Genomic DNA, 286,470 nt, shown 5'->3' on the forward strand with positions numbered 1-286,470 from the left:
TTGCTGTTAGCACTGCAATAAAGTTATAATTTTCCTTTGTAGTGTAAAAGAGGCTGGTTAATGTTTCTAAAACTACTGAAATGTATGTAAATTCAGTACTACAGAAGCTTAATTTCCCATGGGCATGCCACCTTTGCAGTGACACATCAGAGAAAGCTAGTCCAGTTCTTTGCTTCTTTTATGCAGTATTTAAGAATCTCCTCGTTTAAGTGAAGCTAAAAATTCTTTTGCTTTCCTGAACTCTGAGCATGCCACATGCCTCCTCCTTTCAAGATATCTGTAAACCAAAATCACCTGCATGTGCATTCCCCCATCCACATCCTTAAATTTGCTGTCACTTCACCAAATCAAACTAGTGCTCTCTTTCCAATCCTAGCCTTCTTTTCCCAGCATTTCAAGCCCTGTTTAATACTCTGCCTGGAGTATTAAACCACTTAGCATGTCTTTTGCAAGTATCATTTAATTTGAAACATGTTTTCTATTATTAAGTTTTAACTTTGACACATCTGCCAATCTTTAAATGTTACTGAAATTCTCCCCTCAGCACTTGTTACATATACTTAAGGAAGGTTTCTTTTGTATTGCAAACAAAGCAAAGTAGTAACAGTTGCTACCATAATAACTTTTGAAAAATAATCTTCCTCCTAGTTGCACTGTTCTGTTTCTCTGATATCTCTGATACTGCTTATCATCTGCAGTTAGAGTAAGTTCTCTGGATATGGCACTGCTACCTTCTCTTTTCTGTAAAATAGCTGTCACATTTTAGGGCTATTAAAATATTCCAAATACATCATCCTATGGTTCCAAACTGTAATAATAATAATAGTATTTGATTAATTCACATCACATCCCCAGGCATTGCAGAACCACACAGCATTCAGAACTGAAGAAAGATTTAATCTTGGAATCAAGTAATTCTGGAGCGATAAATATATGTGATCCATATATATAGGCCTTGGATATACATGGATATATACATATATATATATATATATATATGCATATATATATATATATATATACATGGATCATACATATATGATCAAACATACATAGTACTCTTCAAGGCAATATGGCATTTCAGGCACACAGTGTGATTCTTGGGGTGTCCTGTGTCCTGTGTAGGGCCAGGAGTTGGACTCGGTGATTCTGATGGGTCCGTTCCAACTCAGCATAGTCTGTAATTCCAATAGACTAGGAAGTAAAAAGTGAAAACAAGTAGCAATTAGAGTTCTCATCTGTTCTGTACAGGTAAAGGCCTTCTAATCAATGTATGCTCAGTTTGGAAAACCTTGATTTTACTTATTTAAGTGTCCCTTTCTCTAGTTCATTCACCAGGCTAGTCACTTTGTTGTAGAAGACCATCAGGTGAGTTAGGCATGATTTCCTGCCCATAAATCTATGTTGACTAGTCACAACTACCTTGACCTTCATGTTCTTGGAGACCACATGAATTCCAGGAGGATTTTCTCTATGACCTTTCCAGGGACTGAGATGAGGCTCACAGGCCTGTAGTTCTCCAGACCTTCCTTCTTGCTCCTCTTGAAGATAGAGGAGATGCTTGGTCTCATCCGGTCTCCAGGAACCTCTCCCAGTCAACACTGGATTTCAAAGCTAATTGGGAGTGGCCTCGCAGTGACATCAGCCAGCTCTCTCAGCAGTCGAGGACACAACCTCTCAGGCCCTGTAAACTTACAGTACTTCCATTTTGTGTAAGTGTTCCCTAACCTGGTCCTCCTCCACTGAGGATGTCTCCCTTGCTCCAGACTTTCCCTCTAATCTCTTGCCTGAGACTGCTGAATGCCAGTATGGATGAACTACTGAAATTGTCCTCAGGACAGACATAAAAAGGACTTTCTGGCATAGTGGCTGAAGCACTTAAATAGGAGATAGATGTATAGGTGAGGATAACTGAGGCTGTTACACTATAACCAAGCCATGAGATACAAGAATAAACTCTTCCTCCTCCAACCATTTGGTCAACACAATCTTTGTTATTCTATTTTTCCCAATACATGAAATAAACCCTTTCTTTTGAGCCACTTGGGACTGTTGAGACTGTGTCAGTTGAGACTTATATGCAGATCTCCATCTGAATGAAAAAAACCAAACATATTACATGTATTTTACCTAAGCCTTTTCTTCAGACGAAAGTTAATTGACGCAGATAAATACACATCTGTCCCACTACATATCATTTCATGTGCTAATGTGCCAAAAATCTATGCCATGTCAATGATGATGCATTTGGGATAAGTGAGCTGCAATGTGGGCATTGTTATTTTTCAAAATCCCATAAAATCACACAAAAGAAAATGGAATTACTGATGGACACAAGAAGTTTTCTGTTCACTGAGTTTCAGATATAAGGTTGCTTATACAAATCTATTCTTGGTATATCCAGTTCCTTAAGTGTATATGTGTAAAGTGGAGTCACAGAATTGGATATAGCTCGTCCATTCCCCAAGGAGGACGGAAAAACCCACTCATGACTCTATGACCTTTTATCTGTCCTCTCGTTACATGCTCGCTGCATACAATCAATATTGTACATTTAACACTTTTTCCTATGATGTTCAACCCTGATCAATATTCCCACATCTTCTCTCAGCGTGTACAACCATGGACACGCTGAGATACATTTTAGGGTTGGGGAAAAGAGGATGCTCAGGCCATCAGGCAGCAAAAGGACTGCAGCACCAGACCAGTGAGGGGGCACTCAGGGGGCCTCTGGCCAGCAGTGCACCAGACCATGGGCTGGCTCACAGCAGCAGCGTTTGACATGTTTCTTCAAAGCAGCAAGGCCCCACAATGCTGTGAATAAGAGAGCTAAAGACTCTTTAGCTCAGGGAAGAGGGGTGCAGATGCTGAGGGCACAAGCCTTATTTTCAGGGTGTAGATCTGATGAATCTAGACCAACCAGTTGTTTTACAGCAGCCAGTTAACCACTGTTTGTGTTTGCATAGCAAGACAAGGGGAGGGATCTTATTATCCCTCCTTCACGAGGGAGAGGGCTGAGGCAGACAGACACATTTGAAGTATCAACTGATTTTCCATTGTCCCTTCTAGCCTGCTTTTGAGCTGGCATGTGGGGAAAATCCCATGCCTCCCTTTATTTGTAGCACTGCTTTTGCTGATATCAGGTACTGCTGTAAGTGCTCAGCACTTCGACAAACCCACACTCAGTTCCCTAGAGGGAAGCAGCAGAAAGAAGAATGAAATAATTGACTAGCTGTAAAAAAATGACGTGTAAATATCATAGAAATTATATTGTATAAGGCACGTATTCTGGTCCTGAAAAGGAATTTTGGCCACTTAAGATTTTTTTTTCTCCTTTTCCAGATCCTTGCATCATTCATGGCCTCCTGGTTTTTATTATCATCCGCATCCCACATTGATGAAGTGAGTCTTGCCGAAGGCTATTATTGTAAATAAGGCTTAGTAAAATGAATATAGGCAGGAAGAGCAAGTTAAAGTAATCCAGGCAGTTTCTGTTCTACAGTGTCCTAATTTTTTAATCCTTCTCTTGGCACATATAGTATCTCTGAGGGTAACTGGCAACCATATTAACTACTGAAGCCAAAATAATGTATAGGAGCTTGACTGCCTATCAGTTCTACCCCAGAAGCTGGACAGGTAGTGATAGTTCATGCAGAAAGTGCAAATTGTAGCCCCTTCTGCTATTTAGAATATACTTATCGACCTTCCCACTGCTGACTTTCTTTTGGCATTGATGCACTTCTCTTTTCTGGGTCAGGAGTACAGAGAAAGACCTCCTTCCCACCCCTTTCCCTCTGACTTACATTGTTATTCACGATATTCATATTCACTGTGAGCTCTCTGGTGTAGGTCTCAACACAGCAAGACCATGGTCCCAAACTGGGACCTCCACCTGCTACCCTAACACCAAATACTAGTGGCTGTAAGAGAGAACATTCAGGTTCCTCCACAATTCACAGCAGTTAATGCCAGCAGGCTCCTCACAGGAGATGTGCAGACAGCGAGGAACAGCAAGGAACTACAGTCTTTTGTAACAAGTCACCTCCAGTCTTTGCTTTGGAGCCATCAATCTTTTCCCAGTTCTTGCCTGACTTAAATGAACAACACAGACTATTTGTATAAAGATGATAAGCATAGGAGGGATGAGAAAATTCTACTTATGTTAGTTTATAGAATGCCAAGCTATATAACTAAACTGTATCTGTGACTGCTGCCAAGGACTTTCCTTGTTGCAAATGCTTTCCAGCTGCAGCCAAGCCTTTTAAGAGTAAACACCAGCAGTGCTGGTTTGTGTCCGAGAGAGGGTGCTAAAACAAAATATTTACTCCAAAAACTTCAGAGCTCCGCGATTGCTCAATTCAATGCTTCCTCCAGCATAAATTTATTTTGACTTACTTTTTATTTTTCTTGCTCGCAGCTGGCAATTTAATACAAGCTTTAGCTTTATGGACATATTACACTAGCTGTAGCTTCAAAGCTGAAAATGACGTTTAGAAAGAACTAACCATACCAGAGAAAAACGAGGGAACAAACTTCCAAATTTTCACTTAATCCTGATTACTCAGATTTGATTCCATGCAGTTTTATTACTGACAGTTCTGAGTTAACAAAAATAACAAAAATTAACAAAAGTTAATGGAAGGAGGGGAAATTCTTTACTGTGAGGGTGGCGAGGCAGTGAAACAGGTTGCCCAGGGAAGCTGTGAATGCCCCACCCCTGGCAATGGCCAAGGCCAGGTTGGATGGGGCCTTGAGCAAGCTGATCTAGAGAAAGGTGCCCCTGCTTATGACAGAGAGCTTGGAACTAGATGATCTTTTAGGTCCCTTCCAACCCAAACCATTCTATGATTCTATAAAATTCTGTCACACTGACCTTGTAACTCCCTGTGGTGTCACTAGCAAAATCGTAATCTGCAGGTACATAACCATTGTCCTGTGCCAAAAAAAACTAGAAAAAGAATGGATAACAGATGGAAGATATCCTCTTCCATCTGAGCTAGATGCTCAGAGACAGAAGAGACGTTTTGCCAGTGAGTTAGATAGATGCTGCTGACAGAACAATTTTGTGAAACAGGCATGTCCTGAGTTTAAATTCCAAACTTTGGAAGAGGTCATGGTTAAGGGCAGTGACTGCTAATAGGTGACATGGTAATGGGAGACAGAAAGACTTTTCTTTCCTGAACTAAAACTTTACCGTGCTGATTGAAACTTAGTGGGAGCTGAGTGTTGCTGGTAGTTGATCAGTGGTACCGTGTCCACCCTGTTTCCTACTGACCTGCAAGCCCAGTGGGACCTGTCAGCTCTGAAGTCAGTGCAACTCAAAGGTGCTTTTCATAAGATGCAGAGATGTCCAAAATCTGACTGGATATAGCCTTGGGCAGCTGGCTGTAGGAGGCCCTGCCTGAGCAGGTGGATTGGACCAGATGATCTCCAGAGGTCCCTTCCCACCTCAGCCAGTCTGTGATTCTGTAAATTAGGAACTTTTTGATAAGGTGCAACCTAGAACAACCCCTAGACCAGCAGTGCTCAAGCTAGCTCCCTGTGGTATTGCACTTCGAACAGTGGTGGTTGTGTAACAGCATCGCCCCAGAATCAAGTGCTGTTTAAATTGCCTTCTCTTGCTCTTGTTTTCAGGCAATTTCAGCTGGAACTAAGCAAGTATATTTGTCCATATGTCAACTTATTTTTCTGCCTTTTATCTCAGGACAATATGCTGTTCAACAATCATTGAAAACTGACTGGCAGAGGTCTGCTGTGCTTGGTGCCTGGGATCCAACTAAATGCATGGCATCACTCTCCCTACAAAACAAACGAATCCAAATCCTGCCACAGCCCTTAAGCCTCCAAATTCAGGTAATTAGATAGGTGTTAAAAATATCCATAATGCTATTGCAGCTTCTCTTAAATGCCACCAGAGTCACTGGAGACGGTATTGTTTTTATAAAGAAAAAGTTTCTACTCTAAAAGAAAACTAGTTAAAGAAGGAAAGTATCAATTATTATGAATAGAATGTGTCAGGAGCAAGGAACTAAAGAAATTAGAAATGTGACATCTTTACCAAACTTCAAGATATGTTTCCTTTTTGTTTTAGACAAACAAGAATAAAGACAAAAATACCTTGTATTACCATATTCTTAGGTCTAGATTTGGCTTGACACACTAACCCAGATTGTTTTGGACTATAAAGAAGTTGGAATAATAATTGTGAAGCCAAAGCATTGCAATGCACTGGGTCACTACCATGTTCCTCTGCCAGTCAGCTTCCAAACTGCTCCTTGCTCTACAGCACATAAAGAGTACTGAGTCTCTTGGACAAAGAGGACAATTTTCTGCTTAGGGAACAATATTTCTGGGGACAAAATAGATATCAAAAAGTATTTCTCCTCAGTATTTCAAGATGGTTTGTAATGACACAAAGAATTAAATGAATAACCTGTGGAAAAGATGAAACAGGGGAAAGGCTGGCAGGTCAGCCTCAGGAATTGCAGCAGTTAGTGTAGACTAATGCGCTGGAATTTGGAAGCTTGAGCAAACAAGTTTGTGTCTGTAAAAGTGAGCTAGAAATTACATAAGGACATTCTTTCATGTGAATCTTCTGGCAGTATCATTTCTGGGCAGACAGGCAGCCCTGGGAGGATAGCCATCATCACTGCCCTTGGTGGATATCTGTGTGTAGATCCAAGAGAAAGCAAAGGCTGAAGTAGTACACAGACAAAGAGCCTATCAGGAAGGAAGTCTCGAGGTCCAGAACATCAGTGCTACATCTTGGACAAATACAGCATGTCTGTACATCAAGTACACTTCAGTTTGTGAAGATGACACCAATCCTGCACCACACATGGTCCCCTTAACTTATTTCTGCTGTTTGTCCCATTGAAACCAGGAAACACATCCCTGAGCTCTGGTCAACAAAACTATGAACACACAGAATTGAGAGGGCAGCAATGGAAGTTCATGTATGGATATGTAACTTCGTGACAATTTTTCCTTTAGAAAATAAAATAAAAAAGTGAAAAGTATGAATAGATTTTAAGAAATGTTATTTGGATTTCATGTGCCAAAGACCTCTTTACTATAAGCAGGGGTAAAGAAGCAGAAAATTTTCAACAAGCTTTGGTAGTTTAAATAAATGTTTTATAGTAGCTGCAAGACTTTGTTAGTGCTCAGAACAAAAATGAGTTCTGAAGGTATGAGATTTTGTGCTTGTTACACTGAGCACAAAGCCACTTCTTTCCCTGACTCTTTTTCTGTTGTGTATCAATTGGCTGAGTTGCGATGGGATCAGTAGCTCCTGTTCTGTGTGATTTTTGTTTCCTTCCTAGCCAACCTAAACATTTGCTTATCAATCCCTCCCTGACAGACAGATCTCCTAGGAGATGCCACAGTTGGAATCATAGAATCATTTAGACTGGGAAGGACCTCTGAGATCATCGAGTCCAACTGGTAACCATTAGGTGATGGACCTCACTTTGGCACAGTGTGTGGAGGATTCAAGGCTTCAGGTTAGAGAAGTTCAGCTTGCAAATACAAGTGCTGGGCCATAGACCACGTTGAATGCAACGGATTCAGTGACTCTCTGCTCCCGAAGTGGCCCGACAGTGAATTGAATCTTCCCAGCAGGGTAGATTCCAACAAAGGCAAACGGCCACCATCTGCCGTGGCAGCTGAGTCGGTGATGGAACAGCACCACTCAGCCTCTCCCCCTCCTCAGCTGCCGCTCCCCACCACCTCCCCATCCCTCCCCTTTGCTCTGCCCTCCCTCGGCGGAGCCCCAGCCGTCCCTCCCGCCCGTGCCCGCCCTCAGCCGGCGGGGGCGGGCGCGCCGGGGCCGGGAGGAGGCGGTGCCTTATAGGGCGGGCGCGGGGGCCGCGCCTGCAGAGCCGCGCCGAGCCCGGCGATACCCTGGACAGCGCCTCGCCGCCGCTGCGCCGCCATGGTGAGTGTCCCCCCTGCGCCCCTTCCCGCACACACACAGACACACACACACACAGACACACACACACACACACACACACACACACACACACACACACACATCCTCCCGGGCCGCCTGCCTCGGAGCCGCCGCCTCCCGGCCCTCCGCTCCTCCGGGGCCGGCTGAGAGCCCCCGCTGCCCGCCCTCCCTCCTCCCGCGCCGCTACCCCCGCTGCTACGGGCCACATTCGGGGCGTGATTTTTCGGGGGGAAAGGGAGGGCATGGCCTCAGATGCCCCCCAGCCCCCATGCGAGGCACCTGAGCCGCCCGCGCGGGTCGGATCGAGCGGCGGAGCTTGGACATTATGGGGAAGGAGGGAGGGACAGAGACCTTAGGGAGCGGGGAAGGAGGGAGGGAGGGAGGAGAGGGAGCACCGGGGGCACCCGCGCAGAGCGGGGAGCCGGGCGGCGTGCGGGGACAGGCACGTGGAGGAACGGGGTGGTGGGTGGAGGCAGGGATGAAGAGAAGGAGCAAGAGATGCGCAGCCCCTGAGCATTCATATCCCCGAGCCCCCTGCGCCCTGCCCCGCTCCGAGCAGGTGCATTCTGCTCTACTCCGAGACGCGTTTGAGCGTGTTACATAAACCGATTATTCCCGTTAATTTGTTATCTTAATAGAAACTCTTGCGTTTGCCATGCAATCTGTAGTGGAACGCTTTTTTCCCCCCTCATGTAAGGAATGAACAATGGAGTTTTAGATTCCAGTTCAGCATTTAAAAGAGTTAAAGTAGAACAATGAAGTCACCTATTTAGTGAGCAAGACCGATTCCCCATAGCACATTATGTCTTTGCAGTCATAGTAACTTTCCCAAGGGGGCTCATCCTGTTTATAAACAGCAGTGCATTAAGTGTAATGCTGACCTTACAAAGTACGACAGTATCAAAGAAGTATTTTGCAGCCTTAAATTTTGAGGCACATTGGGATGAATAATTTGGTGAAGTTTGTTATATCAGAAGCCTGAGACATGGTTCACAGCAGAGCCTAGTTTTTCTTTTATATGACTTAACAACAAAAATACTTTTCCCAAAATGTCTTTGCATCATATATAGTAAATTCTGCCTTCCTTGAATAAAAATCAGTTTGGATCCTCCCTCCCCCCATAAATCCAGACATGAATAATATTCAAATAGTCATTCCCTGAATTGGAATTAACTTGAGTCCTAAAAGTCGTGTATCCACCTGCTGTCAGTCTGAATCTGCTTCTCTCCTGTGTATTCTATTTGCCACCAACTCAGCCTTGGGATGACAGATATGAGAAGACCCTATTGAAAAGACCTGAAAGGGTGCTGTCGTTTATGCTGCCTAAGCCCCCCTAGAGTGACCCCCCTACTACATAATTGAATTCGCATTTCCTATCAATTTGGAATATAAACACAAAAGCTATGACTAAATTACCATAGCTGCACAAAGACTAAGTTAATACCAGCCACTGCTAATGTCTTCCTTGTGACAGAGGAAGAAGGTTACAAAGATACCTGGTGTTGCAGAAGGCGATGTGCATTATTTATCAGTAATTGGTACAGATAATACTCAGGTGCTCAGGAGTACTGGAAAGAAAGTTAAAATACCCTGAACTAGTTAAAATGTTTCATTTTGATTCCTTCCAGGGCTGAGATGAAGTCAGTTATACTAGTGCAAGTCAAGGAAGCATTAGTTGGTGACATAGGCATTGGCAACCTCATACCAATGGAAATTATAGCTGAGACCCACCCTTAACTGTTCTTTCTGGTTCTTAGAGCTGTTCAGTTCACCTTGACATTTTTCTTGAAATGGCTGGAAGCAATAACCGGAAGTTGCCATTCAGAGCTACACATGGGTTTGCATTAGGAAGTTTTGCTCTTCTGTAAGTCCAATAACCTCAGTGTTCAAAAGCTGCTGACATTGCCCAAGCTTTGTTACTTATACATAAAGGCATTCTGAAGAAAGAATTGCCAATCTGAGAAAATCCTTGAAGTGGTATAAAGGTTGAAGGTTGCTTTGGCTCTAAAAGTTTAAAAGAGCGTCCTTGGAATAATAGTTACTGAAATGAAAACCTGAGCTATGGATGAAAGCTGTTGTAATGATGCTAATGCAGGGTTAAAAGTTACAGCACATCGATTTCTAGATGGACCTGGAGCTTGAGGGCAAGGGGTCATAGGGACATTGGAGTATACTACCAAAGTTATCAGGAGCAAATGTAGGACAAACAGATTTTTGGCCCAAGTGGTAGGAACATTGACCAAGCATTCCCTTCTCTAGTGGCATAGAAATAAGCAGGTGTATGTTGCTAGTGTTCTTTAAACTCGATTGAGAGTTTTTTCAGCATCCTGGGTGTTCAACAACAACAATCACTATTATATGTAGAAAGTAGTGTAAGAAAACCTTTTTTGTTGTTGTTTTAAAACCACATTTTGCTGAAGCAGCAAACCACTGCCATCATAAAGTATTAAGTATTTCCTCAGCATCCTCACTGTATGAGGGCAACCACAGTGGGTTGGTTCTTCTGTTTATATAGTTCACTGCAGCTCTCCTTGCTTCAGTGAATCTAGGTCAAATTACACTGCCTCAGGATTTGGCTGCACCCTTGAACTTTAAACCGATTACACATTTTGATTTGTCAGTGTATTTTCCATGGGGTCAAATCCCACTTTTATGAAGTAAGAGGGTGTATAACATTGCACAGTCATGGCAACTTATGCTTACAAAAGACTAGGTAGCACTAAGGTAAGCATAAACATGAGGACTGTATTTAGTAGTTTCCATGATTTATATCTCTACAAGAATCCAGAGGTAGAGGGATAGGCAGAAGCTTGAATATGTTTTTCATTTCCCTCAGGGGCTTTGATACCCCTGTAATCTGAAGTCAACACAGAAAGACACCTAACTCTTCTAAGCATTCATAAGCCTCATGGCCACCATATCAGGATATGGACCTTGATATGTGCCTACACTGACTGCAGAATGGACACAAAGGGCCCTAGACAGAGCAACAAATGCCTCTTCTTTGTTGACAGTAGCCAAAATAAACCCCTGTCTCATTGTCCACTGGTGTTAGTTTCTCTGAATACTGCATGAGAAAGAGTATTGCAAAGACGATGTTCTAGCCCCTGAACAGTGACACGCAAACTGGAAGAGAACATTTTTCAGCAGACAGAGATCAACTCAGCACAAATACCTGATGACACAACATCCAGTGCTACAGCACCCACAAGATCTCTCCAGCTCCATCAGAGTGAAGAAGGAACAGGCTTCAGCAGCCCTGCCATTCAGGACAAGAGCAGGAAGGCAGGGGTTTGCCAGCTGACACAGAATTAATAAGCTATGAGAAAATGTGCTGAGAAACTGCGTATAGAACAGAAAAAATAGACCCTACTTGCACAGAAACTCAAGAAGAGACACTGAAGCCTTTTGCACATGGTAGAATTGATTAGGGAAAAAACCTTCCAGGAACTGAAGTAAGAGTCCACCAATTCATTTGCATAGTTACAGATACCTGCTCACCAAAACCTGCTTGCTGCCCTTGGTGTTGATGCCTTTCATCTCTAGGAAGATCCTTTGGTTCTTCAAGACTGATCAGTGTATCTTCATTACAAGCAGTCTGACTTGTGAAAAAAACACACTCCTGTTGTTCATCAGGCACTTGATTTTGCATTCCTTTAACTTTGTAGCATCTCTTGATTTTACTGAATAAAAGGGTTAATCATATGAAAACACTTTAAATTTCAGTCTCTGACTCAATCAAATTTGGGAAAAAAAACCCGCAATAGCATTTTCTTTAGGTATTAGTAAACTCCAAAGTAAGGCAAATATAAAGGGCTGGTTATTCCCTGATCTAAGCAAAATTCAAGTGTAAATAAATAGAATAACATCATAGTTCTTCCTGATGCTTTCATGCCATGCTATATGAGAGTTTTGTTAATCAGTGCCTGTAAAACTTTAGAAGCTGAGGCATTGATAAGCCTCATACAGAGTCTGAAGTTTGTATTCAATGATAAAGTAATGTCACAAGTGCAGCCTGATTTGTAATTAAAGAAGGTAACGGAGAAGGGGGGGAAATTATGAGGATGGAATTAAGTGTACCATTGGTTGTTCCAGCCAGAGAGCTGCTGGGATGAGCCTGCCTTGTGATGCAGTGGTAGAAAGGTACAAAGAGGATTGCCCAGCTGTAACAGAGAAGAAACACCCTGGGACGTGCAGCTCTGTCACATTATACATGCCACACTTCAGACTTTGAGCACATCAAATTTATCAACCAATTTGTGAGCGCCTGGCAACAGTGGAGCTTGTAAATCCATTATCTGCATGCACTCTCCATGGCTTGCCTTATCACATGCTAAATACACGAGCCACAATATCTGAATGACTGCATCTTTACCCACGGGACTGGTGCACAGCTGACAAGTAGAGTAGAATATGAAATGAAGTGAATATTTATGACTTCTGTGGGGCTTCTTATCTACCTAACAGCAAAAGCCACTTTTGCTTTTTGAGGACTAGTTAAATTCAGATCTAGGAGGGTAAGTAGAATCCTTTACATCGTCAAGAAATGACAATTAACATTATATTGTCATTAATACTGAAAGCACTCTGACTTGACGTCAGTCTGACAACAACAGAGTGATAATTTTAAATATTGAGTTCATCTAGCTAATGACTTTTAAACAGCACTGCATTTCCTTTTCCTCAGTCAAAACTGACTGTGATAAAGTGATAAAGGTCAGCTCTCCCATAGTGAAGGAAATCAAACCTTCTCTGGTAGAAATTTGTATACAAAGATATGTAATTAGAGAATAAAGAATTAAGATCATTTTCATCATAGTTTGGAGAGATTTTGATTTTTTTTCCCCCTAAGGAGGATGGATATGGAAATGGAGCAATAAGTAGTTCATATTCTGTGTCATCATTTGAAAACCAAACACAGCAAGAAATGGAAATTAGAAGTAGGGTGACCAAGTTTTAAATAAATATCCTAAACCCAAGCATAAGGAGCCACAACCAAACTGTTCTTCCCCTAGCTCATAAAGAACCTCTTACAGGATGCTAGTCAGTAGTCACCATTCTTGATGCTTTGCAGCCAGTGAAGACTACGTGGTACAGCAACCTAACAGGGGGGATGACTTACGCACATGATAAAAAGTCTACAGCTGTTGTTATTTCCTCTATGTGACAATAACTGATGCAGTTTACAGACATTTTGTATCATTAGGGCATTACCCTGCAGCACAGTCATTAGCATTTTTATTCTGAGGAAAGTGTCGGTCTGGGTGTTTCCATGGTGTGATGGGTTTAAGAGTCTGGGCTCTAAAATTCCAGTTATGTGTGGATTAAACTCTAGGATACCCACTGTTGGGGCTGATGGTGAAAGGGAGCTAATTAGCTTGTGCACCCTCTTATCCTGTGCCAGCAGACAGCGCTCTGTTATTTGGGTTCCACACACTTTTAAGAAGATGTGTCCTTGGAGTTCATTAGGGTTCATTTAGGGTTTTAAAAGAGGTGAATTTAGAATTGCTTTGGAGGAGACATAAAAGAACTTCCATACTCTCTGTTTTCTTTATTAAGCTTGAAAATCAACTGTCATTTCCTTTCCTCTCCTTGCCCAGTCTTCTTTAAACATGACTGAAATCCAAAACATGAATTAGCATTTGAAATACAGGGTTTTGCCCTCAAGGATTTAAGGGAGAAATGGAAGGAAGAAAAAAAGTTAAGGACCAGTTACCAGAAGAAGGTATTTCCCTCTTTAATTGTTGTTTTGTGTTCTCAACTGACACTTTAGAAAACAGGCATCAGATTCTGTTTCACTATTTCCCTATATTACACTTGCATCTTCACATCCAACTAGAAGTAAAACTATGCTTTGTTTCTTGCATTTTGCTGTAAGCATGGATAAAACTGTTCCAAAAGGCAAAGTGCCTTCAAATTGGCAAGGAATAAATGGTTGGCAAACGTTTTGAGAGTGATTTCCTTGTCAGGGAATTGGCACATCTCTTGGTAAGGCAGTTCTGAATATTACTATCCACACTCGCTTTCTCTCCAATTGCTGGCTGCAGCCAGCCAAGTTGCTTCTGCTGCAGTTTAAAAGATTAGTTGTGAGGTTGTGCAAGTTCTGATCTGGTAGGAGTTGGTATTTGTGTCAGAACCATGTTTTACTGTGCACATGGTTTATTTTTTTTCAGAGTTTGTCAACAGTCCATGCAATTCCAGGGGGAAAAAACATGAAGTCTGGTTTTATATTTAAGTGTTCATCAATTTATTTTTAAAATATCTTTATGTATTAAGTAGTTTAAACTATTTGCATTATGACTGGCTACTCAATATTATCGTCTTCCCCAAATTCAGATGCTTGTGTGATATGAAAAACATCCCATGCAATGGGATATTTTTTAGGAACAGCTGCATCTGTCCTCTCAGCTGTTAGTATTATGTGCCTTCCTGGAGTAGTATTGCAGTGTTACTTTGCTGTTACACCAGAGACTGTACTGTGGATTTAAATCTTAAAATCAGCCCTTCTTACCTAGGAGTACCCTCTTACCTTGACTTGACTTCTTTCCAAGACTTATCTATTAATACTGACAGAAGGCTATGCATGAAGCCAGACAAAAACTCCATATTTTCAAGTTCATGGAATAAAAATGAAAAGTCAAAGACCTAGAACACAAATATATCCAAAATCAGTTCAGGTTAGTGAAGTCTTTATCGGTTCCTTTCTTCTTCCCACTTCCTACTGCTACTGAAAGCAGAAATGAGAGATGTCTTCCAGCCAGCAGTGATCATCACTCTCCAAAGAGTAGACAGCTTATTTATGTGAGTTACCTAAGAAATCCAAATCTTCTCCCAAATATTAGGTACTTCCACTGACAAACGTGTTAGAAGAATCTGGATTCATCCTTAGAAACAGCCTTGGAAATTTTTCCTGTTCAAATACTGGAGTTATTGGCTTTATCTTGCAGCTTGATGATTAAGAAACATGAGAAGGTATTTTTCCCCAGAAAAATAAAGTCATCACATCTCTAGTTTTACAGCATTCTTTTCAATTTCCACGGCTCTGTTTTCTGGCAGAAATTTAGTTATATATTCTCTCTAAGATTTTTTTATTTTTCTGATGTGTGTCAAAAGCATCACAGGATCTTCATACTCTCCTTTGAAAGCTGAGATACAGCTTGTGATTTCCTGGTGCAGAAACACATTTGAAACTTGTCTTTAAAACTGGCAATTTGTACAAGGCAACAGAAAAGGTAGCATTTAGCTTTATTGTTCTGCAAAATACAAATAGCTCTCCATTTCAGTGAAAACTGAAATTAAAACCTTTTAGGTTTAATTCAGTTATTTCCTTACTGCTGTCGACTTTGTACACTGCATTTCAATAGTATCTGCAAAAAGCCTTTGAAGATAGAAGGCTAGATGAGAGTTATTTTGGTTGCAATAACTTCAAGAAAACCTAAAAAATGTCCCTTATAACCTATCCTGGAGGAAAAAGAACCACTTTTTTCCCCTTTTACATTTACTAAATTAACAGCATAATTTTATTTCAAATCTGGTGTAACTAAAATGTCCCCTCAGGACTAAATTGAATTTTTTTTTTTCACAAAATAATTTCTTTTTCATCAATCAGGAAGTCATTTTCTTTTGTTTGCCAGACACCAGACACCTTTGGGAGATGTCAGAATTCAGATCAGAAAGTGTTTTGATGGAAAGGTACAAAGTTGAAAGCAAAGACAGAGAGCAATGTCACTAGGACAGGTGTAGAAGGGAAACAAGACAGCACTATCCCATTTTTCCCCAGATGTGTTTTCCTGAGTTTAAAGGCGTGTGAGTATTTCAATATTCTGGCTTGTTAAACCTCAGGTCTTGCTGAAGTTTGACATGCATTCTGCAAGCACTTAATAAACCTAACAACTCCTGAGCACTCAATAGGATAAGGGACATCCTGATCAGCTGAAAACCAGACACCCGTACTAGTCCCCTGGTCTTTGGCAAATTTGGGATTTCATGTGTTCTTGCTTCCTTTACAAAGGTGTCCCCCCCACTGTTCCACCTCTAAACATGAACAGCATTGATAAGACACTGGTGTAAGTGTAATTCTCAGGCGTTTTCATTGGATGCAATAAGGTGGTTGTTTAAGCAAAGAGGATACAATATTATTCAAATTATGATTCAATGTAAATGAAGAACTCTGAACTAAATAACAAAGTAGAAAGCAAAGTGAGATCATTAAACACCTGTGACACGTCATTCATCAACCCAGCATCAGATGGAGTTTGAGAATTTGTTACCTGAAATGATGATGCATTTGACTCCATAAACCAGTTTAGGATATACTTTGATCAATATACAGTTGATCAGCTCCTCAGGTTAATACTGCAGGTAACTGAGTTTAAATTAGGAAAGAGACATATGCACAGTCAGAATGAAGGAAGCTTTCAATTTCAATTAGAGCCCTCAAATGACACAGTGTTTATACCTAGCTGGGGAAAGTACCAGAGGACATCTTCAGACATCACCTCCTGGTTTCTTTCTTATAACCTTCACAAAAGAAATAATTTGAAATAGATGGATTTTCTTTAAAATCAGTGATGCTTGCAATTCTTTTATTTTACTTGCTTACCTAACTCTCACAGCTATCACACATTTACCCCCTCACCACATTTATAGATCACACAGACTTAAACAGAAGCATATATTTCTTACTATAGTTGGTTTTCCTGGGGAAAGCTTCTTAGTGCTTCTTTTTTGCCTGAAACATCTTAGTATTCTATGATACTAAATAACTAGATTTACCATTATCACCTTTGCCACTCTTTCAGACAATGCATTTCACTGGCAAACAATTATTCTGTATCTGCTAGCTGGTTTTTCTCTCTTAGTTGATGCTTTTTTGGGTGGGGGTTTGAGTACAGAAGGTTCTCATTTTATCTGTTTTTAAGGTTTTCTGTATTGAAACTTAAATCAGCTGCAAGTGCCATCCGTGCTGCTTCTAACTTCTCCTGTGAAAAAATGTGTTTATTACATTTCCTTGTAAGCCATTGTCTTCAAATAGTTATTCCTAACAACACACATTTAATGCAAAGTAAGAAGTGATGCTTATCCTTCTTGGAAACCTGAGCTTGTGAGGATACTCATCTTCTGGAAAGCGGTACTTGATCAGTGCCTGTGATGTGTATCACGTCTCAGATACTTCAAGCTGACCTTGCCAGCAAGTCTGCTTTCCTCCCACCTGCTATCTGTCCACTATAGAGCAGCACTGAACCTCATTGATGCTTCACTATCAAGGGAAGCAAAATTTTTCCAAATGATCTCTGTCTTTATAATGACTATCTCTTCTGAGAACCAGTTCAGTCAGTCGGGATGGGTGCGACAGCCGCCGTGGTGCAGCGCTCTCATGGAGCTGTTATGTCACATGGAAATTCCCAGCTTCGGTGGTGCTTGACTTTACAGGTCAGCTTAGGCTGATCCTATCAGATGATCTTCCTGAATGCTGAGGAAAGCTAGCTGTGTGAAAAGCCTCCACCAAGAAAGCTGATCTTCTAATACTGGACATAATCACAAAGGCACAAGATGTATTGCAGGACCAGCAATACCCACTGGAGTACTGGATGTCTTCTAGTCACATTTTCTTTACACATAATTAGATATTGTGACATGCTTACCCTTTTGAGTTTTTCGGGTTTTACTTTTCTTCTTTCAATCAACAGTTACTGGTAAATGGTATCTAGCATCGAATGATAAATTAGAAGATAAACGTCTATTAAAACTCACAAGCTTGAAATCCACTTCATTTAAAATTTAATGTACAGATTTTAGAAATAGATATTTTTTAGTTAAAATTTCATGCTTCTTTCCTGGAACAATTTATACTAATTGAAAAGCTTCCTTTACTGAGTTTTGTACCCACATTTGTCACACAGAAGTTAGGCTGTTTTGTACATGGGTAGTGACCTCGAAGTGAAATTGAAAGGCTTTGCATGTGTTGGAAGATTAAGGCTGAAACCTTAGAAGCTGGGATGTGAACTCTCTAATCCTCAGCAGCATGCTACAAACACCTCCCCCTCCTCCATTCTTTTCCTTCCCCTTTTTCCACTTACATCCCTATAAATAGCTCAGGAAAGGGTCTATCCATTTGGGCAGAAACTACAAGAAATGGCACAGCAAATGACTGCAAACCAAGAAAAACTGTTTCTCTACTGGGCAAAAGAACACACCAAGATCTCCTTCACCCAAACTGGAAGAACAAGAACAAATCTCTGAGCTGAGTGCTGTTAATTTTAAGGATGTGGCTAAAGCAGGATACAACATGACCTATCTTACCAATCCTTGCATGGAGAGCAACAGGTAGAAAACGTGCACACACATACCTCAAACTTCAGCACTGAGTTACCTTGCCAGAGTCCTTCATTCCCTGTTTTTAAAGAGAAATTAAGATACTAGGGGCCCAGTGAGTCTGGCCAAGGGGACTGTTACATCTGTGTGGAACTCTGCTGGTATCTCCAGCAGCCAGCATGGCGTTTACTCATAATGTGTTGGGTCATAATTGTGCTATGAACGTGCCCCCTCATCAATCTCCTACTTCTTCCAGGGGCAAGGGGATAGGAATTTGTCCTGGTTTAGTGTCCTTGTATAACTCAACAACTTGAGCAGGTTAGACAGGGTATGTATCAGGGCAGATTTTGCCTTTGGGCAAGTACTTAGCCCAGTTTGACTAAGTGTTTATGGGTGCAATTTTCCACAAAGGAAATACAGCTGGGCAGAATTCATCTTAGTAGATTTAAGGTATAAATAAGACACTCAGTAGAGGGTTTGGAAAAATCAGCAAACACATAAGCATTATTATAGATGTGCTTTTGTGGGTTTTAATCCCACTTTGTTCCTTTCTGGGCTTTCTGAATTTACAGATGTCAGTAAAAATCTTAATTTACAGGTGTTCCTTTTAAATGTAATTCTAAATTTACTGTTACAGTGAAAAGCTTGAAAGTATGACTTTAACTTATAGATTGTGTAAATTCATGGAAACAAGAACTTGGTGATTTAGCACAGTAAAAATGCAGGGCAGAGGGGATTTGATTTGGGGGATCTGTACTAAAGAAGTCACTACAAAATCTAGCCAAGAATATGAACACCTGTCTGCTCCTGTTGCAGCTGTGCCAGCTGTGCCAGCTCCGAGGCACACACCATCATTCCTTTGCTGCAGGTCACTGTCCTCCACAGCTCCCCACATGAACTTGCCACAGTGTATTTTAAGAGCTCCTGTTTGGATAGTTTCAATTAACCAGTCCCTTTATCTGAAATAGGTAACAGCTATACAACCAGCACTGCCAACAACTCTGCAGTGGCATTCCCAGCCCAGGGGAAGCACAGATGAGAAGCCAGTTGCATGGGAGTCCAACTCTCCAGCCAGCACAGTGGCTTTCATGGTACTTAAAATGCCACATATGTTTAGCTCTGATTTAGTTTTTCTGTATGTCTATGAGGAGTTCAGGGCAGTTAAATAATTGCTTCAACTGAACACTGTTTTGCTCATGAGGATGAAAGTATTTTCAGGACCATTATTTGTTTCTGAAAAAATAAGGTATCCTATGTTACAGTTTTCTATTTGCTCATGGAACCTTTTGTATTTAAAACATGCTTCTGCACACATTCTATAGCTATTGCAACTTTAAAGTACTTCAGGAGTATGAAATTAATAGTAGTGAACTTCACAAATTCATTAACATATTGACTTACATGTACTGTTAAATGATGCAAACAAAGTCTGCTGCCTGGAGCATTTTATAAATTAGAAGTGCATTCTACTTTATACATCCTGACTAGGTGACTTTGTTATTGTTTTGAAACAAGTGTTAATTACATGTATGTAGGAAGTCAGTTTTTCCAACATGTCTCACAGTTTTCCTTCTTTGTTCTGTGCTTCACAGGCTGTATTCAATCTTCTACTGCTCTTGTCCTTAGCAAAAGTGTCTGTAAAGGGCATTAACACTGCAGGAAAAAAGTCTGAATTAAGCAATTATTTAGTTAATATTTTACAAGTTGAGTTTTTGACCTACAGTTTTCTGAAGGGCTGCTGACAATTGCCTGTCAAAGAGTGCAAGATATAAAAAGCACCTTAACGCTTTATTTCATTTTTATATGTTTACATTTTAATACTTTATTTTAATTTAGTTTCTTGTCTTTTAAAGAGAAAAACACACAGCCCTACTTTTAAGTCTGCCCAGAGGAGCTAGAAATGCTACCCACACAGATTTTCAAATAATCCTTCCTTGTCTCCCCTGCCAGCAGCCAAGCACCCCCCAGCAACTCGTATGAGATGTTTAAGAAACTCAGGCAAAACTGTTCAGTGGGGGAAAGCCCCGGTCAGGGAACACATTTTATAAAATCCTTTTTTGATCCCCCCCTGCCTGTAGCAGAAGGGGCAGGCAGTCCCTTGTACATTAATCCCTGTTGGACACAGTTGCAGACATCTGGGACGGCAACCAAGAAACCTACTTCTTTGGCATAGAGTGCCCTTTGTCTTCCTGCACTGCCAGGATTGTGGGAAAACCAGAGCTCTTGCTTTTGGGTTTTTTTGGGTGTTTTGTTTTAGTTTGGGTTTTTTTTAAGGTTCTTTGTCCAACAAGCCATGAGACTGTGTGCAGAGGCTTAGGATCTCCTACTCATCTTAGATCATGAAGTTTGTTACAGTAGAAAATGAAGAGATTTTCACAGCACCAGAAAGGATATGTTGTCAGCTTGTCCCTGTTTCTTTCTCCAGAAAAACGATCAATTGTATATGCCAAGTACAAAATAAAGCCCTGCATGCATTATACTAACTTATGAAATCAGGTTCTCAGCAGCAACAAAATCTGTCTGCAAATAGCGACGAAAACAAACTTATCAAGATATGGCGTACTGAGAAAACTGAGCTGCCGTGTAAACTTGTTTTAATTCTCCCCTACCATTTCATTTGCCCCCTGTGCCCTTCTTGTTTATTGTATGGGTCTAAATGTAGGATGGGAGATCTTAGTTACACATGTGGCAAATTTTGTGCAAGCACTCTATACCCGGTATATTTCTGGGGAATATTCTGTTCCAAAACCAAATAATCTGGTAAATCCATAGCCTTAAAGGGGTGATTGCCTCCTTTGTTTTGGTAGAATTATTTTCCTGTGCTTCTCAAAGTGCAGCTGGCTGTCTTGCTCTTATATAAGGAGAAATTATATACTGGTTCTTCATACACAGTTTGGTTAGGTGTCCTTTACCAAGCCTAGTTGTTTGGAAGCAGGTAAGTTAAGCTGTGCAGGCTTTCGTATCACTGATGTAAAATTAATTCTGACACTGATCTGTCTTCCCAACGCCTTGTAAAGTCAACAAGAGCTGAACAGACCATTAAGAAAGCAAACTGTAACAGAATTAACCTCTCCCTAAAAGAACTCTGTGCGGTTCTTTGCCTGTAACTTTAAGACCTGCCTGCTCCAAAGGAAATTTTCTGTTATTCGAGCCAGAACCAGTTCCTGAGGATGGTTGCTTTGCTTGAAAAAGTGATGCATTCACTTAGGCTGTTAGAAGGAGGCAGAATTTTTATCTATTCTTTCATTTTTAACTGATATCCTTTTTGTTTATTCCTTCACAGTCATACATTCTTGTCACATCGTCACTGACAGGAATTATGCTCCAGCTCAGGTCATTCTGTCATTTTAAATCTGACTGTTAGAGCAAAGGAAAAATGAGGTCAATAATTGCTACCATTTTCTTGGGAACTGACAGGCCACATCTGAGATCTCCCTAGAGAAATCTTCTTTAATTACAAGTTAAGCTGATGTTCCCCTGTGTAGCAGGTAGAATTGAGCAGGATTACTTTTAAAAGGATTGCACTGATCTGCTTTGGTGACAGTTTCATTTTGAAATTCTGATAACAAGCAAGAGGATGGATTATAAAGATACGGTTCTTGGGAGTATACATGACTGACACATTGCAAATTGGGCCATGACAGCAACTCTTCCTTTTTACTCTTCTTTTAAGGCCATATAAAATCTATTTTAAGTGTTGCAATTGGCCTGCATTATTTTAGTGACTACTTAGTATGATAGCAAAGAACATAGCAAAAAGAGTTTGGAAATTGTAGAAGGGAAATCATGCAAGCAGTGATTCAAGAAAGGGAATTTTTTGTCTTGGAGACACTGTGACCCTCAGCCTTTGATAAGACTGAGCAATGAAATATGTGTAAAAGGCAGAATGCTTTCAAGCACTTCAATTATGAAAGGGTTTTGTAAAACTGAATAAATATTAATGGGTTCTTAAATCACTTTTCTTCTAACCCATGGAACTGTAGTGCAGAAACCTCCCAAATCCCTTTTCCTTGTACTTAAAAAAAAAAAAAAAAAAAAAGCTTGAACAGCTAATTAATTTTGCAAAAGCAATTTGTCTCACAATAACTGATCTGACAGTAGTGTGACTGGTAAAATAATTCTCGCCTCATTTTATGTGAGCAGTTAGTATTTTCTATGACTCCTAGCAGGTTGCACAGTCCAGAAACAAGACTGATGTCTGAAATAGCTCACATACTTAAAATGTTTTCACTAAAATTCTTCTGCCTCTTAGTGGTTTCTCACCTGTGGTATTGATGGTGTTTCAACCTGATTTGAATCCTGACAGAAACCATAAAGCAGCTATTCCTCCATTCTTATTCCCATATGTGGGATGAGCAGGTGCAGTGGTGAGCAGGACTACAAAACCAAGTGAAAATAGACCTCTTGTTAAACAAAATTTAAAATCCCAAAGCAGAAGGAAGCTAAATATTAGCATAAATATTACCTTTTTTCAGAAGTGAAAAGTCTGGAGTATGTTGGCTCCTCAGCTGAAAACAGCTCAAACTCTCATTTCCAATGTGAGTCACCAACCATCAGCCCACAACTGATCAGGCCTGAGAGAAAAGTGTTCCTTCAGCATCTCCTGCTTGTAAAGGCCTCTCACACAGAACTGAGGTGCTTGCAAAGTGCCCGCTTTTGGCAGCAACCCCCAGAGCCAGGGAATCCATTTTCAGGAGTTTTACACCAAGTAAAGCGTTGCACAACTTACTCCACAAGTGTAACTGCACTAAAGCAATACATGCTGGGGTTTGGGCTTTTGTCATGCATTATTATAAATTTGGCAGTACAAGGCAGAACTTGCCCTTCTACTTCACTACAGCTAAAATCTGGCATTTTCAGAGAGCCATAAGAAACCTCTCTGTAAAACCTCACAGTATCACAAGTTGAAACCCAGTCTTTTGGAGGGAGAAGGAAAAAGTAGAAAGCAGGGTGATTTTTGTTAGCTAGGAAGAGAGAATGAAAACACAAACACAAAGCTTTTACAGTTTGATCTTCATTTTGTATCACAATGCTTTAGAAAGGTGAATGTTAGAAGATCCAAAAGTAAATTTAATTTTTTTCCCTTTCATTGCATTGGGTTATCATCCATTGCATTTTCCAAAACTCCCTTATGTGTGAGATAATGTTATCATTCCTTAAGCTGTTGTTTCAGAGAAGCATTTCAGCAGCAAGGGTAGCCTGCAGATTCACTCCTGTAAAAAACAAGAAGAAAGTCAGCAGTGAGGGTGGATATTGCAACTCTAGATGAGAGGGATTACAGCTGGTGTGGGCCATGTGCCTGCACTGCAGTTACAGCCATGAGCAGGATGGGGTGCAGGCATGTTTTAGGAAAGACCAAGCATAGCAGGTCTTCTTGGGTCACTCTGCTGTTCCGAGGTGACCAGCTAAAGCCTGGCCTGGAGCTCAGAGACCCGAAGCAGAGTGTACATGCTGTTTTGGGGGGCAGTGAGCAAGCTCACCAAAGGGATCTGCTTCCTTGGGGTGAGGAACACTTAAAATTTGTAGCCACAAGTGCCGCGTGGGCAGCAAGGCAAAGGCTCTGCCTTTAGTAGGCCACTGTTTCTCTTAAAGCTCTCTGTGAATAATACTCAGAGAGCCATGAGATGCCTAAGGAGGGGTTGTTAAGAGAGCCGTGTGCTTTGACTCGTGGAGGCCACCCAAACTCACACTCCACAGAGGAATGTGTGGAGGTTTCTCAACCTTCAAGCCACAAAGTCATCTGCTTCCCTTTCACCAGAGGGAAAGATAACACAGGAACAGATACTGAAGGATGGGGTTGGCTTTCTGCCACCAGCTGCTTTAGCAGAAAATGTGAATTAAGTCAGGGGAGGTCTGTGCCAAGTCCCTTCTGGCCTTGCTCTTTTCTGTGGTAGCTTCTATCTGCCTGTGGGAGCTGTTGGTTTGACTCTGCTCTTTCTCCACTGTGGGCAGTGTCAGGGGGTGTTTGCTGGATCCACAGTTCCTATTGCTTTAACATTCTGGTCTGGTTTGGAAACACCCACAAAAAGTACCATTGGCACAAATGGAACTGCATAAAGGTGACGTTATTCACCAGAGACATGTGAAATCGGCACTGAAACTTGGTTTAGGTGCATATTTGTCAAAAGATCAGCTCCTAACTCCCCAAAGAGAAGAGGCATACTATCAAGAGGAAAGATTTCTTCTTTGAGGAACCTGGTCTAGTGGAAGGTCCCTGCCCGTGGTAGGAGGGTTGGAACTAAATGATCTTTAAGGTCAAACTGCTATTCTACCTAACTTGAACTCAAATCTGACATCTTTTTATGACTTTCTTAACTGCTTGGGCTAGCACATCCCCCTGAATTTTTGAGGGTAGTCAGCCATCACCAGCATCAAAGAAAAAGGAAAAATTGGAACTGAAATAATTCATCTCAACATCTGGATTCTAGTCCCTGCTCAGACACATACTTAAGTTTTCCATAGGGAGACAAGAGCTGTAGTTGAAGAAAAATAAATTCCAGAGTTAGCTGGTAGTCTGAGGCTCAGGGCAGATTTAGAATGCAAGCTGAAAGTCCACTGAAATACTAAACAGAGAGCAGGTGTGAACACTGGTATCACAGGCACCCCTGGCAGGCTGGCTGCTGCTGCTTGTATCCAGGTACTGCTTCCTTATCTTGGCTGTGTTTGCAAGGGGAAGTACTTGTGTAGGTGCCCAGCTCCAGGAATAGCTGCTGGCAGTCAGAGGGAAGCAGCCACAGCTGCTCAGTTACCACCCTCCAGAAAGGGAGCTCCTGTTCCCTGTCCAAGTCCATCTGTCTGTGCAGGGAGCCTGGCTACCACAGGTCCCTTGGGACCACAGAGCTCATCAAGACACCTCAGCATCACACATCACAGCACTACACCGCAGACCTCTTGGAAGAGTCAACTCTTCCTTGAAAGATCTGTTTGAGTAGAGAGAACACAGAACTGAAATTGAAGATTAAATTAAATTCACTTTGCTGGTGTAAGGAGCATCTTTTATTACCAGCATGCTCCTGGTAATTTAGGCAGTCAAATATTCTGCTTCAGGTTTGATACAAATACTACTGGCAGCCTCCTGCTTCCCTTCAGGCACTGCTAAGCCCTGCAGTAAAATTTCTCTGACCAGCAATAAATTAAGAGAATCTGAAGTCAGGCCCCCTAGGCAGCTTAAATGATAAAAGCTCTGACTACATTTAGCTGTGTCTTTCCATGCTTACCAAACTTTACATCCATTCATTTTTTATGCCAGAAATGGCCAGCCAGTCTTCATGTTGAGGAATTCACTGAAATTACATTTTCTTCCAGGTAGTGTAACCTGAGCAGCTGCTGAGGGAAAACCTGCAAGCCTGCCTTCCCTTTGCAGCTACCTTCCCCTTATCTTTGCATCCTCAGTAACACCACCAACTCAGTTCCCTCTTCAGTGACTAAATCAGCACAAGAGAAGGTGCTCAGCACTTCTGGCTGTAATCCCTGTTCAAACAGCTGTTCCCAAGTCCCTCCAGAGAAAACCAACCTATTTGATGAACCAGTTCCCTCACCAACATGCTTTGTCAGATAACAGGCTATCAGCCTCATATAGGCTGCCAACCTGCAGTTGGTCATTTCCAAATACGTGCAAAAAATAACCCTCAACTGCAAAACAAAACTGTCACCAAAGGTGCTGAATTTGTTAACATCAACTGGGAAAATATCCAGATATTTGCACATATGCATGCAAGCTTTAGCATGCATTTAGAATGAATCATGTATTGCATAGCATGAAAAATTAATAGAAGTAAGATATGATCTTGTTAGAAAACATTGAAAATCAAATAAAGTTTTTCAGATCAGACATGGCTCTCACTGAAACCTTTTAGAAATACTGTGTGTTTCTCAAACGTAGACAGTGCTGTTCTATGCTACCTTCAAAACTGCTCTTGAAGTTTTTAAAATAATTTACTGGCCACAGTAAGAACATCTTTTTTTCATGGAGTACTTACTGTCTAATATGAAAGCCTTTAGAAGAAATTGGAAGAGAAAAGAAACATACAAAGACCATTCATTTTTTATTTTCTGTGCTAAAGCTGGAACAGCCTTTTGTTTATTTTTTCCACCATACCATATTTGTCAGAGATTTTTGCATTATATTATAATGTATTACAAAGCTTGCATTTCCAAAACAAAGATACAGCTCTCTCTTTTCTTGGAATTCTAAAAGAATGACTAAATATTTAGATGGAGTAGTTCACACATAGTTCTTTTCCTAGTTATTCTTGCCTATCTTTTGCAAAGTAGGAGCATTACCAAACGTTGTCCACATATTATACGGGCACCTCTCTGGACCCAGACCACCAGCAGAGCTTCTCTCACTTTCCTTAGCTTCAGTCCCTTCTGTCACGCCAAATTCCATGCCTTCGAAGGACAGATGGAAGGACTCAGGCAGTGAGATTGCTACTGCAGCAAAGATCTCCCATGGATCCATCTCATGTTGGCAAAAGAGCCTGTTAGCCAGCCCAGGTTACCACAGAGGGCTGTGCTTCTTCTGGGAGTTCTGGCAACACCACTCTGCTGGGTAGGGCTTTTGTGTGCCCCTGTCCCTAATCTTGGTCAGCCACCAGAGTGGAGAGAATGTCCTGGAATGTGGGACACAGAAATTACCATGTCTAGTAAGGACTCCAGTTTCTGTCTCTTCAAATGATTAATCTAAAATGCTAATAAAGAAGATCTAAGATTATGTCTCTTCTAGATATTTTTTTCCTTCCTTCCCTCCCTCCCTCCCTCCCATTACATCCATGGGACATAGCAGCAGTCTCAACCCCCAGCTAGCTGTGTTTCTCTCATGAGCTCACTCCAGCTTGTTCCTACCCTCAGTGAAATTGTCTAGCAGTGAGACCCATATATTAAGCAAAAATTACACAAAGTAACAGTTTGTTGCCAGCTCCTGGATGTCCTGCCTCCCAATTTAATTGAATATCTCCCTTCTTATAAGACACAATTCATAGCAAAATCTGGCTCACCTTTCTGCCTTCAGCTTCAACTTTCTCTGCAGTTCACATATAAATCCTTAAATAAGTGCTTGCTTTTGGGATTTTTTTTTGCATGTGTTTCCCCTACAGACACAACACACAAATCATAGGAGGTAAAGATGACAAAACCCTAGGAGGTTGTCTGAAGCAATCTATGACGGAGAATTGTCCCCCATTGTACATCTTTGATCAGAGTAATTTTAAATGCTTCAAGTAATAAAAAGCTAAACAATTTAATCTATAAGCAGCTCTGACCTGGACTCAACTTTGCTTCGTTTCATCCACTATTTCAGCCATTCTAGAGCCAACACTACCATTTACAAAATCTTCTTTAATATTTGTATATTTAAATATATGCACGGTAGCATCTAAGATCAGTTTCTTTAAACATGCTGATAAATTTGGATTAATTCCAGTACTTCTCAGTCACTGACTATGTACAGAGCAGAACTCTTCAGGGAATTAAGGAAAAATTGCCATTTAAATAATAAAAATAATCATATAGCTAATACATGCATTTTCTATCAGGGTAGTTTAAAATATCACAGTTACTTCTAGGAGCTGTATCAGAGAGCAGAGGCTGGCATCCATTTCCACTTTTTCTTTGAAGTCTGAAATGAGATCTTGTTTCGTACAGAGTATCCTAATTTCTATGTAGCTGTGTAAGAACAAGCAACAAATTATCTCGGATTTTTGAGGCACTGAATGACATTCAAAGCTTTTGAATGAAAAAAAAATCCAAACCAACAGTAATACAAAGGGTTTCCAGATAGCGTAAGTAAGATTGAATGCAGTTTACTCATCTGTAAGAAGTTTATTTCAGAAAGATTTTTCATGTTTCTATTGGATCCTGATAGTTTGGTTATAAAGCTATATTAAGAGAAAACCTAAATCACTTGAGGCAGTGTTTTCACTGGGCAATAAATAATGCCTAATGACAGATCATTGGTATTTTGAGAAATCAAAGGTATTTTGCACAAATCAAAGTTATTTTGATATCTGCACTGTTTATATAGCATTTGCCTAATTTTTACATAGCTTATACTACTTTTGCTAAAACTACTAGAAAACCAGTACACATTGGTCTCTCAATGAAGACCAACATTGACAAAGATGTATAAACTTAGAACAAGAAGTGACATATTTTTTACATACCTGGTGACTTTGAAATTGTGTTTTAGGTGCAATGGCATGACAACTAATTCACTTATGTGCACTGTGCTACCTATTCACTTACTTACATTTCTGTGCAAAATTACTGAAATATCTCATTAGAGAGATCTCTGTTGCTTTATCATCATTGACTTTGTTCTCCCTCCCCATCTTTCCATTTGGGTGATTTGATTAGCTCAGATAACCTACGGTCTTTTTTATAGGTTTAGGTAAATAGATCTTACACAGATCTGTCCAAAATCCTGCCAAGGAATATACATTGCTAATACCCAGAGCAATGTCCTGTACAAAAGAAGAACCAACATGAAAGACATGTTAATCTTTAGCCTTGTAACTCAAATACCTTCCTTGATAAAGGCTATTACAGTGATTTGCCAGAGAGAAGTGAGTTGTCTGAGCACATGGATTTGTTCAGACTGGTTTTATTTGCTTTTCTTTAGAAATGTGACAGATCATGTTGAGCAAGACATTTGCATCTAATCTGCCCAGAGGTACTATTAAGGACATATTCTAAAACCCAAAAATACAATATAGTCTCTTGTAGCAGTGTTGACAGGAAGGTGACAAGACTAGTCACACAAAATTACCTACCTTTTTTTAAGTAAGAATTTTTTTCCCAAACAATTACTACTAGTTTTAGGTATATAAACAAATATATTTTCTGTAACAATCTTAAAAATCTGTACTTTGTAGATCTATATTTTTCTTCCTGTAACTAAAATAAGCTGTAAAATGTTGAAAGAGAGGCAAAGGCTGGGACATGCTCAAGAACAATATTTGTTTCTCTGCTGCACCTCCTTGAAAATGTTCTACTCTCAAATTACCAATGAAAGCAACCGAGGCACTGAATTTTTGTAGTGCTAATTAAGATAGATGGGAACAGCATCGTCAACTGGTACAAGCTCCCTCTGCATCATTTAAGCACACTTATAAGGAGGTAGATTTAACTTCAGACTGGCTTGTCTACTCAGCAAGCTGCCTCCTCATCCTAACCAGGTGTAAGAGCTTGCAAGTTGGATCAGTGAAGACAGTAACCTGTGTTGGGTGGGAGTATTGATCTGCTTGAGGGTGGGAAGGCTCTGCAGAAGGATCTGGACAGGCTGAATCGATGGTTTGAGGCCAGTGGTGTGAGGTCCAACAAGGCCCAGGAAGTGTTACAGGCTGCGGCAGAGTGGCAGGAAAGCTGCCCTGTGGAAAAGGGCCTAGACCGGTAGACAGTCGGTGGAAAGCCAGCTAGCAGTGTGCCCAGGTGGCCAAGGAGTCCAAGGGCATCCTGGCCTGTATCAGCAATAGTGTGGCCAGCAGGACCAGGGCTGTGGTTGTCCTCCTGTGCTCAGCACTGGTGAGGCCACACCTTGAATCTTGTGTTCAGTTCTGGGCCCCTCACCACAAGAACAACATTGAGGTGCTGGAGCGTGTCCAGAGAAGGGCAGTGGAGCTGAGGAAGGGTCTGGAGCACAAGTCCTGTAAGGAGAAGCTGAGTGAGCTGGGGGTGTTTAACCTGGAGAAAAGCAGGCTCAGGGGACACCTTATCACTCTCTACAGCTGCCTGAAAGGAGGGTGAAACCAGGTGGGGGTCAGTCTCTTCTCCCAGGTAACAAGTGACAGGACAGGAGGAAGTGGCCTCAAATTGTGTCAGGGGAGGTTTAGATTAGGTGTTAGGAAAAATTTCTTCACTGAAGGGGTTGTTAAGCTCTGGAACAGTCTGACCAGAGAAGTGATTTTATCACTGTCCCTGGAGCTATTTGAAAGACGTGTAGATGTGGCACTCAGGGACATGGTCCAGTGGTGGAGTTGGCAGTGCTGGGTTTACGGATGGACTCAATAGCCTAAAAGGTCTTTTCCAACCTAAACAATTCTATTATTCTTTTCTTTTATTCTCCTCTTTCTTCTTAATATTCTACAATTCCTGTTTCTCCATCTAACTGCTAGAAGCATTCAGTACCTAATTTCCATTTCAATGCAGCCAAGAATAGGTTTGTCTACAGTATTTTAATGTAAAAGGAATATACATAGTGTTTTACTTTGTTCTGGACATGTAAGATTTGTTTATATAATGTAAGCATGAAAGCAAATAACTTTGCATGCTCATTCCTACAAGTCACTCAAATCCATTACAATAGTTTTTCCAAAACAGTCTGTTAAGTCTAACCACAAAACCATTAAGCACAGCAGTAGGTCTGTTTCAAATTAGTGCAGCAGGTGGGCACATCACAAACAGCAGTGTGGCATTTCCCAAAGGGGAGTATCGTTGTCATGAAATAATAACAGAACTACTGCATAGCTCAAGGAGGTAAAAATGGAAGCAGATATTTGCACAAGTCCCACACCTGGAAATTGAGTCACCTGCTGTGACAGAAGCCATCATTAGGCTGCTAAGGTAATTGTCTGAAATTCAGAAAATACCTTTCTTCGTGGGCTGTAGCCAGGACACTTCCCTAAAAGCTAGTTTAGTTTCCTCAGTGCTGTGAAGTATGAGAAGCCTTTTTGTATTGAGAAATATTTTGTATCGTGAATCACCAGTTTCTTTTGAGCAAGTCTTTTTCTTTTTTTTTTTCTTTTTTTTTTTCTTTTTTCTTTTTTTTTTTTTTTTGGTTTAGAAAAACATTCACTTTTAGTTTTGGGGGTTTTGTTCAGCTTTTCTCCAAGAAAACATGAATGCAGCAGCATCTTGCAGAGACAGAAGTTTACAGCCTAAGGTGCTGAAAGAACCTCTCATTACCACACGTTCACACAAAATCTGTCCTTTCCACTTTGAACAATCTGAGGACCAAAATCAAGAGCTGAAGAAACAGAAGGAAGGGGGTTGGGAGTGCCAGGAACTTGTCCCTGCCCAGATCACAACCCAGTCCCAGCAGAGGAATGGAGAGGCCAGGGCTGGACCTTCCAGGGTGCAAATATGGTTCTTCATAAGGCAAATCTGTTAATGGTGTCTGCAGCCCAGGCTGGTGTGGAGATATCTGACATTCAAATGCCTCCCACAGCAGCTCTTGCTCTTCAGAGATGCTCAGCATCACTCTGTGTCTCTCTCCTCAGCCTGGCAGCATTTTCTCAGTGCTGAAATTAATTCAAGCACAGTAGGGTACTGTTGGGAAGAAGAGAGGAAGAACCTGGCTGACCTTAGGCTGTGGCAAGGAATTGTTCAGGCATTGGCATGCAGGAAGCCACTACCCAGAACTGGAGTCTGGGAAGAAGTGTTTTGGAGAGATCACCACATCCAGCTGGGGGAAGGACTGTGTAGGTCATGGCTTAGCTCCCAACTCAGTCAAAAACAGACACAAATTTGCTAAACCTGCCAGCTTAGCAGCCTCATTGACTTAGACCTCAAAACACAATGTCTCTATAATGTAACCCTCCTCTTCCTGCCACCGTCCATGGCCTGAACTTCATTACTGGACCTCTAGGTTCTTCTGTAGGCTTGTTTTATAGGAACTTGGGGCCTCATTTAGAGAAATCTCAGCTGGCTCACCTTCACTTAAATCACTTAAAGATTTCCTTCTTTAAGTGTAAAGCATTGAGATATTCAGTTGAGGAAACATATCAAAGAAGCATCGTTATTAGAGTGAAAACTACATCCATCACAGGTGGATTTACTGTGGCACTTGCTGATTTTCAATTGTGCAACCTTAATTTCCCTTCCTAAAGAGTTCTGGTTTGGGCAGTTTCCAGCAATGAGGCCTGTATTGTTGTCTAGACCACAGTCTGCCCTAAATTAATTTTTAAAGAGGTTTGGGGGTTTTCAGTGTACATGATGTTGCATACTTTGGAAATACTTGAGCATGACACACTTTTTACAAGTTTATTGAAGTTTTTTTTAATCATACTCTCCCTGTGACCCTGAGATAATATCTTTGTCACATGTCCTTTTCCATACTTTTTAGGAGACCCTGAAAGCTTTTGACCGGGATGTAAATGAGTTTGTGGACTATATGTTTGGACCTCGAGGTAAGCTGCTCCACTTACAGCCCTTTAAAGAAATAATACTTCTACAGGTTACCACCGAAAAAAACTTCTAATAAATTTTCTGAGTAAATTCTTATTGAAAAATGTAAACTAGGCAGAATCACATTATTATCAGGAACACACCATTATTGCAGGAAATCTATCAGTGCAATTATTTGTGATTCCTTTGTTTCTGAGAATATCAAATTCAATTTTACATCCTAACGTGGAATAAAAAACCTGAAAGTTTGGATCTTTATGCAAGTGGAAGATCTGGTTTGGGACTGATTGCCATTCATAATCTAGTTTGTTTGGTCCAGCTACTTATTGCCTAATTCAGAAGGATGCTTGGAGCAAAAGCAACCTGCAGGATCACATCCAAAATTCCAATAAACCAATAGACTGGGTGGGAGAACAGATACATCTTTTGACTTCCTATTATTGCTTTCTGGAACAGTTTGGACAAGAGTATCTTAAATAATTGTAGCTTGGAGGTGCCTCATGCTTTGTTAGGATTGAAAAAAGTGGGTAAAAAAAACCCCAAGCCTAAAATAGGACTGCAGGCAAGGATGGCGCATCAAAGTTAGGGCTAAGAGAGCCAAGCAAATACAAGAAAGGGATGAGACAGGAGCTTAGACAGGACACAGTCTTCAGAGTAGGTCCCTGCAAGGCCACCCTGCTGTTCATAGGGCTGGGTTTAACTTCAGGAATTGCCTTGCAAACTTTTACCATGGTTAAATCCAGAACTGCTGCTCATGTGGGTGGACATATGCTTATGGATTCTCAGTTTGTTGCAGTAATGTTCTCTATGTCACAGAAGTTCTTGCTTAATTGGAAGGAAAAGGGAAAATGTAGTGTTCTTAAACCCAAGAAATTCTTACTTTTCTTATCTGGCTGGATGGCTACAAATTTTTTTCCATCATCTATACAGTAGATGTGAAGTTTGAAAGAATGATTTCCAGTGAAGAAACACTGAACAGCTTGGGAATTGCAGCAGAAGGGTTAACGTAGAATAGGTTTTATTAATGGCTTCTATAATAGTACATTTTAATGTTAACAAAGAAATGTGATCAGAAGAATAAAAGCACTGCTTTTTGGGGTTTTGGTGTTTTGTTTTTGGGTTTTTTTTTTCCCAAATGGACATGATGTTCTCTTTCATTCCTCTTTCCTTGTTGGTCCAGACAAATTGTCTGAAGGAATAAACTATAGTTGATCCAATTCTGAATAGCACAGAGATCCCTTTGGGCTTTTAGAAAGCACTTCCATTAAACAAGTATTATTTGTATTGCTTGCCAAGTACATCACCCTCCTCCTCCAGACATCAATGCTGAAGTTTGTCCATGCCTCTTCACTCTGATCTTTAATTTAACTGGTGGTATAATGACACAGTACCATGCATTTCCTGAATAGCATAGCTCCCCCCAGTGTGTTTATCCACATAAATAGTTCACATAAATAATTCACAATAAACCGCAATCGGTTTTAAATCAAATGACCCCACAGATGAATATCTAATGAATTTGAGGGCTTCCCCCAAACATCTGAACCCACAAATTATTCCTCTTCTTTCTCTCTACTGATTTCCATCCACAGTACACATTTCATTCAGCAGTAAGATGGATTAAAAGGATAGGTAACAGCACTCTATTATTTTAAAAACCAATCCCCTATTTATTGTTTATATTTTAGATAGTAACTCCTGAAATAATTGTATCACTATGCAGGTCTTTATCATCATTACCAGATGTGTCTGAGGGCACTAGAAGAGACAGAAAGCCATGCTCTGTTTCCCAGAGGCAATCTCTGCCACATTGGGAGTACTGGGTTAACACAAGCTGCAGTACTGCCCGACTAGAATGAGGGACAGACTATCAGAGACCTGAATTTGATTTTTATAGATCAGCGTATTTTGTACCTTCATTCACTGGTATCAGCTGGGCTTTGTAGATAAATTTACCATTTACCTCCATGTTTGCTTTTGAACTAGCAGAACAAGTCCTTTGGATCAGGGAACAGTAGCCATATACCTACCCATTGGTTGTGTCTCTTAATAAGGGCTGGTCTTTCAATTTGGTGTTGGTCCATATGGTTCTTAGGCTCAAGGCAAATTGAGAACACGTGAAATAGCAATTTTCTCCTGTAAGAGATCATTTTTCCACCCTTCATCTGCAGAGTATTGTTTGGTGTTATGCAAAAATAAGTAATATTGAATTGCAGGAGCTAAATCTACTTAACTGGCTGTTTGTTTTATCTGTGAAAGAAACAGAGGTGGTCAAGAAGAGATGTATTTTATTTAAACTTTGATAAAGTAATAAGCACTTTTCCTTAGTAGACTACGATGAGTAGCAAGGCACTGGTGCAAACCCATCTACCCTCTGCACCTAAAAAGGCCTGAATCTACCCAGACACTAACTGGCCAAAGCTATACAGAAACTTGAATCAAAATGTTTCTAAACCTCATTGATAAAAGCCTGATACCTTTAAAGAGCCTGGGAGGCTTGCCACTCATTTCAAACGAGCCAAGATTTCACCCCAAGGGTTTGGCACATCATGGCCAGAGACCGTGAATGAGCTCATTCACTGAGCGATCAGAGCTTGTGGGTCCCTGCTCCTTCCCCTGCTGTAGTCCAGTGCTTTCCCACTGTGACTTTATTCACTGCTTTGGTCTCAATTTCAGATGCTATCCTACTTCAATACTGTAAAAATAATCCTTTCTCCTACTGACAGTGTACCTTTATAGAACTTGAACACGGAGATTTAACTGTCGGTCAACAGAAATACATTTCATCTCTCATTCTTCTGATAACTCCTTTTGAAATACGTTCCCTTTCCTCCCCCTTCTTGACACATAAAAACCTCCCTCTGCTTGTCATTCAGGGATAAGTGGAAGTGAAAACAAAGCAGTCACGTTCCTTGGCTGCCCTTTATAAACCCACTTTCTGCCAGAAACTGTCTTACTCTTCAAGGCATTGAGGTCGTGGTGGAAAATATTCAGGAAGGGTACACGTTTTAACTATTTCTCTTGAAACCGGAATAGTGTAGAACTTAAAAATACTTGACATGCTGACCTGAACAAGCACATGAGTTCTGCTTTTGTGTGGATCAGCCCTCATGCTTGTGGCCACTCACAGCAGAATGAAAACTTTCTGAGGGCATATTGGGGCAGAATTTACTCTGTGTAGTTTAATTTGTATTCTGAACTCTTCTGGATACTTTTCCTCTTTGAGCAAACATGCAGTTTTGTTATCTACTGATGCCAGTTTGCCTTTGTGCATGTAACCTTTATGCACCAAGTGTTGCAATCCTCGGATGGGAGACCTTTCCTTAGATAGCAGTCTTGCTGACATGACTGCTTTCTACATCTTCGTTCAGGATACCAATTAAATAAATTAAATCCTTATTATCCTAAAACACACACTCCTAAGACATCAACACTTACACATGCAACCTTTACCTGTCCTATAACTCCTGTGTTGTGTTGAGAGCCTATAAGGGAGCAGAATCACCTCTAAAACATTCATTCCAGTGCTTCAGACATGGCTTGTAAGCTTTAAGAGATTGTTGGAAGTGTTTCCTTCTCACACTGAGGTGATCCTAAATAAGCATTGAGATCTAAAGACAGACAACAGGCGTTCTAGCTTGGTAATGCACAACAAAGCAAGGCTTCTCTAAAAGGAAGGATTGTGCTGTTGTTATTGCTTTAATCCTACACCTCTCTACTCTTAGAGGTTTTTGGGAGCCCAAAAGGGAGAGCCAAAAGCAGGAGAGCATTGGACTTCTATGTTAGTGGGGGTCTGGTTGAAAGTCTTTCCCACAAGACAAAAAGCTAACATCCCTTGTGGGGTCCAAATTCAACAGATCACTGTTACAGCCACTGCAATGGATAAGCTGAAGAAAAATGTAATTAGAAAGAAAGCTGATGATCAAAGCCTGGCTCATACACAAGTTACTCTAACATACTTAAAATTTCACTTTACATATACCTGTATGCATGTATTTCTGAGGAAGGAACAGTTGGAAAGAATACAGTACAGCAAAATTGCAATTAATTACTAAACACTTGGGAACATTTGCTTTGTGCATCATCCATTGCCCAGTCTTTTCCAAATTCAACACAGGCAGAAAAATAGTAGAATGTTTTTTTCATACACTATGAATAGCTTTTCTTTTATGATTTTTAATGTAATCTTGGCCTTTGTAAAAGAATAAACTAAGTAATTTGAAACATTTTCCAAGAGCCAAAACGTCTTTCGAAGAACAGAAAGAACCGTTTTCTGTGTGACCTTCACAACAACTCCTCACTGACTTCTTTATTCACTTACTTCATAAGTAATTCTAAAATCTAGCCGTGATGCCCCCTTGTTCTTTCCGTAGGTAAGTGTCTGAAGAATGTTGCTATGGAAGATTAACTCTAGGTTTTGCTCCATCTTGGAAAAAGGAAAAAGAAAAGAAAGCACACCCCTTTTGCTCATGACATCCAGTTGCTCATATGACAACAAAGCCGTGCCTCCCGCTTGGCATCTGGGATGAGGCTTTGCTCATATACACTGAACTATCTGATTACTGCCAATGGGATTACTTGTGTGAACAGGGCAAGCAGGATTTGACCTCAATATTTCATTTCAGGACCAGGCAAGTGCAACAGAAACTGTGAGAAAGCAAGGCCTCGCCCAGCCAAAGATCTTTGATAGCCATCGAAGTAAACATTTGCTGCTTGATTTTCATATTTAATGTTTTGGAAAAGTCCTCCCCTCGTATGAACGTTTTCTAGCCAATGTTGTATACCTTCCTACCTGTATGGCAAGTGCAGAATTAAAATAACACATGAGCTGTGGCAACATTACCTGCATATTTTGTGTTTAATACTATCTGCAAACTGTCCGTTGAGCAGATTAAGATAGGATTTAAAGAAATATTAAATGAAAACATGAATTTAAATTTTTAAAAGCATATAAGAATGGGTTTTCCCCCTTCATGTTCTCTTTACTGTTAAAATGGGGTGATTTAGGTGACCTTACATTACTAGAGAATTCCATGCAGTTTTCAGCCCACATTCTCTGAGGCTTATCATGCAGTTTTGGTGAGTTGAAAGCAATGGATAGCTCTTGTGAGGAGAGAATGGCTGATTCCATCTCACACTTTTAGCAATTTTTTTCATGATGTGTTCTGCCTTATTTTAGCAATACTTTACCGTATCTTAATTTCCTGCTCTGTGTGTTTCTTTTTTAGATCCCAGGGTTAGAGGATGGTTCCTTTTGGACTCTTACCTTCCCACATTTTTCCTTACTGGAGCATATCTACTCTGCATATGGCTGGGCAACAAGTTCATGAAGAATAGGCCTCCTTTCTCTCTCAGGGCTCACCTCATCGTGTATAACCTGGGCATCACACTGCTCTCCTTCTACATGCTCATAGAGGTAAGTGCTCTTCCATGCAGCACAGCTGAGAAAGGTGACCAAGATACAGTTTCTAGCAGAAATACCTTAGTGACAGGTGGTTTTGCTAGAAAAGTTAAAATCAACAGAAAAATAAATTTAATGTATTAAAAAAAGAGTCCCTTCTCATCTTAGATCTTGGCATGTTTTGGCTGTCCTTCCTGAGCTACAGTCCACACCTGGGGACAGGTCTTTGCCGCCAGGACCACGTCCACAGGCATAAATTTGAGTCTGCAACAGTCACTCAGCTCAAACATGCCTGTATCTTGTTCTTCAGCACGCATGAAAGTGCCATAGATTGGGTTTTATTCATATGACTGTCCGTGGAATGATTTTTCCATGCCCATGCTTAAATACGAACAGATTTTTAGATGAGAGTAAGTACTGATTTATTTATGGTATTGGCAATTCAGTGTTATTTTTCTGCTCTTGTGACTAAGAAGCTTTCCTCACATAGTCAGACAGTAAAAGATCGATGTTAAAAACTTACCACTTCATCCAAAAGCGAGGGCTGTGGGGCTTGGAGGCTGAATATGGTCACACAGATTATTTCCCAAGTACTTATCAGGAAGGAACATGCTCATATAATTCAGGATCCATTTAGAACCAGAAGAGAGGTTTGAATGCATCTGATGATTTTGCAACAGCAGAGGATTCAAACAGTGCCCCTCAGCAGACATGTGTGGTTTTGCCTCTGCAGAGGGAAACAGAAGCCACAAGTCACTATTTGGATATTATTTATGAGCTGCCCATTTTCAGTCTTTTGATAGTTGAGGTACTTTTAATATTATGGTGTTAACACTCATGACTTGAAGCCCTTAAAAATAAACACTAGAAGACAAAACCCACAAAAGTTTTTGTTGGTTGGACAAGAAACTTTTCAGAAGCTGAACAGGACCCCCAAAGATTTCAAGTTTTAAATTAATTTGAGCTGAATACCAAGTGACTGGCCTGGTCAAATGGCTGAGGAGCAGTTTAGGTTTGTGCCTTTGTGCAAAGGACTGATTGTGTTATTCAGAGCTTTGTCCTGGTCAATGTTCTAGCTGGCTTCAGAGGCTGCTGTGGGTGTCTGGGAGTGCAGGATAAGGTTTAGAGCAAAGGAGAAACCAGAACAATTGCTGGAAGGTTTGATGACTCCACAATGATTGTCCTCCAGAATTTAAATTAGCACTTTGATGTTTAAACCCCCATTTTGCTTGAAGGTATACAGATAACTGGCTGCAGTAGCAGGACTCAGCAAAAAGGATTTACTGAATAGAAAACAATACCGATGCTCCCTTTCCCTACCAGTCTGATTTGGCCTGCCACAAGTAAATAAATGGAAGAACAAAGAAAATTTTAGCAGGTCTCATTTGCATGAATGAAGCAAATTTGGTTTTAACCACCTTCACATCCTGGTAGGAACTGTATTTAGCCACCTCCTGTTCAGCTGCCTTCCTGCTCCATCCTTCCTGAGGCTAACTTTGCTGCAGACAGTCACTGAGTTGCATTAGTCCTTGGATTAGTCCCTTGAGACCCTGATTCTGAGGCTGGAGGCTGCTGATTTACACCTCCCAGATTGCAGCTGGGCATGGCTGGCAGTGCCAGCTCACAACCCCACATTCTGCAAATTTGGGAACCCAGGGGACATGATGGCTGATCTGCACTGCCAGCTGTTCTACTGCAGATTTCACTCTTTGCTCTGGACTGTCAGCCAGGCTGGTTTTATGCTGTACAAAACACACTTCCATAATACTGGCTCTGTATTTTCTCTTAGTCTGCTTGCCTGGCTCCTATCACAGCTTCTCCTGTGAAGGAGCAGAATGGAAGTTAAGACTTGCAGTCCTGCCTGAGGCAGCCTGCATATCGCTGCTGAAGAAAAAACAGGCAAATGGGAGAGCAGAAATCATCTTCAGCACCAAATAAAGTCATGGTGATTCAATATTTCAAAATGTCTAATTTCCAAAGCTTCTATACCCCCTATGCTCCCTGTCTTTTGTGGAGAGTAAGCTCTTTAAGGCAAGAGTTACCTGTATTTAGCACATTCTGCATGGTGGTTCCTTATGTAAACACAGCTGATCCTTCTAGTGACTGTGATTCAGGATCAATTCCTGGTTAGACACATCTATAACAGTTGTTTTATTCCTCCATCCTCTCACTGTGTCTAAACCCCTCTGGTCTCTGTATCAGAGATAAGTCACAAAATAATAAGCTCTACAATAGACATAAAACACATTCCTCCCCTATACACACACAACCCACCAAAAAAAACCCCATAACCAATCATCATTCTTTGTTTTGTTTATAAGGTGCCACACAGCATTTCTTGCAATAGCTCCAGAATGTAGGAGTTTCTTCTTAGGCATTCAAAAGGAAAAAAAAATCTCGCTTACAAGGAAGGGTGTATCTCCAAATACAGCCTGTCCCACATGATGGATTAAATGAGAAACATGGTAAAACTGCTGATGGAGGTACCTGTGATTTCACTTCTTCATCTCCTCACCCTCACCTCCTGACTAGTTATAGCTGGCACTTCATGACAGTTGATTTCCACCTCAAGGCAAGAAGATGAAGATTATAGCAAAGAGTCATAACAAAAGGGCTGTTTTTAAATCTCCAAGGGCAGATTCCTCTTTTGAGCCAGAGCTCCATGCATTGCACTGTGGGCATGAACTATCTGGGAGCCAATTTTATCTCTGAGCTTTGAGGTCAACCAATCCGCAAAGTACTTGGGGGAACAGCTGCAGGACAAATCTAAGATGTGCCATTAGCATAAGGTCAGATACCCCTACCATCCCCAAAAGACAAGGTCTAAAGATAAACAGCTCTGCCCAGCTGCCCTCATCCTACTGAGATGTCTCAAAATTTTTGAGTCAACAAAGAGTTAGGTGCCTCTGAAGGCCTCCCAGAAGGGCAGCTCATAAGACTTTAATTCATACTTCTGAGTTAGGCACATAGATTTTCTTGAAGTTGTCAAAGGTGCTTTCCTTTCCCAGCTGAATATGATGGAGAAGTTGGCACCGGGGTTTGGAGCACGTTTCTTTCAAGTACCTGAAGCTTAGACACAGGTCCTGTGCTTAAATTGGGCAAAGCTGCAGGTGAGCTGCCAAGGAGGTAGAAGACAATTCCTTCCAGCTTTGCTGCTACCAAAGAAACCCACATCAGAAGTTTGTTACTGTGTACTTTTCTGTACCAGTAGGTTCTCATAGACCCAGATCAACTCTACTGATCCAACAATTTCTAGAACATTGTCAAGTCCTGAATAAGTAAATACAGCCACCACCTTTTTATTTTAAGAAAAATCAAAACTTTAAACAATTTCCCTTAGAAATATATGCATCTTCTCTACACAAATCTTTTCTTAAGATGCTAAAAGTACCAACTATGAGCAGTAAACCATCTCACTGGGAAAAACCATCACATCTGTGCATATTTTAAAATTATTTCATGTCCCTACAAACCACACTTCAGGGATGCAGCCTGAGGCACTAGAGGCCACGTTGTCACAAGCCTAGTGATAAATTAAGACTGGAAACACAGGAGACCAGTGCTGATGTCTGAATTCTGAAATTACTCAGGTGAGGATGCTCTCACTAATTGGAATAGACATAATCTCTGCCACAGTCTTAGGCTGCTTTCCCCAGCAGTATCACCTCTGCCCTATTTAAATCAAATCTCTGCTGGTCATCAAGGTCTCACTCAAGTCCTTCTGTTGATCAGGCACTGAGAAAACCAGGACACTAGCACCATTTGGGTCAGATTAAAAAGGAGATCTAGAGATATGTGTCATTAGCAGAGGGGTGGCGTGATGTCTCAAGCTGCCTGTATCCCCAGGTAGCTTCTCAGACTTATTACAAATCCATGGGATTTGTAAGCAAGCAACCACATCCATGTGGGGAAGCAGGACTTGCATGTGAGGACCCCTCATTTCAGAGCAAAGGGAGAAGAGCAGAACTCACAAGTATTGCCAGCCCACTGCATTAACGTTTCTAGAGAAGCCAGAAAAAAAGTCTTCTACGTTGCAGGACTAAATAAAATAAAAAGCAGTAAATCAATTGCACTTCAGCTGTTTCTAGGAGATGAAAATTCATCCCACATTAAGTCCAATTTCTGAATTATAACCATAACTTCCATATCCGTAGATACCAAGATGGTGTGAGCATTCCCAGGAGTGCCAGAAAGATCAGGGCCATGAGCCACCACTTTTAGCCATTCACACTGCAATTGAGATTGTATCTCAAATATTACTAGAAAGTAATGCCTGAATTAGGCATAATGGGAAAAAACAAAAGGAGCAAATCAAAACCAGAAGGAGCACTTAAACTCTGTTTTATTCCATCATTATAAGGGCTCACATCAGAAATACTTGCTTCCTATCTATGCAAGTGTTAAAAAGATAATTTGTGCAGCACAAGTTCTAAGCAAAGCTTTAACAGAGCAGATGATGAGGAAAGGTGAAAAAGATCCTAACCAATTCGAACTGTCCTGGAATTTTACTGTAGAAATCCAACTTCAACATAATCTTGCTTTTGGTGTTTGTTTTGCTTTGATTGGGTTTGGGGTTTTTTTGTAAGATTGTGATAAATTATTGTTTACTCCTTCATTAATTGCTCAGAAGTTAGCAAATGTAAATTAAGTACGGAAGTACAGAAGGATTCTAGATCCATCAGTATTGGTGCTTGAGATGAAGCCTTTCTTTGAAGCAATTGTTTAGTACTGAAAGACTATTTGTACCTTAGGGCAGCAAGAAAAAACAAAGAAAGTGAGAAACCAGAAGAGGTCAGGTGCATTTCTCTATCATTTGAAGAAAGGAGAAGTGGGAAAAAGAAAAACCTAGAGAGCAAAAGGTCACTGAGAGTGCATTGTAAAGCAGTGAAATGTGAGGACAAGAGCAAACAGCTCTTTTGATTAAGAACTTTGTGTGAATAGAGTTAAATTACCAGGTGTTCCTCTATCTTAATTGAATAATTTTTTTGGAGAGCTGAGGAGCTGACTTTGCTCTCCTTGCCTGCAGTTATTTCAGCTGGACATGTTGTCCTCACATCTCAGTTTTCATCCTCTGTGTTCTCCTTGTCTTTCATTCTGACTTTTCTGAGCTCTGCATTTCAGTAGAACATTTAACCTGATCATCGAAAAGGGCAGTGCTCTGGATCTCACATGCACATTCAAATAGAATTCAGTAGAACCTTATGGGAAATCAAAAGTAAAACTTCATATGATAAATTTTACACATGAGCAAATCTTCTGATTTAATGACAAATCGAAGATGATTAATGGTACCTTCCTCTTTTCATTGAGTTAGCATGAGAAGTATGATGGCCTCAGTAACCTTGTGGTGTGCTTCACCCCAGCCTCTTGGGTATAGCAAGGCAGTTCAGATGTTGCATGCTTGTGGAAGTGAGTCACGTTACAGGCAAGGAGATGGTTTCTCCCTTTAAAAACCAAAAAAAGGAAAAACATGTGTGATTATTAATATCTGGTCTCAGTTTTTAGACACTAATAATCTTCTCAGGCATTCCATTCTAAAATTCATTTAAGATAAAAAAGAAAATGTCATTTCTCTCTCCTTCCTGAGACACTGCCCTGAGTCACTCTTTCCTTGGGATGTGGCCATCAGGTAACTGCTTGTAGGACTATTTTATCCAAGCCTATAGATCCAGGGAGGAGCTACCATTCACAAGGACTAACAAAGATCTCCGGTGGCCAAGGGAAATAAGCGATTCACAGCACTGCAAGTTAAGCCCTTTTTTGTGCTACATAGATAGATTAGTCTCCTTTACTTGGCTTAGTGAGACCACAATTGCTTGAGAATAGTGGTCATATCAAGTCATTTTAATTGGTCTGAGGGCTGGAGTGCCTTAGAAAACCCAGTAAAACCATACCCATAAGAACATCTTGCTCTGGTTTTTTCCACAAGAAGGACACTGGTGCTCATACTACTCCGGACTTTTAAGAGGAATTGTAATTACTGTAATACTAACTTCCTTATTAGTTTTTAGCTTTCCTTCTTAACTGGTTCTGTATAGACAGACCATGTACTGGATAGACCGTTTCAGTTGGAAGGGACCCACAGCAACCGCCTAGTTGGACTGCCTGACCATTTCAGGGCTGACCAAAAGCTGAAGCATGCTGTTAAGGGCACCGACCAAATGTCCCTTAAACACTGACAGGCTGGGGGCATTGACCACCCCTCTAGGAAGCCTTTTCCAGGGTTTGACCACCCTTGTGGTAAAGAATTGCTTCCTATTGTCCAGTCAAAATCTCCTCTGGTGCAGCTTGGAATCATTCCTACATGTCCCACCATTCCTATCTCCCAGAGAGTAGAGCTCAGCACCTCCTTCCCCCCTTCCCCTCCTCAGGAAGCTGTGGACAGTGAGGTCACCCCCCTCAGCCTCCTTCGCTCCAAGTCAGACAAAACCAAAGTCCTCAGCTGCTCCTCATAGGACTTGCTTCCACCCCTGTCACCACCTTTGTTGCTCTCCTCTGGTACATTCAAGGATCTTCTTAAATGGTGGGTCCAGACCTGCACCCAGTGCTCAAGGTGAGGCTGATGCAGTAGGATAATGCCCTCTCCTGACTGGCTGGTTGTGCTCAATACACCCCAGGACGAGGTTTGCCCTTGGGGCTGCCAGGGCCCACGATGGCTCACACGGAGCTGCTGCTGACCAGCACTCCCAGATCCCCTTCCACAGGGCTGATCTCCAGCCATTGCTCCTCCAGCTCATACTCGTGCCCATGATACTCCATCCCAGGAGCCAGATCCAGCACTTGGACTTGTTAAATTTCATCTTATTGATGACTGCCCAATGCTCCACTCTATCCCTCTGCAAGAACTCTTGTCCCTCAAGAGAGTCAACAGCACCTCCCTGTTTCATATCATCAGCAAACCTGCTAATGGGGCATTCAATTCATGACCCCAGATCACTGACAGATACACTGAACAGCGCTGGCCCTGGAACTGATCCTGAGGAACACCGCTGGTGACCGGTCACCAGCCAGATGTAGCCAGATGCTGATGCCTCACCCTCTGCCTTCCTCCTGCTCTGGAACAAGGGGGAATGCTTTATTGCTTATTCCAGGCATTTGCTCTCTGAGAAAGTCCAAGCATGCACAGAGAACCTGCAGTCAGTAGAAATGGCAATTTCTATTCAGAAAATCACCTCACTTTCCTTTCTAGCCTAGCTATGGGGAACAGATGAAAAACAAGCTACAGCTGTGATATTTTTGAAGTTGAAAGCTTGAAATGAGCAGGGCACAGGCCCCTGGGTCAGGCTCTTAATGCTTAGTCTGCTACTCAGTGAGGTGAGAGGATTATATAATCTTTTGGTACCTGCTGCCCACCCCCTACCCCTGAAACTTCTGACAGAGGAACCAACTTTCAATTCTGAACACACCGATTCCCCATTTACAGAATTAAGGCAGGAGTTGGACTGACGTGGCGAAACAACTCGTGTGAATCCTTGTGCTGTTGCGACTTGAGTAGATGAATAGAAGTCATTTATTTGTGTAAAAACAGGAATCTGTTAAGAACAACATAGGGGCAGCAGCAAAATATGAAAACTATTAATTAACAGGATGTTGCTACTTAGCAGAAATTTTTCACAAGGCAGCACTTTACTCTTTACATGATCTGTTTTTCCAAATAGCTTCAAACAATACTTGTTTAAATATTATTTTCAGGATAGGCTGCCAAAAATGCAAAGAATTGTTTTCTAGAGGGAGAGAATTTGCGTTTTGAAGGAGAGAGAGGATTTCTCATCTCTTCGATAGATCCTGCCCTTGCACCATCTCTGAGTGATTAGTAACACCATCAGCTCTGCAGCATTGTGAGTGCTCAGTGTAGGAAAGGAAACGTGACTGAAACAGTAAAAGTGATGTATGGGGTTTGTTTCAGAGAAAAAGAGACCTGGTACCAAAATGTCTTGTGTCAAGGTGCTGGCTTCTGTTCCAGAGATGCAGGTGTCTCATTTGGCACCATTGGGTGACCTGCCTACCTTCCACATCACTGATAACCAACAGGAAAGTCATGGCCTAGGATCACCAGGATCCCATAAAAATTACTCTCTGCTTTCCAAATTTCCACACTAATTTTATTAGGAAGTTAGACAGAGGTCTTGGAAATTATCTTGCAAATCAGAGGAGTCAAAACTCAAAATGAATTCTTTTCCCTAAAGGGGACGCAGTAGTGTATATGGCACCTACAACAGAGAAGAGAAATGCTGAGCTACAGAAAAGCTGACGTGAAAGACTGAGGTTAAAAAAAGCCAAGATCTTCAGTCTAAGCTGCTGGCTCTTGAAATGCAGACACAAACCAGAGGAAACTCTTCTGCCAAGTAAAATGACTGGGGAACATACCAACAGAATGATCTGAAAAAACTGGCATTTTTAAAATCATGGAAGAATGAACAAAAGAAATTAAATAAAACCCTGCAGTCAGAGTGGTATTCTCACCCCAAAGTTTGCTCTCCATTTGCATGCTGACTATTTGTGTAAGGAGTTGCAGATTTCCTGATTACCAAATTAAAAAACTGTGATGTTGAAAAGGAATATTTTCTTTATGAGCCTCTAAGGGTTTTTTCATCTCATTTTCCAACATGGAACCTATCAATTAAATACTTGAAAAAAAAAAACCACCCCAAAACCTTGAGATACTACTGAGCTGATTTAACTGCTCAGCACCAGCAAAAAAGTTTCATAAAACATGTCAAGTTGGAAGAAACCCATCAGGATGATTGACTCCAACTCCTGGCCCTGCACATAACACCCCAACAGTCACACCATGTGCCTGAGAGTGTTGTCCAAACACTTCTTGAATTCCATTTGGCCTGGTCCTGTGACCACTTCCCTGGGGAGCCTGTTCCAGTGTCCAGGCACCCTCTGGGTGAAAAACTTTTTACTGATATCCAACCTAAACCTCCCCTGACTCAGCTTCATGCTGTTCCCTTGGGTTCTGTCACTGGTCACCAGAGAGAAGAGGTCAGTGTCTGCCCCTCCTCTTCCCCTCACAAAGGAGTTGTAGCCTGCAATGAGGTCTCCCCTCAGTCTCCTTTTCTCCAGGCTGAACAGACCAAGTGACCTCAGCAGCTCCTCACATGGCTTCCTCTCCAGAACTTTCACCATCATCATGGCCTGGATGGTCTCTAATAGCTCAATGTCTTTTTTAATATTGTGGCACCCAAAACTGCCCCCAGCACTCGAGGTGAGGCCGCCCCAGTGCAGAGCAGAGTGAGACAATCCCCTCCCTTGCCTGCCTGATGCTGTGCCTGATGCCCCCCAGGACACGGCTGCCCCTCCTGGCTGCCAGGGCACTGCTGGCTCATGTTCAACTTGCCATCAACCAGGACCCCCAGGTCCCTGTCCATGGGGCTGCTCTCCAGCCTCTCATTCCCTGGTCTGTACACAGCACCAGGGTTGCTCTATCCCAGGTGCAGAATCCTGCAACATACAAGTTGGTTGTAAAAGAATGTGTTTGTTTCAATTGTTACACATCAGTTGTCTATAAAACACTCATTTACTGTTGTCATCTCTCTCTATAATTTCTATAGGTTATTTTGACCACCTAAACCAGCTAAGTTCATATTACAGGGACAACCTGAATTTGAATTCAGAAAAAAATTGTAGAAGACCCTGGTTCTCCAGGTGTCAATGCATTTTAATGTGAATTTATAATAAGCATTCTAGGCTACTTTCTAATCCTCCAAATATTATCAATAATAATTTTTAATGTATTTAACTCCAGGAATTAATTCAGTGTGAGCACTGAGAATATCTCTGCTTCACTTTTGTATGGACTGCCACACATTCAACACAGGACACTTCTTTTCAGCATGAACTAGAGGGAAAAGTCATCCCTTCTGTGCTGACACACACCACGCCTGTGAATATAGCTCCAGAATTGAAAGCAACCCACTTCTCTCAGTATCTTGCAATTCTGCTTACAGCATAACACTTCAATGCATTTCTCCCACCATTGCTCACTGCAGCATCTGTAGAGGGACCCCAGAACATGAGTTTCTAAGTTTGCCCCCAAACCCACTTTGCACTCATTTGAGAACAAGCCAGGCCTTTTCAAAATGAACGGATTCTGCATGGCATTTATAGGCAAGAGATGATGCTCCCTCTTCTAAAAGGGCTGCTGAGTGCTTTAGGGTGGCTGTTACTATAAAAATATTCCATATGAAAAACCACCATATGGTTTTCTAGAAACCTGCTCCATCCCAATGTGGCACTCTGATATTTCATTGCTCTGTCTGCTTCCCTGTGTGACATGTGCGGAATCTAAGAAGTTGCTTGTGTGCCTATTCACGCCTCCATTCAGCTCTGTGCCTGCTCTCCTTCACTTCCTCCAGCATTTAACAGTGTACACTAAGGAGACATGTATGGCATTAGGAGATATTTCTCCCATTGAGCTACTTGGCATTTGCCTTCTAGTTGCCTGGCATCAGGGAATTTTTCTCAAGGACAGCTTTGCACAAGTAGCTGTGTTAAGCTCTGCCCATACTGCTTGAGGATAGAGATACAACATTCCAGAGTTTGCTTTGGAGCAAGGATTTGGAGATACATTAAGTAATGAGAGGTTTTAATGGATGCCTTGAAGGCTCTAAAGCCAGAGAAAGAGAAAAAATGCATAATTTCGTATCTCCAGCTTAACTGATGCCCTTCCCCCTTTCAAAAGGGACGATATTAGCAAGTTGTCTAGTTTAAGAGCATCAGTTCATGGAAGGAGTCAGTACCTACCACTGAGGACAGAACAATTGCAGGGGGAAGAACCATTCCATCTGTTCATGAATGTAATTCCTCTGTTTTCTGTTCCAGCTCATCCTTGCCACATGGGAAGGCGGCTACAACTTGCAGTGCCAGAACCTCCACAGTGCAGGGGAGGCTGATATCCGGGTGAGAGACGAAAGCAGCTCAGCCCTCAGCATCCACAGCAGTCATTCCCCTCCACATCCCTGATGCAACACCTCTGCATTCATGGCAGTTAGAAGGATGCTCTCAGTAACATCTCTAACATCAGGGTTTTAGTCAGGTTGCCTAACAACTGGTAGAAATCAAGAAGTGTTACATTTTTTGATTCAATATAGGTGCATCCTTGCAGAGGAAAGCAGGACAGGAAGCATTTTGAAAAGCCACATATCAAGACCTCTAGTCAAAATAGTGTTGCCTATTAAAACTGAGAATTACATAATTTAAAAACTTTGAACAAAAATCAGTCATCTAAAATGTAACTCTTGTTGGGCAGGAGCAGGATTTAAGCCCAACTATAAACTCTAGAAAACTGCAGAGACATTTTGCTGGCTTGACTCATCTGTAGTTTCAGCCCTTACTTCTGCATCACAGTAATTCCATGTATTAAACCCTTTGTTATTCCCCACATCAGGTTTACTTTCCAGATGACATTAGACCTCAAGGACAGAAAGACTGGTTAATGTATATAATTTTCCCCAACTCTCAAAATTTGTCTGTGCTATGACAAGGAAAAAGTCAGTTAAATACCTTTTTCCCCTCAAAGAAATGTTTTTCTCCTTTATGTTTTAACGGTCTTTAACTGTCCTAGGGCACATCCTGAGCTCTGATAAAACATCTCTACTCTAGAGGAGAATATATTTAATTGCATTGGGTATCAAATTTAGATTTTTCAAAAAAAAATAATCTGGCAGCAAAATCTGTTCAGTGTCAAGAAATTGGTAGCACCCTTAAAAAAGACCAAAAAAAACCAACAAACCCCCCCCCCAAAATAAAACAAAAACCCACAAAACTATATCTTTGAAAAAAAACCCAGAACAATTAGAAAACCCTTCCTCAAAGTTTATATTTCTTAAATTATATTTTGACAATTATATATTTATATAATTGCATAAAAGATGATGTGTGTTTTTTAAAAAAACTGCTTCATTAAGAAGCAAAATAAAATTGAAGCCAGAGCTCGTGCTTCTCCTTCAGTAGTATATTAGTGTCTTCTGGAAAGTTGCATGCCTAGGGAGTGAAGTAGTACAGCAATATTTAAGCACTTGTATGGACAGAGATTGATCTCCTGCTCCTTTGTTCTTGCTTGTACAGGTAGCCAAGGTGCTGTGGTGGTATTATTTTTCCAAAGTAATTGAATTCACGGACACTATCTTCTTTGTACTGAGAAAGAAAAGCAGCCAGATCACCTTCCTTCATGTGTATCACCACGCCACTATGTTTAACATTTGGTGGTGTGTTCTGAACTGGATACCTTGTGGGCAAAGTAAGTCTTTGTTAGCTTCATCAGCTGGGGTCTAAGTCAGCAGCAGCTGGGGAGGAATCACATCACCACACAAAGGAATTGTGTCACTGTGCAATATGAGGTCACCTTTAGGGTTCACAGCCTTTCAGAACTGCTGACCACCTGCAGAACACAGGAAAATTAAAAGCATGGTTAAAAGTTCAGACCAAAAATACCAGAGTGTTAGGCCCTAGATTTTCCAGTTAGCTGCCACAAGCTCATGTATTTACTTCTCTTCAAACCTCTTTTAAGCATAACAGCACTGAGTAGCACACAAGAGCCATCACATACAAGACCTACTCCAAAAGCAGATGCAGGGAGAATTCATGACCCTGCTAAAGCCATTATCAATCACAACAAATTAAATCAATGGCCCTTTTACAAGCTCGACTTCCATGTGCATCAATCTGTGCTTTAGCAAGATACTTTACGTACATAGTCACTAATTAAAATACCAGTTTGAGTCTGTTCTGTTTCATTCTGTTTCAGAATACATCCTTAGGAAGTTATTGTAAAACTATCATCATCTTCCCTGTTGAGGAAGGGATCAATGATGCCACAGGCTGGTCACTTGCATTTATATAAGAAGTCCAAACAGCAGAGAACTACTTCAGCTGTCTCACAACATGTGCACTTTTCCAGGGCTTCACACAGCCAGAGGCCTCCTGTGGCGCTGCTTTCAAAGTTGAGGAAAAAAAAAAAAACCAAAAAAAACCCCACCAGTTTTCTTGAAACCTATTAAAGGGAGTCACCTCAGTCCATTGTAACATTTTGTAAAGAAACTTGTTTGCAGGTCTTTTTCAGAACCAAAAGCAGAATTCACATTTGTTGGCACTTGCTGTGGACAGCACAAAATCAAAGTAAATCACTGTTACAGGCAGAAACAGGGATCATAGATTTCATAGCAGTTAGGAGCTATTTCTAGAGGTATAAGCAAATCAGTGGGGGTTTGTGCTTTCTGATGTATGTGAACCTGGTCCCCACAATTTGCACTAGTACTGCACTACTGTAATTAAATCAGTAGCTAAGTCGTTAATCAGTGGCAAAATCAGGACAACTGGTGAGTCCATCTTGTAACTGAAGCACTGCCATCAAACACATGAGCACACCGCACAGAGTAGTGCTGCTACTCCTCCATAGCCTGTGAAGTACAGAGGATAATTAACTTCCTCTAGAATTAGTATTCACTAAATGAATACTAGTGAATACTAGTATTCACTAATAAGAGTAGCAAGGTATTATCTGGGAGGAAATTCTGTAAATGTGCATCTAGCAGAAGACCCAAAGAACAAAACAAGAGCGATGATCAAACACAGGCACAAGAGGCTGGTTTAATTCAGAGTAAAGCCCTTGCTACTGCATCAGACAGCAGGAGTACAGGTGTCTCCCAGGGCCCTAAGCTGCATACTAGCAGCAAAGTCATCCCCAGCAGTGTTCAAAGCTTGCAGGAATAATAGAAAGACTCATAGCAAGAAGAATTTTAGGAGAGGGGAAAAAATAGCCTGTAAACTACAGAATAGAAAAAAGTGGAGGAGAAAAAAAATACGAGATAATAACAGAATATTCATCATGAGAAAAAACCCTCTAGGAAGTATCATTTGGTTTTTCAGTTGTCCCTAGGAAAGCACCTCTACAGCTCAGGGAAGTCTTTAGCAAGAAGTAAGCATGAAAGGAATATTTACCATATGCAAGAGATATCACAAGCAATAATATCCTCTCTCACTTTTTAGCAGTTGATATTTAAGTTGTTTTTTTTATTTTCCCTGATGGATTTTTATAGGTTTCTTTGGACCCACTTTGAATAGCTTTATCCACGTGCTCATGTATTCTTACTACGGACTGTCAGTCATCCCTTCCATGCGCAAGTACCTCTGGTGGAAGAAATACCTCACTCAGGCACAACTGGTATGTATCTGTTTTACTCTCATTTCTAACTACCAGAAATCCTTCAAAACACGAGAGAGGACTAAACGAACGATAGGTAGATATTATTATTTGCCAGTTAGAATTGAAGTATAATGGAACTATCATAGGGCAGAAGTCACTAGTGCAGCCTGATATAACTTAATAAAGAAAATAATGTTCAGAAATGTTTTCTGTACAAAACAAACAGTAGAAACTCTTCAGTCCACAAAATTCTATTATTTTTGAACTATTGCATAGAAGATGACTGCTCCTTAATTGTGGAAGAAACTGATTTAAAAGTCACAAAAATTGTCCGACAGAGCCAGCTCCAAGGCAGACCCTCCTCACTGGCCAAAGCTGAGCCCATCAGCAAAGCTGGGGCCACCTCCGTGGTGTTATATTTATTAAAAGGAAAAAAATATTGCACAGCAGCTAAGAAACATGAGAGAAACAGCCCTGCAAACACCCAGGTCAAAGCAAAAGGAGGGAATTAGGGCCAAAAAGTCCCCTACAGCCTGTGGTGAGGACTCTGGTGAAGCAGGCTGTTCCCCTGCAGCCCATGGAGGACCTCTTGCTGCAGCAATGGACACATCTGCCCTGAAGGAAGATACAGCCAATGGAGAAACAGGCTCCTGTGGACCCATGGAGAGAGGAGCCCACCCTGGAGCAGGTTTGCTGACAGAATCTGTGACCCCATGGGGAGTCACAGATTGAGCAGCCTGTTCCTGAAGGACTGGACCCTGAGGAAGGGACCCACACTAGGGCAGTTTGTGAAGAACTGGAGCCCGTGGGAAACACACGCATTAGGACTCTCTCCCATGGGAAGGACTGAAGCAGGGAAAGACTGTGAGGAGAAGGGAGCAGCAAAGCCAAAGCAATACAGGCTGACTACAAACCCCATCCCCCTGCACCACGTGGAAGGAAGTACAGGAGTCAGAAATGAAGCAGAACCTGAGGGGCTTAGGGAAAGAGGTTTTTAATTTTATTTCTTGCTATCCTTCTGTGTTATTAATTGTCAATTATTGACCTTAATCTTCAAGTCAAGTCTATTTTGTTTATAACAGTAACGGGTAAGTTTTATAAATTATCCTCCCTGCCCTTCAGACTTCTAAAGCTATTGCCAGGAGTCTTGAGAGTTTCCTCCTGTTTCTACCCAGTAACAGAGACACCAGTTGTACCTGTCACAACAAGGTCTGGAAGATAGAACAACACCTACTAAATCTGAGAGGGGAAAAAAAAAAAAAAGCTTCCCTTTTGTCAACTAGGCCTACTTTTAGAAACCTCTGTCCCCTTAGGGCTTTATTTAATTTCACAAGAGCACCATTTTAACTTAACTCACAATACATTCAGAGGTTAGAAAGGGATAGTTTTCAAGAGTACTCAAACTTTCAAAGAGCAGGACTAGGGGACATTGCTGTATCTGATTCAGCTAGCAGTGACCCTTTCTCAGCAAATACTCTTGCATTACCTTCACTCCACAGATCCAGTTTCTGCTCACTATTGTGCACACACTCAGTGCGGCTGTGAAGCCATGTGGATTCCCATTTGGCTGCCTCATGTTCCAGTCCTCCTACATGGCCACACTGGTCATTCTCTTCATCAACTTCTACATTAAGGTAAGCAGTCTTCTCTGAGAGCTCTCTGACAAGGGTGGGGAAAACAGAACTTTTTGGATACCAGTCTGGGTGGACTCAGATGTAAAATGATCATCAGTGCTTAAAATATGTTAGTATTAAAATATATATGTCACTTAAGAATAACAGATACAATCATGTCTGAGAGAGAGTTATTCAGCAGTGATGACCTCCTCATTGCAGCTCAGCTCTTCTGCACTTGTTATACAAGTCAGGTACTGCATTCAGTACACAGGAGGTCAAATTTGCTTTGGTGGGCAAATTTTTGAGTCTTTCTCCTCCTTAGGAGAAAAAAAAAAAAAAAAGAAATGAACAGCTCTGTCTCTGCCTTGTTTACTTCAACATCTTTTAGCAGGGGGTGCTCTAGCCTGCCTGTATACATGAAGCTTTTAGTGTACAAGGCTTGAAATCTCTTTTGACATTGAGAAGTATTACAGTAAGACTAATAAAGTAACATCACCCACAGCAGCAAAAAGACTGCAGCACCATTAATGCCATCAGAAGAAAATATATACATCTGCATTAACAAACACCAGAGAGCTCCATTTACGGTTAACCATAAGTAGTGGTTTGGAGGCTCTAAAGGAACCCAAGTGTTTACTTTGGATTTTGCTTTTACAGACATACCGGAAAGCACCTTCAAGAACAGCCGTAAAGGAAACCCCTGTCACAACAGAAATCAAGAATGGCTTCCATAAGGACTACTTTGCTGCTGCCAATGGATTGCAGAATAATAAGAAGGCACAATAAGTATAGTGTTTCCTATGATCTTTTTTTCTAAAGAGAAAAAGAAGAAAAAAGACTGAATTACAAGCTTTAGCTTAAAACCTATTTGATTACATTTATCAGTTCTTTGTACCAGACACTTATTAATGTACTGCTATCTAGGTTTTAACCAAATGAGTAGAATTACTTGTCTTGTCAAAGATCACCATCAGAAAAAGAAAGCCAAGATATTTCTCATATGAAAAAGAAAACCTTTCTGATCTCTAATGCTGACACAAAAACGCCTTATGAAACACTTGATGGATAAATCCATCAATGCCTTCAAAAGGTTAGGACTCTGTTCAGACTAACAGGGTGAGCACTTTCTGGGCATGTGAGAGGTCTTGAGGCAAGGCTTCACACTGCACCCAGTGCATCCAGCTGAACCGCAGCCAAGGTCAGGAAAATAAGGGGGGGGTGGGGAAAAAGATGAGAATCATACCTTTTCCATCACCATACCCCTCTTTTCTTCTTCTCAGCAATTCCCCAAAACACACTCCCTCCCCATGGACACCAGCAAGGTGCCCTTTGATCCTGTGTGAGCCCTGGGGAAGGACATGACAGAGGGCAGAGCCCAGGTGCACCATCCCATAGTTTGCAGGCGGTTGTGCACCACGCTCACTTGCTTTACTCAGGTGCAACCTGATTCAAATGCCAGGAATGCTGGCAGGAGCTTTCTGTTTCAGGGGGCTGGACTGGTAGCCCCTGGCACTGCCCAGTCTGGTATTCTGAACACAGAGCAAAACAAGTTACTTTGGATATGCTAAGTCATTAGGACTTCTAGGTAAATGGATTTTGAAAGAAATAGGATCTTAGCATCTTAAGGAAGATAAATCCATTGAGTGTAAATGTGTATAAAGTTAATCCTACACAAACACTGCTAATTCAAAGGAAACTGTCGTGCCACATATTAATAGACTGGAAGATGCAGAAAATTTGAAAAGTGAGTTCAGCAATGAGCGAAGCAGGTTATACACAAATTTCTGTGCCAGGTGGACCTTACTCAGACTAGTCTCTGGCTGGGGAAACAGAGGCACAATCCTCTGTAGGAGAAGCAAGGAGATATCTGCTGTCTGCAGCTGTAAAGGTGTCTCTCTCCCAATAGCCCATCACCATCTTTGTTGCTTCAGTTCGCTGCATTTACCCCCCACTCAAATGGTTAGAAATGAAAAAGACCCAGGGTTAACTTTATAGATCTGCCCTCACCCTTTTCTCATTTAGCCCACTTAGTTTCTTCACTAAAAATAGACAGACTTCTTTCCTCACAGTGAAATAGTTCTGGTCTCTCCCATTCTCATGTATAAAATTCTCTCGACAAAAACGGCTTTTGAAGTCACTTCAGCCCAGCAAGTCCCTTGGACTGAAGCAGTTCCGTAAAGGACACGTCCTCTCACTCCTGTCACCTTGCAGAGTCCCATGGCAGGAGGAGGACAAACACACATCCAGCCAGCACAGAGAGCCCACATGTAGAGGAGGCTGTCCCAAGTCCTGCTGTCCAATTCTTCTCCATCTCTAGAGGATTAGTAATCCCCTCCAGATATCCCCATTTAGATGATCTGCCATCAGGGGCTTGTGGAGACTGCAGGTGCAAAGGCAGGAGGAAGGTTTGTCCCAGGGAGCTGTATGGACACATGGCAGCCAGCCTCACCAGGAGCAGCCCAAGAGACTGCAGCCATGATGGCTCATGGATAGGAGGGAAAGGGGATAAGGAAGTGGTACAGTAGGGGAAGAAGAACAGATGGAATTGTCCAGAAAAAGCAAGAGGAGAAAGTAGCATGAAGAAGGGTGTCTTGTGTCAGAGTTCTGCTTGAACATGTGCTTGAAAGTCCTATTGTCTGCCACCTGTCACCAGCTGTGGGATATGCCCAGCCACTGCCCTGGAGGGATATCTGCTGAGATAAAAGATTTTGCAATCGCCCAGCAGGACTCCCTGGAAAGGCAACCACTTTTGGGTCATGGCAAGGAAAGGCAGACCCACAATCCTTTGGGAGACACTATGCAGATCGTTCTGTAATCCATTGGTCCCCTTGCTGATCCCCTGTATCCCTATAAAAGATACCAATTCGCCCCTGTGGCGGAGAGAGGTCATCCGTAGCTCCTCCCTTCGCCGGAGGGGACCCATAATAAAGCTGCCTTCGTGCGGAACCAGCCACACGAGCCTTCTCGTCTCTCTCTCTCTGGTCTGGTTTGGCCTGGAGGCTGCCCTGCAGAGCTGAGCTGGAATCACGAGCTGATATCACTAAAGAGCTGACAGCCTCTGCAAGGGCTCCTCTGCCAGCAGCTGAGAGGAAGACACCAGACCCCGGGAAGGCGATTCCTTTTGGGACCGTCTCCCCGAACCGGTCATCTCTTCCTGGGTCACAGCCTCGGACCCCAGCACCAGCTGTAATAACCAGCCAGTTCCAGCTCCATTGAAATGTAGACAAAACCTTTCTGCTCCAGCAGGAAACAAATTCCCAAAATGCTGCAGCAGAAGCAGTACCTCTGAGCAGCCTGACTGCTGAATGGCATCATCGTGAACTGGGTGACCAAAATAGCTGCAATATTCAAACACTTTTACCCTACCACACCAACCTAGATCTAGCTGGTGCATATTCACATTTGCTCCCCTCTTCACGAAGTTGGTCACAAAACCTCACTTACTGAAAGTCAGTGTTTTGTTTTATTTAGCACTCAATAAGGGGAAAAGCAGCAACCCCAAAAAACACCCAAATAAAAAAACCCAAGAACCCTGCATTCACAAAGCCTGGACACTGTATGCATATACTATTTCTCACTGGCCCTTCCAGTACCTTTACAGGTGTTTCTGATTGATACTGTAAAAATCCCAAGATGTAAGAAATTAGTGGGTTTGACTAAGGGTGTTTTACACAGCCCTAAGTAAAGGGAGCACTTCAGAGCTCTGCAGAAATCAGCCTGATACTGGAAGCCAGGGTAGAGGCAGAGATTTGAAAGAGCTGTCAAGACAGTGTACAAGGTAACGAGCTAGACCATTCATCTAAGGCAAGCACAAAAAGGGCTGAGTGCCCCAGCATGGATTTTAGGCCGAGTGGAGTCCATAATCTTTTGATGGCAAAGCATGCATTTGACTGTCAAGGTGGAAACCGTCAGCTGTGCTAAGTGTTAAAGTTTACTACAGCAATCAAACCCACAGATATTGTCTTTTGTTCTGTTGAAATCTCATTCAAAAGAAAAGAAAATAAATAAATGCCTTACTTGAAATTCAAAGGGCTGGGGAAAAAAAAAAAGAAAAAGAAAAAAAAAAAAAAGGTAAAACCAGAGATGGTCACAGACCTTGTAGATCCAGATCAGCCAGGAATGCTGGAATCAGGTATGTTTAAAATTCTTCAGATATGTCTTAACATCTTCAAAATGCCGCAACTTTGAAGAAAGAGAAGCATTGACTTTTTAAACTGATTTTCCTGTAATATATAACACTGTAAATAAACAAATTTTACTATCAGGCTGTCTCCACTCCTCTTTAAGGCATCAAATTGGGCTGGTAACTGGTTACTTGAGGCTGCTTTTGTTCTCCAGCTTTTTCAGATGCATTTTAGAACACTCACATCAGACTGGGAAACAACCTCTGTAAACTTTACACAATACCTTCACTGGTGTTGGTGTAAAGCTTCCATGTAGTCTTTTTGCCCCACTACCCATAAAAATTTGGGCTTTTGAACAAAGGTAATATCGCAATAACTGTTTGTTCAAAGCTTGTGCTTGCCCATCAAGTCCTTGTTTGATAATCAGATTGCTTTCAGTTGGAACGTGATAGTAGAAAACAGGGGAGAGACAATTGAGAAATCAAATCTCAGAAATAATATTTCTTTCAGATTGAACATACAAACAGAGTGGGAAGGCATGCAAACACTTGACTGTTTTTGCTCACCAAAGGGCATGTGTGGGGTGACAGGCAGAAGGAAAAGCTATTGAGGTTGATTCACTGTTTTGGGATGTTAGTAGCTTCCCAAGGAAAGAAGGAGGAATGAGTTTTACTAAAGACCCTTCCAGGAACAATGGAATTAAAGGAGATAAATCAAGCTGCTGATGTGTTGTGCCAAGGCTCAGCTTTACAAGGCTTTTCTCACAGTCTGTCTATAAGTAATGCTTTCTCAACTCTTGCTCACGAGAAACAAAAAACCAGGAAAGGCTCTGTGGCTGTGTTTGATTCCAATACATAGTAGCTCTCAGCTCCTCCTAGATACATGCCATTTTCCAGTGCATTACTCTCTTAGATGCAGCTCTACTGCCTGCAGGACCTGTCCCTGTGTGCTCCAGCCTACCTCAGCATGCCTTACCAAGAGCAGGGTGGGCTGTCCCCAGGCCAGGGTGAACACGCACAGCTCCCCAGCCTATTTCCAGCCACACAGGACATCCTTTCCTCTGGCTTTGTGCAGCCTTGACATGAGGTAGATGTAAGCCCTGTAGACCTTAGATGGGCCACTGCACTGACACAGAATGTGTAGGCAAACAAGCACTTGACACAGCATCACCCTCTGAAAAAGATGCAGCATAAGGATACCAGGGGTTATAGTTGGTTTACGATTAAACCCTGTTTAGAGCTTAAAATGCATAAAGCAGTTATCCTTAACCTGAACTTCGTATTTCCCATTTCTTTTTCTGAGTATTGATACATAGTTTTTGCACTTCAGCATCCACATCATCTGTTGTTCTGGCTCAGAAGTGTCAAGGCAACTGAACAGGTTGAAAATTGACCTACATCTATTTGCATTCAAAGGGAGAAAAGAAATATCTGGATTAATAACACTTTAAAAAGCATGAAGTGAGAAGGGCAAAGAAAACCTTCCAAGGTCAGCTACCCACCTTCCAAAAGGTAACGCAAGGATAACCCAGTTACAGATCTGCTGCAGAAACCAAATGGACTTCAGACCTTCAGGAGGTTTAAATGACCAAATAGTGCAGGAAGTGGTATGAGATGGACTGTCCAAGGTCAGAAAAACGTAATTTCTGTCCCAGATGCCATCTCCAAACACTTCTGCCTACAGATGAGAGGACCATTAGTAAAATCCAAAATTTTCACCTTAGGCCATTCACAGGTTATCAAGCTGGAACACACTGAGCTTCTCAAAAGCTAAAGTGTTTCTTATGAAGGGATAGATAAGTGCAGGGCTAGAAGGAACCTAAGCAGTGTGACATCCCTTTCTGCTCTCCCATACCCATCATTAAAACAGCTTTTTAGGGTTCAGACTTTTCCAATAAAACAGTTAAAAGCTAGTGTAGGTGGATATAACATTATGGTAATTTTTACTAAGCAAGGAACTCTGATTTTTCCTTTATCCATGCCCTCTTAAGTGCTCAACACTCACCTTCCAAACTTTACAGTTACAGGTTATGCAGAGATTCAACAATTAGAGATACAGAAATAAGACCGATGCACTCCAAGTTATCTAGCAAAGATACTTGGATGAAAAGCACTCCTAACTTTTTACAGTTACAGCAGACACCAAGAGAGCCTTGTGCCAACAAATGAAGGGTGAGGAAATGTAGCAAAACAAGAGTTGCTACGCATCTACTGCACAGTTAAAGCCTGTTTAGGTCAGTGGCACTGCTGGTGGATCACATTGTACCACCACACTAGTGGGACCAATACGTGCCAAAAACTGTTGCCAAGATGCAAAATTAGTTTTAGCAGACTCAAGCACAGCTGCTCACAGAGGTTACAGCTTCATGGCCCAAAAGTCACAGCTGCTTTAGCTGAGTGCTTTGAGAGCCTAGAATCAAGCAGCAGCTGTAAGGACACTGAAGAGCAGCAGGAGGATGTAGCATAACCAGGTCACCAGGGCCAGCCCTCAAAGAAATAAGCACAAGACCATGGATGTGAAATCAGAATTTCAGTCCTTCACATTAGGAATAGGAGGGGGTAAATCAGTATCTGAACCTTTGGAACGGGCAGGGCTGAAGAGGTGTTTTCTTTTAAACCACCCCACAAAGAAAGCACCAAGTACATCTTGATGTGGATGAACAAAGTTCATCTCATGCCAACCCTAGTCAGGACTACTTAAGATAAAGGAATAAAATGGTCAAGCAATGGCAAGGGCAGCTTCTTGCTCTTCTCTGTGATGGTGCTACCCATGTGTGACCTTCTCAAGCAGCAAGAGCATTAGCCCTGTTTCAGTAATGAAACAAACCCTGTCAGGGTTTGGGCTTTTGTTCTGAAGGTACATTTTGTGCAGGGGAGGATTCCGTTGACTCTAACCCATACAGTAATCTGAGGTTGGTTCTGTAAGTTAAGGAGACAGAAACCCAAAGCCTGGAAATCTGCTATGTTCCCACAAATTCACTAAGTTGCATTAGCACTGATGCTGTTTTTGCAAGAGCACACTCTCTTGTGAAGAGCAACGATGTTCTGGGGAACTCTGTCACACTCTGTCAAAGCAGAGGACAATATTAAATAGCATGGGTTATCTGCTGCTTACTTTCCACAGACCTGTAACCCTATTTTGTCTAATCCCAGCAGTTGTTCACTGTACTCTGAACTCTCCTTGGAGTCAAAAGTCACTGGCTGCAAAAATAAATTCTCCTGCTTCACTTGACATTTTCTGTTCAGTTCTCCAAATTTCTTGCCCTCTGCAATCTCCAGCTTGCCGTCAGGCATCTGGCCAGTAGATCCCTCTCTGATTTCAGCTCTGCACTGCAGAATTGAGTGCCAATGGTGTTGAGCCAGCAGTTCCCACACTTATGCGCACACAGGAGAGGCTATGCCTAATGCAAGGTACACAGGACTCTAGAGTACCTTTCCAGACACTCTCAGTGCATCAATTTGAAGGAAGGAATGAGATTGTTATCCTATGCAAACAACTTTTTACTTTGAATCAGCCATTAAGTGCTTTTACACTTGATAAAGGCGTTAGAACAGTCAAAGTAAGCCAATATATCCATCAATTTGATGGCTAAATCATTATCTTTAGTTCATTTTTTTTTTTTTTAAGATTTCTTTGATATATAATGGACCCATCTTGCAATTTTTTCAGGAAAAGCTTGTTATCAACACAGGGGTTCACAGTTAGATCACTTAGTGCTATGTATTCTTTCTAGGCAAAAAAAATGCTTAACATGATGCTTTTTCCTTCTCTTTTTTCTTTTCATTTGAAATAGACTAACATCCTTCACAGAACCATCTTCTTTATGCTGCACACAAAGCACTCAAATGTCATGAGCAATGATGAATTCAGGGGTTTGCTAGTCAGAAGGAACTATGAACACATTGTTTTCTTCTGCCTTCTTCACTGGGAGTTCATACTGCAGGGAAGAACAAAAAAAGGTAAGAGAAAACATCGCAAAAACTTGCACAAACATTGAAACTGTACAAGATAAGAAACTGCAAAGATCTTGGAAGCACTTTTAGACTCAGCTCTTAATTCTCAAGCACCTGCCCTGGAACAAGTGCTGCAGGATGAGCAGTTCCCATGACACAAGTGCTCTTTTCTCAGCCCTGCTTCTCTTTAAGGTGTCCTTATTCAGGAGCACCTGTGTCCCTCCACAATGCAATGCCTACAATGGAAACTTTTCCCTTTGGAAAGGCTCAGGATTCCAGCTTTAACTGCTAAAATATACAAGCCCATGGTTTTCAGCATCTTTTCTAAAATCCCAGGCCCAGTGCACTGTGGTGACCACCGGCACAGTTGTTCCTTCAACACAGGGAGCTTTCTCAGCCCTGTGAAGTGCAGACACATGGCATCCCAGACATGACAGTAATCCATCTTACTGCAGAAATACTAAACTCTCAAAGCCATCAGATCTACACATAAACCTGGAACAGCAGCAGCAGCAAAATTACATGTCCATGTGATGGGGTGAACCAGATGGAAACTAAGCATTGTATCAAAGTTAGCGAAGTATTCATCTTAATTTACAAATTAAAACAAGAGCATAAAATAGTGATTATGCTCTGGAGAGTTTAAGAACTTTGACAGAATATTTAACCAGGATGAAAGTTAAATAAAAAAGATTGGTTTTTTAAAAATCAAGCTTGAATACATCAAGGTTAGTAGTTACCAGACCTAAAGAGCAGATGAGAGAAAGCATGCAAGGTGTCATTAGACTGCAAAGCTCTTAGGCACAGATTGTCATGGATGCACAACTCCAAGGGCAAATGCATTGAAGGTCACCAACTCCACAGAAACTGCCCCAGACTGTGAGCCCAGGAGAAACATCACTACCTGATCGTCCTTGTCCTTATCTTCTCCCTTAGGCAGGTACTCTTTGACCTCTTCCCCTTGTCAAACTTTTCTTTCTCGATGTTTTCTATGCATCAGGACCAGAGGTCCAGCAAAGAACCAGCCCCACAAATCAGCTAACTAAAGGCTTCCCCTCCCAGGACTTCAGTTTCATTTTCTCACTTCCAACACCAATCAGTCAGGCCAGAGATCAGTCCTCCACCCATAGGGAGCTGCTTTTATATCACACATACCATTGTATTATGGGCAGAGTCGGCAAAGCTCTTTGCTGTTTCACCCAGGGCTGAGTCAACAGATTCAATTCTGAAAGGAAAGTAAGCTTAGCTGGTTTTTCATGAAGCATTAATACTTACTGGTGAAGCTTGAACAGACGTATTTACCATCAAACATAAACCTGAGAAAGGCAGGTTTTTGCCCAGCATTTACACAAACAGTGTCTTTCATACATTAAATGATCACCTCCTTCCACCTCCTCTGACCCCTAGATGCAGTCATGCCAAGAGGGTGTGTTGCATCTTGCACCAGATCCTGGCACAGCTCTCCTGAGCTAGATTCCTCTCCTACACAATTTCCCATACAGAGTTCCCTCATTACACTCTCATTCCAACTGAAAAGCCTCACGAGGCTGCAAAAGCTCAATCAATGGACAAGTAGAGATGTCATACTGCATTTAGAATCCTTTCTCATGTATTAGCAGGAGTGCCACCAGCCTAACCAGTGCCCTCTATAACCATCAGAGGACTAGTGAGCATGCAGGACAGCTGGCAGAGACATACCTTTGCTTTTGCTGGTTGCAGAAAGTATTCAGTTTGAGCAGCTGTGCATTCCAGAAATCCTAAAAAGACCCCCAAAGAAAACCCCTGTTACTTGGGAAGGGGCAACTTTTTGGACTAGAACACAAGAAGTGGTACGCACCAGTGCATCCTTTTCCATGTTTGCCAGAATTTGAGTTTCCTTCTCAAGGCTGGCAAGCTCTTCAACAACAATTTTCTGGAAGATCTCAAATTTATTCAGCCTAGTGATGGAGAGCAGAAACAATTTTGCCATGATAACGTGCAGTCACACAAAGTGGACAACAACCCCTTCAGGACCAAACCTACCTTTAGACAGGATCAAATGTCCCTGCTGAACTACACAGGGCAGATTTGTTCTCAGATATGTCACAGAGCATGTAAATAGCTGTACCAAAGTCACACTGCAGATAAATATGGCTCAATAGCCTGTCCCAAATAGCAGCCAGTAACAGAGGACCGGGACAGAGCATACAAATTAATTCCCAGTGCAATACTTGCAGTGCATTCTCTCCCAGCCTCCAGGAAGCTCAGCAGAGATTTCCCAAGCTGGAGACCTCTTTAGGTCCCTTCCAACCCAAATAATTCTATGACTATCTTGACACAAATAACCTCTATGGATTTTCCTGCCACGGGTTTGATATATACAAACAGTGCTGCCACAGGATGCCAGCAATTTCTAAACCTTAACCAGCAACACCCTTATTGACTTGGGTTTGCCACCATTCCCAGCAGCAGTGAGGTAGAAAAAGTTCGGCACAGCCCTGCCTCCACTATCCCGCGACCCTAGCTAGATCCAGGTTACTTAGCAACCAAGCATTGCAGCACCTCACTACCATCTATTCTTATCTTCCACCGCAAAACATCCCATTTTTTACTTTTAGAATTCAAACTTCTCCTTGTACCTTAATGACAGCAAATTCTGCTCATAGAGGTCCTATTGATAGCAGGGATTTTTCACTTTAAAGGCTATTATTTCATACTACATTTGATCTAAATCCTAAAAAGTGAATGTGTAATAGTTCGAGGCCTGATAGACTTACAAGTACAGTATAAGATTTAAGTATCTTCACTTTTAAAAAATCCATAAATATTAGAATTGATTTTTTTTATCCAGCTCCTATCTGAGAAACTCAGGATCTGAGAGATCCCTTTTCTTCTCCTCCACTTCATTAAGCAAATTATAGCCTGGCTTCTTTCTTAAAAGATTTAGAAATAGAAGCTACTAAGTGTAGCAAGAGAGTTTTTACACAGATTCATGAACATTGATGACAACCAGAAGACATTCAAGGAGAGCTTCATCAACTGCTTGTAACTCAAGCTCGCTTTGCATGAATTAACCCATCTTCTCCCCCTACAGGAAAATCAGGATCAATCACTGGAGTTATACTTCTGAAACTCTTCTTGCATAGAAGAAAGAAAAAAGAAAAAGACAAACTATTTTGCCTTACAAACCATAAGTGCAATAGTTGACTGGCAGCTTGGCTTATCCTATAAATCAAAATTGACATAAAACTAAAGCTGTTTTCAGCCAGTACCAGACAGCTTACCTGCACTTGTGTATCTGGTTCAGCAGGGCAGACAAGTTCTTCTCAGATGATCTTAGGGCATCCTGTGTGTTGATCTCCATCCTTTTGTACCGGGACTAGCCACGGGATGCACAGTTAGGGATAGGCAACGGCCCAAGCCAAAACCTAGAAGTCTAGCTTGCAAAACCTTTCCCTGGAAAGCAAATCCCTCTGCAGGTTGCCATTCATCTTAGCAGAAACCATCTTAAATTAAATTTAAACTGCAGTAAGATGGCACACATAGGTGCTCCAAATACAAAACTGATTGAATTCAGTCACAGTAGTTACACCAACAAGACTCTACATAACCCACAAGACTTCGGGGCAGCATAGTGTTAGGAAAAACCCAATTAAAACTTCCTTTATGCCTTCCCTGTCACACTTCTCAGAATATACAGTTTTTGCAGAATACTTCTAAGAGCTCCAGACTAACAGACACTGCCACCAAAACCCTACTCCTAAACACAAAATAAAGACAGGATATTTGCACCAACTCTCCCTGAGATAAAAAGTTAATTTCACATAACCTGATAAATTGCCACACACATTAAAAGAGCTCACATTACCCAGAACAATTTCTTCAGTTGGCCAATAAAGCTTTCAAAGGCAGAAATCACTCCAGAATCACTCAAGTCTTCATGTAGCATCTTGGAAAAAAACACACCATCTAGGCTATCATCCATTTCCTGACCTAGGAGGAAGCACATGCCCAGTGAGCATCATACCGAGGACTTATTGGAATATAAACCTTTCTGCTACTGAAGGACTTGTCATTTGTGTCAGCAGTAACTTTTGTTAGAGAGCTGGAATTTGGGTCTTGCTCTTCTAGAGCTCACAAGCAGGAAGGAAACTGGCTCAAAAATCCCCTGAGAGATACTTGTTAGAGAGCAGCAGGGAAGAATAGGCACAATAGAGCAACACAGAGAGCAACGTATTTACAGATAGTGAGGCAAATCCACAGAATAAAGGCGAAAAATAGTCAGGCCACCACTCTTTTCTGTCTTCCACTTATCCATTGCAGTGAAAGCCTGATGCCCTTGTGCTCAGAGTTAGCACTATTTTGCAGTTACTTTGTCCATTATCTGCATGCTTTTTTTTCAGCTCCCGTGTTTGATGGTTTTGCAATAGCTCTGGCAAATCCCTATTCAGATAGACTAGAAAGTGTGGACGTCATGGAGCAGCTGACCAAGTGGAACCCAAATTTCCTGTTCACACTCAGTATCCACTGTCTTTGGCAGTGTTGCAATACACACCTTCTGTTAATTTTGACTTTAGGATTTTGGAAAAGTTAGACTCTCTACAGATACATCTCTTCAAGCTTCCACGTGACCGTGATTTCTACCAGAAGAAAAGCTGAAAGCACTTCATCTTAGTTGCCAACCAGACTTTACCTTTTTGGATCTCTGCTTCCTCTTCTACCGAATCAGAAATTTTCTTTGGTGTATGGTTAGTCTCAGAGGGCAAGTGATTTTTCTCCAAACTGGAAAATTTAGGCTTTTTTATGACAGTGCTACTTAATATATCTAGAAAGAGAATAGAAGATGTTTCAGAAGAAATCTGTTCTTTTACATGAGGTACATGACAATGCCTGCTCAAGCAGAAACCACCACTGGAATTACCAATGCTTCAGAAAAGGAGGGAGCTCATTTTACAATCTGGCATCATACAGTAATAAGACTTCCCTTGCAAGCATCTTCCCTCTCAAAAGCAGGGAGCTGGCCTGCCTAGTGTTACACAGGTATTTGGAAAGCTTCCATGTCTCCGTCTTAAAGATAACTTCCTTTCTTGGCTGCTACTCTAACCATCAAAAACCTCTAATGTCTGGCTTCTTCCCATTTACTCTTCCAACCCAAGCTCTCAATCTGTTTATGAATAAAATTTTTAAAAAGAAAATTGAATCAATGCAAATAATTCAAATCAAAGCTGCAGCCTCCATTTCAAGGAAAAATTCCTAAAAACCAAAGAAACAAACAAGACACCCATCCTTTTGTCTTGTGCATTTTTTTTTAACTCAGCAAGTTGACTGTTTGACAAACCATCTCCCTGGATTCTCCATAGGGCAAAATGGAAGGTGGTGGGGTCCAGGACAAGGGGGACAGTCAGACAAAGAAGCACCCTGGAGTAGATTTAGGGTTCACAGAGAGAGTTCAAATGCAGTCAGAGACCACACTTGAAACTTCTAATCATAACCCTGCTTGTGCCTTTGCACAGCAACAACTCCCCTCCAGTTGTAAGGCTGTACAGCAAACAGTGATAAAATGAAGTCCTCAGAACTTATCTTCCCCCAAAATTAGGCAAATGTGTTGGTGCAGTGAAAGTATATTCTGAAAATGCTGGACAGGTAAGAGATATACTGGGAACACAAACAGAGCCAGCTCACAAGAAAAGGGATGATTTTGACCAAGGCCAAAGCTTCAGTGACTCACTTCGTGGTCACAACAGTCAGTCAGTCTCTCAGAACTACATCAGCACTGAGAATTATTAGGATGGAAACAACCCACTGCTGTTCTACTTTCTTGAAGTTCAGTTGTTTCCAACCACAAAGAGACTGTAGTGCACTTTTGAATTAGTTTATCAAAGTTCATTTTCATGGAAAAAAACCAGATCCTGAAGTGCCGCTTACCCAAAAAAAAAGCTACAGCAGTATTAACCATTAACCAAGTCACCATTCAACAAATGCTTACAGCAATGGTTTATATCTATGTTCTTAGGTATAAAGAAAATCAACAGCTTGAAGGGGTGCTTGTTTTGTTTAAACTGAAGTTGCTATCCCCTTTCAAATCATTAAAAATTATCTTTTCTGTGTCAATTGGGTCATTAGTTTGTAAATCCCCACCTACACTACAAGTCCCCCTGTAACCAAAGACAGGTTTTAAGAGTTAGCAACGAGTTCAGGAATGTACATAGAAGCATCTTATCACAGTCTGTCATGATATACAAAACAGAGAAACCAAATTTAGCAAGAAAGAAGTATCTCAAAAAAGTCAGTGATAATTTATCTTTGAAATAAAATAACAGCTTTGGCACCACCTCCTTCCGCTTTTAACCAACTCTTCCATGTTATCAAGAGTAACAAACCTGAGTCCTTCCGCTTGATACTTTCTTCTTCTCTTGATAATTTGCCTGGTGTACCATGAAACTTCTAAGGAGAGGAAGGAAACAAAATTAGAAGGTACCCACCCTGCAGTGCAAACAAGCTGCTAGGAATTTGTCTAGTTACAGGAAGCAAAGTGACATGATACATTGGTTGCAGGCAGAGGTAGCCTGACAGCAGACTGGAAGGAGGCTGAGCACTGCATACTGCACCTGTGTGGCCTTCTCCACATCACTAGAAGGGCTCCTGGCAGACAGACCAAGTAGTATTGGACTCCCTCCAGGCTCCTCTGAGAGCGTTTCATCTGTGTGAGAGATTAGTGAGTGACACAGGCATTTGAGTTAGAATCCTGTATTGACTGAAAATCTCAATTTAATGACACAGAAAATAAAACCCAAGCCCTCTACCCTCTCGTTTATCTCATCACACAGGAAGAAGTGGTGGCTCAGACTCAGTCCAAAGGCTGTTTTCTTGGTGGTTATCAGTTAAGTTCATTCCTTCACCTGTCAATAGCACTATCATATCTTCTCCTTGCACAAGAGATTATTTACACAGACAATGTCTACCCCTCATAGCCCTTACACAGAAATATCACAAGGTGAATGTTTATGGAATAAAAGGTGAAGGAAAGTGGCAAAATCAAAAAGAAAAACCCACCACCAAAAACTCATCCAAAAACTACAGACCCACACATCAAAACTCTCCTGATGCATTGAAGAAGATTAAAATAAAAATACCAGCAAGATCCATTGTGGGTAAATCCTGTCCCTTGGAGCTAAATGTGCTTTTTTTCATTGGCATCTCCTTTTGAGCTCTTTGCCTTGATTCCCCTTCCTAAAACAGAACAAAGTCTGAGTATTATTTAAGCATTACTACAGAAGTAGAGGTTTGGGTGTTGTTTTGGAAGGAGGGTTTTGATGATTGGTTTGTTTTTTAAATACACCAAGAGTAGATATAGACTTAAAATATGCTTAACATACTGATGGCTCTACCCAACACTGAAGGACACCTGTGCCCTGAAATTCAATGCATGCACCAAGTCTCCCTTTAGGCATTAGAGATGTACATTTGATGATGTTTTACATAAGCAAAATAGAAGCATTACAGTCAAGAAAAGTTTTCCAGGGGAAAAGAAAAGCTTTTAATGTAACTACTAGTTCTGGAAACCTTTTTTTCCCCCAGACTTTCTGTATTTCAAATATATGTATATACACAAACATATACATACGTATATATACACACATACATATTTGATATGCAGCATTTAACAATTGTTTTTATGAAGTTTACCATGTTTTTCCAAGATCTCTTCTATTAGACCAATAGAGTTTCAACAGTACTTAGCAGATAAATCTGTCCATCAGAACATTTGAGAATTAAAATAACACCAGTTTATTTAATTCTCACTCATTAGGACACATTTTACATCCATAATGTTTTTAAATCTGAGGCACCAACACATGACACTTTCTTACCTTCTTTGACTCATAGTCGCTGCCACTACTTGCAGAAGACACTGGAAGCACTGCAAGGAGAAGATATTCCCTGGTTACTGGCAATGTAAAGTGTGTACTTCACCCAGTTAACTGAGTTAGCCACAACAAAAACCCTTTCAGTTTGGTTTTCTAGGCATTTACAAGACAAAACTTCACAACACTTAGGTATTTTATTGAAACTTAATGTTTCTCTAACAAAGCCAGATGCAATGGTGCAAACATACACAGCTCACTGCATCCAGAGCAGCCAAAAAAGTGAAAAACAGAAGACAGGCTCAGCATCTTCTCTGACAGTCCCCAAGCCCCAGGCAAGACTTGTGGGCTGACCCTGGAGTGAGAACAGCTCCCCTGGAAATCTGGTATAAAGCATAATTTCAAGCTCAACTTTCTTTTGCTTTTTCATCCCTACAGAGTCTAACAGCAGCCTGAGCAAGCATAATCTCTCCATGAATGGGACAGAAACATTCCATCTCATTAAGGACAATTTGGTTTCCATTGGGTGGTCACAGAAGCAGACAGCCCTGGAGCATGGCTGCAGGGGAGGTTTGGTGTTGGTCAGGCCTGAGCAGAGAACACTATCAGAGATAAACACACCTGACACTCAGAACACAGCTGGCTTACTACTGTATTTAAAGGGGAGCAGAATGCCCTGGTCTGCAAATTGTGAGGTTTTTCAAGGTTTACTTGCCAAGTCAATGATGTTTCTAGGGAGATTGGGAGGGGGGGAAGTTTCAGGGGGGAGGTGTAGTATCTTCAGAGAGATCTTCCTCCTAAATGCAGTCAAGTGGACCAACACAGCCATCAGCTCAGGGCCCAGAGGCTCTTCAGCATCATCACACAGAGGGCTATGCCCACACAGATGTTTAGGTGTCAAATTTCTACCTGGACTTTTGAACCCCACTTTGGGAAGGGGACAGGAGCCCAGTACAAGCACAAGAGTGTGCAATGTGTCATGGGGCACCCTCTTGCTGCTGGCCTTAAGCCTGCTCTCTCCCACTCAGGAGAGCCAGGATTTGGCCAAACTCTCCTTTCCCAAACCATCATCAGCATTGGCTTTTCTGCAGTGCAGTACATCATGCATAGCCAAGTGTCAATAGGGGACTAAGCTTACCTTTTAATTTACTTCTCACCCTGGGTCTTTTTCGGGTATAGTCAACAGATTTTGGCACCAACTGTATCTGAGAGTCAAGGATCCAGCTTTTCTCACTCTGACCAGTGCTTGCATTCTCATTGTTGCTTTCAGAGAAAAGATGTTTCCTGTAACTGGACTAAAGACACAATTAAGTCCTGCTCAATCAGCTCACTCAGAAGCCCCCTCAAGCCATTCACTTCAGCTACTACCAAGTTATCCCATTTCTACCTCCTTATGGTGCAACATGCAAAGCTGTGAAATCTGCCAAAACAGCCACAGCCAGCTGCTGAAACAGCCAAATAAAAACACTGACAGGCAGATGCTTGCCTTTTGCCAGCATGAGGTTTTTACAGTATCCCCCTTCCTAGTCTCTCCCTCTCTCCTGTGCCTAAAATGAGAGCACTCTTGCAAGGTGGAAAGCCTCAGTATGTCTGAGCTGCTTCCAACAGTACACTGGGGGGGAAAAGCTAACACAGACAATTCACTGGCTGGTCTGACAGTGATGGTGCATCCTGAGCACTGCTTTCAAAATGACAGAGTATTTAGAGGCTACCAGGCTCACATTTCTTCACCTCTGCACTGGGTAGGCCTTAAACTTCAGCTCTTTATATGTGCAGCAGATTTGTACAGATAGAAATACACAACAATCAAATACACAGCAATCAAAGGCTCTAGGGATGAAAAAGCATAGACAACCTACCTGCCTTCTCTCAAGAGTGCTTGATTCCTTGTTCTTGCTTCTTGTTTCATAAGTCCTGCCAAGTAACACAAAGACCCAAATTAGAGCAGCAAACAGCAATTACACACCACAGAACTGTGGAATGGGCACAGCCAAAGAGAAGTGGCAGGAAGCTCCTTAAGAGATCAGCAGAAGAACCAAACTGTTAAAGTGCAATCATTAGACAAATTTTTCTTTGCTTGGATTTTGAAAGTAGCAATTCAGGGATGTCTAGAAATCAACACTTTTTAAAATGAAAATTAACCTGCATACTTAAAGGTGGCAAGTCCCTGGAAGCTTGCTATGACTGGAAGGAAGCCAAATCAGGGCAGGGAGTTTAAGCATTTTACAAAAAATAAATCAGTAATTTTGACACATGGTCAGGAAAGGATGATGTTTAAGAGTTAGTCTTCTTATTGGCAAAGTTGACAGGAGCCACTATTCTCTCCAGTAACCTTTATATTCTCAGGTACTATTTAAATATTGTTATCAATAACATCCACAGATAGTGTGGTAGCTAAGCAAGAAACTATTGCATTAGAAAAATCACACAGCCTTTTGGATCCTAACTTAAGAGAGCTTAACCAAAGCTATGAACTCTTATTCACACAGCAAAAGGTTCATAAACACTGCATGTATAATCCTGTACCTCCGATTTTGTGAAGAAATTTTCTGGGCAAGAATCTTTCCTTTGGCTGCAGCAACCTGAAAGCGAAGCAGAGAGTTGTCCTAGAGTCCAGTTACTGCATAAAATACGCTTCAAAATTAAAACGTGTCACAACTCAGAAGGGAAAAGGATTACAAGTCCTGCTCAAAAATTTCACTTTTTAATGGAATGGGATTTGTTGATTGAAACAGTGTCATACGTTATGATGGACAAACGTTCGAGTCTTAAAAAGAGTTCCTTTCTCTATTCCTTGGTTTATGGATAATGCTCATTTTAAGCACCAACGTCACAAGACACATCATTTGACTCAATAGCAGTGCTGGCAGCAGCACTGTTAGCACGGTGCAGGGCCCCTGGACAGCCCTGGGACAAGCTGCTGGGACCGGGGCAGGGTGCCATGGAGCAGGGATTTATGCTGACACCCAGTGGCAGTTGCAAGGATCGGGCCATGTCCAGTTCATAAGAGAAATTTGGGGTGTTCCATTCAGCACCCATTGCCTCACAATTAGCAGGCGGCAGTGACAGCCCCCACATCAGGGAAGAGGTTGAAAGCAAGATGGTTTGCCCAGCACAGCCACCTTGATGGAGGCCCTCAGAAGCAAGTTCACAGCTTCCTGGGAAAGCCCACACTGGGCAAAGTTTCAAAGCAGGCAAAGTAATTAATTTTTATTCCTTTTTTTTTTTAAAGAGTCTGGAAATTTAAGTCAAGCAGAATTTCCAGCAAAAGTTTTGTGAGGACTGGGTTTTAACCAGGGAGTCCCAGCTTGCAAAGCACAGCTCGAAATGGATTTCAGTCTCCTCTGTTTAGCCTAGGAGGACAAAGTGGATGCTCAGCAATCTGCTTTTGATATTAAGTAAAACACAGAGGTTGGCCTTCAGCCACAGAGATCTCCCATGGCCTCACTGAAGCAAAAGCTCAAATGTCTGTTGCTGTTATCATGTGTTACCCACCACAAAATTCAAGTGGTGACAAGCATTCTTACCACTCAAAAAAAAATTTTATTTCCACTATACAGAGAAAACAAACAAACAAAAAAAATCTCAGATTCCCAGTTGTCTGTCCTGCTGTAACACTGTCCATCCTTACAGCATTTCTGCAGCAAATTACATCCCCTGCTTCAAGTTACTACTCCGTTAGGTGCTGAGCTTCTGTCTCAACTTTACCTTTTCATGACTTGAGGAGTCTGAGTTTTCAAAGTCATAGGGTTCCTTCCTGCAAGACAACATATACTTGGCAGTGACGTACAACAGCGAAGAATCACTCTGTAGAAGTTCATTAAGACTATGGTGGTGATAATGTTTCCTTCTGACACCCCTCTCCTCAGATACATTATGCTTAAAAATAATGTTTTCTGGGCTTCTAAAGAAATAATTTCTCCTCTTCTACTTAGTCTTATTGCTGCATATCTTGATTCTCACTCTATTAATTGTAACTGTTTAAAGAAATATTCAAAACGTAAAAATTAACCTCTCCCTGTTTATGTGGAGGACATTTTGTCTCACATTGCCCATAATAGTACGCGGTAGGAAGAAGCAATGAGTGGAAATAAAATATCAGAAGCATTTTAAAAATTCCTTTTCATTTCCTTCTGAAAATTCCAGTATTTAATGTTTGTTGTCTAATCACTTCTCTGTGCACACCTAGATTTTGTTGCCATGTCTTCCAACAGTTAAACTTAACTGTACCTTTATGGGTTTTTCCAAATCGTAACTATTTTTTTAAAAAAATCCTACAACAATCACTCAACATACAGTACACCTCCTCTTCATTACTAAAAGAACGGGAGGACTAAAGAACTGAGGTCCTCAACAAAGCCTCCGAGGGAAGGAAACGCTCATTTCCAGACGAAACACTAGAGGGAGCATGATGACCAAACTAAGAAGTACTTCACCTCTAACTTCCACGCTGCTGCTCCTGTTTTAAAACCGGTATTTGCTGCATCAATTCATTTTGTCTTAAAGCACACAATTTCTAGTCCTGATGTAACCCTACATCAATTTTCCTTATTTTTATCTACTATCAGCCAAAAAACTCATCTAAGCACTCGGGTTTTTGGGAGGTTTTTTTGAGTTGACAGTAGGCTGAAGCAGAATGCCCCAGAACAGCAGCAGAGACCCTTACACACAGTTCGTTTGCCCTCCTGCCCAGCAGCAGGCATTAACTTGCACACAACACTTAGCAGAGCACAGGAGGAGGGTGCAACAAGGCAGACTTCATACGGCCCCCAAACCCTCAAGTGCTTCTTCCTGCAGTGCCCCCAGATTTAAATGTAAACAGACAGATGTGTGGGTGCAAAGGAAGGGGACAAATTGAGGAAGAGGCCATCCTGAAACCCTAGGATGCATGATGCCAAGGAACGGGGACAGTATTTGGGAAAGCTTAGGCATTTGTGAAAGAAGCTTGCGCTCAGAACTCAGCTCACTGGAGGATTATGGTTGGGCAAGGAAAAAAGAAAAGCCAACAACCCATGACATAGTATCACAGGGGTAGAAGGCATTTTGGGTTAGCTTCTGAAGTCTTTATCACTTTGAGGACCCAAAGAGTCCTACAGAGACAAGTTATGACCCTCTGTAGCCTCATACTTGTTTTACTGCCTGTTCTAGGTACAGACAGGTCACCCCATGAGATCACCCTCTCTCCCTGAGCGCTAGGAAAGGTCTAAAATCACTTGGTACACCAGTTCCTGCATGAGTGCAGGGCTTGCATGTCATACCTGCCTTCAGCCTTCTTCCTGGCCAAGCTTGTTCTCGTGCTTCTCTTTTTGCTGCTAACATCCTTTGGAAAAGGAGAGAGCTGCAGGATCTAAAATGACAAAACCCAAAGTCATGTTCTGATGCTAGAGCCTGGCAAAAGCAGAGAAAAGGTGTGCCAGAAAACTTCCTTCCTCCCACTACAACAATTATCCAGGTGCAATTGCTGCCTGCAATTCTTTCCTACCAGAAAGTATGGGACTCCCAGAGCTGAAATTGAGGGGTCCAAGAGGGCAGGGGTGGAAAGAGTATTTCAAAAGTTTTGAATTCACTGTAGAGTGGACAAGTGCTACAAAACAATTGAACTGGAAGTAAAAAAAATATTTTATTTGTAAAAATCTAAAACTAGCACCTGGAAATGTGAACCCAAGAAGAAGCCTAAAATGGGATTTCTTATGTAAGGTAAGTACCTAAGCTCAAAAACATTGGTTTGGGAATTTAGTTTTTCTCATGTAGCGCATTGACTTATTTTTTTTTTTTTTTAATATGTGAACACACCAATAGAAGTTTTCAAGTGCAACTGCAGATGACTCTCAGTTACTTGGCAATTTACCCAGGTTGCAAGTTCCTATACAAGAATTATAGAAACAGATCTAGCATGGGAGACTTACTAGAACCCAGACACAAACCAAATAAATACATCTGTAGACTTCCAAGGCTTGCTTCCGTTCAGGAAGCAAACATTCCCTCTTTGATGACAGTGTGCAAGTCTTGTGACATGCAAGTATGTCCCACACACCACTGCACACCTGGACACAAGCACAACACACTGCTTCTGGGGGGTAAATGTGCTGAATAAACTCTAATGAGATTGAATTACTTGGCTAGGCCCCTCTAGAATGAGGCTGGTGGCTGCTGCCTCTGCAGCTCACTCGTGGTGCTGAGTGGCCCAGCACATCAGGTGTGACACTCCGTGGGCTCAGGACACCGCTCAATGGTACGAGTGGGGCAACCCATCCCAGCTTTCTTCTGCAACTCCACCAGAATGTCTCTTCCCCACCCTGTATCTCTTCACTCAGGGGGATCCCAGGGCACACATACCTTTGGTATTGACTCATCCATAGGTTCTTCTTCTAGGAGCTTCTCACTGGAGACGAGAGAACACGTGAGAGAGCTGTTCATTTAAAGACCAAAATGTTTGTGAACTACTAAGGGAAAAAAAAACCAACTTGCACCAATTGGCACCAAAGCAATGGTTTAGTATGTAGGGAAGAAAGGTAATCAATAACTCTACAGAAGTCTAGCTCCTTAATTACAAGAAATTATGTCCTGCAAAGGTCTGGGAAAAAAGGTGAATTCAAGCCAAGGTGAATTCAAATTCACATCATCTTTCATAAAGTCATGGTCCCCATTATGAACAATCTCACATCTGGCAAGCTCAGGTTACACGGCTGAAGTTTAACTCTAAAGCAGCTGTGGGCTCACCTCACATTTGGACACATGATGAGTAAAAAGTCACACCAAAGCAGCCACAAATCTAGTAACCAAACATGACTGTTCAGCAACTCCAAAGTGCTGTAACTCCAGGCAAGCAGCCTTGATGTCCAGGTGGCAAAACAGAATCTTCAATTTAATAATTGATGGAATCATCTCAAAATTACATGCATTAAAACCCCAAGAAAAAGAAATAAAAACCCGAACACAGACAAAATAACCGCAAAAACCCCACTTTGCAATTTTCTGTCTGTGAGACACTCACCTAGGCTTAGCTTTCATCCTTGGAGAGGGAGTTTTGGACTTTTTTTCTGAAGAAGGCAAGGAAACTATAGTTTTACCCTCTGGAACTACTATGAAACTTTACCTGCTTTTGCTGTAAGTCCCACAAAAGCAGAGCCGTCAACATGTCACCTGGGTGACACTTAACTGGGTCAGACTTAAGGAACTGAAGGGACCCATGCCTGACCTTGGTTAGCATCTTCCAGGTCAGTCTGCTGGCTCACTGTAACCACGGCAACACCAGAGTTAACCATTTTCTGCTCGGAGACACGAAATCATGAACAAAACATGTATATGACTAATAAAAAAAGTGGGTATTTTTAGAAACAGGTTTTTTGTACTAGTCTGTGGCAACAGCTTCATGACAGGTTCATCATTGTCCACACATAAAAGTCTTTTAGGCTGTGTGTGACACCATGGGTTTCCCACTAAGAACATCCCACTGTCTCCTTATAAGGGGAAGTAAATTTTTGTTTCCTTTTTAAAGCAGTTTTGCCAAAATTGCAGCTCTGGAGACAAGTATTTGAGCTGAATAGATACGAATCAGTTTTCTTTGAAAGTAGGTTTTAGTCACACCCATTAAAAAAAGCAGACTGAAGGAGGGGAAAAGGGGCATAAGGACTGTTCAAACATACAGCAAACAGTGCTACAGAGCCTGTTACCTGCTGTCTGTGCTGAGAGGTTAAGTTGTCTTTTTGAGTCTCCACGTTTTCAGAGTTTGAAGGATCTGTCTTCCTCTGTGCATTAGAGGACACAGGTATCTCTGCAGAAGAGCAACTGGGGTGAGAATGTCATCACAGTAATTGAACACACTCACTACCCCTTCTTTCCATTCCCACACATGCATGCGTAAACTGCAGCAGTACAACCTTCTAGGCACAAACATCTCAAGATCGCATTTAACAGAACAACCCCAAATATCTTCAAATTGCCCAGTGAAAAATTGCAATGCTAAATAAACAACATATAAGCTCATCGATACTGGATGAACACATGCATGTTTATAATCTTACTACTTATATTGCTACATTGACTCCTCAGCTCTGGAGGACATGGAGCAACCCTTTGTGTCTGACTAAAGCAGAGGGGATCTTCGACCACCTATGTTTCCTTCCACTCAATCTCTATCAGGCACTGCAAAATTTGTTTCACTACAGATTAACTACCTTCTGCCCTTTGTACCCCTTGATTGCTTCAAGCAGCAGTGCCCACCTTGCACCTCTCTGTGCTCCAGTGGACCCTGATAAAGGAACTCCTAGCTCATCTGCATCTCCACAATTTGGAGGAGTTCCATTCTAGCTTATTTTAGGTTGTAAGTGGAGGAAAATGGGAAGGACTACAAAGAAGTTACTGCCTCAGATATTTAGAGCTGGTAGTAGCTCTTTCAAGTATTCACCCGGAGAAATCTGAAATGCACAGGAACTTAGGGGAAAGTAAAAATGTGTTTTTAATATCTTCACAGAAAGAATGTTACCTATCCTAAGAGCTCTTCAAACTTGATTTGTTTTCAAGACAGTGGGTGGTAGCAGCAGAAAGCTGTGATTTCACAGCCTTGGAGGATGTGGAAATATCTGTCAAGCAAGTTACACCAAGAAAGGATCCACACAAAAAGTAATCACTCAAACCTGAAATAAGGCCAGTTTTGGAGCAAGGACAAATCCCAGCCTTCAAAGCTAAAAGGTCACCATACATAAAAAAAAAAAGTCATCTTCCAAAAAATTTGATGCTGAAGTTGATCTGAGGAAGCGTTTCCTGCTTAGGACCAACTTTGATCACACACACCTCCTGCATTTTTGCTGTAAGCAGCTTTTCCTTAAACTGTGGGTCACAGCCTTGTGGGGATTTACAGAAGAATTTCAGAGCATGAGAATGGAAGAAAGGAGTTACTTTCCCTTTTCTTGGCAGGTGCTGGGCTTAGACCTTCCTTTGGGTCAGACACAGAAATGACACATCTGTACATCAGGCTCCAAGTTACCTCAACAACTACCGAATTTGGAACACAACAAAACTCCGCCAAATGACCCTGGAAGAAGATGCTTTGCAGGAGATGTTCACTGGCAGCACAGGAAACACCACCATTTGATGGTGGAAAACTTAATGTCCTCCGTTCAAAGAAATACAAAGCATTGGCTGTATGCTGGTGAGCATAAGGAAATAAAGGCTATTCCAGGTCTAGCTAAGAGCCTTTTGTGCCTTAAGGCAGACAGCTACATTTGTAGCTGGGGCACACACAGACACAGCCCTGCAGCCCGAGGTATTTACAGCAGCAGGTCACTTCCTGCACAGGAGCTGGACTGCTGCTCACCTTTACCCACAAATAGGGGTTGCAGATGAGCACCTCTGCTCCCCCAGCTGTTCTTCCACAACAGCTCCAGGCATCTCCCAAGGCATCATCCACTTCGCCTGGGGACAGGAGACTGGAGCATACCACTTTCTAGCATATCACCTTGTTCAGAAGAAACAGAAGACACCTCCCTGCAGGAAGCTTTAGTAGAGGTTGCTCCACCATATGCACGCCACTGCACACAGGAGAGCTTGTTAAGTGCCAAGGTACAAATATTGGCCCATCAGAGAACCTGTGCTTTCTGGAGGCCAGATGCCACCATCCCCTTCTGCAGGCACCCACAGGGCATGGCCAAACCAGAAACCAGGCACTGGGAGGGGAGGACAGGAGGGTGCATCCCACTGCACCTGCAGATGGAGAAAGTTCTGCACACTCTGCACACCAGAGGTCAGCCAGCAGCTGAAACGTGCCTGGCCAGGCCACCTGCCAACACACAGAGCCTGTCTCCATGAGCCTTCCCCTGCCTGTGGAACCCCAGCAGCGCACAGCCATGGTGCCCAGCCCTCACTCCCCAGGCTAGAGGGACTCAGCACCTGCCACAAGCACCAGTTACCAAGCTCACAAGGCAGGAACAGTGGAAGATTAAGCTTGGGCATTGCTTGGTTTTTTTCCTTTTTATTTTTCTGTTTTAAGTGAGGTTAACTGTAAGCTGTGGACTGCAAGTGAAAATGATAATTTGAAAACATATTTGAATTTAATGAAATAGCACAATTAAAAAAAAAAAAAAAAAAAAAAAAAAAAAAAAATCACCTGCTTCATTCTGAATGGCTGGCTTCCCAGAAAGGACAATCTCCTCTTCAGAATCAACTATCTGTTGGTATGAATTAATGTCACATGAAAGTGTTCTTAAAAAGAGTAGTCTTTTTCTAGTAAAGTCAGCTTCTTAATAACAAAACTAACAATTGCTACTTGCCAGCAACAAATCAGTGGATGGTGATTAAGTTGATCATTTGGAAAGCTCTTGGCTCCTTTAGGAGCAAATGACAGCCACTATATTATGGTTATTTACTGTCATGTAAACTTTTCTGCAAATCCCAGAGACTGTGGATGAATTACAAATCAAAAATTGACTATGTTAACATTTGCAGGGGGTGGGAGGGGGGAGGGAAATCACACACAACCTATATTTTTAGATTGGCTAATAAAAAACCTTGAGGTTTTAGAAACATTCTACTCTTTGTCTTGAACTACTATCTACAAAGTCAGTCTAAGATTTGCATCTTTCAGCACACCTCCAGGTTTTTGTGTAACAGTTTGCTCATCCTGTGCAGTGTAACACTTGGAGCTATATGCAAGATCATGTTCATACTTAAGTTATGCAATTAAATGCCACAGGCTTTATTTTCCACTTCAGAAACTCCGGGAAAGTTATAACATAAGGAATTAATTAACAAATCAGTTTAACCTTCCCACTTTTAAACCATAAATTTGAGTACCTTGAAACTTCTTTCCTAAAACACCTATTTCCTCTTCCAGGCCAAAGCTATGAGCATCTATATAGAGTATCCATAACGGGAAAACAAATATATAGTAAAGAGTCATGGAGAAAATAAAGAAACCACAAAACACAAATCCCACAAACCTGAATGGTTTTTCCCAGTGCAAAATATAGTTTAGAAAAGAAAAAGAGCACATATTAGAGCTTACCATCAGTTTTTCATCTCCCAGGACTTTTCTAAGTACACTTGAGATTTCAAACTCAGCACTGAAAACCAGTTTGATTTTTGTTACTTCTGTTTTGTTAAGAGCAGAGGGTATCTTCATAAAAATTTTAACAATCTTTTGTCCATCCTCCTCTGTGTAAAAAAACAAACCAACAAACCAAACAAATAATTAGATTTGTTTTAGATCAAGACATTCTTCTGTCAACCCAAAAAATGTCTGAGTAAGTGTTTGGGATTTTTAAAAGAGTCTCTTTTACATCCTGCCCTTGCATTTCCAGTTACTCTGTTCACTCATTTCTTTCCTGTTGAGTCTTGATTATGCTGTTCCCCAGGACACTTATAAACTGATACCTCAAGCTGTCCTTCTTGGGTAGGGAGGGTGGATTATTGTGCAGAATGAGGCCACACACTGTCCAAAGGACAAGGCAGGAAAGGAGAAGACACAGGAACACTTTGGTGATGGTGAGATTTTAGGTTTACTCCATTTGCCTCGTGAACCTCCAGCCAAACAGGATAGTGTCGTTGGAAAAAATCTTACCTTTCACGCTGTAACTGTTGACATTTTCTTTTGACAGCCTCACAGAGTCCCAAAGAGCTGCCTTTGAAAACCAAAGCCATCGTGTCAGAAGGGCTGAGGGAGTGCCCACTGACTTAGGCTAAGCCAAGGCCACCTGGGCTGTGCTGTTACCTCATCACAATCCACATAGAAAGTCACACTCTGGCTGCCAGCATTGAAGTCAATCCAGAACTCCTCCAGCTTCTCATCCGATGGCTTCTTCACCTGGGGAAGAAGAGCAGTACTGCTGCTCCCCAAAAAGCCCCACAACTGCAGTATCAGGCCCAATTTTCTTTAATGAGACAAAACTGGAAAGTGTTACCCTACATAAACATCTGTACACCTTGCAGAAATAAGAGTTCAGATCACCCTGTGAGGGGCCGGCTCACCAACCACACCCATGTCAGACACGGCTCTACTTCAGCCAAGGGAGAGGCAGCACACAAATGCTCACATATTTGTGCCAGGAAAAAAACCATGGAAGCTCTCTCTGTTTCTGAGCACTTGAAATAAGCAGAAGCAGCACAGCCAGCTTCCATCTACATGGGTTTGGTTCAGTATGACCGCCAGGAACAGCGCCACACTTCATTTAATTGAAGACCAGTGAAACAAACTACAGGAGCTTCAGCTGTGACCTCTCCTACATGGGCAGCAGGCTAATCTTGTTTTCTGGCAGCTTGGAAACAGCTCTGCCAGAGGAATCAGCATTATCCTGTCCTCCTGTTAGTTTTTAGAACTCTCTTCTGTCATCACCGTGAAAAGAAGTGCTGCCTCCATCACCTGACTGATACAAAAACAAAGTCAGCAGCACTAAGCTGGGAGCTAAGTGACAAACAAGCAAACTTTCCAGCTAGAACAGAAGGTTACACTCTATGCTCCAAGAAATCGAGCTTTTCAATGAAAAAGAGGCAGGGGGAGAAAACCCCCAAGCATTTACCACAGAAAGCAACATCTGAGCAGCCATAACACTGTAGGGAAGGTGTCAGAGCTTTGAGGGCTATTACCTCATTCATGTCAGCAAAAGCAGATATGCAAGGAAATGAGTAGACTCTGGAAGAGAAGCAGACTTCATATGATACATCCAACATCAGAGTCTGACTTCAATGATTTTATTTTTAATACGATTAGTAATCAATCTTATTATTCAAAAAATAATTACGAATGTTCTAAAAGTAAATTAAGCTTGGATAAGCTAGACACTACAGTATTGTAGTAGTGATGCATTATCTTCATAGATTTTACTTTCAAAAGAGCCACCATAAAAATAAATAAAATCTTCTTCTTTAAAACAACTTCATTCTTCACATGTGATGTAATTTTTTTTTAATATAACCCAACCCAGTTTAAAATTCTCTTTATTCCCCTCTGAAGTAATGATGGAACCAGTTTATTCTGTTGGTTCCCAGCTTACCTTCTTTTATCTCCAAGCCTTTCATTTAGTAGGTTAAGAAATTTTCTGCAGTCCTTCAAGACAAACAACACATTATTTTTAAAAATAAGGCTACTTTTCCTTTGCAAATAGTTATTCTATTGTGTAGAATCACTATTTGCTGTGTAACCTCTACTCTCCAGTTAAAACCTTTAAACTGGTCAGTGGGAAGCCAAAGACCATTGGGAAGAGACACCTTAGATTAAAACAAAAGGTTAGACCCAACTTAAAATTGCTAAGTCTTCAAATATAAACCCCATGAATTAACTTATTTATGCATTATTTATTATATTTTTCATTTTACTTTTCTATAGGTAAAATAGCTTAGGAGTATGAGCTATTTTAACAATGTGTGATGTAATATTTACCATATCAATATGGAAAAAAAATAAAATGTGCCATCCACATATAACCTTTTGTATTTATCAAATCAGTTTTGTAGGAGCTTCTTGCAAGGACACCCTGGCTTAACTCAACCAAAACTAGCCCCTATACAGACTTGTCAAGTATGTTGTTTTCAAAATAAGGACCCTCACCGTCTCAAATTCCCGATCCTTGATCTCTTTGAAAGCTTCAGCAAGATAGTTATCTTCAAACCAGTGGTGAACAAGGTCGTCTCTCCATTTTTTTATCATTAACCTACAAAGTGCTTCTGAAAGGGCAACCTGAAGGTCATAATCTGCCAGGTAAACATAAGCACAGGATAAATATCACCTCTCCAGCACAGGAGAGGGTTATAGCATTGCCACTCTTGCAATTTTATACTGCACAGTCATATTCATCCTCTAGCCTCAGTTTCCCCTAGGAGAACAGGGGAGGGTAACAGCCAAGTGTTGGCTCAGGCATCCTCAGCTCCCCCAGCTGAGTGAGATCGAGGTACAGAGCGCTGCAAACCACAACACACACGAGTGCATTGGGAGATGTGCTTGGGGTTCGGGAAGGGGATGAGAGCAAACGCTCATCACTAACTCACTAGGATTGGGCTACATTCCATATAGCATGCCAGTACTCTAGAAAGTTATTATTAGGACAAAACAAAGATTTCACTCAGGAGAACACAAACCTTGTTAACTAAACTTTGTCCATATCATGGCAAAGCAATTAAAATTTAATTTTTTTAGGACTAAAAGCCAGCATATTCTGTAAACACATATGTAAGGCTGATCTATTTACTTTTCTATATAAATCAGTTTAGTTTCTCTGATTAGTCAATATGCATTACTAAAACCAACCAGAAAGAACTAATGCCTTGCTGCATTTAAGTTTTTTTATTTATATTTTGTAAGAGCACATCTGACTTTCCTCCCTAAAAATCAACTCTTGACAAGGAAATATGATTTAAATTACAATTCATCTATAATAAATAAGCAGATGAGGTAAAGCTGGAGAGCTTCTTACCACCAACCTCCAGTATAGTTTTTGCAAGGTCTTTCCTGAAACAACATAATGCCACAAGTTAAAGTAGAAATAACTAACTCCAATTGCAGAGAAGAGGGTATGTGGCTACAGCAGTTGGAGGGAAAACTACTTACGTGAGCGAGCACATATCCTCAGAGAGAGGGAACTTCTTTCTCTCCTCCCGTGGGAGACTGTCGAGTATAGAGTTGAGGGTCCTCAAGGCCTTTTCCCCCACGAAAGAAGGGGTAGAAAATGAAGGGAAATAAAACAGTAACATTTTTTCACATTTTTTATCTAATTACGCAAACTTTCACACAAATGTATCTGATTTTCTCCTCCTAGTAGGAATCTTACCTCCAGATGCAGAGCGTAGCAAAGATTTGCTTCTGTCACTAGGCGCCCTAGTTCAGGCAAAAATAAATTCACTAGCTCTTTCTTCCCTAGAAAAACAATTTGAAAGGTACAGCTAGAAATGGGCTGGTGTCCATATAAAAATAGCTGAAGCAACTACAGCTTGTTGTGTTGAAGGAATAAAAACATCCCAGCTGTAAGTTCATTTTAAACAAAGCTTCCAACCATCTAATCCTAGACAAAAAGGGGAACTGGTAACTTCCATCTAAAAAAATTTGCTCCAGATACACTAACTTCTGACCTGGGTAGCTATTTAAAGAGGCACAGAAAGGGGAAACTAATTACTAGCTACAAGAGGAAACCTGAACATACAGGTTTTGTCAAAGTCAACAGAGCAAACCAATAAAGTATTAACCAGAAGATGCTTGTGCCACTCTGCTACCACTAGAATAAGGTGCAAGGACAAATAAGCACACATTACCTGACCCACATTGCAATGTTTCACTTTTACATGGATTGTGAGCCTGGATGTCTGGTCACATAGATATTTTCTGAAAGCACCTGCTCCCCTGCCCTAATGGAAAACCAGCTGCAGCCACAGAACAATATTTTGGTGCTGAAATGAATGAGAGATGGACAGACACCTCTCTGTCGAGTTCAGAAGGCTAAAGGAGTTACCATGTTATTCTGTGGAGTTGGTTGGCTTCAGCAAGGGAATAACATCTGATGCCAGAGCAAATAAGTGTGAAGAACAGACTGTCTAGCCTGAACCCCCTTTCAGAAGGGCCACTTACTCTGATCAAGTGAAATACCTGATGCTGACCATTTAAACAAGATACCAGAGATAGATTTTTTCACTATGTACAAAACAAGCAACAAAGAGAATCAGAAAAAGGTTTTCTGCTCCAATGTAAATGTTAATGAAAATTAACTGGAGAGAAATCAACAGGAGGATAGGAAAAAAAAAAATTTGCAGAGAGGAAGAAGTAGTAAGCAGAAGAGAAAACAGAAAGAGAACAGAGTTCAAGCAGAATTAAGAAATATGCTTCCAAGATTAAGATTCGGGATATTGAGGAATGGAAGGAAAAAAAATACTGACCTTCATTACTGCATTTGCAAATCACCTGATGGAAAGAGTAAAAGAAGCCTTCATTAATGCACCATCACCCAAGAACAGCAGTACTCAAAGTGCTGAGGTGTTTATGTGTACCCCCACCCCCCCCCCCAACTTTCAGGGGCTAAATAACATAAAACAGTAGTGTACCCACATCAGCAAAAGCCACCTGATACAAGTATGTCACATATGGTCACCCTGATCATACAGGTTGGAACTACACAGGGAGGGTGAAGGTAGCCAAGCACCCACTTCCCCCAGGAATGGATTTCAGCAGCACTGGAGAACACAGTGCCTACATGTTCCCAGGAAAACCCACATCACGACATCGTTCTCTGATTTTTATTACACATGTAGGCCTATGTAAAAGCACATTTGATGTTTACACACTACGGTACTAGATATCACAATGTATATCTGAAAGGTGTTAAAGTCCTTAGAGGAAAATTAAAAACAAAACTTTTAAAAAATTAAAAACCAACTCCACAACACAAACAACTTCTTCCTCCACAGTGAAAGCAAGCAGAAGAAATGTACCAGGAAGAAAAATAAATTAAGTTTTTGGGGAAAAGAAATGGGTATGACAATTTAAAAGTGGTTAGTAGAGAAAGAAGGAAGTTTGATTTTGCTCAAATATCTTTTATTGGACTTCCTAAAAAGAGTCATAGGTATTGATATGAATTCTGATGCACAAAGTGACACAGTTCCCATAAGCTACAGACAGCAAGACTGGGAGCAACGGCTAGGGGAAAAGCTTAAAAGCATTCTTCCTACTACAAATGTTACATCACTAGGCCTCCAATACCCTTAAAGTTATGAATATTTAAAGTTGAAACCTAAATGAGTTGTAAGCAAGTTAGATCATCCTTTAGTATTAAATCATCATCTGTTTCAAACACAGTAGGAACAAATTGCCAGGACCACCTTGGCAAACATGTTTGCACGCAAAGTGCAGCTCGGTGTCAGTAACTTGTGGGTTTTAAAGAGAGCTTCAGCACACAAGATTTTATTTACAAAATGCATCAGAACATCTTGCAAATTTTTCTGCAAAAACAAATACTTCAGGTTAGAAAATGAGAAAATTCTGCAGCCCCATGACAGCTTCTCACAAGTGTGTCAAATCTCAGCCAGCCTAGAGCACACTCCTGGACAGTGCTCACCCACACCACCTGGGCTGCATCCCATGCTCAGCCCTAGAGCACCAGGTCAATTGGCAATTATTTATTTTCTAACAGGAAATTGCTTGTGAACAATAGCTATCTTATCCAATAAAGGTAAACCTTCTGTCCCCTGAATGCACAAACATACCAATGCAGAATCAAAGAAGTCTTCAAGCAGTAACATCAAATATTTATTCTCATTTGGGTCGATGACAGTCACAAATGCTCTTGCTCTTTCAAACCAAGATACCAGGTAAAAGTTAAAAAAATGAGTTAAAAACAAGGAAGAGGAGTTAATAATGTAGGTCTGCAGAAAACCTTACAGAGTTTTTCACTCTTTAAACTTCGGAGTCATGTACTGTGTCAAAAGCTACATGGCATTAAGGAATTCAAATTTTGCTAGGAGGACATGAAAAATGCCATTTCTGTCCCCCCTCCTCCCCAGCCCTCCTTTTATCCCCCCTCCTTTCTTGACCAAGGCACCCATTCTTCGTGCTCAGACACAATACATGCTGCTAGTGGCATCAAAACTCCTACAGACATTTCTAGAGGACATCAACTCACAGCAAATATTGTAAAACTTTTTCAAGCTAAGTATTTTAATACTTCATGGTTTTAAACATAGCATAGCATCACACGCAAACAGTGAACTAGAAATCCATGCTCCACTGGAAGTACAGAGCTCAGACTGGAAAAGCTTTTTTAATTTATCTCCATACAGGAATTTTGAGAAACTGTATCCCTGAAAAGCATAACTACAAGGCAGGAACACAACATTTTGGACCGAGAACTCCTCAGTACAACTCTGCTAATAGAGAGCATGTGTTAACTGTTCCCTGATAGCTGTGCTAGATCCAGGTGTTACTCATCTTCAGCACAATTGCATTTCTGCTACTATAAGTATTACCAGCTGAAATCAATATAGTGCCATTGTGCCAGAAGAGAAAATGCAATTTTGGATTAAATGCATCTGGTTCCTTACATATCTAGCGAGACACCTTCAAAAGAATATCTCAGATTATTTATTACTAGAACTGTATTTTGCTGGAGCATTTAAAATGCATTTAGAAGTCTATATCATTTCATCAATGGGACTCATAAAAACTCATCCTCTCCTTCCACTATCAGCTTTAAAAAAACCCAAACAACCCCAAACCTTTAAATTAGGGAATTAGTGGAGCCATAATATTGGTTGCTACACCAAAAGCAATAAAAGAGAGTAAGCATTTTTTTCCCTACTCAGTTCATGCAATATATTAAAAAAAAATTCTTTCCTGTGTGGCCAACAAGCAATCCCCTAGTTTTGACTTCCCTGGAGTTCTTTTTCTCATGCAAACAACCTTAAATCACATTAGTAACTTGTATACAATATTATACTCATCTTTGCTAGCAGTCCTTGCTCAATAAACAAGCTCTTCTTTTCTTGAAGATCACTTTTAAGGTAGAGCTGAATACACTTCAGCATCAGTGAAACATTCTGAAATTCATTCTTGTCCAGCTCCTACAGAAACACAGAGCGCTGTGCATCATTAGTCTGATACCCTCTGAGCTGGTTGTTAGGATAGTTGAGACTATTTATGGTACTTGCCTTTCTCAGTGCTTTGTCCAGCTGGTTTAAGAGAGAGTCATTGTATCTCTGGGGAGGCTCTACTTCTCCCTCTTGAAGCAGCTCATGTATTTTTTGAAATCCCTTCCCTTTAAAGGCATCAATGAGCAGTGATTCAAGCTGCAAAGGGAGGGGAAGGAAACAACTAGCGAGTAAAATAAGCAATCATTAAAATTGTTGCAGAACTAGTTATGATAAAATGCTTGCAATGCTGTTTCAAAAGTTGCAAGCTTTTTCTTCATTTTTGTTTGAGTTCATTTGTTTCTCTACTTTCATTTTACTCCTGTAACTAAAGTGAAATATCAGTCTTAATCTCCAAAAGAAAGAGAACCCTTGAAACTGATTAATCTTAAAAGATCCTGAATAAGGAAATAGGCAATTTAGTATGCCGCACTTGTAAGTCCCACAACTATTGCAATAATTTCTTCCCATTTACTAAGGAAAAGATTAAGGGGACTGCTGCACTTCCCACATAAAACTAAATTACTGAAAGTTCTAGGTCATGCCATATCCCATTAAGAAATGGGCCTCTGAAAAAAAAAAATATATATAAATAACAATTCATAAGATTAAGGTAAGCATGCATTTAAAAGATCCTTACATAGTCTTCTGCTCTGTGTGCCATACTGCTACTCACATCTCTATTTCGTTCTTCACTTTTTTCTTCCTTTAAAAACAAAAGGAAGGGAAAAATACAGGGAAGAAAAAAAATCCTCTATCTCCATTTCCTCCAAAAAAAAAAAAAGAAAACCCAGCCAACCAAAACAAACCCGAACACTTTTTCAGCCCCAAAGGTGAAGAGCACTTACTCATCCCCTCTCTCCCAAAACGCTGGTTTTCCTTCCTTATTTCCTGTGTTACAAAACCACCCCATGCCTCCCAGCCCGAGGTTTCTGGCAGCCACGGGGAGTCCGGCGGGTGTCCCCGGAGGGAGCCCGATGTGTCCCCCTCTCCGTGGCCGCTGCCGGGTCTCCACCGCGGGGAGCGCCGCTTACCTGAGCCATGGCGCGGGGGAGAAGGTCCGGGGGCTGCTTCACACCCTCCCCACGGCCATGACCCGCTACTGCTGGACACACCCGAGTTTAGGGCGAAGGGAGACCCTCGCCAGCTTTTCTCACAGCTCCGAGCGCTCTCCTTTCCTCAGCGAGCCCTCAGTCTATACCCCAGCGCCGGAGAAAAAAAGAAGAGTAAGCAGCCGGTTTCGCACCCGCCCCAAAAAGCCGCAGCTGTGGGGCGCCTGGGACGGACCCTCCACACCAGAGCACCGGGCGAGCCCAGGGGTGCAAAAGAGGAGTCCGGAGCCTCCCTGGGGACTGCTCTCGGCCGAGGGGTGCCACAGCCGGCGTGTACTGCTGCCTGATGCGCTTTATTGTGCTCAGCTGAGTGTAAAGTTCAGTAAATTTTGGACCAGAGAGGATGGAAGCGAATGAGAAAATCATTCTGACCAGGTGGAATCGTTTAAAAGGTGACAGCAGCGCTTGGCGTTCAAGGGCTCGGTTTCTATGCTGTTGTGGATAATTTTTTTCTTTCTGTTTTTCACCGCAAAAATCAATCTCCCTCCTTTCTCGCCACAACCCCTCCCCCCCCCCCCAAAAAAAAAAGAAAACAAACCAACAACAAACAAAACCAAACAACCTCACGAAAACCAAACCAACAAACCAAAAAACTTCAAACATCAGACCCCATTGGTTATTTCTTTGGAAGAGAAAAGGTAAGAAAAAACCTATAACTTTTTAACAAGTTAAAATGTGCCACCAACACCAGCTTTGCATTTTACACCAGGTGCTATAGAGCACAGCGCGAAGGGGAAACCTGCCCAATAACGCCGATTTCGTTTACATCCAAACAGCAGGTTATTCAGAATCTTTGCCTCCCTCCGGGGGCTTTACAAGCTGCGGGCAGCTCCGGGCAACGCTCAAAATCCAGTATCAGGAGCGTCCCGGACGGGTCCCCCACCGCTCCATCACCCCTCACATCCCGGCACCCGCGGGAGAGAGCGGCAGAGCACCGCGGCTGCCGGGTTAGACTTCCAAACCCTGCTCAAGTTTGCCGAGGTGACGGCCCCAGTGCACAACCCCTGTGTCTATCCCCCGTCACACACCTTCAGGTGACGGTGGCGCAACCCGCCTGTGGCGTGGAGGGGGAGCGCAGCTCCTGCCCACCCAGGTGCCGCGGCGGGTTCGGGGATGGTGCTGCTGTTCCGCCTGCGGGGCCGGCTGAGAGCTACTCCCCCACCTCGGCGACGCCCCGACGGCATAAAAAACCGGGAGCTGTCACCCACGGCCACTCTCTGCCATGAAGCTCACCTGGGATATCAATGACCCCAAGCTGCCGCAGGTAACGGGTGGCCGGGGAGGTACTGCGGAGAGTTTCCCTCCAACTCTAACGCGGAGTTGGGGAGCAGCAGAACAAACTTCACTCTAAGCAAGGCTTTGTTTTTTGTCTGCTTTATTTCTCTTGCACCTTTTCACTTTTTTTGTTATTGTTTTGTAGTCTTTATAAAGTCACTTGTAATGAAAGCATGGATTTGATACACAGCTTTGGCTAGCTGGGTATGAACTCCTAAAACAACCTGTGGCTCCATTGGGCCAGTTTTCTTCTCCCTCATCCCCCTCTTCCTTGTTCAAGAAATGTTGAATAGAAGATTGAATTGACTGTTTACTACTATGATCCAAGTTACCTAATTATATCTTTGGTTTATTGATGCGACACTTTAATGCCAATGAGCACTCCACTCTTTGTCTTGTTGTGAGTTTCAAGTGTTTTATTATCTGCAACTTTTTTCATCTTAGAGTTTATTTAAGTTTATAGAGCCCATGCTGTTACAGAATGTCTTCATGCTGTAAATGTTGGTAGTTTACTTCTGTTTGCTGGGATTGCTCACATGTGGTACGTGAATATGTTAAATATGTATTGTATTGTAAATACTTGCAGTTTAAAATCTTAGTTCTTCTTTCATAGTTCTGGCAATTACGTTTTAGTAAGGAACTCCAGAAAGCCAGTGAAACCCGAAATTGAACAAATTCTTTGTTTGAACCACTATACATACGTGGAAGTACATTTGCAATGACAAATCTTTTTATCTCTATTTTTTGAGGAAAGCCTTATTCAAATCATATTAGATGCACTTTAAGAAGCTGTTCCATAGCTAAGACTTCTAGTTTCCTGCCTGCAGGTGCATGGTCCCACAAGAAGGAGAACTTAATAGCAGTCATGATCAGGGTGGCTTGTGTCCTGTCTGGGCACACTGGTGGTAGACTAGTCAGTAAATTCTGGTAGTAAGGCGGATGTCTTATAGCTGGGTGACTTCACTGTAAAAGGCATATGTGTCAAAGGACTGTGATATAATGGATCACAATGCAAAAGAGGAAAGGATCCTGACTTTCTTTTGAGATCTGGAATCTCAGACTGCCCTAGCCCTTTTAGAGAGCGCTTCTGAATAAGCTATTCTTTCAATACTTCTTCTTCTGCTGCTTGGGTGGTCACAGAAGAAGCATTTTTCCCCCGTTACATGTTTTATAACAAGGCAAAAATATCAGGTTGTAATATACTAATAATGTGCTCTTGCTGTTCACCTTGCTGCCTTGCCCTGCTGCAGGAGCCCAAGCAGTTCGATGCCTTCCAGGAATGGCCCGATGGCTACGTGCGGCTCATCTACTCGAGCGAGGAGAAGAACGCGCAGCGGCACCTCAGCGGCTGGGCCATGCGCAACACCAACAACCACAACTGCCAGATCCTCAAGAAGTCCTGCCTGGGGGTGGTGGTGTGTGCCCGGAGCTGCGCCCTGCCCGGCGGGGCCAGGCTGCAGCTCCGCCCCGCCATATGCGACAAGGCTCGGCAGAAGCAACAAAGTAAGAGGCACCCAGAGAGAGCTGCCATGCCCACGGGACCCCATTTCTTTCATCTGGGCTTGATTTTTAAACCGGAGTCACTCTTACTTGCGCGCAGACTAAGGCATAATTGCAATGACTGATTAATTCCAAATTTCATCAATGTCTGTTTGCAAATTCTTAAGGGGATCCGAATTAATATCCTTTAAATTATTAGCATTTGTATCTCGTGGACAGTTCTAGTTCATACCGTTCAGTTATGCTTGCTAGTCTATGATGCATTTCCTTGGACAATACATTTTAATCTGAATTTTAGAGAAGTCTGACCATGTTGCTCTTGAGCTCTGTTTACTCTCAGGCAGCACCCTTGTCCTTAACCAGTCTCTTCAGTAGTTTCTGTCTGTTCACAGAGAAAGCCTGCCCCAACTGTAACTCTGCCCTCGAGCTGATTCCTTGCCGAGGACACAGCGGCTATCCGGTCACGAACTTCTGGAGGCTTGATGGCAAAGCAATATTTTTCCAGGTAAAAAGCAGCCGTATTTATTTGTGCACACTATATAAATTGTATCTGTATATAAAATAATACCTGTAAAGAGAGAGATTTCTTCTTCCTCCCCCCTTTTCTTTTTCTGTGTAACACAGAGCATGATGAGCAGGGTGGAGGTCTGGTCTGTGACTGAATTTCTCTTTAGTAGGAATATGACAAGAACAAATAAAACAAAAATATTTGGCTGCCTCTTTAAAAGCTGTACTTGGGTTGACAGTATTCAGTTTTAACTACAATATCATTGATGGCTAAAATTCTCCTGTTTACAGAACAAAAATATGAACAAAAAGGTTGTCTTGCACCCTGGTGCCTATGACAACTGAATCTCTCCAATATTTATTCCCAAATATTTATTTTCTACTAAAATAAATGGGAAAAAAAGCCTTACTTAATTTACGTAAGCTGAAACATGAAAATTCTACTTAATATGAAACTAGCCTTTGAATTTTGAAGGAATTAAAATCTTGCCAGAAAAAAGAAGAATCTTAGCTAAAATTTGATATTTAATGTTGATTTTTTTTTTTTTTGGCAGTATTAGAACAAAACGTAAACAAAAAGTTTCTGTTCTATGAGATTACATTCTATCCTGGATAAATTTTTTCCCTGACTCACACAGCAATGAATTCTGTTCTCCAGTCAGTAAATGGAAGAAAACTGGCCATATTCCCAGATTCCCACCTATGTTATTCAAATGTTCTCTTATAGACATGCAAAACTCGAAGACTTTTCCTATCAAAAAAGTTGATAAATCCTTGCTCAGAAGTTAATTTCTGCTTGAGAAAGGACAGTGTTTTAAAAGCAATTTTTAGCTTCCTACTTTATATTTGGGACTAAATGCAGATTTGTTCAGACAAATGAGTAAGGACATGTAGCATACATGGCTTCATCATTTGATTACATAGATTTGTATACCTATAGATGTTTCAACAGCAGAGCATCTTTGGATGGTTTTCCAGGGTCTAATCTTCAGTCCTATTCAAGAAGGTGTATTGCTTTAAGAGAATATTTGTCATCTTGTGGCATGAAACCTCTTTAATGCCTATTTATACTATTTATATATGTACTTACAAAGCAAAACTGAGATACTGGACTGCAGAAAACCAACCAAACTAAATTGACATATATTGTTTTCTCCTTAGTTCAAATTATCTACTCCTGAATGTCACAAACTTAGGTAACACTTTTGATCCTTCATCAGCTCTGCAGTCCTCACTGACTTCTCCCTCACTTTTTCCTTCTATCTACATCCAAATCATGATTTATTCTATTTACTTATTTTTACAAAGAATTGGTCCTTCCTTTCTTCTTGTGCCAAACCACAGACCATGCTGTGACTACCTCTTGTGCTACTTGGAGCATTTTCTCTTATATTACCCCCTTCCAGGTTCACATCTAATTCTTTGTTAATCCTAATTTAGGCTAAAGGAGTCCATGACCATCCCAGGCCAGAGAGTAAACTGGAGGCAGAGGCAAGAAGAAGTGCAATTAAGAAGCAAATGTCCTCTTATCACCACTCCCAGAAAAAGCGACCTCTAAACTCAGAGGTAAGTCAAAGTCATTAGTCAAATAAAAAGGTGACATAAATGAACTTGTTTTTGTTTGGGGTTTTTTTGTCAATTAAAAAGGTGTGATAAGCACATACTGGGAATCTCAGGGCAAAACAAAGATTTACACCATGCTACACCTGTTAATTTGGGGCTGAAAGGAGCAATAGCACAAGTATTGAGACACGTGTGTGGGCAGTATTGATTCCTGAATCTTAAACATCTACTTCTCCTTGCCAGGCAGGAAGGTATCATGACAGCAGTGGTTACACCAATAACCTACAGAATTTTCACTGCATGGATGGCCCAGAAAGAGTTGGTATCTTCACAGACACCAATTTTTCGATTCCAGCCCAGTCTTACCCTTCACTGCAGAACACAGACCTCTACAAGGCACCTTATGACTCAGCCAGCTTCCAAGAGGACCAGCTATCTCCATACCCTAAATGCCCAAATCCAAGGATCTACATGCCCAGGCCATGCAGTTACGAGTTTGGAGTTCCTACCTTTATAAGCTCGAGTCCTTACCCAACATTTTACAAAGAGCTGGCCAGTCCTGCCATTGATGCAGATCCCCTCAGTCTGAACGGGTCTCACTACAGTGCTGTGACTACCCATGATAAGAGCTTTGATAACGCTGGCAGACATTACGGACTGAAACCAGTGTGGGGAAAAACCAGCAGCGGAGACCGGAGTGACTACGGGCAGATGCCAACAAGTGCTCCCCACGCTTACTACAGTGGGGACTATCCCTGCAGGTACAGCCCCAGCCCTGCTCCCATGGCCCCGCCACTGCAGACGGTCATCACCACCACCACCAAGGTGTCCTACCAGGCCTACAAGCCACCCGCGCTGAAATACAGCGACAACCTCTGTGATATGAAAAACCTTCAGAGCTATACTCACATGGCAGAAAATGTCTCGGGTGCCATCTATTCGGGGATGAAGATTCAGGAAGACTTTGGGATGATAAAGTCAGCGTTGCTCTACCAGCATGACTCCATCCCCACAAAGTCCAAACCAACCGAGAGTGTGGAGAGCTATCGGTATGGGCTCCCTCTGGGGAACAGCTTTGGGGAGCATGAAGGCCAGGCCCTAAGGTTTGAGAGTGCTGAATACTGACTAAACAGTGCCTAAATGGCAAATACACGAAGATGACCACGTGGATGCTAAGCTAGGTGGTTTGGGATTTGAGGAGAGGTAAGGAAGCAGTACATCAAGACAGCTTTTTTCTAAAAGCACCTTTCTGGTGCTGTGTGCTGAGTGAATTATATTTTGTACCTAATTTCAAAGAAGCCCCACACAATCTCTAAAATGGCACAAGCAGCTGAGCCCAAAACACACCTGAGAGAAGACAATATGGAGGCACAGCTCCTCTGGAAGTCAACAGCCTCCTCTGACAGCAAGTGCAACCCACTTATAGCTACAACTCCTGCCAGATGCCTCAAGCTTTGAGAGAACACTCCATCTGTAAGAAAGAAAAGGTTAATCAGGCAATGGAAAAAAAGATGAAGGAAGTTAGCTGTAAATTATAGTCAACTGAAGGAAATGGCAGGGAAAGAAAGAAATAAAAGAAATGTGAAAGCAAGACAATTTGCAGAATAATTCACCTGAATGGTCCATTCACCTGCCATGATCCTTTTGACGAATGGAAAGATCAGCAAAGTTTCTCTGAAATGAGAAATGAAAAACCTGAAACCTAAGAAATGAAACATGCTAAATGCAGGTTGCTTTTTGATCCCCTGTATCAAGAGTAGAGACTACCCAGACTTTCTATGTAAGAAGGACAGCCCAGCACAGCCACACCAGGAACTGATGCCCTGTAACACTCAGCCGGGAGGCAGGAAGGCTCAGGTTACCCCCACTAAGCCTGCTCAGCATCACATGGATACCAGGGTTAATATGCATGGTCATGAAAACCATTTGCAGAGAAACTGGTTTTTGCTTAAAGGGGCCTGGCAAGCTGGTCAGACCAATACTGCATGGGTATTGGTGCAAAATTCTCTTTACCTATGAATACAACTCGTCCTGTCTAGGAATGCAACATCCCAGCTACTTAGCAGTACAGGTCAGTGTTGAATGCATCTTTCCTGGCTGCCTCTCTGCACTCCATCTCCATCAGGTCTTTCTCTCTCTCCTGAGGGACTTCTAGTCATTTTTCCCTCTGCAATCATAGCTCCCCATGACAACCCTACTTTGGAAATTAAACAACCAGCCAACAGAGAGGTTACAAAACAAAAATCTCCAAACTGAACTAAACAAGGAAAATGTAGGGAAATGCATTCCCAAATTCATCCCTAGACTAACTCATTATTCTGGAAAGCAGAAAAACCAGAGCCATGCTGGTTTAAAACTAAAGATATTTTGAAAGCTGCCTAGTACTGGGGAATAGAATGTTCACCCAAAATGTGTGCCAAGCAAGGGAGCTAAGTAGACACAGGGGATTGGCCAGGGTTAAAAATTTCTTTTGGTATCACTTTTATTAAGTTACCAAGTATCTTCAACTTTTTGAACACTTTTTTTTTTTTTTTACATCTGTCTTATGTATATTTTTGCTGTTTTGAGTAGCAGCATACTACTGTAGTCTTTCAATAAATGTAAAATCACAGTTAAAAGCAAGGCACCATGTAAAGTAATGTGAGCAGCTGGTAGTTAGAATGATAAGGTTCTGTGCATTGAAGCCATCATGAAACTGGTAAACAAATTTTATTTTCAAAACACCATACACATATCTGAGGTTTAAAAACAGCTATTTGTGATGTAGTATATTTTCTTTCTTTTTATATTTTTATGAAAAACACTGTGTTCAGTCTGAGATGTGAAACTGAGCCCCACAGGAATTTAGTTAATAGCATCCTGTTTTCAGCAGTGGGTTGTTCAGCATTTTAAAAATTCAAGCCAGGAAAAGAAGGAATTCACAAAAGGACTAAATTAATTCATCTGCAGCAAGCTTACCCTGTCTTTTAGCTTTAGCATACTTGCTGTATATGTCCCTTGGCTTTTGTTAAACTCTTATGGCAATTCTTCTACCAAGTGTTTTAAATTACTGGTAAGAACAGATTCCAGTGAACAACATCAGCTTGAGAATTAGCCCATATACTAACCTTTAAAAAAGAAAAAAAAAGGTGGTTTGTGATTTATTACCCAGGAAGACTAATGCAAAATGTTAGAGTTTAGGAATATATAACACTGCCTGTTTCCAGAACTGGGATTTCTCATCTGTATGCCAAATCATACTGAGGCATTTGACATGAGAATAAAAATCAAGGCTTACAGCCTTATAAGTTTAAAGGGAAAAAAAGTATAAGAGGGGAATAAGGCCAAACAAAATGGCTAAAAAAGCTGGAAAGATTCACTGCAGATAGGAAAATCAAGGAAAATATCAAAGCTGTACATTGCTCTATTTTATATTGATTTTAGAGGAGTTAGCCAACCACAACTCAAGCACAAGTTATTAAAATACTACATGCTATTAAAACAGACAAGCTGTGGGGGTTGCATGCTGTTTACATTACTGCTATGAAACTTGTCATTGTAGTTGTATGCTTAAATCATTATGTTATCCAATTAAACACAGCCTTTTAAGCAGAACTTTGCACACCACTAAAGAAAATGCAGCCAATTGTGTTAAGATGCTACTTTTAGTGTGTGGATTTATTTATAATAAACATGACAGCTGCTTAAGCACAGTGAAAAGCTATGGTGGCGATTACCTTGCTGCATCATCTGTAGCAGTACAACAAATAAAACCACTCTAAAGGTTATTGTAGTCTTTCCTCACTTTGCTTCCTTTCATGTACAATTGTCCGGGATGAGATTAGCTGTATATTACCCTTTTCAGATAAAAGATCAGATGGATAGTCTAGAGATGTAGACAGTTTTTCTCTTCAAAATACATAAATGTAAAGGCAATGGGAGCTTCTGTAACAAAAAAAGAGCTGAAATTGAAAGCCTCATTGTAAGTTTATACAGCTGCAGGATTGACTTTAAAAGCATGTTCCTCAGGCAAAGCAGCATCCTGAAGCAAGATGGTCCCTGAGTAAGCACCTTCTCTTCCATTAATTGTCCCTTTCAAGTGTGGTTTCTGGTCCTGCATTGAACACCTGAGAGGAGCCCTTCACTGGCCTGTACCCTGTACTCTAACAGACATCCTCATCTAACAAACTCCAGTTGTTATGGCAAAATCACAGAGGGAGTGGAGGAGAAGGTGCTTTTGAATCTCAGTCTCCTGTGGCTCTGGCCTCATATGGGTTACAAGGGCCCTACTGAGGTAAAGCACCATCTGTCCCCGTGCTGAGGCTGCCCTTTGTACCAAAACAACAGCCTCGTAATGGCAGAGGTTAAAAGCCCAAGTGTTGAATGGGTGCCTCCCAGAGACAAAAGGCCCCGTGACAATATTTTTCAACCGTGTACCCACCAAATGCAGCCATGTGTCACACGCCTGATGGATGCATATACATGTGGGTATCACTTCATGGTCACATCTCCTCCTGGAGGGAGGACAGAGCCAGTCACACTGTGCTGCTCCACGACCACATGTATCCCCCCAGTCCTGCTAAAGACCTCTTTTGAGAGTCCGAGCGATTTGCTGAGCACTTGCTCCTCTTCTGGAAGCAGGTTATCTCAGGGCGTTTCAAATGTGCTAAATGCTACAAGCAAGGCACGCAAGAATTTGGCTGTTCTGGGCTTCTTGAGCATGAAGTAGTTGATCTCTTCATTTGGGGGTACAAACCATCACTTTTAAAGACAGAGACAAGCTTTCCTCTGAGTTCTATGTGTGGAAGCCACCACTGTAACAGAGTAGAATATGATTTGAGACTTTTGTTCCCGGGGATTTTCTGTGATTTCTTCTGGATTTCTGGGGTTTTTCTTAGTGTCTTTTTTGGGGGGAAGTTATCTAATACAACTGAGACAGCTTTCACCAAAGTAGATCATGTTTCCTTAGAGACATCATTTAGTAGGGTGCACAGTGCAGTTCTAGGGATGCATTTAGGAAAGATCATGTCATTCCCACCTTTATTAGTAGAAGTCACATGCAGATATAAAAAGGGAAGAACTGAGGCTTTTAGTGTTGGAGTGGTTCCTCACAGCACACTGAATGAAAAGTTATTCCAGGCCTGTTAAAATCCCTCTGCCTGAGAAATAATGAGACTGGTGTACAGTGGTTATCCATGCCCGGATTACTGCCTTTGGTGTTCTAGCTGCCTAAAGTTAAGTATCTGCCTGTCACTCACAAACAAAGGGAGTAAAAACCAGGTACTGTTTATGTAGTGCTACACCTGGGATTGTGCAAAATGAAGAGTGCTTTTCAACACAGCACCTCTCTAGGCTTGCAAGAGTCCACACGAGACACGAAGATCAGTGGGATGATACAGGTGTGAGCAAGTATCTCAGAGAAACCTCGCTAGTTTGGCTCAACTTCATTCAAACAAACAGAAAAATGAAGTTTACACAATCCCTATAAGCTTCAACATGCATGCTGGCACTTGTGATGGTGTTTGGGAGAAGGCAGTTTCAGGTATTTTGGCTGGCACTTGAGCCTTTAAGGACCACAACTTAAAGCAGGTTCTTTCAACAGAAAATTACCAGTGGCTCTGCTTGTGTTGTTTTGCAAAATAAGCAGGGAAGCAGGTGCATGAGGATGTTCTCAGAGGTGCTTTAGCAGGGCTCACAAACATCCTGGGTCTCTTTGTTCCATCCTGTTTCCTTTCCTTCAGTTTCCTGGTTCATAGCAAGAGCACAGGACAGCATCTCTCTCCTGTCTTTATGACAAAATGAAGTGTTAAGTGACTGGCTTGCAGTGCTGGTACTGCGATTCCACACCGTGTTGCAGTCTGGCTCAAACACTGGCAAGTCCTGTCTACAGCCTTTCTGTCTTCATGTGTGTGAAAAGGTGGGAACCATTACACAAAGTGCCAACAATTGACAGACACAAGGTCCTGGTAACAGAATTTAGACAAATATTTCTCTTGTGCAAAACTAATACAGAAATTATTTAAACATCAACCCCTTGCTTGTGCCAGATCTCTTATAAGTGACTGTAATTAGACTGGAAATGCCCCACAGGCAACCAAGAGCATTTTCATCTTGTTCAGCAACATGGACAGTGGGACTGAATGCACCCTCAGCAGGTTTGCTGGTGACACCAAGCTGTGTTGTGCAGTCAGCACGCTGGAGGGAAGGGATGGCATCCAGATGGACTGGACAGGCTGGAGAGGGGGGCCTGTGTGAACCTCATGGAGTTCAACAAGGCCAAGTGCAAGGTCTTGCATGTGGGTCAGGGCAACCTCAAGGACAAATACAGGCTGGGGGAGAATGGATTGAGAGCAGCCCTGGGGAGAAGGACTTGGGGGTGTTGGTTGATGAGAAGCTCAGCATGACCCAGCAGTGTGTGGCTGCAGCCCAGAAAGCCAAATGTATCCTGGGTATGCATCCAAAGCAGCATGGCCAGCAGGCTGGGGGAGGTGACTCTGCCACTCTGCACTGCTTGAGTGAGACCCTATCCAGCTCTGGGGTCCCCAAAATAAGAAGGACATGGACCTGTTGGAGCAAAGCCAGAGGAGGCCACGAAGATGCTCACAGGGCTGGAGCACCCCTCCTATGAAGACAGGATGAGGGAAGTTGGAGCTGTTCAGCCTGGAGAAAAAAAGAGTTCTGGGCTGACCTTGTAGCATCCTTCCAGTACCTAATGGGGGCCTGCAAGAGAGCTGGAGGACTTTTTACATGTGGGGATAGGACAAGGGGGCATGACTTTACACTGAGACAGGGTGGGTTTAGATTGGATATATGGAAGAAATTCTTTACTGTGAGGGTGGTGAGGCACAGGAACAGGGTGCCCAGAAAAGCTGTGGATGCCCTGTAAGTGTTCAAGACCAGTTTGGATTGGACACCTGATCTAGTGGAAGGTGTCCCTGACCATGGCAGGGAGGTTGGAACTACATGGTTTTAAGGTTCCTTCCAGCCCAAACCATTCTATGATCTTATGAAACTGAATGGCAGCACCAGGGGAAGAGGAGGGAGCCCATCACTGGGAAAGCACAGCCATGGGACATGGCTAAACTGTAGAGAGAGGAAAGGAAAGAAGGGCAGGGAGGGGACATCACAGGGCAACCGCTGCATCATTTCCACTGACAGTGGAGAAGTGTTTTCACATATGCAATGTAGGGATGCATCCACGTAGCAGTGATCAAACACATTCTTAGAGGTTAATGCATGGTGAAATTCTTTGCTATATACAGTCAGCTCCTGCTGAATCTCTGCCTGAATTCTACCGTGTGGGTAGACTTTTTGTCTTCTCATGTTCAAGTCTCACCTTTGAACTTTATTTTACCTGGCAGTCACCTCTGATGTTTTATTTCACTAAAGGAAACAGGCATATTTTGTTTCAGAAAATACAATGTTGTTTTCTTGTACTTTCATTTCAGCAAGCTATGTGCAAGTGGTCAAATCCTTTGGATTCCAGAAAACCGATTCCCATAGCCTCACGTTCCACCCAATTGACTTGAGGTAGAATCAATTAATCTGTCAACAAAGTCATCACAAAGTTACCATGCCAATTAATGAGGAACAGGGAGGGGAGGAAGAAAAAAAGGTATAATGAAGACAGCTTCCCATTTCTGCTCAGCAAGCCTGAGCTGCCAGCTTGGCAAAGCGGATAGGAATCGGAATTTCTAACACAATTTTCTGCCTTTCCCTCCGTGGTGCTTCTAGCAGTTAGTGTTGAAATGATCTCCTCCTTTTCTTGCCCCTCACTCTCAAAAACATTAAAAAATAGGAAGCTCAAGCTAATGTTGAGAGTTGAAGCTTAAAGTGAGACTTCCCTGCCAAAAGCACCTCTGGATCAGACACTATATATGCCATTTTTGTTAACCCTGCCTTCTGTAGATACAGGAGAAATGCAAGATTACAAAGGACCAAGCAGAAAGTTCATTATTATTTTTGCAATAGAAATACATATATTTTAGAATACATAGAGTACTCAAAGTTTCTCCCCTGCATCAGTATTAGCAACATGCATTTTAATAAATTTCTTACAATAAACAATAATAATAATTTTTAAAAATGCTAGGGGGAAAAAATCCCTCAGGTTTCACTACAGCTGTGAATATTACAGGTGGGAATTTCTGTACAAATCCTAAGTACACTGTGGCTTAGCTGGTAGCTTTGTTTCATATGATCACAAAATGGTTTGGATTGGATTGGAAGGAGACCTTGAAGATCATCTAGTTCCAACCCCCTTGCCATGGGCAGGTGATGCCATGAAGATTTTTGCCTTTTCTTTTTTACCCCTGTTACACCTTTTTACAGCTTCTGTATTCCTAGTGCTTTTTGCCTACATTCTTGGACTTGTTTGTCAAGCTAAGAGACTAAACATTTTAGAAGCTTCGTAGCCAGGGATCAGTGTGCCCCAGACCCCAAGGTCCTCTCCAGAACACATTCTGTAAACCAAGATAGAACCATCCAGGGGAAGGTTCCTTGGGGAGGGGGGGCTCACTTGAACCTCTCATTGGGGAATCTTTGATAGATATGCTAATTAGTAAAGCCTATAATGTTATACCCAGTGTTGGGGGGGATCGACACACACGGAAGAAGAGAGACACAGAGACACAGGGAAAGACTCGGTGGGGTACATCTCGATGCATATGACCTGGACGTGTACACCTAAGGATCCTTAAGAATAAATACCAAGGTAAAATCCCTTTTCCCCTTCTAACCGTGTATGCCTCTTGATTTTAAGACCAGGAAAAGGCATCACAGGGACACCTTCCATTAGACCAGGATGCTCAGAGTCCCATCCAAGCTGGCTTTGAACACCTCCAGGGAAGGGGCATCCACAACTTCCCTGGGTAACCTGTTCCCGTGCCTCACCACCATCACAGTAAATATTTTTTTTCCCAATACCTAATCTAAGCCTACTCTCTTTCAATTTGAACCCGTTTCCCTTTGTCCATTCTTTTGCAAATAGACTCTATCCATCTTTCCTGAAATTTCCCTTTAGGTAGTGGAAGGCTACTGCAAGGTCAGCCCAGAGCCTTCTGCTCTCCAGGCTGAACAGCTCCAACTCTCTCAGCCTGCCTGCATAGGAGAGCTGCTCCAGCCCTCTGAACATCACCGTGGCCCTGCTCTGGACTCGCTCCAACAGGTCCATGTCCTTCCTGTGCTGAGGACCCAGAGCCGGATGCAGCGCTCCCGGTGGGCTCTCACCAGACCACCAAACATATATTCAATATATAATTACTATCACCAGTAATTATACTAAAGACAGTCTAAAGACGATCTCGTGTATCATGGGGCCACCTGTCAGGGAACCTGTGACGTGGCTCTCATCGTCAGGCTCCGCTCCCGTTGCGCACCACCCCCTTTCCAATAGCGTGGTGTGCCCGCTCCCCCCAGCGCTCCTTATCCACCGCCTCCCAGCTCCTCCGCTCCATCTGCGACTCCCTGGCAGCCGTGACCGCGGCCGGGAGGGCGGTGCCGGCGGCGGGGCCCGCCCCAGCCCGGGGCCCGGCCCCGCGCCCGTCGCCCCGGTGACGGGGCAGAGCGGCCCGGCCGAGGGAGGCGGCGGGCGAGCCCGGGGCTCGGCGGCACCGCCCGGCTGGCTCCTCCCACAGCGCCCCGGTGAGTCGGGGGACGGCGGCGAGTCCCCCTCAGCGGGGCTGGTGAGCGTCCGTGCCCCGGGGGCTGGGCCTCCTTGGGGTCCTCCCAGCATGGAGGAGGTGCTGGGTTGGGCTGGAGCGGGAGCAGCCTGCGGTCCGTCCCCGGAGAGGGCGGCTGCTGCCGGCCCCCAGCGTGGTTCGGGGGGTTGGGGTTGCTGTGGGGTTGACTCGCGTGTGTGGGGAGCTGCCCCGCTGCGGTGCTGGGCTTGGGGAGCGGCAGCGCCGCGTGGGTGGGAGCCTGCGGGGACAGGGACCCTGCCTGCTGTGGCTTCGGTAGGGTAGAGCCGGGCCTTGGCGGCCGGAGAGGTCCGCGGTTAGTAAGAGGAGGTGAAGTTTTATTTAGGAGAACCGGGGTGAAACTCGCAGGCCGGGCGGTGCCGAGTTTCATAGCTTGAGTGAGCGGCAGGAGCGCCGTGCTCCCCTTGGCGCTGTGAGCCTGTGTTGGGGAAGGTACCTGCGCACTCTTGGGAGGTGACTGAATGTCATCAGGTGGAACTAATATGGAAACAAACATTTGTTTCCGCTCTCAAGACTGAGAGGGGATCTCATTAATGCACATAATTATCTCAGAGGCAGGTGCCAAGAGGATGGTGCTGGACTCTTCTGAGTGGTGCCCAGTGACAGGTTGAGGAGCAGTGGCCATAAACTGAAACACAGGGAGTTCCACCTCAACACAAGGAAGAACTTCTTTACACTGAGGGTGGCAGAGCACTGGAACAGGCTGCCCAGGGAGGTCACGGAGTCTCCCTCTCTGGAGACATTCCAAACCCACCTGCATGTGCTCTAGGTGACCCTGCCTTGGCAGGGGGTTTGGATTAGACGATCTCCAGAAGTCCCTTCCAACCGTAATGATTCTGTGTTTTATTGAAACTTAGGGTGGTGCAGATGCTGAAAGATGAGTGGCCCATGTTCCTTTGGGACACTGCCCGACGCTGGAGACTTGAAGGGCCAGCAGCACTGAAACCATTGTTGTCCTGAAACTTGCTGTACTGCGTTGTGGGAAGGGGTTTCATGGGGGTAGGAAGAGGTAGCCTTGCTGGCATGGTGGAAATGTCCTGAAAAGGTTGCTGTGAATCATTTTGGTTTGAAACCAAAGCTAGTTTACAACAAAACAGGGGAAAATACTTAGAGCAAACTGGAGTTCTCAATTTGATATACCCCATCCTGAATGCGTAATACAAACAAGTGAAAAAATATATTAGATTTTTAAAGGGAGTTTAAAAAAATTAAGGTGGTCTATTTCAAAGTACAAGTACTTATTGTCAATGTTGTTGACTTCTTTCTTGCAACTGAGAGTCATGCTTTTAAATAACTGCTGGCCTTTGATTAGAGTAATGGATTTGAGGTTAATCTCAAGAACTGGGTCCACCTGTCGTGGGACCTGTTTTCTGGCAGCTTTAGTAATATACAGTCACTACCAAGAAGGTTCTTGTTGCAAGATTTGTTTGTTGTTTTGTGGTTGGATTTAGTTTTGGGTTTGGTTTTTTTTTTTTTACTTTTAAAATTTGTGTCAGCATACATTCTGTGCTGTACAACACTGCCAGTTCTGATCATTGAGAACAGTACTGTGCTACGCAAACAGTTTTGGTGATTTCATCAGTTACTGTAAACAGGTTGGTAACATTGGTTGTGGGTGTTCTGCTTCTCTGTGTGCAAGGTCTTTATTGGCTCATACATCCTAGTTTCTATTTATTTGAGAGTAGTTTGTTTAGGATGCAAATGTAGAACTCTTGGTAAAGCATAGTATTTGTACACAAGAAATGTAGGTGGCTTGCTGCTATTCATTACCTTTTGAAATGTAATTCAGACATCTAAAATAACATAAAATTGCTGCTAATGCTTAAAACACCAGTAATATATTGAAAGTGAAGATTTGCTTCTTCAGTTATCTAGTACTTGTTCAGATTTGCTAAATTTACGCAAATTATAGATTCTGTCAAGCTATTGTATTTTGTCCTCTATTTGTCCCTGGCTTTAATCTTTCCTTAATCCTGTGTAAAGAGATTATGCACAGTATGTCGTTAAGAGTATCAAACAAGCTGTTTAGACTGGGATTTCTCTTGTCTGTTTGGTAGCTGACTATTATGACAATTTTACATTTTAGAGCTTCGCATCACTGAGGAAATAATATCATATAAGCATTAGTATGGAAAAGGCCACCTCAGAGGCTTGTTTTAACCAGAAAAGCTAGACTGCGTCCTTGCTTCTCCTCAGGTCAGTACAAAAGAGAGAACTAAACTGCAGATTAGAAAAAGAAAATGCAGAGAGACCACTGAGAAAAAATTGCACACCTTTTTGAGCTGGTTATGGGTGGTGTAAAGTACAAAGTATGGAGAAGTCTGTTGTAGAGAAACATGAATCTCCAGAGTATTTCTGTTCTAAATCATCATGCTCTGTAATTCCGGTACATGTCAGTGTGGGGTAGGTGTGATGGTACACAGACATTGTTACCAGGGTGTGTGGTTTTCACGCCTTGTTTTGTGCATTTCCATTGAGTGGATTTGACACTTCTATTTGATTACTGAAGGAATGTGCTGACTTTTCTGTACTTTACTTGATCAGATGTTTTCGTACCCTAAAAATTAAAGTATACAGCAGAAAAGAAATAAGGCAATACAATATATTACATAATAGACAAAATGCATAATTGGGTCTGTGAAGTGTTGAATTACACAGAACTTCTGGAGGGAAGGAACACTTTATGTGAGGTTGTTTTGACTGCACATGCCAAAATATTAGAATTGGACAAAAGGAATAATTGTGAAAGCATGTGATTAATATATACTCCAAAGAAAATTCCTTTGAAAGCTGATAGGATTTACGCACCAATATTAGAGGATTTAAAGGTCAAAACTCGAGTTTTGTGTCTAGTTCTGTTTATTGCAAATACTAGTTTTCCTCATGTTGTTTTTGGTCCACTTTGTTAGAGAGCAAAACGTTGAGCATGAAATGCATGCAAATTCTCCAGATTTTTATGTAACTCTAGGAATTCAAGATGGGACCATCTGTGGCAGGTATTGCTGAATTCCCTCAAAAAACCCCATACCTTAAACAATGTACAATGATATTTATTGAAACAGAGAAACACAGGCACCTAAAACGTGTTACATATGATATGCCTATGTACACCTATACACAAAACACATACACAGTTTATCATTACTGACACTTTAGATGTGATGCCGTGTTTTAAAATGGCTATAAGAACGCCCTCAGAAAGTTTTCGTGTTGTTTTGGTTTTTTTAATATATACATAAAGCTAACAATTGACAACTTTCAAAATATGTATGCAGAATGTGTCTTAACTTGGAATAAACACTCTTGATCATCTGCTTATTACAGGAGTTAACAAATAGCCTTGTTGTAAAAAGGCATTATTGATGGTGTTAAAGACTAGAGTGCATGCAGGCATTTTGGGGAATAAGATAAAAAGCTGAACTCTGAGGAAAACAATTGGCTTAAATATATGAAAGTCCAATTTAAAATCTAGTCATAATTTGAGATGTCTATGTCACTTTTTGTTAAATCTGGTTTTTAGCTTTGTTTCAGAATACACTATTAACCAGAAATCTTATTTTATTATAGCTGTGGCTTTAGGGGAGGGGAGGTATAGATGGTTGTGGATAAAAACTTCTTTATAATTTTCCCTGACAAACTGATGTTTGTCTGGTGCAGAGATTATAAATTGATATGTCCACTAGGCCACTTGCTACTGGCATATTGACAGGTGATGTGAGACTCTTTCCTGGCAACAGAAGCAACAGGGAGTAACACTCTGTGTTATGACTTCTTTGAGGAAGCAGCCTTTCAACTAAAAACATCTTAGAAACATTGGTCTGTTGTCCAGGCAGATGTTTCCTTTACACAGCAGGCTAGTCTACTTGAGAAGCCAGCTTTATTGCTGAATTTTACCAGGCCTTTAAATCTCAGGCCTGAGTCTTGTTATGAGCTGAATTTGAGTTTCCTAATCTGTTTGGACAGACTGTAGCTAATTCTGGCATAAGGATAAAGACTACAGAGTTGCATGCTGAATTCTCCATCTCCTAGAAAGGTAGACTGACAGTGTGTTCCCATTGAGTCAAGTTTTATTTTGTATTTTCAGACAGCAGAGGCAAAAGGTAGAGGTAAATGCTGTTATTCAGTTAACGTGCAGTGGTTTGTTTGTGTAGTAGCATTTGGGTTACAGTGAGTAAAACAGTTGTTAGTTTTCCCTTGTTGTTAGTTTTTCCAGATAAATAAGTTGGTGACTCTTGTGAGTTAATGTAAGTATTCAACATCAGGCAACTGGCCTTCATCTGAAGCACTGGTGAAAGACAGTGTTCTGTATAATAGAAGCTGGGGTTCAGATTCAAATTTGGATGAGAATTCAAATTAACATTTACATGGATTCAAATATGATGATTCAACATTGTTCAGTATGGATTCTTCTCCAAATGACAATTTAATCTTCCATACCAGTACATGTAAGCTCTGTGCTTCTCTCTGCAGGCCTTGTAAAACTGAAGAATAAATGTAACTCTTCAGCCATTACTGTGCCTAAGAATTATGTGAACTTCAGAGCAAGACGTCCATGTACATTTATAACAAATCAGCTTATGTGGGTGAAGAATGCAGTGGTTAACTTGCTGCTTCACCTCCCTTCCTCACTAACTTTTAAGCATAGAAAGCCTGCTTGCATTACCAATCCAAAACACAGTGTTTCGACCCCAAGTTTGCCATGGCACCTTGTGCAAAATTTGTGTTCTTATGTTTTCCAGAACTTCAACTGTGCCTTTGTTATAGTTCAGGAAGCTGCTGCTGTTGGCAAATTCAGAGTAAGGAGTTCCATCAGAATACACCAGCTTTAAAAACACTTCTCTGGTTCTAGGGAATTATGACAGTAACCTTGATTCTCCAATCTCTGCTTACTCTAACCCTAATTGTACAGTAGGCACCTTTTGTGGTTTGAAAGATTGAAAGGAACTAATTACATTTAAGTCTTCTATTTAAAGAGCACATACAGATCTGGAGGGTTTGATACAAATAGTAGAGTGTCTCTTTCCTAAAATACTGTATAAGTAAGTCTTTTTCTTTTCTTTTTTTTTTTTTTTAAGGGTCTGTGTGAGAATGACCATGTTCTTCTGTTTCCCATGCTTCCTAACTGGATCTCAACGTAGCTATAGTTTGGAAGAGAGCAGTAAATATCCTGCTCAGTTATGAGAAACATTCACCAACGCAAAACAGTCTGGAAGAAGATTTCTCTTAAGAAAATCAAAGAGCACAGAACCCTTTGATAAAACAGAAGACATTTAGAGTTTCATAAGCTTTTGGCTGTCTGAGTCTTAAAAAAAATGAACCGTTACACAATTATGAAACAACTGGGTGATGGCACCTATGGCAGCGTGTTGATGGGGAAGAGCAATGAGTCAGGAGAACTTGTGGCTATCAAAAGGTATGTAGCATCTCACTTCAGTAAAGGTGCTTGCAAAATCTTAAAGATTTTCACTTCTGACTTTATTGTTGTCTTCCATTTGAGTAGAAAAGAAAAACATCCCTTTTAAAAAAGAAATTAACATAAAATCATTTTTTTTTTAGTTGAGATGTTTAACAAAGTGATTGTGAGTCAGATTTCAGGTAACTGATTAGTAGAGAGACACATCAGTTTAAGTTACTGATTTACATAGGCTTGTAAAATTGCATGCTGCTTTTGTTCAGTTTGAACATGCTTCCTACTAAAAATGTTAGGTCAGTACCAAAAGAGAAGCAAAAGTGAATGTGATTAATTAGGGAGTCTATTTATATGAACTGTAGGAATAGCAATCTTAACAGGTAGATTTGAAATTCCATCCCAGCCCCCCAAATGTTTGTAAGTACTGCATTAAGTTTCACGTGTTGCTACAGTGATAAATAACAGTAACAATCTGGTCAGGTAAATAAAGGCTGTCTCCTTGGATCTAGTGAAGTTGTGTTCTGTGAAATCAAGAGCATTGTCATACTTGCCTAAAAGATTATTACGAAACAAGAAAAATTCTACTCAAGGAGTGGGAAAGTTCCCCTTGTATTCCTAGAGAACTGCAAGCAGGATATAAAGTGTAAGTTGAAATACCAGAAATTGTATCTTGCTGAGACTCTTTTCTCTCATTTATGGATTTACGGCAGTAAGATAATTGTAATATAATTGATTGACTTTTTCTTTAAGAATTTCTGAGTATTTCGGGTTTCTCCATATCTTGCTGGTACTGTTACTGAAGTTAAAATGAATCTAAGCTAAAGAAAGAATCTCCAGTGGATTATTTTAATTATCTTTAGCAAAAGGAACAACATTTTGTGGAAAGTGGTTTTCATTCTCGTGATTTCAGGATTTGGAATTCTATTGTGTGATTTTTAAGTTTGGGACTTGAGAGGGGACAGTTTTGCTTAAAGATAGTTTTATTTTAAATGAAAGTCTTGGGTTTAAATTTCATCACTTTAGGTGCTAGAACTTTACAGAAACACAGCAATGACATTCACAACTTCATTCCAAGATCTGGGCAACACCAAATACCCACATTTGGATTTATGCAGGACTTACAAATAAATATATTACACTGTTATGTATAACAATTAGTTTAGAGGCTATGATGTTGCTTGAAAAAAAAAGGAACCTTTTTTTTTTGAAATTAGTATCTTGGAACAGATTTTTAAAATGATCGAGTCAGCTGTTTAATTAAAATAGTAAGCAATCCAGATATTTTGCAGATTTCAAAAATATAATTTTTTATTTCCCTAGAATATGCAACTTATGCATAAGGATGTGATTTTCCATATTATATGTGCAGTGTCATTGTTGCTTACTTTCTTATTAAAAGCATAATTCAAGTGATACAAAGGGGTTTTATGTCCCTTTTCCTTTGGAGTAACATGGTCTCTGGTTGTACTCTAAAAATTTGTTTCAGTGTTTGATGGTTAATCACTGTAAATTTCTAGCAATTCTAAGCGTTGAGTTTGTTTTTATTTATATTGCTGATGGCTATGCTAGAATTTTTAAATTGAGTTCAAAATATAGATAATGCTAGCCTTAGAAAATATCGTTTAGGTTTTCTTTTTCTAAAAGCATTCTGCACTGTTAACTGAAAATACTTTATCTTGGACTTTATTTCAGAATGAAAAGAAAGTTCTATTCATGGGATGAATGTATGAATTTGAGAGAAGTGAAGGTAAAGTGGTGAACATACCACGTTTAAAAATAAGTGTCTGGTTGGGCTTGATGAAGGAAAAGGGCAGCTGCCATGTCCAAGCATAAGGCCAAACTCTGTGAACTCTTTAAATGGTGACAGATTTCACAAAACCATGGGCTGCTGGCACTCCTAGAGGTCCTGCTGATTTGTGGAATATCCCACTATTCTGAAGCAGTGGCCATGTCTCATAGCCAAGCCTCTTGTCTTTGAGAAAGAGAAAGAAATTGATTTTGTATGTGTGTATTTCTGTGGTTTTCCATCCTCCTCTTCCATTTTAGTTCCAGATTTCTAGCTGTGTATCCATTCCTTGTATTTGGGGTATCTGTAGAAAGCACTGGGAGTTTTGGCTAGCCAAGTGATAGAATAACACTTGAAATCCTGGGCTTAAATTCCAAATCATTCCATGTTTTGGGCATCTGATTTTCTGTACATACAAAACTCTCTACTAAAGATTTAACTTATTGGAGATTCACACAAGTCAGTATGTCCAAAAAGAACATCTGTAAGAGAATCCTTCTTCGTGAAAGTTTCATGCCAAAAAGAAAAAAAAAAAAAAAGAATGCAGGGTTTTCTTATTCAGTTCAGTGATCAAGAGCTCTTACAGCTTCAGATTTGCCTTTCATTGTAGGGAATTAGGTTTTGGTGCTAATCCTTACTCCAGCTCTGAGGTAATCTCTAGAAATAGGCTTGAACTACTATTAATGTAGTTAATTTTTACTTTGAAATTTATTCCAACTGCTGTGTTGTTATTCTTTAAAACAGATTGCAAGATAAATTATGGGGTATCACATGAATATGTTGTGTGGATTCTGTGCTAGAAACTTACATGTTAAAAATTTAGTGCTGGTAAGGAATGAAGGTCACTGTGGGGTTATCTGAAGCCGTATTTTGCTCTGTTGCAGTCTCTGAAGAAGCTAAACCATGCCAATGTAATAAAATTGAAGGAAGTCATACGAGAAAATGACCACCTTTACTTTGTATTTGAATACATGAAGGAAAATCTTTATCAGCTAATGAAGGATAGGTATGTCTTTTTTTCACAGAAAAAGTAGTGTGCTATAATGCTTTATTTAATGATTCTCATACTACCTTGAAGAAGACATTGCAATTTCTGGTTTTGGCTCTTCTTGCAGCCCTGTTGATGTGAACACCAGTTGCTGCATCTGCTTATGTGAGAGTAGAATTCTGCATTGCTCTGTTACAACACTGCATATTGTAATGCTTTTGGAAATAAGTTCAATCAATTGTTAACAGGAGAGTTTGCATGCCATGAGAGAAATTCCAAAGAGTTGTGTTTTGGTTTTTTTTCTTTTCTTCAATAGCCTTCACTTTAACGTATGAAGGATTGTGTGAACACTGTTTGTGCTATTTTTGCTCACAGGTTTGGCTTAAGGTGGGGATGGTGCATGCATGCATGCTTGTAAGAGCAGCCTACATATAGGCTAACCCTGATGTTGCAATCTTGGACAAACAGTACATAGCAAGGCTTAGAAGGGGGACTTTGAAATAGGACCTGCCTTTTCAGTAACATTTTCCTTTGCTGAATTGTTTTGCCTTCAATGCGTATTTCCTTCAGACTTTGTCATACACTTGTATCTCCTAATGTGCCAAGTTCTTGGGTTGACATCCTGAGATAGCTGCTGGTGACATTAGCACAGTGTTAATCTGCAGCTGAGCAGCATTGCTCTTATCAGGGTTCTCTTAAGGGCACCACTGGGTAATGCACCTACTAGTGCTGCACTGTGCCGTCTCTGCCTTGTTACACTACTGTACATTCCACGTTCACCTGGTCAAGCGCACTGCTGGCCAACCAGCTTCTACAGAGAGACAGCACCATGAACCTCCTAGCAGAGAAGTTCTGCTGCTGCACTTAAAATGGGTGGGATTAAGGCCCCAGTAGAGTTTTGAAATGAGAGTTGCATCTTTCTTGCTTTGACTTGATGGGTCTGTTCTCATGTGTTCACAATGTGTTATGCAAAATAAACAAACGTGTGTTCTGAAGATACATTATTTTTCTTAATTATATAAAGTTGTTACCCTGTTTCTTCACAGAAACAAGTTTTTCCCCGAGTCAGTCATCAGAAACATGATGTATCAGATATTGCAAGGGCTGGCTTTCATCCACAAACATGGTAGGTTTCCTACTAGAGTTTAACGGTACAGCACTTTTTTAGAAAATAAGATTGTGCACAGAAATAACTTGAATAAAATAACCCAGCAAGGGCTATTAATCATCTCTAATAAATCGTGGTTACCTGTTTCAAGTGTGGTGCAATTTTAAACTGTGCCTGAAGTTACTCTTTGTTTTCCTATAACTGGATTTTCCTCTTTCATTTGGAAAGCATTGGATGTTGTTCATTCATACACTGTTCAGTAGTTCTTTCTACTTTAGTTAGAAGATGTATAGACAAACTAAAGAAACTTGTATGCTGTGCTATACTAAACACTTCCGCTTCCTCAAAAAGATCTAATCGAGAAGCATTGATACATCAATACTCTTGTGTTGAGATACTGTGACTAATATGATACTCTACTCTTAGTGAACATAACTTGTTCACTAAGAAATTCAAACAATATCCTTATCAAATATAACCTGGATTTAAATAGCTTAATAAGTGGGATGTTGCTAGGAATTACAGGCACAGTCTCAACAAGAGGTGAAGTGTGCTCACAAGAACAAAAAGTTTCAGTGTTTGCAAAACTCCTAATCCTCATGTTTAATATCTGTCTGTGAACTGTATTCTAAAATACTGGTAGCAAACTCTTTTGCCTTTAAAAAGGTAGCAATTTACTCTCATGCTCAACTGCAATTTTTATTTCATAGTTGTTCTTCACATCACATTGGTATACTTAAAACTTTCCAGAGACAATAAAATACTAGCTGAAAATAAAATAAGAAACAGTGTTCCTAGTGAGGTTTGATTTGCTTTCAGTGTACCCTGAAGAGGCCTGTCGATGAATTAAATGAATAATTAATTCTGTTCAGTATTATCAAATACCCAGAAATTGACATTTTCTTGTCCTTCTGATCAGGATCATATACTGTTCTCTGATTGTTAGCATCCTCTTTTCCTACCTCATTTCTCTGTGAGATAAATGAGAATATTAGATTTTAAGAAAAACTTCCAATTTTAAGTTACAATATTAATATTTTGATTTGATCATAAGTGTATAAGGGAATAACAGGTATAATAAATTTGAACATTTTTATTTCATTGTAATAATTTCAGCCAATTTCTTACAATTATTTTCAATTTATGCATGCAGAAATTCAGTGCTTTATTCTAGCAAGCGGAATTCAATCAAATTAATGTATAACATAACAAACTGTGTGTTCCAATTAAACAGTAGAATTAATTTGCTTGGTGACTTAACCACTGCCTACGTATAGAGGTCCTCAAGCCAACAGCAAGCCTTGAAGAAGCTTTATGTGCCTGCATTACTAATATTAGTATTTCTGAGCAGGATTTGGATATCCTTTGTTGTCACAGTGATAAATAACTAGTTAAAAATCATTCAAGGAATTCTATGAATCAAGTAAACGTGTCAGATGCTCAATTTTCCACTATCCAAAACTGAAAAAGCAGTTGTAGTTTTTGCAGAAGATCTCATTGTGAGACTGGGTTTTCACTTGATGTTGCTGCACTAGCCAATTAATTTTCCTTAGTGTGCTAATGACGGTTTACCTTTGTTAATTTAAGAACACTTGGTGTAATAATCACTGGAGGGAAAATGTGTGCAGTTGTTGGAGGAAGGTTGCAATTATTTTATGTTGAATTTATTAAAAAAAAACCAATTAGGAAAGAAAGAAAAAAGACTGAAAACCACTATACTATTCCAAAACATCCCAAAGTAAATACTGGATTACTCCTATTAGAAGTGCTGCTTAAGAAGTGATTCTGTGATAATTTGCCATTCTTTTCTGTTTGGTCTTCTACAGGATTTTTTCATAGGGATATGAAGCCTGAAAACCTTCTCTGTAGTGGACCAGAACTTGTGAAAATAGCAGATTTTGGGTTGGCTAGAGAACTAAGATCTCAGCCACCTTACACAGATTATGTTTCTACCAGGTGGTAAGTATATCAAGAATTTAATACATTAGCTTAACTAATAACCTTCCTGTGACCATTTTAACTTATCTGTTATTTCCTTCCATCCTCACAGGTACCGTGCTCCTGAAGTTTTGCTGAGATCATCTGTCTACAGCTCACCTATTGATATATGGGCAGTTGGCAGCATAATGGCTGAGTTGTACACACTCAGACCTCTTTTCCCAGGCACAAGTGAAGTAGATGAAATCTTCAAAATTTGCCAAGTACTAGGGACTCCAAAGAAGGTCAGACTTAAAAAACCTCACACAATTGTATTACAAAGAAAATTAAATCAAATTATTACAAAATATTCAATGTTATCTTTCAGAACATAGGTATTAACTTATTGTTTCAATAGGTTTCCTGCAGACTTACCGTTTTCTCAACTGTATTTCTTTTCAGCTTCCATTAAGGCATGTAATGCTAGTCTTCTCTTGCATATTGGCATCTGTTGAATATCATACCGTTTTGTGTTGCCTTGCTCTCCTCTGATGAAAGCCAGATAAAATTGTTTAATTTAGTTTTTTAAAGCTATTCATAATGGAAGGCAAATCAGAAGTCTCCTAGGATTTAATTTGCCAGAGCCAATTTGCTTTCCCTTCCCAGAAGTGTAATTCTTCTGTGTTGGCACCCAGAATTTGGAACTTGTAAAAGTTACCATAAATAAGACAAATTATGCTTTTCTTACTTTTAAAGCATAAAAGAAACATTTCATCTCAAACACAGATGTCTCATAAATATTATTAGCAATAAGAAGTAATGGAGGGAAAATGTGCAGTATTTTAGAGAGAAAACAATTATTTGCAGTTATTTTGTGGATGAGCTAAATACTGTTTAAAATTTCAAGGAAGGTTTGGGTGGTGCATATAAAAATGGATGCAATTATATTTACTTCAGTTTAAAAGTTGTTTTAGCAAGTGGAGGGAAGAACATGCAAGAAATGAATAAGGTTACCTTTGAAATTTTGAATGAACTGAAAAAAAAAGACCATATGCAGTTAAATATTTTTGGAGACTGAAGTAAGAAATGGCAGATGTTTGTCAGTATTTTATGGATGCAAATAGAGATTGGTGGAATAACTGACCAAACACAGTCCACGTAGATCTGAAAAACCTAAGGGTGGAGAGAGAAACATCAGTTTCATTAGTGTTCTTACTGATACAAAATTTAGTATAGTTCTTGTCCAGTAAAGGAGCTGTTACCAATAGAGAAGTAAGGAACAGAAAACTTAAAACAGAAATAGATTAAGCTTAGCTAGGAACACGCAGAGCTCGAAGTGGTGGGAAAATATCCAAGAGAACATACTGAGAAACAGGTGCAAACTCATGGCAGAGCAGAGAGGAAAAGGTCAGGTGGAGAGTTATAGATATGTTGTGGAAGTGAAAATTGAGTCTAGAGGACTTAGTGAAAATTGGTATGATGTGTAAAACAGTGCTTGCCATGACACAGTTGTGCCTCAGGAATAATGTGCAAGAGGAGCAGTATTTTAAGACTTGAGTTTTCAGATGCAGATGTGAGCTTTTTTAAGCAGATTGCACGTCTAGGACAGTAAGAGGAACATTTTGATGTATATGAAGAATATCTGAAAGACAGCACCATGCTGGCTTCTGGAACATTTTCACTGTACAGCATAAACAAGCTCTGAAGAGCAGGCAGATCAGAGAGAGGTTTTCACTGTGTGCAGTAGCAGAGCAGCACTGAGCTGACTGCTGTGTTTTTTCCTCTAACCTTACAAGGAACTAACAGAAGCAAATCCTGACTGTTTAGAGTCTGTCATTCCCTGACTAGAAAGCTTATTGCTTGGGAAAGCAAGGGAGCATTACCAGCTTGAGTATTCCAGAGAAAACTGTAACCTCCACTAAAGAACTTAAGAGTTAAGGGCATTGTAAGTCAGCCCTCTAGGATCAGGAAACTGTAATTAATTACTTTGTACCCATCATCTGCTGGACAGACTTGGGAATTTTCTCTCCTTGCAACAATGCTAAGGCATTCTTCAGGGAGATTGCTGTGTAAGAGGAGTACTTAAATACGATTATAGGAATTATCACAACAAATAAATCATTTGTTACAAGTACTTACATTCTGAAAAATGTAAGCAGTTATTTTAATAGTCTGATTTTGCAGATAGATTTAAAAATACTATTTTTTCAGTCATGCATTTTCATTTATTCTGTTATCCTGCAATAATGAATTACAGGAATTATGCCCAGAAGCTATCTTCATTCCAGTTTACCTTCCTGTGCTTAAGTCCATAACAACACACCAATGACTTTTGTGAATCTGGGTGTTTTAAATAGTGGCAGGCAACTATTTTGTTTTATTTTATAAATTAAGTTTCTTTCTTTATTTTAATAAATAAATTAAATTGCACTATTCAGTTATTGGCAGTGGTGGTGCACTTGGAGTATGTGAATTTAATGAAAAAATTGATGACAATCTCAATAGGAGAGATTAATGAAATGCATTTTCTTTAGATGAGGGTTGGCAATGACACTTTAAGTTATTCCAAATTAATTTTCTTTTTATAAATATAAATGTATTTTTCATTTTTGCTCTTGTATTGTTTTTACTTTATCCCTGTGCTTCACCAGTTCAACACGCAGTCCTTGGTACTTTGTTGTAAACTGTTCCTTTATCACTATTTCTAGCAGACAGAATGCCACCAAACTCAATAAAGAAGGACAGTGCAGTGAAGGAGGGAAGTCTTTCTCCATTAATTTAAATGAACAAACTATTCTCTGAGGTGGAATAGGAAGTTGCTTGAAATCTTGAGACTTTTTTTAACCAGATGTGATTTACAATTGTATTTGAGGTTTTATTGTTACCATGGACTGTGCTAACATAGCTAAAACTGTTCTGCATAAAAATATGAGTAATAGCTATCGTGGTACCTTAAGACCAAATTGTATCAAATCAGTCCAGTTTGTCCTGTAGCAGTGTAATAAGCTTGGTGGATAGAGGAAGAGCACTGATATCATACCTTGTCTTCAGTAAGGTTTCTGATGCTGTCCCTCATCAGCATAGTTATATACAAACTGCATGATAAGAGCATACCAGTTTGGAAAGACTTACACAGAGAGTAAGCTTCACTGGCTGTTATTCAAAAGATGAATTGAATAGAACTTGAGTGGTTCTGCATCTGATGAAGTTTTTAAAGTTGTATTGAAGGCCATCTGGTGGAGTAGATTTTGCTACTTAAGCTAGTAGATGGCAGGCTGAGAAGGATTATGTTAGAAAACAAGATTAGAATTTAGAGGGGGTTTTTTTTTATGTATAGAAGTAGAGATGCAGCTTTAAAGAAATGTTTTTAGTAGTGCACAGAGTGCTGTACTTAGGCAGGAATAATCAGCTACATAAATAGCTGTGGGTAACCATCCAGCTAACACATCTGTAGGAAAGGCCTTAGGAGCTATTTAGTTTGTTGTATGTCTAAAGACAAATACCATACCAGTGTGTGGAGAAAGGAGTATTGCTCATTAACATATGAACTAATCTTTCTGTTTCACTTGCTATATTATATCCAGTTTAGAGTTTTCCTTTTTAAGAGAGAAAAATTAGAGTCTAGGGAAGAAATAAAACTTTAAAAGCCTAGACCCTAGGAACTGTTTGGGTTTCTTTAGCCTGTGCAAAAAAAGACTGGAAGAAAGGAAAACAAATACACCTTCCAATGTATAAAAAGGCCACTCTAGAGGGAAGAATCAAATACTCCTTCTTGGTGTCTATGGATGATAGGACACTCAACAGTGGTCTTTTATTTTCATATGAGAAACCTCCATTTTTCTAATCTTGAGGAGATTACTCTCTGGAACAGTCTGTATACAGTGGTTGTGGATTGCCAGAAACTGGAAGCTTTTTGAGACTAACACCTGTTGGGAAGGGACAATGGCATGGACTAAATGATCTCTTGAGGTCTTTGATAGTCCTTTAGTTCTATATTCCAAGAATGCAGTTATCAAGCAACAAAGGACTTCAGGGTTTACTTTTGGAAAGTTAAACACTTTAAAAAAAGTTCTTATCTGGCGGTCATGGTTTTTTAATGTTGCAATACTGTCTAGATGTAACTTAAACATTGACTGTCCTAATGGTGGGATCAGTGCTATATTGTATAGGCTGCATCATGGTTATACAACCATGGCATGGTGGATGGAAGGGCCTCACCTCTGCTATTTCCATAAAGAGGGTGTGTTGAAGTTAGCTGTTGGGCTCATTTCTGTGGCAGATGGGATGTTCAGTACCATTCCTGGTACTGCTGCACTCTTGTCTCCTTCAAATAGATGTGTCCAAGTGTGTTATTCATGGTGATGATTCCACCTTTAGCTACAGGAGACCTCAGGAGGACTGCCATTGGAGACTGATGCTGCATTCACTGGTGTTGTAATAATTGTCATAGAAAACAGGAATGCTTGTTTTCAACTATATAGGAAGGAGCTGTGCACACCAAGCACAACTACAACTGCATTAAATTTTATCTAAGTACCTCTTCGTTCTTTTTTGGTGCTGATTTTTCTTTCCTTTGAAACAGAGTGACTGGACAGAAGGATACCACCTTGCTTCTGCCATGAATTTCCGTTTCCCACAATGTGTCCCTATAAGCCTAAAAACTCTCATCCCAAATGCAAGCAATGAAGCAATACATCTTATGAGTGACATGCTGAACTGGAATCCAAAGAAGAGACCTACAGCAAGTCAGGTCTGAGTACATGAATGATTAAGTATAAGACTGAATTTTATTGCATTGTTAAAAAATTGTAGATACAGAAACCAATTGATTACCATAATAGTGATGGCCACAAATGTCTCCTCATTTTGAACACTTTGGTGGGAATGAGACTAAGTGGTGAGAAGAGAAAGTTCTAAACCTGGCTCAGCAGACATCAGAAACTCTTCAGTTATTTCTGCAATGCTGTCTTCTATATTGGCATATCTTAAAACTCTCTCTGTACACTACAGAGAAATAGCTGAGGTGCAAGTGTTTCAATTGTATCTATCAGACACTTCTGCCACTTCTGTTTTCCTCCCCATCTGTACAAAGGGAGGTACTGAAAACTTCGAAAGCCTTGCTTTTTGTAAAGCCACAGATAGAATGCAGTATGGAAGAGCTAAGGACTATTTTTACTTGGAATGTGAATTGTACGAAGTTACATGGAAAGAACTCTATGAAGAACATACCAATAGGCCACAAAGGTCACAATTTTTCTCCGAGTTAATTTTCAAAAGACATATTTCAAGGACTGAAGATGGTTACATTCTGTGCAGGTTTTTTTTATTATTCATACCTAATGTAATCCTATTTAGAAGGTATAAAAGAGGATACAATTGGGAAAGAAAGGACATATTGCAAGTTATTCTAGGTGGATGTAATGGAAGTGATTCAGAAACATTCAGCAGATGGTACCAAACAGAGCAACCATTTCTCTCCTCTTTATAAAGCATGTCTATTGTACAGTGATGGACATCTGTCTGTAGTCCAGTACTATGTACCTCTACACAAAATACTGTATGGTGCTTTACAAAACAAATAACTAGCTTTTAACCAAGTGAGTAATTGAGGAAGCAGCTGCAGCAGTTGTGTAATCCACAGTCAGATGGAAGAGTTTAATGCATATACATGGCAATGTGTTCAAAGGCAGCGATTCTTGAGTGCAGCTGAGGCAAAACATGTCTTTGAGAACTAACAAAGAGTGGGATCCTACCCAGAAGGATTAGCAGAGCGTGTTGTTTTGATATAGGAGGAGATGAGTTACTAAGGTGTGTCCATGCTCTACATCTAGCAGAGGATATGGAAAGGTCAGAGGAAAAGGATCAAATAAACATCTGCCTTAAGACAGACACTGTATTTTCTTAATAAACACTATGAAGGCACAGCAAGCACAATGTATTTTAAAGAAAAGCAAAAGCTGGTGATAAGAAAAATGGGGGAGAAACCTTGCTCATTAACATCCTCTAATTGTAGAACCCAGACATGGCAATCATCTCACTTCTGGTGTTTTTGATGTTGTTGGTTTTGTTCTGGTTTTAATTAAAAACCTCAGCCTACTCATTGAGTTGCCAAAGCACGGTCAGCAGGGGAAACATATAATAAGGCATGTGGTCAAGATAGTGGGGACTACTTCTTTTAAAATTGAAATTTTTCACTGCATAAATATAGAATGGTGTTGGATGTATAATGCACCTCAAAACACAGACTCCACCTAGCAATAAAGAAGGGAACAAAAGGGTATGACTGCTGTCATATGTACAAATGGATCAATATTACTAAGTTCTGTGATGGGAAGAGTTTGAAATACAGAACTGCTAGTTCTCAATATAGACTTTATGTATGATCTCGTTCTGCATCCATCTTTCATTTGTGCTGAAAAGCTTGCTCAAATGTTTCAGAAACCTACTTTGATCCTTGATGAGGTTACCGAAGTCAAATTTTTGAAGTAAAGTTAGTGTGTTATATCTTCTTCTGCAGGCTTTGAAGTACCCTTACTTTCAAGTTGGCCAAATTTTAGGACCTCCTCCACAGTATCTGGAGAAACAGACTCCTGTTAAACCGGTTCAGCCAACAGAGCCAAAGCCATCTTTACCTAAACTGGAAGCTAAGCCAGAACCTCTGTCTTCACCTGATTTATCTGACAAAACACAGCCACAGCCTCTGCCAAAGGTTAACCACCAGCCCCTCCAGCAAATTCAGTTGCCTCAGAACACAGCTAACCAGCAAGTACCAAAGCAGCAGCAGCCACAGGCACAACCACTTTTTCCAATTATCAATAAAGACTCATCGCCTGTAAGTTGTCTTCAATAACTACATAGATGGTTTTATTACAAGTTCTTTGTTTATTCAGCCAGGTGATGCCTTGAAAATTGTTATGTTTTATTAGAGGAGATACAGATAGATAACTAGGGACTAATTGAGGATATAACTGCCTGCTTATTAAAATTTTATAGCAAGTTAGAAGAATAGATTGCTTGTAATAACATTCATTTATAATAGCCCTCACTGACATGCTTATGCAGTAATGGAGTTGAAACAGCTGTCACTTACTGACCTTTGAGAAACAATTCACAACAATACTGTCAGTACCCAATAGAGAAGTGGAAAGGGAGAACTACACTTGCCTCATGCAGGAGAATATCCAAAAATATCCCGTTTCTAACCTTGTAAGAATTTAGCAATTAAGATTTTTAGGAAGATGACTAGTAAACTTTGGTTTGTAACTTCTGTTTTGCTTTTGACTTGTACTCACTGAACTGCAGTACAAAGTATGTTAAAAATAATAGGTATTCAGAGAATACTGGAAAGCAAATGATAGTCAGATGGAAGGACAGTTTTGAAATTTAGTAATTTCATTGGAACAGAATGTTAAAGAAAAGGCCTGACCGGTTTCTTTCATTTGCTGTATTTACTTTGGGGGCACAGCAGTGTTCTGCACCACTGTGCTCTATTTCTTGACAGTTCATCTACCACTGTTTAGAGCATGAGTTCAGCAAGGTGCCAGTAATAGGGGTTGAGCACTGAACTAGGTTTGCAAACAGAATGTTAACCTCACTGCTTCGGGTAGACTTGAGCAATTTAAGGATAACAGTCCAAAAGAACTACACTCCAAATACATGCTGGCATTATTACTATGTTTTGTGCTTAAAGTCATAATGAGACTATGACCAAAACAGATAGATACAACACACTGGGAAAAATTCTCTCAAAATCTGTAAGCAGTAGTCAGGAGTTATACTAGATACAAAGTATAAAATTTTAGAATTGAAGTGCTTCTTTTTATTATTATTATTATTTTAACTTTTTTTTTTTTTAATTTAAAATAGAAACAAGCAGCTAGTGGCCCTCTGAATGGTGTACTAGGTCCTAAAACCTGCAGAAGACGGTGGGGTCAGACTTTGGTAAAGGCTATGGATAGCTGGGATGACTTGGATGACCCTGAATTTGGAATGTCATGTTCAAAGAAGCCTAGCATTGCACTGTCAAAAGAAAAGAAAAACAAGGAATTTCTTTTTAGGTAGGTCCTACAATTATAAAATCACAGTTTCTTTTAGTAAACAGTATCCATAAGTAGATTTATAGGTTGATTAAGACAAGTCTATAAAAATTCAAGTCACCAAAATTCTGCAAGAATGCCAAGAGTTGTATGAGCAGATCAGCTTTGGGTGTGTTGCTATAGTGGCGGTAATCTCCATACAGAATCAAGTTTATTTTCAGGTACTATATGGTTCAGGTGTTTGTTGTGTACTTAAGAACCTGTTTCACTAAAATTTGGCATACTGACATCATTTCCTTTGTGGGTTAAGTGGTACTGTGTTCTGCCATTTTGCCACATTTGCTTTAATTCCATAGTGTTGGATACATTTCTTTCTTCAAATCCCAGGTCAGGCTCTCGTGAGGTGCTATGTTTGACTGTTACTTTGTGGAAACAGACTCTACTGATAGAAGTAGGATAAGTGAAGAGCACTGTATTCTTCAGGCTAAGGTCAGCTTGTGATATTCTGGGCTGGACTTGTTGGTCACATGGTTTGAAAATTTTGATTTTTCAGTGTGCCAGAACCAAAAGCTTCATGCTGTATCCAGCCAGGAGGGGAAAACAAAACAGTTCTGATGAGAAATGATTCCGAAAGATCAAATACATCAGCAAAAGATTACTATATAAACCAATCAAGATATCTGCCTGGTAAGGTTAAAAGTCAATACATGTAGAAAATACAAGCTGTGCACAATCCACATACAGTACATTTGAGCTTTAGATTTCTCACTGGATAATTTTATTGTTCATAACATGGCTAAATTTTCAAATTTTGGACTAAATGCCTTTCCCAGAACAAACCTCATCACAATTGATGCAGCAGTTCCTGGCTATGTAAACGTGGCAGGACCCCAACCAACATTGCTTGTACACCATAAAAGTTCACAGGCCCTCTTATGACCAGTAACATAAAAAATCCTCAGTAATATAAAGCCAACATCTCTTGGGTTACTAGGAATATATCCTGATTAACCCATAAGGAGGTGTATGTGAGGACTAAAGAAATTACATATATTTTTTTCATCAGGAACCGTAGTGGTAGGATTAAGAGTAATGGATTCAAATTGCAAGAGGGGAAATTTAGAAAATATATACAGAAGAAATCCTTTACTATGAGAGTGGTGAGGCACTGGACAGGTTGTCCAGAGAAACTGTGGATGCCCCATCCCTGGCAGTGTTCAAAGCCAGGTTGGGTGGGGCCTTGAGCAACCCAGTCTAGTGGAAGGTGTCCCTGCCCATGGCAGGGGAGTTGGAATTAGATGATCTTTAAGGTCTCTTTCAACCCAAACCATTCTGTGATTCTATGATTTTATATCATGCATATTTACCAATTTTGCAGTGTCAGCATGTTTGGGGTTTTCTGAACATAAGTTCTGATAAACACAGTCCCCTTCCTTGTACAAAGTGTTTAGAAATATCCAGCCACTGGCATTGGTAGGAATTCCCACTTTCCTAAGGTAGTCATCTTTCTTTAGAAATAGATATCTTAGTCCAAATCTGGGTGATTTTATCAGGAAAATAACATGATATTATGTAATTACTGGGATTTAGAATGGAAAGAAGGAGAAAGCAAAAAGAATGTTTCCTTTAGTTAGTATTCTGAATATATTCTATAATCGAATTATTTTCTTGGTGTCTCATTTAGTATCTTCTATTTGTTACCATGGTGGTTTGTACAATTACAGTAATCATATCATGACTTCTGTAATCCACATGTGAGAATTTAGGTGGCTCACAAAGGAATTCCCCATTGTCGGGGAAGTTGTTTTGTTACAACATATGATTAATTTGTCAGGAATTCATTAGGGTAGTGGTGACTTCTGAATATGAAATCACTTCTTGAATGTTAAATAGGATGCCCAGAGACTCTACAGTTCAAGTCCAAAAGAAAAGAAAATTACAAAGGGCGAGGAACTTCCCTATCTAAAGGTAACACAAATGGAAGGGTCATGTGTATTTCTTACCTTTTTTTAAGCACAATTCAAATGTCTCTGTGGTTTTCAACGAGAAAGGTGTAGATGTAAAAAATAATTAATTTCGACATGTAAGGGAATAATAGGTCCAAAGAACATAGTTGTTATTTATCCCTATTACTTTAGTTCTGCACCCAGTAGATCTGGGAGGTGCTTTCATGTGTTGTAATCCCATTAACTCTTGTAATGCTTGTAACATGCTGAAGTAACAAGAACATCTTTGTCCTACTTTTTAACTTAACCCTTGAAGAAATAGTTTATTTTCAGCCTTGGGAACCCCAGGTTTTGATAGGTATTTTTAATTTGTGTGTTCCTTTTTTTACAGACAAAAATATCAATTATGAGATTATAGTTTTATAGAAACCAAGTAACTCTACTGAAACATCTTTTTAAATTCCTTTTCAAAGCATGAAGAGAATTGTTCTTAAATCAGTGTCACTGGTTTTCATGGTTCAGCTTAAAAATCTAATCAATGGACATGGTTAATTTACAGTTATGGTGTTTTACATCATAAGACAAAAAATTCAGTGTTGGTTTTCTGTTCTAGAAATGTCATTTATTGGTTGAATTATGTTTGAAATTTGGTATTTATAACATTTTCCTTTATTTGTTTTCTAAGGTGTAAACCCGAAGACTGTCTCTTTAGCAGCAGTCAATAAAGAAGGATCACACAGAACCTGGAACAACCAGTTGTTTTCTAAATCACTGGCAAATGCTGGGGGAGGATTGACTTACAGCAGAAATACTACAGGTAAAAGTGTAATTGTAAATGGTCACATTATATCTTCTTGTACTTTATTTAATTATTTTAGTTAAGGTCATCTGGTTTAACTTAAGCAGTTTAGCTTAGATTCCAGGCTCTCTTTTTTTCTTGTTTTAGTGAAAGACTCTTAAAATAACAACTTTTTCATATGTGAAATTACGTATTTTGCTTTCAAAACATTAGGAAGGTGCAGACCAACCCCTACCTATAAAGTTCTGTCAAGATAAATTTTGTATATAATCCACTGAGACCATTATTTTACTATATTTAAGCAAGTAGTTTCACCTCATTACTACCTGCTCCCTGTGCCATGGAACACTATCAAACAGCAGTGTCACCCATGAAAACAAAGTGGTGGGTGATGTACTCATGTAATAGAAGTGCTGCCTAATATTTTAGACATGTCTTTTATCAATTTTGGCCTTGTCCTAAAGCCTTTGCTGCAAGAAAAGTCTCCTTATTTCCAGGAAAGAACTTTCAGTGAGACTATATTTTGTGAAGAACACTATTATCAGCATCTTATAGAGTGAGTGCCAACACTAGTTAAACACTTCATCTAAGATTTCACTGAGGAAAGCATCAGACTCCGGACTGAAATCTGTCTTTTCACCACCAAGCCCTGTACTTCAGGTACACTGTCCCTGTTACAGGAGGTTACCTTGTTAACAACTCTGCAGCCATTGTCCAGCTAGCACGAGTCACTCTCCAACACTTACTTGCCAATAAACCTCGCAGCTTTACATGCTTGTACAGCAAGAACTTCAGAAGGTTTGCTTACATGCAGATGCTGCACCCCTTTTTAACAGAACTTTAGTAGCCATTCTGCAGTGTCAACAAACCTGATTTTCCCCTCTGAAGGTCAGGTGAGCTGAAGTTGTTCATCTGAATTAGCGTGCAAGATTTTAGAAAGTGGAAAAATAACAGCACCTACCAGAATTTTTTGTGGAATAGAAGAGGTTTTTTAAAGCTGTCATCATGTGTATCATTTTTGTTTTCTTAAATAGAGCATCCATCTGCCTCAGAAGTAATTTATTGATAAATAAGCTTGCAAGGGAATCAGGCACAGAAAGGCAAACATCTGCTTCCAAATGTTTTCACTGATAGTCTAGACATCTACTTACTGAACTGCACTAAAGATAAAACTAAGATGAATACTAATGGTAGAAATCCTGCATTTGTCTTACTACCAAGAATTTAGAGAAACAAAGCACTAAAACTGATTAATTTTTATATTTGAAAATACTTGGTATTATTTCTATCAGTATCTTAAATTGCATGTGATGTTTTATATACTGGGGAGACAGCAACATTTAAGACAGACACACATGAAACCAGGATAGATGGATCATGGAAATACAATACATGTAAATTATAACTTTTCTCTTTTCATATTGAAAATCTGAAAGTTGACACTGCTGTGTTTAAATAACTATAGTTTATTTAAGTGGGTTTTGGTTTTTTTCCATCAGCCACAATATTGCTCTCAGGCAAAATAAGATAAGAGCAAATAGCTACAAGTGCTTTATTTATGAAGGATTGTAAGTTTATGATCAGTCAACTTTGCAGATATGACCAAGTCCTTGAAATTGTAAATGGAGTGTGATTGCATTGTTGGTAAGTCATATTGGTAGTCCATAATTAGAATGGACTTTGTAGAGTAACTTGTTGGAGTAACATTTCCTGCTTAAGAAAACAAGAATAAGACATTGTAGTTACTAATGTGTCAGATATTCATTCTTGCTTGCTTTTTTTCCCTCCTCATTTCTTTTGCATCACCTAGATTGGTTCTTCATACCCTTTTTCTAAAGGTCTGTCCTTCCATCTTTTTCTTCCTTTAATTTTCCTTGTCTACAGATGAGAACTTAATTATACCTATTGAAAAGCTATCATGCAAAGAAAGGTTGAACGAAAAATTAGAGGATCCAAAAGGTAATTTATAGCAATTACAGCCTGGTTCTTTGTACATTTCCTACTTAAGTTTTACAGTTTCTTGTAAAAAAATTACACTTATAATGCAAGTTCCTGATGATCGTATATTTCCATTTTCAGTTGCAATCTTTTTTGTCAAACCTTGCTCTCTTCATTATGGCTTCTTCGGGATTCTTGGAACTTACTGTGCTTTAAAAGGCAGATAATACTTTAGTAGCCTAATTATAATCCACAGCAGGTCACTGGATAATGGTGAAGAAGTGATCCTAATGCAGCACGTGCATCTCCCCTCAGGGATGAATTGTTCACGACAGTACTCAGGACTTGCACCATTTCCTACATTTGGATTCCCTACTTGTTACACTGATCTTACAGTGCTGTGGTTGCACAGGTTTTGGTGGAGTTACCTTACAGTAAAAGGGAGGAACCTCAGGATTCCAGGCAGTCTAGTTTGTGCCTTATAGTTCCACTGCTCTGAGCTCTGACATTATCACACAGGTCTGGGAATGTTGGTGTGAAGAGGAATATTATGGTATTGCACAAAGATTTAGGAGACAGAAAAACTGGGAAAGCAGATACTCTGTTTTTCTGCAACTACCACTTGAAGGTGTGATGAATATGCTCACACTTGATAAAGGTCAAAATAAACTACTGTGTATAACCTTCTACTTCACAAATTTAATACTACTGAGCACAGAACCATACCACTACAGAAAAGCATTTCTCTCTGGACATTGTGCCAGCATAGTCGTAACACTGTCCCAAATGATGACAGACTTTAAGAAGGTAAGAAATTTTCTTGGACTAGGGAGTGTAAGTATTGTAACAGATCACTCTTCCACTGGACCCTAATTTCAGTACTAATTTTTTGTGTACATGCACAATGTACTTCCAAATTAGGATGGTTATGTCAACCTTCTCAGGCTCGTGCTGCTTTAAAGAAAGATCTGGACCAAAACTAGGCACAAACAGAATTATAACCAGGGTTAAAGAGAGAGGATAATTGGGTCTGACTTTTATAACAGGCCTTCAACTGTGGGAACTGTCAAAGTCAACTTCAAGTGGTGCACCACTTTCCACAAGAGAAGTTGGGTTCCATTCTTTCAGATAGATTTAGGCCAAACATGTTGAGCATAAGAGTAGTACTGAGCACTAGTTAAACTAGCTTCCAGTAAAGCAAGTAGATGTAAACAAAAGGTAAGATCCTACATTTCTCTGCAACTCAGTGTAAACCTTTCTATGTGGTCTTAAGTTTAAAGGAAGTACTAATAAAATGTTCACCCTGCTCTTTGTCTTTATTCCTGATGAATTTTTGTCTCCTAAGTCCTGGAAAGGGTCCAACTAATATACAAAGCAAAGAATGAATTCAATGAAAGAATGTTTTTAAAGAGACGAGCACTAGGGAGTTTTTAAAGAACGCTCATACTTGGTATTCTTGTATTTGTGGTACGGCAAATATAATTTGAAGTGACTATAAAAAGTAGGCAAAGTTTTCTGAATGCAGCTGAAAATTCTAAAATTCTGTAATGTCAACAGGAAATCCTGGCTTTGTAAGTAGTGGTGCTTACAACCCATTGGGACTGTACACCTCTTCCTTCCATAAAAAAGAAGTTGGATCAGCTGGACAAAGGATACAGCTAGCACCTCTTGGTGCACCTGTATCAGGTAAGAAATATTCTTTTACTACTCATATCCAAGACAAAGAGAAATATTCATTTTCCATGCTTCCTAAGAGGAGATGTATTAGCCCTTGGTAAGGTTTTCCTCAAGTTTTGTAAATAAAATTTTAGGGCATAAATTCTTAATATAAGCGAGCTGCATGTAGGTGTCTAGAGGCTGTCCTGATAGTTAGAGAAACTACTGCTACTAACATTTGTTAGATAAACGAGAAAATAATTACAAAAGGTGTAAAGAAGATTTGGACCATTCGTTGAACTACAGTTCATTAGTGGTGATGGGCTAAGCAGAACTGTAAAATCATGTAACTCCACAACTGTGTAGTAAATGGTCGTGTAGTTGGGACTCCATTCATCTGATTCACTGCTGAAACACAACTGCAAGAGTTGGTTTGTCACAATGCATGGATCAAGAAGTTCATAGGACAAAATCTGCAACTCTCTCTAGACTGCTGTGAATAGTGCAAAAAAAAAAAAAGGAATCACATGTGGCGTTCCAAAGGGAAATAAATTTACTGTTAATCTGTAATTACAAATTGAATATATGTAGTAGAAGTCAGAAGGCTGGCAGATGGAGGTCAATTAAGAGACTCTTCCATGTTCTGGAGAAGAACAAGAATCTTATTGCTCAAACCACTCATATTTAGCTTAAAGTCTTCAGACTTGTATGGGAAGAGAGATAAGGACAAAGCAAATGGCAGGTTTTATCTCCTAGATGTCAGTATTTGAACATTAACATTTTTGGTGACCCTTTGCTTTATATTATCGAAAATGTAATAAGTTATGCTCTCAATTGTTTTTGCTCTCTTTATTTTTTCTGTTAAGTTTTTTAATGCCATAATTTAAATAATTTAATGTAGTATAAAGATCAATTTTTCTGAGGAAAATGCCAGGAAAAGTGACATTTATTGCCAAGATAGTGTAGGCTAGAATCATACTTGCTGATGAAAGATAGGGAATGCCAGCGTAAAATAAAGAGGTGGAGATCTGACCCCAAATTTCAGCTCATTGGTGTTCCCCCTTTTTAAATGTCTTGATCCTCACCTGTTCCTTAACAGGTTCAATCCACTGTTGAAAAACAGTACCAAAAAATAGGTGGTTTTCTCTAAGGATCAGAATGATACCTAGGCACCAAAAAAACCATTCAATTTAAATGTTAAATTTTGTTTTAAAGAGTATCAGTACATAAGACTAAACTACAAAAGTAGGAATAGAAGGGACAGGATCTGCCTTAGGAATGCTAAGGAAACAAGGAGTATAGCAGGAGTCTGGATAAAAGAGGTCCCAGCTGGCTGATTTTAAAGGCTTGGGAAAATGGCTGAATTGGTCATGAACATGATGAAATGTCAGCCCTCACAGCAGAGCAATTACTTTAACCACATGAAACTTGAGGAAGTAGCAACTACGTGAAATGTCAAAAGGGGAAATCTGAATAGGAAGACCAGGAATACAGTAGTGCACTACTGCTAGTGCCTGAGATCAGGTGGGTGCCAACATTAAGAGAGAAAGAAAGCCTTCAGACTTGGAATAAATCCTATTAAATCAATGGAGAAATGGGAAATGGAGCAAAGACGACTTGACACCAAGTACACCAGGAGTTCTGAGCTAAGCAAGAAGGGAATAAAAGGCATAAAATCTCAAAAGGAACAAGAGGGTCCCCAGAAGCTGTCCTTCAGGCTAAGCTGTCTGAATCTTAATAAATTTATCAATGTTATAATGACATGCTTTTAAAAATATTTAAGATAGAGGAAAGAACACTTTCATTCTGTAGCAGTGTTGTAATAAGAGATACAGAGTTGTTGGCATTTGCATCAGCTTTTCCACTGAATTTCATTCTCAGTGTTTTCTTGAGGGATTGCTGCAAAACAACTATTCAGTAGGTGAGAATAATACACACAAACTATAGGAAAAAATGATCTTATCTCAAAACAAGCATAGACAGCATGCTCTCAGGCACATGGTGTGATCCTTGGGGTTGTCCTGTGTGCAGCCAGGAACTGGACTCTTTGATCCTTGTGGGTCCCTTCCAACTCAGGATGTTTTATGACATTCAGGAGACCAAAGCATCCTCAAGGATCCTACATTAGCATCCTTGAGGACCATAAGGCATCTGTGAGCTCTCATTCTTTTCTCTGTAGAGGAGTAAAATACCTTTTAGTCATAACTAATTCTGAGTTCTTATTCCTTTCAGATTATTCCTGGAAAACCAAAGCTGCTCGTCCTCCACTACCAGGTCCTACTTTCAATTCAGCAGCAAAAAACATGAGTATCTTAACTCAGCCCCCAACAATTCAGCGAGTACATGGGGGAACAGACTGGGTGGCCAAATATGGAGGGAACAGATAAAAAATGCCATCCTGTGTGGATATTACGTGCTCTGTGTTCAGTTCTCCTGCACTTGGAAACCTGAAAAGCCTATTTTCTCCAGCTTTTCCTAAGACTATGCAATATAGTTCTATTACCTGTATAGTACATGTAATACCATGTAAAATACTGGCTGTAAAGTAGGATGCAGGGAAGTATTGTACAACACATATTGCCAAAACTGAGAAGTAGATTTCACCTGACATTTTTCTATATATAGATCTTCTGTTCTCGTACTCTTTAGAACAACTCTTAGGGTTGTTCATCCAGTGCAACATCTGCTGCTGGTATGTGCTTGAAGCACACGAGCAGCACGAAGAAGGGCTGAAGCAGAGCAGCACCAGGCTTCCAGGTGTTAGGCTGGTTCCTTAGATGGAAGATGAGAGTGAAAGCACGGATCTGGCTTTGTGAAGAACATCAGTCTTCAAGAACATCCTCTGCAAGGATTTCAGAATTCACTTGTAAAAGAGTAACTCAGGGTCTGTAAGGTGCAAATATTCATGTAGCAGTGAGAACTGAAACCCTTGTAGCAGGACATAGGCAATCCACTGATAGATACTACACAAGGAAGGTCTAGAAATTTGGCTGATACAGGGCTGTTGAATGATATAGCAACACTGAAAAACAGCTAAACAAGTACTGAATACGACTTACCAAGCTGTGACGTGAGGCCTAACAATTAAATTTTGCTGTTTTAATTACCTTATTGCCATTTTTGGCCAAAGATCTGTAGAGATTTATCTCTGTGCTGTCAAGGGAGTGTCACAGTGATCTTTTAAGGAGCCTAAATCACTGCAGTCTGTCAGTCATTTTAAGGGTGAATTAACCAAAAACGCCTAAATTATCACTAAACTCTTGTTCCTACCTGTCTTTATTGGGTGATAAACTAAACTACAAAGTTTGAATAAGCTACATGAGGAAGGATATTGGTCTGTTCTTCAAAGACATTGCTTTCTGGTTTAGATCTTAAAGGCCAACTTAGGTACCTGAAAACACGCACAAAACTTTAATAATTCAGTAGGTCACTGTTTATGTGCTCATTCAGTACTTTCCCCAGCTTTTATGCTAACTTTTATAATAATATTGCCCAAAGGACTTTGCAATGTACAGTACATTGTTTATTAGGATGTTGAACTGGACTACTTCAATTAACAACTGCATTTAGAATAAATGCTTTAGACTTAATAGTGACATCAAACTTGCCATTTCAAAGTACAAACTGAGTATATTCTTCAAAGATGTAAAGTTGTTAATGATGACTTCAAGCATTGTAAAAAAAGAAATTTATTTGTATGGCTTTTAGAAATGGATATTAAAATTTAAATTCCTGTTGTTGACCCAATGTGTCATAATATATGGGTATGTTAACTTCCTGGAAAGCAATTTAATCTAAAACAGTTGTACCAAAAAGTCAAATATTTTTTAATGAAAATTGCACCTAAAGAAGACACCAGTTGTTTTTAATACTGTAGGATATATAATGTAATACTATGCAGGGATCGGGCTGTCTGGTTAGTAATGCACTAGAAAGTTTAATTCAATTGCCATTGGTCTAGGATTAAGTATTTGTCATTCCCTTAGTTTCTAAGAGATGTCCCCATGCTACTTAAATGCATCTTAATTTAACTGTAGAACATATCTGTAACTTGCTATGGCAATGAAGGACACCTTCAGACTATTTGTAACAGGCATAAATGCTATGATTTTGTAATTAAAAAACAAGATAAATTAATCACCCATCTCTAGTCCAAGATGCCAGTGGCAGTTAAAATCACAGCCTGGTCAAGGAATTAACTAATAATATGTTCATAGCTCACGTGTCTGCGAGTCACCTTAGAGCAGAAAAGCAAACAGATACATTTATGGCACTAAATGTGGTTAGAAGAAACGTGCTGTCCTTGTCGTGTGCTAATGAACCTTGAAAGGGCTTTCACACAACCCTATCAGTCTTTACTTGTCCACAAACAAAGCACAACAAGTGTTCAGTGATTCTTGTTGCAAACAGCAAGAAAAGGCTAACAGCCTTTGTACAGTCATTTAACTCTGATTCACTGGTACACATTGGACTGCTAGTACAGAAATGCTTAAAAAATTTAGTATATGCTGATACTTTTTACCCCTTTGAAACTTTATGTAAGGCTAAGATTTTTCTCTTGTCCCTTTGCCTGTGTTACTGCTGTATCTCCTGAGCATGAGAGTTCTACCACAAGTTCTAAATTACGTCTACCAGCAGTCTCAGTTCAAGCTATTGCTTTTCAAACCTCGTGGAACAGCAGCCATCATTCACACTTTGGTCTAAAAGTTTAAAAGCTTATCAGTCCAGTTTTCTGCTTTCTATTGTCTTTATTCTGTTAAAGACAACTTCAATTCAAATTCACAAGTTATCTGATTTGAGACCAGGATTATACAATTAGAGAACTGCTGGGTTGAGGCTGTTCTCAGCTTACTGTAGGAGATGCCATTTATGTTTGCATCCCACTTCTACAGAACAAAACTGCTTCAAGAGCAATATGAAGAGGCAAAAAAACCCCCATAAAGCAGTTTAAATAAAAGTGTCTTTGTTGGGGTTTTAGTTTAGTCTTAGTTTTTTTTTTCCTGTTAAAGGAATTTTCTCCCATATGCATGTTGCTAGGGGACAAATAGCTGTACTTAAGAAAGACAAAAAGGGGAGTGGGGCGGGCCTGGCTACTCCTTTGTCTACACCTGGGTGTGGGGTCAGTTCGCTCTGAGCGTCCGGAGAGAGAAGCTGCAGAGAAAGGAGCTGCTGCTTCTTTCTTTTTGGCCGTTCTTTCTTCCTGCTGGAAACAACGCCGGGACCCCAAAAGCCGCTTTCCCTGCCCTGCTGGAGACCGGGCTGTGGCTGCCCTGCTCCGCTGCTGCTTCGAGTTTTCGCTACGCTGTAGCCCTGCTCGCCCTGCCTGCCTGGGCCTCCGCGGGGTTCTCCCATCTGGATACATCTCGCCTGCCACCCGGGATTTGCGTCCGTCCCTGCCGTTCCAGCCTGCCGTTTCAGCCTGCTGTTCCTGAGAGTCCGGGATCGGCTGCCCAGCGGTTTGTGAAGCCTTTGTTCCATCCCTTCCCGGGATCCCAGGGCACCAGAGCCGCGGGTTTCCCGAGCTCGCTCCGGAGCGCCCCCTGCAGCCGCGGGGGAACCATCGCACCTGCCCTGCTCACCGGGAGCCGCCAGCGCCCCTGCCGGCTGCGAGCGGAACTGCACCCGAGGGGAAAGGGCCTGACAGCCGAGAAGGCTGGCACTGGGTTTGTGATTGCTGTTACTGCCATAGTTGTTGTTGTTTTGTTTGACTGGTTATATACATATATATATATAGTAAAGAACTGTTATTTCTATTTCCCACATCTTCGCCTAAAGGCTCTTGATTTCAAAATATAATAACTTGGAGGGAAAAGGGGTTATATCTGCCACTTCAAGGGGGGCCTCTGCCTTCCTTAGCAGACACCTGTCTTTCAAAACCGAGACAGTCTTAAATGCTAATGTCTGGCTTACTAACTTTCTCACATTAGAACCAAGACATGGGGACACCTGCCCACCAATGCTGTGTCCTGAGCTGGGATTAGGCACTTAAAAGGATGACATGTAAAAACCATCTTCTGTCTTGCACACCCCTTATTTCTATGCAGGGTGGTAGGAGGGAAATGTAAATACAGGTGAACACCTGAAGCTGAACTCTGCAGGCTGATTAATAAGGGCTCTAAGAAGGTGCTCTGAGCAGTTTTTCCTCCAGGTCTGTCTGTGCTCAAGTCAGCTCTGACCCAAGTTGTCTGGCCTGGAACCGGGCTGCTGGGACCCTTGCTGGAGCTGCACGCGTTCCTGGCCACATTCCTGCAGATCTGGAACCCAGTCTGATTGACCTGGCATCCTGGCTTGACTTCAGCCCTGCCTCATCCCTGTGACTTGCCTGGCAAACCACTGCCCTGCTGGCAGAGCTTGGCTATGGCCACTGGCCCAGCTTTGTGCCTCCTGCTCAGGCAGCACAAGGTCACTTGTGCCTGTTTTGCTGCGACAAGGGAGGAGGGAAGGAAAACGACAGGATGTGACCCTCCTGCCAAGGTACTACCCTGATACTCAGAGAATTCTGAGCAACTCCAGACTCTCACCAATCTAATGGACCAGCCCTGTTGCTTCCATCTCTCTCAGTGCCAGGCACCAAAGAAAAAAGGTTGAAGAAATCGAAGCTTGGGATCTGTGCAAAAAGGGATGTAAGTTAAATGAGACCAGAAAAGGGATACATTACCATCCATGTGTATCTTCCAGGATATTTCTCTATGGAAGGTTTATATTTAGAATGATTTCAGGCATTAAGGGAATCAACTGAGGACAAAGACTGATCAAATAAGCCCTTTGGTCTTTAAATAAACTTTCATACAGCATTTTCTGAATCTAAAATAGATTATTCCCTCAGGAAAAAAAGAAAAAAAAAACTAAGTAAAAATCTTTAATATAATACTTGTCTGAATACGTGGTCTGCATGCTTTTGCTCTCTCCACCTCCCTTCCAGTTCAGATTTTTATATTTACAAGCTACTAGATTCAGGGATAGAATAGATTATTTATACAATTCATGCTTGCTGCAGGAAAGGCACCAAACTGTATCAATCCAGGTGAACAATCAGAGACAAAAAAAGTTGTGTAGAACACAAAAGTTTTCAATAATAATTTTTTAGTTTATTTAAAGTAACATTTTAATAAAGCTGTGCCTACAATTCAGCATTACCTAATAAAGTGTATTTTTGATTTATGAGTAGTAACCTGTAAAATCACAGTGAGTGACATAGAGCTGAGTTCTGTTGCTGACAAGTGACCACAAGGCATGGGTATGCATTTATTGCACTACAGCAGAGCCTCGACTCGCTCCGTGGCTGTGTTTTGTGGGACCAGGCTCTAACACGCAGTGCTGGGAAAACAAACTCCCTGACTGACAAACACTGTGAACAGATAAACTGATATGGGAAGGGAGATGAAACAGAATGAGCATGTTTATTGTATTAATTACTAGTGACAAATCAGCTGCTCCTCTCCCCTAGTTTTAGAGGTATACATGATTTTAGAAGGATGAGTCAGGATGTGCGTTTAAGCTTCAATCCTACAACTGTCTGAATGCAAGGGCCAGGAGGTCTTTGCCTACACTAAGTTGCAGGACCAGAAGCTTAACTAATGCTATACTCATATTTTCTTGCTTGCTTTCAGTGCAGAAAATGTTAAGACAAATACCATTTTGGAAGACATGACAAGGGCTCTCTATGTGGGTCCTTTAAAAACACAACCCACGTGCATTAGGATATGAAAAATACAATGCACAGGTAGCAGTGCCTTTTCCACTTCTGTGCAGCACATTTAGGCAGTTGCATTTTTGGGCTTCTCAATCATGTATCTTCAAGTCACTTAATGTAGATTTATGGCTTAAGAGGTTTTTCCATCATCTGCAATCCAAGCCGTCCAACCATCAGTAAACTGTGGAACAGAATAGTTGCTATAAAAAGAGGGAGGTGGAGGCAAAAATCTCATAAAGAACAAAAAGGGAGAAAACATTGACATAATTTCATTTAGCTGAACACCACCAGAAGATTGCATTTTTCACAGAATTTACCATGTAACATTTTTAAAACAACATAATCCACAGACGAGTTAAATAAAATGTTCATTCAATAACACAGACAAGGACAAAGGACAGGTGGTTACCTGGCACCGGCAATTATCCCGGGCATTGCCTTTTTGGAGTTGTAGAATCTCATTCCCATAACAGTAGACAAGGTGCCAGATGCCACTGTTGAAAAGAAGCCCAGTCAGAACCATTTGACACAGAAATGCCAGTGCAGCACTGCTACTAAACAGAGCTACACGTACACACAGGAATGCCTCCCTCTCTGAGTAAACGATTCACTGGATTTTCTTCAACATCAAAGCTGTCACTGCAAGCTTCTCAGCATCTTGGGTGAGCATGTTCCATTGCTCAGCAGAAGAGAGTAGATCTCACCAGGGTTGAGACCATTGTCTGATCACCCACAAACTCCAGTTCTCTGAACAGGTCACTAGCTCTCCCTCAACCCTTATTTGCAAGAGAATTATTATTCTCTCAAATACAGGCAGGCTCAAAACTGCCAGAAAGTTGGGATGGTGACAGCATTCACTGTCTGGGAGTTAAATATTATTTACACTTCCCATTTCTCTGCAACATTCTGAACTGGAAAGTGGCACTAAATACTACAACTGGAAAGAAAACAACCCCACTTGAAAATACTATTAGAAAACAGAAAGCAATCCAAAGGATCAAACTGAAAGAGCAATTGACATCTTCGACATTACTCCAAATTATTTTATTTCTAAATGAGGAAAAGGAATCCCATCAACATCCACATGAAATTTACAGGGCCATTGTTTCTTTGAAGAAGAAAGGCAGGTGAAAGTGCTGTATACCTTTCTCCAAAGCCTCAAGTTTGTTTGCATCAGACAGGGCCGAAGGTATTCTAGAGATACTCTGTCAAGGTTCTATTTAGACCCCTGAGGTACTGTGACCAGCTTAAAGCTCTGCAGGAGCCACAGCTGAACGTTGCAAGGAGGGCTGAGGAGGAATGCATGAATGAATCAGAGTTGTCACTGCTTTCAAGAGGTCCATTTGAAAGCACTCCATGCACCACATCAGAATATACAAAAGCTGCTCATCCTTCTTCCATGACACTGCCTAAAAACCCATGCCAGAGATACACAGCCACTCCCGTAGCATGCCAGAGTGGAAGGACAGTTCACAAATGGAAATTGTGCTTCACAATGAGCTGCATTTTACATTTCATTCCTTACTGATGATGCAGTTTGGTCCTCTACAGTGGCTTCTTAGAGCCTTTCAGCACCTTAGTCCTATTGGTTTCAAATAGTCTTAAAATCACTGTAAATCTATAGTATCATGACACTAGTAACACTATAGAGTAGTTACGGAACTAGCAGGATCCTCAAGAGGTCATCTAGGATACCTTAGTGCCCAAAGGCAAGATCAGTTCCTGATTGTGGTTTAACCACATACTACACCCCTGCAGCAATGGAAGTCCCTGAGGTTCACCTGATCTCATTCAGTGCTTCGTACTTTCCACAGGGATTTCATCCTTCTCCTTCCCCTGAAGAGTTAACTGCAAGCTACACCCACAACTTCTAGTACATTCTACTGTAAGCAAGCAGAATAGATCATTGCCTCTTCTCTTTTACATACTGTTTCTTCCAGAGTGTATGATGCATTAAACGTGTACTCCTCCTCTGAGATGCTTTGTGCAAACCGGGGTTCCATAGGGCCACATACCACCTGCCACAGTGCTGTCACTACTGCAAAAATAGTGCTTATTCCATCACCACAGGCTAAAATCGCTGCTTCGTAACCAAGAATTTTCCACATACGTTTCCTGCACCTAATGTGTTGGTTTCACACATTATCTAATGTGGCAGAGGAGACAGGTATTTCTCACCAACTCTGGATTCAAAAAGGACAATCCAGGTTTTAGACCCAGGCGCCGTGCTCTTACACAAATACCTCCTGGCTGTGGGCAGGAGGTCCTGCCACCACTTAGAACATTTGAAAGGGCACAGGGCAGCTGAAACATGCTCGAATAAAAAGGTTACTGTTCCCACCGCTACCAGTAACACACAGTACGCGGCTGCCGAGCAAACTTACCGAGGGAAAGCCACACATTCTTTGGATCTTTGGACTGCTGGTAAGCGCCTAGTCCCGCTAAGCCGCCGAACAGAAGACCGGCAGCTAGAGAAGGGACGCTGCCTTGAATAAAAAATAAAGCAGTCAGCGAACGAACACACACAGAGTCAGCCCACCCACCAAACGAAAGCACTTTGCGAGTTTCCCGTACTAGTAAATCCACAAGAACACTCCAAGCAAAGCATTAGGGGTTTGGTTGAGGGGGCTTGGGGGGTTTTAAAGCTACTTTGCAGACCTCCGCGAGCACCGTTTCGGTGGCAACAAGGACTCAGCGGGACTTGCGGGTCATGCCGGCAGCGGGCCGGGACCCTGCGGCTGAGCGCCCCGCAGCCTCGGCCCCGGAGCGGGGCGGGGCGGAGCGGGGGCTGCCTGCGGCCACGGCCGGGACAGCCACGGCCGGGACAGCCACGGCCGGGACAGCCACGGCCACCGGCACCCACCTGCCTTGGCGTAGCCCACGACACCGCCCGCCGCCACCAGCGCCGCGTAGCCGAAGCCCAGCCAGTCGTACTCCATCTGCGAGCAGCCGCGGACACCCGCGCAGGGCACGGCTGCGCAGCGCCGCGCCGACCTTGGGCCGCCCTCCCTCCGTCCCTCCCCGGCCGCCCCGGTGCCGCCTCCCGGAGGTCCCGCCCGCCGCCCGTGACAGCACCCGGGGAGGGCCCACACTGGCGGCAGCGCAGCGGCAGTGGTGGACCGGCTCCGGGAGGATTTGCTTAATTGATTGCCCATCAGTAAGAGAGTTGGAAAGTCAGAAATTAAGCAAAAAGCACTCACCTCCCCTTTTCTTCCCAGGCTCAACATCACCCCGCGCTGCCAGGGGGTGGGAAGTGGAGTTTGCGGTCGGTCCATAGAGCCTCTTCTGCGCTGCTGCTCCCTCCCACGCGAGACAGTCCTGCACAAACTGTCCCAGCGCGGGCCCCTTCCATGGGGCGCAGTCCTTCAGGAACAGCCTGCTCCAGTGTGGGTCTTCTGCATGGTCACAAGTCCTGCCAGCACACTTGCTCCAGGGTGGGCTCCTCTCTCCATGGGCTGCAGCTTCCTCCGGGGCACGTTCACCTACTCCAGCATAGGGTCCTCTGTGGGCCGCAGGTGAATCTCTGCTCCATGGGCTGAAGGGGGTTAGCCTGCCTCACCGTGGTCTGCACCACGGGCTGCAGGGGAATCTCTGCTCTTGAACTTGGAACATGTCCTATCCTCCTTCTTCACTGACCTTGGTGTCAGCAGGGCTGCTCCTCACAAAAGGTTCTCATTCCTCTCTCCAGCTGCTGCTGCTGTTGTGCAGTAAGTTCTTTTCTTAAATACGCTATCGCAGAGGTGCCACCAGTGCTGTCATGAGTTCAGCCTTGGCCAGCAGTGGGTCTGTCTTGGAGCCAGCTGACTGCCCAAGATGAGGGTAGGTCCTGGTGTCTTCTCTCAGAAGCCAGCCTTGCCCTGGAAGCCCAATACAGATGTCAGAAGAAGGCATCTGGATTCCTCGGCAGCTCTGCTGAGGACGTGATGCACATGTGGAGTGATGGTGGTGATGAGCTACAGGGCACAATCGCCAGCACCACACAGAGCAGCCTGCCCAGCACTGCACTGGATGCAGTCCTTTGTCCTGAAGGCAGGCTTGCTAACTGGTGCCCAGTGCCAATTCACTCATTGAGACAGGTACTTCCATTTTTCTTTCTTGTTTGCACAGAGCAGGGAGTTGGGTCTGCTCACTGATCATCAAAACTCTACACTATGTGTACATTTTAACAAACTAAGGCAGAAGCATTCATTGGTTACAACGTACATAACTGTTCTGTAATTAGTACTTAACCCCCTGTCTGTTTGCTAGTTATATCTCTCTCTTCTCATGCTAATTAGTCTACAGGTGTAGTTCTCTCCATTTGAGTCTGGGGTCTGTTTTGAGTAGGTGGTCAATGATTTGGTGGTTGTGATTGCCTGCTGCCAGCATTTACTGCTGCCAGTTACTGCTCAGTTCTGCTGACTTCACTCCTGGTGGCTCTTATCCAGACAGCCCATTCATCTTGGGAATGTCTTCTCTTTTCCTTAAAACAGAAGTTCAGACAAGGATATGATGGCCACAATACAATTACTTAATCATAACTGTCCAGCAACAGCTACTGATTAACAAAAAAAAATTGCAAAGTTTGACTCAAACCCCTATTCAAATCTTGAGAAGCTTGGTAGCAGTCCCAGTCCCTGCAGGAGAGTGCAGCTCTCCCAGTCTGAGCCTGCAGAGGTGCCTGGGACTGACTGGCTGGAGAGCAGCTTTGCAGGAAAGGTCTTGGACATCCTGGAGTGTCACAAGAAGTTGCCCATGAGGCAGCAACATGCTCTTGAAGCAAAGGTGGGAGACAGCAGCCTGGGCTGCATTAGGCAGGTTGGGGCAGATGATCCTTCCCCTCAGCTCTGTGGTAAGATACAGCTGGAATCTTGGGAATTCTGTTCTAGGCTCAGTGGTGCAAGGCAGGCATGGACATACTGAAGCAGATCCAGCAAAGGGCTGTGAAGATGATTAAGGGCTTGGAGCATCCTTCATACAAGAAGCGTCGGAAAGAGCTGGAACTGTTCAGTCTGCATGTGAGGAAGCTCAGGGGCTCCTTATTGATCCATATAAATATCTGATGGGAAAGGGCAAAGCAGGTAGAGCCAGGGTCTTCTCAGTGGTAATGGGCACAAGTCCAAACACAGGACATTTCTTTCAAACATAAATAGAACAATTTTCATTTTGAAGGTGGCCTAACAACAGAAGAGGCACTCAGGCAGGCTGTGAAGTCTCCATCCATGGAGATATTCTTCCCCAAACAGGACACAGCCCTGACCATGCTTTGAGAAAGGGGGGTTGGCCTTGGTGGGCTTCAGAGGTCCCTTCCAACCCCAGCTGGTCCATGACTCTCTGTGACACAAGCACGGTGAAACTGATGCAAATTTTTCAGCTGATCTCTGCCTCCTCCCTTCCCATATGTGCATTGAGAACTGAGCACTGAGGTTTGTGCTTCTGACAAGGTCTTTTATGTATTTTACAGAAAGGAATATGTCATTAGGCCCTTGACACAAGAGGCAAATTATCTTCTGACCTCTGGCAGGGCTTGTGCATTAATGTGTACACAAAGATTTACTGAACTTGGCAAGTTTCAAGTCCTGCCTATAGAGCAGCACAAATGACCTGTCAATTGTGCTTTCTGCGTTATATTTTTTCGCCAACTGCACTACTGAGGGTAGCTGTGCATGAGACCAGATAGATTTGCAAGGAAAAAAATTTAGAAGATCTGAAGCTGGACCACAATAAACTATGGTCAGACCAATTCTTTCACAAGGCAATGAACTTTCCTCCATGCTGGCTTCCATAAAAGACTCTGAGGAAGAGGTGTGCAGGCTAGAACTTTGTTCTTTTTTATATGAGTGGTTAAGAGTACAAATGTATTTCGACTTAAAGAAAGTTAATATGGTTGTCGGGATTTCATGAAACAAAGAAATAAACAACAACAACAGCAAAAAACCAACAAAAAACAACCCCCAAGCCAAAAGAAACAAAAAACCCCCAAACAAACCCAAAGAGGGCCATCTGCTGTTTTACAAGCTCCATGTCAAACCAGCAGTTTGCCCTAGGTTATCTGGAAAAGCAGACTTGCACGGAACAAATGACATGTAGCAGAACAGTATTTTTACCCTCTTTATCACCCTTTCACTTTCTTCATTCTCTCATGTGCTGTGTTTTCCCTTTCCTATCTTTGTTTTCCTCCTGCCTCCTCTCCTTTTTTGTCCTAAGGCTTTCTCTATTTTTCAGTTGTCCTTCCCCGTGTTCTCAGACCTTCCTGTCTGGAAAGGACTTAAGACCATGGATCACATTTGCTGAAGTTTGCAGTCTTTTGTGGAGAGAACTCTATTTGCATTTTTGTGCCATTAGGTGGCCTGAAGTGTTGCTGCCTGTTTTGAGCTTCCCATCCCCCCTCCCAAAGACATGTGCTCCGAGTTCTTTTGTTCCAAGCGCGGGCAAAGCCAAATGTAACTCAGACTCTTCAGCAGTGTCTGATTGGCCGCTCACCCCGGGTCCGCCCCCAGTCATCCCCTTGCCCCTTCTCCGAATAAAAAGATGGTCGAGGGGAGGCAAAGGCCCTCTCTCAGCTCAGCTACCTTCCTGTAAACATCTCTGGTCGTCTGTCTCATTTGAAGGCTTCTAACTGCAGGGAATTGAGCGCTGAAGCATCTAGCTAACACAGGGCTATTGAGTGCCAGCAGCGACTTGCTGATCAAAACCAGGCTGGCTCCTTTGTTTGAAGCAGAACCTTTGCTTTTGGTCTAAGTACCTAATCAAAACAGATAGAAAGGTTTATGCCACTGTTTTGCCTTGAGTGCCTGTTTTTAAGACTATTTCTAGTGCCTGTTTCCAGCCTCTTCAGGTGCCTCTCACAAAAATGGCGTTCACACACCAGCCGGTTGTTATCATTCCTATGAATGAGCCTCCGTGCCCACACAGCAAACCACCACCCTTCTGGCAGTCACCAGCTCTGAGCCAGCTGGATTTGCTAGGCAAAGACTTTTCTTGGATGACCCTCTGTTACCAAAGGTCTGAATCTTCCCTGTATTCCTAGAACGGGGAGAGGACAGAGCTGGAAAACAAAGCCATAACTATAGGGTGGCACTGTGAATCTGGAGCAATGAAAATTTGACTTTGTTTAAATCCATTAAGAATGATTTGCACAGGGTCATCAAAAGTGTCCCTCTGCTGCGGAGTAATGCCAGTAGAACTTTTTCTAAGCTTTATGTCAAGCTGTTATGTTCACTAGATATTTGCATAATCACAGGCTGTGGATACAAAAATGCTGCTAGCAAGGATTTTCTTGCTATTTTCTAAGTCCGTGAGAGACTTTTCTCTCACACAGAAGAGGTAGCAGAGTTAGGTAAACAACCAAACACCTGCAGCCTTGAAAAGTCTTGTTTATAATACAGTAGAAAAATATTTTGACAATGGATGTTTTAGGATTTTAGCCAGTCACCCCAAGAGGTGGCTGATCCTTTGTCCAATTAGACCATGAAGAAAAAAGTCTATAAAAGAGTTTGTAAAATAATTAAATAAATCAATCTTGCTGCACAATTCCTGCCTGCTGGATCTTCCCTCCTCCTCCTCCCTACGGCTGCAGGACATGGTGATGTTTTACGGCGTTAATAACAGGCTGGCTCCTGGTGGAAGCTGAGGGCGTTGAGCTATTCCTGCACATCACACCATAACACATTATCGGGACCTCTGAATCAGTGTGTCCTAACGGGCTGATTTTGAGACCATTCTGCATTATGGTGGCAGCATCTTAATTCATTGTTTGGTGTTGCTGATGTCACTGATGACCTCACAGCTCACGTAAGTCAGAATCTTTGATGTTTTAACTGAGTTAGAAGCCAGAGACTGACTCAGAAGCTGGTGAGCAGACAATCCTACTGGCTACTTCAGTTTTATGCCTCTTGTGGCTATGCAATGATTTATTCATGAGCGCCAAAGCTTCAGCTTTGCATTTGTGGGTTTCAAAATGATGGGTTTGTGATAGCTGTGTGCTCACAAATTAAGTGAGACGAGGTTTGAAGGACAAGGCAGTGTACTCTAAAAAAGGAATGGGATATTGCAAGAGACCAAACCAAACCAGACTATGAGCTCACTAAAGTGTGCTTGGATTTTCCTTTGTTCTGCATCTGTGGGTGCTCCATCCCTGGAAGTGTTCAAGGTGAGGTTGGATGGGACCCTGATCTAGTGAATGACATTCCTGCCCATGGCAGGGGTCTTGGAACTAGATGATCTTTAAGGTCCCTTCCAACCTAAACCATTCTATAATGCTATGATTCTACATAAACACTCCAGTCATTCCTAAAGTGAAGTTGAAAGGATACCTTGGTAGGCCTCTCTTTTTCCATTTCTTTTTTTTTTTTTTTTCATGTGTCACTGGACTCAACTGGAGCAGCTGCCTGGCTCCTAGTCCTGGTATTATGTCTGCTATATCTTCTTTTGAGCTGGCACAAGACTGCTTGGCCTCTTGGCAGAAGAACAGATATAGCTCAGACACAGACAGTTCTAGCAGGAGTGGGAATGGGAGGGCTGTGAGCCTGCTGGTTTAGGCTGGCATTGCTGCCAGACATCAAGCCACAAGCTCAGCCTTCGACTTGTCCTCCCTTCTCTTAAAAAAATCCTGCTTGTGGATCTGCTGCCAGGGAATTTAGTTCAGGCTCCCAGACCAGAGCCCCAGAGCAGCATTTGTGCCAATGCCTGGTTTGCAGTGGCAGGCTCAAGCCCTCCAGGGAACAGGAGGAGGCACAGTGCTGCATCCTGCTTCCCTTAGACCCCTTCTCACAGCTGTGCTGCCCGGGACTCTCTCACAAACCCTGCAGCCTGACACGTGCTGCCAGACATTTTTTTGGCTGCTGTGCACACCTCTGATGTCAAAGTCACACACAGAACATACATCTTCCCAGGGGTGAGGAATTCTGGTTGTATTTGAATGTGTTTGGCTGAAAGGGAAATTGCATGAAACCTGCAAGTTATTCTGCTGGCTTGGGTGAGGCCCTGGGAGCTGACTCATGTCTCAGCTTTCCTGTTAACTTCACAGTGCTCTGCTGTGGGGTAGAAAACAAGATCCCGATGGTGCTTACTGCACCTGGAGAAATAGTGTGTCTGAGGAAGGTAAAAGCTTGTGAAGAAGCCCTCAGCTCCCATATCTCACAGATAGGAACACCTGTAAGAGAAAGCTCCACTTAATTTGAGGTTTAGCAAGCGTTGGTCCTCTCAGCTTGTGCATCCCATGGCAGCTACTGTGCTGCAGAGCCACCCAGCAGAGTACTCCATGTCTTGCAGTAATAGACAGTTAAACAAACCCTGATGATGAGTCCAGGGTTTGTTCTAGGCTAAGACAAAACAAGCAAGGAGTGAAGCAATGGTGATGTCTCCTCCCCACCACTGACAGGAGGTGCAATGCTAGCTCCTCCAAATGCCTTCTGCTCCCTGCCTCACACACGGAGTGACAGAAGAGGAACACATGCTGCTTCTGTCTTTCATTTTTGATATATTGAATATCTCAGGTGCTAGGGAATTAAGGAAAAGTGTTGCAGTATCTACACCAGGTACAGAAGTTTGCACAGTCATGGAGCTGCTGCTACAGCCTCACACAGTGCATGAAAACATCCTTGATGCTAGGAGTGCACAAAGGCTGAGGAAAAGGAACTGGTGATTTTCATTCATAAGCATGAATCCTAATCCCAAAGTGATGGCAGCTTGTGCAGATGTACTTGTCATAGCTTCAGACCTTTTTCCAGTGGGGTCCTGAGCCCCTCCAAGGATGGAGGCTGCCCAGCCTCCCTGGACAGCCTGTTCCTGTTCTCAGTTTAATGTCCTTGGAGTCAAAAGGCTGCAGTTCCACATCCTACAGTGAGATTTCAGCTCTTTGGATAAGGTGTGTAGAAGTCTTTAGGAGCAAATAAGCAGAAAGGCATCCAGTGAGTTGTCTAAGCAAGTCAAACTGACTTCAGTGGAAAGTCTGACTTGCTTGGAAATCCCATTAGAGAGAGCACCATGTCCTTTGCATGCCCCATCCTGGTCAGGGTTTCGGTGAGTGACTGAACAGAACTGAAACTTTTCTTCCTTGTTTATACTGATTCAGAAAGGCATCCTCAATTCAGAAATAATTTAATATTTTTCTTTTTTTTTTTTTTTTTTTTGCTTTGCCATATTTATGGAAGACAAGGAGGTACAGATACCGGAGCCCAAGCTCCCTCAGTGGAGGTGCACCACAGCTGCTGAACTGAATCACTGCTGTTACTGTTGTGCAGGGAAATCTAACCTTCCTTAACATCCTTCCTACCAGCCACCCCCTCCAGTTTTTCATCTTCCCCTGTCTTTTACTGTTATTTCAAAGTAACACCAATACAGTAAGCCCTCACTGGTTTTGATGCACTTCTCCAGCTTGGCTGCCAGAAATCATTGCTTCATCTCTTCTGCAGTGATTAACTGTATTGTTAATCAATTTCTACCAAAAAAAAAGGAGACTGATGAGGCAGGTGTTGCACCCAAAAGTCAGTCACACAGTGAAAACAGATTAATTTACTCACAGAAAAGCACAACCTGGAGTAGCATTCGTGAAAACAAAACAAAATTTAAAAAAAACCCTTAAATAACATCTGGACAGAAATCTGTGATGTTTTTCTGAATTCTTACTTAAACAGGTAATATAACTCATAATATATCTGTATACCCATAAAATATCTGTGTTTCTTCAGGTTCAGAGTGCAACATGCTGTTATATCCATAAGCTTCAAACTGCCAAGCTCATTGCTTCTGCTGTTGGGTGATATTTTGCTATTTGCCTCTAGAGCCTGAACAGTGAAATATAATGTTGTCGGCACCCCGGGCTACTTAAAATATTCCAAAAAAATGGTGAGCATGCCTTTATTTTATTTGGGATTTTTCAGTTTGGGAAATATGCAGTTTTTTAGACCAAGGAAGGGATGCGCTGGTCCCAGACCTCTCTTAAGTAACTAGACCTTCCTAAGACTCCCTCTTTAGAAGAATTACTGGCTCTGAAATACTTCTGTCTTCAGCTGCCACCATGACAGCAAGATAGCAAAGCCCTCTTCTCCCCTCTTCAAAATACTAAACAGAATTTCTTCTCTGGAGGTAAACTTTTGGTGCCTTTCTGCAGGAATCTGCATCATTAGGTGTTGGCAGCTATAAAAGCAGAATGAGCTGACTGAGGCAGATCCTGTCTGTTCAGAACCTTCCCTGCAGGTTACCAGCCACGCTTCAGGACATCCAGATGTGTTGAGTTGCTGGTACAGAACTGCTGCAGTTTGCAATCCAGTTTGCTAAAAGACCCAAAAGAAATTTGCAATGGTTTCATAAAGTTGGCAGTAAATTGCTGTTATTCAAGAGGTATTCTTTGAGCCATCACTGCTTGCTCAGAAGAAAGGCAGGAGGGCAGCACACAGCCTCCCTAGATTCAGGCATCCCGATTTTTACTGCTTTTGTGCAGCTGACTGGGTCACTCCACGGTGCTGTTAACATGCTGCGTGAATACAACCACAATAGCTACAGGAATAAGCATTCATAGTTTTGCTTCCTTGCTTTGTTTTTTAAGACATGATGACTGATACCTGTAACTTTTGTCTTCTGTTTGCAACGCTAAAACATTCTGAAGCTCCCATTTTATTTTTTTATTTTTCTCTGCAGCATGCTTATCTGTTGAGATTTTGTGTCCTTCACAAAGGGTTTGAAGGGAAAATCTGCTCAGATGTTGGATGGCCTCCCTCTAGTGGCTGTTACTGTGGGATAAAAGTAGGGCTGTGATCGAGCAAACCCAAGGTTAAGTGTTTCCATCAACCACTGTATGAAATTAAAGTGAGTAAACTTGGGAAGTCTTATGCCACATCGAAATATGACACAGAGTCGCTGCGTTATTGCTAAAGCTTAGTTACTGCTTTTCCAGTCCTGAAAATACTTGCCTTCCCCACTTTGCATCTCTCCCGTGAGTGCTTACGCTGGATGATCTAAGGACACTGGCAAACCGAAGTCTGCGTGAAAATAATTTTTTAAAATTTTTTTTCCAGTTCAGTCAGTCAGCCAAGTAAGACAAATATGCAAGCCCCTGTTTTTCAGACATGGACTCCTGTGCCTGAAATCCTATCTGACTTTTCTAACCACGCACACTGATCTAGTAAAAGATCCTGTTTGCTCTTACAAACTTTGTCCCAAGAGATACTTAAAGAACAGGCATGATCTGGGAAATGCAGCATCTTTATTCCAGTAGTTTTCTGTTATTCTCTGTAGTAGATATCGGTGTCTTTGATAAAACCATATCTGTAGGTATAGCCAGCAGTTGTATTCCTGTGTTTAAGATCTTGCTGATTGTGATTCATTACACTTGTCTTTTAGACACAGAAGTGCCAGGAAGGCATGGCTGTGTTTGTATTTTTGTAGAAAGAGGTCACAATGACAGGGTAGCAAGACAAAAGTTGGGGCTGGAAAACATTCCATTAGAAATGACAAGAATTAAAAGCTCCTCCAGCTTCAAGAGGAGCTTTGCCCTGGTGTCTCCTTTTGGATCTCTTGTACTTTGGCCTCCAAGTGTTAAGTGGAAGGTGAGATTTGCAGACAGTGTGAGACAGCCCAATCCAAGCTGCATCTACAGAACATCCCCAAAAACCCCGTCTCATGAGTTTATGCTCTGACACAGCAGACATTAAAACTGCTGCTGCTATTCTCTTGGCTGCTTTTAGTGATGTTGTGGGCTGGGTTATTGTTACCTGAAAATACCAGTGGAATTTCCTCTGTCTGTGAAGAGAAACCAATACTTTTACTCACTAGATTTTCCACAAATGAATTCTGAGTGATATTTGTGTATGTCCACTGATTTCAGTGTAGTTATGTCAGTGTGAAATTGCTGTCATTGATGCTGACTGAAGTTCTCAGTTTTTTTTTTCTCATCAACACAAATAACTATGTTATGGATTAAGGTTTCTTGAAATAAAATATTTATTGCTAGCACAGGAACAAGAAATGGAGAAAAATGTACACATTACCATGACAACCTCCATGGGTCTCTTTCATATCAACCCATTTCACCACTTCCAGGTCACCACCCCATGATGTATTGGTCATGGATCCTGGGACACCTGAAACTAGGTAAGAGAAAATCAAGTAGCTAGTCTTTTTAACAGCATTTTGTTTAGGTTTGTGTCCACTCTCTAGGACCTTTCTCCACAGAACTGGGATAAAATACTTCAGAATACACGTTAACAGATGCCTGGCTGATAACCTTGTCAAGTTTCTCCACTGAGAGCAGCTTTCATGACACAGACAAGATGTCAGCCCAGAAGACCTAAAGACTTCATCTGAAAAGTAAAATCCCTCGTCTGCTACAGCCTCAGTATAATACTGCACATGATCATTCATGTAACCTTCCCAACCAACACTGCCCTCCAAGTGCTATTTGAACACTGGCCACTAACACATGATACCTTCACATTAATTGAATGGTAAATACTGGATTTCTGCTTTGGTTTTTGTCATTTGTTTGTTTGTGGGTTGGTTGGTTTAAGGAAAGAGACTAACAGAACAAATTCAAGCATGATATAATTGGAAGGAGTTATTGAAACACAGTTATAGCCTATGATGTTATATAATAATATATATATATATATATATATAGATTTAGGCAGATCACAGGACCTATCCAGGATATAAATGGGTAAGAGTTTATCCTCTGCTTGTTACTAATTATTACCTTCTGCTTGTCACTAAAAACATCTTCTACTGGGCCAGGTTTCTCAAAGTCCCATCCAACCTGGTCTTGAACACCTCCAGGAATGGGGTATCCACAGCTCCTCTGGACAACCTGTCCAGTGCCTCACCACCCTCACAGTAAAGAATTTCTTCCATATATCCAATCTAAACCCACCCTGTCTCAGTGTAAAGCCATGCCCCCATGTCTTATCCCTACAGACCCCTGTAAGAAGTCCCTCTCCAGCTCTCTTGCAGGTCCTGTTTAGGTACTGGAAGGATGCTCTAAGGTCAGCCCAGAGCCTTCTCTTCTCCAGGCTGAACAACCCCAGCTCTCTCAGCCTGTCTTCATAGGAGAAGTGCTCCAGCCCTCTGAGCATCTTTGTAGTCCTCCTCTGGCCTTGCTCCAACAGGTCCATGTCCTTCTTACATTGGGTGCCTCAGAGCTGGGGCATTCCCAGTGGGTTCTCACAAGGGTAGAGTAGAGGGCAGTACCACCTCCTAAGCCTGCTGGCCACGCTGCTTTGGATGCAGCCCAGGATATGTTTGGCTTTCTGGGCTGCAGCCACACACTGCTGGGTCATGCTGAGCAACCAACACCCCCAAGTCCTTCTCCCCAGGGCTGCTAGCAATCCATTCTCCCCCAGCCTGTATTTGTGCTTGGAATTGCCCTGACCCAGGTGCAGAACCTTGCACTTGGCCTTGTTGAACTCCATGAGGTTCACACAGGCCCCCCTCTCCAGCCTGTCCCGGTTCCTCTGGATTCCATCCCTTCATTCCCACAATGTATTGACTGCACCACACAGGTCAGTGTGATCAGCAGACTTGCTGAGAGTGCCCTCAATCCCACTGTCCATGTCACTGACTAAGGTGTTAAACAGTGCCAGTGCCAATACCAACCCCTGAGGAATGCCACTCATAGCAAGTGCCACACCAACTCACACCAAGTGCCACGCCACAAAAACCAACTCATGACTTTGATATCAAATGCAAAAAAGACTGTATGATTCAACTGCAGAACCAGCACAGCACTTTGCCATAAACAGCAGTGTGGGTCAGCTATAAGCAGAAATTAATGACTTTATTTCTCCCCTTCTGTTTATTGGGTTTATCAAATAAAGCAACATGCTGAAAAGTGTGGTTTTGTCCCAGCGAAAATTCAGAAAAGTATTTCTTTTTCACAGAAAGGATTAAGGTAAAGATAACGCTTTATGAGAGAGAAAAAGGGGCAGTGATGGCAGGGGATAAATGCTTTAAATAGCCTGGTATGTGCACTGCCATCCCAAATTAAAAGCCTCTTCATAACAGATGGCAGTAAATGTGGAATGTGGGAAGTTTTGGAAAATGCTGATACAATGTCAAAACAGAAAGGTATCTGACAAAACAGGAATGACCCCAGGACATCCACAAAAATACTGGAAGACAGTGCCTCCCAGGAATACAAAACTACTGACTTCATATTATTCACCATCTCCCAAAATGAGCAAACTAGGCATCTTTGCAAGTTAATTATAAGTAGGGTAAAGTGTAGCTCAATACAGGGGAAAAAAAAAATTATCATATTTTTCTTTAAATAAGTGCTTAAGTGACTGATTTCAGATTCAGAAATTCCCTGGGGTGCTGTTCTTAAAAAGACAGTTTGTCTGAGCAGTGATGCTGCTTATGAAAGCTAAAACAAATTTTGTCATGGGTTGCTCACTCTACGTTTGTTCAGTTCTTAACTCCCATTCCATCAAGGTCAACGGAGTTTCATCCCTGAAAACCAGGAACAGAAAAGAGCCCCCTCGTGGGCAACACTACAGAGCACTGCTCTGGAAACCAGTTTGCTGGCGCCAGGCCTTAAGAACAGCCACCAGCAGCACTGCACTGCTCAGGTGTGGAGACAGCCACAGGAAAGACGGGTCAGCCCCTCTGATGCCTTTAATTTCGTGCCATTTCTTAGCGGCGGAGGTTTGGAGGAAGGAAAAACACTGCTTCAGAGCCTGGACCTCCATGACAGGAGGTCACAACCAACCCCAAAGGCAACATCCTCTCTAAGCCCTTCCCTTCAGTTTTTTTTGCCATTACAGTTCCAGCGTGAGCTGTTCTGCATATGTTGGCTCCAAGAGGCAGCCCATTCCCTTTCCTCCTTGCCTCACCCCCACAGATTATGAAGACAAACACACGCAGCTTACACAACATGAGCCACTGCATCCACATTTCTGTAACATGCATGCTTAAACCAACATTAGGCTGGAAGTCTTGCAAGCATAAAAGGCTGCCAGATTTGCCTTGACCTTCCAAGTGCCCTACTTGTGATTCCAGGGTCAAACCTAGCTGCCAGCAGGCTAATCTCTACCAGCCCCCTGAAACAGCCTGTGCCTCCTCTTTAGCATTTCCTTACAATTTCTTCACCCTCCTATGCCACCAACTGAGCTAAGATTTTCTCCTGCACTTTACAAGCTGATGCACAGGAGTTTGCTCTTTAGAAATCTGCCTGAACTGTTCCCATCCTTGGGAATATTATTCTGCAAACCATGATTGAAATCAACGGTAACTTTTGCTGGGCACCAGGGCCACATATTTTTGTTTGGGAAACATGCAGGGCTTGAGGTGGGTCACATATAAGTGGGCTGCAGGACACTTACAATCAGTAGGGACATGTCCCCAGTGCTGCCTGCCCCCCAGGCAGGGTGCCTGCCTTGCCAGCAGTGTGCCACATGCCCACTCCAGCACCATGGCCTTCGGAGAGGCCCCTCTGCCCACCACTCACACCCGTTGTGCCTCAGCAGCACAGCAGTGCCCAGCAGCACCAGTCCCTTCACCCAGCTCCATCACAGTGCCCACACTGCCAGCCTTGGCCCACCTCTGGACCACCAGAACCTCCTGGATGATCCCCTTCCTGAAACCAATGCCACAAACCACCTCCCACAACAGGGAAGGGCAGTCTCCCCACCACCCAAAGTCCAGCGACCAATGTTTAGGAAGACGGAGAGAAGCTGATGAGCAGTTGTGGTAGGATGAAAATGGTCACCTCTTAACCCTGTACAGCAACAGGAATTTGTCTGACCAGGCACATAAGACAGCATGCAAGAATTATTTGCTCTGAAATTCTGGTTTGTCTGTTTTCTTGTTTGCCTGGCAAGACAATCCCACCTGACTAGGGAAGGGAGGTGGCTGGTAAGATGCAGGGCAGTCCTCAGAAGAAAAGATTTTCTTTCAAGATGAGATTGCAACAAGGGAGAAAAAAAAAAACAACACCCCTCCTTAAAAATGTACAAAGGCTCAATTTCATATTTTGCCACCAGAACTTTTAATTTAATTGGGGTATGCAAATGCAAAAATGTGTGTGTGCAGGGGTGAAGGTTTAACTAAAATAAACTCAAGATTGTTGGGCTTCAAAGCAGACCTCAGAACCTGGAAAGAAGGAACTAGAACTCAGAAAAAAACAAGAAGCTTATTTAAAACAAAGTGTTTTGATTTAAGGCAATGCATGTCATTTTCTTGAGCTGTTAGGCTGCTGACAGTCATAAGAGAGCTAAACTGCACCTCCTGTCTTTAAACATCTGTTGGATAATAAAGAAAAGGTCTCAGTTCTAGCTTCCTTTGATATGTTTTTGGAGGAAGTTTTTCTGAGCTGTTTCTGACCCATAAACTAATTCTAGTGTATATGGGAAGGTTGCAATCCTGTTTTAGAGGAGCTGAATTCTAGAGGGTGGTTGAGGAAACACTTGCTTCTCCCAGTGGGAGTGAGCTGGACTTGTGGGGACATGCTGGGTGCCAAGGACAGGCAATGGGAGAGCTGCTCTGCAGGAACTTCCAGTGCCCACCCCAGCACCCATTCAGGCATGGTTCTGCCAGCTTCCACCCTGGCCGTGTGCTGGCATCAGGGTTTGTATCTCAACATGTGCAACACAGCTTTAGGTGTGGTCAGATGAGTTTGCTCATAGGTGAAAGGAGGGGAGAGGCTCAGGTGGTCTGACTGGATCTTCCCCCTAAAAAACCCAAGGGTTCTTGGCAATTCAGCATCTGGGAATGTCAAGAAAATTCTCTGTTAATGCTGGACTGATGTTTAGTTGGTTACATGCATGAGTTATCACATATGTTACCTGATGCTGTTATTTAGAAAAAAAAAATAAATCTTCCTTAAATTACTCTCCTCTAATTCTATTCTTCAAGGAGTTGTGCTCTTTGAAGCCTCTTACACCAATGTCTGATAGCTGAAAATATAAAGGAGAACCAAGTGAGGGAGCACTAGCCCATTTAGTAGCTGTGCTTTTTCAAGAAGTCTTATTGAAGACATACCCACCCTTATTCCATCATCACTAAGTGCTGTTTCAGTGAGAAGCACATGACTGGTTGTGAAGAAAAGTATTATTCCTTTGCAATACTTAAACTCCAAAGACTGTGAACTACATATAAAACAAAGCCTGTTTTATCTTCTCAGGTGAACTATAATATCTGAATGGAGGATAGAGGACAAGTAATTTTTCAGAAATACTGCAATTAAGAAGGTGTTTTTTGTGATTGATGCAATGGTATTGCAACACTTTCCCTTGAGCAGATTTTTCAAAAGAAGACGGTTTTGATGGTGAGATTATGACTTTGTGGGCATAGACTCAAAATCAGTCACAGGAAAATCCCTATTTTTTTAATGCTTTATTCCTATGAGAAGTTCTTGCTTAATCAGGAAGTCTCATTAAAATAATAGAGAATAGGAACAAAAGAATGAGGATTAGTTATATGAGTAATGATGCAGACATAGGTACAAAATACTTCTTTTTCTAGAATGCGGCTTATTCAACCAGCATCACTGTCTGGAATCATATTAAAAAACTTTCTGTGTCTCTGTCTGTCTGACTTTTGAAGGGTGGGGACTAAGCTAAGGAAAATTAACAATGATACCAGGCAGAACAGACCCACATTAGTGTGTATTAGTGTGACATGTGCATTGCAGGGAAGGTTGTTCCAAGATCCCGTCTACAAATGACAGTGGGATGGAGAGGTACCAAAATGGTTTTTAATTATTAAGTTGCTGTGGTGAAAAGCTCAGTGCAAGCTAAAGCATCTGAAAAAACCACAGGTCTGTCTGTTCAAGCAAATGGCCATGTGAAAACTTAAAAATAAGGAAATGGCTAATGGGGTAGATTAATATACTAGCGTGCTACTCAGAATTTTCTGGTGTTTCTCTTTCACCTCACACTCACATTCAAGGGATGTGAATGAGGTGTTCCTTGACAGCTAACAGCTCTACTTGGGAAGTAAGGCTACTGCATCAGATAAATTGCAGTGAAGGACAACTCCCATCTCTCCTGAGATCCTACTGGTTTGACTTCAGCGTTACCTGCCACTACTGGAGACATACCTGTGGCCATTTTTCTTATTTTTCTGTGTAGCATTCAGCTCCCAACTGAGGAGTTGCCATCAGGATGATGCAGATATACTTTCAAAGTCTAGGAGTGGTTTAACACTCCACCCACAAACAAAACTATCCACCATTTTCACTCCTTTGCAATAATTGACAAAAGTAATGGCTATATTAGCTCCCTTCTTCCTGCCCGGGGAGAGTGAGGTGGGGCTGATTCTTGGAGTTTAGACAGACACAATAAGGAACCGTGTCAAAGCCACTTAGAGTTGTGTTTGGCATACAGCCGGGTGAATCCTTGGAAAAGTAAGCACGAGTTAGAATGCAACACCATCTTCCATTGATTCCCAACTTCTGTGTCAGATTAGCAGCAACAAAACACACTCGTTTTTCACACACTGAAACATTCCAGGTTTAGGCTGCTTATGTCCTCAGATGCAAGGAGCTCTGTGGTTCTGTGACCTACCCATCCAGATCAAGAGTGGTCTGGGCTTGTGTGCTTGCACAGGACACTGTGGGCTACCTGCTCTAGTAATCAACTACCTCATAGTCACACTGATGCAGAAGTTTGTCAGGTTTGCAGCAGGCCGTGACTGCATGCTGTGTACCCCATGTCCCTTTTGAGCTGCCACAAGAGCAGCTGCGACGTGGTGCTCCTTTCCCACCCCCTTCCCCTGGGACAGATGACCCACGCTCTGGGGAAGAGAGAGAAACCACACATTAGTGTCTTTTCTTGCATGGCAGCTCAGAAGGGCTGCTCCAGCATGGCAGGATGGGCCTGCAGCCTGGTTCAGTAGCCAGGACATACCCGGGCACTCGCACTGGGAAGGGAGTGAATGGGTGATTGCTGTGGCAGCCAGTTGTTACAGGCCAACTTGCAGCTCATAGCCTGAGGGGATTGCTAAGCATTTAGGAGCTCTTGTATTTCGATTGGTAATACTCACTGAATGCTCACTGCCTCAGACGAGCGATCCTGCAGTAGCTTAGTGCGTTCCCACACTCCCCTGCAATATGTGCACCTGAGGAGGCAGGAGTACTGGGATGAGGTTACTGATGCTGGGCTTGGGGTGAGATGGGAAAATCAACATGTCTGGGTGTGAATGTTCTCATGCAGAGGTTTTTTTGTGGTATTCAGGAACAGACCCTGCTATCTCTTACACATATCATCAGGAAAGGAAAGCAATAGGAAAGGAGAACATTGGAAAACTGGTCCCCACAGCAGCAGCAGCTGTTGCACATATCCTATTAAAGCAGGTAAGAGACAATGCCTCTGATATGTTTCCCAGGCTGCTGGTTCTGGTGTCTTTGTAACAGTGCAGAGAGGACAGAGGACAACTTGCCAAGAGGCTGTCAAGAGGGACTCCAGAAAGGGTTTATTTTGGCAACAAAGGGCTTTTAGTGCTCACCCATCTTGTGCACACTCACCCTTAGCAAAGAGAGCAGAGGTGACAGTGGAACCAGACTCTGTTATTCCACAGGTGAACCAGTTCTGAAAAAGCAGTTTAGTCCAGTGCATTAGACCAGGAGTCAGGTGTCAGTGTACCAGCGCTGGCTTTGCCCACGGTCTGCTTTAAGACACTGAGAATATCATTCCACCCTCTTCTGCCTGCTTCTGTGAAAGGAAAATAAAAGCACTGACCTCCCTTGTAAAAGCGAGTTGGCGTCTCTGAATGAGAGGTGCTGCGATTACTTCTTGTGACCTTTTTTTCCCCACTTGAACAAGGTGCAAATTGCTAGTGACCAGCAGAGGTGTATGTCCATGGGCACACCCCTGCATACCCTGAGGGATTGTTTTCACCCGAGACTGCCTGTGCCCCAAATCATTCATATGCTGTGACTATGCTGCATGAAAATGAGGGCAGGAATTTGGCTTGGAAGAAGTAAGGGGGCTTCCACAGCATGGACTGGGGATGCACACGTCTTCCATGGCCATCAGAACCTACTTTCTCCTTTATATGAGCAGAGAGAGGAAGGGTGGCCCAGTGGTAACACCGCTGGCCTGGGACATGGCCACTGATCTGCACTCTGATGGTTCGTGCTTCTTGAGAGACCTGGGGAAAGTCATTAAGGGCCAGATACTTCAGACCTACATACCTTGGAAATACTTTCCTTTAATTTCCCCATGCTTCTCTTTCTTATCTGAAAGGTGACTTTCAAGAATTTTCTGTCATGCAGGAGTCATGTGGAAGATAAGTGGCCTGAGATAAATACCAAAGATAAGTTAAGGCTGTTACTTGAAAACCAGCTAAATGGGAGTTGAAAGTCTTCAGCCTTTAAGGGGGTAAGAAAAAGTCTTGGTCTTCATTACATGACTCTAGGCAAGAAGCACACTATTTTAAGATTTGGGAAAAGTCTTTTTTTATCTTTTATCTGAACTGAGATTATCATGGCTGATACTGAAACTACAAATAACTGTTTGGTTTAGTTCTTTCATGGTATGCTATCCATCCAAACTGGTCCTTAAATGACTTCTCTGCTTGCCTGGAAGCCTGCACCTTTTTGTTCCACCAGCTGGACCACTGCCTGACATCATTACCTCCCTTTGATATGCCTGGAAACTTAAAGGGAGTGGCCTGGTCAAAGTTGGACAGGAGTTTTTTGTTAGAGCCTGGAACTGAGTCCTGGGCTAACATCTTATGCATGAGAGGGATGACTCCTCACCCCAGAACTGCTCAGCACTCTTGGATACATTCAGGTGAGTGTCTGACTGAGTGTCATTCTTGTAAGTCTGGATTCAGAATCCTGGGCAACCACAGCCTCTGAGCACATCTGTCAGAGCCACATGATCACTTTTGGACAGGCAATCTAATGTGATGGCAAGGAAAAAAAGGAAGAGGAAAAAACCATATCTGCCATGGAAGTGTTGCATCTTTCAGATGCAAAAAGAACAATCACCAAAAAAATGTTATGCCCATACTGGAAAACATACAGTGGTAATCATGGAAATAACAATGAAATATGCAGCCTATGTGAGCTACACAGTGCAGTACAACAAATGTCAACCACCTAAAGCTTTCTGACTGTGGAGAACATATTTGGTCCCAGGTTTATAGCTTCTGAGGCAATGTAGTAAGATAACAGCAACCAGCTTCCTGGAAAAGTGATCTAGCTACAAATAATATATGCTGATGATTACACTATAAATATCTTGATCAATAATCACTTGTGCTTCTTGTGCAGGCCAGTTGTAAAATACAGTTATTGGCAGAGCAAGCACTATAAAGTTATGTGATAATTTGAAAGTTAAAGTAAACATACTCTGCCTCTGTTTACTGCTCCTGTGTTTGTTTCCTGCAAGTTACAGCAGGGAGAAGGTGGAAGGAAAGAAAAAGACAGGAGAGGAAATTTACCTGTGCTTCCATTCGTCATATCCTTGCTTTGGGCTGCTGTGAAGCTCTATGGAGTCAGGAGCAGTAGAGTCCTACCAGAGGCTTCTAAAAGCAACATGCAGGGGGGTGAAATCCTGTTCATCTTCCAACCCTTTCCCAGTCATGTGAACAAGGTAAAAGTAATGGTAAATACACACAGTAAAGATGAAAATACTGGTCCTGATTCTGCTTCTCTGCACAAATCTTTGACTTTGTCCAATGGAGTTTAGGCAGTAGCTATGAGTACATGGGTTTTTTGCAATTGTTATGGAAGAGATGCTGTGTGTGGTCCCATAGAAAAGTGTGTGAAGACTAGAAGTCGACTCTAGCCTGAATTCAGATTTTCTGGGAGAAATTGACTTCAATGTGTTGAAAAATAAAATTTCCCACAGCAAAATGAACATCTTGTACAAAATTTCTTCGCTACAATGCTATGTAGATTACATATTTTGAATGTTATTACTTCTCTTTTCATCATCTCAGATTTTACAGGTGAATCAGGTGAAGTGTCCAAGGATTTCTGTTTGAACTTAGATCCCTGGACATTTTCCTGCTCAGACAAGGAACACTAATGCACATTCTGGACAGCACAGACACCTCTCCCTCAATGCTCAAAAAGGGGCGGTAAGATTATTTGATAGATCAGCCCTATATAACAATTGAAATCTTCATCTAGGTTTTGCCAAAATCAACTTCAGATAATGCTTCTGCATGTGTATGTGAATGTGCACCTATGAAATAGAATCATAAAATGGTTTGGGTTTAAGGAAAAGACCTTAAAGATCTTGTAGTTCTAAACTCCTTTCCATGGGCAGGGACACCTTCCACTAGACCAGGTTGCTCAAAGCCCCATCCAACCTGGCCTTGAACACTTCCAGGGATGGGCCATTCACCACTTCTCTGGGAAGCCTCTTCCCTTGCAACACTGCCACCACAGTAAAGACTTTCTTCCTTATACCTAATCCAAACCTACCCGTTTTAAATTTAAAGCCATTCCCCCCGTCCTATCACTGCATGCTCTTGTAAGAAGTCCCTCTCCAGCTCTTTCCATGTGTGAAACAAGCACGAGTGTGTGTATCTACAGAACAAAAAGTGAAAGCATGCTCACCTGGATCCTGCTGAGCATCACCCAGAAGTGTCCCTCACAGCTGTTGGTGTCCTCGGGCTGTGCCAGCAGATCAAGAACATGCTGGTCCTGCAGCACGAACCCCACAAAGGGCCTGGTGATGGCCATGTATGCAGAGCCAAAATAGATGGTCAAGTTGTGCAGCCGGGGGCATCTTGCGCACAAATGTTCCACAGCATGAAAGAAAAGGAAGAGTAAAGTTACTCCCTGTGCACATATTTGGTGCAGGTGGTGACGTGGGGAGGTGGCAGCACCCTGGATGTGATGTTCTTGCCCCCAAGGCCCTTCAGCAGCTGGATGACCTCCCTGTTGTTATTCAAAGAGAGATCCTGACCACAGGTGTTGAGTAGGTAGCACCAGGGCATGGCCAAGGCCAAGCAGGTCTCTCGTGCAGTGGAGGTCAGTCCACAGGCAGGAGATGCTGCCCTAGACCACCCGGTTTGCCCAGGAAACAAGGGAGGTGCTGAGAAAGGAGCGCTGCCTGCTGGAAGGGGAATAGCTCTTTGAATGACATCCACATGAACACAGTAGACATTCCAGGGCATGAACAACTCCCTGAAGAAAAGCTAGAAGGTCTCAAACTCTTTGTGCAATGTCACGACATAAGCGAGGGTGCAGGCGGCCTCCTCGGCTGAGAGGGCGCAGGCGGTGTGGTGGTTCTGTGGGACGTACTCTGTGCAGTCAGGTTCACTGAATGATATTTTCCTTCAGAAAGGACACTTTGTCTTCAATGAGTGCTTTACAGGCTTCTGCTAAAATAAAACTCATGAGAAGTTCAGCCCCTTAAGAGGTTTTTGTGCTTGCAAAATAACAGCATAGAAAACAAATGGAAGCAAGAACACTGAGAATCAGAGCAGCAAAAAGGCAATATCTGAGTGCTGCTCAGAGGAGCAGTTCGTTGCTCCTCAGAAGAAGAGTCTCTCTTGAAATGCAGTATCAGACACCACCAACAGCTTGTTTTGATGGCTGTGCTTGCTTCCTGCTGGAGGATGCATGGATCCATCTGATGCAGAGTGTGCAGCTGCTGCCCTTACTTTCAATACTAATAGTTGCAGTCATCATTGGTGTGGAAGCAGCATAAGTAAAGAACAACTTGCAGGTGGAAGCTGCTCCACGGCACCCTGAAGTTTAAACAGACATATTGCATAATTACTCTCTTGGCAATGAGCAGCTGGCACATATTTCACAGTGTCCCCAAATTCAATTTATGGGTACATTCTTAACTGCTCCCTCCACACTCTCCCTACATTATCATATGGCTGTTAAAATTTATGTGCCTGCACCCTGTGACAGGAAACCGCATATTTATCTCATACAATTCTATTTTTTTACTTGCAGGATTTATTTTTTAACCTCCCCAGTGTATCAGTCATCACTGCTACTGAATTGTGAAAGACTTGTAACATGAAATAAATACTACTTCAATATGTCTCAGCGACAATTACACTGCTAGATCAAGCATATATGAGCTATTGTGTCCTTTCTGCTCTTTGATATCCTGGATAAATATAATTTCTAGAGGGCAATTATCAGAAACTCAGTTCAATACATACCATTTTCCAGCCAAAGAATACAGGATGAAGAAGAACCACTCATCCATCTCCCACCTCTATATTTCTGTCTTCACTATTCTTCATTTCTCATGTAAGGCCACCAACACTCACATATAAGAAGCAATAGAAACTTTTTTGCCTCTGTATATCACAGCCATCAGGTTTTTTTCAGCAACATTTTCATTTGCAAATTTGCAATCTGACAAACAGTTTCTGCTAAGAGTCACGGATGACTTGTGATGAGCTCCAGGCTTACATCCATCACAAGGAACTGAGTTAGCAAAACCTACTATTTAAATGACTTAAACTAACCCTAGGCTTTCTGATGAGACATTTGTATTTCTAAGAGCTGTGTATGCATCTGGTATAACATGCTTATGCAACGAGAGCTTGACATAGCTCTGACTAAAGAAATCCTTGGTAAGTCTCTTTGTTCCAGCTGTGAATCTGTTCATGTGGGTCTCCTGCCATGAGACAGCATGTTTGGGGCATGTAAACTTTTCCCAACACCATGTTCTTTTGCTCCAAAGTGAGGCAATGCTGAGGCAAAGTCAGTTGATCTGAGATTAGGCCGGTAAATGCTCTGAGTGAGCAGCGCATTGTGCGACAGAGGGAGAAATTCCATCAACTACCTTCCAGCTCTTGCAGACAAAATCACCTCAGGTGCTGGCAGGTCCCTCCCAGAAGCTGCACTTCCATCCTGGCTCCAAACTGTCTCCAGGGTTCTCTGTTCAAATGCAGGCTGCTGGCAGTGGCTTCAGCCCATCACATACAGTCAAATGCTCTAATAAGGAGAGGGGCACTGGAGAAACTTTGTAAGGATTTATGGCCAGAATATCCCCCAAGAGGGGCAGTGGTGCAGGACAGATGTGGCAGTCAAGCTTACCTGGAGATAGCAAGGAGCTGAGCCACTCCTCACTGGGCAGTCAGCAGGGACAGGCAGGGATAGCTGTCTCATACTGGAGATCCAGGGGAATGTTCTTCGTGGACACCAGTGCTTTCAGGAGAACAGCTCCAATGGAACTGAGGAGCTGGAATGGAGGTGTGCAAAGTCCCAGGGAGTAACAGAGACTCACCTGATGCTGCTGCAGCCCAACAGTACAGCTTCTTAAAAGAGAGGACTCCAAGAGATGAGCAGATCCTGAGCTGAGACCACTATCCAAGTGTAACAAAGAAACGCACAGCAAACGCCATGAGGGGAAAACGTCCCAGCTCAGCTACTGGTGAATGCTGTCCTAGGGAGCACAGACCTGCACAGAGTGCTTCAAACTCATTCCTAATTTGATTGTTACACTGAACTATACCCAGGAACAACCACCACTCCCCCGTCTGACACCTCAGAAAGGCAAATTGCTGGTGACTATAGGGCCAGCCACCTCTCATCCACTATGCATTCCATAGACTGTGGAGTTCATAGCCTTACCATCTCCTCACTGGATCAGCTGGCTGCAAGACCATTTCTCCCCTTCTGCCATAGTCTTAACATGAGACCTCCATCCTGCTGGCATTAGGAGGGTGTGGAAGGAGAAAAGGAGGGGGCAGATGCCAGCATTCCTGCAGGAGTCAGGGTTTCTTTGGGAGGGTCTCGGTTGGGAGCAGTGAGCATGGGTAGCTTCTCCCACGTACCGAAAGCTGAGATCTTTCAAGGCATTTAGATGTCTTTGAAACTGTCAGATGCCTTTAAAACTGCATTAGGTGCAGTGTAATCTGCTACACAGCTAGGAAACTGGCTAGGATCTCAAAATATATCCATTATAAATAAATACGTATGTATATATATGTGCGTATGTGTGTATGTAAGGTGACTCGTAGGTGTTGAAGCCTGCAAGCCTGCATTGCTAGCATGGTCCATATGGAACAAGTAAAGCTACATGCAGAAAACAAGATGAGCCTTGTAGGAACCCAGAATACTGAGAATATTTCTCTGCCTGTTTTTAAGGGTTCTTACCCCTCTGAACAGCACTGTTTTGACCGCCAACCTTGGAAAAAATTACCAACGATCAGACAAGAACTAGAAAATACAGTGGTGTGAATTAGGTGATAGACTACTATGTAAGATTGTCACAGGGTGAAAAATTTAGAGGTTTTGGGCTTCTCTTTGTAGTAAATAGATAAGAGTAAAAAATATCAAAATGGAGGATTGTTGTTGTTCTCTAAGCTTTCTCTCTTCTTCTACTACTCCACGTTCTGCAGTAAAAGTAGTTTGGGATGACTGGATAGAGGATTCCACAGCTCCTGCCCATGTTACTGAATAATTGGTAGGAAAGTGAAAATAATATACATTTTTAGTAACTATTGGTTAAATTATCTTTAAAAGGCCGTGTAAATCTTGATAATTGGAGACTTCACTCCTGCTTTCTGTGCTCTATGCTGTACCTGGGTCACACTAGTGGCTCTGTTCCTCTGATAAGACTTAATAAACAACTATCCGGCAGGACTGAAACTCCAGGAAAAGTCTGGGTTTATTCTTTGAAACTCCTTGCAAGGACTTTCAGAAAATTCTCTCCCATCTGGAGGGATTTGATTTATGGCACAGTTCAGTGTCAAGTCTGCTCTTCACAGGAGTGCAACGCAAGATTCAACTTTTCCTTGGTGTGTTTTGTTGTTGGTTTGGGTTTTTTTCCTTGCACAGACATTGCTGCAACCCCTTTGCAGAAATCCGGAGCCACCATGATCCTTTGGTACCAATAGCCTTGGGGGAAAGAAGGCTGTCTTCTTGGTGCTACTTCTTAATGCCAGTGCCTTGATTCTTTGGCACAGTTAATATTTACAAAACTGAAAGCATACATGTAAATGACTGCTGTGGAAAATCAAGCTGTCAAAACCTTTGGGGTTTTGAGGGACTTTTTTGGGTTTGTTTTTTAGCACGAGTTCTACCTTGTGCTGCTCTGTGTGAAATAAGACCCATGCTTGAATTTTAGGCAAAAATCACCAAACCAAGCCCCACCCCAGAAAAAAACCCCAACACACAAACCAAAAAACCAAACCAAACCAAAGCCAGTCAAACAAAAAACTAGTGTATAAGTCACATGAACCACCTCAATGGAAAAAATCTTCTTCAGTCAGTCTTTTTCAGACAGTCCTCTTTTGGTGAGTTGTTGATTTACAGACTCATCCAAAGTTCAGATGCAAGGAGCAGCCAAATCTAGATGTACATCTGAACCATATTGTGGCACCAACCACCGGCAAGGTGTGAGGAAACATCATGATGCTCCTGGCTGCTTCTGTTCTGTTGAATCTCCCCAAACCGGGCCAGGAGACACTTCAGAGACAGAGTCAGAGAAGTGGGTATTTGCTTTATTCAGCGTGCCGGGTGTGGGGGATCTCTCCTCCTAACAAAAACACACAGAGAACTCTATACAGTCCAGTATTACGTGTAAATTTATGAATATTCATCACATTCCTTGGGATAGGAGTGGTTATACAAATTTGTTCTCGGAAGTCATTAATATCTTTAGCATGCGTGTCACACGTGTGGTGTGTCCTGGTGGTCGCACTGAGGAAGGCTCCTCTTCTTCTCAGGGGTCTTTCTGACGAAGGCCAGTAACCTTCATCACAATGCACTTTTCACTTTTCTTTCTGGAGCATGTGCAGTCCTTTGTGGGGTGACCCAGTGGTTTCTGTGTTGGTTTCAAGTAAATTCTTGTTCCTCTTATCTTGACAAGATTAAGGTGAATCCTGCTTCTTAGGTTTTGTGAACAACTTTTGCTGTCTCCCAATGGTTAACTGTGCTTACATGAGTTAACTATTGATCAGTTTTATCATATATTGTATTGGGCCTCTGCATATACTGGGTGCAAGAACAGAGTTACTGGACAAAAAATAATAGAAGGTTGAATTTACCATGCAATTTAACAGACAGGCTGTGTAAAAGGGTTCTGTGCTGGCAGAACTAAAGCTGCTGCTGACTGAGATTTGCAGTGCCACTCCTTTCTATCATTCCCTGGACCTGCGTTGAAGCAATTCTCATTTTAGCATCAGAGAAATTTTTGTTGTGGCTCCTGTAGTGGAAACATACTCCCCAGTAGGATTGGGGATTGAAATGTCTTCCTGGTGGATGAATGGGAATAGATCTTTCCAGACAATGAGGATATTATCTTAGGAATAGAGTTAGTACTCAGTAAACTGCTCCTGGCCTTAATAAATATATGTAATTTGTTTCAGCTAATTTGTTAGCTAATTAAAAAGCAAAATGCACCGGTTTTGCACATTGGTTTTGAGTTCCTGTTTGGCCTCAGTCAGTAGTGATGAATGTTATGCATTTCATGTTTATTTGGAGTCACTTGGCATTTTCTATTCTGTTGTTAAGACAAAACCATCTCTATCAAGATATTCCTTTTCTTGACCCTCTCATGCAAATCTGTCAGTTTGAACTGGCACCACTGTTAAATTCACAGTAGGGAGCAAACAATGTTTCCTCAGTGTGGTTTTTCTGGTTATGAAGTGCAGGTAGCCACAGATTGCTGTTTTGTGCCCAAGTAAGGGATCTCTTAGTCCCTCACACCTTCTTGCACTGAGATGAAACTTCTTTGGTCTTGTGTTGGTTTGGGATGTCGTACAATGTTTGTGGTCTCTAAAACTCTCTCCTTGGAGCAGCCCTGCCTGGCAGTGGTCTTCTCCAACACGTCGTACTCACATGCCCTGTCTGAGCTGGAAGGCAAATATATGCACTGTGTAACACAGGGGAAGTGAAAGCACATTGAGCACAAAAGCCATCAAAATTTATTCCTATCCCTCCTCTGCCCTCCTTTTTCTCTTGTTCAGAGCAGTCCCTGCCATTCCTGCACTTCCCAGCCAGCCATAACCTGGCTACTGAAAGAGAAGAAAATTCAAACCTACCTGAAGCAGGAGTTCCCAGGCAGACGCACTGGCACCGGATGGTCACAACGCAGCAGTGCTGGCAGCAAACGGGAGGAGAGATGAAACGACACATTGAGGCAAATGCTAGCTCAGCTCACATGGTCCAGCAAAACCATCGAGTAATCTAATTGCACACAATCAGTGAGCACATCTGTCTGCACAAACAGCAGGGGCCAGACAAGGCACCATCTCATCTGCCTTTGTCTTGCTGTGCTCTCGAGCTCCAGACACAGAGCCTCTTACCCTGCAGGAACTTCGCTGCTTGTCTGCATTTGCAGTAGACTTTTAGGTACAAAGGTTTCGGGAATAGGTAAGCTGCCTAATCTCTTAGCAGAGCACATTTTGCAAGTCAGATTTACTACTGCTCCAAAGCAAAGCACTCTACATCTCCCTTCTCCAATTAATTTCCAACAGGGACTTGTACTCATCTCTGTGCAAACTACTCCTCATCAGCTGCTCAGGAGCAACAGCACGGCATTCTCTTCCCTGCTCACTTATCCTCCTGCGCAGGGAAAGCAAGACATAATTAAACACATCCTAATAGAGGACAGGCAGGCTGTGGTGGTGATGCTGGTTTTCTTCTGTAAATATAACTAGATTTTATAGCTGACACTGGTGTAGTCGAGGCATGGATAGAGATCTGCTTTCCTACTGCAGATTAATATGCACATTAGCGTACAGTAAAGTACAAATGTACACCTGCAGCTATTGTTTGCCCTGGAGGAGTGTCCAAAGGCAGCTTACACTGGGTTTTGCAAACATTTGGGCACTTGCTAACTTTATGAACACGAACCCAAGGCATTCCCCTCGGTGTGTGAAGTAGCTGGTGTCAGACCCTCAGGGAGGTGTCAGGTCAGGGCACTGTCCCTGCAGCCTGGTCTCTGCATGGCCAAGGGTCTGCTCCCAGCTGCAGGTGTGTTAGCAGCTGGAGGAGTAAAGCAACTCGATTTGCAGGGTGGAAGTCACCTGCTCTGCCAAGCAAATCTGACCAGAGCCCTGGCTGCTGGTACAGGTGACTGGCTGTGTCAGACAGAACAGATATATGGATCAGATCACTGTTACTATTTTTAATGCCTCCACCATGCTCTTTATTCTGACAATATAACTTGTTGCCAGGTACAACATGAGCAGAGAACCCATAGGGATCTAGAAAACATCTACTGTCAGGAATGACTGAAAAATATATGTTTATTATGGCATTAAAAAAAAAAAGACGGCAGGAAGTCTTCAAATATGTAAAAGAGGTAAACCAGAAACAAATTCTGGTTCAAATAGGAAGGGAGTAGCTGATTCTCCCTGTTCTCTGTGCATAGAACAAGAAGTAATCATCTTAGATAGCATCAGAAGAGGTGAAGATCAGACATTAGGGGAGCTTTGTAGTGATAAACAGTTAAATGTGGCTTAGATTGCCTGGAGAGGCTGGAATTTTCCTGATGGTGGTTTTCATTGGCAGGTTAGGCGTAGCTTTTTCAGCAGTTTTACAGGTCATACTGGTTCAGACCTGGTAGTTTTCTAGGTCTTTTCTAGCTTTCTGTCCTATGACGGTCTATATTACAGTAACATAACTTGGCTCTAGTTGGGCTGGGGATCCTGTTACACTCGGCAATGGTAGCAAGAGGAGTTTGTCATCTTTTAAAAATATGCTCATGATCTCTGCTAATTGCTATTAACATTGCAGTTTGGTTAAAATCAGTATAGTCATGGACCATTCAGGAAGAAAAAACATTTGTGATACTTTTGTGATTCATCCTAAGCATAAAGAAAAATAACTTAATAAATGCTAAATCTGTAACAGTTTACCTGTTGACAGGTATTTCATCTCTCATCATAATACAACTTAGTTTGACACCCATTCCTTCTCTTTTTCCTTCAATGAATTATCAGGATTCTCTTTCAGAGGGCTGTAGTAAGTATCTGCTGTCCTTAATGCCTTCCTACCTAGGAGAGATTTTGCATTGGGTTTAGGTAGAACAAAGCCAGGACTTGCCTTGGAAAAGTCTTTTTTTCCTCACCTCCAGCATCTGTGGGGTGCCACCTGGGTTTTGGGCCTCTGGACTCTCCCAAAGGGCCTTAGGATTGAAAGCATCCCCATCACACTGCACCCCACGTCTGCTTGGGAGATAATGCTAGACATCCTTGACTGCTAGAGCCTGCCGGGTTCTTTGTGAGTAATGAGAAACCACTGGCAGAAGTAATTTGTAACAAACACTGGCTGTCAGGGAAGGAAGTTGGCCAGTGCTGCACAGCTGCAGTTTTTGTCCCACCAGCAGAAATGTCACCATTTGTAGCTCAAATTTTTTCTTAAGATTTAGCCTAAGATTTTCAGCTTCTGTTGATTTGTTTTCCCTTTGGAAGCTTTACTGTGTGCCAGGGTCTCCTCGCTGTATAACCAACAGTCTGGGCAAAGCAGCCTGTGCTGCAGAGCCCTCCGCCTCACACTGCCTGAGCCCCAAATTTGCACTAAAAGTTACCACAGTTCTAATGTGAAGTCAAAGGATGTTTTCCCCTGTCTTTGCCATCCACAGACACATGGAAGCCTGTATCACCCTTTTAAGAAGGAGCCCTGCTTCAGGCTCTATCAGGTTTTCACATCATTTCCACATCTTTTTCCTGGTTATCTTCTGGAGCTGCTGATGCACTCACACCCAAAACTGCTCAGCAAAAGCTTCAAACTCCACTCCTGAGTGTTTCAAATTGCCAAGCACCGTTCTGTTTGCTTTTGCTTAGGGTGGAGGCTCATGTTTATGTTTTGGTCCCTTGTTCGACTTCTTACACAAAAACCTTTTATGGCTGCCTTACTGGAAGGGGAGTGGCTGCAATCACCAGTCCCCATGGGGTTGAAGACAGACCCTGATGGCATTATTGAAGCTGGGACAATCTAGTTTCCCCATATTGGGTCACTGGAAAGTTGCTAAGAAGGTTATAAAGGGGCAAAGAGGCTAGAAAACTACTGGAAACCTCCTGTCTTGCACAACATTGCATTCCTCAGCTCCTGTAGACAGCCTTGTCTTGTCTGGTCCTTTCCTGCTAAACAGCTTCTCCCAGGCCAAGGTTTTCTTACTGGATTTCCCAGTTACTATACACACCTGGCAGCTGGTATCCTAACATCTGTTTTCTGTCCTGAGACAGGTTATTTCACAGTGCTTTCTGGAACCTTTGTTTTGCAGCATGTCTGGATCCTGCTTTGAACTACAATTGTACTCTGCTGTCAAAATTTGGCGATTGTTTCTTTTCTTCCAGTTTAGCTCAATTTCTGTTTGGAAACTACTTCCAGCTTCTTGGTTGCTGCTCACACTGATAATTCTGCTTGGCCTGAGCCCCAAGCCTATATTTAGGCTTAGTTTTTTGCTATACTACTTTTTATTTGCCAAGAATGTACACTTTTCCCTGTACCTACAACAATCAGAAGAAAACAGGCAGCTTTATCCCTAAGCCCCTGCTTATTCCATCTCTGTGGGGGCTCTGTTACATGACTGGGCAAGTTCATGACAGAGAACCATTTTTGGATACACACCAGTTATGTCCCTCTCACAAGATCCTGCTCTGCCCATGGCTGTAGGCTGGAAGGGTGCCAGGAAAAGCACCACATTTGCTTGCACATCTTTGCTCTTTCAAAGGCCTCAGCACCTGCTGGGGACATAATACTGGTCTGGGATATTATGACCCTCCTGAGTTCCTACTCCCTCTCAGGGGTGCACAGACAATTGCTTTTCTCACTCTCAGGTCCTTTTCACACACACACACAGAGCTCAGCTGCAAACACTGCCACGCTGCAGGCCATTGGTTGTCAGTAGATTCCGAGATTTCCCCAAGTCAGGTCTTGCTCAGGACATTACATGAGCTCAGTGTCTTGAACAGCATCTTCCATTGTGACTAAACAGTACAGGAGTCTGAGTTGCTCCTGGTGGTCAGCCTGAACAGACCACAGAGAGATACAGTGCACCCCTCAGCAGGCTCTGAGGTTTCTTACACACCCAGCTTGCTACGTCCAGCATGAGGCCACCATGTCCTCTAATCAATACAGCAGTTCTGCAGTAACTTGGCTTCTCTGTCAGAAAACAGTGCTGGATTTATGTGCCTGTATCATACAGTACCATGTCAAAAATTTCAGCTGGGCCATCTCATAGTGGAAGTAAGACTTTTTCCAGGGGCACTAGCTAGGGGATCTCCAGAGCTATAGCCACATTAATCATGAATTCCCCAAGAAACTGCCCTACCCCATTAAATACACTGGCATATTTTTTAATAAGGTCACCTGCCTTGTGTCAGCTGAGATGGAACAATTCCCACTTTCATTACCAGTTTGATCAATTTAATATCCAGCCTGCTCAGGGACGAAGCTCTAGTGATGCTGCTGTGTGTACAGAATGAAATCTGTGGTGTTTTACATCCTGTTTGATTGGGTCTAACAGCACATCACGTCTGTCAATGCCCCCCTGCTTTACCTTCCTCTTGCAAAGGTGGGTTCTTACTCTCTTTTCCTCCAGCCAGTCCTGCTGTTGCCACACCAACATGGAAAACTACCTAGCCATCTGGGGAGCTAGCTGAAGCTTCTGCGTGTTCTCAGTTTCATCTGGGACCTGACTGCTTTCATGGGAACACCAGGAGTGTGGTCCTCTTCCTGTTGGCTGCCTGGCCTTAAGTATCACATATTCCACTCTGGTTTCAGTGGCACAGGCACCCGGGGCTGTTTATCAGCTCTTTGTGGCTAATCTGTTGCAGGCCACCATACTGTCCCCAAGCAGTCTGTCCCCGGTGTTCACCAATCAGCACATTCTGATCTGTGTTGATGAACTCTGCTGTGGCAGCAGGACCTGCCTCATGATGTGGGGCCAGCAGTTGCATTGGGACTTGCAGAGTAACCTCTCTGCTCTCCCTTTTACTTGGCTTTTGCAAAAAGTAAACAATCCTTTTGACTCCTCTTATGCAACTACTTACCATAGAATTACATATTCAAAGAAAAGGTTGGAAAAGACCTCCAAGACCACTGAGTCCAACCTTTGACCAAACACCACCACACCAACTAAACCATAGCACTAACTGCCACATCCAATCATTTCTTGAACACTTTGGGGATGGTGACTCCACCACTTCCCTGGGCAGCCCATTCCAACGCTTTACCGCCTCTTCAGGGGAAAAATTCTTTTTGACGTTCAACCTGAACCTACCCTATCTCAGCTTGAGGTCATTTCCTCTTGTCCTGTCACTTGTTAACTGGGAGAAAAAGTGAACCCCCACCTGACTACAGCCTCCTTTCAGGTAGTTGTGAAGAGTGATAGGGTCACCCCTGAGCCTCCTTTAATCCAGGTGGAACATCCCCAGGTCCCTCAGCTGCTCCTCATGTGACTCACTCTCTAATCTCTGTTGCCCTTCTCTGGACTCACTCCAGCCCCTCAATGTCCATCTTGTAGTGAGGGGCCCAAAACTGAACACAGAACCTGAGGTGTGGCCTCACCAGTGCTGAGTACAGAGGGACAATCACTGCCCTGGTCCTGCTGGCCACACTACTGCTGATACAGGCCAGGATGCCCTTGGCCTTCTTGGCCACCTGGACACATGCCAGCCCATGTTCAGCCACTGTCAACCAGCAACCCCAGGTCCTTTTCTAGTGGGCATCCTTCCAGCCGCTCTGTTCCCCATCCTGTAGAGCTGCATTGGGTTGTTTTGGCCAAAGTGCAAGACGTGGCACCTGGTCATGTTGAGCTTCATTCCATTGGCCTTGACCCTTCAATCCAGCCTGTCCAGATCTTCTGCAAAGTCTTCTTTCCTCTCAACAGATCAACACTCCTGCTGAACTTAGTGTCATCCATGAATTTACTGAGGGTACACTCAATCCCCTCATCCAGGTCATGGATTAAGATATTAAACAGGACTGCCCCCAATACTGAGCTGTGGGAAACCCCACTAGTGACCAGCCATCAATGGGATGTGGCACCATCCACCACCACAGTGGGTGACCATCCAGACAGGTTTTAACCCAGCAAAGAGGGTCCCTAAGCAAGCCGTGGGCTGCCAGTTTGTCCAGGATTGTGCTATAGAAGAAGTCCAGATAGATAACATCCACAACCTTTTCCTCATCCACCAGGCAGGTCACCTGGTCATAAAAGGAGATCAGGTTGGTCAAGCAGGACCTGCCTTTCATAAACCCATGCTGGCTAGGCCTGATTCCCTGATTGTCCTGTAGGTCCCATGTGATTGCACCCAAGACGATCTATTCCATAACCTTTCCCAGCACCAAGGACAGGCTGACAGGCCTGTATTTCCTCAGATCCTCCTTCCAACCCTTCTTGGGAATGGACGTTGCATTGACTAACCTCCAGTCATCTTGGACTTCCCCAATTCAGCAGGACTGATGATAAATGTTATAATTTATACACAAGCAGTTGGATTTTGGTTTTTTTCATCCAAATAGTAGTGAAAAATGGCTGTCAATGGCTCCTTTGGGTTGGGCTTTCGTCCTTTGCAGCCCTGCTGATTAAAAGGATTTCTCTCTGGGCAGCAAGAAATGGCACATGGCTATGCCCTGAAGAGTGGGTAGGTGATAGATAGGTTCCAAAGACTGGATCCATGTAAATATTGCAAGTCTTCTTGGGAAAATGATGATCCCATATTTTCGCAGGTAATTTTACCAGTAGGCTTCTGCGTTTGTTACTTAATGCTTGAGGTTTTGGGGAGCAACCTGGCTAGCAACATCTTAGAGAAAAAAAAAAAATATGGCTAGATGAGTGCATTAGAGTGACCATTTATAATCTCAGTTCTGCAATCCATAGAGGAATACTAAAGCAGACTTCTGGCTGCTAAAGCACTGTGAATTTACACCAGGGGAAAAAAAAACAACCCAAAAAACAAAGAGAACACGACACAAAACTTCAAATAAAAGTGGGATCCACGAGCAGGCACTCTCTGAAAGGGGCCGGGTACCTTTCAGTTAGCACTCCATTCCCTGCCGACATTAAATGTTCGCCGCCTTTTCCGCATCATTCCGGTCACAGCCAGCTGGCACAAAGCAGCGGCGCTGCAGGCTGTCGCTGAATGGCTTGTTCCATCCAGCCGTCGGGTTGCTGCCCAGGCGCGGGCCGACCTTGTCAAGCCGCATCCCCGCCGCGTCGAGTGGCTGAACTGCACAAGGTCCCCGCTCCCATCCGCAAGCTGCGCTGTCATTTGTCGCCTGTGCCACTGGATGGCAATGCTGGATAAAGCATCGCAGCCCGTGGCGGGGCGAGGAGGGGGAAGAGGACGGCTCGTAGGGTGTGGACAACTCAAGACAGGAGCGGGCGCTGTCGTGGCGAGCCCGTGAGAAAAGCGTCCCGCTGGGACATTGCACCATTTGCTGTAATTTTCAACCTGGAAGGAGATGCCCGAACCAAGGGGTGTGATTTCTCAGGACCCCCGCACTTGGAGGGCTCGAATCACGGAAAACTAGTCTTTGGTTTCGGGGTTTTAAGCGTCGGAAGGCGTTGTCGGCAGGAGTGACTGGAGTCATGCGTTGGCGCGGCTTGCTAGAAATTGCCCAATTTTTATACTTAAAAACTGTACTTACACTTTGTTAAAAAAATGACTTTGTAAGCACGGCGTGGCTGGGCTCAATGACTATTCAGTGAACTCATTTGAATGTGCATAGACAGGGCTTGCTTGAACTGCTGCATCAAAGAGAAATGCTGAAATGAGTCATTTGTGAATCACGGCTTATTTTCTGTTGTTAGCTCATCTGGAATCCCATGGTGATCAAACAGCCTTTTACAATGTGTTAATACATCGCTACTCCATGTGTTTAGCAACAGCTCTGTTCCAATAAACTGTAGGTAGTCACCCATTATAACGAGGTAGTTTTTTTCTGCCGCATGTAAACCAGCTGGGACGAACTCGGAGATGAAAACATTAGCAAATTTTCATGCTGTTCCAAACACTCTTGTCCACACTGCTTCCATTCCAATATCATACATGCTTTCTGTGTCCTTGCTTGCAGGGCACAGTCCAGCCAGAAGAGATTGCCTGCACGGGCTAGCGCTCCCGTCCTCCAAGAGGCTGCAAGCAGCAGCAGGAAAACCACTTTCCGGGCACAGGAATGAAAGAGAGGCAGGGAAAAAAACCGTCCTCGGCAGCATTTTAAGGTAAGGGCCTGTTTTCCAAATTGGTAACTGTTCCCATCCTATGCCTCCAGCTGACTGGAGAGATTGGACCAGACTATAAACACTTTCAGGCATTGATCTGCTTAAATTTGGAGGGAAGGGTAATCCTTCCCCTCTTTTTTTTTTTCCCTGTAACAAACTGAATCAGTCCAGCAGGTCTGCAAGAAGTTGACAGGAGTCTGAGAAAGAGGGTGTGAATCCCTTTAGGCTGCTATTGTCACTGAACTCTCCATGGTGTGAAACCACAGCCTGAGGTGCTGAGCTTCTACCAAAAGCAACTGAGGCTGAGGAACCAATTCCCTTCTGCCAGCTCTTTTATTGGAGTGAGTGGCTGGAGATGGAAACATCTTCAACCAGTACTGCAAGCTTCACCACAACCCATCTGTCAGAGCCCTAAGCCCTGTCTGCTTGTGAGTTACTTAGCCATAAAGGCCCAAATACTCTCTGCCATCATATTAGGTTTCTTCTGTCACGCATAATTGTAGCTCAAAGGTCCTGAATAATTGCATTCCTATTGGGACTGCTCCAGCCCCCAATAATAATCTTAATAATGTTGCTCTTAACCAGCCACATGAATCCCTTTCAATCCCCAATGCAGGCTCAGCCATGCTGTAATACAGTAGAGGAGGCCATTCACTGTGGGGCTAATTTAGTTTAAAATACCACCAGCCTATTTATGGGACAATTTTTTGTTCATGCTCTAAATTCTTATGCGCAATCAACAGCCTGTAAACCTGGTCAAACCAACACATGACCCATTAGTGCGGGCAGTTGGGGCTTACAGCCCTTAGGAGCAGTGTTTGTGCTGAGCTCCCTCACAAGTGGGATATATCCCCTATTTAGATAATGGGCCCTGTAGTAGGGGGAAAACATGGAAACTCTTTTCCTGCACTGGAAATCAATTTCACACGATCCCAGGGTGAGCTTGACCTCACACTCACCCAGTAGCTTTTGCGACCAATGCCAGCTGTCCCAAATAAAGAAGCACCACTTTTTCTCTGTGAGGGAGAGAGCAGAAAATTGAGGCAAGCAAAAGAGTATCGCCCCACTGGTTGTGTTGCTGGGAGCAGGATTCCCAGGAACATGGGGAAAGGCTTTTACCCTTGAGAAGGTTCCACATAAACACTAGACTTAGCAAAACTCGGGTTCCTTAATGGGTCTAAAAGAAGATTGAGTAGCAGCATGTTCTTAGGTTAGGAAATGCAGCCCACAGCATGCAAGACCAGACAAGGGTTAAGACATGCCAATATCCAGCAGGGGAACAGGCATCAAGGTAGATATCCTAAGTCCTAACACAAGACAAGTCCCCTGAATTAAGAAACTCCTTAATTTTTTCTCTGGGTTTATTTTTAGGCAGGCTACCTGAATTCAGCAGTGTGCCTTACCAAAAGTTTTGATGGGGCAACTTGGTACTGCATGAAGGAAAGGTAGAAACAAAAAAAAAAAAAAAAAATGAAATGCTGGGGGAAGCAGGTGGGAGAAGCCTTTTGGGATAGCTTCCCCTGGTGTGGTTGCCTTAAGGGCCAGATTTACCTCTGACAAGGAAGGCTATAGCAGAAGAGTTGGTGAAAGGAGTAATAAGCACTCCAGGTGGGAAACAACGGCAGGGTAACCACCCACCCATAAATACAGGCAGGGCAGGCCTGCATCCACATTGCCTACAGCTGGGGCCATCTGTCTAAAGGCAGGCAAGGGTGTCATGAAAGGAGGGCCTTTTCCAGGTTAGAAAGGTTGAGTATGAAGCAGGTGATGCTGACTCTGGGGCAAGTGATAGCCTGCCTGTGTTTGCATGTTATATTTTTTCCAGTGACACTTTGCAGAGTGTGTGTTTGTGTGTTTTCCAAATAGCCCCAAATAAACACCACACCCCTCAGACATGCCCATCTCTTACATGTTTTGAAATAAGAACCGACAGCTGGAAGGCAGGAAAGAGGACAAAGACTTATGAGACTCATTTTTGCAGAGCCCATTTGTACCAGGACCTCCTGGTAAACAGAGTAAATTGTGCCAGAACTTGGGCTCACTGGATTTCCTTCCTCTATGTCCAGCTGTCTTGCCATGTCCCTGTACCCTTAGGCAACTCGCTTCATTCCTCTCTGTCACAGTTATTTTGAAGATATGGAATAAATAATTTCAACTACCTCACAGAAAAAAATATTTACAGTTCATCTCAGGATTTTGTTAAATTTTTGTGTCGAATTTCCTCTGCTCCTGCCTTCGCCTTTGAAGAAAAATTGATTGTAGTGCAACCCTGATGTAGACATATAGATAAGTATTTCACATGTATTGTCTGTCTAATTTGTAAATCTGACACTTTGATAGCTTAAGATACATCAAATGCTTTGGGGTTTTTTTTAACCTATTGTCTTTAGGGCTCTTTCCAGTCTGGACCTCAGACATACTAGGAGATACAGGCATATAGAAAAGCTAATGATAGATGTCCTGACTCCAGGAAGTGGTGTTCTAAGGACGTAAGTCACTTTGGATAAAGTTGCCAAAGAAGGCAATTCCAGCACCTAAAGAAGGAGAGGTAAGGAGTGGAAATGGCACAGTTCAAATTAGAGTCAGGCCGCTGGGTAGCATCATCCAGGCTGTCCTGGCAGAGCTCTCCCAGTTTCGAGTGCAGTGTTTCTGGTGCTGGGTTAAAGGGAGAAAAGCCTGGGGTTGTTCTTCAACTGAATTTCTCAAAAAGGAGACACACAGGGGCGCCAAAGTCTTAGGAAAAGAATCCCAAGCCTAAGCCCTTTTCCTTTAACACTTCTCTCTGGCAGGCTCCTTAGCCGGTGCAGTGGAATGGCTTCACTCCCACTCCGGAGAAAGCAGCGTTAAGGGAGCAGCTTGTCAGCTCAAGACTGATTTCACTTGCAAACGCACTGGGGCTTCGCAATCGCTTACACTTGCCTGGTGTAAACAGGCTGGGTGGCTGCTGGCTGCTAAGGACTCTGTGCCTCTCCCAAGGGGAGTCCTGAGGACAGATGGGATGCACCCAGGTGTGTGTGGGGGGGGTTGATTCCTGAAGGAGGCTGATGCATCGCTTTGTCCTTCTTGCACAGCATTTGCAAGCATGGCCTCAAATTTCTTCTGGACAAACTTCCCAGGTTAATTTGGAAAAGTGCCATTGTATCAGTATGGTAATACCATGCTTTGGAGAATAAAAAGTTTGTTTGTCCAGTGTCCAACTGTTTGTGTTCCTGGGTGTGAAGATGATGGTCTAAGCCTCCATCTGGTCAGTTTGTCCCTGTGAGCTGAACCTGGGGTGGTGGTGCCTTCAGCTGCTGGAATGGACACCAAGTTGAAAATCCCCAGGACAGCTGTAATGTGAGTGCTTGTCTGCCATAACCTCCAACCACACCCTCGTTTCCCTTTGACAGAGGGAGGAGGCTGGTGCAAGAGCGATTTCATCAGCCCCTGACTGCAATTAGATTATACATGTAGCGGGCTGGTATTCCTTCAGTGGTTATATGGAACGATTGCACCAGATTGTCCAGTGCACAGCCTGCTCTTTCACTCCCCTCCAGAAGTTTTGCTCCATAGTTGTCAGGGAGGCAGGCAGGACATTTTGGTGTGAAACACCACATAAACACAACTGAGCTGAGCAAACTATACCCATAGCATAAGCTGCCACGGAAAAAAAAAAAGCGCCATGTTGTTCACTGTTTTGTTTTGTCTTGCTTTCCACTGAGTGATATATCATAGAGACAAGTTGCTGTAGCCACACAGCAATTCTTTTAATACCATAAAGTGTCGTGGGGTGTAGACATGTCCTAGGACAATGGCTAGAGCTAATGTTAAAGGCTAAATATATTGCAGCTGCATACAAGCTGGACTAGATTAAAGACTAGAACTTTGGAAGTTTCTTGTTAAAAAAAAATCACTTATGAGATTTTTTTGTCCAGATTAATTTTGGTTTGGACGTCAGAACCTCCAACAGTCATTTTCCAATAATGCGTCTTATTGTAATTATTTGACACTTTAAAATATATGCCTTGCAGACAGCAGTTCCAATGTTAGCATAGAAATATCAAAGTAGATTTTATTAAAACTCTGCTGTGGGTAATACCAGGCTTTGTTTTCTAAACGTGTCTTATTAGCATGTTTTATTCAATGCACTGAAAATGAAATTCCACTTCCATTATATTATGTCATGCCAGGATGGATGCAACACCAAAGTATCATTGGAGAAGCTGAGAGTTTCAAACGTGAGTGCCCAAGTTTAACCACCAAAGAGGTACAGATACAGTGATGTATCTGACTGGAAATGGCCTGTTTTATGGAGATTCCGACTGCCTGCTCCTCCTCTTAATAATGCTTTCCTGGATATGGGACACGTTCTGGTGGTTAGTTCCATCCCTGTTCCTGGTTTCCTTTCCTTCCCTTGATCTCAAGCAAACCAGCTGCAAGACCTTGGGGAAATTCCTTATCTTCTCCTTGCATCAGTTTACTTATCTGTAAAGCAGATAAACTAATAACACCGCACTTCTTGAGGGTTTGTTGGAGCTTATTATACAGCAGTGAGTGCTTTAAGAGGGAAGTCATTACAAAAATGACAGTGTTAATATGACATAGGGGTAACACGAAGGAGCCCCATTCTGCTCCATGCAAGCCAGTGGAGCTCTGTTATTTGCTTTAGCAGAAGCAAGGATTTGGCCTATGCTTAAATGACTTGCATTTGTTTTTCTTCTTGAATGCTAATATAGAGTTAAGAGATAGCGTTACAAGGAAAGCTTATTCCTGCCTATGTGTAAATATTTAGCAGCTGAATAGGCATTATTTAGCAGGGCACAGTTTCTGCTTCTCCACAGTTTTCAAGGATGTCATTCTAAGCTGCTACAGATCAGAAGATACACTGAAATTACCAGATCAAAATCCTTCCCATATAAGTGTACACATACAGAATTTATTTTACTGGGCAATTAAATGTGTAAGATAAATATCCCTGGGGGAGGAGGGTTGTTTGAGGTTTTATGGCATATCTTATTATGGGCTCAGTTTCGAAATCTTAATCCAAGCAAAACTCACCATATGGAGACTTAATGCTGGAGCGTAACTGTGTTTTGTACTCAGGATATGTGCAGTTGCATCAGTGGATTTTAGGGCAAGGGGGTAGCAAAGGCAGTGAAGTTTTGCCTAGAGAAAAGCAGCTCTTCCTAGAACATTTGTAAGTAGCAATAACCCTTTGATCAAACAGGACATGCTGAAGGACCTTAAGCAGCATACTCTTTTCTGGATTTCATCTGACAGTGTAGCTGATGAAAAATTGAAAATAAATGTAAAATAGAACTTATTTGTAATTATTTTGGGGTGGCATGATCAGTAAAACTGCAATCTACTGCAGCTATGAGATTGTTGGCAAAATAATTGCCTGTGTTTCAAATGCAAAAGCCTTTTGAAGGACACATGAGCAGTCAGAATTGCCCAGAAAATACTCCAATTTTATATTCAAGCTGCAAATGCAGTCTTTTTCTTAAAACTGGATGGGTTTTGTCCGTTTAGAAAATGAAATGCACAACAGAAAAAAGCATCCAGGTTTGAGTGAACAAATAATCAGATCTTGACATGCATATAGTGGATAGATTTATTTTTCTAAAGACAAAAGTGCTTGGTGTCTCTAGCATGAATGTATTGTGCTTTGCAAGGGAAAAAAAATCCTCACCACATTTGTATTGAGACCATGAAACTACTCTCTGAGGAATCCAAAAAAAGGTGAAGCCCAGAGTTTTACCCCACTGACGCTTTACTCATAGGGATAATCTTTTTAGGAGCTCGTTTTCTGGAGATGGCAATGACAGTAGCTAGCCCATAAGGGCCTAGGTTGAGAAAAGTATCTGGTGAAGCAGAATGTACCTGTTACCTTTCCTTACGAGATCTACAGCATGGGAATTTGCACCATGCGGTTGCTCATGCAAACACCGGGCAGTCGCCGGTAGCTGGATTGCATTGGCACCGCAGTGTGTGTGCTCAGTTTTAACTCCCGATTACTTGCCGGTTTTGCTTGTTTAGTTGGTTTAGTGTAGTTAGTTTAGCAAATAAATATTAAAGGAGAAGGTGAGACCCACGTGCTCCTTGGAAAAAACTTTGCTTTTTCTCCCCCTTCCAAAAAAAAGGTTTCATCTCACTTCCAAAAAATTGCAGTCAGAGATCGTCATTTGGCATTGAAAAAAGTTGCTATTTACATGCATTTATGACTATTTATATGCTGATTTCCAAACTGATCAGCCTCCTGACAACATTCTGAGGATTCAAACTCCGGGCCGGGGACAAAGGGGTCTCGGAAGGGGGCGTGGGGTGTGAGGGGAATGGCAGAGACGCGCGGAAAGGTACCACAGTGTCGTAACTCAGGGTCACAGCATCCTCATCCTTCTCCTCCCGCTCCTCCGCAGAGGCTGCGCAGGGGCGACGGCTCCGCGTCTTGTCCAAGCGGGACGTCCCACATCCCCCTTCAAAGCGTATCCCGGAGCAAAGTCGCGACGGGGGGGAGCCGGAGGAGGAAGGACAGGGAAGGGGCATTTGGTTTCGTGAGGTCTCGGGAGCAGCTGAAGCGACCTGTTGCACTCGGTGAGCTTCTCTCCTGTGGGAAACGGGCTTGAAAAAAACTCAAACTCTGCTAAACTGAATAGCCGGGAGACAGCACAGTGGACAAGGCGGTCACAGGTGCACGAGTACGGATTTCTTCTCTTATCCTTTCTTTTCACTCCTTTGCAACATCCCAAGTCGCTCATCGGAAGGGCTTCCCGGTTCCACTGGCCGCAGGGTTGAGACTGCTCTGCTCGGAGGCCCGTCCCCCCACAGCAGGGCATAAAAACAAAACACAGACTCCCAAATCAACCGAGGAAAAACCTCTCCGCTAACACCCGAGACAGAGCACCTCCCCTTCTCCGGCACCGGCCTCCCAAAAGTAATTGAATCGTGTTGGATCGCAAAGTGCGAGCGAAAAAGGGCGGGGAGTGTCTGTATTTTTTTTCCTTTTTTTTTTTTTTTGTCTTTGTTTTGTAGGGTTTGATGTGTTTGGGTTGTTTGTATGTCCTGCCGGTTTTTGCCATTTCCTTTCTGTTCCACTCTCTGCTCTAAGGTGAACCCGGGAAGACGCCCCGTGCCCAGAGTGAAGGCAACCCTCATCCCGGGGGCAGAGGCTGTCCCGCTTTCCCCCAGCCTCGTAAAGCCGAGGTAGACAGACCCACACCAACCTGAACTTCTCCTCTCTCCCTCCGAAAATACCGACGCCGGGAGTTCTGTCTGGGCAGAGGACGGGGCGGGGGGTGCTTCCTCTCGGCCCCGCCGGGGAGCGAGCCCACCCCGCTGCCGGCCGCAGCCCCCGTCCACCGTGGAGCATCTGTCCCGGAGCGGGCGCCTCTGCCGGCCCTGGGATCGCCTCAGCTGCAAGTAGCCCCACGGGCGCAGACCAGGCACTGCCAAAAACTACTTTAGAGAAAGAAAAAAAAAAAAAAAAAAGAAGACGAATAAAAGCTATTTATGTGTCAGTGAGCCGGCGGAAATCAGCCGCGTTGAGTGTCTCCCCAGTCGGGCGGCACTGGGGCAGGGAGAACTGGAAAGCAACAGCGAGAAGAATAACCAAGCCTAAACTTCCCGCAGGGAATCAGGAGCCGGGTTTATCTAAACGTTCTTGCGGCTCGCCCCCGGGGCCGGCAGAACAGGCAGGAGGGAGTAAGAAAGACCTGTCCGTCATCTGGGAGCCGGGCTGGTGGGGATACTCAGGGGTGAGATCGGTAACTCAGACCGGCTGGGGAACCTCGACGCCGGGAAGGTGAATGCCTCCCAAGAACATCTCTTCTCTACTTTCTCGTTGGGAAGAGATCCGTGGCGGGGTTTAACCATAAGGATGCTGCCGGTGGAGGGAAAGAGAAGCGGGTAGGGCTTTGCCCCGTGTGCTCCCCGCGCTGTGACGCACGGGGAGGGACCGCCGCGTCCATCGGAAGTAACTCAGAGGGCACAGAGCTCGGCGATGACTCCCTCGGAGCCACCTGCCAAAATCACTACAAGCTGTGAACCACACGGTGTGACATAGAGGAGCGAGGACAAAAAAAGAAAAAGAGCCGCACGTCTTCGCACTAGAAGACAGTTTTGTCTGAGGAGAGAAGGTGCTTGAGCTTCAGCTTCCCTTGGCACAGGGAGGAGGCAGGCGGCAGGGCGAGACAGAGCTGGCACTTCAGGGGTGACTGTAGCTCAGGGTGCGGCAATTTCAGTCCTCTACACGGGCCGGGTGTGCCTTCAAGGCTGCGAGGGAAAGGCGTCCTCTAAACGCCCGGCCCAGGGAAGTCGAATTCATCCCCGAAGTGCGGTCACCAAATGCCCCAGGGAGGGGAAAAGGAGCGCCTCACAACCCCGGGCTCCGCAGCGCGCCCAGCCCATGCCCTCCTCCCCTAGGCTAAAAAAAAGAGCACGGATGAGCCCGATGCGAGCCAGGGCTGCCCACAGCCCCGAAAGCCCGGCTCCCACCCCGCGGGCGGGCTGCGCTCGGGCCGCCTCTCTGCCAAGAGCCGCGGGGCGGGAGCCGGGCTGTGGGAGCCGGGTCCTGAGCCCGGAGATTTAACCCTGTGTGGGGAGCGCTGGAGTTGGGGAGAAGGGAAAGATCCTACCGGGAAGAATGTGGCACTCAAGTTTACTGGGAGCGTTTTGCAGAAGGCCAACTTAAAATCGAATTTATTCCCCACCCCTCTCCGGAAAATAGTAATAATAAAAGCTGGCATTTAAAATAATCGTTACGGGGCCAAAATTGCCGCCCCCTGGAGAGGGCTCGAGGGGGTAGGGAGAGCAGCAAGCGGGAAAAGGAGAGGCAGCAGAGTCCCGGAGCCACGAAATCTCCGTACATCTTCCCCATCCCTTTCCCGTTTTGCACGGAGCCGTCTTTGCTCCGCGTCGTCCTCGAGCAGGAGGCTCCCCAGGACCGAAGGGGGGGGGGGGTGGGAAAGGGGCAGGGCTGTGTAATTAAATCCCGGTGCCCGGTTAATTGCTGTAATTTGACGCTAACTGTACACCGCGGGCCGGCGCTGGGAGCGGCGGTGCGAAGCGCGCCTCGCACGGCCCATTGCCCGCGCCCCGCCCCGCCGACGCGCGGGAGCCGCCGGTGTCCGCCGAGGGGGCCCGGCCTCCGCCGACTCCGGCTCGCTGGGGCGGTGGATGAGAAGCGAAGTCCCGCAGGAGTCGGCGATTAAACTGCCCGCGGCGTTCCCCCGGGATTCAGTGGCTGAGGGTGCCAGCTCTTGCTTCCCTTTTCCCACCTGCCTGGACGCAGGGCTGAAACTTCCATCTATAAGGTCCTTGTATCCAAGCCCTTATGGTGGGGGAGGGGGTGCGATTCCCCTCCTTCTACTGGAGACTGGCGTCAGCCCAGGACCCAACCCAACACAACCTCACTGGTGGGTGACAACGCACCCCGACACCCAGGAAGTCTCAGACTGTCCCATACCTGGGACATGATGCCCCGTTCACCTGTCTCTGAAATGTGAAAGGGCTTGCTGTGCAACTGCGAAGTGGAAGTTGTTTGCATCCCTCTCCAAAATCCTGTAGCTGGAGTACTGCTTCTCCCCACGCCCCCAGTGTCCAGCCCATGGAAATGAGGCAGGGTCCAGGCTTCCTCACTTTTTCGGGGTGTGAAATCAGGGCTGCGCGACACACTGGCGAGCTTCCAGGGCACTTCGGCACTCGAATCCCCGAGGGAAAAAAAACCAACAAAACGTGGGCGGGGCAAGGGGTACGGACGTGGGGAGGCCCAAGGGCCACAGGCTGTCGCAGGCCAGCTTTCCCCGGGGGAACGCTGCATCCCTCACCCTACGCCGCTCCCGCTCAGCCCAGTGGGACAGACCCCGGCCAGCCTGGTGACGCATCACCCCGGCCGCTGCCGACCCCGTACCAGGGGCTGGAAAGACCGTCTGCACTGGATGGGGTGTCTTTGTTTCTCCCCGGACTCCCCTGGCCATTCGCAGTGCCTCCGTTACCCATTTGGGCTAGTTCAGCCCTCCCGGTGCTTTGCCTTTAATGTTGTCATTATTATTATTATTATTATTATTATTACTACTACGTCCATGTACTCCTTGACAACTTGTCCCCGAGGTAACCTACTGGCCCCCCGGGGGAAGGTGAAGCTCGGGGGCCTCGTCCGCCCCCCCGGCCGCGGGCGGGCACCCGGGCGGACAGAGACAGAGTTGCCCTCTGCTCGGGGTGGGGGGAGCGCCGGGACACGGCACCATGGCGAAGCGGGCAGGCGTCCGGCGGCTGCAGGATGCCCAGGGCACGCTCGGGAGCCTTCCGGGGGGCACCGCCGCCGTCTCCCCGGGAGCAGCGGGGCCGGGCGGGCGCGGTGGGAGCGCGGTGGCGGGGGGCAGCGCGCAGGCAGCGCGGAGGCAGCGCGCAGGCGCGGGCAGGGAGCACCCAGCTCTTTATGGCCAGGTGAGAGAGTCCCGGCGCAGGTAAGGGGAGGATTTACCCACAGGCGTCCCAGGCGAGTGGCTTGCCCTCGCAGTCCATGACCAGCAGGGACCTGGGGACTCGGAGCCCGCAGCCAGGATGTCTCTCCTTGCCAAGATGGGGGACTGGCAGGTAAGGTGACCCTCTGCCCTGGGGGGGTTTATTGTTATTTTGGGACGGGAGGCAGGAGTGAGAAAGGTGACGGGCCCGGAGGGAGTGGGAGCGAGCCTGACGCTGGGGTTGGGTGTTTTGCGGCTCTCGGTGCTGGGGGCTGCCCGCGGCCACTCGTGAGGCCCGAGTGCAACAGGTAGAGAGCGGTGGACTGGGGTCGAGAGGGGCGAGGGCTGCTCCGCCGCCGCCACGGGTGACACGACCCCGACAGCGTGGGCCGGCCGAGGGCGGTGTGTGCCCGCCCGGCGTCCCTGTGCCCGGGGCTGGCGGCGGCCGGCCCGCCGCGGAGCCCGGGGGCTGCCCACGGAACGCGGCGGGACCCCACGCGGGGCAGGGCCCGCAGCCTCCGGCGTGACCCGCCGCGCATCGGGGACGTGTCGCGGGAGCTGAAACCTCTCTATGAGCTCCCACCCCAGCCTGTCCCATGGAAAAATAACGCTGCCGGCTCCCACCCGGCAGTAGATGCGCCGGGGGCGCCCGTGGAAAGCACACCCGCGGGGATGAGCTGAAGGGAAAAGCAGAGCCCACCAGAGAAAGAGGCCAGGCGGGGAACACGCGGCCCGCCGGGGCCTCGCCCGGCTCCACGGACCCGAGAGGACCCGCAAGCACCGGGGCCGAGACTACACGTGTGGAGTTACGGAGGCTCCCAAACCGGGACGCACTTGAAAAACCCTGCAGCGCCGTGATGCCCGTCCGCTCGGGCCGGATGACCGCGGTTTGCCGACTAATGAAAGGAAAGATGCGCCGTCCTGTTCAAGCACGGGATTTTCTTGGAAAAATGGACTTTTTGAAAATTTACTTCTTCCCCAGGACAGTCCAGTTCCAGATGGGAGCCTAGTTTCTTTTTCTGCTCCCAACTTTTCAAATCTCTCGACTAAATCTTTCCCCAGACGACCTTATTTTTTATTTCTTTAGGGTAGCAGCAAGTCGTCTAAAAAAACCCAAGAAAAACAAAAAAGGTGGGGAAAAAAAAAGTAAACAAAAATATTTAATTTATTTTTACATCTGCTAACATCTTTTTATCAGACCGGTGCGAGGAAGTGATCAAAAGAAGATTTTCTTTTCTTTCACTGAAATCAATTCTTGCACAATCGTATTTATGGGTTATCGGCCTTGAAATCTATTCCCGACTTTTCCTTACACCCGAGCCTTTTTTGGTCCTTCTCCCCGGCGCTGTGGGGCCCCCCTCGCCGCTCCTGGCCGGAGGGGCCGGACTGCGCGGACCCGCCTCCCGCTGCCTCGTGTGGATCTCTCGGGGAAAACCGCCCCCTCCCCTCGCAACGCTGCGCTTCACCGGCCCGGGCCTGGCGAGAGAAGGCAAAAGGGTCAGGCCTTTGGCCCACGGGAGTCCCGAGCAGCCGCAGGTGGGAGGCTGTCCCGGGTGGGAGGCTTTCCCGACCGCCCCGGTTCAGACAGGACGGCGCTAAGGGGCGATGGGCCCCTTCGTCAACCCCCTTCCCTCCTCTTTTTCTCATCTCCAGCACTCCCCCCACCCCCCCGGGGCATTAACTAGGCTTAATATGCCAGCTCTATTTGAACCTCAATGGGAGTAAAAAAAACAATTTACTCTCCTGCCAGTGGCAGACAAAAGCGCTGGTGAAAAAGAGCATCGGAGGTGGGAGTATGGTGGAGGAGGGGAGAAGGGGAAAGGAAAAAAAAAAAAAAATCCGTTTTGGGGACATGGATGTTTGCGTGTGTGAAGGAGCAGTCCCGGGAGCCCGGAGGCTTTGCCACCCTTCCCGGCGTGGCGACATGTGGGCCGGGCCCCTGAGGGCCCACTGCGGCTCCCCATCGGAGTGCAGGGGCCATTTGCTCCCAGAGGCAGTAAATTTTCCTCCGACGTCGAGGGCGGGGGTGGGAGGGTGGCCCCGGGAGGGTCTTCCAGGCCGACAAGGCAGGTTTTGCCGTCGGCAAAAGGAAGTTTCGGTGAGCAGCAGGGCAGCCAGGTGCACAGGGAGCCATGGGGATGCCCGGCTCCTGGGGACGCCTGGGGACACGGCTAGCGTGGGGAGCTGCGCCAGGCCCGACACACCAGCCCCACGGAGAGGGGAATGCCTCGCCCTTCGGAGCAGCGAGGGATCACCCGGGGGGCGGGGGGGGGGGGGGTGGGAAGAAAAACGGGAAAAACGAAGCCTTCTGTGGATGGAGCAAGGCTGGGCACTCGGGGAAATAAAAGAGGGGAAGGGTGGAGAAGCAGCCCCCCAGGAGGGCGGCCTGAGCGCTCTCTTAGCAGCATATTGTTAAGCAAATGAAGCGCTCCACCTAAGAAAGTATCAAACTTTTATTGTGGTCATTGTTTTGTCCTTTTGCTCAAGTGCTTGCAAAAGACTTTTTGGCTCCTGCTACATTCAATTTACCGCTCGCCCACTTCTATTTGGGAGATAATGCTGGATTTGTTTGGGGTGGTGTTTTTTTTGAAGACCAATAGCCAACCGAGCCGAGAAGAAAAAAAAAAAAATAGGTAGCGAAGGAAAGACGCTTTTAAAATATCCACAAAAAAAAGCCAAATCCAGAGGGCAACAGAAGCCTCCGCAGACAATAACCTCGTTCGAGCAGGACTCGACTGTCGTTTCTCCTTGCTTTGCTTTCTTTAATCCCCGCGGAAAAAAAAAAAAAAAAGGAAAAAAAGTGGGTGGGGGAGAGATAAATGCCATGGGGTGGCTTCATGGCTAGCCCTAAACTCTCTGCAGATCGGACGGTAGCCTCTTTGATTTCGCTGGCCACTTTCCTCCCCTCTGGCAGGCCGAGGCTCGGGGGCAGACAGGCAGGGCCCACTGACTCCCCCGCGCCGGGGCTCGGCAGGTCGAAGAAAGCTTTTGTTGTTGATAATTTTTATTTTTTTTTTTTTTTTTGCTCGTGGGTCCCTTCTACCTGTGTCCATCGCTGCAGGTTGTTGTGCTGGCGAGCAATTGGGCTGTTGTTGATATGCTAATGAGGCGATTAGACTGTGGGTAAAGAGCTGGAAAAGGGAAAAGTTTCCACCATTAGAGGGAGATCTCCGAGCGCGGACGGGAGCGCTGCCGAGCCTCCGCCAGCCGCGCTCCCCACGCCGCCCGGCACCGCCACCGTAGGGAGAGGCAAGGCAGGGAGAACCAAATCCTCTCTCTCACGCCAATCCATGAAAATGCTTTGGAAACTGACGGATAATATCAAGTATGAGGAATGTGAGGTAAGCGCTTCCCCCGGGCCCGGGCAGAGCCCCGGCCCCACAGCTGCAAGCGGGAGCCCTCAGCATCCCTCCGTCTCTCAATTTCGTTTAGGAAAACTTCTACTCCGTCGTCAGGCTTCCTTGCGGTCCTGCAGCCGGAGAGGGCTGGGGTCCTTCCCCAGGAACTTCGGGGCTCGTGGAAACACGGCTTTGTCGGAAGTGTATGAGGAAAGGCAAACAGGATCCAGAAGCAGCCTGGTCTATAGGTAGATCCTCCATAGATAAGGCTCTTGTAGGATGCTACACTCATCCATATGGATGGATGGATGGATGGATAGGCGGCTGGCTGAATGAATGGACAGATGAATGAATGAAAAGGCAAAGAGACAAAGGGAAGAGAATCATTCTTGCTCTCTAGGTACCCGAGGCATCCCAATAAATTGGCTCAGGACCGACGCTTAAATGCAGCCTTTTCGATATATCTGCGGGTTCATTATACCGAGCTGCACAAATTTACAGGGGTCAGCTGCCTAACTGAAATCACGGGTTTGGGAGCAGTGTTCCCCCAGCCTCCAAATTTTCAGGGCCACATTCCCACGGGTTTGAGATATAGTAATTCAATCGCTTGGGAAAAAAAAAAAAATTAAATCCACCTCATTCGGTTTTGGAGCCGTTCAGCACAGATTGTGTGCGCGCATCTCTCTCTGTGTCTGTGTGTGCATCCATATTTTTAGAAAGAGGCGAGTGTCTTTTAATCTGACAAAAGGAGAAGAAGAGGAAAAAGAAGAGTGATGCCCAGGACCCATGCCTAGTCTCAAACCAACGAATACTGTTGTCACCCGTTTCGAAAAAGTTGCCTGTGCAGTGCGTTCAAACCGCGCAATAAAAGACTCTACTTTGCAAGTGAACGCTGTTATTTGGTCATGACCCACGCGGGAAGATCCCCTCAGCCTCGGCGGAGCCTTGGCGACATGCATCTCTGGGTCGAAGGGGGCACTCTCCCGTCCGACCTGACGCTGTTTTGGGCGATGCTGTAGTTTAGGAAAGAGACCGAGGACTCGGCAGGCTCAGCGCCGACTAAGTGACTTGGTGATCTAGTCCCGGATCGAGGAGTTTGAGATGAAGCTGTCTCCCGATGCGAGAGCTGAGCTTTTAGAACCGCTCGTTGGCGGGTGCTTGATTTCTATGAATGAGGTGTCAGGGATGTTGGAGTTTGTGGGCTGTTTAGGGTTTTTATAATTATTATTTTTGGTTGGGTGGGTCGGTTTTTTTTGTTTCTGTTTTGGTTGTTGGTTTTTTTTTTTTTAATTTTTTATACAACCCGGAAAAAAAGTCACATATTCCTCAGCTGCATTTCGGGTGGAAAGCGTTCCTCTTTCCCCTCCCTCCCCTCAGGACCGGTCTTCCAGTTTGCACACGTGCGAGCGTGTGGATTTCATCGCAAATGGTTTTTGTTGCCTTGCGTTAATGGGACTTCGCACCGAGGTGTTACCAAACACGGAGGGAGCAGCAGCCGCTCCTCGAACCCGCCGGATTTTGTGCGTACGTGTAGGGTTGGCTCTCCGTGTTTACCTCGGGTGCGAGGACACTTTTAGAGAGGATAGAAAAGAGGGTGGCTGTACCGTGCCGGGGGTAGGACTTGCCTTGAAAATTAAAAAAAAAAAAAAAAAAAAAGAAAAAAACAAAGGAATGAAAAAGAAAAAAAGATAAGCAGAAATAAACCCAGAATAAAGGCATGAAAGCTCGGCCAGCCGCGCTCAGCGCCCGGGGCGGCCGGAGCGCCGGGGGGTCGGGGCGGGCGGGCGGAGCGTGGGGCCGGGCGCCGGCGGCGCGGCGGCTGCGGCGGGGCAGCGGCGGCGGCGAGCGGAGCGGTGCCTGTTTTAAGGGAGTTGTTTGGGAGTTGCACAGCCAGTCCGACGGGTTGCGCCGGAGCCCCGGCTTGTCTGGGCCGGGAGAAGCGCTCGCCTTGCCTCTTTTCCCGGCTCCCGCTCCCCCCCGCGTCCCTCCCGCCCTCCTTCCCTCCCCGCCTTGCTGCCTCCTGCCTTTTTCCCCCGTCTCTTCCCGGATCCTCCTAGAGGGGGGCCGCGGGGAGCCCGGCGGATGCTCCTTGGGCTCCCCAGCCCCCCCGCCCCGGGCGCCCGCTGGTCTCGGCGTTGGGCTCGAACCGGAGGAGGAGGAGGAGGAGGAGGAGGGCTGACACCCAGAGGGGGAGACACCCAAAAAAACTTTCCCAGCCGGTTTCCGGGACGCGGGGCACGGAGGCGAGCCGGCTCGGCGGCACGGGGCGGCCGCCGCGGGGGCAGCGGCGAGGGGAGCCCCTCGGCGGGGCGCCGTCGAGGCATGGACGGGGCGGCGGCGGCGGGCGGGCCCGCGGAGCCCACCCCGCGCAAAGGCGGCGGCGGTGCGGCCGAGGGCAGCAAGAACCAAGCGGGAAGCGAGCAGCCGCTCTTCTCCCTGGGCTTTGAGGCCGGCTACGCGCAGCAGCCGCAGCCCGAGGTGCGCCCGCGAAGGACTGCGGGGCTGGGGACATGGGGAGGCGGTAGCCGGGGGGAAGGGAAGGGAAGCGAAGCGAAGGTGAGGAAGGAAGGCGGGAGATCCCGCGCCCCCTCCCCTCTCTCCTGCCCGTCTCTCCCACTCCCCCCCCCCACACCCCCCTTCTGCACCCCCCTCCTGGCTCCCACCCTCTCCCTCTCTCCGGATCTCTTTCTCTTTCACTTTTGCATGCCCTGCAACCTTTTAAAATGTTGCCCCTTTCCTGTGATTCGTCAGACGCAGCAGCATGTGCCCCCTCTCTCTCTCCCGCTCCCTCTCTCTCCCTTTTTGTCTCTCTCTCCCTCTCCCTCTCCCCCATCTCTGATTAGATACACTGATTCTTCATTCAATGGACGTCATTTAGAACAGGCTCTGCCTTGAGTTGCCTTCTCGCTTCACGCTCGATTTCCAGCCATTCTTCCCTTATTAAGTGTTCGTGTAATATTAATAGTCATGAATATCTGCTATTAGGAGTCTCCAGGAAGGCAGCAGATCTGTTATTAGGAGCTCAAGTGAAGCAGCAGCTAAGTCAAAGGAGAAAAAGAAAGAAAAGAGTCAGAGGAAAAAAAAGGATTAAGAAACAAACACACACACGCTAAAAAAAAAAAAAAAGAAAAAAAAAGCGCAAAACAGACAAACAAAAAACCAAAACAAAAAAAAAAAAAAAAGAAAAAAAGAAACCAACTTTGACTCCTCACACCGCGCCAGGATAGAGAGCTCGCCTTGGGAACACTCGATGAAGGGCAGCAGAGATCGGTGCAAGTTCTGATGGATTATCGTGGCGCGCCCGCGGTGCAGGAGCAGCCCCGGCGCCCCGGTCCTGCCGCCCGCGCCTAGCGCCGGGCTCCGGCCGCGCTCCCTCCGCGCCCGCGCCGCGCCCGCACCCGCGGGGCTCCGCCGGGGGCTGCGCGCTTCGCCGGTCCCTTTCCTCTGCCTTTTCGTTATTTTTTCTACCTTGACTTGTAACCCCCGACTCTTCGCAGATGTTAGTGCACAGTTTTTCGGCTATGGTGAGTTGCTTCACGTTTCTCTCGGAGGGGGTTCGGTGCGCGCTGGGTGTTGCTATTGTTGTCGGCGGTGGCAGTGGGGGTTTCGCACCCAGCTTTCCGGAGAGGGCTTTTTTCCTTTCCTTCATTTTTATAAATTCGGTGGTTTACATTTTCCCCCTTCTCTCTTTATTTTTCTTTTCTTCCCTCCCCCTCCCCCCCTTTTCTTTTTTTTTTTTTTTTTTGGTCTGCTTTGAGCGAATGGCAAAAGGCTTTGCTTGGACCCTACCGCTTCGATTCCTTCACCTTGCCACCTGCAAAACGTAATATTTTCGCTTTCTCGTTTCCCTTTTTCGGGATCGTGGTTCTTTCCTTCGAATCCTCCTCCGTGGAGGCCATTCCTTTTTCCCCAGACGTTCATGTGGGCTCATCTGCCCGGCCTCGAGAGCCGGCGGAGCCGTGCCGAAACGCCCGGGCTCATTCCGGTGCCGCTCGCCCGTCGGGGCGGCGGCGCTTCCCCCGGCTGCCTGCCGCATTCCTCCGCTTCCCCGGCGGCCGGGCCGCCGCTGCCCGCTGCGCTCCGAAATCGCACGCTGGCGAGCCCGGGGTTCGGTCGGGCATCGGGACGGCTCTCCCCGTAAGTGGGGAACAACGGCAGTGCTTTCGCTCCGAAACATTTCTAAAACTCTTGGGGGGAACGACCGGTTTGTTTGGAGCCTATTTCGGCGTCTTCTGGTGACAAAATGGCAGTGGGCTTGGATTTTGCAGGGTTTTCTTGGGACGCGATCGGTAATCTCAGCGACAGTATTTATCTCGGTTCTGTTAAGGGCCAGAGGAAGGATTTTGGGTTGTGGCAGAATTATTATTTCAATAACGCCCGCTTGTGAATTATTCTTTTTATTTGTGGGAAATACCTGCTCCTGAAATGCAGGGGCGCGATCTGTTGTGAATCCACCCTGTACCGCCGCAATGTTTTATTAATTTTTATAAGCAGTCCTGTTGTAATTATTGCTATTATTGCTGTTATCATTATTGCCGTTATTATTGTTTTTTAAAAAGCGAGACTGCCCCTTAATTATTTGGGAAGGGAAATCAGAGGCAGAGAGATCTCCAGATCTGCTTTTCTCTGCCTCGGAGACGATGATTTGCCCATCATTGCCCTATAGATGAAATTTTCAAGCCGATTTTGAGGAGAATCAGTTTGATATTATCTTTGTTTTTCTTTTCTCCTTTCCCCTCCCCCCTCCTCCCCCTCCTCTACCCCCCCTCCACCCTCCAACGCCCCCCCGCTCCCGCTCCCCACCTCAGGAGCGCCACGACAGTACCAGCAACGGGACAGCCCGGCTACCCCAGTTGGGGACCGTGGGTCAGTCTCCCTACACCAGCGCCCCACCGCTCTCCCACACCCCCAACGCCGACTTCCAGCCCCCTTACTTTCCCCCCCCTTACCAGCCCATCTACCCCCAGTCTCAGGACCCCTACTCCCACGTGAACGACCCGTACAGCCTCAACCCCCTCCATGCCCAGCCACAGCCCCAGCATCCAGGATGGCCGGGACAGAGGCAGAGCCAGGAGACGGGGCTGCTCCACACGCACCGGGGTTTGCCCCACCAGCTCTCGGGGCTCGACCCACGCAGGGACTACCGGCGGCACGACGACCTGCTGCACGCCCCGCACGGGCTGGGCTCGGGGCTGGCCGACCTGCCCCTCCACTCCATCCCCCACGCCATCGAGGACGTGCCGGTAAGCCAAGGGGCCGCCCCAGGGCCCACTCCTCCCTCTTAACGCCGGAGCTCAACGTCGGGGGTAGAGGGAGGGAGGGGAACCAACCCCCCCCCCCCAAAAAAAAAAGAGAGGGAGGGAAGAAGAGAACTCCCCCCCCCCCAGGGAAAAGTGAAACCCCCACCTAGAACAAAAGGTTCTCACAGCTCGTCCCTGTGCGACGCCTCCCTGCTAACTTGCCCACTAAAATATAAATAAATCAAATTACTGTCATCGTTAACAATATCTTTCCTTCTCAATGACAATAAGCTGTTACGATTGGAAGAATATATAATATCACCACAGGGCCGTGGATTTGGGGATTTCTTACTGCCTTGGGAAAGACATGAGTCTGAAATGCCTGTGAGGACATTTAACGAGATCTCACAAATGTAAAGGGGGGATGGGGGGAAAGTGGGGTAAAGTGGCCTAAGAAGGAAAAATTGGTTTCCCATGATTACAGGACTGGCATATGAGATAACCACATCCAAAGTTATAAGAGGGTATGGGCAGATCATCTTCTCTAAAGGAATTAATTGACAAATCAGGGAAGAGGTATAGTAAAATGCTGCCTCCTTCTTTTAGTAGCGGTGCAAAGGGATGACCTCATAAATCATTACCTATAGGTTATCGAATTCGAGTCAGACCTGCTACACCCTATATTAAATTAAATGTTGGGAGCCTATTGGAGGATGTATTATTTGGGGGACCTAATTCTGTTATCGATGAGTACACACTTTAAAAATGATTTCTAATTAAGCATGACATTAGTGCACAGGCTACTTACAAAGCAAGCCAGGGCTATTGTTCAGTTAGGAAAGTGGTCTTATGCAACATGATAGGTTGTGATCAAAGTTCATCTTTCTGGGTTTCTCCCCAAAAATGGAATTAGAACATGGCAATAAATTTATTAAAGCCCACAGAGCTCATGCTGAGGGACTGAAGCTGCTTGACTTGCAGGAGGAAAGAGGAGGAGGGAACTGCGGTATCTGGATGTGATTTTTGCCGAAATGCCATCCCAAATTACAGGATCAAATATTACAACAATATATTTGCTGACAGTTTAATGAGTACAGTTTCGTGTTGCAAGGATAATGTTCAGATGAGCTTACCTATTTTTGGGGGTCATTTTGAAATCTTTTGTAAATTATACTCAGGGAAAATAGTGAATTTATTACAGCCCTCATCTGGCTAAATTAGCCACAGAAAATTGCTGGTTGTGTTTAGCAGTTTTGCAATAAACGCATACGTTTTCCAAAGTGGAGGATTTAGTAAGCAATTTGGATCCGTTAAAAGCAGGTCAATTCTTTAAACTTGATATAAAATAACATGGAGGCAATCGCAAGAATAAACTAATTTGTTGACTGCAAGCCCCTGATTGCTGTAGGAAGAACATGACCTAAAATGTTCTCTTGAATTCTCCCTCTCCTCAGTTGTGCTCTATGGCAGTGGGCTGATTCGGGAAGCCTCCTCTGCAGATCTATGAATTAATAGCATTGCTATACTTCGTGAAAACCAAATGCCATCTGGTTTAAATCCTTGAGCCAGCCTAACCATTTTTTTTTCTCTGTAAGACTGAATCAGCAGGCTTCATGAAAGAGAGTACAAAATAAGAGGGTGTATCTTTTAGGAGTATTTTATCTAGTTTAAAAAAAAAAAAAACTTTTACAGAAATCTGACTCGGGAGCTTAATTTTTGAATTTTTCTGTTGCTGCAACAGTTAACCTTTAATAAAAACAACTGCTAAATATTTAAGAAAGTCAAGTAGACGGTGAAAATTATTTAATCATAAATATCTCTGTGGGATTTTAAACTTAACAGTCCTCCCTGTACGGAATATGTGTAGAAATAACACAAATAAAAGTATTATGCCACACTACATTTACTTTATGGGTTTAGGGTGCATGCATAAAGGGATCATATTTCCCCATATAGTTAAAACACAAGAACTGCAGCAGTAGTCATTTCTGAACATTTCTCAATTTAATTATACTTAAATCCAGAAGCACTTTAGGCAAGTTACAAATGAGAGCATTGAGTATAATAAAACCTGTAATAAAGCAACTTAGTACCATCCACCCGGAATCATTGAGATCAGGCACAATTAACAGGAGCATAAATCCAAGACAGAATGGAAAATGTTAGAATCAGTATTATTGTTGGACAAAGACTAGAGAAGGAAGTAATAGTTTTTTAAATGGTAATGCCTGGGTTTTGTAACGATTGCGAAATCTTCTATCTCAGCAGCACTGGTGTTAATTTGTAAACACAGCCAGACATTATATTGCCTGTCAGTTTTTGGAATTAGAAAACATGATTTCATTTGACTTTCTAATCACGTCGTGACTCCGCCGCGCGAACCCCAGCTGTAGCCGCGACCGCGGAACCTGCGAGGGGACAATAGTGGGGGAGCCCGGGGCTGCGCGGGGTGCGTGGACCCCCCCGGCCCCGCGCCGGTCCGCGCTCCTTTGTGCTTTCCCTCCCGCGGGCGCGGGAGCGGGCGCAGCGGCGGGGAAGGGCTGGGCCGGGCCGGGGCTGCTTCCCGGGGAGGAGAGAAGGGACGGGAGGAGGGAGCCCTCAGAAGCTTAAGGCCACTCGGGCCCCGGGGGTGTGTGAGTGATTTATTGTATTTTTCTAGGGGATCGGGGAAAGAGCTGGGAGGGATGCAGGATTCCTCTCGATAAAGGAAATCCCCCCCCAAATCTCCTTCTTCCCTTCCCTCCCTCCCTCCATGCAGGATATGTTGTTTCCCTCCCTACACCGTGCCCGGCAATGGGGGCGGGCGAGGGGGGGGAGACGACACACAACTTCTCCCGCACCCCATCCCACCTCGGCCCTCCCTGCCTTTTGTTGTGGTTGTACATTGACATCCCTGCCTGTTCCTTTTGTTGCAGCACGTAGAAGACCCCGGTATTAACATCCCAGATCAAACTGTAATTAAGAAAGGTAAGCCGCTTCCTTGCGCATACCAAACATGTCGTCACAGGCTGGGGACTGCTCGCAGGGAGGACTTACCCGGCCTCCCCCTCTCCCCTCCAGCCCCCCGGCCCCGCGCTCCTTCCTCTGGCATGTAGTGTTGGCCAAAAGGTTGGAAGCAAAGAAAAATGGGCGATGTGCGGTAAAATCTGCCCTCTTAAATGGCCACGTTTGCCGTGCATTTTAATTATTATTGTCGTTAACGAGGAAAAATGTTAGCAGATGATCTAGAAAATCCGAGCCGGTCTTTTAGTGCATTAGCGAACAATTGGGTTTCATGGTTTGCCCCATGCATTTGGCTGAGAGGAGGATTTGAATCGTTGTTGGTAAATGGGGCTGTGAAAGTGAAATCGTTGTTCTCCCTCCTCCGGGTTTTCTTATTTAAATCACGCCGGTGATGAGGTGGACTGGTGGAGAACAAGGGGCGAGTTTCTGGAAACTGGTGTCTGTCGGTTGTTAGGGTGGTTTGGTTTTCGTTGGCTTTGTGCGCTTGCTTCACTTGGAATTAGATTGCTTGGAAGCTGGTACCCAAATCGTGTAAAATATTTATTTCATTTTTCACTCCATTTTCATTTCCCGTCGTTCTTCCACAACTGAAGGATTGGGAAAGGTGGCACAAGGCATTTTGCAAAGCAGGTTCTTGAACGGTGGAAAGTGATGGGTTTTGTGTTTGGATGCTGTATAGTGAGATGCTGTTGGAGTAAAACTGGAAGGCTGGAAGGTGTAGCTAGCTCCTGCCTGCTCTGAGGGGTGCCATGGCTGCGTGGCCGCCTGGAATTTGGGTCCCCAGGCCACCACTGGAAAGAGGTGCTGAGTAGAGGCACTCTCCTCTCTAACCCTAATCGCTGTACAGCCAGCGAACCTGAAGTTTCATACCCCCCCACCCCCCGCCTGTAAAGCCTTTGTCACGTCAAATTAGATGTGCAAGGGATAAATCTTAAGAGATGCTCTTTCCAAGTCGACATGATAATTGGCTCTTTTATTAGTAATCTCAAGAGTTCGTTTAACTCCTGTTGTATCTATTAGCCTTCCCAGAGCTATTAATGTCACAAGTGATCTATCCAAAACGGAGAGAGCCCCCCGCTTGGTTGGACTGCGCCCGCCAAGCAGAGCGGGCTAAGGCAGAGCAGAAAGGGAAGGCGGCCGGGACCCGAGGCACCGAACGGCGGCAGGGCACCTCCCCGCCAGCCGCCGCCGGACAGGGACCAAGATATATTTTGGGGTGCCGGTTCTCCTCCGCGTTACGGGTTTTCCACGTCTAAATTTGTGCGCTGGCGGGGCCCCGGGGTTGCCACACATCCTGCCGGCTGCGCCGCTGCCCGGGCACTGCCCGTCCGACACGGGCGGTACCGACGTGCGGCACCCGGCGGCTTCGGCGCCCGACAGGGGCTGCGGGGGGCCGCTGCGGGCTCTTTTCAATTTCCCCGCTGCGGGTCGAGGGTTGTCCGGCTCCCTCCTTGCGCCTCCCGACGAGCGAGGGGAGCGGTGCCCCCGCTGCGTCCCCGCTGCCCCGCAGGCGGTGCGGGGCCGGGGCTGGCCGCAGTGAGCGGCTCGGGTGCTTCCTCCTCCCTCCCCGGCTCCCCGCCCGCTCCTCACCCTCACCTCCCTGCTCCTCCCTCCCTGCAGGCCCCGTGTCCCTCTCCAAGTCTAACAACAACGCCGTCTCCTCCATCCCCATCAACAAGGACGCGCTCTTCGGCGGGGTGGTGAACCCCAACGAGGTCTTCTGCTCGGTGCCGGGCCGCCTCTCGCTGCTCAGCTCCACCTCCAAGTACAAGGTCACGGTGGCGGAAGTGCAGAGACGCCTGTCGCCGCCCGAGTGCCTCAACGCCTCCCTGCTGGGCGGAGTGCTCCGGAGGTGAGGGGCGGGGGGACGCGGGAGGCGGGATGCCGGGCTGTGCCGTGCGGGAGGGAGGGATGGAGGCAGGGAAAGAGGAGGACGAGCGCCCACGCGGGGCGGTGGCGCGGGGGGAGTGCGGCGGCCGCCGCTAGGGGGCGGGGCGCGCGCGGCTGGCGGGGCAGCGCGGCCGGGCGGCGGGAGGGGCCCCGGGCGCTGTCGCCATGGCAACGCGCGGTCTCGTGCGGTCCCCGAGCCCCGCCGTGAGGGCCCCTGCGTGTCCCTGCCCCCGTCGTGGCCATGAACACGCCCACGGGCACGCACCCCCATGACCGGCTTAGTGGCGGGCACCCTGTGGTCTCACCCAGGCAGTTAGGCAGTGCCTGGGCAGGGAATAACATTCAGGATTAATTGAGGCAGCTCCCATCTCTGCAGCCCCACTTAGTCCAGCTCTGCTGAGGAGCCACAGATGGGCCATGTAGAGTTTGGTGTGAGGGCGGTGATGGTCTGGGGCTGCCGGCCATACAAATCGGCCTCCTCCCATCACACCTGGGAGAAGCTGCCTGTGTCCATGGCACCTTGGGAGCTCAGGCAGCCGCCTCAGAGCTCCCCATTAGCCCTGGGGCTGATCCAGACCTTAGTGAAGGCCCCTGTTCTCTAGATGTGGAAACATCCAAAGCACCATCCCTATAGCTGGGATTCAGCTTTCAGCAACAGTTGGTCTTCGGCCACCCACAGCCATGTATCCCGTCCCTTGTGCCTTTATTCCCCTCCATGGGAAGGCGATGTGTTGGGGCATGTGTGGGTGGGAGCCAAAGTAGGAGCAGGTGCTCCCCCAGGCCCCATTTCTCAACGCCTTTCTGTATGGAGCAGGGCAAAGTCTAAAAATGGAGGGAGATCTCTGAGGGAGAAACTGGACAAAATAGGACTAAACCTGCCAGCCGGGAGGCGTAAAGCTGCTAACGTTACCTTGCTCACATCACTCGTGGAGGGTAAGTGACTCAAAGAGCTGGGAGGGCTCGTTTTGAAAATGTGCCTGTTGCTTTTGCCAAATGGGAGAAGACTTGGTGTTGAGTCGTTTGGGGTTTTTTTACTGCTTTCCCAGAGTCAGTGCTGCTTGTTGGCATTTGGAAGGGTGTTATTTTCTGTGTCTTATAAAAAGATCAGGTTAATTGTGTGTCTTTGCTTTTTGTTATAACTGAAACGGGTTTGTGCGAGTCCTGCAGACTCAGCAAAGCGTTCTACCATTTCTTTGCTTTTAAGTTTCCGAGCTAGCTGTTTTCAGGGCCCCATCTTGCTCACTCATTCAAATGAGTAATCCCTCTACGGAGTAAGCAGATCTCATTGGGAGCAGCACGGGAAGGATCACTGTGAAGGGGGATTGTGGGCTTAGCCCCGTAAGAGACCCCTGAGTATCAGGTTGGAAGTTACGGGCAGCAGAGCCTCTCGTACTTCAGTGTTGTTCTTCTGCCACAGGTGGACAACCAAGTGATTTTAAATGTCAGAAACTGCAGCTACTTTAAGCTTGTTCTCCCTCTCAGCCTGCAGCCACATAACAGTAAATCATTTAACTTTTCTGACATCTGCGTTTAAGAAATGCGTGACCATTACTTCCTGAATTAATTTGGGAATCCTTGACCTCAGCCATGAATTAATGGCGTCCTGAAAGCCTCAAAGTTGCACCACCACCAGCCCCCACTCCCTTTTGGTTCTCATTTTCAGAACACATGTTCCCTTGGCTATATCATTCTCCTCTGCTTTGCTTTGGCCAGAAAAGGTGCAGCTTCCTTTTAATGCCTTGGGATGTCCTGTGCTGTCCGTACTGGGAGGTAGGGAGCTCAGGAGTTTGCAGTCATTTAGTTTTGAAGCAGTGGCTGTGTCACGCTGGCTGACACAAAGTATGTTTGAGGCCTGCAAATAGATCCTTCTCCTTTCCCCTTATGTATGGGTTCAACTGCATTTTAGACCGGTTCAGTTTGTAAAGTGCTTTTAAGCTCAGCCCGAGCTGTCCAGGTTCAGCTTAAGTTTGGTTGTATAGGGGGGAATTTGTTTTGTTGTTGCTTCGCATTCTGCGAAAAATGTTTCATGTGCAAAGAGATGGGGAAAAGAGCACTGTGCGATGATGCCAGACATCATTTTTTTAAACATCAGGATTAGTGAACAAACTATATTTATACTGTGTGAAAATTACCGCGTCTTCATGTTTCTGAAAAGGCTTTGCAATTGCATTGACACGCTGTGGTAAAAAAATCATGAGGGGAAAACTTGTAAAAAGTCTAGATTTGGTAGATGCTTAACATTATTTGTGATGTTAATGAATATGGAGAAGGTTTTATGGTAATCTATTGTTCTGTTTGGCTTTCACATACAATGGCTTTGAAAAGAATGATTTTTAAAAAAAACAAAACCAGAGGCCCGATCTTCAGATAACTTGGTGATGGTGGCTAATTTTGGGGAGATGATAGTATAAACATTGCTGGGGCTCTGAGTCCTGTAGCGATGAGGCAGTTTCTAGAGTACTGTTATTGTTTATGATCCGCTCCATTTTATGGAAACAAGCTCACTGGACTGAGGCTTTGAAGCTCTAATTGGCGCATGCGTTCTTCCGGAGCTAGAGCTAATGGCAGGAAGCCCTGCAGTAAAAACCAACTGGTTCAGGAAATTAAAACCAAAGATTTGAAAATCAACAAAACAGACAGACTCAGTGGAATGACCCTAAAATTCTCATGGCTAATTGTTTGGGGGTGAACATATAATTATATGCGATCAAGTTAAATTTTAAACACTTAGCTGTTTAATGCATTTTATTTAGAAGAGCTCTAGGAGTAATTATGATCAATATTAATCATTGATGCAATGCAAAAGAATATAGAGATGTGGCTGAGGCAAACACATTTTCAGAGTAAATAGCTGTGAATAAAATGTACATAAATGGCTCTCCATAGGTATGGAGATGTAAATCGAAGCCCACATTCTAGGTGGATGGAGCCTGTCTGTCTAAAAGTATCTGTTAATCAATGTGAACTTTTAAAAATTCTTATGCGAGATTTCACTTCTAACAATTGTCATGAAAATACAGATTTGCATTGCCTTCAACTGAAGCAAAGAAAACTGCAAGATAAGATGTAATTAGCATTTCTTTCCCTAACTTTTTCAAAGAGAAAATGCCCAAGCCTTTGAGAAGAGCCCAAGTAGAATGTAGTGGTATTTTGGAGTTTTTTTCAAATGGATTTTTGCCTCTGTGGGATGTGTACTGATGAGCCATGTGTTTCTTTCCATCCCCACCTGTGCCTCCCTATTCAGGAGAAGCAGTGCATCTAGCTAGAGATTTTGGGTATGTTTGTGAGACAGAATTTCCTGCCAAAGCAGTAGCTGAATTTCTCAACCGACAACATTCCGATCCAAACGAGCAAGTCACAAGAAAAAACATGCTTCTAGCTACAAAGTAAGACATTTAACTTTTTGGCATGTTGCTTAGAAATGAGGGAGGGGGGCAAACTCAGGTTTGGGGCTTTTATTAGTGAATATATTTGTTTGCTGCAGAACCAGTGGTTGATGGCTTTGCAAGTTGTGAGGGTGTGTATTGGCCTTCCTGTGTAGGAGAACTCTGCAACCCAGCTTGGTTTCCATCAAATCAGTTTGCACAGATTACCTTGAATGTGAGTTGTGAAAATTGAGGGTGGATGTTTAGTTACAGAAAAGCAGTAATTCTTCAAAGCAAAACATTTTCTGGGCCTATTCACTTAGCTTATCAACTGAAGTAGAAGGGGGAGGCTTCCCATTGACAGTAAAATAAAACTGGCACATTAAACTGATTTCAGTTCATTAAAATCGGCAATGGTTCTTCCTGCCTAAGCAGCTCTGTTATTTAGCAAATACAGGGATATTAAAAATATATTTTAAATGACAATCTGTACGCAGTTAAAATGCTAGCAGAGTTTATCGTTGATGGGGCTGCCTAGACTTCCAGGTGGTGCGTGAAAAGAAAATGATTGTTTTGGTATGTTTGCTGGAAATTAAAAGGGTTGTTTGGTAGCCCTTAATTACCAATGGAGGTGTCATCAAAGGGCACAGTGCCAGAGGACACAAGCAGGAGATGGGAGCTGCTTTATGGCTGGAAGACATTAATGCGGGTTTTAGAATACAAACTGTTTCAACACACCTCTGAGCTCTCTTGCGCTAAGGTGCGTTATTTCTCCAACCATTTGTGCAGTGAGTGGGTGATATAACCTATCTTCTGCACCATGCCCTCGTATCCTCCCTTCTCACCTCCCTGGAAGGAAATTTCCAGGCGCTGGTTAGCGTCAGCCTTCCCCTCTGTGGAAAGGTCCCTTTGGATTTGGAGATAGAGATTTACATATATAAATATTTCAGAATACCCTAATTTAAATCCTCAATTGCCTGCTCTGCCCTCACTCACTCTTCCTGACACACAGGTGTGTGTTTTAGCCTTGTGAAGGAAGAGGCCCACATCTCTCTCTGGTTCCCTCCAAAGAAAGGGATCTTCCAAGATGTGAATAAATCCCTTAACCTACCTTTGGACATCACAGCCCATCTGTTAAGCCTGCTCAGGAACTTTAAACTGTGTTTGTGCCCCAAATCCCGGCTGGGCAGGGATGTGTGTTTGTGGAGAGTGTTGAGGGCTGAGGTATGGAGAGCGGTGGGGCAAGAGGCATATGACTCCCTGTTCCTGTTGTCTGCCTGTGTGTTGGATGGGGCCAGGGTGTGATTTATGGTGTGCTGTTGTGTGTGCATGCAAGGTGAAGGGAAGAGGTTTGTGCGTGCTGGGGAAGTGTGAAAATTAGGGGGAAGGATGCATAGAGAGGAGGGGGAGAAGCAAGAGAGTGTGTGCACTCCGGAGCAGGAGCCCCCTTGATCCAGGGGCTTGTGCAGTCTAGCAGGGAGAATGCACGGGCTTTGCTGCTGCCAGTGATGGTTCATTTCTCTCCCTCTCTCTTCCCTTCCCTCCTTCCCTCCCTCTGTCTCTCTGCTCCATTTGTGCTACAGACAGATCTGTAAAGAGTTCACCGACCTGCTGGCTCAGGACCGATCTCCCCTGGGGAACTCGCGGCCCAACCCCATTTTGGAGCCGGGCATCCAGAGCTGCCTGACCCACTTCAACCTCATCTCGCACGGCTTTGGGAGCCCGGCGGTGTGTGCTGCCGTCACTGCCCTGCAGAACTATCTCACTGAGGCGCTCAAGGCCATGGACAAAATGTACCTCAGCAACAACCCCAACAGCCACACAGACAACAGCACCAAAAGCGGCGACAAAGAGGAGAAGCACCGAAAGTGAGGATCCCCCCTCCCACACACTCCTCTCCCTTCCCCCTCATAGCGCATCGATCTATTCATCTCCCTCCTCCCTCTCCCCGGCACCCAGCACCCCAGGCTACAGCAACAGAATGAGCGTCCTTCTGCCAGTCCTGTTCTCTGACTCTGCAGGACTGCTCTGTCCTCTCTCCACACCCCTTCCCAGCATCCACATTTCCATTTGCTCCTGCTTAAGTTTCCCCCCTCTTCCCACTGCCACCATCGTTTTACCCCAGTTTGGAGCCTAAGAGAACAGAACAGGGGGACGGAGCCAGCAAAGAAAAAAAGTTCTGTCTTGAGTTTGTGAACTTTTTTTTAAATAAAACAAAAGGAGAAAAAAAACCCAACAAAAAAATAAAATAAAAAAGAAAAGGACTTTTTTTTCTAAAAATATATTAAAAAATTTAAAAAAAAACAAACAAAAAGAAATAAATAATACTTAAAAATTCTATGAGCTTCACCGGACTGAATCACCACCTTCCCTTACATAAACTTCAGTTAAGATTGTAGCCATACTAAAAATGAAAATAAAACAAGTGAAAAAGTACAACAGCAACAGCAGACATACAAAAGGCAAAAAGGACTGATGACATTTTATCAGTATTGTGAATAAACTTGAACACAAAACACAAGCGGTTCCATGTCATATCTTCAGTTGTAGAACTTTTTCCTGTCCAAGGTAAAGCGACCAACTTGAACTTTCTATTGCAACACGATTCACGGTTATTATATAAGGGAATCAGTGTTCATGTATGTATATATTTATTTATGTGTAATTTAATGGGAATTGTAAATATGGTGAGTCTGTTTTAAGCCTTTTTTTATTTATCTGGTGATCTCGTTTACCTCTTGTTTAGTGGGTTTTAAATCTTCCCCTCTTAGTTCATCATGTGGTTCATGGTACTTATTTAGATATCAGAGGTTTTTTGGGGGTTTTTCTCTGGGATTCATCCTTTTTAGCCCTGTTGTAGCATGTTAAAAGCGACAATGAAGCAGCTGAACAAATAAAAAACCATAATTTTTATATATAATTAGTATGACATTTAGTTTCTCATTGAAGATAAAATAAAGTGATGTTGGACCCTGGCAAGGTTTTTAAACATGTTAGTGGTTTTACAACCCTTATGTGTTGTGGAAAATGAAAAAAGTTATTTTCATCCACTGTCCTTCTCCCGAAAGCACCAACAGAGCAATAAATTAATATTGTCTTTTAAAACAAGATTTAGCTTTACTTTCCTTTTTTCCCCCTCTTTTTTTTTCTTTCTCCCTTTCTTTTGTTTTTATTTTACTCCTTTTTTTTTTTTTTTTCCCAAAGAACTTCAAACATTTGGGGCCACCTGGTATCCTGTATTTCCACTGGCCATATTGGAAGCAGTTATAGTTGTATTGTATTGAGTTGTGCCGGCAGTAGTTTCCATGCCTATCAATGTATCATAGTCCTTTGTTGCCCAGATAAATAAATATTTGATACGCTTTATGTCGATTTTTTTATTCAGTAGCTGTCTTTACCCAGGCGTATTTTTGTTCTTGGCAGTATTTTTTATTCAGTATGGTTACAGTAATTGAGTTTAACTCTCCCTTGACAATTGCTCCTTGCAATAAGCAGCTGAACCCATTGTTTCCCTCAAGTATAATAAAAACTTACTTTCAACTTGGAGTTCAGAGCAGGGTATCATTTAGATATTCCACTGAGTCTGTATTCAGACAAATGACACAATAAAGCACAATGTATTCTTTTGGATAAAAAATTGTCTGTACTACTAACAAAAATGACACACTATCTTTTCTTTAACCAAAACATAATTTTATTTAAAAAATAAAAGTTTTATTTTATTTATGTTGACCTCTAGGTTTTTATTTATGTTTATATACAGCATACAGAATTATAAGCCTATAAAATTTTGTACATGTAATTGTCCTAACGGAGAGCAGAGATTAAAACACACATCTCAAGAAGGACATTTAAAAAAGAATCATGACTGAGAAAATGCTGAAAATGAATGCTATGGAAAAAATTATATCCTGATAAATCAGAGCTGGGTGCTCCCTCCCCCTCAAGAAAAAGAAAAGCTCCGTAGTCTATGCCAGCAAAATCATCTCATGGTTGTGAACTTTAGTGAAATCTTGCAGGAGACAGATTATTTCTGATTGATGGTTCGTGTTTTAGTGGAATGCACAGACTGACATTTTGAGATGGCTGTGTCAGTTTGTAAGGGACTGAAATTTTTATCTTGAGTTTCTTCTTGTGGAAACCAGTTGTGAAACAGGGAAGTTCGCTTTAAAAAAATTGAGTGTACGTCTTGAAGATGGGCTATAAAAACATGTGAGAATTCAGAGTTTGAATCTATTTTCTTTGGCCTGGGGGGTAGGTGAAGTCAGGATCAGGCTGGATTATGTTATATCATAGGAAGGGAGACTTAATGCAGTTTAGAATGTAAAGGCATTTTAAAGAGAGGGTCTCCTTTAAGTGCTGATGATATTTTGGTAGTGGAGGCTGATTTTTCTCTCTCTTTTCTCCCCTCCGTGACTCTCTCTCTCTCTCCCTTTTTTCCCCTTTTTGCTCAGGCAGAAATTGAGGAGGTTAAGAGGAAGGTGTTTACAATAAAGCTGCACAAAGAATTAACATTTACTCATATATTTTGATGTTTGGTAGAGCTGGTGAAGCAAAGCATTAGATAAAGCCCAAGATGTTTCATTTTGCTTTGGTAATCTACTTATGGAAGGCAGTGTAAAATCAATCTTGCCAAGCAGAAAGAGAGTTGGTGGAGTCTAAATTCTATTTTCGAGAGCCAGCTAGTTTATAAAAATGGTGAATATTTTTTTCTATAAATTGAAAGTGGATCCTTTGAATGCAAAGCTGCAATTGTTTAAAAAACAGTTATTTATTATTTCCAAGAGAGACTGGTTAACCGTAAAGTAGATGTAACAAAATAATGAGGTGAATGAACCCTAACTGTACATATTCTTGACATAAATGAAATGCACAGTATTGTAGCAGGTGAAGTGAAGCATTGTCTATCAGGGCTGTTTTTCTTGGCTGCATCTCAGATTGTGTGGGGGATCCTAACCTCAGGCACAATAGCATTCATAAACAGCAATACATTGCTGCTCTTTCTACAGCAACACATAAATACTCATTTTTAAACGAAAACAATCTTATTAAATACCATTCATTCATATCTGGATTTACAGATGCTTGTTACTTTTTGAAGCCTGTACCCAATATAATCGTTTTACACTGGTCAATGTATAAAGCAGTCTTATGCTAGAACATTATAAGGTCATAATAAATAATGTTTTAAAGATATAATTAGCTACTTCATGCTAGGAGAGCGTATTTTAAGTATCCTGCTGCTGCATTATCAAGCCACCAAAAACCAGAAATGAAATGACCTTGCAGAGATTTCTTTATTACTATTATTTCTAAGGAAGGATTTTACAGGCGATAATGGAAATCAGACTAGGTTCGGTTCAGCCTCTTCTGCTGTGACCGATGTGCAGTTACTAAAACGTGCTAATTACTTCAGCATTCTTTGGATGCATTTTTAACATTGTGATCGAGGTGCAGCAGTGAAATTCTAGGTCATGCTTTTATACACTAAACAAAAATCTGTTGTTATTTTTTTCCCCCATATCAGTTGAAAACGAGGGTGAATGGTGGCTGAATGTTAGACCATTGCTGCCACGCTAAGCTAATTCCTACATGCGAACCAAAATACAGCTTGGTGCTCTTTCACCGTGAACAAGGAGAGCCCTCCTCTTTGTACCGTATTTTACCCCACCCTCCAAAAATCAAATATTAATATAATTTGAGATTTAACTGGTGGAACAGCCATCAGGACAGCAATGCCCCGCAGCTGAAATAATATTTAAAATAGAAGGGATTTGACATTTGAGAAGTCAGTGGCTTGAAATACCCAGTTGTACTTAGCTAATTCAGTCCTTAACCTCTGGTTTCAAATAAATCAATTAGAGTCGATTCCACTTCAGTTCAGAAGTGCACAAGGTTTTTAGTTAATTGAATACATTTTATTCACTTGCTAGGAGTATTCATTTATCCAAACCCTTACATTTAAAGGCAAGTTCTTTATTGTCCATGATAAATTCGACTGCATAATCAGATCAGCTTCTTGTTTGTTTACTCATCTTCTACCTCCCATTTAAATTCCAGAATGTGCACTTCCTTTTCCCTCCTTGTTCCGTGCATGTCTCAGCCCAGACCAGATTCCCAGAGCCTCAGCTCTCATGCTAGGAAAGTGTAGCTGAAATAACTAGCACCCTTCCGATGGGGAGCAGTGTGAAGTCCATCCCAGCTAGTGAGGGCAGAGGGATTTAAACTGACTCCATAATCAAACGTGAAAGGTTGGGAGTATAAAAAGAATTACGGTGCCTTCAATTTTGTCCCGTGCACCTTTTCTGCATGAAAGAGCCATGTCTCTGTTCTCTGCCCTGCAAGAAGCTGGAACTGTTAACTCCTAGAGAAGATTTGGAGCCAGCTTGGTGTCAGCAGGATAAGGTTTTTGTTGAGCACTGGGCAATGAAGTTGTGTCCCTGATCCACTTTGAACAGATACTGGTACACACTTCGTGTGTGCTGTTTGCAGAATCCTGCTGGCATTGGTTTACTGTTTTGGAAAGGAAAGGGGTTAATTAGCATCATTATCAATCACTAATGCTTGTCTAACCTGTCCAAAGAATAATCAAGTTAGGGGACTGCATGAAGCTAACATCTGCTTCATTCCAGTTAAAGATTTTTCCTTATATTGTTCAATTATTGGAAGTCCACACCGGTTTCAGGCTTTGTCAGGGCCATAAAACAGGGTCAGATCGTTAGAAATCTAGAATGGAGGGGAAAGTGCAATATAAATAACAAATGGCTTCATTATTTGAGTTACAGGTGCAAGAATGGCTGTGAAAATGAGTAGGGATTACTAGAATGTGTTCCTTCTTTTTATCTCCAATACGGAGGAAAAAATAAATCAGCCAAGCCCAGTTCTTAAATCATTTATTCTGCATAGGCTGCAACCTCTCCACTTGCAGTATTCAGTTTAGTAACCCCAGAGTCCCGAAAAGAAGTAGTTTAAAGCAAGCATTTGGAAACAGAGGAAAAGTGAAAGTCTTTTATGACCCATTACTAGCAGAGCTTTACTGGCTTCAGAATAGCAAAATAGCCTTGTTTTTCTTCTTCTAGTTAATGTTCCTAGGCTTTCTTGGGTGGATGAAACAGCTGATATTTCAGGCAGGGTAAACAGACATATAGCTTATGGTGGCTATTTGTAGAATATTTGTATTCTTGAACTGTTACTTCTTTCTGGTGATGTAGATATGAAGGTGACAAATCTGTCTTTTATTCCCTCTTACAACCACTGTAGTCATGTCTCTCTGATGCTGAGTTCAACTTTGGTGGCCCAAAATTTTTATCATACCAATAGAGCGATTAGAGCATCTTCACTGAGTGAATGTAGTGTGGAAATCAGGATAAGACTATCGAGAGCTTTCTGGTAGTGTAGGAGGGACCCGCTGTTTCCCTGTGGCACTTTTCTTTCAGGCTCTGATTTTGCAAGGCACATGCTGGCACCTAAAGCCTGTGGTTTCCCCATGAGTCCCTCCCTCTCAAAACTAGGGCCCTGAGGTTACTCTAAGCTCCATGGTTATTGTCCTGTTTGTAGTCACAGAGCTCATTTGCACAGAGGATCTTCAAACAAGGGCAAGGAGGGGAAACTGGGAAAGCCTAGGTGAGGAAGAAATTGTCTTGTGCTCAGCAGGAGGGTGGAGGACTGTTGGGTGTGAAGTGCAAGCCATTTCACCACGTTGTTCCTTGAGCATGTTGTGCACACACACACACATCCTATTTTCTGTAGGAGATCTGCAGCCTCTACATGAAGACCTTTTCTGTCCAGAGATGCTCTCAAGCCCCACTGCTGTTGCTGCCTGTGGTATAGTTAATTCCCTTTGTAATACTTGATTGAAAGCAGATGCAGGGGCTCTGAATAGAGAGTTGCTTTCTAGCGGGAGTGTGAGCTGTGCAGTTACACTCGCAGGTTGAGGGATGTATATTGCTTCTGTACAGCGTTTTTGGTTATGTTCCTACCTGCTTGTTCATCCTGCAGAACTTCCTGCCTCAGCACTGCTTTGGTCAGAGCTGGCCCCCTTTTCTCTGTGTATGGTCCATCCTGATCCCCAAAGCTAAGGATAAAGAAGTGGCGATGTGAAATATTTGGGGCATGTTTCTGGTTGTAGAGCAGAGCATTTTTCAGGGCTCCCAGGAGAAGGAAAGAGCTGTATTCCCTTCTCTTCCTTCTATCTCCCTCCCTCCTTTTAAAGTTTGCTGGAGGCGCCCTTCCCTCCAGCTTGTCCTCCTTGCCCTCTGATGCTGCTCCCTGTGCTTGTCCTGTCTCCTCCTCTCTTGTGGTGGAGTTTATCTCTCTGCCCTGCAAGCGGGATGGCTTGGACAACAGCTGGGGAGACACCCCACACTGCATCACGTGCTGGTGCGCCCAGGCAGGGGGAGGCCAGTGGGGCAGTGCTGGGAGGAAAGCAGGGGCTGTGCCTGGCCTCAGTGCTCTTTTTCCTCATTAGGCCTAACAAGCTACACTGTATTAGTGCTAAAAATGTGCTCCTGCTGTGCCTGCCTGAGTTTTGGAGCCTGTGTATGGGTGTAGATGATCCAGGACAGCAGTTGATGGGTGTCCCATTGCCACGGAGCCTTGATGCAGGCTGTTCCTGGCATGCTGGTGTTTGGGATGGGGGCTGGCAGGCTGGCTGCTGGCAGGCTGGCTGCTGGGGCTTCTTCCCATCCTAATGCCCTTGAGAGAACTTGCAGCTATCCTGCTGGAAAGGATGGGGTTTTGCAGGGAGCTAGGGAAAGAGAACAGGAGGTGGCTGTGGCTTAGAAGAAAATCAGGTGGAAAAAGGGCGATTGAGGTTTTGCTTTGTGTTTCCAGGAGGGCCTGGACATGGTCCCGGTAGGGGGTTATGGAGATCACCCCATTCCTTGCTGCAGCTGCTTTTGGAAAGTTTCCTGGGAAAGGTCTGGGGAAACTGGAGCCTCCAGCAGAACTGGCTGCTGCTATGACCTTCTTGGAGGCCAACTGTTTATTTGTTCGCATTGTCATACCCGGGGAGGTTTTCCACCTAGGGCGCCTCTTGCTCCCGCCTATCTGTGCAGAGCCGGTGTGCAGCGCCGTGTGCGCGTGTGTGGCTGTACCTAGAGGTGCGTGTGCATCTGTATTTTTGGGTGTTTGTGTGTTTGTTTGTATCTATCTATTCATCTTTATGGGCGTGTATATTTATGTCTCCATCCCTGAGACTTTTGGAGAGGCTGGGATAAGAGGGGGTGGGGTGGGCTGTCTCCCGGATAGTTGATATTCCAGGTTCAGCCTCTTTCTCCGCTCTCATTCTCTAAACCCAGCCAGGGGGAGTGTCGCCCCAGGCCGAACATATGCTTCTTTCCATTGCACTAATCCACCTTCAGCGTGGAGGAATAATTGCTCGAGTGTCCATAGCTCCTCGGCGCTTTGTCCCTCGCTGGCTCCCATCAGCTTGGCACACGCCATTTCAATCAAATCCTTTCAGAGCCCTGTCTCCTTTTATCACGTCCCCGCTCCGGCGAGAGGAGGGAGGGGAGGACCGGGCTCCCCGCAGCCCCGGCGGGCCGAGCCGAGCCAGACCGGGTCTCCCCACCGGGAACAAAAGGGCCGCCGAGCAGTACCGGGCTGGGGTTGCTCTGTCTGCAAAGGCGTTAGAGTATGAGGATGTTGTTGTTGTTGTTGTTGGGGGGAAAAAAAAAAAAAAAAAGAAGAAAGCCATCCCCCGGGGTGGTTGAGCTCTCTGTTCCCTGCCACGGTGAAGAGCTCCAGGAGTCCAAGCGGGCATTAGGTTATGAAGAGGTGTGTGGAACCCCCACCTCTCGGTGGCTGTGCTGCTGGTGATAGGGGAAGGGCTGGAAATTAGCGGCTGGAAAAGTCCCGCGACTCTCTGTGGCCAACGGAATGGGAGATTGTCGCAGAAATCTGCCTCCATCCCGATTTTCCCCTTTCACACGGCGGAGCCAGCCCCAACCCGGCGGGACAGAGCGGCTGGGCACGGAAGAGGAGCAGGGATGCTCCTGCCCTCTCCGACCGGCTCGGGACCCCGAAGGGGCACGGTGGGGCAGGCTCTGCCCCGCGGCACGGAAAGACTCCGTCTTTTACTTATTTGTTTTGACTCTCCTTCAGACGAGGGGGTCCTGTTCTGTTTCTGATGTTGCGAAGTGGGTTAAAAATTCTACCTAAGACCCCCTAGCTGAGGGAGTAAAAGGAGAGGAAAGCAGGATGGTTAACCGAGGGAGATTTAAAATTAAAGAGGAAAGAAAATGGAAAAAAAGAAGAGAAAAATGTGAGCGATCTTTACATCCTTGCGGGACTGTTCAGATCTTTCTTGCTTCTCGTTTTTGCGTAGCTGCCTGGGACGGCTGATGGGTGGCAGGCCCCCCCACCCCCCCACCTCCCCGGGCTAGCACTGCGGCCGACCCCGGGCCCACCTTTCCCGGGAAGGCCGCTGCGCTCCCTAAGGCTGCCTGGTGTCCTGTCCGCCTTGCTGCTGCTGGGAGGCGGGGACAGGGGGGCTCCGGGTGGGGGTCCTGCCTCCCCCATCAGCGCTGTTGGGTTCGCCGCAGGTGAGGACCGAGACTTTCACAAGAGAACGGGGTGTCGGGCCACCGATGGGACGGCCGCACTTCACACCCTGCGCTCCGAGGGAGCCCGCAGAGCCCCGACCCGGGAGAAATTGCCCCGGGAGCTGCGAGGGGCTTTGCCGGGACACACGGGCCGGCCCGGGCCGGGGGCGAGAGCACCGGAGGGCTGCTGCGGGGGCAGAGCCGCTCGGCAAACATGCGGCCACTCGGGTGTGTGCCGGCGTTTGCTCTTCTCAATGTGTGCCCCGTGAATCCCTGAATAGTTTTTTTACTAAAGCGTGGTCTTTCCTGCTGCTGAGAAAAATCGCCTTTATCTATCTATCTATCTATCTATCTATCTTAAGAAAAAAAAAAAAAAAAAAATCCCCTTTCCACTATTCCACTGCGTTTGGATTTAACCGCAACATCCACAGAAACTGCTTTATGAAAACCAGACTTTTCTATGAAAAGACTCTTCTGGCAGCAATTAGTCTGGCTTTCTTTAACAAAATTCTTTGTAATGTCATTCAACGGAAAAAAATAATCCCAGGATAATTCTGATTACACAGTTTAAAAAAAAGTAAAATAAAAAATATTAAAATTAGCATATTCGGGTTTGCCCTGGAAAAAAAAAAAAAGGTCTAAATTTCCCATTGATCGGAAAAAACTCGCTGAGATTGTGCGAGGGTGGGCTTTCACGGGAAACAGACTCGTTCAGTTCCTGCGTGACGGGCGTAGAGGGCATTAATGCACACACTCGTTACCAAGTTATTCTGGTGGCTTTGCCTCAGCCTCGCAGCCCCACCTCGGCCGGGAAGCGGCAGGCAGGCGGGAGTGCCGCTGCCTCCCGTGGGAGCCTCGTGTCCGGCCCCACGCAGCGCGCCCGCCCCCCGGCAGGCAGCGCTCGGCCGAAAATCGCGCGGCTGCTCGGCGCGCAGGGAGAAGCGCTTCCCTTTCCTCCGCACCCCTCCCCGGGAGCTGGTTGTCCCCGCGTGGGTCCCGACGCCCAGCGTTGTCACCCCGGCTCCTGGGCGGCACCCAGCTCGCTCCCTGCCTGCCGCCCCCTGCCCACCGGAGGAGGATGAGGAAGTAGAGGAATGAGGGAAGAAGAAATCTGGCCCCGGGAGGCGGGGGAGGGTGGGGGTAGCTGCCTACCTGGAAGCGTGTCGCGGACGCTTGGGAAAAGCCAGTCCCTCCGCCTCATTCGCAGGTTTTTGCTACTTTCCGCCTCCCTCTCTCTCATCGTGCTCTGGTGAAAGGTTGCGTGTTCCAGCCCGGAGAGTCAAACGTTAAATTGTTAAACCAGAGTAGGAAAGGAGGGGGGAGAGGGAAAAGAAAAAAAAAAAAAAAAAAAAAAAAAAAAAGGCGTGTTTGTATTTCAGATATTTTAAAAGGTCGTCTTTAATTAGGTTAAATACAAGTATTATTGGCCCAGAAGAACATACTGCAATAAGCTCGTTACAAGCCTAATTGCAAAGCAAAAAAAAAAAAAAAAAAAAAAAACAAACCACAAACCAAAAAAGAAAGGAAAGTGCGTGTGGAGACAGTCGCCGTACTCTTTCGGCACGGCCCACCTCCTAAAGTGCGTGCGTGGGGCTGCGCGGTAACCGCGGCGTGGGGCGCCGCGCATCCCCACGCGGGACGGCCAGGGCAGGCTACGAGGGGCGCATCCCTCCCCACCCCGGCTTCCATCCTTTGGGAATGAGTTTGGTATTTCCCCGCGGTGCTTGCCTGGGGACTGCTTTTGCGGTTGAGCGAGGTGTGGGGTGTCTGCGCATGAATCTACTCTGAACTTGCCGTAGAGCTCAGTCTCTCTCGACCTTCCAAAATAGCTCTTCTCCCCAGCTGGTCCTTCTCTCTCAACCCCTTGGCAACACAACTTGAGTGGGAAGGGGGAACCATTTGCCCTGAATCACAAATTTTCATGGCTTGGAAAGAAAAAGGTAACCCTCATGTCTAGCTCAATTAATAAACATGGTGATTTCACACCCAAAAGGAGGACATTATTTCACGGGAGCGCTATCAGCTCCATCACAAAGGGTCACAGCGCAGCTGTGGCGAGCCCGGGGTTATTATGCAGCCTGATGATAGGATCCCGCTTGCCATCCCGGCTCCTTCCTCGGGGCGACCAATAGCCCCCGGCAGGGCTTGTGCCACCTCATGATAAAGGACTTACCCGACGTGTGAGGAAATGGAGCAGCTTTCAGATGAGAGGTAATCAGCTTGCAGGCGCAGCCCCAGCCCTTCGCTTCCTCCCCCCACCCCGTCTCCTGCCTTTCCATTTAACTTTTTTTTCCTCCTCCCCCCAGACAACAACAGCAAGAAGTTATTATTTATTTGAACGCAAACCTGACGCTCCCTCTCACCTTCTCCGACCCCCTACGGGGAGCAGAGGCGGGAGACCCCCGGTCCCCCCTCCCGGCCAAACCTCACGGCTGCCGGTGGCAGGAGGAGCTGCCTCCCCGCAAGGAGGGACAGTTGTGGCTGATGGATTTCTGGTGTCAGGAATTGGGTCCAGAAGCTGTGAGGCAACATATTAACTGCGATCCCATAATCTCTTAATCACATTACATTTTAAGTGAGCATGTGTAATTTCACCCATCAATGATTTATTTAAGCAAGGGAGCACAATTACTTGTCTCGCACACAAACCCTGGCTGGGGGAGCATTTTTTGCCAGAAATAAAATCTGCGGTTTCAGGGACTATCTGTTTCTCCGCATTGAGAAACCCCAGACCCCCCGCTCCTGAGGACAGGAGTTAGGCGGCTGATCCTCCTACACATGCAAGGAGAGGGCGAGGTTTCCCACCCTTCCCATCCATCCTCTTTCCAGAATCAGCCCGTCAGCAATGTCTGACGCTGGTGCGGTGAGAAGTGTCTTCAGCTGCCCGGTCTCTCCCCGGTGCTGCCCGCAAGCTTTTGCTCGGGGGGACGTGCCAAGGAAGCCGGGGGGAGGTTTTCTGGTGTGTGGGGAATCTGATCCTTCTGCACCGTTTTGACTAAAGCAGGTATAATATATCGGGGGAGCCGATCTTATATGGTGTCACTCTTTCCCGAATCCTACATGAAAGAGGAGGGAAGGTCGAGCAACCTCTCCTGGCGCGGCGCTGAACACTGGTCTGGGCGTTTGACTCCTCCGGCTCTGGCCTGGACACATCCGGCACTGTGAGAGCTGAAGCGCGCCCCGCATTTTGGCACGCCAGCCCACTCCGCCCGGGCTGCTCCCCCCCCGCTCCGGGTCGAGCCCTTAAAGTTGCCCCAAGAAGAGCAACGCGAGTTTTCAGCGGGAGATCAGCATCCTCCATCCTCTCTTCTTTTCGGCCCCAGGGCCAAACTTGCCGCCGAGCGGCCGGTGCCGGGGCGGGGACCCGCTTTCCCGGCTGCGGGGCAGCATCCCCGCTGCCTCCCGCCTGGGGACGAAGGCCGCCGGTAGGCAGACCTCCGAGCCCCTCCGTCTGCCCGCAGAGAGGGTAGGCGGGCACACAGGGACTCCACCGGCTCCCCCAGGCCACCCCCTGGCTCCGGGCCTCCTGGTCCAGTCGTGCAGCTTGGCCCCAGCACCAGGCTGGAATCACCTCCACAGCTTTATGTTATTATCGTTATTATTGGTATTATTGCTATTAGCCCCCCGGCAGATCGCTCCGTGCAGAGCGGCCGCATCCCGCGCCCGCGGCCAGGAGGGAAAACCACCCGAGAAACGCGTGGGACCGCCCCGGAGCCGATGTTTTCCTCAAACCGGGCTGGGGTTCTACACGTGCGGGTATCTTTATTAAATAGTCGATGGAAGAAGGTCCCCGAGAGGCAAAATGTTCGGCTACAGAGAGAGAAAAAGACCCCTTCGTCCTTCAGTAGCTTTTAATTTTTTTTTTTTTTTTTTTTTTTTTATTTTCTGGAGCTGTTTCAGTCAGGCATTCGGCAGATTTAACGTTGCAAAGGAAACAAAGAAAAAAAGTAATTACATTTTTGGAAAACAAACAATAATTACACGATACAATCGGTATAACAGTAAGTGAAACACAGCAGCGGGAGTTAAAAACAATATTCTAGCCATGGAGATGGGCTCCGCCGCTGACTCAGCGGTTTTGAATACTCCAAATTATCCTTACATCGGATTTCGGTAGCGCAGTTCAGCTGCAGTCTACTGGCTTTTAAATTAAAACATATCTCGCTGATTAGGCACGTATTAGGGTCTAAAAAAAACCCCCAAAACAAGGAAGCAGGTTTCTCAAGGCAAAAATTATTCTGGTGGATCAGGAATATTTCATGAGCCCCTTTTTCCCATCCGTATGTCAAGCGGAGGAGCTGCGTTTGGAGGGGCAGCCCCTGCCCCCCGGTTCCCGATGCCCGGGGCGGGAGGGGAGCAGGAGCGGCTGCCTCGCATCTGAACTGCTGCAGCACCTGTCACCTGGAGAAGTTGTAACTTCACATGCCCCGAGGCTCTGACTTCACGTTGGAGCGCATTGTTCCATCACTGAGCCGTGTTGACATAAATACTTCTTCCCCCCCACCCCGACCTTCTACTCCCTCTCCCCCCGTTTGCTCGACTTTCACACGAATATTTGGGATGATGTCTAAAGCAGCAGAAAAGTTGTGTGTGTGTATTTTTTTTTTTTTTGTAATTAACAATTTTTTCAAATTTTTTTCCAATTGACTCAGTTTTATTTTAATCAAGAGCCCTTAGGATTAGTTATAATGATATGAACGGTTAGAGTGGGAAGAGCTGAAGGCTCAAGAATGCTCTCTCCTCGGAAGAAAATATCAGACATCCCACAGAAATAGCCGTGCAGAGTGTAGGTCTTATGTAAATGGATAGAAACCACAGGACTGCCTGTGTAATGTGAAGTGTATGTGAAATCTAGCATTTGTTCAATCAAACCTTTGTTCTGCTTCCCATTAACTGCCAAATCAAAAGAAGGGCGGGGGGGGGGGGGGGGGGGGAAGGAAAAATAAAAAAGGAAGAGAGAAGAGGAAATAAAACCAACTTTGATTGCCGCAAAATTCTGATTCTCATCACTAAAAGGTTTATCCCAGAGAAAAGTTTTGAGTTGTGCCGTTGTTCAGTCTTGGTACTGCCCTCAGGACTCCCAAATTCCCAGTGAACAGGCGATGATGACAACCACAGCAGCAAATGCGAGGCTCCTCGCCGCCTGCTCTATTTGGAAGAAAAGCCGCTCTATTTTTTGTCAGGCAACCCCAGACAGAAGTGGCAACTAAAGCTTTAAACGCTTTGGAAATTCCTTTCTGGTTTAAGAGAGCCAGGGGGCTTTCGTCCTCTCCCTGCCGTTGGTTGTGAGGAAGGGCAACAAAAGAGGTAAAATGCCTTCTCCAACTAACTGGCTCAGCGTTTCACATGCATCAAAGAGAAGGCAAGAGCTAATCCGAAAATGACCACTTTAATGTACACGAACCCATGGCTACAGCAGCAGAACCGAGGGGGATTTTGAACTCTCCACCACAACAAAACCCTACACTTAATGTCATAATAACAGATATTAAACAAAGGGGAATGAAAGGATCTCACGCTGGTTTTCTGCATTCTTGAGTCTAATTAAAAATATACAGAAAAAAGACATAGTTTGGGTTAAAATGGCATGAGAGACGCCTTGTGCCAGTGATAATTGTGCTGCAATTATCAGCTTAGAGACAATGTCCTAGGGGTCTTATTCACTCTTCAGCTCCAGGGGAGCCAAAAGCCAGTACAGGGGTGAGGGGGACATATGCACCCGACCAGGGCTGAAAGGGCTTGGAGAAGAGGGCTGAGGGACACTTATCCTCTCCTTTCCCCTTCCCCTAGACAGCAAAGGGGGACTAAAACAAATACAGCAGAGCCCCGCAAGGGGTTTTTGTGGATTTTTTTCTTTTTTGAGGCCACTTGGACAGCCCTTCCATTCAAATGGAGCTGGGGTGTTTACTTAGTGTCAGATTGTATGACTGGCTTCTGCCTTTGGGGCTAGTGCCGCCAACTGGGAGGGGAATCCTGTGGTGAGCAACAAGTGCCCTGCATGACAATACCTTCCTGGGGAGAAAATACCTTGCAGAGAAGGGATCTTCTCCAAAACAGAAGGCCAGAAACCGGAGCCAAATTCAAATGCAAGATAAGGCACAGGCAGGTGATTCACCACTTGAATAAGCTGCTGAGGTCAGCACTGGTCCTATTCCCCCCTATATTTTGGCAGAGGTGTGGATGTCCATACAGGTGATGTGACTGAGTCTAATCCAAGTGACTGGGCTCAATACAGGGCATAGGCTACTGTATAAGAGAGGTCTAATGAAGCTCTTGAAGTTATGACTAATAAATGACTTCAAGACTTTGCGATCTGGCCCCTTACAAATATCCACTGTGCTATTTTTGGGTATTGGTGTTTGGCTGGTGTTACTAACATGTAACAGTAGACAAACTGTCTTTTCACTGGCTTCTATGAAAGCTAACCTCTTTCAGTGCTTGCTCATTTTGTTTCCAGAGGAGTCAGGTTTGGCTAGGTGTCAGGAAGATGGGTCTTCAGTGAAGAGTCAACAGTGTTGCCACTCTCCCTCTGTCTGAGACTTCCTTGGTGCCTGCAGTCATCTTGGGCTGCACTCAAGGTATTCCCATCCACCAGCATGGCAAGTGATGGACAAGGGTTCCTTCAGCCAAAACAGTTGAGATCTCACTGGTACTCTCACTCCAGGGAAGGGACATAATTGTGGAGGAAGTCAAAACAGAGAGGGGAGCAGTGCTGCTCTCATTGCATGGCAGCCACAGGGAGAAAAACCCACCCCTGAGCTCAAATGTTCCATTTATCCCTTGTCAGCTGGTCAAATGGACCAATTCAGAGTGACTCAAGGTATTGAATTCAGTGTATAAATGAGAGGGCTGCAGAGAGCAGCCCTGACTCTTGCTGCCAGACATGGGTGACCTTATGGATCCTTCTGTCTTAGGTCCTGTCTATGCCTTGTCCTCAGAGGCTTCATCTGCCCAGGCCACCCTGCCTTAAAGCCTGTCTTGCACAGAGAAGAAGGGTCTTTCCAGTTTGCCTGGCAAGACCTTCCTAACCTGAGGGCCTTTGCAAGCAGCCCAGGAACCCTCTCCCCATAATTGCAGGGTACTCACTCAGGGCTGTGTGTGTGATGCGATCATCATTTACCAATATGATGACTCCTACTCACCCTGCAGCACAGCTGCCTTGCTGGAGCTGAAAATTAACTACTGCCTGTAAATCCAAGAGGTCTTCTCCAGGCAACATCACTAACACTTCTGAGGCTGGTTTTATGCTGAGAAGAAGCTGTAGAATGAAGGTTTCAGTTAACATCATTCCTCAGCCTGTAAAATCCTACAGAGGGGAGAAGAATATTTGTTATATAAGGGCTTATGCTGAGGCTTTCCACCTTCTGTTTTCTTTATGGCTTTGGAGTGACACCTGTGGTGTTTGAAACGTTTATGTGCTGTTTTCAGTGGACACCTGGAGAATGATCCCACCACCCTTGCGAGGAATACTGACAGGACAGGACAGAGAGGGATACCATAGCTCATTTTCACACCTGCAGGTGTAAGTTTATGCTACTTAATCCCATAGTGGTCTTTGGCTAGTGCACCCATGGGAGCTGAATCACATTTGGTGTTGCTGGGGTACTCCCCTTACACTCCCTGGAATGGGCACTGCTCTGCACCCTTCTGGGATGTGAAGATTCCTGCACAGAGCTTATTGAAGATATCCTATTAGGTCTGACAAGGGAAGAAGTCCTACTTCAGACAGGGCTTCCAGCATCAGTGTGCTGGAGGCAGCTGTGATACTATGGTAGTTTTCTTTGTGGTGTGGTGCTCAAGAGATTTAGGAGCTGTGTAGGAAGCTATGAGCATACCCACAGTGCTCTGCCCCTCTTCTGAAGACTGGACTTAAGTGAAGCTCACAGCCTAAACCACTGATTTTGGAGAAGCTGAGGTGTGTTTCCTTACAGTGAGGAAGGAAAGGTGAGTGCCCTTTGTGGGAGGCTCGATGTGGTGGTGTGAGTGTAGTTCTCATCAGGACAAGGACATTAAAAATAGCAACAAAGAGATGGGTTTGAATATAAAAGCAATTCAGTACAACAGCAGCAGAAGAGAGAGCAGCAATTCCTTGAGAGATGGACTTAAGTAACTACCCTGTTGTAAAGTCAGTTGGATTCTCGAGATGAAAACAACAGGAAAAATTTTATTCTAACAATAAAATCATCATCATCATCACCTTAAAGGAAATGGTAAATGAAAGCTGGAAGAAGCTGGACCATCTTTCCCAGGCTAATAAAATAATCTTGTTCATATTGCTCATATCTGATTAACAGTGTGTCTAATTGTCATGCTGGTTGCAGTTCCATTGCCAGTATAATTTTGAAGCATTTTATTGTTTTTTGCAAAAATATGGCCTCATGTGAGTTTTGGTTTGTACATTACTCACTGGGAAGTCTAAGTTTCTTAACCAACATTATACACAGTAATTAGCTAAGCCATGAGAATAAACACTTCCAAACTTGTCAGCATTTCACATTTATTAGTGTGAGCACTCACAGCATGTTCTGCATGGGCACATTTTTAGTGGGGCTGCTCATTCATCTCTTGATGGTGGGCTGGGATGGGGATGTAGGCAATGGTGATGGGGAGACTGGGAACCAGATTGGGGCCTGGGGGGAATTGCATTCTTTTCTATTACTTCTGTCATAGGGAATAGGTAGGAGGAGGTGGGATTGTAACACAGTCCACAAGTACTGTGCTTTTGTTGTCTGTTTGAGCAATATAATTGATTGTAACTGATTAGCACAGGCTCCTGTACTAGGTTTATCCCCAACGCACATGGCTGTCTGCTGTGGATTAAGCTGCAAAATATGACTTACAAAATGCTGACACTCGAGAGTAATGAAAGGCACTGTGTCCCTTCTATAACCTACTCTTTGTTCTTCACATTTTTTACACTGTAGAGGTACTGGGATTACAGTCACTAGCCCGTGCCAGTTCTTCTGCACTGAGAGCAATGGGAAACAGCTAGGTGTCTCTCTGCACTTTCAGGTACTTCAGTGTTTTAAAAATCTGATCCCTGTGTGCTTTGTGTCTATGTCCTTATCTTAAGATCAGCCTTAGTGACTTGGAAGCAGGTGAAAATTTTACTAAAAATACTTTCTGGCCTGTTTCTAAGAATAAGTTAGAAAATAAAGACAAAAAGGGTACTCTAGGTCTATGGCTTTCAGGTTTACATTTGTCAGGGTAGCATCTAATACAGCCATATGGAAAACTGGATCCTGCAGTTGGGACATCTTCATGGGACAGTCTGCACCCATTGAGTTCAGGGAGCCTTGTCACTTTAGGAAAGCTGCTCCCAGGCCTTGGTGTTTGCAGACCTGGACAAAGGGGTTGAGATGCCATGGCACCATGTCATCCCTCATACCATTACTGATAGATCCTTCTCTTTTGTTTTTACGGATAAAGTTAATGAGAAGGAAAAATTCTCAAGGAAAGGAAGCAAATCCCACAACCCTGCTTATAAATAACACCCAGGTTTGAACCCAAAGTGATGGGAAAGTCACATTTTAATCTGTGCCTGTGTCCTGGATTCACCCTGTTGAACGAGAAAGTAGTACTGTCACTTTGGATTCCCTCCTCGCTGTTGCCCTGGCGGTGTCCAGGGTGGGAACAGTTGCATGCATCCACTGCTGTGTTTCTTCCATGGCTGTGTCACATTTCTCTGGCTGCTCCTCAAAGGGGTTGTTTGTCTCTAAACTCGATGGCCTCCCCCAGACCCAGTCTCTGCTATTCGACATGAACCTTGCTGGCAGAACGCAACCTGGCGGCCTTTTCCGTAGGGTCCTCTGAATGACAGACAGACCTGTGGCTTCCCAACTGCTGCCCTTCGTCCTGTCCCTAAGCGCCTCCTGTGAACTTCCACAAAAGGACTCGCAACACAGCTGAGCAGCGTGATATGTCTTGGCATCCCTGCCTAGGCCTCTTCAAAATGTGCTTCCCCTTGTTCATAGCAATCAGGCCATTTCTGATGATGGTTCAGCAATGCCTCCCGGGCAAGTGAGGGCATGATCAGTCCTTCTTCTCCAAATTTTGTTCTGAGTGAGTCAGATAAGTCATCTAGGCAAGGAGAGGCTCTGCAAGTCAGGGGACAGCAATGTTGCAGTGTTCATGTGCCCCTCACAGCTGTGCTTGGAGAGGGAAAATCGGTTCTGGAGCCATGCACCCAAGGACCTTCTGTGCTGCTGGGATGCAGGGAGGCATCACCACCACCCCAGCGTCTGAGATCATAGCTTGTGGAGCATAAGGTGGTCAAACTCTGTAATCACCCCCGTTTCCTTTCCAGTGTGTCCCCCAGGAAATTAGCTAGATGGCCCCACTGATGTCAGGGGGGTCTTGCTACCAGGAGACTTCGCTACTTTTTGGGTTTACCTAAAACTGATTGAAGAATGAGTTCTCATTTAGATGCGGCTATCTAGATCTCTCTGCGTTGGTTTAGTATTATGGTCCAGTGTTCCTGGCCCTAGGACTTCTGACATCTTGGGGCTTGGAGATAGGCAGGTTCTGAATTTAGTGAGTTTTATGGGTCCCTTGACTGTAAAAGTAGAACTGTTGTTGTATCTAGCTGTACCTTCTAAAACAGTGCTGGTATCTGGAGATACAGCAATGTGCTAGTAACAGGATGACAAAATCCAGAAGTAATTCCTCTCCCAGCTACCATGAAGTGGCCATTCTAAAAAAAAGAATTTTCCTTTCCATTGTTTTTTGATGTTTCAGTCAATCAATTAATATTTCAACAGGAATTCTGTTAATACTGGGTTTTATTTTATTGTCTGTTAAGCACAGGCCAGGATATTTTATGATAACCTGTCAGGGAAAACAGGATAACGTTTTCCATGATTATTTGCATGTGATTCAGCAGCAGACACACGTATCCTATTCTCTCCTATAAAAAAAAAAAAATCCTCCAGCTAGGCATTTTGCATAGTGATTGGGTAAAGGTTTTAAGTGGTTAAATGTCCACCATGATAATTGATTAACCCCAGCCATGGCTCAGCATGCCACTCATCATCCTTCTGCCATTGGAATAATGCATCTTAGACAGGAGAACTGATAAACTTCACCTGTGCTGGGGCTTACAAAGACAGAAGCAGTTTTCCTGGGAAATGCATGGCCCACAGCCCCCACTCAGATGATGCATCCTAAACTAGCCTCTATTTGGGCAGTTCTTGTTAGCAGGAAAAGGCCGTCGGATGAGGCTGTCTGGGTTGTGGGACAAAGAGCAGCCGTGAATGGAGGAAGCAGGAACTTTTGCTGTTTCACTTGTCAAGTAGAGCAGTTTCAGTAGGAGCAAAAGCCATGTGAGGGCTGGGCATTTACAGTGCACAACACCTCCACTGAGGACTTGAAGGACAGTGCGATGTTAGTTCTTTAGTGAGAGGGGAATCGAAGCACCAAGTTGTTAAAGAACATTGTTCAAGGCCAAACATCCCACCCCACACAGTACTGGAAAGTAATGCAAGCCTCTTTCCTTTAAACTCTTGTGTAAATAATTTATCTCTACTCCCCACTATAGAGTGGTGTAGGGTTTCCAGTGTACTGGAGGAAATAAGCATGGTATAGACATACAGAATAAAAGGGAGATATGAAACATTTTGCACTAGGGTGTGACTTTTCAGGAAACAAACTACAAGTGCCTTGTAAATGGCTTTTTAGATTATTGGGTGCAAAGAAGGATCTGTCCTGTATCCATGGATGGAAGCAGGAATAAAATTTGCTTTAACTAAATCCCACTAATATGCCAGTCTTGTGTGCTTGTATGACTGATATCAGGAGGTAGACTACAGTCATAAAGTCACTGCTCAAGACATGCAGAACTTAAATATAAGGATACTGCAAATGCAGAAGGTGAGAATAGATGTTTCCCATTCAACTTTTATTTCCTGCTTGATGTGTGAATTTGAAGTGCCTAAACGGTGGTGGTGGGTTTTTCTTTTGTCCTGTTTGCCTTTTAAAGGTCCATTTCAAATGAGACTGTAAAAAACCCTGTGTTTTATCCCAAAATTCATCGAGTAGCAAAAGAAGCTAAGAATATGCATGGAAAGGGGTACCACCTGTGAGGCTTTTGTTAACTGAATTGTTGAAACACTGGTGGTTGGTGCTGCTGAAGGCAGGGGTCCACCCTCGTGGTCAGTGTCAGAACTGCCCTTGCAAGGGCTGCAGGCGAGGAGCCTCCTGCACACTGACTGAAGTGTTGCTCCCTTTGGGAAAGGCTGGCATGGCATTCGACAGCCTCAGCTTCCCTGTGCAAGCTGTGGATCAGATTGTCTGATGGTCTCCTACCTCTTTACATCTCTCAAAGAGACTCTTTGCAGAGCATGTGAAACCCTCAATTTATGCCGCCTAGGCTGACTCTTCCCTCCTGCAGCAGCCACCACTGCCATTCCCCAGGCCCGTTTTCCTCCTGAGCTACAGTAGATGCTTTATTAGCACCAGGATAAATTAAAAAGCCTGCACAACCCAGGAGAAAGCCTGTATTTAGCATCTCCTCTGTTGCAGCAGGCAGCTCTGTCTTGCCTCTGCTCTGCCCTGCTGATGGGGCGATATCCCCTTGGTCCCAGCACAAGAGCTCAGGGCTGGGCACCAAACCTGGCTGCAGCTACAATCCCATCACCACAAGTGAGCACAGGGGGAAACAAGGGGAAAAAACCCGTGGGAGTTACCCCACAGCATTATCATAAAAAGTATATGTGCACAAGGGGCTATTCTCTTTGCTGTGTCTATGTGGCTCCCTTTTTGCGCTAATAGCAGCGATGTTTCTATATCCTGTGGTGGGAACAAACCTCTTAGTGAATAATACAGTGTTAAGTCCTGTGTAACACATTAAAACGCCAGTAAAACCAGTGCAATAAGATTAAGTTTGGCAGCTCCAGCTTGTGACCAAGCTACTTTTAAAATTATAAAATCTGTTGCTCCTCTCCCATGTATAGGCATACTGTATTTTGCTCTTTCAAGTCAGAACATGCTTTCGTGAATTCCTTTCTCTTCTGCTTCCTTTTTTTTTTTTTTTTTTTTAATATATATCTCAATCCTCTCCCCTGTCCTCTTAGAAGGACAGCAAAAATAAGAGTTCAAAATTTCAGGGAAGTCAAGACACTTGTATTTCAATTTGCAATAGAGACCCTCATACTATGCTTTGAAGGCAGGCTGGGTGTTTGATGTAAATCAAGAGAAACTATGTCCAGGTGTGCTTGTACACGTGGTACCTACAAATACCATGTGCTTATTAATCTGGGGTCTCAGCAATACCTAGATAAACAGAGAGTTTAGGAACCATAAGAAAAGGCCATGGGATCAGGAGAAGGCCCTTTTAATTCCGCTTCTCTGCTTTTCCATCCTTCTCCCCCATCCCCTGCTTTTGTAGCAACAAACCTAGGTGTCTGTGGAACTCATTTACATGTTTTGCTTCCATTGCCTACTCCCCTAATTTATTCCATGTGTTTATTGCCCTTTGTGTGCAATACTCCTGCCTGTGTTCTCTTTTGCTTATAATTTCCTAATTTTTCAGGTTCTACCTCTTGTGGGTTGGTTTCTTTTTGTTTAGTTTTGTATTTTTTTTAACCTGCTCACACATGTGTGATCTCTGTGAAATTTCTGCTTGAAGCCAAGGCAGCAGCATTCACCAGTGCTACTTGGAGCCTTGGCAAAGCAGAACTCTTAAAGCAGTGCCTTGTTCAGGGGTGCTACACTGAGACTGCAGACAGGATGGGACCTGTGGGGAGATTCAATTAGTATGACTGCTTCAGCGAGTCAGCACTCCCGTTCTCCTCTGCTGATTTGGGAGCCGTGGCTTTCTAGAATGGGCCCATAAGGAGAGGAAATATCAAGACACCTCTCAGTACGTCCTTGGTTTAACAGAATCAACAGCAGTTCCACCTCGACAGAAGAATGCTTGGAGTCTGAGACTGTAATTTTGAGCCTAAGATTTGTTTTCAAAAGTATTAACTGTGGTGTTTGCAATAAAACCAAGGTACTTGGCACTGCTGAAGTTCTTTTATGCCCTGATACTCATCAATGAATTTTTGTTTATGGGCAGGGACTAGGCATTATCTATGCCACATCTTGTGGATACCCCTCAAACCAGACACATTGATCGAGACCCCGCAACCATGATGTTCACAAGACTTTTAGATGCTTGGGAATGTAGATGCCCTAGGAGAGTGTTGCCTGAGCAGAACCTTTTGGACTTTGAATGAAACTTGCAGCTTTGTGCTCCTGCACAAATCTCATGATTCCAGAAGTCTTAGACAGAAGCACGGGAACGCAGTACTTGATCATGGGCACTCGGTAACAGACACAACTTTGGGTGTTCTGCCCACCTTTGGCAAGGCAGGAGCTGCCCATGAGGCTGGTGAGAGGGTTGATGGACTGCAGGGTGAGATACAAGTCTCTGGCTCTCACACCTGACTTGAGCTGCTGAGCTCCCTCACAAGTCTGTGATACATCTCAGCAGCCACAAAAGGCAAAGAGCTGCTGCTCAGTTTACTTAGCAAGTAACTCATGGCTGGTAAAAGAATATCAATTAGTTTTAGATTTTTTTTTTTAATAAACTGTGTTAAAACAAGCAGTAAGTTTAGTGTGTATGCACACAAGTAGGGGAGCATATTAGCAAATTACTAGCTGGTTTCTTAGATACAATCCCTGTTTTTCTTCCCAATTATGCAAGAGTACAAGTCTTTGTGGGTTTTTTTACGTCATTTCATTGACACTTCTTTCCAAAGGGATGGAGGTTATTGCTTCAGTGACGGCCTAATTCTTTATTCAGGAACACTTAATATCGTCCTTAGTTTTAAACTTGGGAGTTATCTGTTTGCCTGTGGGGTCAGACCCATGGATTCTGCATGTGCTTGCATACCATCACTTGTCACTGTGCTGGGTAACCTCTTCACAAAGGTCTCTTATGTCTATATCTGTATCTACATCTCTCTCAAGACACAGATCTGTTGTGTGTCATTCCCAAAGATGCAGTGTTATGCAGATGTAGATAAATTAATAGGCACAGATACACGCATATAAAACCAAAGCATACTAGTACACTTTGTTGGGGAATTCTGGCTGTAAAGTCTTACAGAAACCCAGATATGCTTAAATGCCAAGTATCAGTGTCTTCCAAGGCATATTCTGTGGATTGCTATCCACTTCATTGTTTTTGACTGCTCTGCAGTGCGGGTGCCTTTAGTAGTGAAGCAAAATTGCACACAGGTGAAATGCCAGTCTTGCAAAAGTCCAGGAAAGTTTTCTCTTTTCCTTGTTTGGAGCTGGAGTCCCACTCCTCTCTCTCAATAGAACCAAACAGTTTTATCTAGGTATTTTCCTACTTAGAGTGGAAATGTATCCCCCTCGGCCATTGCTATGGGGCTTCTATTGAAAACAGTCTCCAGGGCATTACTGTGGTGTTTGGTTCAGCGATGGCATCTCTGTAATACTCCTGTTGTCTCTGACTTGAACTTAAATCCCTCTGAGGAGACAGGAGGTGTTTCATGTTCACCTTGATGCCAACCTTGTCCTTTCAGTACACGATGGCAGCTCCCATCGGAGTGTCCTGTGTGCCTGAGTACTCATCCTTTGGGTGTGTTTTTGTTAAAAGGGGCCCAAGCAGCACATGCACGGGAAAGCAAATGCCATGGTTGTGTAAGACACGGGGAGAAATGTGCTTTCCTGGGCACTGGAAAGGCGCGAGGTGTTTTTGTGGAGCACAGGTTGTTTTTGTGAAGCCAGTGGGGATTGGCCTGGTTCCAATGCATGCAACACTACAAATTTTGGCTGGGCCCTTGCCACCCACCACACCCCACAGCTGGTGTTACACATCTGCATGTTGTATCTCAACACCTGCTCTTCCATTTTTGGGAGCAGAGGCCAGAAGAGTGAGGCTCTCTCTCATGCCATCCTGCCCTTTTCCTGGGGCAGGGCATGCTGCCTGGGCTGCACCAGGGCACAGGGCATTGCCTTGTGGGAAACAGCCTGCTCTGGCCACTGTTCCTTGCTCAGCTCCTCAAATTTTCCACTCAGTTCCACGTGCCAGGGTTGTCTACACCTTATGGGAGGCAGCCAGACCTGCCCTCTCTTCCCTCCTCAGCCCCCATGGGGGAACATTGAAACCTACCATTACATTTTTTTGTAACCCTGCAGAGTTTTGCTGATCTGTGCAGGTGAAAATCTGACCTGCTGTTGAGATATTTTTCTGCAAACCCACCTTGATAATTTTTCCTTTGTTTCATTTAACATGTCAAATTGAGGCTAAGGTTTTCACCCTTCTGATTTTTTAACAGTTACTGATTTTACCATGTTTGGTTTGGCAGCTTGAAAAAAAAAATCAACAGAAGGATTACATTTCAGTGGCACAACACCCTAATCCTCAGGCAAATGATTTGTCCAAGCTTAATATGAAGTACTTAGGATGTATTGTTTGATGTAAACACTAGTTCTAATAAAATGGTGCCTGAGGTACAGTTCTTCAACTTGTAATACCCTATTTGCGTTGGCCTGTACACATTGGATTTGAAACCATTATGATAAAATATATCCTCTTTAGCCTGATAAAAAAAAAAAAATCAACAGAAATCCACAGCAGAGGGCCTACTCTCCAAGGAAGGACACTGAATGCAGCAAGGAGCCTCCTGTGTGCACTGCAAGTGGTGTCAGCGAGAATTATGCCCCAGCACCGATGGGGTGCAGCCAGGGCGGAAATCAGCTCTCTATGGGCACTGCATCAGTCTTGGTATGTTCCTGAGCATCCTGAGGAAAGGGGCTTTCCTGCCCCACAGCTCCGAACTGATATTCTGGAGTCCATCTGAAGTCCTTCCTGGCTTTTTCCTGAGTCAGCCCACCTATTTGAAATGATTTCTGTTTGGCAATGCAAATATGCTCCAGGTGTGACCAAGGGTCTTACTAAAACGCTGGATTTTAAAGAATCAGTTAGAGGGGCTGGAGGACTATCTAGGGCAGGGTGGAGGGCATGGGGGCAGAAACACAGCACAGCAGGAATCCCTGCACAAGTCGAGCCCCATTGAGGAGCAGCCAGCTTAGCACCAGCAGGCAAAAACGTTCGACATGTCAAGATGTTACATTTGTCTTACTACTCCATTAGTACACCAGTGACAGAAAGTCACTTCCAGCGACCTCCCCTGCTGCTTGTGCTACCTGGGTTCCTGTGAAAGATTTTCACAGAAATATGAGGAAACCCTCAGTTCTGGCAGTGTTATCGCAGAGCTGAGCCCCACTGCTGCCTGAGTGCTTTTTGCAAGAGGGTAGATACCAACATTTTGGGTTGGCTTCCCTGTTCTCAGCCAGCCTTGGCTTGTACAAAATCGTGCTGTCCTTATGCCATTCTTTGAAGCCCTTTTACTAAATAGGCTAACAGGGGTAATGATAAACAGGGCAAAGATATCCCTTTCATGGAGATTCTCTGTAGCAGAAATAAAGATTGAGAGAGAAATGATTTAAAGAAAAGAGGAGGTGAGGAAATGCTTGGAGACATACCCATGAACAAGAAGGAGTAAAAAACTTTACAGGCACAGATGTTAGACACCAAGTATGCTTATTATCAGCTTGCACAATATTTTGAGCTGCTCCCTATTAAAAGGCACAAGTGGTGAATGCTTTAGTCAAGAAAATATAGAAATGGACTTCACATGACTCTGTGGTAGAAATTCCCAAATGACACAAAGGCCCTTCTGCAAGCTCTGGTCTTTCTTCCCCCCTGACTGGAGGACAGCTCTGCTCAGCTGTGGGGATCTCTCCTGCTGCTGCTTGTGCTCCACTTCAGTTCCTGCTCCCACTCCCAGTGGGTTGGTCCTCACCAGAGCTAGCCTGCATGTCAAGAGTTGCTTTTATGGCTTTCCTGGAGGAACTTTTTCCTTCATTGCATATGTGGTGGGTTGACCCTGGCTGGCTGCAGGAGCCCATCAAGCTGGTCTATCACTCCCCTTCTCATCTGTGCAGGGGAAAGAAAATACAGTGAAAGGCTTCTGGGTTGAGATAAGGGTGGGGAGAGATCACTCACCAATTACCGTCACTAGCAAAACAGACTCGACTTGGGGAAAATCAATTTAATTTAATTTTTTACCAATCAAATCAGAATAGCATAATGAGAAAATTTAACTAAATCTTAAAGCACCTACACCCCACCCCTCCCTTTTTCCAGCCTTAACTTCACTCCTGATTTTCTCTACCTCCTCCCCACAGCAGCACAGTTGAAATGGGGGTTGCAGTCAGTTCATCACACTGTGGTCTCTGCCACTCCTTCCTCCTCCGGGGCAGAACTTCTCAGACTCTTCCCCTGCTTCAGCGTGGGGTCCCTCCCCGAAACCTTGCCATGCAAACCCGATACAGCAATCTCAAAGCATGCAGCAAGCAGGACCTTTTGACACTGCCAGAATAGCTCCTCTGTGTCTGGACATGCCTTGGCCAAGCAAGAAGGGAGCCAGGGCATCCCAGAGAAAGGTGCTGAGGCAAGTCATGGAGGCTGGAAGAGAACAGGTTAACGTTGCAGCTGTTACAATGCCACTGGGAAGCAATTACACTGGTTCCCAAGTAAGCTTTCCATCCACAGTGAAGTGCATTTAAGGATAGAGATGTTGCTTTCACTTTAATAATGATAACCCTGCACCACAGGGCCAACAGACAGCTCTGCCTTTCTGGGCTCCCCTTTCCCCCTCAACCTTTCTCATGTTTCTTGTATTGCATAGTGAGCAACACGGGACCCACATTTTCACTCATCAGGGAGTGGGTTGTGCCTTTCAGCCTCTTTGAAAGCAAAGCTGAGAGTCATTCCAGCCTGCCTTGCAGTCTGTGTGAGGCACCAGTGGTGAGGGACAAGGGGGCTTTGCTTGCACAGAGGTCTCAGGTTGGATGGGAGAGGAGCAGTACCTCACAGGTGTGTGACATTTCTGTTTTCCCCCAGAAGAAGCATTATTTGTGCATGCAGAAAATGTTCAGCTTTCTTGCTCAGTGCCTTGAGTTAGCTCATGGGACAACCTCATGAAAGTAGAGCATATCAGATGTTCCAGTGTCCTGGGCTCAGAATCTACTGTCACCTACAGCAGGCCATGAGAGCCTGGGAAAATCAGCTGAGGCTTTGTATAGAGGACTGTAAGAAAAGCCACCCGATGATTCTGGTTGTCCCTGCACCTGATCACACATTAAAAGAGACGTGACTTGTCCTACTTGTCCTAAGTGAAGTGTGTGGATTGACACAGTTGAAAAAAGAACAGACAAGAACCAACCTCTCCCCCTGCTTTAGGCCTACCCTTGTGGAAACTGAACAGATTTCTGTCGGGGTGGGGCTGGGGAGATGAAAAACACAAATAGCATCCCTTCTTCTCCTCACCTCTGGAGCTTTGCTTCACAATCAGCCTTCCAGTGAAAAGAGAAAAGGGTGTGAAAATTCAAGAACCAGCAACAACAGATAATGGGTTTCTACCTTTTCTCCAGAAGATATCACTCAAGTCACTACTTGTACCTGATGCTGCTCTTGGCTTCCAATTTTGCCTGTGGCAGCTACTCATAAGAAAGTCTTTTTTTGGAGGTCCCTTTTCCAGTCATGTGCCATGAGCAGGTATTATTTGGTTTAGGGAGAAGTCTGGCAGACAGGCATCAGGATTTGCTAAGCTGTTGGGAGACACCATGTCCCAGCTCCAGCATGGTGACAGGAGCTGTCATTTCTGCTGCTTGAGGCCACCATACCCACAGAGCCTGGGCACTCTCAGAGTGAACCTAGGCAGCACCACCAGGCTTAGCTCCAAAACCCTGCCTCGGTGGCATGGGGAGCTGCACACACTGATGGCCACGCAGCTGCTGCCACCACTTCTTGCTCCAGCCCCACATGCCCATGGCTGGAGGTTGCACTCCTGAGCCCATTGCCAGGCTTGCTGTGACCTGGGGCACATTGCAGTCTCTGCATATCCGCTTAGTCATTTTAAAAACCAGCACAGCAATGCTTAGCCCCAAACCTAGTAGGGAATTACACACAGAGGCTGATCAGATAACAACTGTGCCTTCCACTCTGGGAGCAGGGGCTGAAATTATACCGTGTAATTATAATGTAGTTAACCTGTGACTGTGCTTTATATAATTTTTTTCCCCTCCAAGCCAATTATTACTAAAACTGTAAACTCAGTATGACTGAGTTGTTTATCACTGCCCTGAGAGGAAATCATCATTTGGCTTCATACCCCTCAGAAGCCAGGTACACTATTTACCTTATATTTACACTGTCATTAAGATAACATTATTATTAATTCTGCTATTTTTCCGGTGTTAGCACAATATTGTTGGTATTAATAACACTTAATTCAGGTCCTCAGTTCCTTAGGAGGAATCACAGCCCTCGGTTATTATTAACGTTGCAACTGGGTAATAAGCAGTTTGTCCCAGCAAAATTATGGTCTTTATGGCAAGGTGGCAATAGACCAGGGGAGCATCACCTGCCTGACAAAGCCAGTTGAAAAATACTCCCCTGGGCTCTCTGAGCTTTGAATCTGGCTCCCTGCAAGTGAAAAGAGCCAGAAGGAAGCACAGGATCTACAGCCTTGCTATGACCAAGGTTTCAGCAGCCTCAGACAAGGTTGCTAGTGTCACCTGTGATTGTGGCCAACATGCCTCTGCAAAGGTGAGTCCCAGCAGGCGGCTGACAGCAAGGACAGGGGATTGTTAATTTATGCAATGGAGGGTAGGAAAAGGGAAGGCAAAATGTGCTGTCACGGCTGGTGGTGGCTCCTGAAAGGCCATCCCTGGCACCAGAGCAGGGGATCTGAGAGTTACTATGATGAGCTGATGTGTGTGCTCCTGTCACATGCAGGGCCTGTGTATGTTTACGTGAAGCAGCAAACGCTGAGGTGGAAAACTAGGGCTGGGCACTGGAATGAAAGTATGGCTTGATCCTACAAAATATTTCTCATGGACTATCCTTTGAATCTGCTCTTTTACACGTTATCTTATCTGCAGAGATGTAAACTTTACTCTGGTCCTGCAGAAGTTTCTGTGGAGTGTGTTTCTCACAGATGACTTAAAAAGTGACATCCCCTCAGAGCACTGGGGAAGTTCTAAGTTCCCAAGCAAGGACACCAGCGTGTCTTCAACGGGAACACACTGGGAGGTACAGCTGTACGTTCAGAAATGGTACATTGTGATTTGTCCCCTAGATGACCTGAGAAAAGCAGCCTTCACCCCACTCACCTTTTTTCTGGATTCCTTGGTCTACAGAGAAAGGGGTCAGCTGCCAGCTAAATAATCTACATGACAGAACTTTATGAAAACATTAATTTTTTGCTAATTCATATTTTTTCAGCCTTTCTAAACATAATTTTTCCCCCAAACAACTCTGCCTGAAATCTCCTGCAATAAATCAGATACCCTTTCCTCTATGCAATCAGATAGAAAAACACATTTTTCTCTTCCATGCTGCTAAAAACCTATCTATTTTGCTCTCAGTAACTATTTGCTTGCCTGTGCTTCCTCATACAGAAACCAGCTTTGGCTTCACTACCATTTTCACTCCAAAATGCCCAGGGTGAGTGCAGGCTTCTGTGCAGGGTTTATTAATAAAACGTCCCTCTCCCACCACTGTGCTGACTCCTTGCAAACCCAGCAGTGGGCAGAATGTGATCAAGTAAGATGCATTGATATATGCTTCTTACCAGAAAGCTTCCACATAATTAACAACATTTGCAGCCTTAAGTTGGAGTGCACTTTAGAGGCAGCGTGTGTCTATTGCTTTCTGCTCTTCACGTGAATTCAACTGATCCTAACTGGGCTGACTTTCAGTAGTACAATGCCACCAGTGACTAAAAAAACCAGCGGTGTCTTTTTTTTTTTTTTTTTTTTTTTTTTTTTTTTTTTTTTTTTTTTAGTAAGGATTGTGTGCGTGGGGGTGTGTTTGGTTGGGCTTTTCTGTTTGGTTTTTTTTTAACGTGTGGAGAAAGAACACACTGTCACGCCGCTGTCAGCCAAATTGCCCCATTTCTTTGTTCATGGAATAGCTCCTGTGTGCTTACACCTCTGGCAGCACAAGAAATAGAGGTCAGATGATTGTCCTCTGACTCAGGTTGGCAAGCTGTGACTTTCACAAGCAGCTGTCTTGCAGCCAAGAAATTTTACTTCTGTGAGTAGCTCCTCTCCATGGTGTGGGCAGAGGAAGCATGAGCAACCTGGCCTACTGCAAATGTCGCCAACAAGCCTCGTTGCTTTGGAGTTGGAGAGATCCAGCAGCTGCCTCAGCCTCTGCTGGGTTACGTTGAGCTCATTAAGAAAATATTGATCAGGCAGAAGTTTGAGCAGCGTTTGATGCAGCTCGCTTCCTTTGAAGCCGCACAGCTCTGATTGCTGGAGCAGGAGAGGGGAGCATGCGCATGCACGCACGAGAGAGCGAGAGAGGGAAATCAAACGCTCTGATTTGAGAAATCTCGCCAAAAAATCTCTGGGTCGAGCTTGGGCTGAGAACGCGAGCATCAGATAAAAATAACAAGTCACACGGCCGAGGACAGAGCGCAGCGCTCCGCTCTCGCCCGGGGCCGCGCATGCCCCCTGAGCAGCGCCGAGGCGAGGGGAGCCCAGCAGCTCCTCCGGCAGAAGGCTGGAGTAAAGGAGGGCTGCGTTTGATGTATGAGCTTTGGCTTGCCATTGTGAGTCACCCCAGAACTAGCTGTAGGCAAAACAAAAATCTTTTGTGATTAATTAGAAAAACTGGACAATTATGAATTGACTGCACACAGCCAGCGTACGGTAATATAAATAGTAATGAAGCCGGCTGGATGTGATGAACACACTGTGTTTATGTGAGATCACAGAAGAAAGGATCCGATTTAGGTGGTGTCAGTTTAAATAACGTAATTTCTGCTCTCTGACTCTTTGTTCGGTCTTTACCCAGGATTAGATCTGAAACTTTAAAACTGAGTTTTAGTTGTCTTATCTAAATGTCTGGTTGTTCTTTTGATGTCTGCCCGAAACATATGCTTCTCTTCAATGACCATCTAAAATTATTATGTTACAATGAATGAATAAGTCTAGCAGTGCTGTAAGTGGTGTGCACTTATTGTTGCTCCTTTGTGTTTGTCAGTAGCCCACGCACAGGGTCTGACAGGCTCCATCCATGCACAGGGATCGGAAGATTATTTGAATTCCCCAGGTTTTTGATAGTTTTCAGAGGGGAGGGGGGTAAGAAAAAAGATCTATAGGCGTCTCTCTGAAGCACAATGGATAATTACATTCACAATGCTCTACATCACTCTTCATTTGGCTGCCACCTAATTAAAAAAATATATCGGCGATCAGATGACGTCAGCGGCAGAATTTGCCGCCGATGTCGGGGGCGCGGCTCGCCCCGCACTGCTGACAGGAGGGACAGCGCTGCGTCTGATTTGGGGCGCCCTGCCCGCTGCTCCCCTTCGGCCCTGCGAGAACAAATTCCTCCCTGCCTGTAGATCGATGAGCAGGTTGCCGTCCCGTCACACGTAGTGACAATCACGAAACCGCGACAGCAGGTTAAACAGCAACCCGCCCCTCCCTCCACCTCCCTACCCCCCATCCACCCCCGCCGCCAAGGGAGGAGCCCATCACTCTCCCGAGCCCGGGCAGGGGTTTGTTCCCCGAGGGGCGATTCCCGGTGCTTCCCAGGGCCGGTGCCTGCGCCCACCGCCCTCCCCGCCCGGCCCCGCTTTGTTCTCCGGTGCCGCCGACGGGGGCCGCCAGCGCCGCCGCCCGCCCTCGGGGGGAGCGCTCCCTGTCGCGACATGCTCCTGGCTCCCCGCCGCCGGGCCGGGAGCCGCCCGGGGACCACCGCCCTCGGCACAGCCCACCCGCCGGCACGGGGGGCCTCCGCGCAGGGAGCGACCTGCCAAACGCGTCCAGACCCCTCTCTGAAGGGAGAAATGGGGGAAGGAAGGGAGCATCCACACGGGCAAGTTGCTAACGCGGTCCAGAGTACCTGCACACCGCCCCGTTTGCCACCTTCACACCTGAAATTTCTTGGCCGTTTGGTTTCACAGGGAAGATTTTAATCCAAGTATTTCATACTTCCAGGCTAAAAGCACGTATGATGTGGAAGTACCTATGAATGTATTTCTGGAGAGGGCTCCTGGAGGGAAAGTGCTCCACTCTTCCAACTAAAGAAGTAATGGTAGTGATGATGATGGTCTTTAATTAGTACTGTAATCCTGCAACAAAAATAGACATCACTGTAAGGTGAAGGCATGCCTCTGCTTTAGTTTGCTGCACTTTTACAGCCTCTGAGACAAAGAGAGACGATTCGGTGGGGCAGGTGTGAGGGACAAGGTGATAATAAACATTACTTTACGATTGCTATCGATTTTTTAGCAGATACTGTTGACAGAAGGTGGAGATAACACCATACCAAACTGGCGAATAGCTCATGATGGTATTAAGTATTCTCAGATAGTATTGTGGATTTTTTTACACTTTGGATGCTGCCTGCATTAGTGGAACACTGATTAAAAGCTTTGAGTACAGCTGCAAACTGCTGCAAATAATAGTACAAGCACTGTGGGCCTTACCTAGTGGAGTGTCCCACATGCAGAGATATGAGGGGTGACACTGGGCTATATTTTTAGCTGTAATGTTAAATTTAATGAAACTGTGCAGTGTCCCACACCATTAGTGAAATGCTCTAGCCTCTCAAGGTCTTAATCATGCACATGTTCGAACGTTTACAGAAGCATAGCCTGAAACTTTGGCTGAAGAATCACCCTGCCATCAGACTCCTTTTGAATTCCATCTGGAAGAGTAGGGTAACAAGGACAGCACTATTAACCACATTACCTTTTCTTGCAGCTCTACCGACTCATCTAGCCTAAAAGAAAAACTGGGTCTTTATCCTGCAAATCCTCCATGCACAAAATTTTCATTGCAGTCAATGATATCTGACTTAGCAATTGATTTTCTCATTATTGTTCCCATGTCAATTATTTCCCCAGTCTGAGTCTATCTGCATTGCAATGAGGAGTCTGACCTCAACAAAAGTACTGTGTGTTAGTTTTTAATCTAGTGAGCTGGAGTGTCCCTAACTGCTCAGGCTCAGCAGCAGTGGGGGTATCAACCTCCCAGCCACATGCTCTGCACTACTGAGGAAATGCAGTGGGGGTATCAACCTCCCAGCCACATGCTCTGCACTACTGGAGTTCTCACTTCTCTCTGCTTTTTGTATTCTGATCACAGCATGGGCAGCCCCCACGCAGTCTATGTGTCAGGTTTTTGGTGTGCTACCCTGTCTGCATCCCTCTGAAATCTTCCCCCCCTGCAATGCTCTGTGACTGCTCTTCCTGTAGGATTCTGGGCTAGTTGTGTCCCTGTCTGCTCATCCTTCCTGGAACAACTCAATTCTTCAGAAATCTCCAGGCAGATAAGTCAAAATGATTTACAACAGAGTTGGTGTTTCTCTGGGTGCAGCTGTGCAGACTCACTTCAATCTGTGTGTCTCGTGTCCATGACATGGCCGATATGAAGACACTGTCCACTGTCACTGCCTGGGACGTGCTTGCCCAGCAGCGAGCCAGATCCAATTGCATGCCATTATGTTTCCTTTTTAGAGTCCTTTTTCTAAAAAAACCGATATATTTTGCTTTTCATTACATCATATGCCACTTTATAAGGGTGTCCTTTAAAATAATAGTAGTTGGAAGCTACATTCTCTGGTTGGTGATGACTATTGCTGTCCCTTTTATCAGGAAATGATGCAAGAACTTTTTCAGGCTTTGAAACATTACACTGCCACTTCTGCCACCTGAGCTGACATTTTTCACCAGGCTTTGGAGGATGCCACTCTTTACAGCTTTGATAGAGAGGAGCTTTGCTAAGCTTGTGCCCTGAGCTCCTGCACTGGCCCAGGGAGGGGACGACTATGTCCTTTCCACAGGGCAGAGGTCAGTGTCTTAATTTCAGTGGCTGCTATTAACCATACCCCTAAAAGACGAAAAAAGAATTGAAAGCAAACATGACAAAATAGCAGCAACCTACTTCCTACTGCCCCTCAAAAATGTACTCAAATTAATGCACATATTTTGCACGTGGGGATGGGGAGGAGGAGAAGACCAGAAACCCCTTGATGCCAAGAGGCTATTGAGCTGCACAGGGCTTGGGTCAGCAACCATATCCTGAGCATATCCTCTTGGGACTTTCCTGTTGTGTTCTCTGTTCCTCGTCTCCAGCATCTGTTCAGCAGCACCTGGCATCTGTGTCACTTTCACATTTTGTTTTTCTGTTGTCAGTAGCGGGGTGAGCATGTGCTGCTTTCTGCCAGCATAAGAACCCTGCCAACTGCTTTTGGATGTCCTCAAGGTACAGCCGGCAGCTCCAGGTCCTCCTGCAGGCCTTCCTGTAATGCAGGCTCCTCATATTTGACTTTGGCACGGATGCAGTATTTGTAACTATGTCAGGTTCCCAAATACTTACTTGCTGAAATCTCTTTTATTTAGATAGGAGCTATTTGGCAACTTTGGATGTTGCTCTTGTCCTGGCATAACCTTCTTCCATAACTATACCTCAGAATTAATTGTATTTGCTCGAGAAGTTGGCAGGACTGTGATTTGCCTTCTGCCTACTTGCCCCAAACTGGTGAGCCTAATAAAATGTTGTGAGGTGTGTTATGATATTGTAACAATGACAAATATCAACCTTTTCACTCAACCAAGACTTTTTGTTATCAAGTCCTTTATCATTTGCCATCTGCCAGGCTGTTTGACATTTCATGGTGTAGGCTGGGCGTGGTGCTCCTGACTGAATTTCAAAGATAATTTGGTCAGATGAACTGCTTATAAGCTATGGTAGCTGTTTCTAACTTAAATTAAAATGCATGTAAAGAAAACTAGGATTTATAATTGGTTAATCTGATGGCATGTGCTGTGCAATACCTTATCAAAAGACTCAAAACTGAACCAGAAGAAGATAGCAAATAAGAGGCAGCTTACCTGGAGGCATTTCTGGTTTAAATCACATAGGTACCAGTCTGTCAGGTACCAAAAACTTTCAGGAATACCTCGTTTCTCCAATTATGCTGGACGTTTCTCCTGCTATGTATTACAGAATCACTTGGTTATCTTATCTCATCTCCGGTGGGCGAACTTCTATCTACAAAGGAACGTTTCCAGCTCTGTTCTTGTGCCTCAGCTGAACACTGAAGGCTATGACTAAGATTTCTGACTGTTTTAGGATGATATGCTATTCAGTGTCTTTATCTTCTGTTATCCAAGGAAAGATGCTTATCTGGAGGTATTTAGACCCCATGTGTTGGCTGCTCATCTGGAGCCACGCTTTCAAAATCCAGTCAGGCTGGGTCAGGTTCTGAGTTTGCCTCAACACAGATGCAAGTTGACTTTGGTTCAAATAGGACATGAGGAAATGCAGGGCTAACATTTGCTTCATATTAGTCTTTTGAAATTCCTTGCTCCCTTTATATTGAGCATGAGCTCATTGTGCAATTTTCTGGACAGATTTGTGCAGTTTGGCCAGAATATGGTAAATGGCATCCTTAATATGATTTCTGATTTCTAGTGCTATATGGACTCACTCATTTTCACCATGATTTATTCCTATCCATATTCATGAATACAAGAGTTTCATCAGCAAACTCTTTTTATTCTTTTTCTTTTTCCAATTTTCAATTGGATTGGAGTCCCATTGTGTCTTGTTGACAAACAAGATTCACAAAAACCAGGTGAGGTAGCATCACATTCTTTGTTACTCTCCAGTTGTTTCATTAGTGGTGTTTCTGAGACTCTTTTGCTTAATTCCCAGAAGCTTTTCACTTGCCAGGCATCCTAGTGGCACTCTGAATTATCCCAAAGACGCTCTGAATAGAGCACTTAACTGAAGCCAATTAGAGGATGAATTTGCTTAAGTATGTTAACCTGCCTGAGAATGTATAGGAGACTGCCTTGTTTTGGTATCTTTCCATTATATAGTCTACAATCCTGCCAGCCAAATTCCTTTTACACTTAATACCTCTTTTATAAGTTAATGGCCTAATTTAGCTTTTCCTCTCCTTATGTTTTCAATTCCACATTCATGCTTGTTCCTTTTTCTACACTTTGTGATTATTTTTGACCTCAATTCAAAGGATTGTCCAAAATTGTGTCAGCTCATCTGAAACCTCCAAGACCTGAAACTTCATGTTTCTATACTTAGTCTGAAAATCCTTTCCCTTGTCCGAATAGATAGTTTGCTATATAGTTTAGAACAATAAGGATCTAGTCTCCAGGTATTATTCCAATGCAAATAATCATAATTGCCACTTTGCCCATCTCCAAAAGGAAGTCACTTGCCCACCTACCATACCTACCATAAAGGGTAGAAGCAATGGTGTGTTTTTCCTGTGGCACATCAGATTGGCTAAAGACATCTGCTGGCCTCCAGAAGTGGAAGCTTTCCTCTTTAGTGCAGCCTGGCCATGGGATCCTCTGCTGCTCTTTACCAGTTCTACATAGATGGATGCAAATGGTTTAATTTGGCCCACTTTCCTCCAAAATTAGCTTATTTTGGGTACTAGACCAGAATAGGTGTCAGTCTGTAGAGAGACCAGGAACTAACCATGCCTCCACTCTCCTGGTATGGGGCAGGACCACGCCATGGGTGAAGAACCCACAGCAGCAGGGACCAGAGTTCTAGAGGGAAACAATTAGTTCATATATGACCATTCTTTCTGGCTGACATTGGTAATTAGATCATCCAAAATTATTGCCATTGACTCCACAGCTAAAAAGAGGGAAGTGCAACCCCAAACTTTGCAATGAAAATGCTGTTTTTTCCTGGGATAGAGTTAACTTTCTTCACGTTAGCTAGGTTGGGACTGTGTTTTGGATCTGTGCTGAACACAGGATTGGTAACTCAGGGATGTTTTCATTACTGCTGAGCGGGGCTTGCACAGTGTCAAGGCCTCTTCTGCTCCTCACACCACCCCAGTGAGGAGACTGGGGGTGCTCTAGGAGTCATCATGGAGTCAAGAGCATCATATTTCTGTCTAGGTTAGTGTTACCAGGTTTTGGGAGCATTTCCTAGTCCCTTGTCTGAGTGAACTCTCATGTCCTATTATGCCCTTGGATCAATGCACTGGCAGGAATAGCTCCATAAAATTACTTTTCTGAATTTGGTGGTAGTTTCCATAGGACCCGAAGGTAGCATCAGGAATGTGTTTTGCCAGGACCTTCACAGCACAAAAGGCAATTAAGTGCAATCAACTGAGAACTTTCTGGAGGAAGGTGTTCACTCCAGCAGAGGAGAAGTTGATGCAATTCTTGCATTCACTAAGCAGAGCAACAGATAAGAAGGAAATGTATTTTGTTTTCTGCCTTCTGTGTGATTATGAAGAGGCAACCACAACCTATATGAAACCTATATGAACTGCAAACTATATGAAGCTGAAGAACAACAACAAAAAAAGCCTAAAGCAGTCCTCTACAATGACTGAATTGTAAAAAGGATACCATTTGCCCAGCCTGGTGTCCTTCCTTCCCACATCACCTTTGCTATAGCCTCCAGGAGTAAGGGGTATCGTAGTTGAGACATTGCAAAGATTTCTCCCATTTAGAAGACAAATTTATGAATTAGGGCACTAATTCTGGGCCTTGAAGAAACTGATTTTTTTTCACTCTGCTCTGTCCCGGGATCCTCATGTGCCTCTGACTCAATGATTTGGACATTTTTGGTGAGGAGGACATACCTAACTCCCTTTACTTGTAAAATGTGCACTCTCAAATACCTCACTGAGCTGCCTGGAGGCAACTGAAATCTGAAAGCACCCAAGGACGTGTTTGGGTACAGCTGCTGCAGGCTGGACACCTCAGTGCATGCCAGGTAGTGTTCTGCATGAGAACAGGGCTCAGAGCAGCCCCTGGACTAAGCCAGGGGCCTGTGCAATAAGAAGAACAAAAAAACTCCAAACCCAAACAAACGAATAAACAAAAAAAGAAAGAAGGGACAATTAGGTTGCCTTATGTCATTTGTGGGTCTCACCAGAAGCAGTCCATGTTGCCGTCTCTCTCTGCAAAACAAGATCACGTTAGGACTTACACTGGCACAAGTGTCAATCAAAAGGTTGCAAAACACAAATATGAGATGCCTCAAAGAGATGGCCCACGTAGTATGTACACCCTGTTGTGTCATGCCTTATTTCTCCTGGAAAAAAAGGGAGGACTCAGGCCATTGTTTACAAATTGGCAGACAGATCACTCATTTGTTTGGTGCTGTTAAATCCAAAAGTTACCCCACAAATGGGCCTGGCTCAATGTTCTTGAACAAATTTATTAATGCTGCCTGACAGGCTGTCTATGTCTGGGGATGTTCAGTTATTAGTCAGAAAATTAAACTTACAGCTGTATCACCCCTGTGAAAAGAACACAGAAAAGTACATCTAAAAGGAAACATAAAGAACACAAAAATCAATATTGCAGGGATAATGGCATGTTTGCTAATATTCAGTTGCAGAAAAAACTTGGCTTTTCTCTTTTGAAAACTAATTTCTTATTGTTTGTTTAAGAGTGTAACTAAACCCAGTTGAGATGCCTTTGGTTTGGGATGATAAGACAGAAATCAATCAAGAAAAGTATATGGGAATTTTTATGTTATTACTCAAATTGTTTCTCCTTTTATTCCATAGAAATGTTGTAACTCCATGAGTCTCATCTTCCTTCCAGTGAAGACAAGGGTAATTTTGCCCTGGAGTAGCCTCCAGCCTAGTGAAGACTCCAGCTACAGCTCCATCGGCTCCTTCCACTCCTGGTGCTCAGGTGCTACTGGTTTTGGTGGGAATGAGGGGGGATTTCAGTGACCCTAAGGAGCCATGCCCTGGTTCCTAAAAGGCTGAAAAATAACAACAATATAGTTAATACAGAGGAGGTTATTGTCGGCATGTTTCCCATCTGAAGGTAGATGCTGACACTACCTTACCCCACTGAAATTTCTTGGAGATACAGTGGATTTCTAAAGCAGTGGGCAAAGCATGGTTGCTTCTGGTTAAACAGAAGAGACCAATGCATAGGGCTTTTACTGACTTAATTTCCCAAGGAATTTCTAATGAGTCAGAGTTAACTCTAGTGTTTAAAAGTAAAATATGGTTATGGCTCTCAAATGCAAGCTACATTTAACAACCATATATTGATTTTTTTTCCTGTGTAATTTTATTTCTGTGAACATTTCTGTTTTCTTAATTAGTAGCCTTTTAAGGAGAGATTTAACATCTTCATTATCAGAGGGTAACTTATGAAACAGCTGTATGGAGAGAGAGGGAGAGACAGAGAGGATGGGGGGAAAAAAAAAAGCATAGGTGAAAGAGTTTCTATCCGTACTTCAAGGGGAGGTGTGCGTGCACATGCACATGCCTGCACACACACACAGACAAGCTTACCCTGACATTACAATTAAGACAAAATAGCAGTGGCAAAGCTGGTGACAAAACTCAGCAATTTCCAATTGCACGGTCACCCTGTAACGGGAAGAACTGTTTACCCCATGTTCCTTATTAAACTAAAGTATTTTATTTAATGAGCATGACTCATGCAAGGTGTTCCCATAAATCATCAGCTGGTTTACAAACTCAATAACTAGGCTTCCTGCTATAACTAGGCTGTGCACACCTTAAATTATTAACACTCCAGGGCCTTAAGGCAGATCTTTGATGATGATGATATAAACACTGTGAGGACAAGGTGCTCTCTCAGCAAAAGATTATTGACTCTAATTACCATTTACCACAGGAAAAAGAAAAGAAAAGACAATAAAATATGAGGGAGAATTTAAATCTCAGATTTAATTTTATGAGGAGTTTTAAACTCCCAAACTTTTTGTTGTTGTTTTTGCTGCTGCTGCTGTTGGCTGCTGCTGTTGCATGATACTCTGTAGTTGGCTGATCTTGAAAGCATGACAGTTGTTAAGCAGAAAAGAAACAAAAAAATAAAACATGAGAGAATGTTCAGTTGATGCTATGTACATTCTTTGAAATGGATGGAAAAAGGCCAGAGGGAACTGAAAATGATAATACATTGGAAAGAATCCCAGCCTTAATTGTTTTCATGTATGTAATGTAATAAAAAGGTTAAAGCACTAATATGCCTGACTACAGTCATTTGGTTTGAAAACCAGAACTGCAGGTCAGCCTTTAAAAAAGAAATGTATACTATTATTATAGGCTTCAATTTTATGCAACCCTCATTATAAGAATTCTGGAAGTAATGGTGTAGGGTTGAAATGCACTCATTTCTGTCCAGGTGAAAGAGCAGGGGCAGTCCCACGTACAGTGCACATTTAATTTCTGTGAGTGCAAACTGCATGAGAGAGTGGAACAGTGAGGACACGGAAACCAGACTGGGCATAGTCACATCCTAAGTAGCAAATGAAAATAAAGCATGGCTTTCACTACAAAGAGGAAATTGCTTTCATTTTAAAGGCATGTTTACAATGTTGTTGTTTTTTCAACCTAATTCTTGAACCTGTGTTTTTATTAATGCAAACAGCAACTTCTTACATTTTTAATCATCTTTCCATGCTGTCAGATCCCAAAGGTACTTGGCAGATGGTACGACAAGGGCTTGCTTTATACCCGTTGCTGAAATAAACCATTTGAGGTTGAAATAAGGCTATCATCCTGCCTTATTATGATAATAGGATCATGTCTGTAACTCTACCGGGAAGAATTTTGTCCATTCCATCTCCAAGGCATCAAAATCTTCCCAATTCTTAATTTTTATTATTATACCTGTCAGTTATTTGTGGGTGGAAACCATGGTGTCCCTAAGTTCACTTCTTATCTCACAGTACTTTGCAGCTACTAATGAAGAGACTTTTTGTGGACTGATTCTGTGACTTCCACATGAGAGGGAAATTGAGGCCAAACTGTGCAAAAATGAAGGCAATATATTACTATTTCTCCTCAAAAAGAGTTGGAGCTGTGATTAAATTTTCCTTTTAAAAACTAGCACCTCCATCAGTACCAGTGGATTGCAGCTGGACTGCTGGTTCAATTTTAAGTCTTAGGGATATTCACCATGTAGAGAATCACTGATCCCATGTTCTGCTAGATTAAACCTTTCCTTGGAGGTCCTCTATCCAAGCTCTGATCAGTCCCCCTCCTACTTAACATGTGATATATGGCACAATCTGAACTAAAGGTTGTAAGCTACAGGCAGACATCCTGTGTTTCACTGTGGAAAACTTTAAAGTACTGGTGCTCCTTCCATTGTCCAGGCAAGAGGTGTTGCTGTGGGAAATACAGGTGTGTTTTGTTGAGAACATTCTCCCTCAGTATTGCTCAAGACAGAGAGATAAGTACATGATGCATGATATCCAGCAACAGTGGATCCTCAGGTTTATGTGTGCCACTTCATCTGGATGTTAGCATCCTATATTCATATCAGTACTGAGAAAAATTACTTTAATGCAATGCTTTCACACTCTTTGAGGTTTATTGTCCCAACAATGAATGGGAGATTTACATGAGTAACTCCTGTTAATATTACTGGGAGTTAGGAAAGCTACAGAGTGCACATCGTATATAAAACGTATATAAAAGTAAAAAGCTGTGCATGAACATGTATGTGTCAGAGAGATGAAGTGAAAAGAGAAAGAACTGAAAGTGTTCACATATAATAAGGCAAAACAAACAAGAAAAATCAACATTTCTTTGTCCCCACAACTCCATTAATGAGGGATATGGTTAATTTTAATTATACAAGTCAGGAAATTCTGTGTTTCCATAGAAACCCCATCTTTGTTCCTCTTTGTTTGTTTATTTTTGCCTTATCTTTACTTGTTCACAGAACATAAAACAACCGTATGGCACAAGTGCTCTCTAGAAATAGAGATGAGTGCTCTTCCTTTGCACTGTCTCATGACCACACTGTGGGCTGAATATGTAACTCTGGTCTTATGTGTGACAGATGCATTTCAACAGAGCTCCTGTAGAGTGAAACTGCAAGGACAGAGCTGTGAATCTGGCCCCGCCCTTGTGTTTATGGTGTTGCTGTGTGATTTGCCTCACATCGTGTCACCTTGCCCACTATAATGGCATCTTGAGAAAGTTGCAAAGTGACGAAAACAAGTTCTGTGTTGTGCTGGAGTAGGAGCTATGTCAATCAGAGACAAGAAATAACCAACTAATTATTGCCTGGCATGTGCAGAGAACAGAGCTGGCCGTTGACAGAGCCGCCACATCTGCTGTAAGCACCGAGGCAGCCTGCTGAAAGCACAGAGAGGGAGTGAAGGGTAGTAAGTTGTGAGAGGGCAGTTGAAGAAAATTTGATTTCCAGGTGTGTTCTGGACCACTTGTGTCAGCAGTTTGTTTATGCAAGAAAAGGCTGAAAGAAGACTTCCCTGCAGAAGAGATCCCTACCCAGGCCTGCACAGACAGCCACTAAGTTAATTTCTAAACTTCATCTGTGCTTCAGCACTATCCTCTTCCTGCTGCTGAAGTGACCTGCTACGTACTGACTTGGTTTTGTGCCCCTGGCTGACTCCATGACGGCTCTGGTTGGAGGGGGAAGAAGGCACTCTTAGCTCATGTTCTTTGGCAGCAGCATATTGTCTCCTTCCCAAACCTCTCCATATAAACATGCACCTGCCAAACCTGAGACTATTACCTCTAGGAGATGTAGCAACACCTTCAGAAGGAAAGCCTATGTATGGTCTCAGACCAACAGACAAGGATAGCTGTGCAGTTTCATTCTGTCTCCTTTCTCCCCACCCAAAAACCATGCTGGAACCTTAATCGCTCCTGCTTTGGAGAAAGCCATTTGCAGGCAGCCAGCAGAATTGAGCCCAGGGGTGCGAAGGCCCTCAGAGGTCTGATGGCCAGACTGCACCACATGCAGGGATTGAGACACATTCGGAGGGGTTTGCTCTGGGTGACATGAGAGTTCGAGATAGAAAGTGAGAGGTTTATTTCAAGTCTTAACTAGACTCCTGATCTTTCGTGCAAGGCAGACCAGCCTTCATCACCCTTCATGTCCATAAGATGTGTAGACTGGCTTGATTGCAGTAAATACCATGCAACTGCTTCTGGGGCAATCTAACCATGACTTTGGCTTGTGCTTTCAGGAAACCTCAGAAATGGTCACAGCCATGCCAGAGAGGAAAAGTGACATAAAGACAGGCGGTTCTACAAGCAGAAGAAATGTCATTACTGTGAAAAGCAGATTAAGTAAGGCAGCGGTGGAGATGAACCTCTCATTTCCATTTTTGCATACGGATGTGCTCCAGCATTGGCTGCCTTTCTGTCACTCGTTTACAATCTATAATGCAGATTTATTTTTGGGTTCTATGTTTTTTCTTTATGTGGAGCAGTGCTTCCCCACAGCAGACTGACTTCAAGCGCATGGCTGTTGTTTGAAGTTGTTGGAATTTCGCAGCACCGGGAGGCCTGGTAGATAGCATCCAGCAGAGCACATGGGGCTGTCGTTAAACCACAGGACTGGGGGTGACTCCCAGCTTACCTTGAAAGGTACACATTACTGTCCTGAGAGAGAAGAGGGGTTCTGGAAACAAGCCCAAGTCCATCTGCACGTATAGCAATAAGTGCTGTATGTGCAATTAAGTCTGCCTATCATCTTTAATGATTTCAGGAAGAATGCCTGGTGGAGTGAAAAAGGACACACCTTTCTGAATGGAGATCAATAGGCTCAGCATGAGCAGTGAGACACCCAGAGCTTACAAATACATGTGCATTTGTGGAACTGCGAGCCACCGAGTCTCAAGATGACTGATTTCATCTCCCAATCCAAACCTGCTTTCAGGTTTGCATTCTAGCTCTTCCATTAAACATGTGTAATAAACGCTGTCACAACTTGCCATGCAAGAATGTACTGGAAAGTAACAATTTTAGCTGCTACTCTCACTTTTCCCTCCCATGTATTTAAATATAATAGTGTTTTTTTAATCTAAATGAAAAAAGGGAAAGGGAAGAATTAGGTATTCTGGGCAATTTATACAGCATGACTCTGTGTGTGGGAATGATATGGAAATTTTAATCTCTTCTACTAGTTTGTTGCTGCTCTGGGAGGAAGCAACAACAACAAAAAACCTGCCTATAAGTACTTGTTGAAATAATGGGCCCATCAAACCAGATGTTGGCCAGATGAGCAGTCTTTTTGTATGTGTTCACGTTCCCCTTGCTAATATTTGATTTCTGTGCAAAAATTAAACCTCACTTAGTGTCTGCCTACAAGCTGGCAAGCCTCCAGATTATTAGGACATTTTAACACTCTTATATTTTAAACAAAAAGATCAAAAGCCTTTGCTGTGCCTTTTCTTTCTTTCTTTCTTTCTTTTTTTAGGGCTGATGAAGCGAACAGCAACAAAAAATTCAAGGGGCTGATCTTGATTGAGTTGGCTCATATGGGATGTTTTGCTGAGGCAAAAGTGGATGTTATACTTAGATGTGTCATGTGAAGTTACAGTTGTGGGCTCCTGCTCTTCACAGGAGATGCCCCCTTGAATCAGGCGTTAAGGCACCACTGAACATTGTTGACTTGCTACCAATCTCATCCATTAAGTGCCCTTCAGTGCAGCATGCCAAGAAATAAACTAGTAATGGTAAACCTGACTTTTTAGCTCTTGCCAGAGAAACCTAATTCCCACACAGTAGCACAGAAAACATTTTTATGCTGAAGATTTCACAAGTCAAAATACCACTGTTTTTGTGACTCTTGATATCCCAAGGGTAAAAATATTGAATGAGTCATTAAGTTCCTGAAAAGCATTAAATTCATGTGGGTTTAAGTAGTTCACAAAACAAGCCTTTCCCTTGTCACAACTCTTTCCCATTATGAGAAGTTCAGAGTCCTTCTCTGACAGTAAAGCTGCCACTTCTGGGCGATGAACTTAGCAAACACGATGAATCATCTCCTACTGTCCTTCAAGGCTTTATGCTGAATGTGTCTCAGGATGTGTCTCAAAACAACAGGGAAAATTCATCCAAGGTAACATTATATCCCTACAAATATGTTCTGGATGGCATAATTATGTGATGGTGGAAATTGGGGTTCTGAATAATTACATGTATTTACATGAGCATGACTGGGTCAAAGTCAGTGGAGTCAATGGTTTAACATTGGTGCATGGCCTCTGGGAGATAACCTTGAGACTCTGGGGTCTGATTTTTTCCAAATAGTAAAGAACCTTCTGTTCTAATTGTGGTAAATGGAAACTCTGATGCTTTTGTGTTACTGGAAATGAGGCCCCTTGGTATCTCAAACAAAACACGGAAACAAAAAGTTCCTAAAACATTGAAGTACTAAAGTATCTTCTGTTCTTCTGAACATTTTGACATCAAAATAATTGTTGGGCCCAAACCAAAGCCTGCACTAGGAAATTCCTAAATGCTGTGAGAGGTTGCATTTTAAGTCCTATTCAAACAAAGAATTGATCTAGTTTCTTAAAATACAAGCATGATGAACTATTCACCGCTGTGACATTCTACTACCCAATTTCAGCAGCAGATCTGTTGAGTGTTTGCATCCCAAAGTAAACTGCCCTTTTATTCTTCATGGCTCAGGATGATGTGGTGATCCCATCAAGTCCAGAGGCTGGCTCAGCTGTATATTTATCTGAAAGATTCAGATTCTGGCTGTGGCCATTTTCCGTTCCACAGGTCCCTTTGGTACCAAGTGAAGCATTCAAGTGATATTTGGGATGCTTGATTCAACTAGTAGACTCATAACTCTATGTTGCCATGCTACTTTCCCAAATGAATGACAAAATTTCTGGATTTATCCACCCTATGTGAAAAACAGTCCTTCTCCATGGCCCTACTATATGCTAAATTGTTGGTCCTTAAGGGTTTTGTTTGTAAAGTGGCACAGATTTAATATAGCATGTGTTTTATTTTGAGCAGACTCTACATTATAATGCAGCAATGTAATAGAACTCTTCTGGTTGACAAACACTCTGGTGTAAATGATTTAATTTACTAGCTGAAGCATGAGTCTACATATTATTGTACTGATCAGTCATTGCATACTAAAATCACTCATCCTTAATGTAATGATTTGGTATCCCTACAGAGAATTTGAGTCATCAGAAAGTCATTAGATACAGTAAAAAATGAAAATTACTATTACACAGCAGTAAACACTATTAACTGTTAGTTAAAACAGCATTTAATTTAGTAATGCAACAGTTTACAAATTTCTGCAGTTTACTTAGTTCTCATATAATTGTGACTACAAAGCTAATGCTTCCAGTGCCAATAGCATGACATAAATATGGGGTGGGAGAATATGATCAACTATTTCATCTCAAAGGAAAGCAACTACACATCATTACAAAGCATCATGTTAATTTTTATCTTAGTGGTTCAGTCATATGATGCAGAATCCATGATTGATTGTAGAGAAGGCAAAAAAGAAGTGTACAGTTCTGTAAGGCATCCAGGCACGGAGCTGTCACTCAGCAGTGGGAATGGTGTGATATTTATTCTCCTGTAGCAAATGGGAAGTTGGCAAAGAAGTGTAGATGAAAGTAGAACACAGCAGAGCTCAGAGCTCTGTTATGGCATTCAAGCTTAGGGAATATAGTGGCTGAGCACCTTTGGTGGATGGTGCAGATTTCTTCTGAGGAGCAAAGTATCATGCAACGCTGAAAACCTGGTGGGTGTTTGCCTAGCAGTAAAACACTCTTTCCAAGCATCATGGTTTTTTTACGCTGGGATAATTGAAGTGCATTTTGTACAGGGAAACAACATTTGTGCTTGTTTAGGTTCTGTCATATTGTGCCTGACAAACCTGGTGAGATGTCACACCTCGACTAAGAGGCAATGGAGTTGCTGCAAGGGGACACGTGGCCCAGTGCTGACTCCCACTTCACTGCCTGATTTTGCAGCTGAAGGCCTTATCTAGAGGGTTCCCACCATACCCATTCAACCAGCAGGTAGTTGTCTTACTCAAGCAAATGGGAATCCCAAGATTTCTAAAGCGAGAGCTGTCCCAACTCTTCAAATAATTTTTTAAAACTATTATTATTATTATTATTATTTAGTGAAGGCACTTTGTTACAGTGGGGATACTGTAACACAATGCACCAAACCAGGAGGCTCGTGGAAAGGAAATATCTATGGACAGATTCTTGATAGCTGTTTCAGAGAGATGTTTATTTCTCCAGCCGCATGGCCGGGGCTCTGCCCAGGAACTGTTCCAGCCACCGGACCAAGGGTCCTTCTGCCCGCGCAGGGAACACAAACCAACCAATGGGAACGAGGCTGAGCAGGGGCAGGGAAGCCCCGTGTCTGTGCCCTCAGGGCCCCTCTCCCAGGGCTACACGGCAGGGGAGGGACCCCAACACCTCACCCGTTTTATTTTAATAAAAGGAGAATGAAACAACTGGATAAACATAACAAGAACAGTTTTAAAATAATACAAGCCACCCTCCTGAGCCTTTAAATGTCCAAACAGATTCTCTGGAACATCTTAAGGCTGACAGAAGGGAGACAGAACTCTCCGGGCATGCTTTGTGGGGAAACTGAGGCAAGAGAGGGTTTAATTTCTTCCCTCCCCCTTTTCATCCCCCCCTCGGCATCGGAGAGGAATTGTAGGGAAAGGGAATTGTATAGGGAAGCCTTGGGGTGAAAAACGGATTAGGAATAAACTGGGGATGGGGTAAACTTAGGAAAGGGCTCATATTGGGTATAGGGTAAAAGGGGAAAGTAGGCTGTGGGTAGGGAAGTTGCTGGGATGGATATTGTTTATAATTTTGTGCATAATGGCTGCCTTTGACTGGAATACCTCCAGGCCCAGTAACATTTGCTGCTTGTAAACCCTTCTTTCCTTGTACTATATCAAATTGTACAACTTCTCCATCTCCTACACTTTGCAGGTAATTTTTAGGGTTATTCCTTTTAATGGCAGTTCTATGGATGAATAAATCTTCCCCTGTATCTTCTCGTGTTATAAATCCATAGTTGTTTTTGACTTTGTACCATTTCACAGTTCCTGTGACTTTCGTTGCTACAACTCCTCCTATCACGTGCTTGTGTGTTCATCGTGGCTGCTGGTCCCGCGTGGCCGCTGCCTCGCCGGCTCCGACGTCTCGGCCGGGCCCCCGCGTTGCGGCTGCTCCGCGCTCTCCGAGCAGTGCTGCTCCGGCGCGTGTCCGGGCTCTGCACGGCCCCGCGTTGCCATCGCCGCTTGCTCCATGCCCTGTGAGCAGTTCTGCTCCGCCAACTCCACGCTGCTTTGAGAGCGGCCCCGTTTCGGCTCGGTGCTGTGCTGCGCGGCTTCTCGTGTCGCTGTGGGAACCGCCGCTTCTCCCTCCGCAGGGCTCTCCGAGCCGTGTGCTCAGAGCGGCCTGCCACGCCGATGCCCGGTTCCTGGCTGCTCGTGGCCCACGGCACCCGCAGCACCTGCGGCATCGCTCCCTCACTCGCGGCCGCGTGGCCAGGGACCCCGAGACAGGGATGGGGTCCGCGATAAGGCGCAGGCTCTCGAGGGGGCCGGGCGCATCCAGTGCAGGCACCTCCACCGGCACGGCTGCAGTCATGTGCTCCCGGGATGGCGGCCGCGCGGCCTCGGCCACGGGATTAGTATGATCCTCTGCTTTAGGGCTAATGGGACCATACAAATGCTCCTCAAGAGCTTCACTGATTACAAGGGATGCACGGAGAGCTTCTGTCTCTAGTCCATGTTCTGTTTGATCCCTTACCTTATCCCAGATCTCATACCAAAACCACCCATGACTAGTTCCAGGAGGTTCAATATCAAAAAGTAAGTCTTGAGAAATATAGAAGAAATTTTTGAAAAGCCAGTTAAAAAAATGTTCTAGATCTCCCAGAACAAATACTTTCTTGTTTTGCTGTTCAAGGATTCCTTTAACTTCCAGATACATTTCTTTCTGTGGCTCAGAGAGCCACATTTCCCACGATTCTTCCATAGTCCAGAGAGAATATCCAAACCAAGGTGAGACGAGAGAGATCTAGAGTGGTTTTTATTCACGAATTTTCTGTCCTTAGGGATCGGTGTCTTGCCAGCAATTCTCCACCATTTGTTATAGCAGGGATACTGTAACACAATGCACCAAACCAGGAGGCCCATGGAAAGAAGTATCTATGGACGGATTCTTGGTAGATGTGTCAGAGATGTTTATTTCTCCAGCCACATGGCCAGGATCTGCCCAGGAACTGCAGCAATCACGGGACCCGAGGGTCCTTCTGCCCGCGCAGGGGAACACAAACCAACCAATGGGGAACGAGGCTGAGCAGGGGCAGGGAAACCCCATGTCTCCCACCCAGGACCCCTCTCCCAGGACCACATGGCAGGGGGAAGGGACCCCAACAGCACTTTCCTCTGATAGAGCTATCCCCATTTCACTCTTGGATTTAAGTGGAAATTAAAGGGCATTTGTAGCCTGTGCAAAATTACACTTTTTACTGGTAAGGTGTCCTCCTGCAGGCACGGCCTGCAATAAAGGTCTCCCTCTCCTTCTCCTAATCCTTCTCCTTCTTTTTTCATTTTCTTTTTCTTTTTCTTTTTCTTTTGTGAAAGTTGTGGCAAACCTCTGAGTAGAAACCATATCTCCCAAGTCCAGGATTAGTTCCTTAGCCACAGAGCTGTGGTTCCTTTCATGTTGTTTTCTTTTTGTCACACAGTGTTGCACAAATGTTGGAGACCAGTTTTATTTCTTCCAACCATAATCCACACAGGTTGTATAATGGACTGTTTTCTGCTGTCTTGTAATCCAGCTGAAGTGGCTGGACTAACATCAGGGGTGAATCTGATCCTTCCCTTTGTGTATGAATGTATATTCTTTGTGGGTTTGATGTCTCTAAAAGCCTGGAAAGTATTGATTTTGCAGAGTGTCAAATGTGTCTAGACTTCACTGATAAGATAGAATTGTGGGATTTCTCTCATTTTCATATGTTTGAATGAAGAATTGGCTGGAGGGGCATTTTTTGCTGGTATCATATGAATGTCTGGTGATACTTCTGAGTTAGCAATAATTACACTACATCTGCTGTGTACAGAACAGGAAAAAAATTCTTCTTATGAAGCTTCAGTACATGGATACAGATTTTGAGTTTTGTACTGTTACATTTACTAACCACGTAATTGCATATTTAGTTCTATTACACCAGAACCTGAAATGTTATGGTGCAGGGTATAATTACATCATTTACTCTGGAAGAAACCCTCAAGAGTCAATATAAATAATAGGATTGCAGATTCATAGAAGTTAGAGATGGGAAAAGAGCCTATTAGGTCATCAGCAGCCCAGTGAGAAAAATTATAAAGAGTTTGCTGGAGTGCATCTTATCATAGGCATTGATTGCCCTTTCCATTTCCTTGTGTTAGAATTCCCCCAGAACCCTGCAAAAGAGCTGCTTGATGGTGTGGGAGAGAGACTGTGAACCTGTGTCTCTGCACTAGCTGACAGCTTTGTAGGAGAACTGGCAAAAGCACACCCTTTGCCCCCAACAGTGCAAAGTCTGCCAGAAATCCAGGTAAAGCTGTCTTCTTTTCACAAGAGGTGTCAATTCTAGGGGCTGCACTGGTCACTGGCAGACATAGGGATGAGGGCTGTTATGTGTCCTGGGCTACTCTCTGAGCTGGACTTGTCCTAAAGTTTCTGCTACCCACATCATTCACCTTGCCTCTAATTCAGACCCTGGTCTTTTCCTCTATGTAGTTATTTAATTGTAATGTAAGTAGCAATTAAGAAGTTGCCACAAATATTAAGAATAGTTCTTGTCTGAAATAGCTATCTATCTTTCAGCCCTTTTTTCGTCCATAATGGACAGCGGCCTTCTAAGAGGTCCAGGGACTGAAGAGATGGCCACGAGGTGATCCAGAAGTTGTCCAGATTGCTTCTCAGTTTGGTACCCCTTGTCATCATCACTCTCTGCTCTCTTCTTTTAGGCACAGCTCCCTCCATCCTATGTTTTCTCACTTACTGGCTTTCTTCTTTTTTTTCCCCTCTCTTCACTTACTTGTCACTCTTTGAGAAGTTGGTTCTCCTTTTTCTTCCTTCTCCTCACTTATATGTACAGAGAGCCCCACATCAATGAGAAGTTGTGTCAGTAAAACCACCTTCTGAACATACTCACCCTTGGCAGATTTAGATGTGAGTAGAAAGAAGATAATAGTAGTTGGAGCTTTATGGCTTCAGCTGGTTTGCCTTTGTTAGTTCTCACCACAGATACATGAGGGAGAAGGTGCTGCCGCCATACCTCCATATCATCCATACGTGTCTCTAGACAGGCCCCCAGTGATATGTTTTTCAGTCCCATGCTGTTTCCATTAGCTCTCACATGCTGGTAATGGGTTCCTTGCTTACTCTCTCCCCTTCTGGTGTGAGCTCCAGAGGGCTCTGAGGCAGGTGAAAAGCAGTCCTGCCATGACGAAGCACCCGGGGGGGATGACTGCAAAGGCCATGCCTTGGGGAAACAAATCCTTTCCCCAGGACAAAACCAGCGGTGCACTGGGGGCTCTCATGGCACTCCTATGCCCACCTCTGCATACTGGGTTGTTGGTGGGCCCATGATGATGGCACTCCCTCTTCATCGTTTCTGGGGGTCAGACCTGGCCTCCTGTGCAGCTTCATGATTTCATTCATTTTGGGGGATCTCTGCTGGGGATCTGGCCCTTTCTTACTCCTGAACCAGCAGCACAGCATTTCTGAAGGATGACTGCAGTGATGAGGCAATTAATTACAAAGCTGACTTAACTGTGTGCTCAGGTTTAAACAAGTTTGCATCACTAACATTCCCTGTGTAATTGCTTTTAAAGGAGCAGAAGGAGCTGTGAAGCAAAAACCATCTAGGCACATGTGGCTGAGCAAAAGGCAAGGGTGGCAGGGGCAGGAAAAGTCGAGAGCAAGGACTTGCTTCCCCATGAGCAGGGCAGCACAGGAGAGACTTCATGGTTCTGATTTCAATGTCAGTAGTTGCACAGTGAGCTGATTCTGCGGAGGACAGGGTCCTGTATGGCAAGCCAGGATGAACCTTCTTGAAATCCCAGCAGACCTGGTATCATACCAATAACTGAGAATAATTGCAAGATGCTTTGGAAGGACTGCATTTCCCTGATGCCTTCCAGCACAAAGAGCCAGATGACTCTCAACAGCTCCATGGAGTCAAGAATCACCACCAGTAATCATGGGTAACGACATGCAAATGTGGAGACATACAGGTGCCCTCTACCTGTTACGGTTTTAATATTACTGACTTGTTTGCAGCCAAAAATAGTTTAGACTGAAATGTGTGTGTGACAGAGTCAGTTAATAATGACCTTTTACAAAAAAGAAGTAGGAGCAAAATGTACTAGCAAGTGCAAAGGCATTTGGAGGCATAGGAAGCATGGGAAATTTCTGCTGCTATCCTTTGGACTTTCTGACTTGTGCTGAAAATTTGTCTTTGATTAGCATTCCTATGGAGCCTTTACGACAGTGAATAAGTCCTCCTTAGCCTGCAAGAACTGATCACTTCACCCCACAAAGTTGGGCTCCTGTAAAAAAGAGAAAAAAAGATTAATTTGTGCCAACATCTGCCCTAGTGGTTTTCAGAGGTGGACTAAAGAGAGTTGTTCCAGTTGATTCCAAACCTAACAAAGAGCACTCTAGGTCCATGCCACCCATTAAGATTAGAATGCACTGCAACTCTGATTTCAGGCTGTGTTTTTATTTAAACCCTATCTGTAGATGTATCTAATAAACATGACTGGAAACTAATTTACATTCTAAACTCTATTAATTTAATCATAGTCATTATAAAAGTCAACCAATAAACAGCAAGTAAAGCAAGCAGAGTGAAACAACAAAACGAGATAACCAATCTAACTTGAATAATGACAAGCTCTGCAATCTAGAACAAAAAAATCACACAAGTTAACACTTTAACAACATTTGCATCCCAGTCTATTAGATCTTTCATACTTGGTGTGACGAAAGTGTGGGATGAGTAAAAACAAGTCCTTACGGGCAAAATTCAACCACGCAGGGAAAGCCTGGATAAAACCTTCCCCATCCTTTCAGTCTTATGGAAGGAGGAACTGGAAGAGCCACTGGGTAGAAAATGTGTGTTTCTCCAACCATGGGGCCTAGGAATGAGTCCAGACACAACGTGCCAACACCTTGACATGGAGGATGCTGTGGTGTTGTTGCAGACCATGAGACTGAAAGAGCAGAAGTTCCAAAGCTTCGCAGCCCGCCCATGGGAAAGGTGCTTTCAAACTCAGATGTAAACTGGGAGATTGCACCCCAGAGAAAGGAAAACCTGGTACTTGGGGCAGAGAATGAGACACTAGCAAATCCTAATTTTGTTCCTTTCACTCCTTGTGTCTCTTTCTGATGAGAATTGCCACAAGGCTGGAGCTTTTTCTAGAGCTGCAAAGGTAATGGTTTTGGTGCTACCACTCCAGAGAGGCAAAGGTGTCTGCTACCACACAACAAAGGTAGCAGCACAGATAGTGAGGGACTGGGGAATCTGGCCTCGTTTGAAGAAATTCTGATGATGGAGTGCCTTGAATGAAAGAATGTCAAGATTTTATAGTTAACACTTACATATATTTAAATATCATACCTTTAAAGCACACCAGGTTGCTGTTGTCTTGCTGCTTGCTCCAGCCCTGCTTCCCAAAGCAATGGTGACCCCTTTGGCCTCTGCAGGCAACTCCACATCCTTCAGCAGCAGTCAGCTCCATGTGTCACAGACAAGGTACAGTCCATAGTACCAATGCCTCCAATGATGGTTGAGGAACAGACTTTGCTCCCAAGGGTTGTACAGCCCTTGAACTTCTTTCATGAGCTGTATCTACGGTTTAGAGAATTTCTCCTTATTATTTCCCTCTGAGTCTCTCACACCAATTTCCTTCTGTTTCCCAAAATCAAACAATTTGTGAGTGCTATGACTCCGCCCCGAGGGAGGAGATTTATTGTTTTGGTGAGAACCACCCACTGGCCAAGCACAGGCATAGGTCAGTTCCTGAGTGGTAAAGCCTATAAATAAATGAATTTAGAGGTTTGGTGATGCCCCTGGGAAACTTTACATCAACACATTTGTGTAAAGGCAGCTCCAGGCCCAGGCCTCTCCCATTCCTTTTATTTTTAGAGACTTATTCCCAAGAACAGAAGACTTCTTTCTTGGGGCCATATTTTTTTAAAGTGGTCCTATCTCTGCATCCAAATGTGAGACTATAATAATAATAATAACAACAATAGCAATAACAACAACAACAGCTAATGATGATGATAAGTGTAATACCTTTCACTTATGTGTTTCTCATTGCTATGATTTGCATTGCATCAGAAATATATAATAGGGGCTCCCTGCCAAGCAGATAACCAGTGTTGACCTGAAGAAGCTATGCTCCAAGACATAAGCAAGCTCCAAATAAAAATACACATGCAAAATTATATACACTCACATATATGGCCTCAATCTGATTCATCCAAAGAGATGAAAGCAGTTGGCAAACAGCAATTAACTCATTTTCATGCAACAGATAAGCATCATCTTTCTATCTGATGGATGAGCAAGACAAGTTAAATGACTTGCCCAAGGTTACACAATGCATCAGGGCAGAGCTTGGAAGCAGTATAAAGAAGTCTTCATCCCCTGATCTAACTTTCCTCTTCTTGACTTTCATCTGAATTTTCAGTGTACAGAAGAGCAGACTTTCAGAAATGTGCACACACGTACACATACGCTTGTGAACCTGGAAGATAAAAAGACATTAAGGCTGGGCTCTAACTGCATCTGGTTAGCAAACTCCCCTTGAAGACCTGTATGTTCTCCACAGCCTCCTAGCTTGTGTAGTTTAAAGGGCTGCAGCCAATTAGCATTTGATTTTGAGTAATAAATTTTCTTTTCCAACATAAATTAGATCTGTGCCTCTCTTGATGTTATAATCTTCAGTTTTAATGTCATTGAATTTTGGCTTTGGTTAAAGAAGTAGCAAGAGTTGCAAAGGGATGCTTTTCTTAGCAGCAGAGAGATTGAAACCACTTAAGCTTCCTTTTTTTTTCTTTCTTGTTTTGTGGTGTCTACCTGAGAGAAAAGCACTTACTGTTAATCTCATAGCAGTAAATTACAGAGAATTTGTTCACTTCCATAATGTTTTCTACTCAAAGATCCTTAGAAATATTATCCATTAATTCAACATGACAGCACTGCTATAAAGGTATATGGGGCTTCTCCACATTTTAGAGAGGAAAAAATTATTGAAAGAAATTTGAAGGTCTGCTTGTTAGCAGCTGTGCTGTGTGGATGGTACGGGCAGGTGTAAAGAGCCAGGCATATAAATGCAATAGTCCACTTCCAGAGACAAATTTTAATATGCATGTCAGGAAAACTACTGTGGCCAATAACTATGAAATTTAATGCCACTCAACTAAGTGACTTACCCAAGATCTCAAAGGAAATCTGTGGCAGAATCAGGAAAGTGTCCTGCTCTTGTTCTTAAGCCACAAACCCACTTTTCCCTTTGAACCTCCAATCAGTCTTTTCTTTGATTTAAGGTTGACTGAGATGAGCTGATTAAGTTTCCATGTATCATCTGGAAGCTTCAGAACAGGCTTGTTTTGCTAGACATTCCCATCAGCCCCCATAGTTTCAGGCCTTTTGATTATAAAATGCTTTTTACGTTAGTCTTCATGGAAACTCCCTTTTTCTTTTGTTTTAATCATTTACAAGCTGGAGCTTTGCCAATTTAGGTAACATGGTCTCATCCTACTCATTATTTCATCATACTCCTGCCAGATCTTTATTAAATATATTTCTCCCCCCGCTTTAGTAAAAAAAGGGATGGGTGCCTGGGAACCTGGATATGCAAAATGAGTGGGAATTCAGATTTTTTTTTTTCTTTCTCTATGTTTTTCACTGTCTTTTATTCCAGACTCAGAAATATCAGTGAGAAAGGTTATCTTCCTCAGTTGTGGGAGAGAAGTGCCTGTCAAGTTTAGGTGGGTTATTAGTGAGGGGTGGGATTCTTACTCCCTCCAAACTCCCACTAAGAGGGAGACAAGCCACAGACTTTGAAGTCTTATTCATGGTCATAGCAAAAAAAAAACCACTAAAATTTTCTCTATAGGTCAGTGAAGCAGGTTTTTAGCCTTCCTAAATACCTCCCAAGCCTTTTGTACGTGCAGTTCAGGTACACTTGGGTTTCCTATCTCCTTTCACTGCCTTGGTACTTTCCTCTCCATGTCATCTGTTATTTTTAAGGCGTGTGCCTTGCGAATTGAAAAAGCTGTATGACTCCCTGTGAGTTTTCACCGCTCACATTCACCTCTCTGAAAGCCATGAGCACAACATCTATAGTGTGACACCAAGAACTATGACCCAGTGATTTTTGAGGGACATAGTGGTGCTCTTGTCTTGGCTGGACACTTCAAGGGCACTGGAAACAGCTGAATCCTGCTGGTGAAGCTTGGCCATGGTGATTGTCCATTTGTAAAGAGTTGTTTGAGGACTCTTTCAGCCGTATAAAACCAATCTTGTGAGGATGCACTCACAAGAGGTTGGTCCAGGGCTGTAGGCTGTGCCGTTCCTACTTGATAAAGCCTCCTTTTCTTTATTCTCTCTTCTTTTCTTTTCTTTTCTTTTCTTTTCTTTTCTTTTCTTTTCTTTTCTTTTCTTTTCTTTTCTTTTCTTTTCTTTTCTTTTCTTTTCTTTTCTTTTCTTTTCTTTTCTTTTCTTTTCTTTTCTTTTCTTTTCTTTTCTTTTCTTCTTTCTTTTTCTTTCTCTTTCTCTTTTTTTTTAGACTCAAACAAAGCCATTGAGTGATTCCACACTCCTTTCTCCTTGTAGCAACACCTGGACCAGGCAATTTCCTGATAACCATGTCCTTGAGCAGATCATAGGTCCCAGTCTGTCACTCTCTACTGTGGCCCTTGTCCATGAGAGGATTTCCCCCTGTGTTTGCCTCCCATGGGCACAGACTGTTTTTCTTGTTCCCAGGATGAGAAATTTCTGATGTATTTTGCATATATGTTGAACCATGAGCTTTTGTACAGTTACACAAACTTGTGGTTTCCTATGAATGCAAGGTTCTCCTCACCCCCAGCGGTTTTCCTAACTTTTATTGGTGATAACTATCAGCTTTTCGTGGTTTGAAGAGAACAGGGGCCCCCATTATTTAAATTTTCTGATGTGCTCCAAACACTTTAACAAGCAACTTGCACAAACTTTTTTCCCTCAATGTGATAGACCCCATTTTAGTGTTCACAAGGGGACTTGACACCACAGAATCCAACCAGGCCTAATTAGTGTAGGTGTGGACTGCTCGTTGTATGAGATCTTCCTCTTGCAAAACATGCTGTGTGTAAATATGATTACACAGGGTGTTGTGTTTGTGTCACTGAAAATGTGCTGTCATCGGAGATGAGGACCCTGGGTCGGTGTCCCAAGGGGACGTCTCCTTAGGACCCCTGCCCCCAACCCTCACACATGGCTTATTTCAGTGCGTTTCAAGTACAAACATGACTGCTCTTCGGGAGTACTTTTATGAGCCTTGGGGGTAAGTCATCTCTGGCAGGGATGATTTAGCAGTATGCCTTTGAGAAGGTGAACTCCAGCAGAGGCAGGGAAGTCATCCCAGACCTCTCACCAACCTGGCAGCAGACCTTTTAAAGCAGATCCCAAGAGCTTCTTACTCCTCTCCAGCACAGCCTCAGGCAGGACTGGAGGATGCACTTCAGGATTCTACAGCCCACACCATACCAAACACCTATAAAAATAGTGTAAAATGTGTTGTGTGCTTGAGGTAAGTGCTCATCACTGCCAATAGAAAGCATCAAAACCTGGATGCTTGAGCTGTTTTTAGGAGGATTGGGCAGGTTCGTGTTTAGTCTGAACAACAGGAAGGCAATGTGGGGACTGTGCCAAAAAACCACAAATATGGCTCACCTCCTAACAGAGATGGGGATGAAACCATCACCAAGGCCTATGGCTCCAGTGGAGTGTTCACTGGAGGCAGAAAATGGTGCAAGCAGGCCAGTGGAAGCTGGGAACAAAACCTCAAATAAAACAAAAATGGGACCCATAGGTCTGTAATGAAACTCAGGTCAATTGGCTGGAGGGAGCGGAATTAATGTAGGGCCTCAGTGTTATCAGAAATTGTGCTGAAATTATAGTTAAACTGCTATCATGTCAGATTTGGCCTCTGCCTCAGTTCAGAAGCAGTTTGAGAAATAGCAAAATACATTGGGATAGCAAAGATACCATGGCTCTTTCCCAGATTTGTTTTCACTTGCCTTCTACTTGTCTCTATGGTAATTGCTGAATTTGTGCTCCATTTTTTTCTTAATTCATGGAATTAATGGTGTGTAAAATGTGAATTTCTGAGGATATGCAGCAAGGAAGTAACTTTTTCAGGAGCTGCTGTTATTGCAGGGTTGTTTGTTTGGCCTGGGCCTGATAGTAATGTTGTTTGTGGCTTTTAACTTAGCAAGTAGGAATCCCAATACTGAATTATGGGATTAAAATACCTTTCAACATCTCAGTGTCTGGCAGGGAAGGAACTCCAAGACTGACCTCATGATTTGTATTTCCAAAGATGACTTTTACCTTTTGGTGCTCATCTTTTGGACACCAAGTTCCCAGACCAGCTCTTTGTCAGTTACTGAGCAACAACCAGACTGTGCTGTCCCAGTACAAACACAGTTCATTTATTAAAGCTGAATGGCCTCTAAATAAGAGTATTTCATGGGATGTGTGTATTTAAGTCTATATAACTTCTCTAGGCTAATGCTGAGAGCCAGCTTTCCTTCCTCATGTGGTCTCACAAGGAGCTGGCAACAACACCTAGGAGAAGGACAGTGAGTGAGTGGGACAGTGTACCTCACAGGGTTTTTAGGGGTGACAAGGAAAAGGAGATCATGGACACGCATGGACAGCCCAGTGCGTGGGTAAAAGAGCAGCAGTCGCGTGGACACAGCTGGCAGCAGGGAGTTTTCCCAGGCCAAGTCTGCATCTGCCAGTTTATCAAACTGCATCACATTGCTTCCAGCACAGCCTTTGGGGAGAATTGGCTGTTTGAAAGGGGGAACACGTCAAAGAGAGACCTCAGTACCATGGAGCTTGACGTGTTTTAGCTGCAGACCCATCCCGAAGCCACAGCTCTGGTTTGTCCTGTCCCCTTTGCTGTCGCATTCCAAAACCTACAATCTCAGTTCAGGCCTGGTTCTTCCCTTTTGGCAAGTGTTAGTCTGCAAAAAATCATCTTGTAATTTTCGTACTTACATCTTTGTTTCAGAGTGGGGCTCTCGTGGCTTGCAGCCATCTTTCAGGAGGCTCCAGTTCAAGCTGGAGTTGTTAGTTACGCTATACAAGGGAGCAGCACTCACACAAAACCAACATGGCAGCTGGTGCTGGGGTTTCATGGACACATAACAGCCCAAATGCCAAAAAGACAAGAGGGGAAAAAAAATCTATTTGAGCAAATTTTTCCTCTCTATAGGAACTTAGTCTGTCAGCAGCATAAACACTTGCAATCATGCACTTCCTAGGATGCATGTGCTATCGAAAAGGGAGGTGTTAATTGCTGTGCTAATTACAACATGATTGCTTTGCACTTGTTTTGCACTTGCAGGTGATTAAATTTTTAACGAAGCATATTACTTGGCACTGTTAGCATAGTTAACACATTTCTCTCTCTCTCCCTCTCTCTCTTCCTCTCCCCTCCCTTTTTTTTATGCCTTGGGAGAAGTCCTGTGCCGCAGACCCTTCACTGGCTGTGATGTGCTGTTGTGCTTGGAATGAGCCCCTGTTTAGGCTGTTCGTGGCAGTACGCTGGGTTCCTGCTCGGGAAGAGCAGCAGCCTGTTATCATCAGGCTCAGCGTGACGGCGCCGGCCAGATGCGAGTGCAGAACCCACCAAGGTATTAGCTAAAAATTAGGCAAGGCTGTTGGTGCCAATCTCACAGATTTCATTTAAAAACTATGCCAGCTCGAGCCAGTCAGGCGGCAGCGGTGGAGGGTGTGCGGGAAGGTGGAGAAATGACAGCAAGTTCCCCGTGATTTATTTCTGCTTTGCTGAGCGGGTTCCCAGCTGAATGAGAGCAGGGGAAACTTGCATCTGTTCAACGGGCAGGCTCGCATCTCTCCAATAAGGCAGCAATTACACGGCCCAGTGAGGCTGCGTGACCAAAGGCAGGCTGGGTGAACCAGCCCATTGGATTTGTTGATGGGCGTAGGCGGGTTTACCTTTCTGGCTGCTGGTTTTGCAAGTTCCCTGCAAACTTGTTGATTCTGATGGGTTTGAGCTAATCGAGCCCAAATGAATGACGAACTATCTTTTGGTGGATGTTGTCCAGACTGGTGTACCGCTTTTGAGTTGCTCAACTCTGTTTGCCTTTGGAGACTGTCTGGTCTATTTTTCATGGCAATGTAAACTTTCTGAGGCTCTTGGGTTCGGGCTGCATGAATGGACTGGATGGTTGTTAGTATTATACATAAAAAAGGGATGTGATCTAGTCCTGAAAAGTTCTCCTCACAAGAGGCCAAGAGGCACCTCCTGCTTCTGTTCACAGATGATATAAGTAAAAGGAGAGAAACTGGGTCGACAGTGAAAAATATTGGAAAGGCTAGAAAAGGTGATCTCAGCCAACTTTTTAAATTTCATGACTAAGAGCCACTCAATAAGGAAACAGAAGAGGAAAAAAGAAGATTTGAAACTGTTAAGGAAATATTTTTAGATAACAATTAACCCTGGGAGCTCATTGCCGCAAAACACCAGTCCAAAAGATTAACTGGATCCAAAACAGGCTAGGTAGGCATTTGTATGGATAAGAAGAATTACATGAGACAAGATTAAAAATCTATAAGGGATGCAAACTCTCATGCTTCATGGCATTGGGAAACAGCTAACTGGTGAGGAATAAGATAATACTTCTCCTGTGGACAGATCATCCCATGATGGCTCACAGGGGGTTTATTGCACTCTCCTGTGAGGCAGCTGGTCTGGGTTGCTGGCAGAGATGGGCACTGAGAGTGGCAGAACAATGGCCTGATCCAGCACCTGGCCATTCCTTTGTTCCCATGCAGCGTTGGTCTGCATCCAGGCTAGGCCAGGGATACCTCTTAAAATAGAAAGAGGGAAACCAAAGAGCTTACAAGGAGATGACACCAATACTCCTGACATAAATCCTTGCTTCTTGCACACGCACACTCCCAGTGAATTAATAGGAACAAAGGAAAAAAGTCTCTGCTGGTATTGTTTACATAATATGAATTAAAAAGAGCCTAGGAACATCTTCAGCATGAATTAGCTGAACTTATTTTGACTAAATATTTGTGAACCGATTTTAGCTGCATGTGCTGAATTTTACTGCGTCCAGGCACACACAAGCATACACTGGTGAGAAGTGAAATCCTGAAGGATTTGGGACAGCAGGTCTGGTCCCTGGGGAGCTGGGAAATAAGACTGAGGTTTGGTACCCACATAAGGCAGATACCTTTGTGCCTGTAAGTGATTTGGTTTTAGCATTAAGTGTTAAAATAAAAATTGGACTTATATAAATTGCTGTGAGGTGATATCCTCACTGCACTGTCATGACTAGGTAAGTTCAGTCTAGAAGTTCATGAACACTGACCCTCACATATTAAATATAGATAATGTAAATAGATTTGCCCACTGGCATCAAGGGGCCAAACTTAAGTACCTAAGCTTCACACTTTTTGTGCCATGTAATTGTTCACATGTTGCTGTTCACATAATTAGAGGACTAAGAGGCCAAGGGGGAGTGAAAATGACAACAGGAATACGTTTTTCTGCAGAGCTGGAGAGCTTACATTAACAATTTAGAATGCTGGCAAGGCTCTCTTTAATGTTTCATGCAATCTTTTGGCCCACAAATCACAGGCCTTCACCTTTCCCATCATGTTGGCCACGTGGCCCTGCAGCAGGTCTGTCATGCAGGAGTGAAGGCGAAGGATGGGAGAGGACCCTGCGTGTCCCGGGGCCCTGTTCCTGCAGTGACAAAGTGTGTATGATTGCGTGTGTGTCCCCTCCATGTGGGGGGGGCTGAAGAGGTGAGCAGCAAGTGGATGATGTCTGTAAAGTCCTGGGGACTCCAGCAAAATGTCTTCAATTGCAGGATTAATTTTTGCTTGACTTTTCTGTGCCAGACTTAAAAGATGTGAATTGATATCACTTTTAACTGGCAGGTTTCATTATCTGCAATTTCATTAAGAGCAATATCTGCTGAAGGACCACTGACTGTTTTTTTTTTATTTTTTACTTGATGGGTTCAATTCTATCTGCAGCAAACCTTGTCATTCCCCTCCTCCAAACTTCATATTCTAGTCTATTACTCACTGTCTGTCTGGCCCGTATCGTACTTTGACTGCAGATGTCATAACAGAAAAGAGATGAACAGGCAGCTCTTACTTCCCAATAAATTAATGTGCTGCAGTCTAATCCATATCCCAAATGATAAAGTTAACAACAGTTTGCAAGCCTGTCACATCATCTAAAAAATTCAGATGGATATTTTTCCCCCTTGTGTGGGAGGAAAAAGCTGTTTCGGGGATGAACAGTTACTAATACATTTAAGCTCCAGTAGAATGTCATGGAAATGGCACAATTAATTCATCCGCCACCTCAATCCAGTGGTGAAGCACTTTTATTGGGAGCAACATGTCTGGCAGGCTGCTGGCCGTGGCGTGCTTCCCGAGGCTGCTGCAGCCCGTCCTCCCTCCTTCGTCTGCTTGCTCCAGCTGGGCTCGGGCCTCGCTCAGCTGCCAGTCTTTGGGGGCGAGTTTCTGCTGCACTCTTTGGGGTCAGTCACCTGTGGTTCTCCCACAGTCCCCAGCATGTGGTTACTGGGACGTGGAAATGGGAACTCAGCAAAGCCTTGCTCGAAATCTGCTGTGTCGCTCCAGAAACCGTGGCACGCGTCAGCCACAGCAGCACACATCCTTTTGCAAGAGGCAAATTGATGTGCAGACCCCAGTGACAGATACCTGTGGATCTGCCACTCTGCCGTAGGTGGGGAAGGATGCTCTTCCCAGCCTCTGCCTCCTGTATGGTTTCACTGGGCAAAGTGGTGTGTAGAGCCTCGCTGTTCACACAGAGCAGCTCAGGTATGTGGGGTGAGCATCCAAGGGATGCATCCTGAGCCGAGGAGAACTGGATTAGCTCCTTAAAAATTCATGGGCATGAGCCAGTTTACACCAGCTGACAATGAGGCCCTTCCAGCATAACTGCCTGTGGGAACTAACTGTGCAAAAAGGGTTTATTTGGGCATGGTCTCCAAAAAGGACCTAATTTCCTGGTCTAGAATTCCTATAAGAAGAATGTTTCCTGTAAGGCTTTCTCTGTGTCTTTCTGCAACCATACCAAATGTAACAGATAAAGGCTTTTATCCTAATATTTTTCAGTGATTTTAACCACAATCCAGATTGGCAGAGGAATGAGGGAAAAGAAAAATGCAGTAATGAAAACTTTAAAGCTTTCTCTGCTGCAAAGTCATCATCTGAGTTATAAAGTATGAAAAGGGTGTGAGGGATGGAGAAATATTCATATCAAAGCTAAGGTGCATATCCTTGATTTCAGTACTTCATTTTGCTCTTCTTGCCAGTTCTACAGGTTGTTTCTTTTCTTTTTCTGATGGTAGGCACGGCTGACATGACGCTTAGATCTAAAGTTTGAATTGCTGATACAGCTTCCTTTTACTTCAACATGCAACCCCACTTCAGATTCTGTGCTAAGCACACTTTCAAGCTGCGAATATGTGGTGGGCAAAGAGAGGTGAGATGTGGTCGGTGTTGGGATGTTAACTGTGCTGGTGGATTGAAAAAAACAGAAAATGAGGTGTCAGCTTGTTGCAGGATTCACTTGGGAAGCTGGAGGAATACCACAGTGGGCAGTAGCTTTCTCAGAGTGCTGTCTCCTGCATGGAGCAGGCACAACGTGCTGCAGCCCCCACAGCTGGGCAGTGTGGGTCAAAACAGCCTCCTCCCAACCTGCTTGGGCTTCTTCCTTTGCTTCAGAGTCACCTTTGAGAAAGGCAAAGCCATGTTCAGGCTCTACCTTTCTCTCTCCCATTTTGTCAGGTCTGGCATCAGTACTACCCTCACGCTTCCTCACCAGAGGCTGAGCAAGTATAGATGCAGAAAATACCTTACCACTATGGGACACATACCTAAATCTAATGGCATGAAAACCACAGGTGCTGACTTTAAGAACATTTCCCTCTTTAGGAGACACTGACAGAGGAAACCTGTTGTTCAGGAGTTTAATGGTCCCTGGACAAGCATCCTGTAAGCAGCCCCTTTTCCTCTTGAATGCCTCTGATGCCAAATAGGGGAAGGCAAAGCTTATTCGTGAGGCTGACCTATTTCTGTGGAGCAGCTGCAAGCCGGGGTAATAATCCACTTATCTGGTGAGAAACCCACAACAGCACCTTACAGACAGGCACTGTCTTGCAGAGCTCTGGTTCTGCAGCCTGTGGGTGGTTGCTGACAGCCTCCCCCAGAGCCCCCCTCTCAGCTGGCCACAATGCCCCAGAAGAAGGTCAGTCCAAAAGATGGGGTGGTGTGGATTACTGAAACCTTTCCTTGAAATTATACCTGGTGGTGACATTTACAGAAAGCCTTTCAGAATACCCAGAACTGACAAATGAGTAAAAACTAGGATCTACCAGAATGCTGTGAGGAAAATCTATTATTAAACCCTCTTCACTGAATGACAATGCCTTCACCAAGGAGTCATCCAAGAGAGCATTTTCCAATACCTTCTGGTATTGAAGGTGGTAATGGCTGAGGGGTGGGCAGTGTCCCCCCAGTTACACCTTGCAGCCTTGGTAGTATGAAGAGTGGTGGAGCACAGGCCAGCCCTGGTGTCCAAATGCTGCTGATCAGCTTCAGCAATGTGTGTGGTTCCATGCCAGAAGCTAGATGCTGAAAGGTGAGATCTCTGCAGCTCCCTAAAAGGCCACGTAAATCTTTGGTCAGCTGCCACCATGCTGTATTGCAGCCTTGGTTGGTTTCCTCACAAGCCTCATGTACATCAGGGATGCTCCTGAGGTCAGAGCAGGCAACAGTTCTGCCTACTTCAGGGCCTGGATGGGAGAGTGGGGAGGTGGAGACCCATGCTTTATGTGCTGGGGGAGGCCACAGTGAGTGAGCCTGTCCTTACTGACCAGGGCATGTGTGCCAGAGAGGGACATGCTCAAGACTGCCAAGGTCTTGTTGCTACCACCACATCACTCATGTCAGTTCCCACTTATTAGAAAATCTTTCCCAGATCAGGAATGAGGTAACACTCACTCACCCAGTTAGCTGCGTCTCCCAAGAGCCTTCCAGGCAAAGAGCAAGGTTCTCCCCTGAGCAGGTCTGTGCTATTTGAATACTTTTGCTGAGCTTTCTCTGGCTAAAAATTGCCTTACCCCTGGGGACTCCTGTGCCTGAGGGACTGCAGAGTGTTCTGCTGGGCATGCCAAGTGATTGCTGGCAGAGGGTTAAAACTAACTCCTCTTCTGGGTTTGGTGATCTACACAGAAAAAAGTGGGTGTATCTGAAAAGAATGTGGAGCTCATTATATTGTATATTTCGAGACTCATGTTGTGATTTATTCAGGACACACATCTACCTCTTCCTCATCTTTTGTAAAAAATAATCCCACAATTGGTACAGAGTAAGAAGATGCAATTGATTCTGGCCATAAACATTTTACTAAGTACTTTGGGTGGGGATATTCCCAAACTGCCTGGAAATCATCTCACATAGGCCATGTGATCTTGTGATAGACCATGATCTTCAGCTTCATCCCTCTTGCCCAGCAAATTCTTTCCAGTATTGTGGGATACCAGGACCTAATAGCCAGGTAAACATACTTTGCTGCCTTCCTCCTTTCTGTATTAGAGCATTTCTCCCTTAGGGAGAGAAGTGGAGTGGGGCACTACAAAGGGCAACCTAGGCCAGTAGAGCATTACTGTTCAGTGATATGTTAATTTCCTGTACTTATGCATAATATGGGTTTTATGGTGTTGGATTTTCTCTATGATGATAAAGCTAATAATAATGATGATGGCAATAATAATAATAATAATAATAGCATTTAAAAGTACCCTGTTTCCCCTGCATCCCTGCTTGTGGATAGCTTTGTTGCCTGGTAAATCTCAATATCTAGAACAGATCCAGTTGTTAGCACTGAAGACACACAAAAAAAAATCAGAGATGACTGCTTCAAGCAGCTGATGGATTAGCAACAGCCAAGTTAAAGAGCTACAAGTCTCCAGACTGATGGGAAGATATAACACACGGGATCAAAAATTGCTGAATGTGAGCACATTAAATAATACAATCATCCATTGGGAAGATTTCATAAAGATGTGGCAAAAGAAGGGTTTCTTTGGTGTTCATCTTTTCCATAGAAATCCTTTATGAATAAAAAAACCTATTAAAGAAATAGTTCCATGAGCACTGGAAGTAATGAAGCCTGGTTTCACAGAATGGGTGAAGTTGGAAGGGACCACAGTGGATCATCTGGTCCAGCCTCCCTGCAGGGCCATTCTGGAGCACGTTGTGCAGGATTGCATCCAGACGGTTCTTGAATATTTCCAGCGAGGGAGACTCCAGAGTCTCTCTGTGGGCAGTCTGTTCCAGTGTTCAGTCAGCTGCACTGTAAATTTCTCCTCAAATAGTTTCCTATAGGTCCTTTCTGTGTGGATCCTCTACCAGCTGAGACAGAGATCATCAGCTTTTCCTTTCATTGGCACTAATAAGTTCTTTCATCTTTTTGTCCACTTCTTTTCTAAAACTTATAGGGATGCTTACTCTACCTCTTGGCTTGGCTGAACCAACACAGCAGGTTCAAAAGTGACTGTGCAATATGAGGTGACAGATGTGCCTATCCAAGGGGTGACCTGATGTGTGCACAGGAAATCAGAGCTGTGGACTAACCACTGTTGGCGGTGTCCTTACCAGACTTTATTGCTGCTGCACCATGCTGCAGCTCTGCATTCACCTGTGCCATCCCAGAGCAAACGGGGTGTCCAGTGGTGAGGAAAGCCTACAACATGCTCCTGTTCTGTTACATGTAAAGTGAACTTGTCTTTGTACACTGACAACATTCATACAGTCACTATTTCTGAGACAGTTGGAAAAGTCCTTGGAGAGGAGGCTAGCCTGGAGATAGGTATCCCTTTAGGTCCCTTTTCAGGAACATCAGCTGATATTTCCACCCCTTCATCTCCCACTGACTGAGAGCCACGGTGCAGATATAACCCAGGAGGTTCAGCCTGGCTGCCCTTCTGTCTGCAGAAGCCTGTGCAGAAGAACTTTTTTGTAACAAATTCACATTATGCTCCAGCAGAGGAGAAAGTAGTTTTTCTGTCCTCCTTGAACCCAATATAAGCGGCATGCCTTATACTGGCTTCAGAGGACAGATCAGAGAAATGTCACCACCATGTTCCAGTGGCTACAAAGAAGATTGAGACTCCCTTCTTACAAGGAGTCACCTGGAAAGATGATAAACTAAAGATGGATATAAATTATTCCTGGGGAGTTCCAATTAGATACAAGAGGAAAATTTTTTACAATTAGGACAATCAGCCATTGGAATAATCTACCAGAGAAGCGGTGGATTCCCCAACACTGGTTGCTTTTAAGATTCAGCTGAACAGAATGCTCAGCCATCTTGGGTAGACTGCTTTTTCTGAGAGAGATTGGACCAGATGATCCTTGAGGTCCCTTCCAACTGGGTGTTCTATGATTCCATGAAATTCATTTGTGAGTTGTTCACAGGTACTCTTCCAAATGTAGAATGCTGCTGAGCTAGAGCTCCTTCATCTTCAGCAGCCTTGGAGGAGCTCTCAGAGATTCCCTGGGGACTCTGAAGGTTGCCTAGATACCCTAGCATGAGAATTCAGGAAGATAAGACAGCCTTTTAATCTTATTTTTCTTAATGAAGGAGATTGATGACATAAGATATTTTGATTACCAGTGATGAGTTGTGGGCCAGTAAAAGACTGAACAAATTTGAGTCCCTTATAGCTCAGACATAGCTTTCTGGTCTCTGAAACGGTGCAAACATTTTTATTTCTCACTTTCTTCAGGCACTCTGGAACACAGCAAGAACAACATGGTACAACCACATTGTTTCATCAGATGAAAACCTGTATAATCTCAAGTGATCCCCACTGAAGTTTAAACAGACACAGATGACCACATTTTCTTTAACTTGTGCATATACACAGATTTTACAATGGTAGTTTGAATTTAGAAGCGGATGCCCATCTGCAAAGTAGGGACATCTTGTTAGCAGATGTTATTTGTCTGAGAGGTTGAACTTTTTCTAATGACAGTACTTTTAAATTTTTTTTTTTAGCATTTGCAGTACCCTGAAGAGACATAAAGGCACAACTACAACTTTACAAGCAGCAAATTGTTTTCTAGTTGAAAATACTGTATAAAGACAAGTTGTTATTTTTACTTTGCAGGCAGGCTTGTTCACAAAAGTGTGTGTGGGCAAGGTGAGCCTGTTTATGTAAGTAGCTGTTTTCTATTATTCTAAGGAATTCATGAATGCAAAGCATATAGATAAAATCCTGCTCTGTGTGGGTGCATTTGTTGAGCAAAGTTGTTAGATGTCTGTTAAAAGGAAATAACACTTGCATAGCAGCTTTGCACAGATGTCGTGTGTGAACATTATTATTCAAGTATTTCTACGATATTTCCAGCAGAATGAATAGTGTGTGATTTTTGAAATTAAGATTTTGTGGCCAAAGCAAAAAGAAAGTCAGAATTTGAATTCAGACATATATATGGTTTTCCTTATGTGACACTTCTAGATTGTGCACTGTGAAGAAAAATACTTCAACATGCTTGTCTTGGTGGTTGAATGCACTAATCTAGGGAAGTAAATAACAAAAACCCCAATGATATAGGACCACTGGGGGTTGTCCTCATGGAAATAGTTTGTCTGTTCCCACTTTGCCACGTCAGGCTAAACCCACTCCTTCTCCCTTTTGGCTCAGGCTGCCGAAACAGTTCTTTCCTGTGTCAGGTATTTTTTGCTGGGGGAAGGATTGCACCAGAGGCAGGAGTATTTCAGAACTCTATGTGTACTGCCCATCTTTTGTTTCCCAAGGAAATGGGAGATGAACAGGCCATGGGGCTGAAACCCCTGCTCTGATGAACAGCTGCAGTTGGTGATTTTCCTGATTTAAAGCAAAACAAATGGCCTCTTTATACTCACGAAGTCTTCCTTCAAACAGGTAATGAATGCACTATTGGCAGAATACATGTGTGGAACTCTTGGGCTATAATAAGTTTTGTGGGACCTTCTGGGCATGAATCAGATGTTACTAAAGCTAATGTTGCCACCATTCACATATGAACTTCTTGCTGTAGTCAAAGTTTTAATTACCACTCCCATTCATGAAGCTGGGGTTATTGGCTTAAACTTCAGACTTTGGGTTGTTTTTTTTCTTTTAATTGGATGGTGGAAGGGGCCATGTTGGTTTCTACTCCTTTCAGTGGTGAAGAAAGAGCTCTGAAGTTAACCCAAATGCATCCTGAAGATGAAAAGAACAAAGAACACAAAAACTATAGCTTGAAACAGAACATTTTTTTTCCTCTTTCTTTCCTCTTTTTTTTTTTTGGTAGCCAAAGTTGTGATTTTGCCCAGATGGATGTTTTTGAATGCTGAAGCCTGGAAAACAGGGACCAATCTGAATAAATATATAAAATAAATAAATACAGCATCCCTGATTAATACCCAAAGCACATTTATTCCCGAACATTCACATAAACTAGCTCCACCCTGATTAATCAAGTCTGTCTCTACTGTGTAATACTTACCATTTTTTAATTAAAATTGAGAGCTTATACTGTCCAGAGTACTACATGTGTGTTCTCTGAAAAATTACAGCACAAGCAGAGGCCATTTTTTTTCCTACTCCTGCTACAAATTTCCTACTGAACTTTAAAGGCAATTCCAGGTGCAGCCGAACACTATCTGTTATCCTTGCCTGTACTCCTAATCAGAGCAGCACAATCTGCCTTCAGAAACATTTGTTCTGAACGGCTGCTGTTTCTGAAAGCAGATGCTCTTGAAAATGCAGCTGTCAATAGCTCCACTTACCAGTGTTTTCTTACAAAGAAATATTCCAGTTAAGGTTTGCCTGGATTTAACTACATGCTTATGACCACGGTGACGAGGTATAATATTTTTGCCTGTGTGCATGGAAGAAATCAATAAGCTGCTTATTCCTGACCCTGGTTTTGCTTTTGCTCCTGCCCATATAAATCAGGGAGATCTCTGCTCAGATGAGTAGTTACACCTGGATAAAATCGTGGGTGATAAGCCTCAATTCCTTTGTTTGAAGCAGAAACAGGTTTTTGTACAGGGAGGGAATAACCAAGTACTTCATGGTTCCTTTCTCTCTGTGCTCTGTTTTTTTTCCTTTTTTATTATTTGAACAAATAGGATTTTACTCATATATTACACCAAACCAATGACTCCATCTAGCTTCCCACAGTGCACTTTTTATAGCAGAGAATACTCCTTTCTTGTCTTGCTGAAGCACATATTTTCACATAATTTGCACTGATAATATAACTCTGCTGAGTAGATTGATAGAATATATCACTCTTCACAGTCTAGCAGTCCCCCTCCTTAAATAATGGAAGTGGTAGACTCCTGGTAGTCTTGATTTTAAACATTTTAAATATATATAATGGTTTGCATACTGTGCAGTGATTTGTAAAATGTGAATGCCTACAAAACCATGGTTACCAAACATAACATTATCTTATTTTTACTTACACAACCAGTAAAACAGCTGGAGGTCTAAAATCATGGCCTGGCATTAAATGCATTACTACATTTTAACCATGCAGGATGAGGCTGTCCTTTCAGCTGGGAGATAGGAAGAGAAAAAAGTGTAGTGATTACTGGAAAATTAACACCTCCCATTTTAATAGACTGACTATACCAAAGGCACTTAAATAGAAACCCTTCAATTGAAATGAATTGGAATTTTATCTATCTATTTAAAGAGTGAATAAGACACAAGTGGCTTTGAGCTACACAAATAGCAGTATCAATCTACAGAGTGGAAATGGAGTATTTTACTAACAGAAGTCATGTCTTTTGTTTTAAGACCCACTTGTGTGGTACCATTTAAATGTCTTTTTTTTATTCCTGTCCCCAAAAGAAGATCCATAACCCCAGTGCTTCCTTAGTTTCCATTTTTAACATCCGTAATTGTAATCAACTGGCAATGAATAAAGCTGTGAGCCATAAACCCTGGTCGTTTCAGCCTGCTCACAAGGTTTAGGATGAGGTTTCCTCACCTAAATTAGTGTTAATAAGTCCTATCAGTAAACCTCCACAACAGTGGTGTCGAAGGACATCAGTTTTGCTGATGCCTGCACGTGGTGTCTCATAAATAACACCTTAACTGTTCTTCCAGAAATATGCATCCATGAGCCTTGTTGAAATGTTCTCCCAGGATTTAGTTTCAGTGGGGGCTTTTGCCTGGTAGGAGGCTGATGAAAGACAACATACTGAGTCCTTATGAGGCAAGAGAGTAACCCCCCTTTTGAAGAAAACCACCAATGAACAGGGCACCTGGAATGCTGTAGGAGCAGGCAATGTGGCACAGCTCAAAGCAGAAGTTTCTCGTGGTTAAAAATATGTCCTTAAATGCATTTGTTAATGAAAAGTGTCTGGGAAACAAACATTCCTCCTTATTTCATCTGTTCTCACACATCAGGGTACCTCTTGGCAGTGTCCCCTCTTGGATCCAGAAGAATGTTCCACCAAACTCACCCCAGAAAGCTCCCAAATTTCTCAGGTTTCAGGGGTCTGAGGACTATCAGCAATGTGAAGGGATCACTCTGCACCTGATCAACATGACTCCAATATCCGGTCGGTGATGCAGGTGCAGACTGAAAACTGTCAGCACTTCCCAAATCAGCCCCACGAAGCTGCATGCTCTTCTCTTAGGTAGATCTCTTCTGCTACAAGTATGAGCCTATTCATGGCACGTGGTAGCAGCAGTAGGAGTAAATAGCATTCCAGTGGCTCCTCCAACCCCAACAAAAGTATAGGGAAGGGTGGCCAGGGGCTGATACACTGCTTTCTTACTCTGCCTGCACTGGGGAACAGTGGGAGATTTGGCTAAATGCTTGTGACATTAGGAGGCTGAGATCTGATTCATCTGCCTGATAAAGGTTTGAACAAGGTAGTGGGGGAATAAAAAGCATTTGACTCTTGTCTCACAACACGAGTTTTACATCAGTGGTATTATGGGCTGTGTTTACACAGGCGGCCACGCCAGCTCTCAGACTCCACAAAGTCCATTAAAACCAGCTTGTGCAACCCCCTGCAGAGCCTCCTACTTTGCTTGCCTGACTCATGCTCAAAGGGCCCTACTCAATGCACACTCCTGACCTGCCATGTGCCAGCAGCCCCCAGCTGCCAGCTCCCAGCACTCAGATCCCAGGTCTAGGGTCCGTGGTGGAGGGGAGAGCCCATCCTCTCTCCCAGGCTGCCAAACCATAGGTGAGGAGGGACGGAGAGCTGTGGTATTGCCTGCCCCATTTCCTCCAGTGTTGCCCTGGATGATAGTTCATCCTCTGCTGTGGATGTGGTCATCCTGGGCACTGAATACCCCACTGTGTTCTTAAGGAATCAGGGCAGGAGCTTAGCCAGGGTAAACAGGAGTGCTGTGAACCCCCAAGTGCAACACTGAACTACCCCTGCCGAAAAGAGTCTCTCCTTGGAGACACAACAGTGCCTTTCCTTATGGCACAGTTATTGAGAAGGCAAGGTTGTGGTGGTGTTGGCACAACATCTTGGACTCAAAAATGACTTGTTTACTTTGGAGAAGATCAGAGAAGGGCACAAAAGAATGAGGCTGGTTAATAGCACTGGCAAATAACGGAGGAAAAAAATCTGCACTTTTATTCAGAGAAGAAAATGAGCATTGTAGTAAACATGCAGACAATCCACACCAAACACAAATCTGGTTTCTGTGTGTAAATGTGTGGCCTAGCTGCAATCATTATGGAAGCTTATCCAGCTTCAAATGGATGTAGTATTTCTGAAATAGTTGAAATGAATGCTGTCTCTGGAAGGAAACAATGGATATCGTAAACAAGCAAATATCTTGTCAATAGCTGAGCAACAAGGGTGCTGAAAAACCCATCAGAGGAGAGCTAAGCATGGGATTTCTGATGTTACATCTGTCTAGACCTTGTTCCATGGATACAGGGACAGAGCAGCTCACAGAGAACATGTCAGCCCTGCACACTCCAAAGTCAGGAGATTCACATTTGCTTTTAGCAATTTCCAGCCATACCGATGGGAATGTGTTCAAAAGCAGGGATCAGCTGCATGCCTTAAAAATGAAAAGGCTTTGCATTCAAGGTTGTTCAGATGAGGTTTCACATTTCTAGCACCTGCACCTTTTCCTCAGGACACCCTGCCTCAGAAGGGCATTCTGCCTTACAGAAGAGCTTGGTAGGGTGGCCTAGCTTTCCTGTCCTGGCTGTCTCCTTTCAGGTTATGGATATGCCAGGAATACTGATGGCACACCACTGGCGGAAAAGCTGCTCTCACATGAGTCAACCTGAACCCAGTGCTACCACTGGTGGTACCCAAGTTTTGTGCCATTTCCTCTACTCCAGCTCCCTCAGGAATAGGCTCAGACCTGCAGTTGTGGCAAAGTTTAAGCTGCTTTTTACAGCTGAACATTTTTTGCTGTTTACAGAGTTTTTGTTCTGCAGTGAGGTACTTTGTGAGGAAGGGGCAGGTGGGAGGGTGGGACAGCGTCTTGCTCAGCCTGCTCCACCTGAGCAGTTTTTCATGCGGAGGTCAGTGTTTGCTCCTGGAGCAAGGGTGGCCATCCAGGTGTGACTGCTGCTCACCTGCTCTCCGTGTCCTGCCAGCGGATTCCCCTGCCCCACAAAGTTCACTGTCAGCAGCAGGAAATCCTGTGGGACAGCGCCTTTGCAAGAGCTGCATGGGAGATGAAGCCAGCACAGTAAGCAAAGCACAGTATTTTCCTTTTAAAAGAGAACTCCCCACAAACACACACCATGGACTTGCTAATTACTGACTTACAAGCATGGGATTATTTTGTAGCCTTCACTTTTCACTGGTGTTCTGTAATTTTTTTTCCTTTTTTGGGTGACAAAGAAGAACCTCATCTTACTGTCTGCTGTCAATTAGCTGCTCAGCCCTTCACCCACAACCGAAAGCTTTGTGTGACGCAGAAAGTCCCACAGATGTTGCCAGAGGAACCTCAATAGCTTCTCTCTCCATACCTAGTGGGGATTTACAAACACACTTTAGGGAGTTTAGTCTGAGCCTGAGTACTTGGCTGTATTTAAACACTCTGCTCACTGCTTTGTAAATCCAAAAGATTTCATAGGTTCCTTCTCTTCAAATTTCCACAGAAAAGCCTGTAAGTGCCTTGGACCAAATAGTTGAGCAGTTAATGAACTGTGCATACACAGGCACTACGTCTAGCTATGAATTCACACTTAATAGTTCAACAAAAATGTCTGGTTTCATATGTTTTTCATTGTTTTTAAAATAGTGATAGGCTTGTCAATTAAATCCATCTTTAAAATAGATTTTACCAAATATATGCACTGCCCAGTGAGATTAATTTAGTATTATCTTTTCCACATGCATTTCCAAGAGAATTAAAGGACCCAATATTCTATTGTGGTTGGTGATTTTTTTTTTTTCTTCAACTTCCCTGAATACCAAACACCTGATAGGATACTGTAAAACCCTCTGGAGAAATTTTTCTTTTATGGAGAGACCAGAGTGAAAATTTCTAGTCTGAACTGCGCATAAGGCTAGATTTTCAAAAGCATAGGCTGCTGCCTCCATTTGTGCGTTTCAACCCAAGATGCCCAAAGTATGATTTCTCAGGGATGCTGAGTAAACATAACTCCTATGGACTCCAGCCAGAATTTTTCCTGTCTGCCACAGCTGCAAATCAAGCTCTGCATTACTAAGGGGACCAGAAAGCATTTCTTGAGCACTTTTTACTTCCACTGTTTCCTCACTGTGGAAACAGACTTAAGTAAAAAAAAAAAAAAAAGAAAAAAGAAAAAAAAAAGCAGCAAAACTCAGGTGGTGAAAATTTATCTCAGTGTGTGAGAAAGAGGAGGGGGAGAGTTTTTGAGTGAAAGCTTCACTCTTTGAGAAGGAGACAGATGGTTTGCATCTACCGGCATGAGTATTACAAGCTTCAGGTGTCCTAAAATGCTGTGAAATGCAACATTAGAAACTGGTGGCAAATAATTCATCCAAAGTTATCAAGGAAAACAATGGCTTTTGCCTCTGCTACAGGTAATTCAGGGAAACCTTCCCAGAGTTCCTTTTTATTAAGAAAGAACTCTTTGCTGTGTATGAGGAGCATGAAGAGAAGCTGGTTCCATTAGAAAATACTATGCATCTGAAAGTACTTTTACTGTTTATTTTCAATATTGCTGGATCATGCCCCCATTAGCACCCCCTAAAACATACCCCCTTCCATTACTTTCTGTAGCTGTTAAATCAGATCCTTCATTTCCTCCAAGCCCACAGTCCTTAATTACAATTTACAGACACAGCAATGGATCACAAGCTGGTCAAAACAGCTGTGGGAAAGTTTCTGCTTTGAAGGAGGTATTACTGGTGAGGATAATTTTACAGCCAAACTGATTTTTCCTACATTTGTATTAACACAGTATCTTCTATTTCCTCCCAGCCAGTTTCCACAGGTACAAGTAGGCAGCATTTCTGCCTAGTCACATTGTGGTTTCTGTTGAGGTATTCTGCATTTTCGATTTTGTGAGCCAATGTTCAAACATGCTCTTGTTCACTGCTAAGATTTTGAAGATCATAGTGGAACATTTGATACCCAAGTATCACTGAAAGGTCTCTGTGAATTCACCTAAATTTACTGGTATATGTTATTCTCTGAGATACAGGGCCAAACAATTCACAAAAATAGCAGTTCACAAACCTTAATTTAGACTTTCAAAAAACTTATGATACCCCGTGACTCTAACTTGGGACGAAAAAAATATTGAGTGTCCTACACATTTTTAAGACAACTTATGTCTGTATTTCACTGTGGTCTTGGTCAAGGTTCCCTGCTCTATCCCTCAGACTGTTTTTTTTAAGAAGTATTGCTACTAGCTGACTTGTGGCTAAATGGGCTCTTATTACAGTACTTTCTAGCCAGTCTTGGAAATCTCTTTGACCTGAGCTCAGCCACCAAGCTCAAGGTGGCTTTGGCTTGTGTTTGCTGCCAGGTGAATCTGCCCCAGAAAGACATGCAGAGTATGTCTGTAATTGTTTTCCCAGCAAACAATGCAAGGTGTGATTATCCTTTCACGCCAACTTTACTGTGGTCTAAGTTCATTTTACTCACATAAGATTATTTGTTATTTACGTGGCTACAAGAAAATATACTGCAAGATCCAAGGGTCTTGGATTCATGAGATTCATAAGGCTTTATGAGAGAATGCAGAATAAACTGTTTGTATTGAATCACGGGAGTGTGATTGCTGAGCTAACATTTGCAAAGCCTCCTTTCTTAGCTAAAATGATATTTTTCTCTCTATGAAATAATTTCCTATAGCACAACTATAATATGTAAAGAAATGTATTTCCTAATCTGTGTTTATTAAAATGTTCTTTTCACATTTCTTTCATGTTTCCACTATTAGATATTTTATTGGATGTTAATGGCTGTTACTCAGTTCTCAAGGGATCTCAGACATTTTTCCTCAAGTAACTTATTGAAATCTCTGGATTCTGCAGATCCTGGTTTGTTCAGATGATGTTCGCTTCTTATTGTTCCTTTTCACTTTTTATCATGTAGCATTGTAAGTACATTAAATTAGTAATGAAAAATGAAACCACAGGAGTCCCCTGTATTCTAGATAATGACTGATACATCTTCTCACTTGTCTGTGTTATATTATAGTGTCATAACTTCCCTTTATATCCAATAATATTTTTCATTATTGCACCATCCACAGCACAGAACTGTAGGGGTTTGTTCAGATTCTAACAACATTTTCCTTAAGTAAATCCATATCTAATAACACCATTTATTTTCTCTTTCTTTTCCTTGCTGTATAGTGGAAGGTAACATGCTGATTTCTCTTAGAAAGTGCTGCTCAGGGGCTACAAGAACTTTAGCTCCATGCCCCAGTGTTAAGCGGATTAAATATGAATTTGACAGTAAGGAATGGATGGGGGGCCAGTGTATTTGAGCTGAGATCCTCCCCAGGTGAGAGTGTGAGGCTGCCCAGGTGACAGGCATAGTTGCCTCCCATTCACTGCAATCAGCTGCTGCAGTTATGGCAGAACCTGTGGCTACTTGGTGGCTTTTCTTTCCTTTCTCTTTCCTTTTATTTCTACTTCCTTTTCCCTTGTGGTGCACCTGCTTTCATGGGTTGCCTTTTTCTTTCGTGGCTTGGAGTGGCACTGAGCTAAACTCTAGAGCAGACCTCTGTGGTGGCTTTAGGGTGCACTAATATCCTGAATGAATCATTTGTGGAAGCAAACATGGTCCGTATTGTTGACTGTCTGGAGAGACTCTTGCAGTTACTCGAGAGGACAGGAGACCATAAGCTGTTCAAAGCGTTTAAAGTCTCAGTGCTGTCCCACAGCCATGCACTGGAACGTGTTGTGGTGGAGCACAGGGATGTTCTTCAGGGGTGGACTTGCTGGAAATTTGAAGTCGTGGTAAGTAACTGTAATTTCATGTGCTGGGTGGCTGCATGGGTGTTCCTGCGCAGACAGTGTGTAAAGGCTGCATGTTTTCTCCTGAAGGGATGAACTGGGAGAAACATAAAGTGTACATACAGAGAACTTCCTGCCTTCCCCAAAGTGGAGCAGTGGAAAGGATGGATTTCCTTGAGATCTGTAAAATGCGTTTAGTGGCTGCAGTACCTAAAATAAGTCACTTAGCTTGATGTATTCAATGCTGAGTATTTTTATTTCTGGTAATCTCCATTCCTACTTAATTGAATTTTATACTGTGAAGTGGAAAACTGTGGAAGAGCCTTCCAAGGTGTTTCCATGGCCCAGCAATACAGGGTGCCTCTTCAGGGATTTCTTGTTCTCTGGGGCCTATCTCCTGCCTGTTTGGGGATAGGAGGGACTCTGCCATGGAAGTAGGAACTGTGGGCCTTAATTTCTTCGAATGTGGAAGGCACTGAAACCAACTTCCACTCGTAGGTAGCCACCAGGCTACTAAATAGAAGCTTTAAAAAAACCAACCTTTTCTGCCCGCCTTTCCACCAGTATGTAACTCAATGGCCCCATCCCAGTCCCACAGCAGCTTCCAGCAGCAGAGTGGCTGGTTGGAAGCAAGAATGATGTGTGTGTGCTGGACTGAGTGGCCTTGGTCAGTGAGCAGCTAGTCAGCCCAAGAAGCAAACCGGGGGCAGGTCCCAAACAGTTTCTTGCTGTACATTGACACCCCCTTTTTTTTTTTCCCCCCCCCTTTCCCCTTCTCTCTTTGCCAGTGTCATATTTTGCAAAGGGGCACCTGGAAGCAGAGGGCCCTTGTTGGTGGCTTAAGACCTCTCTGCTTGTTGTGCATGGGGGCAAAGACCCAGTTGCAGTTTACATAAGTACCTACCATTGCTTATGGTTATGTAAAATAGGGATGAATATCTAAACCCAGGATCAGAAGTCTCCTACACATGAATGAGTCCATTAAGTGAGGAAAGAAAACAAGGCAGAGCCGTGCCAGAGAAGGCATGGATGGCTTCACATTTTCGTTTGTGGAAGAGCTAAAAGTAAAGGCAAACAGTGAAAACATATGGTATTTCTCAACCACCAGATCAGTGGGGAAAGTAATCATGGAAAAAAAGATTCCGCCTCCTCCCCTCCATGCATACAGACACCACAGAAAAATCAACTTAACTGCAGGGAGATGCTGGGCAGGATTTTGAGGATGGTTTTAATGAAAGAGAAGGAGGAACAATTGTTTAATGGGCAGTGACTCAAAAGGACTGAGCACACCACATGTGCTGCAGGCAGCAGCCAAGAGGATGAGTGGTGGGTTATGCCTCTCTTAAGGCAGACTCGGCCCCAGTCCTGCTGGATGAATGAAAAAGGTGGGTTGATTATTTGAACAGGGAAATAACGTCCGCTTCTGAAAATATTTGCACTTTTGGAATGCCTCCACTGACTTCAGATGGCTTTGGGATCAAAACCGCCTTGCTTAGAAGAAAGTCCTCGACTTGTTGCAGTGGGTGTGGGTTATGTGTTTCATCCTGGAGAAGAGGCATGGGGGAGAGCTGACGTGAGGGGCATCTGCTCCTGGCACTGATCAGACCGAGCTGCAGGATGTGTTTTACTGCACGTAGCTTTTTTTCTCCCCCTCCCACAAAGAGGGGTTGAAGGCAATGTCAGTGATTGCGGCACAAAACATTTGCAGCAAAATGCTGTCCTCGCTCCATGTGGTGTGTCTGTGCCTGACTGTGCTCTGCAACCTGGGTAGCAGCTCCCTGTGTGCATGGAGGTGACTCTTGTGCATTTGTAGATGGAAAAAATACTGCTGTTGGTGCCCTTGTTTAGAGAGAATGAACACCTAAGTCTTGCATACAGAGGAGGACCTGTGATCTCAAACAATCCATTTATGAAAGTGAAGGTAGGACGTGCTGGTGACTTCTTCCAGTGCTGGCCAGCAATGAATTAGAGCCGAGTTTCCCCTGTGCTGGCAATAGATAGGACCACATAACAAGATCTACCACTACATCTTTTCTCACAGCTCTCCTCCCTGACTATCTGCCTTTGCTCCTCAACCCCACTTACACCTTCATCTCCTCCTTGAGTTACCATCCTATGCAAAACTCCACCCAAAACACTTTTCTTTCTGTACCTTCCCTGAGGAGCTTCACCTCCCAATACTATGAGAATGATAGGATTTCGCCTTTTGCTGTGAGGGCCAGAAACCATCCAGATTATTAAACTTTCCAATACAGCTCTCTACTAGCATTTATACACAGTGGAATTCCTTATTACAGATGAGGATTTTAATTCTAAGCTTAGCTTGATAGAATGTAATTTAAAGCCATTAAGGATGGCTTAGCCTTCAAAGCAAACTCAAGATTGTTTAATTAGTCATGCAAGCCACTGAACACTACCCATAACACAAAACAGCTAAAGTATTTATTAGTTTTAGAGCTAAGCTAAGCCTTGCTTGTTCTACGTTTTCAATAAAATGCAGCAAGTGTTAAGCAAATCTTGCTTTTTCCTAATCTTCCAATGCTCAGTAAATTTTATTTCTGAATAAAAGCATAGCCCAAGTGTTGCAAGATGTAGAATGAAAACCAAATTGAATCAGTTCTTATAAGCTTTAGAGGAAATAGAGGCAGTAATGGTGCTTGGGATGTTCCAAAAATTTTTGTGTGTTTGTGTGTTGTTTTTTTTCCCAACTGTCTTCAAAACAAGTGCAAGCCAGTTCAGACTTTGTTTTTTTTTCTTCTATTTCCCTAAACTTTCTGAAACAAGGTGTGCTAAGAAACAAGGTCCCAGTAAGCAGCTCTCTAGAAATAGCAAAATGCAGCAAGGAAGTTTTGAATAAATTTGCGCAGATCAGAAAGCAAATGATCTCTCTTCATGGTTTCTTTTTAGGAGGTGCTGGCACAGTCAGCATCAGAATTTCAGGATTTAAATTGGAACCATTTCTGATTGGGTCAGCACGGTTTGGTGCTGTGGAGTTTCTTATTGCTTGTTTGTAGTATTTGGATCATGAATGTCTGACTGGCACAAGGATTATTGCTTAGTTAACCCCAGGTGATATAAACTACACCCCAGCCCTCTGACCTGGGGGGCTGGGACACCAACTGATTTGTGCATTAAGAAGGGTTTGTGTTGGGATTGATCTGTGGTTTCAGTACTCGTAGTGGGGTACTGTCTGGAGAGCTGTCTGGGCGAAGTTGGTTTTTGTCACTGTATGTCTGTCTGAGCTGTAAAATGCTTGTCTTGCTGCCATAGAATGTTTCTGCGCTTGTTTTTGTTGAGAGAAATCTCCCCTTCCAATTGAAGGGAAATCATAGTAGTACTGGGGACAAAGTTTCATGGACATGACCTCTATTCTGTGCTGCCTCAAATTAACTGGTGAGATCAAAGTGTTGCCATAATGCTTTTTTGATATTCTGTAACTTGTGGGGGGAAAAAAAAAAGGAAGGGGGTTCCTTGTCTTACTAACTACTTTTGATTCTCTTCAATACCTTAGACACTTTCTTGGTCCCAGCACTCAGCTTTTTACAGGTGAATTGTTTTTTTGATTCTGTAGATGTTTACACTGAATTGTGTTCCCACCACCAGTAACAACAGCAGGAAAGGCATTACTTTCCTACATGAAAATCAAGCCTAAAATAACAAATATCCCAAATAATGCAGCTAAAATTAGCTGCATCATTGAGAGTGGATTTATGTGACTAGTGCTTGGAAGCAGGATTTTTGATGTTATGACCTTTTTCAGGATAGTGATAATATGGGACCATTAGACTGCTGTTGGGGTATTATTTGTTCCCTGATTTCCTAACTGTCCTACTCTAATTCCTCTTCCTTCTGTAAGTAAAAAAATTTCTTATTGGTCCATGGAAAGAGGGGGTATGAAAGTGTTTTTCTAGAAGAAACTAATGCTATATAGAGAACAATTCTCCTATGGGAAGAATCAAGTGCAGCCTTAAGCAGCAAATTATTTTCAGA

The 286,470-nt window shown here is 43.7% G+C and overlaps 7 protein-coding genes and 6 long non-coding RNA genes across 25 annotated transcripts; 6 read left to right on the plus strand and 7 right to left on the minus strand.

The window, feature by feature from the left end:
- The first annotated feature begins 7,862 nt into the window (after positions 1-7,862).
- ELOVL2 (ELOVL fatty acid elongase 2) lies at positions 7,863-55,463 on the plus strand. Of its 3 annotated transcripts, XM_048309309.1 has the most exons (9): positions 7,868-7,936; positions 19,237-19,359; positions 32,328-32,391; positions 37,618-37,805; positions 48,618-48,695; positions 49,863-50,034; positions 51,833-51,957; positions 53,439-53,573; positions 54,213-55,463. In XM_048309309.1, the coding sequence occupies exons 1-9, from the start codon at positions 7,934-7,936 to the stop codon at positions 54,339-54,341; spliced, it is 1,017 nt and encodes a 338-aa protein (XP_048165266.1). In that variant the 5' UTR covers positions 7,868-7,933; the 3' UTR covers positions 54,342-55,463. The 3 variants fall into 3 exon arrangements, with proteins under 3 accessions (XP_048165285.1, XP_048165266.1, XP_048165275.1); XM_048309328.1 differs by lacking the exon at positions 19,237-19,359 and having other exon boundaries at positions 7,863-7,936; XM_048309318.1 differs by lacking the exons at positions 7,868-7,936; positions 19,237-19,359; positions 32,328-32,391 and adding an exon at positions 36,839-36,980.
- Positions 23,359-40,454, minus strand: LOC125328523. The gene is made up of 4 exons (XR_007204751.1): positions 40,278-40,454; positions 39,833-39,983; positions 38,314-38,517; positions 23,359-23,481 (listed from the first exon to the last, which is right to left on the minus strand). It is a non-coding gene; the product is annotated as an uncharacterized LOC125328523 (long non-coding RNA).
- Positions 55,464-57,997: 2,534 nt separating the features above from the next.
- Positions 57,998-61,141, minus strand: LOC125328520. The gene is made up of 3 exons (XR_007204749.1): positions 59,181-61,141; positions 58,949-59,078; positions 57,998-58,852 (listed from the first exon to the last, which is right to left on the minus strand). It is a non-coding gene; the product is annotated as an uncharacterized LOC125328520 (long non-coding RNA).
- Positions 61,142-61,250: 109 nt separating this feature from the next.
- On the minus strand, positions 61,251-86,925 carry SYCP2L (synaptonemal complex protein 2 like). The gene is made up of 32 exons (XM_048309361.1): positions 86,652-86,925; positions 85,329-85,353; positions 84,233-84,318; positions 84,013-84,101; positions 83,879-83,913; positions 83,017-83,159; positions 82,463-82,515; positions 82,056-82,101; positions 81,184-81,276; positions 81,034-81,094; positions 80,479-80,627; positions 79,582-79,642; positions 77,150-77,250; positions 76,675-76,744; positions 76,471-76,516; positions 75,813-75,858; positions 74,735-74,796; positions 73,185-73,233; positions 72,003-72,058; positions 71,336-71,390; positions 70,615-70,771; positions 69,483-69,532; positions 68,745-68,841; positions 68,220-68,311; positions 67,992-68,055; positions 66,305-66,436; positions 65,480-65,604; positions 64,896-64,990; positions 63,470-63,569; positions 63,331-63,389; positions 62,788-62,857; positions 61,251-61,616 (listed from the first exon to the last, which is right to left on the minus strand). Exons 1-32 carry the CDS (start codon positions 86,685-86,687, stop codon positions 61,557-61,559), a joined length of 2,463 nt encoding a protein of 820 aa, XP_048165318.1. The 5' UTR covers positions 86,688-86,925; the 3' UTR covers positions 61,251-61,556.
- A 3,479-nt stretch (positions 86,926-90,404) lies between these two features.
- Positions 90,405-95,485, plus strand: GCM2 (glial cells missing transcription factor 2). Its single transcript, XM_048322711.1, has 5 exons — positions 90,405-90,446; positions 91,708-91,960; positions 92,350-92,462; positions 93,905-94,030; positions 94,271-95,485. Exons 1-5 carry the CDS (start codon positions 90,405-90,407, stop codon positions 95,150-95,152), a joined length of 1,416 nt encoding a protein of 471 aa, XP_048178668.1. The 3' UTR covers positions 95,153-95,485.
- An 8,062-nt stretch (positions 95,486-103,547) lies between these two features.
- MAK (male germ cell associated kinase) lies at positions 103,548-133,030 on the plus strand. 7 transcript variants are annotated; one of them, XM_048309406.1, is made up of 17 exons: positions 103,553-103,648; positions 105,791-105,900; positions 108,780-109,117; positions 110,807-110,861; positions 111,785-111,906; positions 112,935-113,014; positions 114,823-114,955; positions 115,047-115,218; positions 119,496-119,663; positions 121,431-121,745; positions 122,780-122,970; positions 123,503-123,636; positions 124,843-124,917; positions 125,581-125,712; positions 127,579-127,653; positions 129,190-129,318; positions 131,521-133,030. In XM_048309406.1, the coding sequence occupies exons 3-17, from the start codon at positions 109,017-109,019 to the stop codon at positions 131,673-131,675; spliced, it is 2,037 nt and encodes a 678-aa protein (XP_048165363.1). In that variant the 5' UTR covers positions 103,553-103,648; positions 105,791-105,900; positions 108,780-109,016; the 3' UTR covers positions 131,676-133,030. The 7 variants fall into 7 exon arrangements, with proteins under 7 accessions (XP_048165354.1, XP_048165363.1, XP_048165334.1 ...); XM_048309377.1 differs by having other exon boundaries at positions 103,560-103,689; XM_048309397.1 differs by lacking the exon at positions 105,791-105,900 and having other exon boundaries at positions 103,548-103,648.
- Positions 133,031-136,354: 3,324 nt separating this feature from the next.
- Positions 136,355-140,013, minus strand: LOC125328553 (transmembrane protein 14C-like). The gene is made up of 4 exons (XM_048309433.1): positions 139,845-140,013; positions 139,366-139,467; positions 137,391-137,475; positions 136,355-137,162 (listed from the first exon to the last, which is right to left on the minus strand). Exons 1-4 carry the CDS (start codon positions 139,918-139,920, stop codon positions 137,105-137,107), a joined length of 321 nt encoding a protein of 106 aa, XP_048165390.1. The 5' UTR covers positions 139,921-140,013; the 3' UTR covers positions 136,355-137,104.
- Positions 140,014-149,878: 9,865 nt separating this feature from the next.
- GCNT2 (glucosaminyl (N-acetyl) transferase 2 (I blood group)) lies at positions 149,879-162,087 on the minus strand. Its single transcript, XM_048321405.1, is given in 8 exon segments — positions 149,879-150,042; positions 157,419-157,605; positions 159,344-159,427; positions 160,470-160,628; positions 160,631-160,864; positions 160,866-160,999; positions 161,002-161,192; positions 162,041-162,087. Coding segments are annotated over 6 exon segments (795 nt in total). The 3' UTR covers positions 149,879-150,042; positions 157,419-157,605; positions 159,344-159,397.
- A 19,305-nt stretch (positions 162,088-181,392) lies between these two features.
- On the plus strand, positions 181,393-182,455 carry LOC125335246. Its single transcript, XR_007207395.1, has 2 exons — positions 181,393-181,924; positions 182,099-182,455. It is a non-coding gene; the product is annotated as an uncharacterized LOC125335246 (long non-coding RNA).
- Positions 182,456-185,439: 2,984 nt separating this feature from the next.
- On the plus strand, positions 185,440-204,454 carry TFAP2A (transcription factor AP-2 alpha). 5 transcript variants are annotated; one of them, XM_048309463.1, is made up of 8 exons: positions 185,440-185,583; positions 193,597-193,654; positions 193,756-194,031; positions 196,944-196,995; positions 198,652-198,883; positions 199,736-199,854; positions 202,166-202,307; positions 203,870-204,454. In XM_048309463.1, the coding sequence occupies exons 1-8, from the start codon at positions 185,510-185,512 to the stop codon at positions 204,156-204,158; spliced, it is 1,242 nt and encodes a 413-aa protein (XP_048165420.1). In that variant the 5' UTR covers positions 185,440-185,509; the 3' UTR covers positions 204,159-204,454. The 5 variants fall into 5 exon arrangements, with proteins under 5 accessions (XP_048165420.1, XP_048165406.1, XP_048165427.1 ...); XM_048309470.1 differs by lacking the exon at positions 185,440-185,583 and adding an exon at positions 188,468-188,791; XM_048309449.1 differs by having other exon boundaries at positions 185,457-185,583; positions 193,597-194,031.
- LOC125328582 lies at positions 191,182-191,839 on the plus strand. The gene is made up of 2 exons (XR_007204780.1): positions 191,182-191,266; positions 191,774-191,839. It is a non-coding gene; the product is annotated as an uncharacterized LOC125328582 (long non-coding RNA).
- Positions 204,455-209,163: 4,709 nt separating the features above from the next.
- LOC125328584 lies at positions 209,164-214,976 on the minus strand. The gene is made up of 2 exons (XR_007204781.1): positions 213,983-214,976; positions 209,164-211,904 (listed from the first exon to the last, which is right to left on the minus strand). It is a non-coding gene; the product is annotated as an uncharacterized LOC125328584 (long non-coding RNA).
- A 38,965-nt stretch (positions 214,977-253,941) lies between these two features.
- LOC125328590 lies at positions 253,942-258,638 on the minus strand. The gene is made up of 4 exons (XR_007204782.1): positions 258,345-258,638; positions 255,873-257,271; positions 255,415-255,419; positions 253,942-253,976 (listed from the first exon to the last, which is right to left on the minus strand). It is a non-coding gene; the product is annotated as an uncharacterized LOC125328590 (long non-coding RNA).
- Positions 258,639-286,470: the final 27,832 nt, after the last annotated feature.

The sequence above is a fragment of the Corvus hawaiiensis genome, chromosome 1 (genome assembly GCF_020740725.1).
Source record: "Corvus hawaiiensis isolate bCorHaw1 chromosome 1, bCorHaw1.pri.cur, whole genome shotgun sequence".
Lineage (NCBI taxonomy): Eukaryota > Metazoa > Chordata > Aves > Passeriformes > Corvidae > Corvus > Corvus hawaiiensis.

Coding starts and splice junctions, on each gene's coding strand:
- MAK (XM_048309397.1), top strand. CDS start 109,017: ATGAACCGTTACACAATTATGAAACAACTGGGTGATGGCACCTATGGC. Junction 115,219..119,495: donor TACTAGGGACTCCAAAGAAG/GTCAGACTTAAA, acceptor CCTTTGAAACAG/AGTGACTGGACAGAAGGATA. Junction 129,319..131,520: donor TCTTGGTGCACCTGTATCAG/GTAAGAAATATT, acceptor TATTCCTTTCAG/ATTATTCCTGGAAAACCAAA.
- GCM2 (XM_048322711.1), top strand. CDS start 90,405: ATGAAGCTCACCTGGGATATCAATGACCCCAAGCTGCCGCAG. Junction 91,961..92,349: donor GGCTCGGCAGAAGCAACAAA/GTAAGAGGCACC, acceptor GTCTGTTCACAG/AGAAAGCCTGCCCCAACTGT. Junction 94,031..94,270: donor AGCGACCTCTAAACTCAGAG/GTAAGTCAAAGT, acceptor TCTCCTTGCCAG/GCAGGAAGGTATCATGACAG.
- LOC125328553 (XM_048309433.1), bottom strand. CDS start 139,920: ATGGAGTACGACTGGCTGGGCTTCGGCTACGCGGCGCTGGTGGCGGCG. Junction 139,468..139,844: donor CGTGGGCTACGCCAAGGCAG/GTGGGTGCCGGT, acceptor TTTTTATTCAAG/GCAGCGTCCCTTCTCTAGCT. Junction 137,163..137,390: donor GGGATAATTGCCGGTGCCAG/GTAACCACCTGT, acceptor TCTGTTCCACAG/TTTACTGATGGTTGGACGGC.
- ELOVL2 (XM_048309309.1), top strand. Junction 19,360..32,327: donor CCAGCACAGTGGCTTTCATG/GTACTTAAAATG, acceptor CATACTTTTTAG/GAGACCCTGAAAGCTTTTGA. Junction 51,958..53,438: donor ACCTCACTCAGGCACAACTG/GTATGTATCTGT, acceptor TTCACTCCACAG/ATCCAGTTTCTGCTCACTAT.
- TFAP2A (XM_048309446.1), top strand. CDS start 188,741: ATGAAAATGCTTTGGAAACTGACGGATAATATCAAGTATGAGGAATGT. Junction 194,032..196,943: donor ACGCCATCGAGGACGTGCCG/GTAAGCCAAGGG, acceptor CTTTTGTTGCAG/CACGTAGAAGACCCCGGTAT. Junction 199,855..202,165: donor GCTCACATCACTCGTGGAGG/GTAAGTGACTCA, acceptor CTCCCTATTCAG/GAGAAGCAGTGCATCTAGCT.
- SYCP2L (XM_048309361.1), bottom strand. CDS start 86,687: ATGTTACTGCTTGAAGACTTCTTTGATTCTGCATTG. Junction 83,160..83,878: donor AACTATACTGGAGGTTGGTG/GTAAGAAGCTCT, acceptor TTTACCTGGCAG/ATTATGACCTTCAGGTTGCC. Junction 75,859..76,470: donor AGGATGAAAGCTAAGCCTAG/GTGAGTGTCTCA, acceptor TCTCGTCTCCAG/TGAGAAGCTCCTAGAAGAAG.